This window comes from Meleagris gallopavo, chromosome 8, assembly GCF_905368555.1.
Source record: "Meleagris gallopavo chromosome 8, MGAL_WU_HG_1.1, whole genome shotgun sequence".
Classification (NCBI taxonomy): domain Eukaryota; kingdom Metazoa; phylum Chordata; class Aves; order Galliformes; family Phasianidae; genus Meleagris; species Meleagris gallopavo.
Genome location: NC_139411.1, coordinates 15,395,481 through 15,641,793, shown reverse-complemented (window position 1 = coordinate 15,641,793; position 246,313 = coordinate 15,395,481). Strand labels below are relative to the sequence as shown.

At 39.8% G+C, this 246,313-nt stretch overlaps 6 protein-coding genes and 2 long non-coding RNA genes across 17 annotated transcripts; 4 read left to right on the top strand and 4 right to left on the bottom strand.

Moving 5' to 3' along the window:
• The first annotated feature begins 38,290 nt into the window (after window positions 1–38,290).
• Window positions 38,291–43,681, top strand: EIF3F (eukaryotic translation initiation factor 3 subunit F). Its single transcript, XM_085229924.1, has 8 exons — window positions 38,291–38,612; window positions 38,687–38,757; window positions 38,896–38,975; window positions 39,967–40,104; window positions 41,888–41,979; window positions 42,191–42,327; window positions 42,440–42,553; window positions 43,291–43,681. The coding sequence occupies exons 1-8, from the start codon at window positions 38,324–38,326 to the stop codon at window positions 43,366–43,368; spliced, it is 999 nt and encodes a 332-aa protein (XP_085086050.1). The 5' UTR covers window positions 38,291–38,323; the 3' UTR covers window positions 43,369–43,681.
• On the bottom strand, window positions 39,224–55,595 carry LOC116216885 (uncharacterized). 2 transcript variants are annotated; one of them, XM_085229927.1, is made up of 3 exons: window positions 50,804–55,595; window positions 45,948–46,099; window positions 39,224–40,747 (listed from the first exon to the last, which is right to left on the bottom strand). In XM_085229927.1, exons 1-3 carry the CDS (start codon window positions 51,132–51,134, stop codon window positions 40,736–40,738), a joined length of 495 nt encoding a protein of 164 aa, XP_085086053.1. In that variant the 5' UTR covers window positions 51,135–55,595; the 3' UTR covers window positions 39,224–40,735. The 2 variants fall into 2 exon arrangements, with proteins under 2 accessions (XP_085086053.1, XP_085086052.1); XM_085229926.1 differs by having other exon boundaries at window positions 39,224–46,099.
• Window positions 50,252–65,526, top strand: ANXA7 (annexin A7). Its single transcript, XM_085229923.1, has 13 exons — window positions 50,252–50,386; window positions 53,998–54,052; window positions 55,589–55,805; window positions 56,118–56,216; window positions 57,367–57,410; window positions 58,341–58,443; window positions 58,726–58,820; window positions 60,062–60,175; window positions 61,435–61,605; window positions 63,076–63,246; window positions 63,355–63,430; window positions 64,583–64,695; window positions 65,192–65,526. Exons 2-13 carry the CDS (start codon window positions 53,999–54,001, stop codon window positions 65,312–65,314), a joined length of 1,380 nt encoding a protein of 459 aa, XP_085086049.1. The 5' UTR covers window positions 50,252–50,386; window position 53,998; the 3' UTR covers window positions 65,315–65,526.
• Window positions 65,527–68,011: 2,485 nt separating this feature from the next.
• On the bottom strand, window positions 68,012–113,591 carry PPP3CB (protein phosphatase 3 catalytic subunit beta). Of its 2 annotated transcripts, XM_085229920.1 has the most exons (14): window positions 113,380–113,591; window positions 100,038–100,238; window positions 97,759–97,883; window positions 94,580–94,691; window positions 93,043–93,188; window positions 85,896–86,035; window positions 85,721–85,798; window positions 85,532–85,626; window positions 83,950–84,075; window positions 81,945–82,022; window positions 77,550–77,634; window positions 76,490–76,587; window positions 71,366–71,395; window positions 68,012–69,686 (listed from the first exon to the last, which is right to left on the bottom strand). In XM_085229920.1, the coding sequence occupies exons 1-14, from the start codon at window positions 113,447–113,449 to the stop codon at window positions 69,508–69,510; spliced, it is 1,563 nt and encodes a 520-aa protein (XP_085086046.1). In that variant the 5' UTR covers window positions 113,450–113,591; the 3' UTR covers window positions 68,012–69,507. The 2 variants fall into 2 exon arrangements, with proteins under 2 accessions (XP_085086046.1, XP_085086047.1); XM_085229921.1 differs by lacking the exon at window positions 71,366–71,395 and having other exon boundaries at window positions 113,380–113,590.
• Window positions 113,545–123,561, top strand: LOC146543864 (uncharacterized). Its single transcript, XR_014884882.1, has 2 exons — window positions 113,545–114,093; window positions 114,223–123,561. It is a non-coding gene; the product is annotated as an uncharacterized LOC146543864 (long non-coding RNA).
• On the bottom strand, window positions 122,586–220,392 carry USP54 (ubiquitin specific peptidase 54). 6 transcript variants are annotated; one of them, XM_085229908.1, is made up of 24 exons: window positions 220,238–220,392; window positions 174,365–174,562; window positions 173,721–173,952; window positions 171,165–171,257; window positions 161,135–161,269; window positions 158,580–158,693; window positions 158,369–158,451; window positions 155,873–155,978; window positions 153,103–153,249; window positions 151,136–151,285; window positions 149,488–149,656; window positions 145,824–145,994; window positions 141,569–141,700; window positions 140,950–141,330; window positions 139,533–139,763; window positions 138,470–138,613; window positions 137,290–137,463; window positions 134,136–134,255; window positions 132,706–132,898; window positions 129,120–130,567; window positions 126,655–126,773; window positions 125,686–125,826; window positions 124,735–124,921; window positions 122,586–124,022 (listed from the first exon to the last, which is right to left on the bottom strand). In XM_085229908.1, exons 3-24 carry the CDS (start codon window positions 173,865–173,867, stop codon window positions 123,364–123,366), a joined length of 5,244 nt encoding a protein of 1,747 aa, XP_085086034.1. In that variant the 5' UTR covers window positions 173,868–173,952; window positions 174,365–174,562; window positions 220,238–220,392; the 3' UTR covers window positions 122,586–123,363. The 6 variants fall into 6 exon arrangements, with proteins under 6 accessions (XP_085086034.1, XP_085086035.1, XP_085086031.1 ...); XM_085229909.1 differs by having other exon boundaries at window positions 138,470–138,609; window positions 139,532–139,763; window positions 173,721–174,562; window positions 220,238–220,391; XM_085229905.1 differs by lacking the exon at window positions 220,238–220,392 and adding an exon at window positions 199,665–199,801 and having other exon boundaries at window positions 173,721–174,562.
• LOC104911950 (uncharacterized) lies at window positions 220,384–226,873 on the top strand. 2 transcript variants are annotated; one of them, XR_014884881.1, is made up of 3 exons: window positions 220,384–220,633; window positions 221,380–221,435; window positions 222,408–226,873. It is a non-coding gene; the product is annotated as an uncharacterized LOC104911950 (long non-coding RNA). The 2 variants fall into 2 exon arrangements; XR_794297.4 differs by having other exon boundaries at window positions 221,380–226,873.
• A 379-nt stretch (window positions 226,874–227,252) lies between these two features.
• On the bottom strand, window positions 227,253–242,366 carry MYOZ1 (myozenin 1). Of its 2 annotated transcripts, XM_010714389.3 has the most exons (6): window positions 242,170–242,366; window positions 239,990–240,091; window positions 238,547–238,728; window positions 229,970–230,204; window positions 228,691–228,847; window positions 227,253–227,823 (listed from the first exon to the last, which is right to left on the bottom strand). In XM_010714389.3, exons 2-6 carry the CDS (start codon window positions 240,063–240,065, stop codon window positions 227,592–227,594), a joined length of 882 nt encoding a protein of 293 aa, XP_010712691.1. In that variant the 5' UTR covers window positions 240,066–240,091; window positions 242,170–242,366; the 3' UTR covers window positions 227,253–227,591. The 2 variants fall into 2 exon arrangements, with proteins under 2 accessions (XP_010712691.1, XP_010712692.1); XM_010714390.3 differs by lacking the exon at window positions 239,990–240,091 and having other exon boundaries at window positions 242,170–242,365.
• Between the last annotated feature and the right edge of the window lie 3,947 nt (window positions 242,367–246,313).

The window sequence follows — 246,313 nt, the reverse complement described above, 5'->3', positions numbered from 1 at the left end:
AGTAGAAGTCTCTCTATTTTCCCTGCCCTGTTTCTCAGCACTCATGGTGTTAATGAACCTACGTAATAACAACCTCACAAATCCCAACAGAAAAGTTCTAGCAGCAGGTGCTCATTTTTTCCTCCTTACAGGAGAAATGGATGTAGAGTTGTCAAGTAACTGATAGGGTCTTAATTGCTTTTATATAAATACCATATTCTGCCTGCTTTCTTTCCCCTTTCTTTTTTTCTAGTTTTTCTGTACTAAAAGCTATGTTTGCTCTCCTTCACTGTTTGACTTCCTTAAGTTTCTTTTTCACATAGCTTCTCTACACAACCAACCTCCCTTTATTCTGACAAAGTATTTTCTATCTACCTGCAAACTCTCCTAAATGAAGTAGCCTTGCTCTTTGCCCTATGTGATTATCATTCCCCCAAAAACTGAAAAGTACTTTGTACATACTCTTTCTATTTTATCCAGGCACCTGTGAAGCACTCAGCACAGAGGGGTGGTTTTGCCTTTTCTACAGCAACAAACAGCCTTTCTGCTTTAGAAGCAGTGGGTAATAGGTTTCACACAGTGCAGAGTCAAACGCATGAGGTGTGAATGATCTATCACACGTAGGCTTCTTTTTAATGCTCTGTTATCAGATGTACCTCTTTCAGAAGATGTCTGTGTAGATCCCTGTTATCCAAATATAAACACAGGGGTACTTAGTTCTGAACCTCAAGACTTAAAGTTCCTACAGCATTCCAACTCTCAGATGACTTCATGTAATCCCAGGTAACCTAGGAGTCTATTAATTATTCCTGTTGACAAATGAGAAAGCCCTTGAAGAGACAAGTAAAACCTACCCAAGGCCAGCCGGTGAGCAGCAGAGCTACAACTAGTATTTCCTCACCTCTGATCAGGAGCCTCAAACAACGCAGGCATTCGTGAGTCTGAGCAACAGCTCAGCATATGCAGGCAGAGGGCAATCTATAACCAAACATAATTACAGTTTTATTTTGCAAATAGCATTGCACTTACTGAGCTCTTTTTCTACTGCTGTGTATCAGGATAATTCAATGGCCACAGTTCCCAAAAAAACAGTGCTGGTGCAAGTTGTAACAGCCTTCTACAAAGTACTAAAATCAGAAATGTTTATTTCAAACAGACACTCCAAATGTACAAGTCACATATCTCAGTGACATAACCATCAAATAAATTAAGTGTGGTGAGAGAGAAAAATGTCCTTTTTTTTATTTGCGTGACATTAGGAGTGCAGTACCACAGAGCTAAGAACACAGCCGCACTGGGTAAAGAGAAGAATAAAAGAAAAAGAACAGCAGCAACTGCAAAGAGTAAAAACTGAGCGTCTGTGATTGCAGGTGCCTAATGTGAATTTTCTTGAGCCTATGTGACTTTCCTCACAAGTACTGAGTGCCCACAATACATAGAATTTTTGAAAATGGCTCTTACATGGATATCGATTTCATTACATCAGGGGTGACGATTTGTCCAAAAGTTACCTCCCCCCATCCCATTCAACTCCAGCATCAGTGGTGTCAGCAATTTCTCTTATTTGCTTAGTTGCCCCAACAAAAAGGAATGACTTTGCTGGATCTTAACATTTTTGCCTCCCTGGTTGTGTAACAAGAGAGATTTAAAACAAACCAAGGATGGGCCCTGTAGGTGTACTGTGAAATTGGGAAATGAAGTCGATCTACCACAGCCTTTTTGGTGACAAAGGAAAAGGGCCTTCCCTGACTCAACTTCCCCCTTCACGTCATGCTGGTAAGATTTACCCCTCCATTGTAATACTGGGGCAGATGCTTTTTCTTCCTTCCCCTCATTTCTCCACAGATAGAGACAGATCTAATACAGGGTTCTGCTCACAGATTCTTCTTTTCAAGATTGCTGCTAGAAAGTGCTTCAGGAAATAATTTGTTTCTTAGCACTTCTGCTGAAGGCAGCACCAAGAGCTTAGGCTGGTGGTGCCAGAGAGCAGGGTCTCCTTGCCACAGCCTTCAGGTTACATCACACAAAGCTGGAGCACAAGGAGAACATTGAAGCTTCCCCAGAAACATTATCTGATGGGAAAGCAGAGTGTACGTCTCTCAATGCCATCTTTCAATTTATGGCCAGGACTGAGGAAGAACTATAGAGCTCCAGTACAAACTTGTTTTCACCTTGTGTTCTATATTAATTTTTAAATTAAATATCAAAGTCCCCCAGCAACTTATCACCGCACACCCCACCTCCCACATGCACACCCTGTTTTCTTTGAGATAATTTAATTCCTACATAAAGACTGCAAGTCTTTCAAGTATAATGGGAACAGGAAAGGTAGATATCTTATAGTCTTGTTTCAGGGGAAGAAAATTGTTAAGCACATGCTTTTATATTCCAAATGCCACCTAAAGATTGGACCATACAGATTAAAGTCTCTTCTCTGCCGTATCTCAAACACGGCTTTTCAAAATAAGCACAAGCCTTTTAAAATAATGGCAATAAAGAGCAGATCAGGTATCAGTTTTTTTGCTCCCTGCTGATCCATACTTAGTACAGTAACCAGTACAGAAACCTTGTTCTCCAGCTGCTGGTTGCACACTGCAAATTTGCATTTGTTACCATTTTCTGTAAGTTTCAAAAACTGAATGAGTGCAGCAGTATTTGAATGAGCACTGGCACAGGAAAAGAACTTCATCACTGAAGCAGTGCTGCAGCCTCAGCTTTTGAGGAGAGTGTGAAGGTCAGAGTGGTCAGTACTAGTCTGGCAAATGCAGGGCTTCCCCTCAGCAAGAGCTTGTTACAGCTATGCAAGGGACCTTCTAGGTGCTAGTGCTCCAGCCAATGCAGCTGCCATGGTGACTTCTTAGATGCTTCACAGCCCACAGTCCTCCAGACAAAAGGGACCAGGGAGTGTAAGTCAGCTCTAGCCAATTGACAGCTGTGCTATTTATCAACCCTCTGGGAATCTGTCCCCACATGAGCTATAACTGTCATTACAGTTGAAGTTGCATAGATGGCATGAACTTTGCTGCTACACCTTCTATAATTTTGCCAATGAGCATATCCAATCTCAGTTTAAATTCATTGGAGGTTTTCAATGCAGTAAATCACTGCAGCATGAGACTGCTAGCACTGACAAAGAGGCATCAGCCAAGTTTCTTCTATGGGAGTTCCAAAGATCAAATCTCTTCCTCCTGCAGCACATCCCAAGAGGCTGCAGTGAATGGCTTTCCCCAGAAGAGATGATCCTGGTTCTGTTCAACAGTGATAAGAGTTCACTCAGGGATAGTCTTTCCCTTGCTGTCCTAAGCAATGATGATATCAAAGTCAGGCTTGATACCATGATGATAAGAACACCTGGAATCCTAGATAGGCTGTTTTAAAACAGGAACACTGCTTTCTATTTCAGTAGCATTGATACAGCCCAAAAAAATTCTTCAGCAGCAACAACCTGCCTTCTTTCAAACGGTTTGTGCTGGCAGCTTGTTCTTATGTACCTCTGCAGCTCTATAAGCCAAATGTTGCCTCATTCTGTTTAAGCTCTCTGGTTTGGGCAACGGGCAGTGTTTTGTAGCAATCCCTCCTGCTCTCTTCTGCATTCCAGTAATGAAGGGTCTCAGAGATAAGACAGGAGGAGATGTGATTCACTGCAGTCCTCCCACCACCATGCATTATAGCTCCCTGTTGTTACACACTAGCAGTTTGGCTATAGGCAAGTCCCTTTAACCCATGCTCATTTCTCTTGCAGTTCACAGTACAAAAGGTGGAATGACACTTATTGTCCTGAAGACCCTGGAGTTGGACCAGGCCTGGCACAGAATCTCTCCAATGAAGTCACCAGAAATACTGCCCAGCACAGTTCCCACTAATGCCCAGTGCAGCTGTCAGTTCCATGCACTGTGTACTTTACATAGCCACATGTATTGTCACAGCATTAAGCTTGTTTGGAAACTTCTGATCTAGCATGTGTTGATTTGCATTACAAAGCATTTAATATCAGAAGTCTACAGAAATTAAATCCTAGAAAACATGGGCATAATTCTGCTGTTTACTACCATAGTAATTACGTGGCTTGCACTGTGGTTTTACAGCTGCTTTCCAAACAAACTATCAGGAAACATGAAGGAATTTTCTATGCTGAAGTAAACACTGTGTTCATGGAACAAGATCACCTCCAGCAGGGGAAGGAACTACTGCAGTTCCAGCTGGGACAGATGCCGCAGTATTTTATTTTTTAAGAGGAACAGAAATGGGTTGATAAAAATTCTAATCCACATGATCTGCATTCAAAGACTTGATAAAAGATTCATTGTTCAAAACATGACAAAGTTACAATACTTAGCCATGTCGTTTCCATTGTTCTCACCACTCTTCTGGAATCTGCAGATGTTCAAACATTTTGCAATGCAGACAAACTTTCCCATCGCTGTACTTTACTCATCTTACTATCAAGCCATCGCTAAGCATTTCTGATCCCAAAGATCTGTACCCAAAGAGTAAGAATGTAGAGGTAATGCTGGGGGCTCCTCACATCCCAAAAACCAGAAGTACTATTTGAACAAACAGCAACTGCTTCTGCCAGTAATCTCTCCAATTCTTTGTGAAGACAACTCAGTCAATGTTGTTCGTTTTTATTAAAGAAGAGATCACTGGGACTGATGGAAGGAGAGTCTAAGATGAAGTACTTAAGTAGCACACATGGTTAGCTACCAATGACACTGCTAGGAATAAGATGGCCACAGAAGTGGTGAGAAGGCAAAGGCTGTACATAAGTTATGAAAAGGGACTGTTAGTTAGATAAGAAGCTTGAGAAAGGATAGTTTCATATCATACTCCAATCAGAAAGACAAATCTTTTTTTTTTTTTTGAGGACAGCAGAGCGTTACTGTCAGAGATAGTACTACTTATAAGGCCCTGAAACCCTTATAGATTAACTGTGCTTATTATAATCAACTGCAAGCCACACACATAGGTCCCAATGGGATGCACAAGGACTATATGCTGAAATCCACAGAAAAGGAACATCCATAAAGGTATTCTAACACCACTTCTCAGGAAACAGCTGTTCTATAACTTCTTCGGAAGATCCAATTCTGAAGCTATTACAGCTGTCTGACACCCGATACTCAGCTCTCAGCAGATTTAAAAGTCCACTCAGGCTGGGAGATCCCCCCCCCGAAAGGGAATCCTCCTGAATCCTTCCTTCTTCAGCTCCTCCAGCAGGAAGCACAGCTGGGAAAGCTAGCAAAGACAGCAACAGCTCCTCTGTTCCCAGCTTTGGCAATAATGGGTCAGCAACACTCTGTAGAATTCTCTGAGAAAGGTGCTTCAATACATTTTTTCTGGGACAACTTCAGCACAGTTTGCCACAAAGCTGGGAACCATTGTGTTCCCTGCAATCCTATCTTTCTTCTCAGCCCTAATCCCATCTGCATTCAATATTTAATTACATTTGAAAACAGTCTCATGGGATACAGGTCTTTAAGGGTGCTGGTGTTTCCAATTAATTCAGAATCCCACTAGATAATATCTGCTCACAGACACACAGTGGCTGGCACAGAGCGTGATGCTTGACTACCATTTCAGATGCATATGCCAGCAACGCCTGCAGATGGAAAGCAGAACTTTGTTAAAACTTATGAAGTTTTTCCCCATAATTTGGGGATCTATTTTGAACACTGTAGCCAAACATTTGTAGATATACCTATACAAAGAGAAGCCCTGTTAGTTTACACTGGATGACAATTACTCTAAATAAAAAGAGCTGCCCTATTTTTATTGATTGGTCAAAGTGACTGACTGGGAATTTTGGTAATATTTTCAAAGACACTTTTATAGTAATAGGGAACCCATTTCAGACTCTGCACTGTCTCCTCCTTATTTTCTGCCCATCACTCCAGTGCGAATATTCAACACCCTCCCTTAAACAGGGAACACTGTGAGGCTTTGCTCAACTTGAGTTTACTTAGCTCTCTTAACTTGGATCTAATTTCTGGGGAAGTTCTAGGAGAAAGGCACTCAAACCCTATTGAAAGTCAATAGAACTAGGCACCTGGGCTATTGCAGCCTTCCTTATCAGCATTTGAAGGAACTATAGGAGCAAGGCATTAGCTACTGCAGAGTTTCTGGTCTAGCCTGGAGTTGAGCTCCTGAAGCACACAGCTAGGATTCAAGAAAAATAATAGTTTTCAGACAGCTAAATTAGATTATTCTGAACTACATGACTGCAAATTAGATAGGTTGATGGTACCCAGTCTTAGGTCGCCTTAGAGAGAAAATTACTACTACCTTCCTCATGCTCATTGCCAGCACTACAAAAAAAAAAAAAAGCAGGTGCAGGATTCTGCCAAGAGCACAAACAAAACATGGGGCAAGAGACCTAGGAACAAGAAAATTCAAGCACTTTATTTTCTTTTGAGGAAGTGCTTTCAGCTACGGTATCAATCCCTTCAACTTATGCAGCTCTTCCCTGGCTGCAGCAGTCACCAGCAATTATAAGGCAATGCAAAGGGAAAAAAAAAAAAAGAGGACTAATCCACTTTTATGGGAACTCCACTAGTCCATGGTATTATTTGAGGCGTGAATTATCTTAAGTAGTTCATCCCCAAGTAATTTCCATTTTCAAACTCCTATGCCAGTTAATTCTTTTCTAAAGGCAGAAAGCCAATTGCCAAATCTTATCTTGTAGTTAGTTAAGCACAGTGCTACACCTTGAAAACCCATTTTGGATGAAGGATTGGGCTTAGAGATGATAAACAGGATAGGAGAGTTCAATGCTATGTAACCACTCCTCAGCTCCTTACAAAAATAAACCACTACACCCCTAAAGCAAAACCTTGACCATGCAAGATACTAGAGCTCTTAGCTTGAGCACTCTTTATACACAGCGGGAGGAGATGTTATCAGGAGCAGGTCAGCCAACAGAAACAGCTGCTAACGCAAAACACTTTTGTGTCTGATCCATTGTTTCTGAACACCCAGCGAGAATCAGAGGGTGTCCCTTGCTAGAACAGAATGACCCCATGAAACAGCAAGAAGCTTTGCAAATATCATTAACTACTATTGAAATCAGCAAGACAGTGAAAAAACAATGTGAAAGCATACATATGCTTTATCACAACTCTACCACTGCCCCTCCCTACACGCAAGCACTGTCCCAGACAATAGGAGGGAAGGAAGCTGCTGTCCAGTGCACTGCAAACTGATGCAAAATGCACAGCAGGAACCTCCATCAGACTGAGGTTGCTGGACACAGTGAGATCTGGTGAACAAGGGCACATGGGGACAGGTATCATGCCTCGCACAGATAATCCACATTTGGATAACACTGCTTACATACACACCTGAGCACAGACAGGCTGTGGCCCACACAGCTGGGTTTCTGTAGTGTGGAAAGCAGTCTACGCCAATGGAAGATGACTAAGTGTTTCCTCAGAATAAGAAGGGATACCAGAAATACAAAGATGTCAAATTTGGTGATGGCCTTTGGCACACCAAGAGCCATGCAAGAGCGTGCAGAAGAGTCACCCAGAGGACAAGTAGGAATTATGTTGCTGTAGGTCATGTGGCCAGAACAAGTAGAGGTATAAATTAGGAAAAGTAGCTCGTAGAGGAGAATGTAAGAAGATATGAGATGGAGCGGTCCCACCCAAGGATGTGCTGCCAATATTTTAAAATAACAGCTCCCAGAAGCACCACCTTGTCACATGAGAGAGCCCACGCAGCAGGAGCGGCCATGCTGCAGAGAAGCGCTGGGTGGGTTGAGGAATGTTTGCTCTTCCCTTGTTTTTTCCCATTTAAACAGCATTTTCATAAACACTACCAAGGAAGGAGCTGACTCCACTTGGCAGACAGGTTCCTCCTAGTTAAATTGGCTGGAAGTATGTATTCTCTGCTCCTGAAAGCCAGAGTGAGAATGCTCGATTGCTGTGTGCAGTGCTTAGCAGGCACAACCCAAAGTAGTGCTGGAGCTCTATGCGGGGAATGTGTGATCCTTTCCCTGTAGTTCTCCTTCCCCTCCTCATGCAGGAACCTCAGATAACTGAGCAATAACCAGAAAATGCAGTGTGGCCTCTCCCACCTTTGCTGGTTCCTGACATTTCAGGGACTATCCTGCTAAAGCACCATTGCCCCAAAACTCACAGATTGACACAGACTTACAGGGTGCGATAAGAAGGCCTGAGACTTGCCTCACAGCCCCTCCTTGTTGGGCTCTCAGTTGTTTCCTGAACACTGTCTAAGTCTTCAGAAACAGAAGAGATGCAAAGCCCACTACAGTGCAGTGCTGCTCACTCCTGTGCTCACTCAGGAGATACAGCGTGGGAGGAACTTGCTCTGAAATCACCCAATTCAGTCCTCTTCCCCCACACACATACAGACAGCGCTTAATCGTAGCTGACACATTGCTGCTGCAGGGACTGCTTTATTTATTTCAGCCACCTAATGCTAAAAAAAAATAAAATAAAATAAAAAAATCCCAATCATCAGTCCCAGACCAGGTTCTGAAAAAATAAATCAGGATTCGTCAGCTCATTTTATGCTTGGTAAGAAGGGGACAGATGAATCTACCTTGTATCCTTCTGTCTTTCATAATTCATAGCCAGGTGTTGAGCTGTCCTCAAGGGAAGGATCCTTCAGGGCTGAGATACTGAGGTATTACAAAGCAGCTTATGTTGAGGCTGCTTGTGATTTATGCGCTGTATGATCAGCCAGAATCAGTCTCTAGGGTTAAGCTTGCAGATACTAGTTTACCATAGACAGAAATGGTAAGTGATCTAAGCAAGTATTTTGCTGTTTAATATATAGCCTAATTAAGAGATTATAATGTATTTAGGAAGCAACGTAAGGTCCATGCCCTGTAAGACATTCCTTCTAATAAGGGAAAATCACTTTAGTATAGGTTTAGAATGATTAATGAAAGGAAACCAGCACTAGAAAAATAAATAAGAATCAAAACATGCAGGAATGTTGGCAAAGGAATTGAGACCCACTAGCAAGTGAAAACAGCACTGTGATCTGGGCTTAAAATAGTTCCTCAAGGAAATGTATCATCTTTGGTACATTAGTAAATCCATGTGCACAGCATTTGGGAAATGACACACAGTGCTAAAGATGTTAGAAGAACTGATAAGGGAAAGTCAGTGTTATCATCAGGTATTTAAAAGGTCAAGTTCTTCACCTTGAAGTGAAACAAAGGTAATCTTGTTTCAAAGAAAGCCATGATGAAAAGAGATTTGTGCTGACTGCAGCCCAGGACTGCTCTCTGTGGCACAGAAAATAGTGACAGCAGGCAAAGCCTGGCAGCTTAAACTTAATCTGCGCTAATAGGCTAAACTTGTCCAAAGGGCCTGAGGGAGGGTCAGAGCCAGAACCCGCAGTCTGAAAGGGCTAAAAGTCAGCTTTGGCATCCTTACCAGAGTCCAACCGGATCCCATCAGAGCCAGGAAGAGGAAACCTATCTGTAACAAACTGCTTCCTCTCCAGAACACACACAACCTGAGCTGCCTTGCCTAGCCAGCTTCCCCAGCATACAACAGCATTCCTCGCTTCGTGATGCTGAACACCCTGCTCTGCATTTTGGAAACAAATCATTATTGGTAGCTGGAGGCCAAGACTTCTAGCATGCAAATAAATCATACAAAAGCACTAGGCAGTCTCAAAAAGGTACTGAGTTTCTACTCTTCCAACTGCAGAGCATCTGTTTCTGTAGGCAGCAGGCTAGATGGCAAGGGACAAAGCATAAAGCTGAACGAGAACACTAATGTGCAGTTTTCCCATGGTTTGCATCAAGTTCAGCAGTGAGCCATGCCTCTGCTGCCTTGAGCCAACCCTGATGCATCATTCAGCTCTCCAGAGCCACCTTCCCCTTAACACTGCTAACAACAGCACCTGCCATGGGCCATGCTCTGATTGCAACTCAAGAAAACCACACACCTTCAGTTCAGAAGGAGGAAGACACCAATCCAGACAGCTGAGGACATCAGATGGAGAGCTCGTTTTAATATGAAGGCATGAGACAACATAAAGCTCACTTCATTCACATCTTGCAGTTGTTCATTTATTCACAATATTTATAGTTTACACAGCATTCCTAGTTTAAGTGTGTTGACTTCTGCTTGCTACTGCTATGTGTCCACACTATCTAGACTGCATTCCCTTTGTGAGACCATTCTGCCAACTTCAGTTAAAGCCATGAATCTCAAGCATATTTTATTTCTCAAAGTGCACCAAATATGTGCTTACTGTAGAAATTCTCAGGCTTACTAAGAAAACTGTATTCAGTTCCTCTTGTTTTTGAACAGCAGTTACTAGGATCCCCAACAGATAGCTGAAGAGTAACTTGTTTATTTTCCCCCCCTCTCATCAAGAAGGAAATTTGGCTCCATGAACCAGATAGAAGGCAGGTTCCAGCCTATTTCAGAATTCCCCTGCAGGACAAGGCCTGGCTGCTGACAGTATTGAGTCAGTGTCTGATAACACTGGATTAGAAGACACTTTGACTGTGTATCCACATGCATAAAGCAATATTGCAGTTGTGAGGGCTTTTTTTGTTTAAGTACAGTGACCATGTCTAGTTATTACCCAACTTTCAAACTTTCTCCTTAAGCTTTTCAGTCTCAACTTCATCACACCAGGAGGAGGTTTTCCCATTAACTTGCGTTGTTTACTCTTTTTTAAAATTCAGTTTGTCACTACAGCCAGCTTAGAAGCTTTATCTTAACACAATTTCACATCAGTTGCCAGGTCTTAGTAACACAAAGCGGGCAAAATGTTTAATACAATTTTGTTCCTGAAACACAGTTCTATGCTATGTGACGATTATCACAGCTTGCCAGCATAAAGCAACCTGATGATTTCAGGTGCTTCCTCAGATTTTACTTGAGTCGTTTGTTCAGTGTCTCAAGTTAGTGGGCAAAGGAATTGCTAATTGAAGCATTTCAGAAGAGAAAAAGTTTCATCCATTATGCTGCATAATTGAATATTCACATCAAAGGCAGTGATCAAACATTTTTGCGAATAGAGTAACATGAAAAATGGCCAACATTTTACCCTTACACAGACAACGATGCAGTGAGTGTCACTGCTGAGCCCATCTAAGCAGCAGATTGTAGATAACAAGGCCAACCTCAATGTTACCAGAATGTCAGTGTTAGCTCACATCAGAAGTTAGGAGTTGATAAGCATATTGATGTAGTCATATTTTTAAAACATACATTTTAAGTGTTCCCTGAGTCTAGCAAGCCTTAAGGAAGCAATCCCTGTAGAGAAAATTCAAATAGTTATTTTGTGCATCAGTGTTACTAGGCAACATTTGGACCATCTTAAGCAGCTGCCCACACTTGCACAGAATCAAACAAAGGACAACACCACACAACTATGGGCAGAGCTGGACCCACACAGTGCAAACAACAGAGAAGGCAGCAACATAACTATAGAAGTGTTGCCTAACTCCCACTTTGTGCAGATTAGATGGTACTATAGGAAGCCTATGGTCTTTTAAGTCTCCAATATGCAAAGTTTTGTTCTACTTCTACAAGAAAGTGACTGATTTCTCATTGGTTATCTCTTGAAATCATTTTCATGTCTCCAACATAGCCATCTTTTTAGGTTTCCTTTTCATGTCTGCAAAAAGGTGCAAGTCAGACTCTGAGAACCTCAGTGAAGAAGGTAAAGATTTTTTCCTAGAGCTTTTGCATCATTCTTGGGCACAGACATTTTATGACCAAGTAAAGTAAGAGATCCATCCTCCTTCAGATTTAGCTTTGGAAAATGTAAGCTCAGTTCTTAAAGTTGGGAAGCAATGGGAGATGACAACGTACTAGCAGGTTTGTAATGTTACTGTTACAGGTGCTTTATGCAAGGAGTATGGACGGCACAAAAATATTTTACAGCAAATAGCAAAGGTAGGAGGATCCAGTCAGCAAACCCATATTCCCTTACTTTGCAAAACACAACTGATTGACACATCTACAACATTATCTTACTTAAGTCTCTATGTGACACTGTACTTACTCTATAGTTGATTCTGTTTAATTCAGTGGAACTATTCCTGAAGAATGGTCAACTGCACTGGGAAGGATATAGAATATAAATGGATTTGCAGAAGTTGTGGTTCAGATTTTTGAGTGCTCAGCTACAAAGTAATGGTTTTAATTAATTTTGCAAAATATGCTTGAAATCTTATGTAAAAAAATTGCTTGTGACAACAATTCTTCAATGATTTTTTTCCTAGAATTTCTGCTTTAAAAAAAATATATCAGACTTCGAATTTAGAAGTGAGCTTTTCCACTATTTCCACTAACTTCTGGTAGCACGAGTTAACTGACAATTTTAAGGCAGCCAATTCAGTCACCAACCACTTCATGTCTATTCTCCCAACCTATACAGTATCCACTTGTGGCTCACTGTATGACTTGAATTACACGAGTACACAAAATAATGTGCAAGTATTCATGAGAATACAATTTAGAGATTCCAGTCTTCTCTTCCCAGAAAGATTTCTGTAAGTAAGTAGAAGACTGCATGGTTAAATACTAATAAATAGCAAGTAAGATTTGAGGATTTTGTTTGCTTTGCGGATTGACTTGGGTTTTTTGTGCCATCCTTTATTCTTGCAGAAAAGAAATTGAGGCACGTTCTTATTTCTACCATGCACATGTTTATATCCAATACAGCTGAGCTGTGTCAGGCCATAAGCTGGTAAACTGTGGCAGCTCTTTTGATCTAGGTACTGGGATGACTAACACCAACCAGGGATCCAGCCCTTTACGCTGTCAGATGAAAAGAGCGTGAAAAGTGATTCCCACATCACCAGGTTTTGTGTACTTTTACTTCCATTCTTTGTCTGCAATTTTCTATTGGTCTAGTTCATAATTTAAGTGAAATATCATTCCAATTACATTTGTTTCCACTGTTATGCAAGTCCCCAACACCTCCCCCCCATATTTCTTTAGATTCAAGTCTAGAAATAGTACCTGCCTTCTAGACACTACAGAATTATACTACCTTCTGTGGCATAGTAACTGATGAGGTTGTCATCTGAACAGATCAGGGAAAAAGCAAGAGAAAACCAACTCAAACAAATAAAAGGCTCCAAATCTTTGCTTCCTGTTAACACAGAACTGTCTCAACAGAAACTAGTCTAGGCTCGCTGGATCCAATAGCACTGGATGCATAATACCCACTGTAACTGCTGTGATTATCACCTTCATGAAAACAGTAGGATACAATATACTAAACAAATATCTGTATCTATCACAATCATTTCATACAGTAAAACATCAACATTCGTCTCCTGCAAACTGCAGGTTGTCTGCAGGGCACTATGAAGAATCAAAGACTCAATTGCATCAATTGTTTCTATAGTAGAATCTACTTTTTCCTGAGTCCATGTCCAAGGTGGAGCTATGGCCTCATAAGAGAGCACTCTTCCTACCATATCCATTAATTATAGTTTTAGTGATCTGTTATTACTAATTTTTTTTTTAAACAAGGTCATTATTAAAAGCTTTTGCTATAGCTTTATTCAGTTTGCTTCCGCAGCTCCCAGACAGGTGCTTCTTTATAATGTAGTATTTTGCATTTATCATAAAAACAGTCCTAAACTCAGATGTCTGTTCAGGGAGTGCCTAAAAAGAGGACATAATCTTCAGCTGATATTTCTGAACTATATCAGTGACTATGATTGCTGAGCTAATCTGAGCCACAAACACACCCACAACCCTAGTTGAGGTACCACATACTAAAATCTCACCTCCCGAACAAGGCTCCTTAGGATTTGAGCCCCTCATGCAAGCTATCTTTCAAATCTTCTGACCTAGCCTGCCAACTCTTTTAATCCATCAGCCTTAGAGAAACAAAGGAAATACAACTCACATAGTCAAGACAGGGAATCGCACATGATAACCTGAAGTGCTGCAAAACAAAATTCTAGATTGACAAGAACTGGCAACAACTTCACGCCAAATATTTCACTAGCACAAACAGATGCAGTTTCCAAAGCTATGCCAAGTTGTGGCCACTTACTCTGAGAACACGACCTTTTTCATTCCAGCTATTCCTACTTCCCCCTGCCCCCAGTCCCTTCTTTGTTTTGGCACACAGCCCAGGACCACATACACCAGTTATGCAGTTATAATACTCCAGTCTTAGTTTCCTGTAACTGGTAAAAAAAAAAAACAAAAAAAACAAGTCAAGTCAAAAGGCACATCATGGAGACCTTATAAAGAGTTAAAGTCTAAACAACACTCCTAGAAAAAGAACAGGTTGAAAATAGCAGCAAGGGGCTAGATCTTACAACACATAAAATGCTGAAAACTGAGGATTCAAGCTCAGTTTGACTGTGGAAACAGTACAGGAGGCAGCATAGTTTCAAACATGCTTCAGCATTGATTAACTACTGTTAGTAGTTAACAAGTTCAAAACTGTATACATTTGTATTACATTTTGGTCAAGCACAAAGCACTCAGCGTGCAGGGATGTCTATTAGACATCAGACTAAAGCTTAAAAACAGATTCAGTTAACTGTTGCTACACAGGGACTGTGTTAACCCAAGGATGCCTCATCCAGATACCCACATACTCAAGGGCTTTAAGTCTAAACAAGCCAATAGGTCAGAAATAGGTAGACTTTTCTCTTAATCTGATGGGGGGGGTTAAATGTTATCTAGATTAGTCATTATTTAAAGATTTTGGTGTCTCTTTTCAGGCCATGTCTTCAATTTCTCCAGGAAAAAAAACCACTTAAAATAGCAACTTTGAACAAACTTTGAATAAGGCATCCTTATTACTAAGATTGTTTGTTGCTTGACTCGCAAGTCTATTTATGGTCTTAAAGCTCCTGTCTTACATCCCTCCTCTTTCAGTTGAGCAAGAATTTGACAGTCTCTCTTGCAGAATGTCACTTGATTTTAGTTTTATAACCTAACAGTTCAAAAAGATCTTAGTGTCAAGCTGCATTAGTACAAGACTTATTGGATTAACAGCTCTGACAATAGACTTGGCCACAGAGAGCACCCCACAGAGCAGTAGCAGACCCTAGCCAGGACCCAGCTGGCAGGTATAAGTGTTCTTCATCAACACATCTCTCTGCATACTACAACAGCCATCTCTCTAGAAAGCTGCAGATATCTGATTTACACACATAGAGCCAAATAAACATGGAGATAACAGCAATGAGAAGACACCAAGATATAAAAACAGTGTCCTCAAAATGAGAGGTCCACATATTGGCAGCCACCACTGAATCAGCTATTTTTCCACTGCATAGAAGGAAACTCTTCTAAGTTGCAGAGCTGGTGAATTCAGTTATACATAGCTTTTAAAGAGTAAATAACACAAGTATAACTGCTAGGTATGTGTGCATTCTTGAAGTTGGCCTGTGACTGCCAAGGCCATTTGGATGCAAATGCTAACTACATAATGGCAGTCTGTTGTTCCTTACATCATACCTGCAATATGAGGCCTTTAGAACAGAGGAACCCTGAGCAGCTTGAACACTGGGAGAATTAACCATAAATAACTCATTTCCAATAGAAATGGAAGTTAGATAAGCAAAGAAAACTCGTATCACAAATTCATTACAAACAGCTACCATACACATACAAAGGCTTAGGGCTAACAAGATATCATGGGCTGTATTCTTTTGTCGGTTTCAGATCTAAATTCAGAATAAGTTTCTATGACAACAGGATTGCTAATCCATGCGAGTTCTATCCCAATTCAAGCTGAAGATCTCATTTGGCAAACCTAATAGGCTATCAGTTTATGTGTAGTTGTTTCTTTGTTGGAGGACGTAAGTACCTTTCACTGGGTTGCAGGGATTATTACATGGCTTTTACCTTTCCACATGCTGCTTCCTTTAATTATAAAGATCTAAAGCCAAATATTTAAAAAAAGAATAGTAGCAGGGCATTAAAATTCAATTTTAAAAAAGTAAAGGAGGTCAGTAGCTGCGCTATTGAGTGCCTACAAAGTCCCTTCTGTGGTTAGTTCTGCTCATCTCTTCTCAAACAGGCATGCAGAGGAATGAAGTATCTTCACTTTCCAGCTGCTGGAGCTCTGGGGTCCCGGGTTCCTCAGCCTGGGGCAGAGGAAAATGTTCACAGAGCTCCTGAAGCCTGGCTCTGTAGAGGGCAGCACCGGTCACCAGCACCTCTTCTAAATCAGAATTATTTCTTCACAATTAAAAAGTTAGCACTCCTTTTAAAAGGGATATTTTACAGCAAGCATACTCCCCTGAAGAATTATGGCTGTTTTTCAAGAGTTTTTACTGGCTTCAAATTGTGAATTATTTTAAACTATTAAAACTTGGCACTTGTATTCCAAGTACAATCAATTTTATAAGGCTGCTTAAATTAAAAGTTAAAGCTGGAAAAAATATTTAACAGTCTTAAAATGAGAACTTTACATTTTTCCAAAAATTACTAGTTGTAGCATAATTAAGATTTGCCTACCATTTTAGCAATCCTTTGAAGAAAGCTTAAGTGAAGATAGAGAGCCCTTATCTGACACAAGGATGTTTCTGTCTGGGGAAAACACTCTAAGTCCCTTCAGCCACAGTGTTTAGCAATGCTGGAGGAGCAGGGACAGTGAAGACACTTCCAAGTATTCATAGCTTGCAAAGTGAAGTATAATTTTAGCTCATTGTCAAATGCTGTCAGAGAGGCTCTATCATTCAGAAGCTATTTGGGTCAGTAAACAGTCAGTACTTTCATCACTGCAAAACTTCTATGAATTCTGACTGTTCTCAAAGCCTGACTCTCAGCTCAGCTCAAACTCCAGTGGAAGGGATTCTATGTTCCAGTTCTATCATCACTTCACCCCCAAGCTCATCCTCAGGCCACTCACCACCAGCCAGTCCCCAAGAAGTAAAGGTTTCAGGACCCGTAGGGCCCCATTGAAACCCTGCCCAGTCCGAGGAGTTATTGCAAATCCATTCCTCCACCAAGCCCTGTCCTGGACATAGTGTCAGCAAAGCAATTTAAGACACATCATTGTCCACCTGCTGTTTACATATTAATTAAAGAGTCTTTTCAGATGTTTGTACATGGTATGCCATTTCCTTATCTGGGTCATAAGTACAAAACGTGTTACCCTGACCTTTCAATTTCAGCAGAGAATTCTCAGACATTTGTGATTTATTATCCCCCACCCTAATTTCTACTGCTTTTAAGTGCTGTATTTAGACAACATAAGACGACACTAAGTTGGTATTATATATTAGTTTTAAGATCACAATTATTTTTCTTCAGGCTGAAAGCCTCACTGAGAAGAGGTTATATTCAGTAGCTCTATTTCTCAGTATTTTTCTGCACAAGTTTGACTGAACAGCTAACTCATTTATTTAGCACATGAATAAGAGATTTCTTAAAATACAAGGCTTTTCACACAAGCCAATTTGAAGCTGTAGGAATCCATTGTGAAGTCTGTTCAGAACAGTAGTTTCTGGAACAGCTTTATTTTCACAGAGTGGAAACTCCACTAACAAATCCAAGGGTCAGTAATTTTCTTCCTTCACTGTCTGCTGTGCCTCTTTTAGTTCAGTGACTCTCCAGTTTCAACTACACAACCCTTCCAAAAGCAACATTTTTCTGCTCAGATTATTAACATGTGGCATCTGTCCCTCAAATACAAAAAAAAAAAATCAAGAACTTAAATCACACTGCAAGCTGGAAAAAACATGTACCACAGAACTGGGGGGAGGGGAAGATTCTTCATAAAGCTTTTCAACAGAGCTATACAATTTGCAAATCAGTTTTGTTGTGCCAACCACTAATTTGTGCTTTCATACTGTGATATTATTCTGCAGTTGCCAGCATAGTTAGCAAGACAATGCTTTAACCACATGATCAATTGCTTTAGAAAGATAATAGCATTGATCGTTTTAAAGACAGATTACACAGATTAGTCTTGATATAACTTTGGATGTTTAATACAAGACAAGTTTTCAGCTGACGTTGCCCTCCATCCCATCTTTCACTTCCTTTTCTACATACAGCTACAAACACTTGATTCTTGAATAAAAAAAAGGCTGGCAGTTTAGGGCAAGAAACCTGCAAAAAGATATGAGAGCCTGGTAACAGTACAAATCATCAAACAGAAGTCATCTCTATTATGGGAGAATCAAGCAATTTTACCCTTGCAAAAAGTCAGAATTCATGCTGTGTGATGACTTGGCAAGTGCCATTTCTGGGAACAGGAGGTGGTTTTGAATATCGGTAACCAGCTGGAGAAAGCATTCTTGGTAGACCCAGCTACTTTTTCCCTCTGAAAATGGGAAGGAGGAACAAAAAAAAAAAACCCAACAAGTGGTACAAATTCTCCTAACAGAATTCAACGTATTTGCAGGAAAGCATTAAACAAAACAACAACAAAAAACCCACCAGGATTCCTTTAGCTTGTAAGAACAGTTGTGATGCTATGGGAGTTCCCTTAAACTGCAGCACATGGATAACAATGCATTATGTGTTATGTATCATGTTATGTAAAATGTGACACTGAAAAGCAGCACAAAGCACAGCAGCTCCCCATACTGAAGATTATGCTATGCAAGCATAGATAACAGCATGGTGATGCTATTCAGCATTTAGTGCTTTAGCCTTTCATTCAGTGTTTTCTTCCCATTCCTTTCCAGCTTTCACTTTGAAGTAACACTGGTGAGGAATCTTAGGAATGAAGAATATCATAAGAATGAACAAGAACAAACTACTACTTGACTATTCCTCAAATATGTCTTTTGACAAGTTTGCTCAATTTAGGCAAATCAAGATCCCTCTTAACTCATGCCACAATCAACTAACCCATATATAACCACCTCCTCCCCACTGCTCCTGCAGAAGGGCAGATTAGATGTGCATTGTTGCCAGCCTGGCTACAAGCTCATTCCAGGCAGCATATATACAAACCAATGGATCAGCCTCCAGGAAGCCCTTCAAACATCTGTCAACAACTTAGTATCATCACTACACGTGGTACTGCTCTGGGTTTGCTGCGATGCATCCTGAAGTCTCCTGCAAAAGCCGTTATCCCCAGCACTTCCATAAAGAAAGCTCTCTCCAACGTACACATGTAGCTTCTTCCAGAAGAGGTTGAAGTCTTATCTTCTGCAGTAGTGCTACATTACAGTTCCATAGTGGGGACACAGATCCCACCTCCCACAGCTTAAAAACAAAACAAAAAAAAAAACAGCAACTACTTTTAATATACCACTGGGGCTGCTTTGCAGTCCCAGGAAAGCCCAGTCAAGCAGCTTGGCCAGAGCCAGTGCTGCTGGTACACTAGCCAAGCCACAACATTCAGAGCATTCTCTCAACTGCCAGCAGGGTCATATTTTCTTCTGGCAGAATGCAAATGAGCTAACAGTCTAGAAAAGAACAAATCAAACTGTAAATTTAATAGCATGGGCTATCAGGTTTCCAGGGGGCAGCAAGAAACCTATGGTTTTGTACCCTCCAAACCACTGTGCTACCAGAACAAACCAGTTATTGAACAAGAAAAACAAAACAGATGGAACCATCTGACAAAACCAAATCTTTCACTTCCACTCAGCCTGCGCAGTTTCCTATACTGCCCACTGCATAACGTGGGTGACAGAATGACACCAACACCACCTTCACTACTGAGAAATATTTGTTGTAAATGGTGAAGTAATCCTGGGACTTCAAACTTGTTCACTTTTATTGGTTTGTTAAGTGCTTGTTTGGGAAAAATCTTTGGTGTTTAATTCACGGAACTTGTTTGAGGTTACATAGCACACCCACCACTTCTCTGGCATTAAGTAGTTGTCAGTGTTTATACAGCAAGCATGGATTGTGTCAGCCAAGCCACAGCCAGGCCACACATTCTCCATTTACACGTGGTAGGAGTTTCTGGAGCCAGTTAGGCTCACCTATGTTTTTGTAAATAGGTGAATATTATTGCCATCATTTAATATTACTTTCCAGCTATCAAGAGAAAGGATATATTTACAAATTGGCTATAATCTACATTACATGGTAGTTAATGGACACCAGATATACAAGAACATAAAGCAAGGAAGTACGCATTTGAATCAATACTTGTCATAATGAGTCTCACATGTCCCATAGCTGTGAGACCAAGTTGACAAGGACTAAACAAGCAGGGAACAGTCAGAAATAGACTGAATGTGGCTAACTGGGGAATCGTCTTTGCTGTTGGCTTCCACCAACAGCAAAGCTTCCCTTGCTTTCTTGAAGTCATCACCCACTGTTCCCTTGAGTGTATGATTTAAAAGAGTAAAACATGTAAATCTTCTTCCTGCTTGTAGGCCATCTCTAACAAAGTAATATATATGTAAAAGATAAAAGAACTAGAATTATTTTTTCATCAGTTTAATTCTCTAGATAAAGAATGAGATTATTCTCTTCAAGAATGAGTTGCATCTTAAAACAACTTAAAACTAGATACTTCAGATCTGAACCCTTACTAGGGATGGACTCAACTCAGAGAGTTCTTGAGTAGGAATTCACTGGCTTCTGCCTACTCTAGAAAATGTTTCCCACTGCAAAAAGAATATTCATCCCCAGAGACCACAAATTGCATTACATTATTAAACAGTAGGATCTCTCACATGCTTATCACAAACCACCTTCTCTATAACAGGTGACCTCTGTTTGCTGATCAAATATTTGCTTATTACATATACAAATTTAGGACTTGTGACTTTATCTGAATTTTACTGGTGCTCACCCTGAAGATTAAATGAAGAGCGAAGGGAAGGACTAGATGCTAAGTTTATATACTTCCCTTTCTTCTATAGCATTCTTATTTAGTAATTTTCCATTCTGTGGCTATTGCTTTGATTTTCTGGAGAATTTTATGCTCAGCAGAACAAGTCTGTGTGGTTCCTGTCAGCAATCCCAACCAGATTTGCAGTGACTTCTGCTGTTTGTACCAAAGATCTCACATCGTACTAGAACTGATTCAGATCTCCCTCAGGCAGGTATCATGGCAAAAGGGAACAATACACACACACACCCACACACAGTTTCACTCCAGGCAGTTATTTAACAATTGCCAGAAAGCCATCTCCAGGCACACAAGAGTCTAACACTGGATCTCCAATGTAGAGCTTTATTGTATAATATTCTATTAATATCTGATTATTTTCCAAATACGATGCTGAACTGCTTCTTGGAGAACTCCTACCAATAAATTTTGAACCAGTAGACACTGAGAACCAGCAAGCCAAACTGCTCTCTCAATCATGTTTTAAACTCAAACAAGATCCAAAATTCCAAACTAGACTCCAACTTTAAAAAATAACTTGGTCCAAAAGACACAAATCCAAACTTCTCAAGAGCTATTCTGTTAAAAACTTTTTTCCAGCTGGGGATGGTGTTGAGCTGTTTTAATTATATTAGTTATCTTTTAGATAAGTGCTAGATATACAGTGTCAAAACAGAACTGTATATTCCATGTAATCCTCAGTTACTTTTTGGAAACTCTCAGTTCATGCTCTCAGTAGAAACTGCATTGCCAGGACAGTAAACTTGAACTGGATGAAAGAGGGTGATTACTTTTTCCCTGACTTGCTAATACAACAGGGTGCACAATGAAGAATTACATGTTAGAGAAAACAACCTTTTCCCCATCCTCCAAAATAAGTCTGGCTGCAAAAAAAAAAACAAAACAAAAACCAACAACAACCCAGTGTAATAGCATTTAGCTGATGTCACGAAAAGAGAGTGCTTTGCTTTACACAGAGTTCAATTAGGATACACTCCCTGCAAGTGTTGAATCTGACTGTATTGAATATACTGCTTGAATACTGAGCCAGTGACCAAAATCTTTAGATCATTTAATTGGTGACAACATTAATACTGTGCTTAAGGGTCACAAGAGGCCTCTAAGCCTTATGAACCAAAACATCACTATCCCAAAGAGTTTATAACTACATGTAAGATGGAAGAAGAATTTTATAGAAAATACAGACAGTATTTATAACATGATTAAAAGTTTGATGTTAGCTCTAGGTATTTAAATCATCACAATCGTTCACTTGATTTTGCCAGACCCTTCCCTTCTCCAAGTGTAACAGTAACTGAGCATCCTGTCTAGAGAATAAAAAGCAAACTCAGCAGGAACAAGTAATAGACATCAGAACCAGCTTCTACAACCATGATTTGGAGGACTGGGAGGACAAGCTTACAAGCCTTTTTCTTGCAAGCCTAACATTAAGACTAAAGGAAATCAGCAACTGGTTTACAAGGCAGTAGTTAAGCCAAGGTAATTCTTTGCAGAACTGCAATCACAACACTTTCCTGAACATAAGTATATTCATAGAGACAGAATTTTTTGAGAAGTAGCAGGAATTCAGTTGAGGAATTAGCAAGTAGATATGCTAAGAGCAACTTCATATTTCTAGCTCTGTCAAGGATTCTAGCATACTGTCTTGTAGTTTTGTACGTTTCCTTCTTCACAAATGCTCTCTCTTACTGTTGAAAGATTCCCAGCAGCAATGGAAACCTGATCTTGCTGTTCATCCAGAGTCAGAGACACAAGCAGTACTGGTTACAGTTCTTTCACCTTTTCCTTGACTCATGGATCTCTACTAGAGCCAAGACAAAAGCTTTCTCACCTGATATAGAAAATTTTTTAAAAGACAAATCCCCAGAATGCTTCAGCTTTGATGTCTTAACATTAGTAGCAACATCATTAATCAGTTACCCATTAGACTGGATATATGAAATAGAATTCCAGGCTTGTTCCGAGGCTCTCAAGGAAACACTTTGGCCCTACTCCATCTCAAGAGGAGGGACAACCTAGTAGGGAATAAAACTACAGTACGTATATCTTCAAATATATGGTAACATATATGCAAAATTGACATACCACAAAATGCTACCTTTCTACTGTCATGTTTTCCACTCTAAACACTCTCAAGTATTGATTTTCATTAGTATCAAATACCATCTCAATGAAACCGAGAACCTCTGAGCTGGCTGCTGGTCTCAAATATCTGGTGACTTCGAAGATTTGTGCTAAAAACAAATATGCATAAACAACATAGTCTTGCATACAGGAAGCACAGCTCAGGATGCTCTACAAACATTGCAGATCAAAACTCTCAGCAACTCTGGCTTGCTATTGTGTTTATCAGCCCTGTCTTACTGCTATTTCCTGCAAGCATCTCTTCTTGTGGGATCTCAAGAGTGCCACCCACCATGGTGTCCCATATAGCTTTGCAGAATCATTTAGATGGCACTCCTCTTGACCTCTCCAAAATGTAGATGAGGCAGCAAGGGTTCAGAGTGGAGGCAAAGGTTGGTCTCTTGAGCAAGCTGGAAACATCAAGATCACCTGTGGGAAATGTTTTGAATGCCTGCATCATCAAATTGCATAACAAACTGGGGAGTGTCCTCCTGGAATTGGTTCCCTCCCACTAAGCACAGGAGAACCACCCAGAGATGTTTGGATTGAGGGTGGATCTATCAATTCTTGAGATGTTCACAAGGCCAGTCATTAAGTTGCATTTCTTAATTTGAAAAGGCAACAGATGGTACACAAAGGAACTTGTACACCAAAACTAATATGAAATAACTTTTTTCTTATCCTTTCAGGAGGAGAACTTCGTAGCATAGAGTATCTTACAATTTCTTCTAGGCTATTGCAAAGAATGACATGTATTAATAAAGGCAAGGGTGCTGGCCTGGAAACCCAAAATGATTAAATGTGGTAGTTCCTATTCACTTGCTATTCATTTACAGTTGTAGAGGGAAGGAAGACCTACATAGAAGGTCACTTCCCAAATAAGATCTTCAGAACAATATAAAGTCATCAACTTTGATCTATTCAGACTTTGTAATATGAACAGACAACTGGATAACTGATAGTATTTGTCTCCTCCTGCAACTCAACTGCGACCTCAGGTCCAGCCACATGAGCAAATTTGCTTATACCATGAAGGCAGATCAACTCATCCCCATGGGACAGAAATACCACTGAGTCCATCAGCAAAACTTAAGCAGAAAATGTCAGGCAAAACAGAAGATGCATCATGAATGATTCCATTAAACAAAAAAAAAAAAGACAAAACCTTCAGGTTTATTCTAATTAAGAAAAAGCTTTTTAATTCAGTACTGACTTATCCTCATCCTCATGTTGTATTCTGACAGCCAGGTGGAGTTATGATAGCTCTCACAATTTTCTGGAGAGAGCACTTGTTACTTACATGCTAATTTAGTGAGAAATGTACATGTTGAGCAGCCTGATCAATGCTTTAGAAGGCTCAGAAGAGTAAGTTCAGGCTGAAAAAAAAATCTTACATGGAACAGGATACTTGAGAAATAACATTTTGGAGACCTCCAAATGCAACTGATTTAATTAATGGACAAAGTCTTGGATCAATCAAGAACATCTGAAATTCTATTATTAGTTGGATCAGGATCAGCTGCCAGAGCACTAGGGTCTTCATTACCCTAAAATGCATCCTATTCACAAAGAAATTTTTAAGTTATATATATAGTTACATACATAGTTATATTATATAAAGTTATATATAATATATATTATCTTTTGTATCCACTTACAGCCATAAATTATATGAAGATGGTCAAGAAAAAGGCCCATTTGTTATTATCACCTTTAAATGAAGAAGAAATTGCTTTCATTTGTGTCATGCTAGATTTTTGTAAGCATACTCTGATTTGCTAGGAGAAGCAAGAGCAATGCAATCCTTATGCTTCTTACTTTGTGTTCTTGCTCTCCTCGTTCCCAATCCACACAACAGTAATAGGAGCATAGGAGAGGATCACAGATCCCTGATATAAGAACACATCTCTCTGAGGTTACTGCTGTATCTATAGCATCTCTAGGTGCCAGTGCATTTACCTGTGCTAAAGCTTGAACCAATTTCAGGATGGAGAAAACTGAGAGACCCAAGAACATCTTCAGGTAAGATCATATGCATGGCATAGAAAGCCCTCGTAGAGCTAGAATACAGATATCATTTAAACAACAAACAAGTCAGCCCCAAAGAGCTGACATCTGTGGATTTCGCAGAGAAAAAGATTTTATATTTTATCTTCAGACAGCACACAACACACCTCATTATAGTTCTATGAATGTATAATACTTCTGTTTGGTCAGTTACTAGAACACCACACTGCAGACAGAACCTCCTTCATAGGTATGGTCAAAAATTAAAAAAAAAAAATCAATTTTTTCTCATGACCTGTCTACTTACTGTTTCTTAGTCTCACCTGACTAGCATAGTAGTCTGGCCACACTCACCGGGACTAGAGAAAGCAAGAGCTTTTAGGCTTCCTTTCCAAGGTAACATGGAACCCAAAGAACTCAAAGCAAACTACAAACTCTCTAAGTTCCTCCTCCAAAAGCAGAAGGACTGGGCTAGAGATTTTAGAGCATTGTATCCTGTTCAGCTGTTCTGTGTTGCTCAATACCTCATTGTGTAATGAGCAAACAGGTGATTTCAATCAGCAACTGCAATTTCCAAGGGGGGGGTATGTAAAATTTCCTGATTTACAAATTACTGCCAGCAGTGGTTCTATTCTGAGCTTGCACACAAATGAGCTAAGATTTCCTATGTGCCAGGAATGCTGCAAGTTCACAGTGCTCAAGAATAAATAGTGCTTGTATGCTGGTTTTGTACAGCATCAGTAAATGCTTTGGATCTTGCAAATGTCTAATTAATGGTAGCCCTCAAAAAAACCCAAAATCCAAAGAAATTATCCTCAGCAATTTAGGTTCTGTTGAACTGAAATGTTTCACAAGGTAAGAAGTGAACCGGAGAGAAAAAATGGTGCTAAGTGACAGCAGTGCCATTTGAAAGACAGTGCCCTGGGCTTATAGATCACCAGTTACAATAACACAAGGAAGAATAAAATCTGAGGTCAAACCTCACAGAAAATAATATGCCTGCTCCTTGAACTATCATTTTCTTTTCAGCACATTTTTCTATCCAATGAGCAGCATTTCTTTTTTGTTGCCTAAGCTTACAGAGACAGTTGGTTTCAGATTATGCTTAGTCCTTTTCTGAAGGGCAAAGTCCCCTCAAAGCAACCACATATAGCTTCTGCTAGATGGAAGCTTGATGGCTTATTTATGTCCTAGACCTCTTGCTGTTAAATGCAGAGCATTAGCCCAACTTAAAATCAAGTATCATTTTTATTCTTCCTTCCATAGAAGCTGAACAACTGTTATATGTAGCCTATGCATTGCTGCATCCTGTGTCACGTTGCTATGGTTTCATTAACTCAAAACTGAAACCAATACACCACTTTTACCACAAACCACTACAGCTTTTTTTTTTTTTTTAAAAAACAACATGAAAAGCCTCTTCTTCTACCAGACCCCACAAGTTCTAGACCAGCGAGCAAATCAAATGTCCTCCAACAGCAGCTCTAGCCAAGCCGCACAAACCAAGCAGTTTGCAGTGCAACAATCTCATTCAGCATGGGCCCAAAGCAACTCCCAGGAAAGAGTAGCGTACTTTCCTGAGCACACACTCTTGAAACCTAACACTGCTACATATTTAGTATAGTCAGATTTCTAGGGGGTACCAGATGCTCTTAGAGTGAGCTTTTCAACGTTTTCCCCTGAATCCCACCTTCCCAAGAACTTTTCTTGCTATTGCCATGTCTACACTAACCTCATTAGAGTAACACCAGGATAATAATTCATCAGAATAACTATAAACCCAATGCAGTGTTTCCGGAACCTGAAGTTCAGATAATAGAAATAACAGTTATGGAATGAGATTACCTGTTTCTTGGATTCGGAGATGCTGGAGATATACAAAAGAGCATGAATCATATTGCACTATTTCCATGGGCACAGGCTATGCAGGAACAAATAAAGCAAAGCTCCTTCTGAATTTTGCCTGGAGAAGCAGCTCAGTGTCAAAACTAGTCTAAATAAATAGAGCCACATATACAAACACTTGCTGCTTTGAATTAAGACGATTTTTAACATCACTACTTGCTCTTCTTTCCTCATCACTCCTCCCCCCCCTCAAACTAGAACATTTTATTTCATAAGACATCCTGGTATCTGTTATACCAGACAGAAAGCTTCTTCCAGGCATGCACCAAAGTTAGTGAGATAAGAATCTGTCCCAGCCTCTATTGCAGCAAAAGCACTACTAAAATATACTTAGCTTTTGCCTTGAGCACTGACACTTGGTATTTCTTAACTTGAACAAAGCTATCTAGACTGACTGCCTGTTTCCAGAAGAGCAGCAATTAGCTGTCTATATTCTGGTAAGATCTGTGATGAGAGTCTGACTTCAAAACCCAAGCCTTCAGTTCTGGTTACAGGACAAGCATCTCTCCCAAGGAAGCTTTCTAGATTGTCTGTCCTCACCTCCTCTCACTATCAGGATATGGAAAAATGAGAAGTACTTAAGCTGTAGTTTCACAGAAATTGTCCTAGAACAGCATAGTCAGGTTGTGCTTTCACAACAACCAGAACTAACCATCTGCTGGGCACTGCAGTCTAGCTCTGCCTTTGCCTCAGAGTCCCAGACCTCATCTCTACATTAGGAGAAAACACACCAAGAAGTCTATTCAGTCTCCCGCCAGACCTGAGATTAACAACAGCACTGTATGAGGACAAATTAGGCCAGAACCAGCAAGTTGGAAGGAAAGGAGAACTTTAGCCAATTAGATTAATCTCAGTCAGAGGAGCACAGCTTTCACAGTTCTCAGATCTCACTAGCATCTGATTTTTATTTTTTATTTTTTTTTTTGCAAGCTGCAATACTAGATGTGTTATAGAAAATGTGAATGGACCAACACAACGAAGCTTCTTGATCAAAAGGATTTCCACCATTCATGTTAAACAGAGTCCACTAGGAGAGAATGGCATTCAGCTCCACACCTGTTCTGAAGAAGGTCTATTGCTGACAACAGCAGTACACACAGCAAGAACTAGATTAACCCTGGAAGGTGAGGTAGTAGACTGTCTACTGGGACTTCTAGCTGGCAGAGCAATAAGACAGGAGGCAGGCAGCTCACCCACCCAACAAATCAGAGCTAGTAAGCTGCCCATCCCATTCTTTCCACAGTGTTATTAGCTATGCTGTCTAGTGCTTTCTAGGCTAAGCATCTGCTAGAGCTTATTTTGGCTCAGCTTCAGGTCTCAGCCTTGTTCTTTGGAAGGTATTTTGCCAAACGAAACAGCAGCCTTTTGGCTCCAGAGCTTGTGAGCAGATATTTAAAATATTGTTTTTGTCAAGGACAACTTCTTTTGATGGGCTGCAAAAGAGCCAAATTCAACTCGAGACATTATTACAATCCCTGGAAACCTCAGTTTGATTTTGATTAAAGGACAGTGGAAAACAAATATTTCACCCTAAATGGAATAGTCTTGAGCCTTTTCAAAAGTTCTACCCCAACCCCAATCTTCTCCTGCGGTGACAGCATCTGGACATACTGCCCAAAACAATTAAGTGCCATGTTTTGTTTGCATAGCATGTGTCTTGTAATTTGCCTTCAGCTGACAAAACAAATGCACAGAACAACAATTAAGGATGCACTCAAATCAGTAGTGTTATGAACTTGTGAACAGAATTATGTTTTGAAAAAGGCTTACTTTTACACAGGAAATATAATTGCCGTTCCCATGCTGAACAAAGATGATAAAGACTGAACAACAACACCTTAAGTAAACCCTGCTGAAAACTGGACCGCACTATGAGTCACTATGCAGGCAGTCATATTTGCTTTGAGTTACCTCAGATGCAGCAGTTCTCAGTGGAAAGGATATTTTTCAACGCTAGCACAAAACATAACAGACAGTTTCTATGAGCAAGCAGACTGAAAAAGGCACATCAAAATTTGTGTTTTGAAGGAAAAGGCAGAGTCTAACAAAGGCTTCTGCAGTACACTGGCTAGCATGCCAGTCTCACCAGATTTGAAAAGTTCTAGACCTAGGATTCACAGGCACCCAAGGCTAACAGGTGCATCAGGAGAAAGCTATAGCACTTTATAGATACAGAAATACATAAGTTGTTGGTAAGTGAGAACTAATATACCTGCAAAAAATTACAGAAATTAGAGTGCTCCATGCACTACCTTTTTACCTGCAGACACACACTCACTGTGGGTAGTGGTGGGACCGATCACTTGACTACCATCTGTCCAACATCTGTTTTTTGGGACACATCCATCCATCCTCCCATAAATGTAATAAGCTGGATCTAGGCTACAACTATTCAGAACAAATGCTCTGCTGTCTATTGACATTATCACTAATGCTATTCCCTTGAAAAGCCTGAGCACACTACTCAGAACCTGGGATCTCTGCTGTATGTTTGTTCCCAAGTGCTTGTCCTTCTGTGCAGTTACATGTCAGCATTACAAACACTGCCATCCAGCAGTAGTTGTGCTGTCTGACTAAGTTACCTTGGGCATAGTGACAAAGCTGCCTGAGCACAGAAATTAAGTGGCCCCAGTGAGAATTGTGTATTAGTCCAGAGAAGCTGCTGTACTAACATGGCCCCAGGGCTTCTTGCACTTTCACTGTATTAGCCACTGCAGTGGTCTTACCATGTGTGTATGCTCACATGTTAATTGCTATTTTCTTCTTGGCAGCAATGTTTGATTGCCATCAGCTTTCAACACTCAAACATCCTAACTATAACTCCCAAAAATGCGCAAGGGGTTTTAAAATTCAAAGGAGAATTGAGTGAATGCACATTGAACATATTACAAAGAAGAGTATTAATAATTAAAAGCATTTTAAAACTCTAAAAGCTAATACCATCACTTACCTCAGAGCTCCAGCAGCATGACGTTAAAAAAGAAAAGAACAAACAAACTCAAAACCTGAAAACAAAAAACAGCAAATAAAGGCAAGCCTCACAACAAAGCCACATGCTTGGCATCACGGTTCTGGTGGCAATACTGTAGAAAAAAAAGTTTAGGCCTGAGAACAGCCATGGCCAAAGCTGCTCACGCTTCAGCAATTTTCATTCCCAGAACTTGCTACAAACTGCATTTAGGATTCCCCTCCTGAAAGCCCAAAGGCATAAATACACCCAACCAAACCACTGACTATTCTAAATTCGTATCTGGACCGCAAATCCTTTAGAGCTGTATGTCCTTTGGTGGGCTACTGAATGATTAAGGTCCCACAACACAAATTCTGTTTGCACAAGTTTCTTGCAAACTCCCTCTAAACTCAAACATAGTTCTGCTTCTATTTAATATGTTTTCTGCATTAAAAGTATAATCCTTTGATAACTTCAGGAATATTTGGAAGAGATTAGAAAAAAAGATTAAAATACTCAAGAAAGCAGTTGGGCATCCCTGAAGTTGATTGTTTAGATGAAAAAGGCACGGAACAAATAAAAGGCCAAAGTGACCACGGTAATAACTCCCAATGTTGATTCAAATAAATTAAAAGCAGGCCAGGAAGCTTAAATCTAAATGTGTTTTCAATTGATCTTTGTTCTTTACTGTGTTTAATGGTCAGAGAAACCCTCTGGGGGTTGATTTCAAACTGAGAAACAGCAATCTACTGGAGAGAGAGAGATGCTTTTCTTTTCAAGAGACTGAATTTAAATGCTGCTGAAAGGCTGCAGACTGCCAGTCTCCAAAACGCTTTACAGAAGAAATGTGGAGAAGTTTTTTTTTTTTTCCAATCCCTCAATTTATCTGCAGTACTCATACATCTCCCAGGACTGAATATTTAAGCTTTTAACAAACTAACACAATTATTTCCATAATTCTCCTGCAAAGGAAGGTGTGACTAGCATCCATATCTTCTGCTCCTGCAAAAAGACTATATTCCAGTGATCAGTACTTCATTCAGTCCTCTGAGCTTCCAGGAACTAGAGGTACAATGACTGAAGCAAAAATCTGACTCGGTTTCACTGGGCATAACCACTATATATCCAACATCTACTGTGATGTTTCTTAGTCCAATGTTCTAGACTTTCAATTTGCTTCAAAAGATGCTGTGCTGTCCCTCAAACTGCTCTTTAGCTCCTGCTCTTCCATTTCTAAACACTTATTCAGTTGTTAAAAATATATTTTTTAAATTAGATAACTTGTTTTTGTGCTATACAGAAAACAGATATTTGAAACTGCAGGAACAGGCATGCTCAGAACGACACAGAGCTCATGAATGAACTGGAACATGGTGATCAGAGTACAGATACAGAAGCAAGAACAGAAAGATAAGCTGTTAGCACAACTCCCCACTCATTCCTAAATACTCAGAATACAGCTGCCCTGCTGCTGGTCAGCACTATCACACCTTTACCACCCATCCTTTGCTTTGTGCTGCATTCCTTTTTTCACAGGATAGAGCTGCACTCGGATGGTATTAAGCAGGTCAATGGAATGCTTACATTGGACATCAAGTCTCAGCAGACTCTTCTTACAATCAATAAGAGAAAAAAAACCAACCTCTCCAGAAGACAACTAAGGGCATCCACACTGTGCTGCAGGATGGTGCCAGAATTGCCTTCTGCAGGCATTCACTTCACCACCAACCACAGAGCAAGCATCCAGAGTCCAGGCTCCAGGCACAGATCCAAGACAGAAGATAAAGTACAGAAATATTCCAAGTCCATTTCTCTTGGCCTAAAGTTATTAGAAAAACATCACCCAATGACTTTTCGGCTACCTAATTTTTAAAGTGTCAAGTAAGATATAAGAAAAACAAATTCGAAGCAGTACTTATCAAGGCTGCAAAACCTAAAAATTCATACCTTTGACGATATCTTGAGAGACTTCTCACAAGAAAGAGAAAACAATGAGAAAACAATGGCTTTTTCCAGGTAGGCATCTCCTACCATTCAAAAAAGTCTTTTGTTTCAGAAAAGAAGGGATTTATTTCTCATATTTGAGAAAAAAGGGTCAACCAACTGTAAGAAACCAACTGCAGAAATGCAGAAGGCTATGATTTTTTTTTCCTGTCTTTAAGATAACATGTTCTTAATAAGCCTGACCATTCTGTTAAAAGGCTCTGCATAATATTACAAGACACATACAGCTGAAAAGAATGACACCAGCACCTACATTTTAAAATAAGGCAATTTATTCATATTTGGCATAGAAAATTGCTAACATTGGGAGAGGACTTTTACAGTATTTTCAGAGAGACAGAATGCACTCTTGACTTGAGAGGGTGAAGAATGAAAGACAAGTTTCTAGACAGAGCTGGCTGAGAGATGTCTGGGCCTGGTGAGGGATGTGTCACATAAATTCTGCCACTGGCAGAAGGCAGCCTTGCTGGCAACTATGGAAACAAATGACCGGGATGGTATTTCAGTGATGGATCAGCTCTCATTATTTGTTCCAATGCAAAAAAAGATGTGCAAAGGGTTGTCATCCAGAATAGTACGTGGCAAATTCCAAGTGTTTGAGAGAATTAGGACAGAAAATCCCCAGAACATCTAAAATCCACTCTGGAAGTGTTGAACTTCTCAGGTCAAATTACACTGGGCATACAAAATCAGTTGTGAAGTTGCATCTGTAAACAAAGTTCAGCTTTCCATAATGGGAAAGAAATTCTCACCAGAACAGCCTAACTACTGTGTTTGTGTAGTCCCCTAACTGCTACAGTAACTAATGCTGAACAGAGCAGTGGAGGCTTGTGATTCAGCTGGAGTGCTGGGCAGCTTGGAACTGTGTACATCAGTCAGACCAGTCCCCAGCAGATCACTCAGCCAACAGTGCTCAAGAAAGACTGGCAAACAGAATATAGGTGAATTTGTGTGTCAGTGCTTGGGGTATTTCAAATCTAGAGACAGACTGACTAGGGCAGCATTTAGCAAAAGCACCCCTTGCAAATACTATAGCATAGTCCTAGCTTTTCTGATATAACATGCAATCATATTTTGCTGCTATATCTCAGGTCTCAGCAGCAAGAACTCACCTCAGCTAAAGAATTACTTATGTTTATTATCAGAAAATACTACAGAGATAGCTACTTTCCTCCTCCTGAGTAAGCTAGACAAACACTTCTTCCCTTTCTAAAATTCAGTCTCTAGGTCAGGAAACGCACTCTCCAGCTTCCTCTCAAAGCTGTTTCCTTAAAGAGCAAAGACTTTCCTGTCTTTCCTCAGCAGATTGTCTGTGGATGTCCCATATACAAACCTAGCCAGTCAAACATCATCGGGCAGATCTGACAGCTGTGGAAAACTGAAATACAAATGTTAAATGACTTCCCAAAGTCAGTGGCAGAGATGGAGTGAAATAACATTATTTAATTGCTACAAAACACTACACTGGAAGAGCAAAGATACTACCCAAAACACGTCTCTGCCACTCCCTCAGTTATACAAATTGGGTCCAACATAACCCAAGATGCCAGCAACAAAAACACAATGGGCACTCAGGTCTTCCAAACTCCAATACAGAAACCATCCCCTAAATTTTATTACTCGAGTTCCTCTTCAGCTCCCATTACTGTAAGCAAATGAAAATCTTAACCTTTTCCCTCATTGTCCCCATATTCATCATGATGTGGCTGCTTTATACTAGAAAAAAAACAACACAGAGCTGTGAACAGTCACCACTATCTGACTCTAATGGCATCAAAAATTAGATCAGCAATCAAACCCTGGAGTCCACAGAATAGCAACATTTTTGCCATTCTCTCTCGGCAGCTTCCCTACACTATTTAGATGAAATATGTATTTTCCAGCCTAGTCACTTCCCTTCTGCATACAGGTTCCATCAAGACACAGCAAAGCAAACGTTTGTGCTGACAGACTCAGCTAACAGCTCCAGTCTTAAAGGTCTGCTAGGATTGAACGTGATTCTGGTCTGGGCTCCAGTGATGGGAAGCTGATGTTGACCCAGGAAATACTGAGGAAAGGACACACTGATCCACGAGAAGCAAAGCTGGAAGATTGTAAGAACAAAGGGCTGGGACAAATGACATTAGCTGTTACAAATGTTACAGCTTCTTAATATTTGAAATCTGCCTGCACAACGTCTTCCACTTTTATCTGCAATCAGTGACGTTAAGCTCCATTTTATTCAGATGCCAGTGGGTTTGCAAGGACACAGCACTGCCGCGTTACAAGCGCTCGCACATCGGTAACAGTAGCAGCCAGTTACGGCCAGGAAAAAAAAAAAAAAATAATGAAAGAAAGGCCAGGAGTCATAGGCTAAGCTGCCCTCGCTTAGCACGGGCGAACGGCACTCCCGCACAGCTCACCGCCCGCGCTCAGGGCCGCCGCCATCCCGGCTCGGCACGCATCGAACGCCGGGAGCCGCAGCCGCGCCCCGCAGCGCCCAGCCCTGCGCGGGGCCGCGCCGCCACCTGGCGGGGACGTGCGGGGCTGCCTCTGCTTGCACGGCGGGGGGCGAGGGAACGGAGAAACGCCGCCCAGGGCGCGTTTGAGTTCTAGTACAAAATGCAGCGCAGTTATTCAAGACAGATCGTATCTGATGAAGAAGTTGGAGAGCTCTTCTCTAAACCTCTCGAAGAATACATTTGATTGTGTAAAATTATTGTTAACTGTATCTCTATTCTGTATGAAAGCACTAGATATAGTTCTAAACGATAAAAAACAAGGAGGCAGAATCCCCAAAAACTTCACCTCGCATCCACTGGGCAAACGAATGTCTTGAAACAAAAAAAAAGCTCATGGTTTATACTTTCTATTTAAGAACTTTTCCCTCACTGAATCATGCAATCATTGAGGTGGGAAAAACCAGTAAGATTATTCAGTCCAACCATCAACCCATGTGACCATTTTAGATCATGCCACTCAGTACCACATTCACCTTTTTCTTTAACACCCCCAGGGGCAGTGGCTTCACTAGGTCAGCAGTCTGTTCCAGTGCATTTCCGCTCTTTCTGTGAATAGGTTTTTCTAATATCCAACCTGAACCTCCCCCATTACAACTTGAGGCCATTCCCTCTCTTCCACAATCTAAGAATTTCCACATTATGAGCTAATTATATTGTACCGTTGGGGGTTTTCCTACAGCGTTTTTGAGGTTGTTGTTTTAATTTTACTTTATTTCTGTATCGGTCCTTTGTTCAGTAGGTATCTCTGTAATGCTATAACGTGACGGAAAGTACAGCAGTAATAGCAGATGGGAACAATTCTAGCTGCAGCAAACGAGAACAAGCCTAAACACTACAGGCATGGACACAAAAACAAAGGAAGAAAAACTGCTCACCTTTAGAAGGCCTCCATTAGACAGATATCTCCAGTGATATACCCTCACCTCCACTGCCAACCCTTAGATAAGGTTGGTAAGGGGTGGATCCTGGCTCCACCCCTTCCCATCAGTCAGATGCATTGCACACACTTGAGCTCCCCTGGGTTGGCCTTGCCTTCCACCAGGTGCTCAATCACTGCTTCAGGCCATGACTCAGCATTTCCACTACACTCTATTTTCTCATCTTCAGTGGTTTTCAAGTCCTGGCCACTAAAGTCTCTGAGTACCAACTTGTGTACATTTCTCTATATTAAGTTTTCACTGCAAGTTATTCTGTGAAGTTACTTGTTTTCAAGCTTGGATTTCTGTATTTCCACATAGCAGCCAACAAGCACACAAGAGTCTCCACTATGCAGTTTTCTGAACACCTGATGACAACTTTCTCTAAAGTTAGTTATAATTAAAGCATATGCAACTAGCACCGTACCTTGTCATTTTTCTATAGTATTGCGATTTCCATACTAGCATCAACCTCAGTATTCCCCACATCAGTACAGGCTCTCTGATAATTAAAGTAGCCCCATAAAACATTATGGAAAAGCGAGAAAAGGTTTGAATTCCTTTTGCTAATATGAAGACAAATCAACAAACATGTTACACTAGAAATTAGGCTGCCAACAGTAGCCTTTCACCTACTGGCGATCACAAATGCATGGGAAGCAGATGAATATTTAAGACAGTCCACTAAGGTTGAATAAGAAACTACTACTTATTTTTAAGTTAAAATCAAGCAAATTAACTAAATTAAAAACAAACAAACAAAAAATAACAGAAGACACTGTCCATAACTACTTCACATTAGAGCCCTGGAGAAAAGGTAGGCCACACAACTCCTTGTAGCAGTTAGACAGATCAGTACAATGGGAAAGGCACTACAACAGAAACGTGATGATGGAAGGACCAGCACAACATAAAAGCGCTATTAAGGAAGGGAAAAAGATTGCTCACCTGTAATAGAAGATTCTAGGTTCACCAAGAAGAGATCTCCAGAAAGAGATCCTTTCCCAGTGCCAGTCAGCCCTTAAATGGGGTCTACGAGAGGTGCACCCAGGCCCCACCCCTTCTGGTCACACAGCTGAATTGCCTTCACCTGTGCTCCCAGGGCTGACCGGGTCCTTTCCCCAGGTGCTCAATCAGTGGTTCAGGCCGTGACCCAACAGTTAACCATACAGTCCTGAAAAACACAGATAACCAACAGACAACTAAAGTGCTGGCAACGTGACCATGAGAAATGGCAAAGAGGGATTCCATGAACACAGTGAAAGCTGGAGACACAGACCTGATGTTCCAAGCAGGAAAAGAGACTTCCGTTCTTTGATCCCAAGAGATTCAGAAAATCAGTCTTGCTATTTTCTTTTACCTAATTAAGGTTGACTACATGAAATGCATGTCAAATTCAGTGACTGACTTTTCCCTTGGTAAAAATAAATGAAAGGCTGTCCTAATTTCTTCGGCACAACAGAAAATTATTCTTTTAATAATGAAAATATATATATATATCAGCTCTAATTCCATGAAAGAAATCAGATAAATTTATATCCTGAAATGAGAAATGGGGTGATACACAAACATCTTATGGCTGTGCAGAGATGAACACCAAGTGGGCACTATCAATATGTGCCACCGATAGCCACTCTCCCCTAACAGTAAACTGATCATTTGTGAAAGAATATTAATTATGAAGACCTCTACTTTTCACTAGTCACAGCAAGGAAAAAGAAGAAAAAGTACTTTGGACACCTTTGCACGATGCCCAATGGATTTTTTTTACTCCTTAGACGATGAGATTTATACAGTTTTTGTATAAGGAGGTCTCTGCACTCATCTCTGACTCCTGAGGTAGAGGCTACCCACCCTCCCTCATTATGTACATTCACCAGCATGGTGCTCAGCAGCCTGACATCAGTTTATTAAAAGAAGGGTGTCACAGCTGCCAGTTTCAGAGCACAACTCCAGTTCCATATTAAGCTGCCCAGTTTTAAAGGTGGCAACACAAAGCTGTAATGAACAGATTGTAAAATGCCTTGCTGGATATGCAGCTGACCATGCCACATCAAGCAGCAAAGCTAGTTTGATGCATATAAAGGTAAGATCAAGCGTCTACTTTCTAACAAGCACTCCTCACACATTAGACTTCACAATGACACATCAAAGCTCCAGGAGCAGGAACATCCTAAAGCCTTATGCAGTTTGACCCAGACACACCCATAGGAAAGGAAGGAGGGATGGTGAAAGCCTACAAGTAGGAGAGCCGGTTTTTACTGGTAAGCACACTAAGCACACCAGGAAATGCTTTTATGAACAGATAAAGCCAGCTTATGTTCCTATGCACTCTCCAGTGCAGCTTTGACGAGTTCCCCAGTTAGATAAGAAAGGAAATGGAGCACATGGGGAGAGAGCCTTTTTGTTTTATTGCGCTGCTCCCAATAGCCTCAGGAGCTGATTGCTGGAGATTGACGTGGAAGTCCTTCCTGACTGATGACATTAACCCATCAGCTAATGAAGCGGACAGGACTCCAAAGTCCTGCAAACTTTCGCGTTCTATATAGCACAGGGCTCAGCTGCTGTAATAGAGCAGGAAACCAAAAAGCAAACATTTCAAAGGCACTTGAAGCTCTCGCTGTTTATCAGACATTAAAAACTGCAGTGAAAAAGTTCTGAACAGAGACAGTCACGCATTTGTTACTTATGATACAAGGACAGGGGCAAGACAAGGGAAGAAGGAGTGCCAGAAAAGCCCCGACTCCCGACCGCCCGCCAAGTATGACCGCGCAAGGCGGACCCCGCCCAAACACCCCCCGCCGCCACGGCGCCCCCCCGAGGCTGCCCTCCGGCCACACTCCCTCCAGCACAGCTCTCGCTCTGATAGACAGGAGTTAAGAGCGGCGCCAACCAATGAGAGAGCGGACGGGCACGGAGGCGGAGCGTGCGAGAACCCAATGGAAGAACTGCCCGGCCCCGAGAGGGTGGGAACAAAGTTGAGCTGCAGTCACCGGCGGCGTGCTCTACCCCAATCGGAGCGTGGGCCCCGATCGCTCTGTCCGGATTGGTTAACGGATGGCAGACGGGCCTTAGCTCTTTCTTTCCCCCAATGGGAAGGCGGCGGAACGTGACAGGCGTACCGATTAGCCAATTATCGTCGGCTCGATCCCATACCCCTCTCTCTTCGCAAAATGGCGGCTCCGGCTCCGGCTGCCACTGCGGCGCCTCCCGCGGCCGCCCCGGCTCCGAGCCCGACCGCCGCTCCCTCTACGCCGACGGCGGGCGCGCCCCCCTCCGCCGCGCCCCCTCCGCCCGCCGCCCCGGCGGCACCGCCACCCGCCGCGCCGCTGTCCGCCGCGCTCTCGGGTCCCTTCCCCGGCGGCCGCGTGGTGCGGCTGCACCCGGTCGTGCTCGCCTCCATCGTGGACAGCTTCGAGCGGCGCAACGAGGGCGCTGCGCGGGTCATCGGGACGCTGCTGGGTAAGAGCCGCGGAGCCGGGGGCGGGCAGCACGCCGCCCCCACGCCGCCCCGCTAACCGCTGTCGTCCCCGCAGGCACCGTGGACAAGCACTCGGTGGAGGTCACTAACTGCTTCTCCGTCCCGCACAACGAGTCCGAGGATGAGGTACGGCCACGCGGCACGGCGAAGTGGGGGGCCGGGGCCCTGGAGGGGGCTGTCTCAGCGGGGCTTCGTCCTGCGTTGCCCTCCGCCCGGGCGTCGGCGCTCCTGCACCCGCTGACTCGGTTCTGTCCCCTTTCCCAGGTGGCTGTTGATATGGAGTTTGCCAAAAACATGTACGAGTTGCACAAAAAGGTGTCTCCCAGCGAGATCATCTTGGGCTGGTAAGTTCTCTGTCCACAAAAAAGTGCAGGCAGTTGGGTAGGTCCCTCAAAATACCTGAGGTATATCGTTGTTGTCACAGGCTGAGAAACAGAAGCAGCAATGAGGTCTTGCAACTCTTGTTGCAGTTCTTAAAGTGCTGTCATTCAGGATAGGAAGAGATGCTACTGCAGACTTAGAGTGGTTTTGGTTAGTCTAGAAGAGCTATCACAGACAAGAGGGTTAGGCAATGCTTACATGCATCTGTTCGAATGTAGCCAGTGGTGATACAATCTGTAAGATAACTGACTGCAGGGAGAACACAAAAGTACCAAAGGCCTGGTGGGAAATCAGTCATGTTAGCCTGAGCACGCAGGTGTTCTCTGAGGAAAGGTGGAAGTACTTGTGCTGGGGTGTTATAAGAAAAGAACTCATCTGTGCATGGATAGCTGGCTTTGTTTGTCTTTTGGCATCCTCTCTAGCCCTTTTCTGTGGAACAAAATCCTGCAAGCACGGAACTCTTGGCTTCTTTGACAACCTCTAAAGCAAAGTACAATTCTCATGAGAGTCGCTTTCCTGTGCATGCAGGAGGTTAATTGCAGAGCAGTTGAAGGAGCTAGATGAACAAGCCCTGCTTCCTGCACAGAGGTGTTTCATTTGTTTAAGATCTACTTTGCTGGTCCAAATTTGCTTGATTTACAAGGAAATAAAGATTTGGTCCAGAGCATAGTGACAAAAAACTGACTGTTGGGTGTCTGATGGCAGCTGTTCTCGTTCTTTTTGATGGTAATACAGCACTGGCCCTATGCATGTTCTGGGCATATGTGTCCTCAGCCTATAATTCTAGGAGAGCCATAAGACTACACATGCCCTAGTTAAAATACTAGTCTTACTATGCGTCTTCAGCTCAGTGCTTGGACGTTAGGGTTTTAGAATACAAACCTGTTAAATACCAACAAATGCTGGGCATTTGAACATTAGAAGAATGATTTTTCAACACTTGCTTTATTCAAGGTACGCAACAGGTCACGACATCACAGAACATTCTGTCCTGATCCACGAGTACTACAGCCGGGAAGCGCACAATCCAATCCACCTCACTGTGGACACAAGTCTCCAGAATTCACGCATGAGCATTAAAGCCTATGTCAGGTACTCTGGGACAGAGACTGTCTGAATTACAAATACACATCGTATCAGGATAACAAGGAATGTAGCAGGCTATAGTGTCCCTTTCTGGACAGTATTGTGCAATAGCTGAACCACAGCTGTGAGCCAGAGATCAGAGCATTCTTCCTACCGGAATGTCTTGACCATTGTACATAAGTTGAAAGCCTTAACCCTTCATAAGCTGGTTTCTCATTGGGGTTGAGGAACTGGCTTAATTAACCTCAACGGTGTTCAGAACATCTTTGCGATGCTTCACAGAATAGCATAGCTAGCATCAATGTTATACTAACTTCCATCATACTGTCTGAATGCTAGTTTTTATTCACTGCATCTTAGTGCTCAGCGATTTACTTATACAAGTCATACTATTAGCGCACTCAGAACATAATTGAAAGTGTCTTCTTGGTCAGTCTTTCTTCCCCTCCTCCACTTCCATTTTTATTAATTGATAATGGAGTTAAAATATAGAGAAATGAAACTATTCTGCTTCACCTCACTGTTCTTCCCAGAGGTTGCTGAAAGTTCTGCTCCTTCCAGGATAAAGCCCCAGTCTTTATAGCAGAAATCATGCTGCTTCCTGACCGTGCATCTTCAAAACAGAAGCTGTTCTGTGTCATCTTGTACGCTGAAAGCATAAATGAACTTCAGATGGAATCATTTGATTTACAGAGGACCTTTAAAGGTCATCAAGTCCAGCTCCCCTGTAATGAACAGTGGCACCTACAGCTTGGTCGTGTTGCTCAGAGCCCTATCCAGCCTGACCTTGAATGTCTCCAGGGGTGGGGCATCCACCTCTCTGGGCAATCTGTGCCAGCGTCTCACCACCCTTATTTTAAAAAGTGTTGTCTTTTTGTCCAATCTAAATCTCCCCTCCTTTAGTTTGAAACCATTTCCCCTGGCCCTATCACAACAGACTCTGCTAAAGAATCTGCCCCTTCCTTCATATAGTTCCCTTTTACATATTGAAAGGCCGCTCTCAGGTCTCCCCAGAGCCTTCCCTTCTTCAGGCTGAACAGCCCCAGCTCTCTCAGCCTGTCCTCAAAGAAGAAGTGTTTCATCCTTTGGATCATTTTTGTGGCCCTCCTCTGGATGCATTCTAATTGGTCCATGTCTATCCTGTGCTGAGGACTCCACGTTTGGATGCAGGACACCAGGTGAGGCCTCACCAGAGCAGAGGGGCAGGATCATCTCCCTCTCCTTGCTGGCCACACTTCTTTTGATGCAGCCCAGGATATGGTTGGCTCTCTGGGCTGTGAGGCACATTGCTGGCTCATGTCTAGCTTACCATCCACCAGTTCTTTCAGGTCCTTTTTGGCAGGGCTGTGCTGCATCCTTACACCTACCAGGTTATACTGATAGCAGGGGTTGTCACGACTTGGGTGTAAGACTTTGCACTTGGATTTATTAAACCTCATGAAGTTTACTTGGGCCCACTGCTTGAGCCTGTCTAGGTCTCTATCAATGGCATTCCATCTCTCAGGCATGGCAGCCACACCAAGAAGACAGTACTCAACTCATCATGCACTCATGCTGATAATCATCAGACGAGCTAGGAATATTTTTGGATGAAAATTTGCAGTTAATAATATGCCTGTATTTATTTCCTGTCCTCGGTTATACATGGTCTTAATATTGCTGATTTTAGTGAGAATTAGTAACCTACTCATGTTCACACTCTAGTGCTAATAGAGATCATTGAGATGGAAAAGAATTATTTATTTCCTTTCAGATATGTCCATGCTGAATTTATGTATTGTTTTCCTAGTGCCCCAATGGGAGTCCCTGGTAAAACTATGGGGGTAATGTTCACACCACTGACAGTGAAGTATGTTTATTACGACACAGAGCGGATAGGAGGTGAGTGCTTTCTTCCTATTATGGTTCTAACCATTGTTGTGACGCTGTTCAAATGCTGTTTGTTTATCAATCCTGGTAAAATTACCACTCTGTGAGGAATTATACTGTCTCACTGAACCTGATGCTATTCTAAAAAGTCTTCAATAAGTTGAAGTTTTAAGCTGCTTTCTGTGCCAGTCAAATTTCTCAGTGATCCTGGTTTTGCTTTCAGTGGATCTCATCATGAAGACCTGCTTTAGCCCTAATCGAGTGATTGGCTTGTCCAGTGACTTACAGCAGGTGGGGTCAGCCTCAGCCAGGATTCAGGACACCCTGGGTATGGTGCTACAGTATGCAGAGGATGTATTGGTAAGGCAAACTTTTTATGAGACTGAAGTTTGATATAAGATTATGCATCTTGTTGTTATGGGGGTTTTTCTGCTGAGTTTTATTCATGCTGAAGTGTGTTTCTTATGCATAGTCTGGCAAAGTGGCTGCTGACAACACTGTTGGGCGTTTCCTGATGGATCTTATTAACCAGGTGCCAAAGATTTCACCAGAGGACTTTGAGACAATGTTGAACAGCAATATTAATGTAAGTTAATTGTCTTATTTCTAAGTGTATTAGCAGCAGTTTTGAAAATGTCATACAGACACAAAAAAAACTACCTTTTCATACCAACACAGTCATAAAAAATACAGCCCATTCTTGTCTCAATAGTTTTAAGAGCTGAAGGTGAAGCTCACCATAATTAAAAACAATGGAAAATGAGAGAATTACTTTAAAAGCACATATGAATTATGCAAGTAATCTGAAAGGCAGCACAGATTCTTCTTTTAGAGTGCAGGGAAAATACGAATTACCAAACTTCATGCAGTATAGGTTTTAAAGATAAGTGGTGACTTTCCCTGCTTTCTTTGCGTGACATGAAGTTCTGTCTCATGGCAAAACACTTAAGAGCACGAACAAGGTTTTATTGTGCTACCTTATTTCTGTAACAAATTTTTAGAAAGCTAACTTTCTGAATCTGTTATTTGCCCATCGTCTGCAGGACCACAACTAATTTTTAATTTTGCTTACACCCTTTGACTCTCCTGGTTAATACTGGTGAACTCAAAGTTAAAATTTCACAAGTGCTGTTTCATGTTCCAGGAATACCAACGCTTTCTTCCTGTGAGGGAAGCATTCCTTAGGGTAGGACTTTCAGGACTAGCAATAGTTCCAGTAGCTGATTGTAAAATGCTTTACTGGCGTTAAAAATTCACATCTCCACAACAGGCTATCATCTTTGTTAATATTTCTGATGACTTTTTTTTTCTTTTTTCTCTCAGGACCTTCTGATGGTAACCTACTTGGCAAACCTCACACAGTCACAGATTGCTCTCAATGAAAAACTTCTGAGTTTATAAAGAAACTTCTGCCACCCTACGCTTTGAAGAGCCTCAAGAGTGAGCAGATACACACTTTCATGACGATGTTACAAATTCCCTTGGACCTTAACTTAATTACCTAAACAATTCGGTTTACATCTTCATTTCTTCTTCCCTGGAAAATCCCTGACATGGTTTAGGAAATGAATAGAACTCCTGCAGTTGGGATGAGCCCGTATTTTAAAATGGAATAAGTGAACATTTTGTCTTCTGGGTTTATCTACTTGTGTAACAAAGTGCAGCTTTAATGTAAGAAATTATTTGAAATAAAGTTCAGTTGTATTGGCAAGAATACCTTCTGTCCAGAAGAAGACTGTTCTCATTTATTGTATAATGAATCCTCCTTTGAAAGAATCAGGAAAGAAAACTAGAGTGGATGCAAGTAATCTCAAATTTGGCAGCTTTCTTTGCATTTTTCCCCAAAGTTTTAAAGCACACAGATCGTGGCACCTTGCATAGCACATGGTACACTTTTTCGTGGTGGACCTACAGAATGGCCACTGGCCTATAATTGGTGCTGTGTGCATGGTCTTCTCTGATGGAGTATGAGGCAGCAAATTCCATTTATGTTATGGTATTAGTTCTATGCATATCTGATCCTTTGGGAAAGGAAATAGAATGGAATTACACCATCATAAAGGGGGGTTCAGAGTATTAAATTAGCAACTAAATATGTGGCTGAAAGGGTTTGAAAAGCATTCCTTCTGAAGTTTTCATGTTTGCAAAAGAAGAAAAATTTCAGTGAATTTTTGAGATTAAAATTTAGATACTGTCAAATGGGGATTTTCTGTTTCATAATGAATTTCAGCTGAAGGAAAGCTAGTTCAAATTGCAACTTTTTACAGTCTCAGCTAGTAATATTACCTTTGGAAGTCTGTTCAATTGTACTGAGGTTTTCCCTAATGCTAGCAGTATCACTCCTCTTCTACATCATTCATCTTATGTTCTAATGACCATTTCTGACACTTTCACACACATCTGTTTCAGTAAATGAACTGAAAATGTCATAGAGAAGCCAGCAAAGCCAGCATTCCTCCCAGATACCTTTGTGCAAAATTTGCCAGATAATCCAAGAATGAGAGACAGCTCAAATCTCTTTAAATCCTGCACTCATAGTTCCAATGTGGGGAATCCCATCAGCTGTTCAGTGCTAAATTCTAAGTTCTGATCACAAGGGTAAGGTGCATAAAAACTGAAGGCACAGCAAAGACTTCATTTCTGAAAGTTATTTGTGAGCATTAAACATGTTTATGCTCAGCTCCTTTTTACTAGTCTAATGCTTTGTTTCCCCTTCTTTATACTCAATATTTGAGCTTTAGCTGATTAACTTACATTTTCAGGTCATGTTCTTTTTAAAATAAGCCTTGAAATGGGTGAAGGAAAAGAGTGAGCAGCAGAGCTAGATAAGCCTTTCTTAACTACTGCAATAAGCAGGGGGAAGAAAAGCATAATATTCTTCCCCTCATTTCTCATTTTACAATAAATTCTTGCTAATCTCAGGAAATTAATATGTGAGAAGAAAGATCTAATGTAGAAAGATTAAAAGTTTAATAGTCTAGGAAGCTGCTTTGCACAAAATGAAAGTTTGAGAACATCAATTTATGATCATGATTACAGAAAACGTATTGTGCAGTTTATCAGTCCTTAAAAATACCTGTTGACTAATGATGAACACTGTGACTAATGGAGGTTATGTCTTCCTGAGCAGAAAGATGTACTGCAAAGTAGAGGTATCAGAAAAGCCCACAGTCCATAAGCTGACTTGTATGGTAGATAGTACAGTAACAAACAGAACAAATTGGAGTAAAAAAATACTCAAAAACTGTATGCTTAATTCCATCCATGCTGGTACTGGATGAATGGTACATTGTAAATCTTGCTCCGAACCAAGAATTTTGAAGTTTCCACGGCCAATGTTGCAAGCAAATTGTAGCATAGTGTATCATTTTGCTTGGCTAAAAAGTAAAGCCTAGGTAAAGCCTAGGCTGTATCATTATTAGGAGGCTGAAGAAAGAGGCATTTGGAGTTTGAAAATCTAGACAGGAAATCCTAAAGGCCTTCTATCGATTCATTTCATGGGATCTTATATCTAAAAACTTGAAATTGCTTAGAAATCTGGTGGGGAAAGCTTGGGAGTCAAGAAGCATCACCAAGGATTTCAAGCTTTAATTTGCTGTTATTTGTACATCACTGAGATCTTGGATCTATGAGGGGACTTTTTCCTTTTTTGTTTGTTTGTTTAGGGTTCAATCCTCCAAACAGCTTTGACAAAGTCTAGCTTTTAAGAGTCTGATTAATCATTTTTAAAATAGTCCAGATAGTTTTCCAGGTATCCGTCTATATACACCATGTATTGTATTTAATTATATTAATGCCGTCGTAGCTTAGACAGAGCTGATCCTGAGTTGTTACCTGAGCACGAAGTTCTCTCTGAAAACATGTTTTCCTCAATATGTATAATATTCAGAGCAGAGTTTACAGTTACAACTGATTCTCTTGTTCTCTTTGGATGTACCGTGTGCTTAGAAAAGTTACAGAAATACATAAAATCGGTCCACCTTGCTGTGCCAGGCCTTCTCAGACACAGAATCCAAGTCAGCTGCAACATAGGGATGGAGTTTCACCAAAGCATCTCTCGGCAGTATGATGAGGCAAGGCAACCTTGTGTTCACCTCGTTTCCAATGAGCATGGATGGTAACCTCTGACAACCTGCAGTTTAACATGCACAATGACATTATGCTTGTCTATGACTGATTCCTAATGTAATAAAATTGCTTGTTTGCCTCTTTGAGCAAGAGAATATAAGCCCCACAAGCACGAGAGTATTCTGTTTTGCTTATCAAAACCAATACTTGCAGGATGAACTTTGTTAAATAGAAATACCTTCCTAAAAATTGCAGGAACATTTCTTCACTGATTACAGTTTCAACAATAGAACCTCAGGCTGTGTACCACAATGAAAATCGGAGATATGTGGCTAATTAGCTTCCCTGTGTGCTCTGTTGTGCTGTAAAGCTTGCAGACAACATGAAGGTGATTCTTCAGTAGAAGCTTTTGGATAGGTGGTGTGCAACAGCCAAGTTTCTTATGACTCTGTAAAGTGCTTAGGTCTGATGATGCACAACAGAACAATTCTGGTAATGATGGTGACTGTAGGATTAGATTAAGGTCCAAAGAGAGCCCTTGCAGACTGCATTGTGCTAGTGCTAATTTGCTGGCTAAGCTAAAAAGCAATTAAAATTTGACATTCTAAATTCATGTGACTGAACAAAACAGTTAATACTACGTGGTGTTTCTCTGGGTACCAAAAGAAGTTTGTCTTTCTAGTTTTGGTACGCTTAACAGCCACTGTGTTGTTGTCATCTTCTCTGGTTCCCTAACTTTACCTTAGGAGGGGCTTCCTGAAGCACAATTCCAGTTCTTTCCTGTCTTGACAAACCGTATCTTAAAATCTGTTTTAAATTCACCTAAATATATCTCCTTTGTCCTTACTGAAGCTTGTTTCATGTTCTTCCTGGTATTTATACACTGTTACAGATAGCATCATACAGCAGCCTTCATTTTGCTACACTAAACATAATGAACTATATCTGCTCTTCTGCTGCACTATCTATGATTACCTAGCTGCACATTTTAACTTAATTTCAGTCTTTCTACTTGATAAAAACTTGTATCAGTGTGTAGATGAATGGATATAAGAATGCACTTTCCTGTTATAAATTCCTTGTTTACCTCTTGGTGTCTGTCATTTACTGTGACTGAGCACCATCCTAATCACCACTGTTGTCATTTGAACTCCAAGTTACTATGGAAATTATTAATTTAAATGCATGACCTGGTACTGTGACAGCTTTTAATTAGAAAATCTAGAGGTTATGATGATCTCCCTGTTTCTCCTGGTTTGGATTGCTCTCAGTGCTGGTGACACTTCAGTTTCATCAGCAGGTATCATTAGCTTGTTCCCAACTTTTGTGCCATTCTCAGTCAAGAAAAAACTTGGAACTAATCCAGGCCAACTTAGCTGAATTCTACAAACACCCTTTTCAACAAAGCTTTTGTGCTTACTTTCAAGTCCTTTAGCCTCAGCCATGCTAGTTCCCGTCTTCTCTATTTTAACTGTGGTTCTTGTCACATCCTCTGTGAATATCCAAGTGTCATCCTGATCCACTGTGTCCTGAGATTCACCTTTGACATGAGCAACATCTTTGTGTTTGGCTTAAGCCTTGGAAAATGGAAATAAAACTAAATTTTCAGTGTTGTTGAAAATAACAAACAAAATTTGCTGTTTGCAATTGGATACTTAAAATCCTTGCTGCTAGAATTACAATTTCATTTGCTGGTTATTTCAGAATGCTGGGATGAAGGTCACTAAGTCTGCATTGTCAGCTGAGTCAATTAAGTTTCTTGGCAGAACACTTAAGTCTGCTGCAAAGAGGAAGTAATGTTTTAGTGTATGATTTTGTGAACATATGCCATCTATTAGTAACAAATCTGGAATGGGCGGTTTTAATCTTAAGGATTTAAATGTCAGTGAAGAAAATTGTTGGACACGCTGCTCTTTCAAGTACTCTAGCAGAAGAACCTGCTGCTCTCCTTGTGCACTCTGAGTAAGGATGAAGTGTATTTTTAGTGCCGTTCCACCCAGCAGAACTACAGACTCTGATGGCAGTCCTGAGGCTTGTGTGAAAGCCTCATGATTGGACTACAGTGGGTGGAGTCCTAACATGACTCATGGGGTAGTAACTCTCATTTGAGCAGCTAACCAACCACATCTCTTTGTGAAGTGAACTGCGCTTGCTCTGCTCTCTGTTCTTAGGGAAGGTTTACTCAAGAGCTAAAGACTATCTGCATTTTAATTAGTGCAGTCACAAGGCAGTGTAACAGGGCAAATATTGTTAGTACCTAACAGACTTGGATCACTGCAGTATCCTGCTGGTTTGTTATACTTTGACCCTTGGTTCAAAGCTGACCAGGTCTTGCTGCTTACTGAAAACTGTGGGAAAGTCGTGTTGTTTGTTTGTTTGTTTTTAGTTTTAAACTCTACTGACTGAAATACAAAATCAAAAGCAATGTTTCATATCATTTGTGAAGTAGTATCCCAAGCAGGATAGATAGCATGATATAGCAGCAATGCGTTTGGTGTCCAATGTCACCAACAATAAATTACCCAAGGAAGTTTTAGCTGCACTGACTGCATTCAGTGTGACTAGGTAGGTGAGAGAAAGTCCCTCCAGAGCAGAATTCTGTCCAGTACCATGTCCAAGAAGATACAAAGATACTACAAAAGAGAGAAGCATGAGTTTGTCTCCCTATTTCACTAACCTTGAATTTACTAACAGTGGGAGGTTGTCTTGACTCTCTGGGATTTAATAAACTTTCCTAAATGCACTGGTAGCTGTAGTAACAAACCAAGAAGATTCTTTGAATACAGGACTGAAGCTAGATGACAACAGTGGTTCCATTCCATTCTTTAAAAAAAGTCATTCCAGATAGTCTTGTTAACAAATATGCATGCAACACATTTAACATTGATATGGATTCTTCAGATGTATTCCTTTTTAGGATTTTTCTCTCTCTTTTTTTTTTTTTTTTCCCATTTGATTGTGAATATAGATGGTTCCTTTCCTAAATAGTTCAATCCCAATCAATCCACTAAAGGGAAGAGGAAGAATTCTGTTTTATACATGTATTTGGTTCCCATGGAAGCAGGGGTTTTAATATATACCTGTCCTGAAAGAAATAAGCTTAACAGAGGCAAAGTATACTAGACATACTCGGAAAATATCTCTTGAAAAGTGCTGTGAGGATTACATTCTTAAAGCTGTTCCTGATAGGTTCTGGGCAAACAAGGCAGATATAAGCCCAATATTGCTGAAGATAGGTCATTTATTAGAATTTTTATACATTTTAGATGCTTTCCATTTGAAGTGGACTAGCACGGTAAATTATTACCGACCTATTTTCTGCTGCCTGCACTTACTGCTATTTTACAGACACAGAGAGCAGTGGTTATACTTGGCAACTGGCATTCAAGTGCCACAGCAGGTTACAGCAGAAGACTGCATTTGAGTGGTGTCTGAACTGCTAACACATGCATTTCATAACAAAGTATGCAGAAGTTTTGAATAATCGCAATTAACCACTGCATAATATCAGGGATGGATCCTTCAGGAAGTGCTCATGCTGGTTAGAATCTCTTACAAATACTTAGCTACAGGGTAAAGGAAGAAATAAGCATATGTGATGTCTGTTCCAAATAGAATATGAATAAACATAACAATAGATGTAAAAGTAGAAACAAAACACCAAGTGTGCTTCCCACAGCACTTAGTTGCCATAATTTAGATTTCTTTCTAGGGAGAGGAGCGTGGTAGCCTGGACAGCCCTACCTTCCTGCCCTCTGGGGACCTAGATCTTGTTCTCAAGTCACACACGGAGAAGAGCAGCTGCTCCGGGTCAACCAATGCCTTTGATACACTTGGCCACAGCACTGCTCTGGTGGTCCAGACGACACGGCTCATCGCCTGCCAGCTCCCGGACTCCATCTAAAGCTTCATGTGCTTCTGGAAAATAGGTCTGACCTAAATCCACACGTGTTTGGGTTGAATTTAATTGCACCGATGCCAAAGGGAAACCGCGATGCAGACTTTATACTTCACGGGCCCGGTGCCCTCCGTGAGGGACGGTGCCCCGCGGCAGGGCTGCGGGACTGGGCGCTGCCGTTCCTGAACGCACCTCCTCGCCGTTCCGAGGCAGCGCCGGGCACAAGGCGGCCCTCAGCGAGCCGGGGCGGGCTGGACGGCTGGCAGAAGGGGCGCTGCGTTAGCGGGGCCGCCGCCGGCCCGGTCGATTCTCGGGCGCGGCGGTGCTGCCCGCGGGGAGCGGGGCCGGGCCGGGGCGGACCTGGGGGCGGGGCGGGTCCCTCCCGGCCACACAGCCTCCATTTTGCGGTGTAGCTGCGGGAGAGAGGCCGGAGGCTCCGCGCTTTTCCCTCAGGTGAGGCGCCTGGGGACGGGCAGGGGGAAGGAGATCAGCCTGACGCCGTGCGCGCGTCCAGGGCCCGGCCGCTCTCCGCCGGAGAACTGGATGGGGCACGGCGGGACTCGGCGGCCGGCAGGTGCCCCGCCGGGGGAGGGCGCGGTCCGCTGGGCAGCGGGAACGAGGTCCCCCGCCATCTCGGGGCAAGTACCGAGAGCGGTACCGCCTCCGCGCGGACGGCCGGCTGATAGAGCCGCGGTCCTGCGGAGAGAGCCCACGGCGCTGCGTGACTGCGCCGGGACGGGCGGCGGCTCCGGCCACGGGCGGGGTCCTCCAGCTGCGGCAGGGCAGGATGCTGCCCGCACCGAATCCCGCATTACATCGCCAGAGTCAATCCCGTCCCCAGTTCCCGAAACAAATAAAAAGCGTCCGAACCTGCGATTCCGACGAGAAAGGCCCGCGAAGCCCCGGGATGGCGGCTCCCATTGCCCTCCGCTGCGGGACGCCGAGGGAGGGCCGGTATCGGTACCGGGCAGAGCCCGCCCTCCTGTCGGCTGTACGGGCGGCAGGGCCTCTGCTCCGCTGCGCGGCCCTCGGGCTGAGCTCGGAGCGGAAGCAGGCGGTCCGAAATCAGGTACTGCTGTCGTGAATGCGTGTATCTGTAAGATAGGTGTATGCGGAGAGCCGCTTCAGTACGCGCTGCTGTCCGGTCCGTACGTTCTGAAGGGACTCCGGGTCCTGCCGTCGGAAAAGCCCGTATCGCCATACGGCACTGTGCAGCCGGCTGCGGAGCGCCTGCAGAGACCGAGGCTGAAGTCCTTACCTGACCCCTTCACCACAATACGTCTGACCACGAAAAGGCTGTCACTTTTCTGAGTTACGAACACAAGAAGTAGGAATTGGGGTCTTGCTAGAGCGAGTGATCACACGAAACACTGCCATTCCCTGTGCCCGCCCCAAAATTCACCAGCAATTACCCACGTCCCAGAAACGGAACCCACACGGTGCCAGTAAGGAAAGAGTTAAGCACTGCAACAGTCCGTGTACGTCACAGGTGTGCACGGGTGGGTGATCTGCTAATCAGAAATACTGCCTTCCTTGCAAAGGAGGCTTGGAAACCAGAATCTTAAAAAGCTTTTGTGCCAGAATTTGTTCGAAGCAAACGTGGATGAAAAAACTGACTTCATTCTACATTAAGTATCTCGTCAAGAAGTCTAAAAACTGGTGTGTTTCAGTACGGATAAAATATTGTTGGGTCCCACTTGTATACTAATTAAACTTCGTTCAGCTGTTGGAACAGCTGATCTGCAGCCACCGGCTGCTTGCTGCCTTACAAAAAGCAGTGTGAGCACTGGGGATGTGATACTGTTCACACCTGTCGTTTTACGTGCTTCACCTTACTGCCTGCTTAACAGCGTGACTTTGATTGAATTACATGGAGCATAAAGCTGCAATAGTTTGGAGGTTTTTAATGGCCTGTTTTGCTGACGTTCTGTTTTCCCATTGAGTGGAAAGAGTGACAGTGAAATCCAAAGGAAGTGTTGGCAGTTGTCTTCTTCCTGAAGGGAGCTGCAGCCCATGGTTAAGTAACAGAAGTGGAAGAAATGTGTGGAAAGCCAAAATGAAAAGTCAATGCACATAGCTGTCAGTAGTAAATACTGCACAGGTATTGGCCATGTGCTTCTTCTGAGGAAAACAAATGGCAATTAGCAGTACTTATGATTTAAGTGTTTATGGTTATGATTTCCAAGTACACCTCACACAGTTCTTCTCCCTTTATTATGAAGAAAGTCCCCTGAAGCAATGCTCCTGCTTTATCACTGTGAGGCCACGTAGCTGTACTTATCTACAAGATTGCTTTGGCTCTCATTTGAACTAACCAGCTCTAAGTTTCAATGTTTTCCACAGTAAGTCGAAGGCATTTAAGGCAGCATTTGTGGAATTAGTAGTACAACACAGCAAGAAGATGGCTTTCAGATCCATTTGTTTTGCCTGCGGAATACCTAGGAATGTGAATAGTCAGTAACTGCATTACATTTTATTTTTATATTCCCATTTTCTTTGATTTGTGCAGCTCTGCCTCATAAACATGCAGTGAGTTACTCCCAGTCCCTGTCTTCTTCTAATTCCCCAGCCCCTCTATTGAAAAAAGGATTAAAATAGTTATTAGCAGGAAACAGAAATCTCCTGCACAAATGAAGTAATGGAGGGGGAGTACAGTAAGATGTGGGAGCACTGGGGGAATATGCTGGGAGCTGAATTCCTGCCTGGATGCTTCCTCATTTTGGTGTTTTGTTTGAGCACGAGGGCAATAGTATTTTGAAATAACAAACAGAAATAATTCCATTGGCATAAAGTATTTGTAGGGAGGCTAAGATTGCTCTTTCTGCTCATGAATTTTGAAACAGCAGCTTCACTTATTTTTAAAGGATTTAAAAAAATGAAACAGATCCCCTCCCTTTCCAGCCAGCAGCTCTTGCACAAGAGTCAACACGCCCGGGCTGAGAGGAGCTGCTGTGGAGGTGGGTTCTGTGTGAGGCCCCCACCCAGCAGCTCCTCCACCTCTTTCCCTCTTCAGTTATGCAAGACAGGAATGCCTCACGGAGGCATTTTTTGGCAGAACAGTCACTTAAATACTGAAAGGCCTGCAGGCTCAGAAAACAGGCACTTGCAAAACTTTTCCATGACCTTTCCTTCAATTTATTGTATGTCACACGTGTAAGTTTGTACTGTGCTAATATAAACCTTCATCTATAGCGTTATCTTCTTATGCTTAAATAAGCAATTTGATTAAAGTTCAGATCTTTGCAAATCCTTTTCGCGGTGCACTCACCAGCACTGGGTGCAGTTTAATTCTGCAGGATGCACCATGTCATTACCATCAGGAAAAGAAAGACTGAGTCATTTCTTATGTTTTGGAGTCAGACAAATTGGGATCTTAGTAGGGACTCAAAGGTCAACGTAATAGACGTGAAGCTGCTGAACCACCCTGGTCCTCCCACACTTGAGCTGTCCTGCTGTCATACTTGTTACAGCTAGCATCAATTCTGGCTTGCGTTATTCAAGAAGTTAGAACTTTTTAGTTTAAACCCCATTATTTGATCTTTGAAATTATTTTGGTGCATGCATCTATTTCATAGGAACAGCCAAAAGCAGGCAGAAGATACATTTCTATTAGATGGTTCCTCTCTGCAGGATAGATTCTCCTCTCAGGAGCTATTCCTGTGAGTGAAGGGGTGCAGGCTGACAGGATACAAGCATGGAATTGAGCCTAACTCTTCTGTCTCCGCTCTGACAAAGGTTCAGCCCCTTCCTGCTGACACTTCAAGGTCTGTTACTTTTGGAGGTTCAGCTCTCTTACTGTGCTTCAACATATATCTGACCTAATTAAGGGTAGCAAGTAATTACAAAGTTGATGATGCTTCTCTTCTGAATTCTGCTTGTGTAAAAAAAAAAAAAAAAAAAAAAAAAAAAAGGAAAAGGTTTGTGGTTTTGTAGCTGATGAGTACTTTTAGCAATGCTGAATGAATTAACTGAGTTGCTCAACTAATGTCACAGTTACCAAGTCAGCAAGTGGCAGCCACACACTCATGTAGTGCGTGACAGGGAATTTTTTTTTTCTTTTCCAGAATGTCATACCCAGGTTATCCCCCTTCTGGCTACCCTGCTTTCCCTGGCTACCCTGTAAGTATGGCTTTTACCTGTGTTGCATTCCTAGTGTATTTAGATCAACATCCCTTCTTACTGTGCTCTGTGTGCATGTAAACAGCAGCTGTTTTTATCCATACATCCATCTCTGAGTGTGACTTTACATTTTTCTCAAATGAATTTCAAGAAGGAAGTCTGACATATATTTTATAATATTGCCTGTTGTTCCAGAGGGTGGGTGGCTGTTTCTTGTTTAGTTTGTTAGCTGGATCTTTTTAGTCATTTTCATTCTGTTTTGTTTTCTCATACATATAGCTAACTAAATCAACTTTTTTTTTTTTTTTTTAAGTGTTGGTAATTGTTAATAGATATGAGGGTCTTTAGGTACAGGGCATTGTCTGAACCAGTGTCTACCAAACTACCTGTGTGCCTAATCCTGGCCGTTTCGTTCAGGAGTAAAGCTGCTGAGCAATCCAAGCTCAAGAACCCAGCTTTCCTACAACACTGAGTAAATATTTTTCTGAGGATATTGGACACTTTAACTTGACTTTGACCTCCCAGTCCTTCAGCCACAGTACCTTATTCCACCTTCAGTTCATGACTAAATGGACTGAAAACTCCAGTGAAACTGGAAGGTTGGAATGTATAAGGTATGGTTGATGTTCCAGTGTTTTTTTTTCTTCAAAGCTGGACACAACCTTGTGCTTTAATTAATAAGGCACTGATCATAATGTAATTGTGGGAATTCTATTTATATAGTATTTGACTAGACTTAAGATGGAGCTCAGCCTATGTCCCATAAAATAGTGAAAAGCTCAAAATATTTGCAGTAAATTCTCCAGTTATTTTGCTTTACAATCTGCCCAGAATCCCTCTGAAACACCAAAGTCAGTCAGACTAAAGAGATAACCGTGTCAGAAGCCAGACTTTCTTAACTTTGGGATTTCTTTTCCCTATTCAAGGTTCTACTGAACCCTTACAATTGTCCCGTTCATTGCAGGGGAGTTGGACTACATGACATCTAAAGGTCCCCTAACTCAAATGATACTATGATTATTTTTTAAGCCAGCATCTAAAATCTAGCCAGCTTTGGTTCATGAATTTAAAAGACCATGTAGATGCCAGAGTAGCCATGCTAGGTTTTCTAGTCTGCAATAGTGCAAAAAGTCAATATGAAATTATTGTCTGTAATATTGACAGTCATCCTAGCAGGCCTAGGGGATCCTAACTTTGGATTTGTAAATCCAAATCCTATTAAAATCTTTTTGTTGAGTCTGGCTGAACAAGGTTAGACTGCACTGCTGGGGAAGGGGATCTTCCTGGGCACAATGGTGTGGTGGTGGGCATCTTGGGGCAGCCAAACCTGAGGAAAACCTTTGAGCTAGATTTTACTGCTAGGGAGATGCATCGGAAGACCCAGCCAAAAGGCCCATGTCTAGGTTTAGGGAATGCTGCTGCTGCTCCTAAGAGCTAAACCTAATCACGTTATTATACGTATATGGACATTTTAGTAGCTTGAGTTTTCACTCTGTAATAGAGTACAGACATCTTGTGGGTTTTTTTGTATTTCAGCCCACAGGACAGGAATCTGTCTATCCGCCCGCTGGGCAGTACACCTATCCTGCTGCTCCTGGAGGATATCCTCCAGCAGGAGGAGGGAGCTTTCCTGCAGCACCACCCAGTGCTGGGTATCCAGAGGCAGGAGGATATCCTGCCCCAGGGGGTTTCCCTGCCCCAGGGGGCTTCCCTGGAGCTCCCCAGGCTGGAGGAATGCCATCTTATCCTGGAGGTAAGATCCAGCCCTTGGGAGTTATTTCTGTTGTAACCAACTCTTCGTGCTTGGGAAAGTAGTAAAGAAAAGCAAGCAATTGTTCAGTGATCAATTTAGGCAGCAGTTTCTAGACAGCCAGATTGCTACCTAGCAATAAGTACTTGCATGCTAATAGCAGAGTCTTGATGGCTTTGGGTTGTGAGCCACTGCACAGAGAGAGAGAAAAGAAACAATCTCTTGTGCAGCTCAATATTCTGGCCCATGTTGTGCCAGAAACCACTTATGAAATGCTGTGTGCTAAAATCTGTTATCTGCTCCTAACTCCCACAGGCCCTGGCTTTGGCATGCCTCCCACTGGCCCTGGCTTTGGTGGCTATCCCCAGCCTCCTGCCCAAAGCTATGGTGGAGGTGGACCAGCACAAATTCCTGGTATGTGGATGTTTCCGTTCTGTATGTATGATACTTCAAGAATCCAAGGCTAAACCAAGAGATCCCAAGATAGAGAGTAAGGAAAAAAAAAAAAAAATTAGGCCCTTACCTTTGTTACTGTTAGCCATTGAGGTCTGCATGCTGTGCGTGTCCTCTCACTTTTCTTGACAAGAACAGTGAAGAGCAGATGAGAATCACCTCTATGTGTGCTGCATTCAGAAGGGATGGCTGTCACTGCTTAATGATTGTGACGTAATTGGTTAGGTGCTTATCCTTCTTCAAACTGCACTTATCTGACCAGAAATGTTAAATTGGGAATCCACATTCAACAGATATCTGGCAGTTCTGCTCATCTCAGAGAAATGGATATATTTTTCAGGAACCTGAGCACATATGTGTTCACAGTGATCCCAGGAATTATGAGGGTGTGGAAAGGAGAATGCACGCCATTGCTTAAAACCAGTGCATTGTTCTTCATGCTTTGAATAGTCAGTTACCATCAAAAACATTTTTGTTCCAGGATGTCAGTTGCGTCTGCAAGAAATTCAGAGCAGCAAACTTTCTTTTAATGATTGCTTCACTGACTTCAAATAATAATTATGCTGCCATTAAAACAATAATAACTGTGCATATGCACTAGAGATAAAAATAAAATACCAGTTTTAAAAAGTGGTTGCAACTTTTGTATTCACAATTATTTTGAACATGAAATGAGATTTCTTCAGTTCTTGCACCAACGAATTCTCAGCATTTGTTGTTAATATGCTATAGACACTTTAACATAAATAAAATGACTGAAAGAGAGCACAGGACGTGCATTCCTCATTTGCGTAGATCATCTTGGCTTTTGTCAATGGCAGCCATATTTAATGAGGAGAGATTCTTCCAGCTCTCACAGCACCAGTAAAGTTAGCATTTTTATTAGTGCCTCACTAAAGTATCTACCAGAATGCTCTGTGATTGCTTCTTCCCATTGTTCTCAAAGCAGTAAAAGCTTCAGTTATAGGTATTGTTACTTAGCACACAGGTTATTGCAGTGGTAGACTTGTAGCTTACCAAGTCTATAAATGGTTTTACTTCCAGGTTAAGTAGCATTTATTTAATACGAAGAAACATAATTTATTTATCTTATTATTTAATTCATTTTCAGTAGGCTATCCTGGTGGACAAGCACCATCACCGATGCCTGGTCCGGTACGTGCTGTCTGCTCTTTTATAATCAATCTTAACATTGCTTCTGTATTTTTTTCACCTTGCTGTTAGTGAGAGATTGGGTGTATGGCAAATATTAGGCAAGAGGCCTGAATATGAGCTGGGGATACGTCACAGACAAACAGGCACTGATGGTTGAAAATGTATTTTGATATTATTAATAAAGGTTGTTAATAACAGTCCCTCATTTTGTCCCCAGTGCGAGGAAGGACTGCTATTAGAGGCAGTTCTGGGCAAAGGGGAACTCAGGTAATACAATCCTGAATGTCACTGCATCACTGCAGCACTCTGGTTGTCTATCACAGTATTTCAGAGGGGCTTTTGCTAAAGGGAAAAAAGGAAAATAAAAAAAAATAATAATAAAAAAATCCATCTTGGCCATGCAGAAAAGTAATTGATTTGTTGCCATTGCTTTCAATAGGATTCAGATTTACTCTATAATGTGAATAATTAATTGAAAGTAATGAAATTTAAGCTGTCATATACTTGCCTACAGGCATTTTAATACAGCATTTCTCAATGAGTTTGATATGAAAGAGTATGAATTGATCCTACGTTATCAACTGGTTTAACGCTGACAAACTTTCCTTTGGTGTAAAAGCAGCAATGAAGTCATTGCAGAATTCCTGGCTACACTCAGAATACAACCCAAACAAAACCATCAGTCAGTATCTCTGTATGCTCAACACGCAGGCCTGCAGAAAGGCATTGCTTTGGCAGTGGTGGTAGACCAAAGCTGTTCAACACAACTGTCATCCTGATTTTGTGTCAAAGAAGAACAGTGAGCTAACAGAACAAATGGAACAAACCATTCTGTGACTCCTCCCTCTGAAGTACTCACTCCTAAGTGGTTATTTAAATTTGAATTTGTGTTGTGCAGGATAGCTAGTTATACATAGCTTTTGTTTTCAGCCTGCAGCAATGGTTCAGTATACTCAGGGCACAATTCAAGCTGCTCCAAACTTTGATGCTGGAAGGGATGCAGAAATTCTGCGCAAAGCTATGAAGGGGTTTGGTAAGTAAGCAACAGGCATTACATTTCTAATGTGTTAATGCCATTTGGTGCTTCAGTTTGTATCTAACCATAAATAAATTTATTTCTCCACAAGCTTTTCAAAAGTCACACCAAAAGAGGCTTGGGAGATTTAGTAGACTCTAAGCTACAAAGAAAATTTGGTAAACAGACTTAAATGATAGTCATGCATTTATTATATAACTATGCAAAAATGTCAGATTAAAAAATGCACTGCCTTAGATGGATTATTACAATTTCTCCTATTGCTGTTCTGTTTCCAAGGAACTGATGAGAAGGCTATCATTGATGTTGTATCTAACCGCTCCAATGATCAAAGGCAAAAAATCAAGGCAGCTTTCAAGACAATGTATGGCAAGGTATGTTCAGTAAACAAAACTCGTAACTTCAGCTGATATGTAACTGCCTAATTGCATTTTAGTCCTAGAGAGTGGTTTGGGGCATTTATTAAATGCACCTCTTCGCGTTATATTTTTCGCTGCATACCATGTAGACACGTGGTATTCAAGTGTTCTGATACCTGGTAGAAGTGAGGGCATAGGACAGTCTGGTAAGGTCCCTCAGCAAAGCAGAAACTTTTCTGAGTTGATAATACTTAGAAGACAGAAAACAATCAAGATTAAACTGTCTTACTGTATGATGTTCCCGAGGTTTTGTGCACAAATACTAGTGCTGAAATAACTTTTTTTTTTCCATTAAGAAGCCAACTGATAAATTGATTGAGGATCACTGCTAAGGCACAGCCTGATGGTGTAACTCAGCTCCATGCCATTATTGCTGTAACTGTGCTCACCTGAAAATTGCAGACACGTGTCTACTCCTGTTGCCCCCTTTATGATACATAATGGAAAGTTCTTTTCCAAAGAAGTCTGTCTTGCAGACACTTGCTTTCAAATCATTTCTTTTCTGTGCTTTTTGCTGTGGTGAAATCTTACATTTTTATCTGCTTAATAGCACTGCTCTGAAAAAAATCACAGAATCATTAAAGGTTGGAAAAGACCTTGAAGATCAAGTCCAACCGTCAACACGTCACCACTGCGCCCACTAATCACATCCCTCAGTGCCACATCCCCACATCTCCTGAACATCTGCAGGGACAGCGACCCCACCACCTCCCTGGGAAGTCCATTCCCGTGCACTGCCACTCCTTCAGAGAAGAAATTTTTTATAATATCCAACATGAATCTCCCCTGAAAAAATCAGCTCTTTCCACCAGGCTGAACTTGTTGGTTTTATGATGAGTAATTCTGCAAACAACTGGAGTTGTAGGGTTGGAAATACTTGATGCAGGAAGGAACTGAACTCAGCACTCCTTCGTTAGTGAGCACTCCAGTCACCACAGAGTTACGGATGTGTATTGCTATCTGTTTGCCAGTATTCTCAAAGAAGGGAGTGATGGCCGTGCTTTTAGTGGATATTAGGGATTCTCTGGATATGTATAACAATGTAATGTACTGTAGCAAATAAAAGCAGAAGCAGCTCATCAGCTGCTCTAATTTGGGGGGTGGGTGAAAATTTGTGCCACTTGAAGAATGTGTTAAAGTAATTTCTAGCCCCCATATTATGTAACAATGCCCTTTTTGTGTTTCTAATTGGACAGGATTTAATTAAAGACCTGAAGTCTGAATTAAGTGGAAATGTGGAAGAACTGATTCTGGCACTTTTCATGCCTAGAACCTACTATGATGCCTGGAGTTTACGTCATGCAATGAAGGTATGGTTCTCCTGTGAACAAAATAATTTAAAACCATCTAAAAATGTTCATTCAAGAAAACAAAATACCTGATCTCTGCAATGTTGAAAAATCCTGTGGTAGAAAACAAACTTAGGGACTGTTGAGATTAGAATTCTTCTCTGCTGTATGTGCCAGTACTGCAGAATTGGCCAGTATGCAGCAGCTGTCCAGCAGGGGATGAATGCTGCAGGATTGAATTTTATTCTCTGCCCCTCTCTTGGTCATTCTTTTTGCTAGAACCTAGTAAGAGCCAGAGTTCTTTTAACCAATAAGCACTGTTTACACTGAAGTTGCACACCTCTCCCTGCTGGAAACAAGCCATTGCTACTAAGTGATAGTTTTAGATTACCTAATTTTTTTTTAACAGGACAAAAATGAAAGAGTATGTTCTTAAGGTCAGGGGATGCAAGTATCTCTTTGGCTGTTAAGTCCACATTAGGAATTAGGTGAGCTAGCTGATTTAACCTTCTAACTCAGGTTAACTGGTATGTCCAACTTACCTGAATTCCTTGTTTGAGTTGCAGCAGCTAGCAGGTGGCTGACTACTGGAAACAACTCACTTAACTCAGATAGGAATGCAGATCTCTAAAGAATATGGAGCACAAATGAAGATCTAGCTTTAGTGGGGGCAAGAACCACACAACCATTAAAAAAAAAAAATTATGTTACAGTACTACTTAGAAGGTTCACATAGATTTACCCCTACGTAATCCTTGCTCGAATAGTGATGGAAGTGTCTGTACTCAGAAACCCCAGTTAATTTCTATCCTGAGGAGAGGGAACCAGCTATGAAAAGTTCCTGCTGGTCCTCCATGCAGAAGAACCAGTCACCTTTGGAATATGAAACACACCTTCACAGTGATCAAAACAGTATTTACATGCATATTTCTTACTTCAAGGGCTATTGGAAGGCTCTGCCTTCCTCCAATATGTTCCCAGAATAAGGTTGCCAAATAATTTCTTCATTTTCTTCTTAAACCCACATTCTGTTACCTATGGCTGACATTGCCATAGTAGACAGGGTAGTATTTTAAGCCAGTGCAGAACTGAGCATTTCAGAAATCTTCATTCCATTTTCAACATTTGGTGAACTTGGTGCTTTCACACCACTAGAATACTGTTCTTACAGTAGAAATTGTATTCTCTTTTAAAATAACAGCTGATTGCTTATTTTTACAGTTATACAAAATGAAGTAGGCAGTGCTTTGTAATTATGCCTTCTTTTGCTTTGCCTACAGGGAGCAGGCACGCAGGAGAGAGTGCTGATAGAGATCCTTTGCACAAGGACAAACCAGGAAATACGAGAAATAGTGAACTGCTATAAATCAGAATTTGGAAGGGACATCGAACAAGACATCAGAGCAGACACTTCAGGACACTTTGAACGGTTACTTGTATCTATGTGCCAAGTGAGACCATTTTTATTTTTAAGACATGCACGTGCATTCTTTGCATATATCCATAATTGCTCCATAAATGAATTGCCTGTGCCTGCTTAGCCAGAGACAGAAATCAGCCCTGGACTAATTTCCTTTCTAACAAGATAAAACACCTCAACCCCTCCTCAAGGAAGAATTCCTTCTTATCTATATGACAGATTGAGCGACTTAATCGAGCACTCTGTATTCCCCACAGAAGATTTGTGTAAATACTTTGAGCAGATGCAATCAAATAGCACATGCTGCAAGCAGTGCTCCACGCTGCTGTTAAAGCCAGGTGCTTTTCTTTTTTTTGCATAAAATTATTTGGGTAATTTTGTTAAGATAACCTTTATAGCATGTAAAATAATCTGTGAGAGTCCCCCCAGATAAACAAAACATTACCTTCCAAATCACATTGTAGCCCTCCCTTCAGATAACCAGCATTACACGTGTGCTACCACTAACCTCCTGTGAACACTGAAGGCTGCTTATCTCATGTCATTTACTGGGGCTCTTTTTGTACTGAAGAACAGTAACTTGCTGTTATCCATGTTGAGAAAGAAATACACAGCAAATGCAACTTCTCACATTTTTCTGATACATCTGCCTTGAATTTCTATGACTCTTCTCTATCTTGTTTGCTTCTACTTTATGAGAGTTCAGCTATTCACCAGGCATTTGGGTTACAAAATCAAAGTCCACAAGAAAGCAAAGCTTGAAGCTCATGCTAATTTTTATTTTGATAAATCCAGTACAGTAACTGACAACCACATAATTTAAATATTATATTAATCGCTACAGACACAATAGTATTTAAGAGTGTGTATTTAGCCTACTCAGCCAATACATTTAGCAGCATCTATCCATGCACTGTGCAGCAAGAATGCAAATCCCAAAGCACATAAAATGTCACATAAGCCCTACTTGACATATTACAACTATAGTAAGTGCTTTCTGCATACATTCATAGTTGAAATTAGCAATTCTAAATATAATAGAAGACCTGAGATATTTCAGGTGTGCATATTCAGAAAGATAATTCATTAGTTCATTTAGGAAGATTCTTTGCAACTTGAAGCCTAGAAACAAATCAAGAGAAAGCTTTCATTATTAAATAAAATAGAGAATTGAGTGCAGTTCCTGAAAAAGACCAGATGAGATGGTATTTATAGGTGAAGCAACATGTGTGTGTATATGTATATATATATACACACATACACACACAGTATATCCACAGTTTAAACCATACCCTATTGACAAAGTTTTGGGCCACAATTGTATTTTTTCTAAGAAATATTAATCCAAATAATAGTTTTAAAGCAATGTAATGTATCTCTCACTGGTATCACTCATCCTATTTCAAGTTTCATAGATATGTGCTTGGGGTCTGTACTCCAAGCAGTGAAAGCACAGCTTCTCTGTGCAACTTCATTTGACTTCTGCTATCCTTGCTTTTAGGGTAACCGGGATGAGAATCAAACCGTGGATTATCAGAAAGCTCAAGAAGATGCTCAGCGTCTTTACCAAGCAGGTGAAGGAAAACTTGGGACGGATGAATCTTGCTTTAATATGGTTCTGGCAAGCAGAAGTTTTCCCCAGTTGAGAGCAACAGCTGAGGCGTATTCCAGGGTAGGAATTCTTCACTGACTTCAAATGAGTTTGGTCAGCATATTTTGAATTAAGGTTCCAAATGTTGCTGCATTTCATGATCCACAAGTTAATCTCGTTTATTTGTAGATTGCTAATCGTGATTTAGCAAGCAGCATTGATCGAGAATTTTCTGGAAATGTGGAACGTGGCTTGAAGGCTATTTGTAAGTGATACTTTCTTCCCTACTCTTATCCCCTAAGAATTTAATTTTCTAAATGTAATTGAGGAAGAATCTAATTCAGCACTGGCCATATGGCAAACGAATACACAATCGGAGACTCTATCACCACAAAAGTAACTTTAATTATTCTAATTATTCACTTTGCACTTACTTGGAGGAAATCGACATCTAGCTTGGTGTTTGAAATCAGAGAAGGTTACACAGAATCTACTTGTCTACAAAGACACGTGACTACACAGAAGCAAGGGACACTGGTTAGGCACTGGTGCTTCTGTGTTTCAGAGCCCTGCAAAACGAGGCCAGTGCCACTAACTGTGGCAGTGATAGCTGAATCACCCCACACGTGATCTCAGACCCACCATGAACCTACTTTTAGGCATGGTTCACTTTACAATCCTCTTCTCTGCCACCACCTACCCTCCAAAAGCTCAGCATTTCTGAGGAAAACATCACCAAAGGAGAAGACCTGTTCTGATTCCACTAATCCCTGCCAACTTATAGAAAAGCATTTCAGATTTATTATGACTTCTGATAGGATCAGTATGAGTTACTGAAGTGAAACCAGTACCCTGCACACCAGCTCTACTACTGCTTACCAAACTGACAGCCATAGTGATTAAAAGCTATCATACTAAGCAAGATCTTCCCAGATTAAATTCTACTGAAGTTTTGCAGGAAAAAATGATCCCTGAGGATCACATAAAAGAAAAAAAAGTGAAAAATCTAACTGATTGACTGATTCTGCAGCTACTTGTGAATGAAAACTATTTACTTTTGTACTTTTGTTACTGGGGGTCTAGCAATGGAACACCAGTAAAAGTGCTTGTATCCTGGTACCAGCTATGTAAGGAAAAGAACAGAAAACAACCTATTTGAGAATTAAGGTTTCAGCCACTTGTGAAAAGCACTTTCAGAAAAGTTAACTGGTAATAACTACAACTTTTCTTACGAAGTAATAACTCATTTGTTCAGCTTCAAAATAAATCCATCTTAGCAAAACAGTTCCTGTATTCCAGAATAACAGAATCTGTATTGACAGCTACCTGCAGCTGACTACAGCATAAATCCTGAACTGATCCTGCAAGTATCACTATACAATATTGGAACTAATCCTAAAAATGTACCTTATTGCAGTGCAATGTGCTTTCGATCGCCCAGCCTTTTTTGCAGAAAGACTTTATCATGCTATGAGAGGAGCTGGCACAGATGACTCTACCCTCATTAGAATTGTAGTCACTCGCAGTGAGGTAAGAAATTTTCTCCTCTGTAGCTTTCCACTACTTGTGAGATCTATTTTCTCTAACCACCTTTTTATGCAGTCATTCTTTCACAGCTGTAGCAATCATACACTGCAGTAAAGCTTCTATCCATTTCAGATTTAGATGACAAAGTAATTTGTTTTGAAGACAGGTTTCATAGAATAAAGTCTCTCTGGCTAGATAGCAGTACTGCTTGTCTTCCTTCCTCACTGTGGTTGCTTGCCCATGTAGCAGAAAAGCATCTCAACTTCAACTGTATGAAGTTAGGATACTACCATGCTACCAAAGCAAGGAACAAGCCAGCCCCTGCTTTGGGAGCAACTGTAGAGGGACCAGTTGGCTTGTACAAATTGCAGAGCTGGTCAGTTCACACTGCACCCTTGACTTGTATTCAATATGAGGAAAAAAATGTAGAGTTATATCTAGGAGTTAAAATCATACTTTGTATTTAAGTCTTACACTTTCTTTTTTCTTCTTCGCACAGATTGATCTAGTGCAAATTAAACAGAAGTTCACAGAAATGTATCAGAAGACTCTGGCTACAATGATAGCAAGTGATACAAGCGGCGATTACAGGCGTTTGCTACTGGCAATTGTTGGTCAATAGAAGATAGTTACCTGGTTGTTTGTTTTCTTTTTTAAAACAAACTGAAGGACATGTAACATGCTTTATGCAGACACTGACTACTCTTGTGTGTAAAAGAATAATATATAATCAAATACTCCTTGGTGATTCAAAGCTTTTTGCACTTACACTTGCCTTAATTTACAGCACATATTATTCTTTATTGTATAATAAAAGATATATCTTGTCTACTAGCCCTAAGCCTTAGGGTTTTTTGTTTTTTTTTTACCCAGACAAAAGCACCTCCCCTCTTACAAACTCCTGCATAATTACTTTCTTGAAATCTCTAAACTTAACGACAGAGCTAACTGCAGATGACAAAAAAAAAAAAAAAAAAGCCTCAAGCAATGGAAAGCATTTTCTAAAGCCCCAGGTAGGTTCTCTAATAAGAACTCTTTTCTGTCTTCCCCTCCTAATGCTGAAAAAAGCATCAAGTACTCATTTTAAGTCACACTGTACAGTTTAACACCTTGGCAGAAGATGACTGTACCTTCTCTATTTAAGTTCTCAAATTCGTTATGATTAGCAGGTAGTTAGCATTGTGCTTAAGGCAGCAATAGAAAGGGCAAAATTTCAAATCTAATTTTGAAGTACTGCCTTGTAAAAAAGTGGGTTATATTGTTCTTTCAGTGTTCAGTAATTTGCCGTAAGCAAACGCTAACACTACAGAACATGCGTTAATCCAAGCTGAAAGTGACAGTGACACACACAATACAAATGATGCAGCAATGGTTTCATAGGATTAAGGAAAACAGAAAACCAGCTTTGAGCAGTGCATTTGTTTTTATAGAAAATCACACTGTATCTGTCCCCAGCCATAAATTTAACAGAAGCAAGAAGTCCAGCAGCTAGCGATGAGTTTCCTAACATTTCTAAGCAATGCTTTAACTAATGAATATCCTATATAGGCCCCTCACTAAAAAAGCAAAGCTCTATTTCTCTTACTCCTCAAACAAAAACAGCGGCAGCTGGTAGAGTCCATTCTTATATGGCAAATCTTTCATTGTACACACGTACATAGAAGTATTTGCAAAACAGTAACAGATAAAAAAAATCCGCCATGCAAAAAGCCCTCAAGTATTTTCACTTCTATTAAACATTCAGCATTATGTTTGCCACTGAACTGAATGTGAGCAATGCAAACTGGGCTGCCTTCCCGGCTCAGCTCACCAGGTGGCAGCCAAGTGTCTCGGCAACACAAAGCTCTATGGAACAGGAGACGCCAAAAAACCATCCTCAAACACGTTCTGTACTTTCAGGCCTGCTTTTCAGATTCGCTAAAATGCATTCACATTTCTCAGAACAGCCAGAACACTTCCCCACCCCCAACAACTCCCAACCCTTCTCCCTGCAGACAGCAGCACTGCAGCACCCGCAGCTCTTTGCTTTGCTGTTGCATCCGCGGGCTGGCAGAGCTATTGCCAAACATTTGCCCCTCCCCACCCAGAACAGACTAATGCTAACGACACGCAGAACCTTCCTCCCACTTAAAATCCTGGGAGTGGAAAACAAAGCGAAGTAACTTACAGTTTTCTGAGAGGCAGGATACCTTTTTTTCCTTTTCAACAATGCAAGAATTAGAGACAGCTCCAGACTCTACCTTTCAGAAACAGCAGCAAACAAGGAGGGATTACTTTCTAAACAGAGAAAGCTCACAGGCACAATTCTTTTACCTGACTACTCGCTTAAAGGCTGACAGAATGTACACTGTAGGACAAATACGGCTTGACAATAACCTGACAATAACATTTACTGCACTTCTGCCCTCATATCTGGCAAACACTGCTATTGACAACAGCTGGGAGGGGATCCTCAGGGAGGTGAGCAGAGCTGTGGCACAGCAATGCCTGCCAGATGAGAGCCAGTTCTCTCCCATACAGCAAGGCCTTTTCTCACAAAGATTTGTATTTTCTCTGTGCATACAATTCGAGCTAGTCAGAACACTGAGAATGAAGACTGCAGTATCAAACCATGAATATGCGGTCTTGGGAAATGCTGTTGGTGCTTACAAGGAGGAAGGTCCCATCACAATATAAGACCTGGGCTGTACTGCACCACCACGTGGATGTTCTGCTCTGACACACTGCACACAGACCGCACAGCTCACGACTACGGGAGGGTTTCACAAAAAAACCAACTTACCATTTGTTATCTTGAACTTCTGCGCATAGACTTTGAGAACAGTTTCCAGTTACAACGCATCTGCAATAAAGTAAAAGCAAACATTAAAACTCCATTAGTGTCACATCGGTTGCGTTCTCATCTCGCTCAGCAGCTTGTCCTACTTACAGAGAACACACTAAAACTCCTAAGAGTTTTAAGTCAGATACCTGCCTTGACTGTCAAAACAGCCCCATCCCACCCCCACAGTGCAGCCCAAGGCTCCACCAGCATCATAACCCTCAGCTCAAACTGACACATGTGGGACATGGCCAACCTCATGGCTGCACTACCCAGCAATGGAAACTGGCAGACAGAAGATGCTCAGATATTCAATACATGAGAAATAACGATTAAAAAAATGAAATAGAATAGTATTTATGTTAAATGGTTTCTCCGCAAGCTAAATCTCACCTCGTTGGCTATTCTTTCAATAGCTTAGATTTGGAAGAGCATTTCTAACCAATTTTCAGGGTCAGATGAGACCTCAGTATGCCAAATAAAACCAATACACAATGATAGGAGCCGCAGCCCATGCACAAAATTTATTGTGTGCTACTGTTTATAAAATACTTGAATAGTTCAGAACATGCATAAAATTCCAACTCAGACGGGGTATGTACAGATCGTACTTCATGGCAAACAAAAAGAGATGAACTCTCGTGACATAAGTTTCAAGTTGTGTTCCAGGGGATGAGAAGGACACGTAGCAAATGTCAAAATATTAACAAAGTACAGTGGCAATCAGTACAGTCCATTATTTGTGAACAAATTAGCACGGGGCTTCAATTTTTATTTTAACCAAGCAGTCCTGTAGATATCAAAATACATGCAGTCTCGAGTTTACACTTTCACTAATGCCTTAGCAGTTGAACAGAGCAATTGATTACGCGCTGCTTCGCCTAGAACAAAACCTATGTCCGATACAGTTTCAGTTTCCTTTACAGCTTAAAAAATAATGACAAGCTTGCAGCTATTCAGCCCAGTGATTACTAGCTACTTATGCAACCGCAGTACTCACGATAAACTAAAAGTACTCATAACATCTACGTAACCTATAGATGTACAGCATAGGTCTATATATTAAGTATTTGCAAAATGAAAACATGCATACACAAAATACAATGCCAAGCTTTACAGACTTGATATGAATCAAAATTTACTTAAACAATGTACAAAGTTCAATTAAAAGTACCTTAAAATTAACACTCCCATATTTTTCTTACTTTTAAAATTAGTATATATAATTTTTTTTTTTTATTTAAAGTTCAAGGTGGGGGAGAGTCTTGAAAAAGCTGGGCAAAAATGTTTCTAAATTAAATATTTTTTAAAATCTGTGTTCAAGTAATAAACATTCCTACATAGAAATCTTCCAATAAGCTGTAACTAAAAAATACAGTGAATACAATATAGAATTAGCAACATCTAAGGAGTAAACCTGAGGTCAGCTTTTTACAGAATGACCAACTGAGATTTTTTTTTGGCATTTTTTCTATTTAAAATACAGTTTTTTTTTGCAGCCTCAGAAATTTTAAGACCATTCTAATCTATTGTTTTAAAGACAATTCATGAAACCGATGTCCATTAATAAATAGTTAGCTCTTAGGGTCGCATCTGAAAGTCTGATTTAAAAAACAAACGAACAAACAAGCTACCTCTACTGAAAGAAAATTCCATTTGTAAACGTAAAGTGTTGACAACAACAAGCATAAGACGCTAGTCTAGGGGTGCTTTAGTGATAACAGCCCGCTTCCTTCCTCCCAGCTCTTCTGCAGATGCAGCAGCCTGAATACACAAAGGATGCTCCCAGGAGGTCGGTCACCGCGTGAAGAGAGGGGCTGATGTCTCAAAGCACGATGCTGTTCTTCAGCAGGGTCAGGCAGATGGTGCTCCACCTCCTGATAAGTAGTCACCTCGCTGACCCCCCTGGCTATTTCATCTGTCGTCACATCAAAAAGCAGTAATCTAGGAATTCTCAGGCAAGACATAAGTGAGTAAACCAGAAGTTGACGTGGTCACTGTGCATTGTTGTTGCCAGTTCCATTGTTTCCATTGGCATTTGTTGTGTTTATAGTATTAATACCATCTTGCTGAAGAGCATCTTTTCTTGGTGGCATTCTCTCATTGATCCTATCCAAACCTTTTGCTTCTTCAAAACTGCAGATTTTATGTTGCGGAGAGAATCCTCGTATTGCTTAACAAAATGCAAATTTGATATGTCAGTAATGGAAAAAGAAGTCGAAAGCATATACTTTTACTAATAAATGATGCTTAAACATAGGTAGGCAATCAGCCACGTAAATGTATGGCTCTGTATCTGTACTAGTAAAAGCTGCTCTAAGTTGCTCTCCTGATACACTCAATGGCTATCGTGAGCTGAGTTTATAACAAAAGGCACAGAGTATGGCAAATATTCGGCAAGGAGGAATCAAGGTGCTTAAGCCCACTTGATTGCTTCTGCACATCTCTGGGGTGGCCGGCTCTGAACACCCTTTGCTCCTGCTGCCGAGCTCAGCTTAACATCCCTGTGTCTCAGGGGAACGCCAGTGAGATGTAAGCAGCACAGCGAGTGCAGTGGAGGCAAAGAAGCAAAGGGTCTCAAAAGTAATCAGAGATTTACGTCCTGCATACACGTTGATGGCCTGATCCTGCGGTTTTCATGCAGGCAAAACTGCAGGATATGGGTCACATTCTGTGCTAATCGCGTGGATGATGGAAATGGACACGACCACAGTCACTGGGTTAGCACTGCGTTTAACAATGGTGTCATCTAAATACATGCGTATTTAAGATGCATATAGAAAACAAGTATTATTTTTCTACTGATTATTTTAATGAACGAGGTCTGTAGTTTACTTCAGACCTGAAAACAGTTAGCCTCATAGTAAGACTGAGTCCTTTGGGATGAAATAATTCTTTGGAGACATGAGCACAGCTTTCACTCACAACAATGGAACATCTTACATGTGTGTGAGAGAACAGAATACGGCCCTTGTTTATAGTTTTGGAGATCTGACTTCCTTAATTAAAAAACAAATGATAAAGTTATTAATTAGTGCTTCACAACCAAATCTGAAAGCACATAAAGGCAGCTCTCCCAATTGCTATGCTGCTTGTCATTCACTTCACTGAATATTGAGCAAGAGGAAACTAAAGCATCTTTGAAAAAACTTCAACAGTCTGAAGTTGAGTACTTGAATACCAAATAACTGGATGGCAGTTTACTCAACACAGCTAAAAAGGGTGCACAGACAACAGCTTATTTAGCACAGAAGCACCAATAATCCATGGAGTTCAATATGCCTTGTACTGGCAGGATGGCATATATACTAGAAATAAATCTGGTCATCAAATTATGTATAAAATCCACAGGAAAAAAAAACACATTACATTTGTATGTCTTGCATTATCAGATGTGTTACGGAAATTGAAAAAAAATATATATGTTCAAAACCATTAAAAATAGATTTTATGAGAAAAGCATGCATAAATAACCCTCCTTCCATATGTAACCAGCCCCCCAAACAAAATCTTGCAGTTGAATGCAGAAAAAAAAACACTAAACACTATCATTATAACGACTTCAAGACAACACCACGTATCACAACATGCTATTATACAAAAACCTACTGCATATTTTGTAAAAACAAACAAAAAAAACCAACAAAAAAAAAACCCAAGAACATCCCTAAAATATTAAAGATAATCATCATCCTGGAGCCAGAAATGAATGTTACATGTAAAAGGGATGAATCAATACAGTTGATTCATCTCTGCTTGTGCAAGTTGAAAGTAAAACACACCCACACAGTACTTTTGAATTCCCTCCCAGACACCACAGATCTCTGCCAATGGCAAAGACTCTGATCATACCTTTTTCAGCCTCAATTGCCTCTACAGTGGCTGTACAGAAGTGAGCAGATGCATGCAAAATGAATGAGAAAGATGAAGAGTGTAATATCGCACAGCAGAAAAGGCAATGATCAATTTAATATAGAATGCTACGCCAGATTAGATTAAAATTATTTAAAATTATAATTAAGGTTCTGGGGGTTGTTTTTAAGCTTAAGTGAAACTTCTCCTACATTTTAACTATTACAATTTATCAAGTCAAAGTATACCAAGAGAAACACTGATTACTGGAACTTCATTTATGTTTTAAACTGTACATTTCTATGAGATTATTATTTTTTCCTTTAAAGAAAGCAACACAAGATGTCAATTAATGTTAAAGTTGTGGTACGGTTAAAAAGAAAATCTATTTGGGATTAACTTTCTGAAGATTAAAATGTATTAGTGAGCTTCATTAAATTACCAAGCAGGATGGTCTAATGTAACACTATCAGTGTTCTGCTAATAAGAAAATACTTTTATTTTTACGGTTAACTCCCTGAAGTTAAACTTGTACTTCAATTTCTCACCATATTTTACGCTTAAATGAGTATCCCTGGGAACTGAACTGTGAAATTTAAACTATAAAAGACAAATCTAGCAAGTCATATTTACAAAGTCTCATAAATTGCTTAGTTGAACCAACAACAAAGCCTAGAGCATGAAGAGGTCTGGTTGTAACAGTCTTGGTGGATAACTTCATGTTACATGAACATGAAGAAAAATCTAGCTTACTGGCTTTACTGCAATAAGTAACCATGACTAATGTGGTAGTTTCTGAGGTGTGAGATTTTTCTGTTGCTTATTGTTTTCGATCTAGAAGTCAAAGCTATAATGTAAGGTTATGAGGATATCAAAATCAAAATAACCTACTTGGGCAGACCAGTCACGCAAAATACTTGTAACTAAGATCTAAACTGTAGCTGAGTTTCAATGTTGCTAACAACTTACTGCCTCCCCTTCCATCTGCCATTCCTCTAATCACCTAATTTAATAAATTCTAATTGAAAACAGTACCTAGCAGTAAACCTACTTGCGCAGTGCTAGGTACAGATGAACAACAATGGATATTAAGCACCACACAAGTAGGTTTACCTATATTGAAGTGAATGCTAGGAAAACTAGCAATTTTGGAAAAGATGGTGTTAGAACAGAATTTGTCCAAGTGAATTAAGTTTAGTACTTCTCATTTCCTGGCCAACACAAACCAGACACAGCAGATGTATCAGCTGCCTACACTCTGCCTTAACGTTACATAAAACCTTCATTTCCACTGAGATACTCTTTAAAAAAAAATAGTTGCTTCAATTGCTATTAAAATACTGCGGAATACATAAGAATAATGCAGCATTTTTAACTTCTACATTCTGCACATTCCCAGTTACAAAAATAATAATAACCCTACACAACTCTAAAGGAGCAAGGGCAATCCCAGAGTTATATCAAAAATCCACTGGAATGAATGGCAATTTATGTTTACATTAGGGAAAATAAACTTTCTCAATTTGTAAAAACAAATTAGTTTAAGAATTCTTTAAAATATCACTGAAAACAAGATATAACCAATTTGCCATATAGGTACAAAACTATGTGAGAAAAAACACCTCTTTCCACCATTTCCTGTTACCTTTGAAGTCTTTGTTTTCAATCTTTTCCTGAAAAGATCACGAATACTGATTTATCTCTGTAAATTATGTAGCTTGGTCATAAATACAGATTTGAAAATTTACACCTAAGTCATTCTACTAGTACTACTTTAGTTCCGAAAGTATGTTGCAATATACAATGCACTTAAGAAAAAGGTAACTTTCACCTTGACACAAAAGAACAAACTGACTGGAAAATGCAAGCATTTGAAAAAACACACCGTAAAGACTCAATTTGGAAAATAATTTTGTTGGATTCTTTTTTGCAGGTACCTCTAGATTAAAACTATAACCTTCATAAGTCCTGATTAACCTAGAATAAATTTTGTATTACACTAACATATTAGTTAAACTAGAACTCTTTGTTCTGAAAATTCACTTTCACAGTAAATTTTAAGTGACAAAATTGAAGGAACCCAATGGCATTTCCATCCTTAATTCCAACCTTCCCCCCGCTTTACTTAGGGGACAGATCTGACACAAAATCCTTGCCAACATATGAAAAGAATTTAGAGGTATACAAAGAGGCTATCATTTCTCAAGGTCTATTTTTATCCTAGTACATTAAAGCTAACGGGAAATAATCACTGATTCTTTTTAAAAAATATATCCGTACATTTATGGGAAAGAAAAACAAAAAACAGACTTTTTCCATAGGATGTAGTTCATAGAATGGCCTGGGTTGAACAGGACTATAATGATCATCCAGTTTCAACCCCCCTTGCTGTGAGCAAGGTTGCCAATTTTGCATTAATTTTTCAAAATTACCTTCTAAAAATGGATTTGTCTTTGTTTAACCCTTTTTACTGTAGTTCAAATTTCTAGTTTACCCTCAGATTCATCTGTTCATCGGTAAGAATCCGTTCAACCATTTCCCACAGAGCAGCTCAATTCAATTGACTACTACTTCTGGTGCCCCACGCAGCACCATGTCAATGCCTCCAGCCTCCACTTCTATGGGAACGGCCTGCTCCTTATGAAGCACAGGAGGCCTGGCTGAACAGATGCTTCCAACAGCAGCGGTAGCTGCTAACATTTGAGAGGAATGTAAACACATACTCCCATTCCTTATAACTTCCACAGCTTTTTACAAATGTATTGGTAAACAGCCCGCTTAGATCTTAGCAAATTTGATTGTGAATAAAATGGGATAAGCAAAAGTAGTACAGCAATGGATTTTGTTTTCTCAAATCTAGAGATTTGAGATAGTTATTGATAGCCTATTGATCAACACAGTGCAATATATTTCAAAAAGTAAGTAAAAATTTGTAGTAGGAAATCTTACTATCAGTGACCACATTTCTGCTGAGAATATGAATTCACTGATGTGATGGTTATGGTAAAGTATCAATTAGTGAAGCTTTATTTTATTTTTGATTTACTTCTACTTCTGCAACTAAGTGTAACAAATCTGAAAAGTTCTTTTCGAAAACTGAGTAAAATCCTTATCTGTAAAAACAAAGTTACTGGAATTAAGGAGAACTGACAGTCAGTAGGAGATATTTAGCACATCAGCGTGATTGAACAAATGATGTATATTAATGTAATGCATCAAGGAATATTGCCATCAGAAATTCTAGTCAAGAAAAAAAAAAACACCCACAAAAATCCAAAATGCATTTTGCATACTTTCCAAACATCCCACATTTTCAGTAATGCTAGAAAGCTGTATGCTTTATGTTAAAAAAATTTTCTAGTCAGTTTGATCCTCTCTAATATTTGCAATGTAACATGGTTAAAAATCTGTTAAATGAGTGAGAGGAGTACAAACTCATTTTTTTAAGCATAATAAAGTATCTTATTAAACAACGAAAATTAAAACTAGAACATATGCTTTTGGAATAGTTGGATGGATTAGGAAACGTACACCACTTCTTGTTATAGACATTCACAAAACAATCACATACATACACTGGACATATAAATTTACTTGTAGACATTATATGTCCACTGAGAAATGACTTAAAATGAGACATTCATGTTTCAAAGCTATAAAAGAACAGCTTTGATTGTTTAATAGCAAATGTAGTGAAAGGGTTTAAAAAAAACAGCAACAAAAAAATCTAATAGAAAATTTAAAAATATTCAAATAAACAGCCTAAATCACAGAACTAGAAAAGCAGCTACTCTTGCAAAACAGATTGTGTAAAAATGTTATTCAGTTAATCAATATATCACAATCCTTCAATAGCTATAAAATTCAGTGGTCAAACACAACTGTTTTATACTTTCTATTAAATCTTGAGGATAGCAAATAAAAAGTCTGAATATATTATGTTGAGTGCTGCTGATATGAAGTCCACTTTCAGATGGATCTATTTTAGTTATCCACCACTGCAACCAAACCTGGACTTCATTCTTGTAATACATTTGGTACAATCTCACAGCATTGTCTCTAAGCCTAGCTAATCATTTATGGGCCTCATGAAAAATATGATCCAATGATTCAACAAACTAAAAAAAAAAAAAAAAAACTTTTACAAAATATTCAATGAGCCAGATTACAGGTGTATTTTGTATAGAGTTCTTTTTATTTTCATGCAAAAAAATATATGCACACTTAGTAACACCCTTTTATTTTGATTTATTTACAAGTTTTAAATTCAATCCCTTTATTCTCAACTGATTTTATAACAATTACTGAATAATTTTCAAGTACATTATTGTTCAAAATGCACAGACAATGTGCAGCAGCAAATGCAGCAAACCTCAAAAACAAGGTGCTACAACATTGCTTCTACATCAAGAGACAGACAAGCGTCTGGGATAGTGGTTTAATTTTAACACTTATACAGACATACATCTATACCTAGAGAGAGACAGACAGATCTAAGAAAGCAGCTACATCTGCAGAGGAAGGAAACAGCATGTTACAAGGACAATTCAGGGAGGTCAATTATACATAGAACATTTGACAAACAACATAGAGAACAAACTTTGGCATTAATTACCAGGGTACAAAACGAAGCACATTTCAATCTATCAATGGAGTGTAAAATGGAACTCTGCAGCCTGTAGTCGTTTGTTAGGATGGGTACCAGTGAGAATTTGACACTGTCAATGAAAATACTAACAGATACATAGTAAAGTCATTTTCACGGAAAGCAGACAAGGATGCAAAATTACATTGCAATTTTTGTATCTGTTACGACCAAATATCTTAACACCAGATCTACTAGGGCACCCCATCTGCACCACCTGAAAAATTGTAGACTGAGGATGCTCAAAGCCTGAAAACTGTGGCCTGACACCGCTAACTCATTTGCTTTTAGTTTTATACCCTGGTTAAGTATCCATTTCACATTGCCTGATTAACACATAACATTCCGCCTGTATCAGCCGCTAAGACAAGAACTGAAAAGCATAAGAAATTCCCTGCATGCATTATGTGTAGTGTTAGCGAAAGAGTGAGATGTGCCCCAGTCCATCTGAGGCACAGCAAGTTGCATAACATCATTACCACTTTGCAGGGTCTGTCGTCCTCCAGCCAACACTCCACTAGGTAACATTCCAGTGGGAGTCAAACCCTTGAGTGTCAGCACACTTTCACTCTCCTCCCTGGTGTAAGAGAAAACAGTAATGAAAATGTAAGTATCTGCTCATGAAAACTGGTATTCTCTACTGGGGAGAAGGAGGGCCTATTTTTGCTGTGCTTTATGCATGTCAAGACTGATGCAAATTCAAATTCAATCAACTAGAAAGAGGAAAATATTTCTATGCCATACTTGTCTCTCTGGCATCTAGAAATTACAAATACTGATTACTTTTGAACCAACGTAGGAGCAATAATTCACATGCAGACTTATTAGCTCTGAATGTAGCAGCGAATGCCTCACGAGGTACTGAATGTAACTCAGCACCATAAAACAACCCACAGTTTCACTAAAAGCATCTATGCTCCAGGAGACACCAATTTCAAAAAATTAACCCTGTTTGAATACTTATGCTCTGTGGAAAGACATAGATACACTATGCAAGTACTATAACATACTGATACACTATAAGCATACTATATTTTGAGTAAATACAATCTCTGTCTAGCTTGGTACAAGAAAATGGGATCAAACAATAGTTCAAAACAACAGAAGAAAAACAAACAAAACAAGTCCTCAACTTTCTGCTATGACAGACATTTTCACAGCCTGCCCGGACCTTCTCTTTCACGCTTTTCATTTCAGTATCTCTATTTTGGTATTGTCTTTCTCACTGTTGTAGTCAATCTACAGAATCATTACAGTTGGAAAAGATCTCTAAGACCATCCTGTCCAACCACCCACCTACTGCCAATATTACCCACTAAACCAAATGGCTGGACGTGTCTCAAAAACTAACAACCAAAAAATATTATTTAACCAAAAGTACCAACATCAATGGGGTACACCAACATGCAGAATGAGATTCTAATGTGCAATGACCTCCCCGACAAAATGTCTGGTATCTATTATCCTGGAACAGAAATGTGTTTTCCTAGCACACACAGATTAAGAAGGATTTTAGGAAAGCAGAAACAACTCAAATACCTGAGAACAGAGAAGACTCTTGCCATCTTGCCAATTGCACGAATTTTGTTCCTGATTATTTCTTTCCGTGCAGCAGCTGTACCTACTTTCAATGGAATAAGAGAGAGTCTCAAGCTCGTTGGTATTTACAAAGCTGCCATTTTTGAGTGTATCAAATTCAGCACCAGTACTTAAGTTCAGTACTCTTCCCAGGAGGTCAGTACCCAACACTCGGGGACACAATATTACAAATACAAATTCAGAATACTACCAAAACCGTAACAACTTCTGTGTCTACAAAACACAAGAGAAAAGTTCAGGATGTTCACAAAGATTTGATCAAGCTGGCAAGCATCTAAACTAACATCATTGTTACAGGGTAGTAACTACCTTAATTCCTTTGCTTAAGTTTTATAGAACCCTAGAATCCTTAAAAGTTGGAAGGGACCTTTAGAGGTCATGTAGTCCAGATCCCCTGCAACAAATGGGGACATGCACAGCTTGATGAGGTTGCCCAGGGCTTGGCCCAGCCTTGCCTTGAAAGTCTCCAGGGATGGAGCATGAACCACATCTCTGGGCAACCTGTTCCAGTGCCTCACCATCCTCACTGTGAAAGATTTTATCCTTACTTCCAACCTAAACCTGCCCTCCCGAAGCTTGAAGCCGTTTCCCCTTGTTCTATAACCACACACCCTGTCAAAGAGTCTGTCCCCTTCTTTCCTGTAGCTCCTCTTTAGACATCAAAAGGCTAGAAATCACTTTCTGACATCTCTGTATATCAAAATGTAACTTGACACAGAAGTAAAAGATATAGTAAGGAAAAAAAAAAAGATAATTGCTAATTCTTGCACAGCTGACTGAGAGAAAACATGCTGATCTGCTTGATTTTATGTCAATTCCCCAAAACATACACCTGCATTCACTAAAAACTGAACTAAAATGCCAAAGAACTGCAGTGTAACTTTTCTTACTGATTAATTCTATGTTCTATGTCACCTTGGGTTTGCATCATCTGCAGAAATTGCTAATACCAAAGGCATGGAATAACTATTGCATATTCCACAGAGCAGAGAAATGCCATTTGTAATAGATAAAAGTGAAGATAACTCTGAAAGAGGCTTTGGATTCAAGTGAGAGCTGCCTTTGCCTGCACTGATATAAAAACAGAAGTGCCTTTCTTCGACATTTATTTTTGTTCAATGTGAAAAGGCCAAATTCATCCTCCTTTCCTTTTGAGGACAGCCCAGGTCCCCTAAACAGTACAGGCAGATGTGGGGACACCAAAACAGCACAACTGTCAGATTTTTAGATCGCCATTGCAAGAACACAAGGCTTTCTGTCACACAAGAGTGGATGGACTTCCCATCCTGAACACCAAACCAAAGAAAATACAAGAGAAAAAAGGCAGGAAGAGACCTCTGTGCAAACACAATGAAAGAACCCTGGGGTATGGCAACTATCTGCCAACCCGCTGAAATGGAATGAAGAAACCCACAAACAACTAAGCAAAGCGTTTTTAGACAAAGGAACAACACTGATGAAATTCAGACACCAAAAAAAGTGGTGGGCCAAGAAAAAAAAATGCAGGAATAGGCCAAAAATTTTTATTTTTAATGGAGATAACTTATCTGGATTTTTAACATTTGAGATGTCCTTACTTTCTCTCTCTGAATATTATTAAAGAGCAGTATGAGATCCAGATTGTGAAGAGAGGTCTTTCAGAGTTTCTGAAAAAGGTGGAGCTAAATAAGGGTCCACACATTTTCCATGTTTTCTCTCTCCATCATTTCTCTCAGTTTTCCTCCTGCCTTCACCTGCTCACTCCTTGAAGGCCACTGCTGCAGGGCTGTAATGCACAAGCTGAGCCGATTACAGGTGCTGCTGGTGCCCATATCTCAAATCTGATAAGTCACTACGCCATTAAAGGAGAAATGCTGGTATTGTTTTTAAATGATCCTATGCTGTTCCAGCCTTTCAGAGGGAGCACAGCCAAGACAAAAGGCCAAATATATTATTCCAGGCAGCAGCACTATTAAACCCTGGTTTGTTCAGTGTTAGAACAGCAAAGTAGCATCCGCTTGCAGGAGAGTGTCTTGATTACACCCTAAACTAGAGGGGATATGACAGAACTCTCCCACTGCCCATTCCTAATGCCTCCTCCATGGGAGTTCCATAATACTCATACTGTTACACTCCAAAGAATTAATGTAAATGTTGCAAGAAACCTTATGACCTAATACACCAAATGAGAAATATTCTTTGAAGTGGCAGATATATACAGAGAGCAAACAGACTATAAGGTAAGTAACAGCCAGAAGAATTTTCCTGCACAGAAATATCCACCCTGGGATTTCTGAAAAGTGGGTGACAGACTCAGAATTTAAATGAGTAGATGACTTCTTAAATTTTGCATCAAGTCATCTTCAAAATTGCATAGACAATCAAAAGTACCTTCTTGATATCTCAATTGAAGGAAGCTAAAGTACTATACAAGCCAGGTTTTGGAACACTATCAACACATTCCATGCACAATCTCAGAAAATGCTCACAATGAAATTTTTAAAAAAGCACAACAGAGGACTGAATGCTCCCTACACATGCAGGACCAAAGATATAATTTTAGAAATAGGTAAAAGAATGAAATTCTACCAAAAAAAAAAAAAAAAAAAAAGGGAATGGAAGAAAGGAGGAAAGATTCATGCACAGAAAGACAGATGTCTTGGAATATGACTTCTGATTAACAAAATACATAAACTTTTATAAATGCCTCTTTAAAATGGGTAATAAAATAAAATATTGTACGTCTCTCAATAACAATGTTTTCTGCATTAATACTTGTACCAGCAGGTTCTATGAAGTCATATTTCAAAACATTCCTACTGTCTGATCTGTACCTTTTTTATTGCCATACATGAGTCGCTCTTCAGATGGAGAGTCCAGAAAAAAAGGAAGTGAATGATGGAGAAAAAGATGAGTGAGACAAATAAAATAAAGGTATTTAACTTGGCAATGGTAATAAAGAAGGAATGGAGAACTATGAAAAAAAAAAAAAAACGCAAAACTGCAACACTTAAAAATGCATTATTTGAAAAAGAAGTGGAATTGTTGAGTATAAGTTAAAATTTGATGATAAGCAAGTGAAACTTCAAAGTCAACAGTTAAAAAAAATTATTCACACAGAAAGATAAAGCATAGACAGTACCTAGGAGGCATTAAGAGATATGCATCAAGCAAAGAAATTGTTAAAGGAGACAGAAGAATAAAATAAATCAAATAAGGAAACTGGAACTACTGTACTGAAGATAGGGCATATGCAACCAGCTGATGAGCGCGCTTTGGCTGGACCACCTAAATCCTAGCGTAGCAGAACACCATCAAGCCTTAGCCTGCAGATGTTTGGTGTAATTGCTTTATCTTCAGTTCAGTAGGATTACGTGCACAAGAAACATAAATTCACTGTCTGCAGGATCACATCTGAGACTATTTCTAATTTTTCATGTTTCTGTCAACAGTCTAAATGGCAACTATGTTCAAGTGGCTCATAAGCAATGGATTCCAACCTAAAACACATAGCTGCCTAAGCACAAGACAAATCTGCTACTGAATTTTTACGCAAAATCGTCAAAGATTAAGAATTGGATGATGTCACTAACATCTCTTTTAAATTATTTTTAGTGTTACCCAAAGGCTGTCAAAATGCTCATTCCTTCCCCCAAACCATCAAGCAATTCAAAAAATAATTCTGTTATTGGATAAAATGAGGGATGTCTGAAAAACTTTCAGATGTGACAGAGAGCACTACTGTAGGAAAAAAAAAAGGACGATGTGCTAAGTCTTAATGTTACATGCCTCTTCATCACCATTTTAGCGTTACTTCATCACATTACAAACACCTCCTTAACAGTCCTCTGTTATTACAGTTCACAAGATGTTATCTATTACATACGTCAGTGTTACACAATGTACACAAAGTTCATTAACTTTTATGCTTTCAACTCAAGCGCCAAGATTTAAACTTTTATTTCATACTTCTTCTACAGTACTTTGCCATAAGAACTATTAGATCTGACTTTTGACTGTATCAACTCTTCCCCAAAGAGCAGACATTAAGAAATTAAAGAGCTTAAAAAATTCACAATAAATATAAAACACCAACAAATTCTGAAAATTTTTCAAAATGTTTCAGCTTTAAATATGTCATATAAGAATTCTTGCAAAGGATACAACTACTCCTTCTTGATGACAAACACGAAAATAAAATTCCCTTCCCTCCTCCAACATACTCATCAAAGAAAAATTTGAAGGCAATTTCCTTCAAATTACAGGTAATATATTACATCGCTTTAAGTTAATTACTACTTCAGAAGTTATTTCCATGAAAAAAAAACAAACAACATATCTAATTTTAAACCCTACCGTCAAATTGATCTTCTCCCTCTGTCATCAGTTCATCATCAGAACAAATGCTCAAAACATTCACCAACATTTCTGTTACTGTACGTGAAAAAAACAAACTTTAATTAATTGCCTCAAGAATTTTAAATATTTCCAAGCACACAAATGAAACCAGTCACCAGCAACTGTATGAATGAGCTTCCCACATGATAAACTCTTCTCTGCAATCTGGTCTCTAAAACATGTGCTGTCACAGAATTTAAAAAGCTCATAGAAAAAGCAGTCAAAAACCACATCACCTATCAAAGACATGACATGGCTTTCTTTCCCATCTCACAAGGAATTATTTTAGATAAGAATTATCTTCTTGTACATTAGTATTTTTTTACATCATGGCAAATCTTCATTTCAATTCAATTTTATGCAAAGTTTACTGATATGTGAAAATATTGAGACTACTCAAATTCATATATAAAAAGTGAAGGTTATTCCATTCCTGGCACATGCAGACACCTAGCAGAAGCACCGAGGCAGAAAAACATTATGATAAAAATACGATGTAAACTGCTTGTCAATGTTTAAGGGAAGTTTGAAAAGACACAGTGGATACTCAAACTTGTCTCAATTTTGCTGTCTCTGGGAATCTCATTATTCTACCACACAGCTTTTCACATATACATCAGACTTTTCTTTAAAATGGTCAAGCTTCTCCTATCTTCTGAAGCACTTAGAAAAACATTCCAGAAGTTCAATCAGATGTTTAAAAACTTTGTAGTTTCCTGCCTACATTTGTTTGTGACTAATTCATACAACTCCTGTGTTATCTGCTATTCTATTCTCTGTTCTTGGTCAAGAGTTACTCTCTACTTTGCTGAAGAAGTAAGAAGAATAATTCTGACTTTAAAGTGTAGACCAAACAATACTGACATGTCCTTCACTGAAAGTTGATGTATGCGCATTCCAAAGGCCAAGACAAATTACAAGGTCCATTACTTCAGCAGTCTTAGGCATACAGTCTCATTATCAGCATTGTACAAAAGTAAAATAAACAACATGAACATTTTTAATAGCAAAGGGTTATTTAATGCATCATCAAGTAAGACAAGGAGAAACGAAAATCTCCTTCTAAATGTCCTTGGTTTAAAAACAACAAAGAAGTGTTGAATGGACTTCTTAAAGACAACATAATCAAATCTAGAATCCTAGGTATGAATGACCATAAATACATAAATATCTAGAGTATTTTTCCAGGAAATGTAGAGAGCTTTCCAGATCTCCTTCATGAAAAGAGCAGTTCCTGTCATGGAAGCATTTTAAATAGATCCCAATAGCCTCTAACCTCATTGCTTACTAACTGGAGACTACTTGAAGTTCTATTATCCTAGATTTAGAGTTATTAACTCTAGAGGGGAAAAAAAGGACCTGTGCTAAATTATTTTATACTAGAAAAATATAGCAGAAATAAGTTATTTTAATGAAGGTCAATCTGTTATAACTACCTAATAAAGTTAAAATTTTATAGGAACATCTCAACATAGTTTACATCTATAGCCATACAAGATTATTAATTATATATGACCTAGCCTTTTGTAGAATAAGAACAGTTTTCATGTCAACTTTATTTGATGCTCAAAAGTAATTCTTAACAATGCAGGTAGATATAACCTTAGTGGAAATTATAGTTTCTGTTAAGACCTTTGCTTTATTAGATCCAGTTTAATTACTTGCACTGAAACAGGTGAAGAAAACAACCAGAACTGTGGAGCAAGTTGTACATAACATATCTTCACATGCCAAATAAAACCCCTCAAATCAGTCTAATAACTTCACCAAATCTCTCTAATCAAACATCCATGTATTCCATCCAATAAAGACAAATGCAGATACAAATTTTCACAAAAATAATGAATTCAATTAATTAAAAAACAAAACCAAACAAACTAAAAAACCCAACCAAACAAAAAGCCTTCCTGACAACACACAGAGAAATAGGAAAAAAATTCATTGGTGGGTAATTTTTGCCTACCTTTTTCTCCAACAAATGGCAAGGACCATGTAAAAACATCCATAAAATTTGGTAGCCAGTAAGGATGAGGAGAACAATTGAATTGACGAATATTCATCACATTGTTTTCATATTTTAAAACAGCAGCTAAAATAAAATTCAGACATTTTTGAAAGAATGTTTAAAACTTATGAAGTACTACAAACGTAAAGTCACAGGTTTGTTTTACTTCTTTTTTATATTACAGACAAAGTAATCCCAGAGATAACTCTGCTTTCTTTTGCAGTATTTAAATGATAGATATATAATGGAGAACTTTAGATTGTATTTTATTGCAAGCATTGCAGTTTAATGCACCCTTACATGTCAGATTATGCCTCTACTATCCTACTAAAAGTCCATAATGAGCAATGATTTCGAAAGTTCCTGGAAAGGTATGATTTCAGCAACTTTAACAAAATCTGAACTCAGAATAGCAGCATATCCAGATTCTAGTTTTACTCTTGCTGTGCGTCTTCCCACAATATAAGCCTGCATTCTGATTCCCTGTTGTAGAGTGTAATAAAACCACTGAAATTCAGAAAATCAAAGAGAAGAGGAAACACAGAGAAATACAGCAAAAGCAAACAAACAACCAGAAGCATTCTAAGCCTAAATAAGTCTTGGTTGTACTTTTCCCTACTTAAGTTTGCATTACACTGGGAATAGCTGATGGAAAAAAGGATTTTTAAAAATATCTATAGAGATGGCAGAAAAACAGAAAGCCAGTACTACTACTACTTCCTTTCTTTACTACTTTACCTTTGATACAAGTAATAGCAGCTCATCTTACTCGCTAGACAGTTAATCACCCTACATAAGTGATTTGATTTGAGTAGATGAGGGTTTCAGAAGCAGAAAGGAGAAAATTCAATGTACTGAACAGGCAAGAGGTGTTGGATTCAAATTAATGCTATTTGTGCTGGAAAGCATCCAGGCAAATTTTTAATATCTCCAGATAAAGGGACTCAACAATCTCTTTGGGCAGTACTCTAGATGTGGCCTCACCAGTGCAGACTAGAGAGGGAGAACGTTCCTTGACCTGCTGTTTGCACTCGTTTTAATTGCTCCACAATAACACTGGTCTTTTTGGCCACAAGGGCACACCAAAAGGTGGCTTTAATCTGCTGTCCACCAGAACATGTCGGTTCTTCTCTCAGAGCTCCTTTCCAGCAGGCCCCCTACATATACTGATCCAGGCAGTTATTCCCTCCCCAGATGCAGTACCCTACACTTGCCCTTGTTGAACCACATTAGGTTCCTCTCCACCCAACTCTCTGTCCTGTCCATGTCTCATTGAAGGTAGTACAGCCTTCTGGTGTGTTAGTCACCTCTTGCAGCTCTGCATCATCAGCAAACTTGCTGAGGGTGCACTCTATCCCTTCATCCAGGCCACTGATGAGTATATCACATGTGCTTCTTCATCACATACCTTTTATTCAGGATTTTTTGGTTCTTTACTAACTGGCAGAAAATTTTTGATATTAGATTGCTTCTTTAGTAAGACATTTTAACAGCACATTTTCATTTTATGATTGCATAGTTATTAATTGCAAGTTCTTACCTTTATTATTGTAGACATCCAGGTAATTAGGTGCTGAAAAAATTGTTATTAATGATGGAAACCCTGTAGTCTGACTTTTCCTGTACATTCTATAACTGTAAAACCAAACAGATTATTTTACATCTTACAGGAATAAGCAATTATCTTTCATTTCATATTGTGAATTATTTCTTGAAGGGACATACTTACCCTGCATCTTGTGCTTCGTGTGCTCTAATGATTGACAACAAATTATTATTTTGCAAAAATTCACAAACTGCTGGATAGCTGTGAAATGAAAACAATTGTGAGTAAAACAAATCCTCTAAAAATATGCAGGAAGACTTAGTATTAAAATATTAAGTAGATTCTAGCATACTCTCACCTATAAAAGTATGAGCATCCTCTGACTGTATTGTGACTGAAGTGCTCTGGTGAACTTTCATTTCCAAAATCTTCTGAAGGATCTGACCACAGTAAGTCACACATTGGTCCAAATGCTGGAGGTTCTTTGAATCTATCTAACTGTTTGAGAAAAAAGCAAGAGTACAAAGATTCTCTGAATGTTAAATCTGTAAGCTTCATACGTTTTTTAGACTACATATCCATCAATACCAAGCATTTACAGAATGAAATCCAACCATATCATAGATAAATAGGTTTTGTATTTTTTTTTCTCTCCTTGTCATGAAATAAAGCAGAGGCATGCCAAAAGAACCCAACCTGTTAAGAGCAATAAGGTTTATTAGTTGTAAGAAGAAGTGAGATAAATTCCAGACTGATGGATATGCATAATATAAAGTTGAGTTACAGGCAAGGAACAAGATGGTCCTTTTTCATGCACATGCCGCATCTACCAATCTGGAGACACTACCAGGAATTAGCCAGGAAGAGAAACAGTACAGAAAACAGGAATGATAAAAGAAAAGCATGAATAATTAGCACTGACTATAACAAACTAAATACATCATCCAAAAAAATCCAAACCCCAAACCAAATCCCTGAAGCAGTCATCTCCATAATGGATCATTCAACAATGAAGAGATGACTATCTCAGCCATCCTGGTCTTCTTTCATACAGACTCTATTTCTCAACTATAGCCCTGGTGTAATGGGCCATGTATATTTTGGGGGGCCTTTTTTTTGTTCTGGTTGCTTCTTAAAAGATTTCCACTTAGAAACACTTGTTTTACCAGCCTATAACATTGCTGGTAACCACAGTGAAAAGGGCTAGTGATAAGGACAGTACCATTTGTTAACATAAAAGGAAAATACCCTGCTTAAGTAATAACATTCAACGAATCTCTGATGTCCCAGAAATGAAATCAGTTTTCCCGGATTCAATGTAAAGTTTATTTGATCTTTATGTAGCTGGAGTTTGTTCACAAGATGATTTTATCCAAGAAATGTAGGAACGGTTCTTTGATGGACAGTGCATTTATCTCACTTTACCTCCCATACCAAAGAAGATGACTTTGATGGTACTAGAGAACACTTAACTCTTCATGACAGGTTCGAAGGGAGGTTTGGTGAGCACCTGGTGAATTTGAGTCTAACGGTCCATAGGAATCCATTCAAATATGGAACCAGCAGTAGTGCCAAGCTCTCTCATGCCCTGGAAAATCAGAGCTCCCGAGGCTGCCACCTGTAACATAAGTGGAAAGGTCCAGATCTTTACAAACTCCTGCCAGATAATGGCAAGGCAGGTATTAACTGAAGTTGTTGTTGGAATTTATTCAATATTAAAAATCCAGTGGTTTAACGTTTCCCACACTGGATGATAAACCCAGCATTGTATATTCCTTTGAGATTGAAGAAATCAGTCCATCAACATCTGCAAGTACCTGAATTTCTGTAGATTAAACCATCAAGTTTCTAAACCTCCAGCAAAAAAATTGGGTCTAGAAAGTAACAGAAGCATTCAAATAAGGAAGTTTCATTGTTTCTTGATGATGTTTCCTGCAACACAGAAGGCTGAAAGTCTAGAAAGCATTTCTAAGAATTTTTTTCTTGAGATAACGTTCAAGAATTTTTCTTATGACTTTGGCCAAATGGTTAGAAGAAGATATTATAAATGAAAAGGTTTTGCTGCTGCAAGCTGTGCAATTCTTCCAAGCTTGTTTCTCATAGCATTTGGAACAATAACATAGACATTTCTTGAAATAAGGAAGTCAGCTTGTAAAAAAATTAGTATACTTACATGCACATCAAATCAGCTTATTCTTCACTAGATAATCTACCAAGTGGCATATTTCTCAAGACATTTCAAAATTTAAGAAAATGTCACTTCTACTCAACCCAGATTGTATATATCAAATCAGTAAAACTAGCTTAAGGGTTTCTCTAAGCAGTGACAGCAATAAAAATTAATAAAGGACAAGTCAACTCAAAACAAGCATTAATGAATAACCATTTCCAAGCACGTTGTGACCATGACAAAGCAGAATCTTAATACAAATTAAGTTAATGTATTTCTAAAAAAGATTAAAGTAACTGAGAATTGAGACAATTTTTTTCAAGGATAAGAATCACTATGCCTGGTGTTAGAAGAGAAATAGGTATCATATTTTTTAATGGACCATGAGATATTTAAATCTAATTAATTTCCAGGTACTGAGAAGTCAGGGCTGCTGCACTGGGGTGTACCACACCTCCACACAGATGAAAAAACTGAGGAGTAGCAAAACCTTGGGGGTAGATTAAGGTACAGCAAATTAAAACTACTGTATCTCTGAAGCAGAAGACCTTCACGAAAGTGTCATATACTCAAAGACACAGACATCAATTTTAATTAACCTGTCCTAATTTTCTTGAGAACCATTGTGTAGTAATATTCTAAAAAACACATGAAGGTCAGAGAAGAGCAGCAGTCAAATATTACTAAAGAAAAGGAAATTTCAGCATACCACAGAAAGGAAGTAAGGGATTATAAAGAGATTTCTAGGAGTGCTCCATACATTCCAATGCTCTTTACTGATCAAGCCTACGTGTCACTGAGAACACAACAGAAGAACGATCATCTACCATAAATCAGGAAAAAAAATACATCTCTCTGCCTCTCTTCTTTAAAAGACAGTTCAATTTTATCCAGACATATCCATATCAATCACTAGGCTTAAAATCAAGATTCATAGAATATTGTTTCAGCAGAAGTCTTGGCAGTATAAATCAACAAAGCAGCATCTCTAAATTGATGGTCACGTGTCTGAAAGAGACACTCTACCAACACAGCCGTAACACCGGTGTGAATGAACTTCACAGGACAAAAATTAGAATATTACAAGTTTCACAAACTTGCAATTTCCCAGAAATAAGAAATTGCACTTGCAGTAATCTTGACAGTTAGGCTTTACTGTCACGGCCACTATGACATCTGTCCTCTACCAGAAATGAGAATTATTTAGTTCACGTAGTTAAATAACTTTCCTGAAAGTCAATAATACAGACAGAGGAGTTCATCCAAAAAAACTTGCATCTACATAGAATTTTTCTTTATTTCTGAGTAATGACTAAACTGCTTAAAGCTGTGATTTCCCTTCACGTGCTGGATGATGATGCTGACCAATTTGCAGAAGAGAACTGTCTCCTTATAAGAACTTCTGCTAAAAAACCAGAAGGCTCGCAATAGTATACAATTGTCTTGATGTTTACAGAAGTTGCTTCACACACCACATTTGTATCACAAGTGTATGGTATTTTCCTAGATATAAGAAGAGATTTTACACCACCAATTTAATTTGAATACCTGTACAGTATCAGTGTATGCCAAGCTCTAATGCAGCTACTGAAGCCGCTGCCAACCCATGAAGACTGAATCAAGTTACCACATGATTCTTCAAAAAACAAAAAAAGGCAAGATTTCTAACAACATCGTCTTATATTTATAAACGTGCTTCTCATCAGCAGCAATATACAGTGCAGATTTTTACATATGTATATAAACACACAAGCTTATAACTCATCTTAGTGTAGCCTCGAGCATTACAAAAGCAAATGTAAAGGCCAACATAAAATTACTTTTTAATTAAATTCTCTTGACACTTTGAAACCTGATTAGCTCTAAGACTGAGACTAAAAGAAAAATAAATTGCAATCCCTTCTAACAGACTGTTTTTCCACAGTTTCCTTCATGCTACTTTCCAGAAAGCTCTGACAATCTTTCTTTGCATCTGTGCTGCAGTAAGAGCTAAGGCCTCATCAGAATGGCACAATTTACTAGCTTTTCCTTTTCACTTCGCTCTCTCTAAACAATACAGACATCTTCATGTTAAGATTGCCTTGAAAAATGCAAAACATCACAATACATTTTCCCATTTCTACCACAGAACTTGTATATATGCTTCATATCTATTTCTACCATTTTATTCTCCTCTCTCATCATTCTCCTTGACTGCAATATTCTAAGAGAAATACAATGATGTTTCCAGCCTCCAAAATGGTCCAATTCAGTACAAAAAACCCACAAAAGCCAAACAATTTAAAAGTGAGATACAACTGGACAGCACCTCTAATTCTGAGGAGAGGGAGAAGTAAAAATGGAGTGCAACCAACAGAGACAATTCTAAGAAACAATATAAAAGAAAAGAAAATAAAGAAACAAAGGGGGCTATCAATATTTACAAGTATTAGTACAAAACAAAATTAGGAACATACTTTTTCCATATCTCTGATATTTTGATGTTTTTTGAAATAAGCTCCAACATACCCTTGTTCCATATGTATACAAACTTATTTTTTTTCTCCTATCTCACCTGTAATCCCAAAGTTTTCTTAGAAGCAACTATTTCTATTTTATGCTGCTATCAGCTGCTTTTCAGCTGTCACTAATCAGGACAGGAACAGGTATGATTTCCAAACACATCAAGCAAAATACAAAAGATACATTCATACCCCTAAATTGAAGGAAGAAAGAGGAAAGCCAGAACACTGATCCAAAATTACAAGTTTCTGTAACACTCGGATTCTGTTTGTCTTTCAGCTTGTGAAAATTCTGATGGGGTAACAACCCCCCCTAATGCTACAGCAGCATTGCTATTTCTACGCTCTAAGTAGAAGAGAAGTAATAACAGCCAGGATGCCCAGCTGCAATGATAAAATCAGCTACAATTAATTAAACAATTTCTAAGAAAATAACTGAGGCACCAATCTATACTCGTCATTTCAACTTCAAAAATTGTGGTTAACGTCCCATTCAAGTCTACAAAAAAGCTGTTACCAACTGCTGCAAACTTACACTTTGATTCAGCAATCTGAAACCTTCTTCCAAACTTACACGCTTCTGAATCCTTTCAGAAGAGATTTATACATATTTCCACGTATTCTGAAAATACTGCAATAATTTCAGTTTTTAACTTCCACAATTGGTTAATGGGAACTCTTCTTCCTTAAGATCTGTAACTCAGTTTGTATGTAAAATCTTCTAGGAGGCCCATGAAATTGTTTATAATTATTTCATTTTAATCTAAGTTCATTATGAATATAAAACTTAATCTTACAGTTGCCATAAAACTCAATCAATTCTATACCAAGCGTAGCAATTAGATTTCCTGCTAGAGAATACTGTTGGAGTTTCAACTCCGTATTTTTTTTTTTTAATCATAGCCTCCATTTCTTGTACCAAAATTCCTATTATGAAGTAAAAGAACTATACATTTCCATCAACAGAAGAATCATTACAAGTAACAGAATGTTGAGTATTGTAATCTGGAAACACATTTCAAAGGGTTCACAGCTCTAAAACCCACTTTTGTAACCAAAATGCAATCAAACACCCTCATTTTTCTCTGTATTTTCACAAAATGCAAAATATATTAAAAATAGAATTTCCTTTATTACATTGTAAAAGAAATTCCAACAGGAGGGGAAAAAAATCTTACATAAATGCATTAGTTACCAAAGCCACTGTACTAGGGATATTACTCTAAGTATCTAAAAACTGTAGGATATCCACAAATGTTATAAAACTAACATCACTACTGCACAAAAAAATCAATAAATTATTGTTTTCTCTTTTTTACATCTTTAATGAAGAAGGTACAATTTTCTTACTTCTCGTAGTTTAGAGAAAAAGTACAGGAATGACTACTGAGCCATGACAGATAATAAGCCTTCCATGACCAGGTAGTACTGGTGTATTTTGGCAAAGGCTCTCAACAATACAAGTGATAACGACTTACAAGCTGATAGGCCTTTACAGAAGGAACATGCACCTTAAGTTACATAAGATTCGCTTGTCCAAAAAGCTTTTCATAAGAGAGAAAAAAAATATGATTTTGGTCCCTTCAGAAGTTTCTGTTTCCAGTAGAACTTATTTGGTATAACCAGTTCCTCCAAGGATTTCAGATACCAGAAAAGGCATGACTAGACATACACAGTAATTTTGGAAAACCACACAGAATGCATTCAAGCAGCTGATTCAATGCGAGGGAGCACTCTTTCCTCCCCTCTCGTCTCCCCTCCGCTGCCCTCCCAGTGAGACACTAGCTGGAAGGACCTAGGGAACGCAGTAATTCTGCTCAACTTGTTATTTCTAGTCTTCAAACAACTGGTTACCTTTTTTTTTTTTTTTTTTTTAACATTTCCTATTGAATAACTCAAACATTGAAAATAAGACCTAGCAATAAGACAACACTCATGCCAGGCTGTTTGCCAGTTTTTCAAAACCTGAATAATCAGGACTCTTTCTTGGAAGAAGTCAAAATGTCAGCTGAGTTAACTAAAATAAGTCAAAAAAGAGTACGGAAGGAAGAAAGCAACTGTGTTTGAAATTCTCAGATACAATCTTGATCTGACAGCAGCACTCTATGCAAGCTGAAACAAATTTATTAGAAAAAGACATGTCATCACAACCATCTTCCCTTTAAATTGCACACTTTTAACTACCATTTCAATTATTCAGATTTTAAAAAATTTCAGTCCTCTTACTGATACAGTCAGCACTTTTCCCATAGTGGGAAGCATTGTACAGCTTTTAAGTAAATACCTACCAAATCTGTCATTTTAAATAGCAACCCAACTTTCTAGTAAACATAGTTTCACACTTTTTCAAAACACAGAAAAAAAATCCACATGTTCAAGAGAGTAAAAATAATTTTTTGAAGAAATATAAGAAGAAGTGAAATATGCAATTTGATTTACCAAACGATTTCAAGACTGCAATTAACTTCTATTCCTGAAAGCCACAAGAACTTCAGTTCTTACCTAGTAAAAATTAAAAGCTCTATTTAGGTTAGATATGAAGCTCTTTCCTAAGACTATACGTCTTAGGAAAGAAACTCTTGAGTTTTTGAGGAGTTTCTGTGTGTGGACTGCACCAATTCCAGCTGTCCCAGTGAGATGTACAATGAAAAACGCACTAGCTGGGCCAAGCAGGAGCACACATAAAAGCCCTTAGTCTCAATTTCAGATCTTGATTTACACTTCCAAAATGGACAAGAACAGAAAATAAACTGACAGCTTCACAAATGTAAATTTGTTTATCATCACACAAATACCTGTACTTCCACTTAGTTTCAAACACACAAAATACTCACTCTCCTAATGTCATCTAGTGTATTAATTTCTGGTGAAAGTCCACCATGAACACAAAGAAACTGTTGATTTAAGAGAGCAGCAAGAGGGAGGCAATCAAAAGCTTCCATGCAAGCATCATAGACTCTTTCAGAGTATTTTATTTTACCTGCAAGAAAGAAAATACAAATTAAGAATTCTTTGTTCCACAGAGAGTGCAGTCTAGTGAATCATAAATGTAAGAGTGAAACTGACAAATTACATACTCAAAACAAATACTGTTGAGTTTAAATGAACATTTCCAAACATTAAAATAGCAAGAACATTTTTAAGAAATTCTCTTCCAGAACTAACAACTTTTTTCCATTTATTACAGTTTAAGTGTGGAGAAACTATTTTTATTTAAAATAAATAAATAAAATCACAGAACTATGGGAGCTGCTCCAAAAGTAATGCCTCCTATTTTATGTTGATTCATGACACTGGAGGCAGATGTTATGAGGACAGCAGAGGGTGAACCTTCCTACCAGTATTCTGTTACGTTATGTTGTGATGTGACACATGGCAGCAGAGGGGCAGTCTGAAAAAGCAATGTCAAACATGGAAGTGTGTATGACGCAAAGGTAACTGAATTCCTCCATGTGGAAAAAATGACACCCATTGACATTCATCGATGCAGAACATTTATGGAGACACCAAACAGTGGATGTGAGCACAGTGAGGCAGTGGTGGAGCATTTCAGCAGTGGTTACACAGTGGGCCGCCTCCACTGGTGCAGATGTTTATAAGTGCAGCATGCAGGTCTTCTTCATTGCTGGCAAAAACGCACTGCTAATGGAGATGAATATGTTGAAAAACAGTGTTTTGTACCTGGGAATTTGCTCTATCAAAACAGTGTTACTGTGCTCTTTGTATCTGTTGTAGTTTCCATGGAAAGCAATAGGAGGCATTACCTTCAGAGTGATCTACATGTTTTGTGCTATACAAATATATAGCATACTTTAAAAAGTACTGAGAAGTTTTTGACTTCTCATTTACAGTGAAATGCTAAGAAGTGACTACACGTTATATCACATAACTTCTATCTTTGTCGAAGAGAGTTTTATCAGAGTAAATGTTCCATTTTTTAGTGCATCAATACTAATATGGACTTTCAAAAGCAGGAGCAGCTTATGTCACCAAGAGTTACCTTAGTAATATAATTAAAATCAATACCCGAATGGAAATTACTCAGCAGCTGGGTATTTTCTTGCTAGCTTCACAACTCTGGACAGCAAATTACTTCACACTCCTGATTACAGCCAAGAAACCAAAATAACTTCCTTCTCTCCAGGATTTATGCATTAAAGTTTACTCCATAACATATCTTTACAAACAACAGCCTTCCACATATTTTAATTCCACTGCCACACTTAACAGCAAGCAGTTTTACAGAAGTTAGCTGGGTTTCCAAAAGTTTGCAGGACTTTCATTATACTAACAAACATCTCTCAAGCAAAATGAGACTGGAAATCGTTAGGTGGGAAGTAAACTAACGTTATGTGCTTAGGCAATACTTACATTCTTGTTTAAAGGTAAAATACTCTGTTAGGTGTCTGCATTCATGGTTGCCTCTCAAAAGAAATAACGTGCTTGGATAGAGAATTTTCAGGACCCATAAATACAGCACACACTGTTGGAAAACAAAGACATTCAATAGATTACACTTTAAAACCTGTTACTACTCAGGCACTTTGAGTAAGAATCCCAACAGCTTCAAATATAAGAACAGCTCAATATGCCATTACAAAAATACAACACTACATCTCCTGACCCAATACATCAGTTCCGGACCAGAGCAATGCAGCTTGTTCAGTTTCAGCTAGGCAATGCATGTCTCAGTGCAAAGAATCTGATTTCATAAGGAAAGCAGACATATGCTAGTGGAAATAAATGATATACAAAATCCATGAAAAATCTGTTTAATTTAAAGACATCCATATTTTTTAGGGTGTTTTTACACTAAGAATTGACAGGATTTACCATTTCTGCCTCCCAAAAATGGAAATGCTGCTTGTTTATTCATTGATCAAGCAGTAAATTTAAAGTAGTACAGTAAATTTTCATACATGATCATTATTGCAACATCAGTAGCAAAGGCAGTCAGGGCAGAGCTGCAGAACATGCAAAGTTCTTGAAACTTAGAGCGTGTTACCATCCAGCACTCCTGAACACCCAAAGGGTATTTCTTAAGCTTCAAATCTAATTTTTGTATTTTTAAATTCTGTGCTTTTTTCTGAGCACAGAAAAAGTTAATCCCAGTAGTTCTGGACCACCTTGAAGTCACCTGCAAGTCACTACTATTTTTTTCCATCAATATAAGAACCTTGAAGCTATCATTCTCCAAAGTTATTTTGCATAGCATGGTAAGTAGATGAAGGAAGAAGGAAAATAAAGGAAACATATTGAAAAAAACACCAGGGACTTCCACTGAGAAGTTCAACTAAACTCATTATTGGTTTTTCATCTTAGCAAAAATATACAAATTAATCATTTTTCTATGTTTTTGTAACTGCAAATTATCTTGAGGTCCTGCAAGGTCCCCAGGACTCTTTAAAACTACTTCCCAGCACAGTACATTCAATTTGTGACAAAACTGCTAATCATCAGATAAATACGTGAATTCATTTGGCAAATTCTGTAATTGTGAAATATTTTAGCTTATTCAGTTTGTATGAAAAATTTATAGACATTGGCAATCTTAAAGATTTGCAACAGACAAGTGTAAGAGCAGTGCCTTTCTGCCAATAAACAAGTACTAAACAAAATTGCTGGGATTTTAAGCATGGTATCTATTAAGTCAAGAAGAACATTTATTGCACTGTTCCCCATACCAGCATATGTATTTTTTATTATTATATACAAAATAGTTTTCTATGTCCTATAACTTTCAGTATAGAAAAGAAGAACTTGCGTATATTTATGGGAAGAACTCCATCTTGATCCCAGTATCTGCTTTATACAAATACAGTACAGCATGTAGTGAATTTTCACATTAGAAAAGATGGCATTTGTTTAATTGAAAATGGCTTACTACTGAAGAATCAATGCAATTTAAAATGTTTTAGGATAGACCGATTAAAGAATTTATTAGAGAAAAAAATCAATTTTCACTCTTCGTGCTTTTAAAGATCTTACCTTCACTGTTCTGTGAACAGACAATTTTATTAAAGCTTTGTTACATTTCCAGTCACTAAGAGAAACTTTGAAGTAACCATACATGAAGACTCCCAAATTCCATCTGGAGGTTAAGTCACATTTCCTAAATATTAACGATTAGCAAGCAAAAATTTATCTAGATTTTTTAATTTAATTTTTAAGGAAAATGTTGGAAGCAAAGGGCTAAATTTATTATTTTTTCCTTTCTCAGGAAAAGGTGGGCAAAGTAAAGGCCCACCGCCGTGTACTTACAGCATTTCAACTTCATTCAGAAAATCTGCCACATATTTTACTGCTGTTCCAATAGCCACTTTGAGCAAAAAAAGACACAGATCACCTCAATGAAGAGAAGCATATTAAAAATCCTGGACTGGTTTTCAAGAGTATATTTAGCATATTTTCACATGTTCCACAAATCTATTTAGCACTCCAAATATTATATTAAAACTTAAATTATAATAATATAAAATAAAACAAATGAATCTGTTCTAATCAAAATATTCAAGCACATCCATTGTTCACAAGGTTTTCTTAAGCGTAATGCTTGAAAAGTTGTTCTGTTACTACAGTTCATCGTTGCTATGTAAAAGTTCTTGAAAAGAACAATTAAATTCTTTGTAATCACCAAGAACAGGCCACAAAGACTGTATGAATATACAGCACATTTATGTTGGAATTCTTCCTTACAAATGACTTTGAGACAATCATTCTTGTTGTATCTGCTGTTTGTTTGCTGTCCCTGAAAACTCCTTAGTGCATGTCATTCACAGCATGTACACATGCCCACACATACATTATTAGAACAGTGTAATTTTAATACAAAATCCCCAAATACACCAAACACTGCAAAACGCTAATTCAAAAGTTATGCTACTCTATTAGATTTGGTATCTATGAAGAGATCCCAAGCTGGCTCAAGAAGAGTAGTTCACTGAAAAATCATACATCTGGAACTAATTGATATGAATCTGTGAATATCTCTGATGTGTAACACATTTCATAAACATGCTGAAAATTTAAAAATTATTTGAATTCAAAATACCTGAAAAAATAATGGCAGGTATACACACGTCATCCTTTGGGAATATCTGCAATCACCCTCAGAATTTTAGCAAAGAAAAATATCAATAATTATTCAAAAACATTATATATATAACAGGAATCTTCTTTGTACAGATAAATATTTTAACACAGTGAGAGAAGGATCTCTCAGTCACAACTCACCTGGTCTCCAAAAACTTACAAATGCACTTTAATGCATATTCCCAGAGAAGCAACTTTATACATAACAAAGCTACAGAATTCAACTGTCATAAAACCCAACTGCAGAAAGAGGAGGAAAAACAAGTAAGTCTGGCGACTTCAACAGGACAGTCCAAATCTGGCGACTCCTCCTGTAAGCAGGCCTTTGTAATAGGAGGAAGCAGAGCAAGGAAGAACACATTTACATGTTAAAGCAGACCTAAAAAGTCATTTGCAAATCTCCATGAAAGCGTGCTTATAGAAAAATTTAGGACAAACAGATTAATATATTCAGTTACCTCTATACTAAAATAACCTCTGTCTACATAGTCACCGAGGAAGAGGTATCTTGTGTTAGCAGGTGATCCTCCCACTTCAAACAGCTTCATTAGATCAAAGAACTGGCCATGTATATCACCACACACTGCAAGCAAAAATTTTGTTCAAATTAATTTAAAAAAATCTAACAGAAAAGTTACTAAGTTATAGTTAAGTAAACAGCCACAAAGTACTTCTAATAAAAAGACATGCATAAAAAAGAAATAACAGAGGTTTTTGAAGCTTCACCTTCTGCTGCTCACTAAGAAACTGTTCTCACTACGTGTAGCAATGCTGACAACAATCAGATTTGCATCTGGCAGACTGTGGAATATTTTTCAAAAGTAGTTAATACACAGAGCATCGAGGTCTTGAAGGCTGTCAGCAGCTCTTTACTGTCTCCCCCAGCCCCTTATGTATCTTCACAGATCTGCCTTGGTATGCATTTTGAAAAGGTATTGCAACACTGCTCTGCAACAATTTGCTGTTTCCACAAGGGACTGAACAAAGCAGGGTGAGTATGCCTTTGTTTTCTGACTGTCACACCTTTCAACATCACCATATCTTCTTTTCTACTCTTCTCCTTCAAATAACCACGTTCATTATTTCAACAGTGGATTTTTCTTGTGGCTTTAGAATATGAGACAGTACAAGACCAGTGGTCAGCACAACCTAAGGCGGAAGTGCCAAAGATAACAGCTGGGAAGACTCTGAAGAGCACGCAGCAACGCCAGGTCATCTTGCAATTAAAAAAAACGGACAAAAAAAACCAAAAAAACCCAAACAACTTCAAATGGAAGAGACAACTGCTCCTAACTCCTAATTCCCACAAGAATTTCCAGTGCAGTGGAAGAACTCAGGAGTTGCTTTCCTGTTTCTGCAGGGAGGTGCTGCTGATAGCACTTGAGAGCCTACACCTTCTATCGACACAAAACGTTACTGATCAGCTGACCAACAGTCTCTTTTGACTTCTTGGTGTGCATTAGTAAATTTGGGGTGGGGAAAACAAGTCCTTCTAATTTTGGAAAAAAGCATCAGATATGGCACTTGACATATTGTTATTTCCTTGGAGTAAAACAACTGTCACAGAGATCTACAAAAACATTAGACCAAATAAAATGCGTCCTCTTGTATGTCACTTCTCTGAAGGTATCTACTCAAACTCTGCAAGAACATTCTTCTTTTTCAGCTTCCAATATACCAGTAACACAGAGCAGCTACCCAAATGAGGTGAAAGATAAAAATCCTAAACATACGGACATGAGTTTCGATCTAGAACTTAAAAATATTCTGAGTTCAGTCATTCAGTTGTTTATTTCCACCAGGTCAATAGCTTAATTTTCTTTAAAATGCCAGCAATGATATACTACTTCCATGCTTTCGTTTGCCTGACATTAACAAATCAAAGCGAGCTGATCCCCTGAAATAAGTATTTGAAAACGCTTAGTTTTCCAAGGCCCATTCAGATGAAAGCTTTCAAGTTAAAGACCACTTGATTTGAACACACAAAAAAATCTACATTCATTATTTTAAATTATAGATATGCAATATAAAATATTTTCTATGAATCTGGATTTTTTGTAACAACAACAAAAAAAATACATTAAGGACTCACTAAATCCATCTTTCTCCAGGTCAAATACAAACACAACTAGTCCAAGTACAAAAATATCCCTAAAAACACTGCAAGTCAGTTTTGTATCACAGCAGATTAGTCCCATTACATTAATGATGGCAAAACAATCTTACGCTTCCCAGTACTACTACCCTCATAAGAACACCATTTTGCACTCAATCATCAGTTTCGCCTACAGAGGAACTATAAGGTGTATTTTTTATTCAGAAAATGAGGTCACAGTATTTGCTTCAAACAACAGCAATTAGCTTCTCTTCACATATTCAGATTTCAGAATAATTCTGAGCTCACTTATCTGTTCCAGGGAAACATCTCTGTTTCCAGTTACATCACAGGAATGAGAAATTCATAATTCACAAGCATTTAACTACTTTCTCTTTTGTCATTTTAACCCTGCTTACTCAGTTTTAATCCCCAGCAGGTTCAATGCCTCAGTTTTATACAGTAATGAGCAGTGTCTTTTTTCAGACCATCTGAGTGCTGCTAAGCAAATGCTGTGTGAGATTATTCAAAAAGATTACACAAAAATTTTATTCTAGTGATTTTTAAGAAAAACTATACTAGTGAAAAAAACCTGAATATTTTCAAAATTTAATTATGAGTGAAATAATCTAGAAACATTACCTGTAATTGGAGCTTCAACTTCTATCATAGTTTTTTCCCTCCGTAATATTGCAGCACCCTCATTGATGATTCTAAGTGCAATTTCTTCATCCACTCGACCTTCCTTTATCAAGTGGTTCTTCAAAATGTCAACCCTGGGTTTTCCATCTGTGTCAAACACTTCTTCAGATGTCAAACGATGCGTTGGTGGAAAAGGGACAGCTAAAATTTAAAAGAAGAAACAGTAGTTGCAAAAATGCTATTCTAAATATATATTCCAAAACGAAGAAACAGAACTGGATCTATCATGGAACAGCTGTTAACCAAAGCAAATTTACCTTCCAGTCAACAAACTCAATGACACCACTAAAAACGGGATAGAATAGTGCTTTCTGCATATGTATTAAAAGAATTAACACCTATACATCTGCATAGAAACTACATAGAAATTACTGAAAGGCACAGCAAAATAGACATCATTTGAAAGAGTCAAAACTCCTTTGTTCAGGAACATGATATTTCTCAAATACATTAGCATTCTCTGAAGGAAAAAGTATTTGGGACGCAGGAGATCCATTTAATATCCACTCAGACTTGCAAAAGGCACTTTAAAATATGGCCATCATCAAAGACTCTTCAAAACAATTAAAAAAACCCACAAAGGTAGTAACAAAAGAAAACTTCTTAAAGGATTGTAAGAAAAAGGAGGTGATAGTCAGCATACAGAAAGGAAGGTCACGGGATCACCCCCCTAGGATCTGTGCTATTTAACATATTCATAAATTACAGTGAAAAGGAGGTCACTCAGAGAAGGGTGCAGTTTTCAAGAGACAACAAGTATTCTGGACACTGAAGAACTGTGCAGGTTATAATGAGCTTCAGTAGAAATACCGAATGGCTCAGCAAGAAAAACAGGACGTTAAATATTAATAAATGTGAATTAATGAAGGAAATCAATTCTAACTTTACATATAAAAATCACAGATTATAAACTTACTACTACTATTCATTATCAAGGTCTTCTCTACTGTTCTAGAAAAATACCCAATTAAGAATTACTAGCCAGGGAATAGAAAACTAAATACGACCATTATGGTGCAGATAAATCCAGTAGGCAATTTGGGTTCACTCATGTTATTAAGGGAAAATAATAACTGAAAAAAAAATAATTAAAGAACAACAAAAATAATAATAAAAAAAATCCAATGTTTTCTGCTACAGGATTAACAAAGGTAAGCTAGAATCCTTCAGCCTAAAATTATGAAAACTAAGGGGGACTGTGACCCAGATTATGGCAGCATTAATGAACAAGGGGAAACAACTCTCCCTCAGCCCCTGTATAGGAGAAAGGCAGCAGGACAGAGTCCAACAGTTTGAAGTTCTGTCAGACTGCTGATTAAGCAGCAGAACTTCATACTCTCAGAAGAAAATCTGCAATTCTGGCAGCCTGTAGCATAGCCATCATGAATGGCTAGAAAACTCTTCATCGAGCCTGCTTTCCTTATTCTTCTGTTGTACTGTCTCCAAAAGATTTAACTATGAATCGAGGCTGCTCACGTACCTGACACAACTTTAGAAATGTCTATAAGTATCTGAAATCTGGATCCTGTTTTGTGGATCAAAAGAGATCCTATGTGATCCATATCTCAAAGGAGCAAAGCACATGAGAGGCCTGAATTGGGAGCCAAACCAGGCTCAGCAGCTGCCAAGACTGTGATTTGACTGCAGCTTACATAGGAGTGTAGAATATTCTCAGCTAGAAGAGACCCACAGGGATCACCGAGTCCAACTCCTGGCTCCATACATCACCACCAAAAATCCAAACCTGATGTCTGAGAGCACTGTCTTCAACTCCAGTACTTGGGCTGTGCTCGCTGTCTTGTGCAGCCTGTTCCATGCCCACCGCCCTCTGGTGCAGACCCTTTTCCTCGCCCCCAGCTGCCCTCCCCTGACGCAGCTCCATGCCGTTCCCTCGGGCCCTGTCGCTGTCACACAGAGCAGAGCTCAGCGCTGCCCTCCGCTCCCTGTGAGGAGCCGCAGCCGCCATGAGGGCTCCCCTCAGCTCCTTGCTCTGGGCTGAGCAAACACAGGGACCTCAGCCGCTCCTCACACACCTTGCCCTCCGGACACTTCGCCATCTTCGTAGCCATGCTTTGGATGCTCTCTAACAGCTTTCTGCCTTCTCACGCAGTGGCACAGACCCGCACGCAGTTCTGGAGCTGAGGCCGCACAGCACGGCAGGACACCCCCTCCCCTCGCCCGGTGGCAGTGCTGGACCTGGTGCACCTTGAGGTGCAGAGCCCTATGGCTGCCAGGGCACGCTGCTGGTTCAATGAACTTGTCTGACAGCAGCAGTTCATTCCTGCACATGCAAAATGCACGTGGGGATCACTAGAGAGGAAAATATATCAAGATTCGCACTAAGCAGTCCACCCAAATATCATCTAGCATGTGCAGGATTACAGGCAATAAAACTAACCTAAAAGATATGTAATATACATATCTGTATATATGCATTCAAAGAATGAAACAAAAGGAGCAACACTGTTCAATTTCCATTTAAATATTATTTCAAATGTGATTAAAAAAAAAATGGGGAGAAACATTGCTACTTAATGGAGATCCAACTGTATGAACACACTTGCAGTTCCCAATTTGCGTTCTCTTTCCTTAGTTTTCAAAGCAAAACTTTACATTTTAAAATCTAAGCTGAAATACAAAAAAACTGTCCAACTTCACTGATGTTGGCTTCTGGACTACTAGCAATATACTGCTACCTTCTGTTCTGTGCCTTAATAAAAATCCATCAGTAAAACAACTGACGCATAGTCACATACTCTGACTGAAATGCAATTATATTAGAAAATAAACTGCAGAATTGCCTGTTTTTTTCCTCTAATAAGGTTCATAAGTAAAAAGATGCTGAAAGTCTTGTTTTGACGTTAACAGCATAGAACAAATTTGGCATTTCAGTTTTGGACATGAATGCTTTACTAAGTAAACAGCATAGCTTTCCTTGCAGTCCCCTCTAGTAGTCACATTTCACTTGGAAGTGTTAAAATGCTACATGATCCAAATCTAAGAAACCAAAAGGCAACCAATTCTGTTGCATGTACAATAACTATTTAAAAACCTGAATCTGCCTCTGAAAAGAGAAACCCATCATTCCAACAAGATAAATTTAATTCACCTCCTGAAGCATTTTACCATGACCAACAGCACTTCAAGTCTTGCATTCGCTGTTTCTGAGCTTGACTTTCGATCCTCCATATTCTCTAAACGTTATTTTTGCTTTATTTGGTAATTCATATTAATCTCTATATAACCTTCTAGACAATCCCCTCCCCTTTTTACATGCTATTTGTGCCACAAGGAACAAACCGGCTCCACATAACATAAACTTCAGATTAATTAAATATTATCTAATAAAGTGGGTCTATTTCTCTTGAAATATTTTGCCAGATATGGTTTTGATGACTGGATTTTGGCATAAGTGCTGTGGTACTAACATGACCCAATTGCTGTATTGCACCATCTAGAATTAATAAGCTATACTTTCGAAGGTTCACATGAAGAAACCGAGGAGCAAAAAAACACGAGAAACGAACTTGATGAAGGTCACAAGGCACAGACGCTAAACTCGATGAAGAACCTATGCTTCTGAATCTGGGTCCATGTCAAGTGTAGTTGGTGCAGCTACACAAACATACACGCTGTGAATATCCACGAACGATCGCACACAAAATGAGCTGGTAGGTGAGAAAGTCAGTTACTAAACAGGGAAGACACGTCTGTTTGCAGGTGTCAAGTTCATGTAAGCTTACAAAAGCAGGCAGTTCCTTTGAGGAGACGGGATCACAAATCCCTTCAGTAATGCCAAGTTCAGCTCATCCTTTTATGAGATATCAGATAATTCACCAGGTAGATTTCTCCGACACTAACTGTTGCAAAGGCACGAAAGATCATGTCTTCACATAACCACAGTCAATCAACACCGAGACACAGTTTTGTAGAAACTGTGCTTCATCAGCTCTGGAATTACTCCTGGAAAGTGACCTACTTAGGTGAAAGACAACTCTTTTTTCTTTCTGGAGATTTTTTGAATAGATGCAGGACATGGCAGAGAACTGGATGTTGAGGCAACCAGTTTCACTCTCACACATATCATTACTGATGTACTGTGACTGCCGGTGGCCTCACAATTCAGAAAGGTGGTGCTGACCTCTTCTTTGTGACATTTGGAAATACTTCAAGGGTTCTAAACATGTGGCAGGGAGAATTTTGTCTTCTTAACAAAGTTCCAGGTAATATTTTTTAGATCAAATTCTTAAAAAAAAAACAACCTATTTCAACTGACTACTGAGCTCATCTAGAAGGCTGCATTTTCTGTGAGGATATAAAGACCTCTTCTGTCTGACCTTCTGTCCAACGTCTGGGAAGAACTGCATTAAATTATTTTAATTAATATCTGTATAGAAATTATACTTAAATGAAAAACTAAATATCCAAGGCTTGTCTTTAATATCTCAAAATCATGAATGTTAGTATCAGAAGCCTTAAGATTATTTCACCGGAGTTTAACAAAAATCTTTTTTTAACAATATATGTATTGCCTAAGAAGAATATGTTTTAGAATAATCTTCAGAGAAGGAAGAACAAAACGCAGCTAGTGATTTAATCTGCATCACTCAACTGAAATAAATCAGCAATACTTTTTATAAAAATTGATTTTTTCCACTTCAGACTTTTTGTCTCAACAGTTAACACTATATTAGAGCTTATACTTTTGAAAAAAATACTAAAATAACATTTTAGTAGGTTAAGGATGACCATTTTTGAAGCATGCAGACCATTTCTGCAAACTAACGGGTTTAATTAAACCTTTGATGAAGTAGTAATAGAATGTCATAGCCTAAGGAAAAAGAATTGCAGCATGATGTGTTCCAAGACAAAAATACAATCTGTGTGTTTCAAAGTCTTTGTGCAGAACCTGTGCTCTTGGGACTGCAACAGAACGGTAATTAACAAGAATTACCCTAAGGAAATAACATGGTGTTGGTCATTAAAGGAATCCCTTTTTCCACTCCCTGCAAAGCTAAGCAACAGATAAGCACTGAGATGAATCACTAAAGCAGTACGCACTATGCTACAAAATAACAGACTTCATCCCACCAGTAAAAGTAGAGATCTTAGTAACAAAGATAACACACCATGATTTACAACAACACAGGATTTTCTAAACTCAAACTGTTGCTTACCAGTAAAATGTAATCAATGTAATCAATTTAACTTTTAAAATATGTATGGATGGTATGGTTTTAAGTGCATTGATTCAAAGCTTTAAATAATAAAGCCAGGGAAAAAAACAAGGAGTAACTTGGTTTTGTCAGCAAAAGGTGATGATGTTTTCTATTTCTATTAGTGCGCGTTTGCAGAGAAGAAAATGGATCTTTGTATCGTAGTGCTACTTAATATAGAGATAACAAAACAAAAAAAAAAAAATCAAAAAACCCACCCCACTTCTAAACCTAATTCTCTAGATGGACCTTTACGAATCTCTGGGTTCATTCATTTATACGTTACAAAAAAACATGCTATAGAGATCTAAAAGTCATCATCAATCCAAATGGATAAATTTGCAGCATGCTGTGAAGAGGTTCAGAAGCAGAAAAGCTACATTAGTGTGGCACTTTGCTCAATGCAATAATCCCTGCAGAGAGGTGCAGTATGGCAACTAACACAAACATGCTACTTCCAGACCCAAAGCAGATCTCACATTGCCTAGTAACTGACTACAACAGTAGCTGCTAATAAAGTCTAACATGTAGATGCTGTAAATTTAAACCACAAAATGTGCCCATTTTACTAACTGTGGTTAAACCTGGCTTGTATCAGAGGCACCCAGTTGGAAAAGGTTAACGAAACAAGATGAGATCAAAGCTCCTAGACAAATGGTAGGAAAAAGTATAAGGGATCGACTGTACAATGTACTCCCACAAGCAAGTGTGGAACTGCTCCTAAGACCTCCAAATTTAAATAATTCTTTTTTTTTTGTGTGTGTGTGTGTGTGTGTGTGTGTGTGTGTGTGTCTGACTTTGAAAGAAAAATGAGCCCTTTTTCCTTTATAATGAGGACTCCATGTCATGTTCTGTAAACTGGCTTTGGCTTTATAAGCACACCCAACTCCCCAGTTTCCATTTTAAAAGTGTTTTTGGTTTCACAGGTAAAGCGTCAGTTCACATTGCCAAGGTTACTAAACACAGACATTGGGTTTGTGTCAGACCTCCCAGTTTAATACAAGAGGATAATATGATGCATTGGTGGCGGATACATGTGAAATATATGTTGTGTCTCCCACAAACTGGTAAAATGTCAGAATGGTTTCAGCTGGATAGGACCTTGAGACCATCTAGTTCCAAGCCCTTGCTATGCATCTCTTCACTTGAGAGGTGCTCCAACCTTCTGCTAATTTTCATGGCCTTCCTCTGGACACACTAGAACAGCTCCACGTCTTTCATATGCTGGGGGCTACGGGCTCAGATGCAGTACTCCAGGTGGGGCCTCATCAGAGCAGAACAGAGGGGGACAGCCATCTCCCTCGCCCTGCTGGTCAACTCTGCTTTGAAGCAGCCCAGGATACTGCTGGCCTTCCGAGCTGCAAGCGCACGCTCACTGCTGGCTCATAAAGGAATACAACTCATAAGTGAATACAACTATGGTGCTCTGTGAAGAAAAGCCAGTATTATTCACTTCGCCAGCATTGTTGTCTGTGTTTGTTGTTTGGCTGTGCTTTTGGGGGCTCAGGTTTTACGAATGCATTGCTAGCTACGAACCAGCATTCAGAAAAATAACAAACCCCAATTCCTAGCTTATCTTCTAGTCTGTCCCCGGAGTTTCCACCTTTAAATGCCAATATCTATACTAAACCAAGAACAACAACATCCATGACTACTACTACAAGGACAGAATACATCCAGTTGTCCTTTTTCACTTGGTAGGACACCACACGAACAAGAAATAGCACGAAGACATCACAAATGGTGGGTCTACAGACCTGCAACCTTGGAAGTATTATTTAAACACTAACACATGACAGCATCTTCTTGAATCAGAAAGCTAGTATCAATAGCTGTCAAAAGATACAAGTTATCCTACTCATCCCAAACAATACAGTACATATTCTTCAAAGTCAGTTCCTTGTGAATTATAGCATTACTCCGAAATGCCACAAAAATTATCCCTTTATTCAAGTTTCTTTAAAGGCATGCCTCTTGCTACAGTGTCAAGTGTTCTTAAAGCTAAGGCAGATGACCCTGTCGACCTCGAAACTTCGCTAAAGCACTGCAGGCACTTTTTCTTTCATCTCTTGCAGTCTTAAAAACTTCATAAAATCATAAATCTCAGAAGAAACCATGGTTATGCCTAACATGTCATGTTGCATTCACCTTTTATGCTGAGCATTTTTTCTATTAATTTGGTGAATGCTTTTGAAAAATTTTCTCAGAAAAAAATATTACTTATCTGAAAACCTCTAGTTAGGGAAAACCATCCTTAAAAATGACCACACTGCGTTACAGTAAGAGATTATTTAATGTTTGAACATGCTTCTTCCCCTGATGGATCCACAGGACTTTCCCTCACCATGCTTCATGTTCCAAACAGGGTGGCTTAAGGATTTCCTCTAGCAAAGTAAGTTTCATTACTGCACATAATTGCTATGAATTCCACAATTTAAATCATAAATTATATGAAAAAGTATTTCACCTTCCCTTCATACTCATTTCAGGAAAATGTTCTTCAGTACTGCTTTTCTCCTTTTCACTGGAAAACAGAAAATGCAGTTGTTTCCTACTAATCTTTTCTAGTAAGAACTGATGTAAGCAGCACCCAACAATCCCCCTTGCTCATATGCCCCTTCTCCAAGTTACAGATTCATAATTTTCCACTCTACCTCACACAAAATGTACTCTGTGCTGCTGAACATATCTCTAAATAGAGAAGAAAGCCAGGATGGGGGACCAAAAATTACACGCTGCCATTCCAGATGAACATCTAACACAAGACGTAGGAAATGGATGCTGCTGCTTTCTCTTTCCCTTTGTCCTAAACTGATCTTCTAACGATCCCTAAATTCCCATCAGTCTGTTCAACTGTGACCAAACTAGTATTTTCGGATACCACCCATACAGACCCTAATGTTTATTTCCAGAGCTCACCACAGCAAAGGATGTTCCTCCCCTGTAGTCTCTACTACTCAGCCTTTGTCACAGCTGTGTCTCCTGCAGCTTCGCCAACCACCCGCTCAGTCTAACAGAGGCCTTCTGAAACAGCTCTGGAAGTTCACTAACATAAGTAAGCACTATTACTTGGCTTTTCACTCTGTTTTCTAAATAATTTAAGAATATATATAAGACAGATGTTAATCTCCTTCAAGTATACAAGTTTATTACCCATCAATGTATTTTCTTTCCTAACTAATTTTGATCCCAAAGAGGACATTTCCTCCTTTCTTACTTTAAAGACTCTGATGAGGGAATGTGGTCAATGGCTTTGCCTGGATCAATCACGTTACTGGCTCCTCCAAAAAAATGGTAAAAATTCCTCTGAATTTCCTTCTATGAGAACTGGACCGATTCCTCTTTAATACCATATTTCTCCAGGGACTGAGTCAGTCTACTCTTTCACAAGTGCTGTGAGTCTGCTTAAATTAAACTCACTGATCTACAGCTCTTCAGTTCAATCTGGAGCTTGGTAAAAATGCTGCTGTGCTCCACTTCTCAGGCTCAGAAGATGAGTTATGCCACAGGCTACAGAAAATAGATCAGCAATTTTACACCCAAAAACCCCAAAGAAAAAAAAAATTCCATTAGAGTCACTAGAAAAATATCTTCTGTTCCCAGGATATACGCTTTTTTAAATTCATACTGTTGGTATGTTCTGAAACTATTTGTTTCTGTGAGACTTCTTCAGTCCCATTCAGAAAAAAAAAATAATAATAATAATAATAACAAAAAATTGACACCTGGGAAAGAGTTCTTAGGCTCTTCCATCACAAACATAGATGAAAGTAGTTGCCAGATTTCTGCTCTGGCCTTATCATCCCAAGCCTCACCCTACTGAAATTAAGGCAGATGTGCGTTTCTTTGTTTGCTGCTTGTTGTTATTGTTTACAGTTCCTGCATTCTCATTACTCCCTCAAAAAATGAGAAAGAACACATATGGCTATTCAAACATTAACTCATCAGAATTCCATTCCATTCCATTTTCTCTCCCACATCATAACTATGACTCTTTTTTTTTTTTTTTCCCCCAAAGTGTTAATATTCTCTTTAATAGCCTCCTGCTCTTCTCAATCAGTTTGGAATCAGGCTAGGCAGCAGCATAAAGCATTCTAAGGGCCTAACTGTATTTTCAAAACAGTTGTCATGCTGCCTGTATACACCTATCCTTTTATCTGTAGTGTGTTTTGTTTCTTTTTAATTGACATCAGACTCCCTATTTTGAAGTCAAATGTTACAACTCTTTTTCTCCTACATGGACATCACTGTCAAAAAGTAGCTATCAGTATCTTAAGTTAGGATCCTGCACAGGGCTAAACCATGAGCTACTTTCTCGTTGGGATTTGTGGAGTAGTTGAGTTGCTTCAATAAACTATCATTTAATAGCTAAAAATGACCATCTGCCTATCACACTTCATCATAGCTTTTATCCAAAATAAAGGTATCCTGAAGTCTCCCATATCCAGGACAGCAGACATCATCTTCACAGATGTTGACCAAAGGCAGTCACTCATCGCAAAAATAAAGTAAAATCAAAAGAACCAGAGAGAACCATTAAATACAAATGGCAGTTTGAATGCTATCTTCCACAAGAGAGCACAACACTAAGTGTTCTTCAGAAACAAAGAAGGCACCTTAGAAAGCAGCAAATCAAGAAGACAGGTACCTTTTCTCATCTCTGTCATATGCAGCAACAGAAGTCTGGCCATCTGATGGCCTGGGGAAACAAAACGCCACAAACAGAATCGTAGAATCGCTCAGGTTGGAAAAGACCTTAAAGATCATCAGATCCAATCACGACCTAACCATACTACCCTAACTCTAACAACCCTCTGCTAAATCATGTCCCTGAGCACCACATCCAAACGGTTTTTAAACACATCCAAGGATGGTGACTCAACCACCTCCCTGGGGAGCCTATTCCAGTGCTTAACAACCCTTTCTGTAAAGAAGTGTTTCCTAATATCCAACCTAAACTTACCCTGGCACAACTTGAGGCCATTTGCCCTCATCCTCCCACCTGCCACCAGTGAATTTATGCATTTCAACCCTGCAGCTAACCATTCATTTAAAGGAGAAGCTACAAGTACAAATTACTTAGACACAACTTAACTAAGAAATGAAAAAAAAATTGAGCTTTTAACGTACTATAATACATGCAGACAACGATCTGTAATTCTTATTTGGAAGGTATGCAAGGCCGATGCAGCCAGATGGCACACAGCGCATCTGAAGCCACGACTGTGTCATGTATATGTCCAACATGAACATTCTACCTGATAACATTTCAGGTATTTTTTAGACATGGGCATCTCTGACGAGTAGAAAAATATACAGGTCAAAATATAAAGGAGACCATATACTAATTATTACCCTTGCTTTATTAATCAGTAAATTATTTGTATGTAATTAAACTAATAATCTAATTATTACATTATCGTATCATTAGTAACTAATGTTTTTTTCTTGAGAGTATCTCTTGTCCACTTCTGCCAATATGTATTGACAACAAAGAATTTAATTTCTCACGGCATCTTATTTTTGATAGTTTCTGTTAATTTTCCCCTTTTCCACCAAGAGAGAAAGAAAAAGCTGAAATAAGAGCAACAGATAAAGCAATACAAATACCAGCAAACATTAAGTCCTGAATTCGTGTTTCTTTCTCAGAAGATGTGCTGCACGGAGAGCATGAGAAAAATACAGCCCAATGCTCTACTGCACAGACACACCAGGTAACATTACTGCATTTTTCTTCTAAGTTCTGCGGCTGTTATAAAAGAAATGCCTCAGCAATGAGAGGCAGAAAACCTGGATGCCTCAAACAGATTTCTTCTGGGAATGGAGCTGACAGCATCCAAGAACCTCTTATATGGTTTTCCAACCCATAGTGCTTTTGAATGGTGGTGAAAAACGATTGCCTTAAGCAGATTCCTAGAAACGTATTCCAGTAAATAAATTCATTAATAACTATCAGTGACAGACTTGATACTTCATTGAAAAGCTCTCAATTCTACAATGATTCTTCAGCATTCAAGAATTAGAAAGTACAGGACATTATTTAACCACTCAACAATTTCACCAGCACACCCGGTCCATGCATTTTTATCAGAATAAATTAATATTTTCTGTTCCCAGCACACAGTGCTGTCTTGACAAAAGCAGAGGGCCCATCTATTTTCAACTAGCATCACCATCCCTGTAATTTGTTCATTGTGCCATAGGTAAGAGTATGGGGAGCACTCCCTGAATGTGAGAGGTAGCACATCTATTTGTGAACAGAGATGTCACATTTTAGCATGCTTTCAACAAATGTATTTCTGTTGCACAGATACACCCGCTATGCCCTGACACAACCTGCAATCCTGCTACACTGGGGTTGCTATTGAAATATTTCAAGCTGCACAGCACCTCATTGGGGCAGGCGGTGGTGGAGCCATCTGCCCTTCATGCTAAGAACACAGCTCAGCACAGCTGCCCGGCTCCTTCCAGAACCCTACAGTTCAGCACAGTAGGTATAGAGCAGGCAGGCTGTCAGAAAGAAGAGAAAAATGCCACTGTATGAACACCGAATTGGCTGTAATTCTTCCAGATGAAGGTACCAAGGCCTGCTTACCTTTACAACATCTCTATCCCACACAACTAGGTTCAGAGAAACACCGTAGCCTCAGGTTGTGATCCTGCTAGAATGAAGCAAGCCCTACCTACCCCTTCTAGCTTTTAGCAACCAGATTCGCAGGCATCACCTAACAAGCAGAGTTAGAGTCTTTGGAAATCAGCAGGTTCTCCCACATTGTCTGAAGAAATTTATATTTGTTACAACAGATTGCAGCAGAGCTGTAAGACCTCAGCAAACCTAAACACCGCTATAATAGTTTAGCACCAACAGCTCTAATTAACACAAGTCCCTAATTTGCCAGTTCTATTGTTTTCTACTTTTACTCTCACAATGCATTCAGACAAATCAACAGGTTAAGCAATCCCCAATGGGTAGCAACTCACTACGAGCAAAGGTTTCCAGCACACTGGGAAATGTGCAGATTTCCAAAACGTTACAGGCTTCGGAGGCTTTAATTAGCACCTGCTGAAGAGAAAAGCATTCCCTTCATTTCCCAAGACAAACCGTTAAGCAAAATGAACAGGATCTCTCCTCTGAAATCAGTTGGATTGCGTGCTCTTAGGAATGTCAGCCCTGCAACCAGACTGCTTTGTACACAGCCACAGATTTCCAGCTGCCCCAGTCTGCTGCCACAAAGCCACACTCACAGTGCTACAGCCAAATGCAGCACTATGTCAGACCTCTGCGTGCTACCTGTCATCCAAGCAAGCAAAGAGCTGAAATGCTCATTACTGATGGCATCATCCAAACAGAAAGGTTAAATCTAACAAGTACAGTGCTGCAGTTGCAAGGGGTTACTCTCCTTGAAATACTAAGATGACACGCTCAGTGAGCTGCGTTTCACAGTACTGTGGTCGCCAGACAGCCTCAGTGTCACACGGAGCTACCTGCTTTAAAACCTTTTACCTTTTCCTCCCAGCAGCGTAACGTTTGGCTTTTAGAGACTTCTAGTAAAACCCTGATATCCAGAAAGAAAACGGATCAAGGCGAGTCCATCCATCAGAACCGACCGCCAATGGCAGAGGCTGCGGCTCTTTTTTCCCGGCATCACGACCCGGAATCAATGCGCAGACGGCAGAGAACCCCGCAGAGCTCGAAGGGCCCGACGCCCCGGGCGAGCAGCCCCCGCGGGACGGTGCCAGGCGCGGCCGGGCCGCACGCGGGGCCGCTGCACAGGCCTCGGGCTACGAGGCCGCCCGCCCGGCTCACCCCCACGCAGGGCCGGCCTCGCAGCGGCCGCCCGACCCGAGCGACGCCTTCCCCCGGCGGCGCCCAGCGCAGCATCTCCCCGCGGAACAAAGCCGGCCCCGCTTTTCCTCGCCCCGCGCCCCCGCTCCCCACCTGCGGGCGCGGTCCCCGCCCAGGGCCACCGGTCCTCGCGGCCTCCCGCCGGAGGTCCGGCCGGCCGCCCCCGCGCTCCGCCGGGCCGGGTCCCCCCCGAGGCGGCGCGGGGCCGCGGCTCGCTCACCCTTGACGGCGCGCTCGCTGGTGGCGTGTGGCGGCAGCAGCAGCACCTTGCTCCCCTCCTTGGCGGACATCGCTGAGCGCCGCCGGGCTCCGGCGGCGGCTGCTGGGCGCGGTGGCGCCTTCGTCCGCCTCCTCCGCCCGCGGGCGGGCGGTAGAGGGGCGCGGGGCGGCGGGCGGGGCGCGGGCAGCTAGAGGCCCCGGGCGGCGGCGGCCCGGCGGAACATGGCGGCAGGCGCGGCTCCCAGCTCCTCGCGCAGCGAAGGGACGGTCTGCCTCGGGCCCGGCATGCACCGCGCCGCCGCCCCACGAGGGGACTGCGGGAGCGTGGCGAAACTCCTGGCTCCGCCGAGCCGGCGGCGCGGCCGTAAGGGAGCGTAGCGAAACTCCGCTCCCCGCGGGGCGGCGCGGAGAGGAAGGGGCGGGGGCTGCGGCCCGGCGTCGCGGGCTGCCCCGGCTCAGGGCGGAGGCGACGCCGGGGGAGCCGGGAGCGCCCTGCCGCTTCCCCCCCACCCCGGGCCGAGCGGGCGCCGGGCCCCAGCAGAGGGGCGGCGGAACGGCGCGGAGCCGCCGGCCACCATGGAGAGCTCCGCGGGGCCGCCCCCGCGCCGGAGGAGCCATTTTGTGAGGTGGCGGGCGGCAGCGGCGGCCTGCGGGCTGAGGCAGCTTCCGCCCCGCACCTGTGCCCGCAGCGCCCCGGGGCCGTAGCCGTGTGCGGGTAAGGCAGCTCACGCTCTGTCACTATTCCATAATATAAATCGCTGACTTAGAAAACAAACCAAGAATTCCCCCCATCCCTCCCTAACAACAACAAAAACAGTATTTGTTGCTTTCCTCTTAATTTCAGCCTCTCTTCTCAGTTCTACCAGTACAGAGCTGTGCAGATCGCAAGAACTACCCGGGTTAAAAACGAGGGAACAACGAGCAACCAACCCAACCAAATGCCCTCTGAATGAAACACCCATTTACTGCGCTGCCAACAAACCCAGCCCTATCTAGCAGGCATCTATGCACGTACATAAAACTATACCTAGAGGAACGCACCATACATCTATCTATACAGCTGCTGCTTTGAATTATGGCTAATAAGTGAGAAATGTGTAAGAGCTGTACTGAGCTGTGCTACTCCCCACAGTCAATCAGGAATTATGGAAACACAGTTCCAAAGCCAAAGTTCACAGCGAAGCATTGCTCTTGCCCTACCCAGGTCAGAAGGAGAAGACCAACAGCTGAGGTTCAGTACCCAGCAGTTCGAGCACAAAAAGCTGCTTGAGCACCAAAAACGTATAAGAACTGATAGCTTACCCAAGAGCTTGGTTTGACTTTTTTTTTTTTTTTTTTTTTAATTTATTACATGACCAAGACAGTCCAGGTGAGAAATTTTGAATGAAATATCACTTTAAAATTGAAAACATTCATCCGAATCAACTGCTAAACTTAAGGGAACCAGAATTATAGCCATTTGGGCTATTTATTAATGGACTACCTAAGACTTCAAAACAGCTTTAGAAAACATAATTCTATTAATTCACTGTCCACGAGTTAAATGTGTGCATGCACACAGAGAGCTGAGATACATTAGAGTATGTACCACAAAGAAATCCGGGATCACTACTCTGGATTTACTGCTAAGCTCCCCAGTATTACTACAGAATTACTACTTCATACCACATGTTCTGCAAATGTCTGTCACTGTACAACCAATTTAAAGGGTCTGGTTCTTAGATGGAAAAAAAGCTCATTTGCTTCAACATCATCCATATCTTTCAGTTCACAACATGCAGGGAGAGTATGGGGTAGGGAGGGCAGTAAGTACACATTGCTCCCAATGCCTTAGAATTAGCTTGAAGTGCACCCGCTCGAACAAGGATAGAATAATGAATTCAGAGTCTTTCAGAATAAAGTGAAGCTCAGCAATAAATGCAGTTTTGATGTTTGACAGTGTGAAACAACAGAGAAAAATGCAGTTGTCCCATATACTACCAAACACAGAGAAAGCCTAAGACCTTGCTTGGTATAGCCAGGTCTTTCTCACCTCACCTGAGGCAGAACTGCAGAAGAGATGCCTCTTTCAGTTGCTTCCTTCTCTCTTGAGCCCACAATTAATGTACCTTCACATCCCTAGGGATGTGAAGTGACGGGCTGACACAAAATTCTGAGTGAGAAAAAAGCATACTACGAAGGCTGCTCAGAAAATAATGCCCCTTATTTTATGAGGCAGATGTTGGTGATATTGGCAGCAGAGGTTGAACCTTCCCACCAGTACATTACATTTTGTTGCCATATGACACATGGCAGCAGAGGGGTAGTCTGACAAAATGCTTCATATGCACTTCCATGTCAGACACCAGACATTAGAGTTCTTCCATGTGGAAGAAATGGCACCCACTGACATTCATTGATACTTACTGAACATTGATGGAGACCAAACAGTGGATGTGAGCACAGTGAGGTGATGCATTTCAGCAGCAGCAGCAGTGACAAAAGATTACCTCCACTGGTGCAGATTTTTATGAGAATGGCATGCTGTTCTTGTTCATGGTTGGTGAAAATACATAGCTAATGGTTGTGACTAGGCTAAAAAATAGTATTTTGTAGCTGAAAACTTGCTCTATGAAATAGTACTATTGTGCCCTTTGTAGCTGTTGTAGATTCATAGAAATAAATAAGAGGCATTACTTTGAGAGCAACCGATAATTTTGTTCTGATGCCATGATGAGAGGAAATGACATCAGCTGCCAAACAGCATACCTAGTGGTTACCATGCTGAAATACTCCCAGTGATAGTTAGGCACCAGCTGAAGAAAAGGCTCATACAGATGCAAGCTTGCTACATCCGCTTGCTGCCTGCCCTGCAAAATATATCAGTGCATGACCATATGCTAATAATAAGTGATGTCATATCTCTCTATAAAACTTTAAAAATAATTTGAATTACCCTTTTTTTTGGATAACAACACCTAGAAAGAGAAGTTAGCTACTAACACATTTATTTCAGTTTTTTATTGCTCTCAAGGTGTTGTCAATGTTTGTTTGGTTTTCTTAAAATATATTTTGCCTTGTCTCATCACAATATAGAGTAAGTGCATTTGACATGAGGACAACACAGAACTCGTGTTAGTGAGAGACATTACTGAACTATATGCAAGTCCTTTAGCTTGCTATTGAAGCTTTCAGGTAGTGTTGTCACTAAATCAGCTAGAGACTCTAGAAGGAGCATTCACTCACATTGCCCCAGCTTACCAAATATAACTTCATAGTGAAAGCAAAGCTGTTTGATTCACTACCTCTTGTCTTCAACAAACCAAACAATTTGTACTAGCACCACAAGTAGCATAATGATTGTTGGAAGTCAGTGCAAGTACTGAAATACAGCCCTGCAGGCAGAAGTCAGCATACCTTTATAAAGCTGACAGTTTACCTCAAATCTCCCACAAACGCCACTCAAATAAAAGCATTAATGAAAAATCTTATTTGCCATTCAGCTTTGCCACCAAGTGGCCAACTCATTCCACACATTTTAATACCCACTTAAAAAAAAAAAAACAAAACACACAACTGATTGCAGTTGATTGGTATACCAACCTTCCTCTAGCTTGCATTAGAATACTTTTTGAACAGCTGCTCTCATAGTGAAGAAAAAAGCCAGCAATGGGCGCAGGGAATAATCAAGCCACTCCATCTTAATCTATACCATAGAGAGGAGAGTCATTTGGGATGCAGATATGTTTGCCTTTCTCTTGCTCCATCTGAAAGCAGTACATATTTGAGCTGCACGCAAAAGATGTTTAAATAAATAGGTGTTATGTTAAAACAGATTTCTCTGACACCTCATCTAAATAGTACAAGATATAGTAGAATATGTATTTAAGTAAGTAGTCACCTCAGACAAAAAGTCCAGGCAGAAGCTAGACATAAAAGTGACTGTGTGAAATTCGGTATTCATCTCATGCACGAGGTCAGAACAGTCCCTTATGATTCTAACAGCGACAAATCTTGAAAACTGGCACAATGCATTGTCCCAGAATCATCTAATTACCCAACGAGGACTTTTTGAAAACTCTAAGAAAGAAACTGAATCACAGGAGAGAGAGAGAGAGATATATTCCAGACCCCAAGGGAAAGGATGCATAGAGCAAATCTCGCAGAGATAAACCAGGTCTGAGAAGGGAAGAATAACATAAGGAAGGCAAAACTTTGAAGAGCTTGTTCCATTTCATTGACTCTCAGTAGTGACTGCTTGAAATGGTCCTTTCTGAATTGCCAGAAATGGTACTGCGGTTCGTAGAAACTGTGAGAGTGACTCAGAAGAAGCCACAATTTAACTTCAATGCATTTTGACCTATTGCCGTACTGTGTAAGTATTCAATACAATGACTTGAAAACTTTTTCTTAGAACTACACAAGACTTCCTTGTTGTCCAAAGACAAGTTTTTATGGCAAACTGTATTATTCATAACATGCAGCATAATTCAGAAAGATGGAAGGCATATACTTATGCCATTTTCTCCAGCATCACGAAATTTTATCACCACAACACTGCAGTTGAAAAATGTCAGACAAATCAATGATTTGGGATGGAGACCAAATTATTCCTTCAACCTCTCCTTGACATTACAAGTCAGTCAGCATGGTCAAGGAAAACTTTTTGGCCAGCCGTGTGGTTGCCAGGAACACACAAGAAAAAAGGCCACAAGGCTTCATGGCTGTTCATGCATTAATGAGGTAGGAGACAAGCTGCATTTTAGTAATAGATCAAATCTGAGAATCATTTTATCTCACTAAATTTTCATTTAACTAAAATGATTGCATGGGATTTCTCTTCTCTATAGGACATCTTGTTCATGGATCAACATAACTCAAAGTAAAAATTCATATTTTTACATCATAGTTGTTCTAGAGTGATGGAGTGTTTTTTAAAAATAATGTCCTATACGTAGGCCTGCCTACCTAGAATACTTTGTTAGCTAGGTCTTCTGCTCGTGGAGGCTTTAAGAAAACTAGAGAATACAAAGGAGGGCAGGAAAAAGCAGAGTGAACTCAATTTTTAGAGTGAATAGAGGTGACTGGCTTATAGTCTATTATTATCATCAAGATAGTAAGATAAATGAAAAGAGGGAATTGCTTAGTCTCAGATGGAAGAAGGAGCAATAGCTTAAGGCTAAGGAAGGAAAAGTTTGAACTAGATAAGGGAGGGGGAAGGAATGCTTTATACAGAGCAAGTGAACAATGTTTTGAGAAACCAATGCAAGGGTTTGAGGTACCACTACTGCAGAGGTGTGAGATTTTAGAGATGTAGCTGTTAGGTTTTGGTTAGCCTAACCCTAGAATTTTAGGTGATATTTTTCTAAGTGCCACAGGCCAGAATGCCTTAGCCTGTTTTTTATGATTGTGATAGTATGCAAAAAGTCAGGGGCCTTGACTTGCTTTCAAAACATAATTCTGTACTTCAGCAGCCAGTTCAGTGAAGTAACCAGAAAGTGAAGGAAATATGAGGAAGTGAGTGCAACAGGCTAAAACTGTGGTAGTTGAGTAGCTTGCGATTTATACTACCAGCCATCTGTTAACTCTGGTTTTTGCTTTTTTAAGTCAGTGCAGTTTACCAACATTGCACAAAACTTTAAAGTGATAATAACTGTGGAAGAAGTAGTGCAAAAGGTGCATTAGAGGTGTGTTCAAGCCAAGTTCAAGTAACTAGGCTTGAAAACATTCTGAACAGTGATTTGCAGTGATGAAATGCTAGTGGCAGCAAACATAGATGTGTAGAAATCTTACTTTTGCTTTTTACAACTCACAGTGCTAAGCAGGAAATGGCACAGTGTTAAGAGACTCCAAAATATACCTAATGCAAGTGAGGGATCTGTAAAAATGTAAGCGCTTTTTTAACTTTGCTTCAGCTGGCATAAACATCAACCTAGCCGTTACACCATTTACCCTATGCCTATTATACATACATATAAAATGGTATGTAAATGTTTCTGCATAGTTTAATTTACAGTGCCATAAACATTATTAGTCCTATAAAGATCACTGACCACTCTCTACATCAATCTTCCATTCTCAAAAGCGAAAGCGGTACTCCGGTTCTGAGGACCCTTTCTGCCTAGGAACGTATACATAAAGAGAAAATTCAGATAGACCCATTACCAAGCATTCTCCAGAAAGATAGAAACATCTAAGGGAAGAGATGCAATGTATACATGTTTTTGTTACTCATCTTTTACACCCATCTATTACCTTCAATTCCAACCCACTCAAATTCTCTTTTCTTTTGCTTTCTTCTCTTCTCTCTCTCCCGCAAAGTGATTCACAGATCTACCTTCTCTTCTTCACTAAACTATGCATTCAGTGCATAATTGAGGTGACTTATTAATTCATGACAAAGATGGAGTTAATTCACACTGCCAAAACATGCAAATAGATGAAATTACGTTAAATGCAAGGTGGTCCAGTTACTGGGAATGCTTTCTGTACTTTTTATCTCCTACCCCACCATCACTGTCAGCAATGTTAGGAAACACAGAAAACATCAGAAAAAGTTTCCTTCCTCTCCTTTCCTCTTGGAAAGGACACACACCTTAGTGGGGTGTTGCAACCTTTGTTTATGAAGAACTAGGCACTTACCTTACGCTTCTCTGCAGCAAAGTTCATTTTGTGTCTGACTGGTGCTGTACCCTCTAGCACATGCTCCACTGGACTTGCTTCTCAGCAAGTCAGAGTATGTTTTCCATAAACAGCATGCACAAACATGGTTGCCTTCAAGAGAAATAACTGTGCTAGGTAGTTCCTTTTTCATATACAGAAAGATTACATTTACATATGTTTGCTACTACTAGAACACCAAATCCCTATTATTGCTCCTCTTTTCCCCCTACATAGCCAGGTCTAAATATATTACAACACCTTGAGAGACTGTACAAATGCAGTGAATGTTTTACTTTCAGGAAAACTAAATTATTTAAGATGAAGATCTAAGATTTTTTCCCCTCCACTGCAGTTCTGTCCACTAAACCACTCTGCAGCCAGTAACAGAGGTATTTAGGAAGAAAACCATGGTTATGATGCGTCAGAGCTTATAAGCTTTAAGAAGAAATACTGTTCCAAAATAGCTACTGAGTTCCTGCTAGCTGCTAGTGGAAGCTTCCTCCCATCTTATGGGCACTGATTTTTAATGAGCCATTGAACTAACACAATGTACTTTCTAGGTACAGAAATAAACATCACTGAGGGGGCTGAAAGTTTGCAGTTAGTGAAAACACAATGCAAGACTTACTAATGTCACTAAGACTTGCAGGCAGAAGTTACAGAAGTAAGGGTCGGTCTTCAGGATTGCATTTCCTTCCATGTTAAATGTATTCTTGAATCTACTTCAGTTTATTTCTATTCTGATATATTAGCATACTGCTTGGTATGGAAATGTTTCAGAAGTTAAGTCCTAATTTGACCACTTCAGGTCTCTAGTACAGTTAATTTAATACTAAGCAGTTAATATACACAGATTTATAATCAATTTTGAAACATAAGAGTTAGAACAATCATAAGTGGGAAAAAAAACAACAAAAAAACCAACCACCAATGAAAGAACAACATAAAACACCAACAGTTTCCTTTGATAAGAAAAATTGAATAACACCAGTGCTAATGTGATAAAGATGAGTTGCCTAGGCTCAGGATTGTTCTGCACATTTTACAGAAGCAAAAGCTAAGATGATAATAAAAAATAAACATATGTATTTTCTTTATTTGCAAATGTTTTGTACTACATTTTGGTTCTTGAATAAGTGTCTTCGTGCTTTATTTTGGCAGATTTTTGTTTTTGTTTTAGATAACTGAGTTTAAGACTGCTTAGAGCCTCACTCTGTACCCTGACTCTTTTAGAGCTATAGTGAGAGAAATATAAAATATTTATGTCCTCATTTGTATACTGGTGCTACTGCAACTTGATTTGTTAAAGGTGTAAAAAAAAATAAAAATAAAAATAAAAATAAAAATATATATAGACCAATAATATGTACCAACGAGAGTAGCAAATGCAACAGGAATGTTTCCATCAGATGCGCACCACACAAGCACCCACTTTCGTTCTGCCTTGGAGCCACTTCCTATAAGCCAACTTCTACTTCCTCAGCTAGGAAATTCAGTTTGTTATCATATGTCCATGAGCAGCCAAGGAGACCAACAGGTTCATACCTGTGTGGAAACAAATCTTAATCAAACCATTGTTTCAGTACAGTAATATTCCATTGATTTATGTTTAAACAATTATTAAAAAAATTACAAATTAGTAGCATTGTTCAATATTTCATATTAAACTGGCTAAACCACTCTGAAAAAGCCAAAATTAGGAAGGGGATTTTGGAATGGTAGAGTACAGAGAGTTTGTATCCTGCCCCTAGAGCTGGGGGGGTCAGTTATTAACACAGAAATGTGCAATATGATCCCAAAAGTAAAACATGATTGAATGTTACATAGTGACATGAAATTGTAACCAGTCAACATAATAGCAATTAATTACTGAGAAACAAGAAACTGAAAAATGACGTTTAGTAAAATGAATGAAATTCAAACTCAGACTAAACAGCAAGAGCAGAAATCTTATCAAGCACCAAGGTGCAAGAAATGAAATGAAGTGGAAATGAAAATTATAATACTCACCCAGAACACCTGTGAGACCAGATTAGCAAGACCATGCACTAGAGGGCAGTCTGTATCTTCCACTAGCTGGCCAGGATACAGGATAGAAGGTCCTGATCTGCAGTCCCATTTTTATATTAGCATGTAACAGCACAGGTTTTAACAGCTTATAATCAGCACATCTGGTTATACATACAACAGCAGAAGCAGAACTCTCATTACAATGAGATTTTTCATGACATCAGTCATTTCTATATACCCCTCTGGATAAGGGTAAGAATGCCATTTGCATACATCTTGCATAGATTCAATAGATGTCGCCACTCTCTCCAACCAGGAAGTTTCAAATATGTTACAAAGGACATGTAACTAGTGCCTGTTATGAAGGGAAAGTTACAGTAGTGTAAAGCATCAAATCTAGGAATAGAATTACACCCTTGTGATGTCACTGGCTCTAAACACACACCTATTATATAAACTTCGTAAAGGAAGCATAACAATTTACTCAGTGTCTAAGAAAACAAGCAATTTCAGATCAATTCATCAGCAAAGAAAGCTCATAAACGGACAGGTGAGTAGAACTATTTTCATAGGTTTATTTGAAAAATACTTACAAAAGCAAGTATGTTTGACACTAAAATAGTTAAACTTATTCTGTGTTTACATTGGTGTCATTAAGCGTGCAGCATTAACAATCTTTTCTGTTTGAAGCATTGTTAGTTTGCCTTAAGGAAGTGGGGAAAAACTCTGGTCTACCAATGAACAATGTCTCCCTGCCACTTCCTCAGCAGCAACTGAGCTGTGATCTCTGAAATGAGATCTCAGTACACTGAAAACTGGGTTTGTTTTACTAACTTCCGGCTTGTCAAGTGTAGATTTACTGGAACCTGGGAAGTTGGTTAGTTTATTTTTTCCCTATGAAGGAAAGAGAAGAGGAAGGAGAAGAAAACAAAGTAATTGGCTTCGTATGCAAAGAATTTACCAAAGCTACATTTCATGAAAAAATCCTTAAAAATGTCCTTATATTAACGGCCATCTTCCTTCAAAACATGCGTATACTTTTGAACTTACCCGTAAACCAATGCCCCTGATGCCTAACATTCCTACAACGCTTTTTGCTAGAAGAGGCCAAGACTATAATAGCTAAGATTCCCCATCCAGACAGCAGTTCAGTAGTGTCAGAAAAGAAATACAGTGCAATTAGTTTCCACATATTACATAGCTACATTGTAAGACAAAACTGGCACAGGTAACTGATTGAGAGAGTTCGCTGTCTCCATATAATCCACACTATAGCAACCGCAATAGTCTGTTCACAGACTGATTTATCATGATGCATGGAGTGGATGGGGCCTTACCACCCATTTTTTTGTACAGTGCCAGTAGCTGCTGCTGCTCGAGCCAGCATATTTCTGTGTGCCTCTGAAGCTGAAGAAAAAGCCCCATCCTTCACATGCACTGGCAGCATCCACCTTCTGCCCGGCTGAGGGGTATAGCTGTTTTGTCGCCAGTCTTCTTCTGGAGGCATATCAACTCTCCTTGGACCCGGAGCCTTCATGGAGGAAGGGGGCACAAGACAACCTTGAGGGGCACCGAGATCCCAAGAAGGCCGATGCGGTATTCTTAAAGTGCTGTAGTCTGTGCTGGCTGGCAGCCTGCAACTGGTGACATAAGACTCACGCATTTTATGTTGTGAAGGCTGTTGGAGGAAGCCTTCCTGTAAGCTCTTGCCTGGTTGGCCAGCAGATTTCCTCCAGAGCGTCATTCGTTTATCTGGTAACGTCGCTGTCTGTCTGGCAGGGTAGCTCATGTTCAGCCAATGGCCAGAGACACTTGATGCTCCACCACCAGAACATGGATTAGGAGGAGGTTTTTGCCCCTGGGGGAGGGTGCCTCTGGTTGCACAAGGGAGACTGCCATAGTTCAGTGCCATACCTGGGTAGTCTTCACCTTGGAAAGCTTCACCCCTGTCAGGCACAACCAGAAGTTTCTGGACGATGTTCTTCTGATCTCCTAGGGGGAAAAAAAAGAAACGGCTTCTCAGTTATTTTTTGTGTACTGTTGCTTCCTCTCAGAACTTTCAGCTGGCCAATGCATGACAGAAGATAAACTTAATCACTAACACATCCAGCTAATGGTTGATGTGTAATTCTGAACAAAAAGTAATTGCACTCTTTCTTGCGTTCGTTTTCCTCTCTGCTTATCCTACTTCAGTTACTATCACAGACTTCACAGGGCAAAAGATTTCTTTAATTGCCATCTCGTGTCATCAAGGAGAAGCCCAAAGTATTTCAAAGCTCGGAGATTAAACTGGTTTTGATGTCTTTCATGGGAAAAGTAATTCACAAGTGGAAAAATGCAGAAATTAGTTATTTCTACTACCACAGTGATTTGCTGGAACTAGTAGCTTGCAGATATACTTCAATACATGACAGTAACGTGGTGGGTTTTACTGCTGCTCTATCACTGAAGAAAATATCTCACAAAGATGTAAACATGAGTTCATATTAAAAGTTCATATTCATATTCATAATTTTTCCATAAAGATCATTTTATGTCTACTTGGCATAGAATCACTGAACAACTCCGAAGGGCAGAAGAGAAAAAGAATGTGTTTAATCCTTTCAGACTTCTGGAGATGGTATATTATGAAAGGCAAGATCTGCAGCAATATATTTCAGCAATACTTTTGATCATGAATGAGGATGAAAAATCCTGTGATTACCTGACAGTTTACGTGCCTTGCCCACCATGCTGGGCATCAGTACATCATGGGGTAGGTGCTGCACCTGGTTTGGGGTGTGCTGGGGATCAAAGGGAAACACAGGAGGATCATGGGGGAAAGGAAGGGAAGTGGAGCTGGAAGAACGGTGGCTGGTTTCCATTGGCATTTTCCTCATATTTGGTGCTTCCTTTTATAAAATGAGAAAGGAGAAGAAAAAACATAAAGTGATGAGTAAACACAGAGTTGGGTTGAATCAAGCAACAGTGGTGTTGATCCAACAGGATGAGTTGCTGGGAAAAAAAACAACAACAACAACAAAAAAAACCACCATGCATTTGTAAGTGAAGAAATACAAACAAAAATTGTATCAATCCAGTAAGGCTCTTACTGCAGTGGTGGGCTACTTAGGATGATTATTTGATTGGAATATGCTTGGATAAATATTCCGAGGAGACTTGGTATATACCAAGACTGAAATATACCAAGGAGAAAACAAAACAAGCCACACAAACCAGTCATAAATGTTTAGTTCACAAACTGAATTCACAAAACAGCAGCAGGCCAGTAAGCATTGATTATTATAGCTGGTTATGTTGCTCATCACCAAGAATAATCTGTTACTGTTTTCCTTACTGGCAATTTTTATCTTCTACTCAAGTCTAATTAACAAAAAGTAAGAAGTTTATTCTGAATGTCCTTGTATACTGGACAAGGAACACTAGCTCACATCTTACAGTTGCAGAAGGTATTACTCTTGACTCCTGAAAAAATGACTTCATTGTTTAAAGAAAAGCTCATTCTTCTTCCAGAAAGAGAATAGAAATCACAAAGACAAGCTTTCATTATGGCTTATTACTCAGTTGTCTGCTTTCTTGTTTATAAGCTGCTATATGTAGTCAGAAAACAGCAAATCTACATGCTCTTTGGAAAACTGCACATTATTCTACTTACAAAACTGTGAGAAGAGACCAAGGTCTCTTCCCTGTTCGAGACAACTGTCCCACTGAGACTGCGAGCAATGCGACGGAAATTCTCTGCACTGTACATTTCCTCCTCTTCTGGTTCCCTGCTACGTTCTCTGGTATATGTGACCTGCAGACAATATTGGAGACTTCAGAAAAGGCTTTCTGTAACATCATTTTTGTGTAATTATTACAGGGAATAGATCACTATATATTTAAGAGATTCTCTCTTGAAATTCCATGTTCTTTTCTTTTTTGAAATGCTTCACTCGAGTCCTACTACCTTGAGTACTAAAAGCAAATGACCCTTTTGTACCTGATTATAATGAAAATTTTGTATAATATCACTAAAGAAAAATTATCTCTTTTAGAAGTATCCAAAGTCAGGACAAAAAGGTTACCATTTGTTCCATTTAATGAATATGAAAGTTCTGTAGGAGGTACTTGTATGAATACATATTCTCCTACAGGCACTAAACTACCAATTATTTAAACAGATCTCCCTCAGAAAAAAGAAAAAAGTATATTCTCTCATCTGAAGTGACCAGAAACCAACTACAGCAAATATCCTTCAAAACATGTAGTGACATAGTCAAAACGGGAAAAGAAATCTGTGCTCCTGTAAGTGGTAATATCCAGAAGCAGTAATCATAAACTGAAATGCAAAGCAGTTCATGTCAGTATGTTCAAAAAGGATAGATCTTAAGTCTTCAGGGGTATGTGATCTCAGAGTCAGAATGGAGGTAACGTGGTCACATGCAAGGTGCATGTAACATGAGTCATTCATATTTTCATTATTAATTCTGAGCTAGGTTGCACTTTAAATTCTCTTTAAGAGTAGTATTGATGATCCCACTACCTTTTCTTCTTAATACTATATTCTGCCTCTCCAAGTTTCTTTCACTTGCATAGGCTAAGCGTTTCCCTCCCTAGAGCAACTTAGTAAACATGTCATCACCTTGGAGACAGAAGAGACAGTGGAACCATACAGAGTGCGCTCGATCTCTGCTGTCGGGGTTTTCGAGAGACCCATGCCAGCTGTAGTATGCAGCTTCCTCGCGTTCAGGTTTGCAGATACTGAGAAGGAAGTTGTTATGATTAAACTTTAGGCTTATTTCCACATTACAGAACATTTTTGTTTATTGATAGAGACTTTATATACACAGAATGAGAAGGAATTGCAGATTCTTTCAACATTAATACATTAAACTAACTCTCAGCACTGTCAAAGGAAGAGTCCATCAAGACACTTGCTCCTGTTTCACTTCCCCCTCTACAAACTTCTAGGGAACAGTGAATTTAAACACTCAGCAAAGCCAAGATCAAATGATTTAGTTGCACATCAGTGCTTGTTCGATATAGAGCCAGGATAGTTTAGTGGGGCTAAATGGACAGAAGATAGCCACCAAGTCAGTTACCTAAGTTACTTGAGATAAACAAGACCACCAACTTAAGTTCCTCACATGTCCATCCACTTGTTCCCACCCAGTGCTACAGGTTGTTAGCCATTCTTGTCCTGGTTAAGTAACTGAAAGTGCTATTTTCAATAAAGATCACTACAGTTACACTTGATTTCAGTGTGTGACCAGCCAGTTATATACTAAAATATCTCAAGGAACATACAGGCAGATCAATGGTCTAATAAAAATGGTGACAAGTAATCTCTCTACGAAGGAAGCCAGGGGCTGGTAACAGCACATTTCCTGCTCTGAGAAGGCATTTGGAGGATTGGATGTCTGAGCCTGTACTCTGTTATAAAGCTTCAGTAATGAAACACTGACATTTTTACCATTAATTTGAATACAAAGGCCTGAGAAAAACCATTGACATATCACATAATGGCTTAAACCCTATTTCCAAATGAAGAGGAAATCCAAGTTAAAAGTAGGAAAGAACTGTCCCAGAATATTTTCATTGAGTTTATTACAGTAGATGCACTGGCTCAAACATTTTGTTTCTAAACACCATTTGCAGAACTTAGGAAAAAAGTACGAAAGTCACAGCAAACCAGAAGTAAAGATCTCAAAGACAAACTTTACTCTAAAAGGATATCCATATCTCATTCTTCAGATATGCAGCAAGAAAACAGGCAGGAAAAGTGTAAGCTTAAGAAATAGGGTGTTTGATGACAGAATCTGAAGCTCCAGTTATCACTAAAGAAACTGGGTTTCTATCCTGCTGGCTTTCCAAAAAGAGTTCCCAAATTAGTGTGCTATAAAGGGATACACACATAAGACCTTCTGATCCAAGCTCATGCAAGAAAGTACCTGTGAGGCTGTAAGGTCAGATCTTCCCTAATTCTGAAAGAAAACCAAAAGAAAGCACGAAATGGCTGTCTTAGGACCTGCTCTATCAGCAGAGTACAAGATGAGAATTCTATGGAATACTTGAGCTGCTGAATTGAAAAAAACACAAAAAACTATTCAAGAGTTTTACCATGGCATTCACTCTAGATACAGCCAGACTTGATTTGTCAGGAAAAACAGAATTTCATACCTCTACAGTTGCAGGACAGGAGTAAATCTATCTTGTGTGTGTATTCATTTCTATTTTATTTGTATACATACACACTTTGGTACCCGCCAAGTTTTGAGCAGCTTTATATTTGACAATAAAAATTTACAACCCTAATACAATGACACAGATCAAAAATAAATTTGATTCAGTTGTTGTTGTTGTTCAGTTGCTAAGCAGAGAAGCAGTGTTGTCCTACCCCAGACAGAAGATCAGAACAGCTTAAGTAGAACTGGGCTTCTATCATCTGACTCTAATGACTGTTTCCAGAAGTGTCAGAGCTGTTCTCACCACTAGTGCCAGAAACTATTCATTTGCTTTCAGCACCAACTAATCGACAAGGTCTCAAGGATTTTAGTACAGATCATGCACCCTAATTACCACTTTCACAAATAACTTTTCAGAATTCAAAGCAGGTGTCCCTTAGCAAAACAAACAAACAAACAAAAAACTTCTCAGACCTAGCAATGCTTTTAAAAGTTATTCCCCTCTATCAGGAGACTAAATTCTTAAATACAAAACAGTCAAAGTCACAAAATTGTATAACATTCACACCAGGAGCAGAAACAGTTTTAATAAACTGCAGAGGTGATGTAGGACTTTCAAACAGTAGAATTCAACAGCCTAACCTGAACAGCTAGCTTCCTACTTCAAAAGAGGATCAATTACTGCTATGTTATTTTTAACAGATTTTGCTGTTTGCCAAGATCAACAATTACTGCAGCCTCTACAGGCTGCAGTATTACAGTGCTTTTCTACCTCTTTGTGGTTAAAATGTTTTCAGAGTTCTCAACCTAAATATTTACTTAAGTTTATACCCATGTAATTAATCTGTCTGGAAAACATCCCCTCATCTGTTATGGAATATGGTGGTAGGTCAATCAAGAAAAACAACTGCAGTATTCTTACCTGAATGGTCAAATGGATACCTAGCACTGTCCTGTCTTCCCAAGAAAGGTCTAGTGGCCTGAGATGCCTGCAGACTAGTCTGATAGAGGGATTCCAGTTCTGAGAGCTCCTGTTCTGTGTCTTGATTCCACTGTGGATGCAGATGTACTGGGATCCTGCTCAAGTCATCTCCAACTGCTCTCTGATCAGAAAGGGGTGGACTTCTGCCAGGTACAGGAAGCCATTCAGTATTCTTATTATCCTTTTGAGAACTGTAATACCTAGTAACATTATCCACCCAGCGGTCCACAGGCATAGAGGCAACCATGCTACTAGTAGTTCCATCATCCACCTGTTTCATTCCTCCATCATGACAGTGCCTTTCCAGGTAGGGTGCAGGGTCTACTAGATTCTGTCCACCTCTTCTACACAGCTCTTCACTGATAGAACAAATACTCTTAGAAGCAACATGCTTACCCTCCAGAGAAACTACCCCATCCCTAATATCCACAGTTGAATGTAATTTTTCAGAAGACTGAGTTTTGTTCTCTTGGTTTTGATGGATTAGCTGTCTGTAATCAGAGGGTGAAGGGTTGATGGAAGATTTTTGTATTTGTTTTGGAGACGTCTCATTCTGACATACTGCAGAAATCCAGCCTCTTTCATGAGTACCTTTCCTCTGGGAGACTGCATGCATTTTCTGAAACTGCTCTGCCAAGGAGCGAACGTGTCCCTTTGTACTAAAAGCCTCAGATTTGCAACCTTCTGCTATACCGAATTCATCCTGCGAGGGTAATAAAATCTCATGACTGTTTGCTCTGGAGTATTTATTTGTTTTCTGCAAAGGATCCAGGGAACACTGCTGTGAAAGGGATGAAGTTGCAGGGGACATTTCATGATAGCTCCCTAAATGATCAATGCTGGGCTGCACTGGAGATATTGAAAGTTTGGAACAAGGACTGTGCTGGTTGTCCTTTTCAGGAGATGCTGCTTGTGGTGGATGTGGACAGGGAAAAAGTGTAGGCAAAGACACAGAGTTTACTGTGTTAGTTTTGGATTTGTACTGAGGTGTGAGAATGGGTGCTATGCTATGAACCTCTTCTAACTTGCTGCTACTGCAGCATTCCCTATATTCTTTTGGCCCTGTGGCTGTAGTGTCAGTAAATTCCCCACTATGGTGGGCATCGTTCTCAGTTCTTGCAGATCTCTCTGCCGACCCTTGCCTATAGGGAAAAGAGGGAACTTGGTCATGAAAATCAGAAGAAGCAGACTGGAAGTTTGGAGAGATCCTGTTGGATGGATTGCTTTCAGGAGGGGACAGGGAGGAAGACTCTGGATATAATGATGAGTGCAATTCATGGCAGGAAGCAGGTGGGTGGAAGAAAGAACTGGACCCAAATTCCACTTCCTTGTTGGGTTCCAGTGGTACCTCCTGGCTCAGCAGTACTTGGAACGGGCCAGTCTGTTCACTAAAACACACAGAAGGGCAAATAATTAGCAGTAGTCATTGCTTATGCTTATCCCTAGGGTGCAGAACTTACCCTGCACTACATATTCCTCAACAGACTTTTCTTTCTTTTGCCAACTGAATTGTGATGAAAGACTTTGCATTAAAATTCAGTAGATACAGAAACGATAATCCTTTGCTTCTATGTATGATTTTCTACATTAATTGATCTGCTGAAATCATTTCACATTTTGAAGAGTACGTAGTAAAGTTATGCTTTATGGAATCTTTCCCAGCATTCTTACACAGCACCCTATGTATTTTAACCAATAGACTGCGAGTGCAGAAGGAATAACTGTGTAAGAACAATAAAAATAGCATTTACATAAAATAAACAATTGTTTCCAATGTTAATATACTAGATTTTTTTTTTTTAATAAATAATTCAGACAAGTTCACAATCTGAAAACAACTTGATGGTATTTCCATAAGGTCTTCTCTATCTAGCAACTTCATGTAGAATAACTTGACAAATAGAAAGAACAGATTATAATCTCTCATATTGTCTTTGTATTCTCAATTTTAAGATACTTACTCAAATAAATAACCATTATTTTGCAGTAATGTATATTCTAGGCAAACTTCTAAATAATAATTTGTATTCTTCCTATATATCAATATAAGACAATTATGTTCTTGGGTCATACATGCCCTTCACACTTTTCTGCATTTAGTTTAGCATTTCAATATGCAGATGTACTAAAGAGTTCTAAGTTCATGTGATTGTGAGGAAACAACAAGCTACTAACAGCTCTGACAGAGAACCTGAGGAACCTAACATCAATCTGCTTTCTCCTTGAGATGTACAGAAGTTATCACATGTGTAGTTAATGCATGTAGCAGAATAACCTTGTCTGTGAGTAACTGCAAGCCTTACACTGTCTACATTATCTACATTAAAGCAAGAATACAAGACACTGGCTATCAATACATTCTTTCCATTGGCTGCAGTATTTACTTCAATAAAACTTTCGGAAAAGTAATGTTCTTTTCACAAAGCAACAGTAAATTCAGCATTAACAAAATTAATTCAGAAAGTTTCATTTTTTTCATTTTCTTAGAATCTACCAAAATGCATAATTGGTGCTCTCTATTTCTTCTCCAAGAGGATATAACGGACCCTCACTGACAAAAAGATCCTCCCTCATTGCATATAATTCAACTACTGCAGGAAAAGCACATTACGAGCTATAGCCCAGCAGTTGTGCAAATTCACCAAGTTTTAGTATATAGCTTTATTTTAAAAAAGGAGAAGATTCTCATCTGAGATTACATCTACATTCCTAATAATAAAGCATGATAGAAAGGAAAAAGGAAATAAAAGTAACAGTACAAGAAACGCCCTAGAAATTGGATAGGGATGGTCTTGTGCTAGGAGGGAATGGTATGGGAAGAAAGAAGGATCAAGCTGCATGCTAAAGAGGGTGGGAAGAAGGGATCAGTTACGGCAGAGATTAATTATATTAGAGTTGAAGTCTTTATATGGAAGAAAGAATCATGAAGAGTCTGCTAAGCCAGTCTGCAGGAAGCTGGGAAGCATAGAAAGGAAATGAAGAATGACAGAGCATCAGGGAGAATAGTCAAGGTGACAGGATAAGGATCTGGATCCAAGAGCTGTTAGATAAGTGGACTAGAAAGAAAAGACCAATGTACTTGACACTTCTCAGAGTATAGTTGGTTGGTGTTTCCAATACAAAAGCAGTTATTGCAAGACTTTTATCATAGTATTTTACTGTTCTGAGTCCTGAAACTGCTCCCAATGGCAGACAGTTGCACATTACATCTTAATGTCCCTTCTCACCAGGTTACTATTGTATTCTTTCTCACTATGCATAAAACGTTAGTGCTGCCAGACACTGACTCCATTTCTACCACAGACCACACTTTGAACATGTGCACAGTGAACTACTGAGGAGGGAAAAAGAAAAAAAAGGTAGCCGACCCTCTTAAAATACAATCTAGCCTAAACAAAAAAGAAATAAGGAGAAACACTGTAGAACTTGGACTATCCAGAGTAATATATATAGTTTTCTATTTCTTTCCAGACTGTACTGCTCAGATGCAGCTCAGATCTGGGTCTAGGCGACAGACTTGGACTACCTTGTAGACTGGGACACGGTGCCACCCTGCGGTGGGTGGCAGGTTGGCGACGGCAGCGGCTGCGATGGCTGTTGGTGCTGCATGCGATCCTGGAGGCTCCGGGCTTTTCGGATACTGATTTGCAGCTTCTTATCGACTAGGGCTCTGCTGTGAGTGCTAGAGTTGGCATCATGCATGGCAAGTCTTAGTTTAGCTAAAATGCAAAAGAAAACATAGCAGAAAAACAAACAGAAAAAAGGAATAAAATTGAAAAAGAAAAAAAAAGATGCAGCAAGAACATAAAACATGGATCATGCAAATACTGCCACAAAAAGATCACAAGGATGCTACTGACTCCATTAATGCACATTCAGCTTAGCCAGGTGTCCAAACAAGTTAATTGAAACTAAATCAAAATGAAGTAAAATTAATAGTTGTTTAAGTATGTTTCAGCCCAACTTCTCATCCCCTTCACACAGGCTCATTCCAGTCCTACCACACTGCTGCTTCATTCCTCTGTTCTCCTGCTGTATAAGCCATACCTAGGACTCCCATTACTTAGTGCGTGGCAAACTTGCCAATGGCAGGATGATTGGAACTAGATGGTCTTTAAGGTCCCATCCAAGCTAAGTCATTCTATGATTCTGTGCAAGGATACCCAGCTGGATTCTGAAATTGAGCACATACTTTGCTGGAATGGAAGCTAGTAGTGCCTTCACAATAGCTGTATATTGCACACTACTCTGCAGCTCACAAGAGCCAATTTCTAAACGCAAATGCAGAGGGACTACCTACCCTGTCTGCAGCCATTCTATACAGACAGAGAGGAGCATGGGGTGAGACAGCCAGCCAGTCACAATGGAAAAGGACCAAAAAATAAAAATAAAATGAAATTACATAGCACACATTCTCAAGTGTCACAATGCATTTAAGCGCTTCAACATCCTAACGCTTTTTCTTTCTGAGAAGTAGGTACAGCACAGCTCTTTTTTTTTTTAATTAATTCAAAGGACTTAGGAGTAGACTAACCTTTTCCTCCCTATTCTACACCCTCCATAAAGAACAGCCATTTGTAATTTGGCTTGAGGATTGGGAAAAATTGTTAAATGAAGGCCAAGTGGCAGAAGAAGTTACCGTACTGGTGCTTGCTGAAACGTAACATTCAGCACCAAAAAAGACACATCAGCATCCCAGTGCTGTTACTGCCACAGCGCTGGAGAGAACAACAGAACAGATGCAAACGTGAAAATATGGAGATGAAGATAGGGCTAAAACCCCACGAACAGAATGCTTGACAAAAGAAAAGATTCTGTTACCCATCACTTTCCTAAAAACCAGCTGGATCCCTGTATTATTACCTGACCATTTAGCATGATTAGAAGTTTCAGACTTTCTTACAATATTAGCAAACTGTCAAAAGCGCAATAGCTGAAGCGGTTAGAGTTACTTACATATAGCTTCGTTACAGAGAGCCAAAGCTGAAGCACAATCTCCCTTCTGCTCCTGATTCAGCGACTCTTCAAAGATTGAGTCTGCCTCCTGCATGGACTTCTCAAAGCCATCACTCCTCCCTGCAATGGGCAGCACCCTTCATTGTGGTTTCATTCTTCGCAAAACCCTCATTTACACTCATCCCATTTGTGACTGCTACATTGTTTCACCATTGGCAGTAGACCTTTCCCTGTGCATAGCTGTGCATATCTCAAACCATCTACTGTAACATCTAGACTTTTCTTAAACAGGAGTATAACTTGGGTGTCTTGATACACTTCACACACACACACACACACACACACACACACACACACACACACACACACACACAGAGTGAAACAATGTGAACCAGACTTTTTCCTCAATCTTTGTCTACTTGAGAGAGTTGTACTGGTTTAACACGTTACTCTCAAGGCCAGCTTAGTAAGAGAGATGGTGTGGACATGTCACAGAGCTAATTCAGATGATTTCTAAACACTAGGAATTATCTTGAATTTAATTCTAAATTTATCCCAAAACAAAATAGTAAAACATAGCAGGCCAGGGCTTTTCTTGATCTAGATTATCATAAGTCCCCCGTCAGAAATCATCTAACTCTTCTTCAGATATCCAATTAGTTCCACATAAAATGTCTTTAAACTGAAACTACTGAGATGTCCACAAAACAATACTCAGACTTGAGTGCAAGTGCATATGACTGCAAAAAATAGTTCTATGATTGCACTGAGTGCATACCCTCAACTACTGAAAGAAACACAGAGAATATGAAAACCCAACTGTCTTACAGCTTCGGGAGGAAAACATAGGAAAAAAGTAAAAAAGAAAGGGACAACAGTCAAGAATTCTCTTTACAGTAGTTTAGACAACAGCATCAGAAGAGAAAAATGTAAATCATTCTTGGATACAAACAGCAAATAAGAAACACTGAAGAAACATCCAGTTCTGAGAGGAGAAAATGCTCAAACAAGCTAGTGTCATCTATTAAACATTATGCAAGTTATGTACTGAAATGTTCATGCTCAAGTGAGGCAGGGCAAAATAATATTAAACTGCTTCACTGGGAGGTGGGTTCCTTTTCTGGAAGGTCATTATTACAACAGAGAATATGAGTATCTTTCTTGGCCAACAGAAATTTACACCTTCTCAACTCACGTAACAAATACTATGGTCTGACCTGTTCTCCAGCTGCACTGTGCACAAATGGAGAAACATAAACCCATTAAGAACTCATACGAAAAGCAATTACTGCAGAGAGAAGTGAGATTTGTTAGAGCAGTGTGTTAATCGAACAGCACATTCAGTTTCAAAATCAAGGCTACTGAGGCTCATAAGCAAGGCCAGAATACTGAAGTTAGCTTTCTTTCATGAGTGTAGCAATTTACTTGAGGGAAAATGAGTCACAAGTGTCCTGGAGTTCCGCGCACAAGCAAATGTTTCAGGCAACCTAGCGGTCTGCTAATGTTAAGCTATTACATCTCTGGGATGGGGAAAGGCTTAATGGGAACAAATTAAAATTTTCCTTCTCAGGTCAAAGGCAGTAACTCAAACATTGTACTGAAGTCTTTTTAGATAAAGAAATATCCTAGTTTCATTTCTTCTTGCCAGTGAAAAGCTAAGCAAGTCTTGCTTCTACCAACACAACAGAAGAACAAAGAAGGCTAACGTGTTGGAAAACTATACTATTTTCCTTAGGCAGGAGAAGACAACATCCTCATGCTCAAGAACAGGGGCCCACTTTTCAATTTTTACCTCATTAGGACTTCACAAAAATAAACCCTAATGCTAATAAAAAAATTTATCTGTCTAATTTGGTACATCAGAACTTGTAAACTGGTTACCTGCAGGTCACAGTGGGACCATAAAGGATAACCTGGAAGCTCACTAATACCAAGAAATTCAAAGAAATACATTCAGGTAGTCAGACATCCTCATAAAGACCATATTATCCAGCCACCGTAAGTATACATAGCGACATTCCAACAATTGGAGTTGCTGTAGGCTGCAGAGTGCCAGCTGTATTGCATCCAGAGCTCGCTTTGCTGTGTGGCATCTCCTCTCAATCCTTCACCTCTGTTCTGCAGCACACAAACATCTCATCTCCTTCTCTGCTACAAGAGGTTTGAGTGAACAGTGTATGGGTCCCAGGAGGTCTAGCAACACAGGAGTATTTGGGAGGCCACAATGCCTCACTGAGTCTGCCCCAGCCATGCCTGAATTTAGGAGACCAAATCATACACATTTCACCATCTTTCTTGGCTCTGCTGACCACCAGGAATCCACAGTTAAGCATTCTACCAGGTTTCTCTCAGCTGGGTCAGCCAACCTTCTCTTTGATTCCTCTTACTGGCTAATGGAGACTTAGAATAAAACAGAGGCAATACACTTGAATCACCAAGCTCCCTCTGTTATAGTCACATCCTTCCAATTAAACCTCCTTTTCTGCTGCCATCCCTTACTAGAAAGGAGTCTTGAAAAAGACATTAAGACTTAATATTTGGCTTTTTAGATTTTTTTTTCCTCCAATTCTTGTCCTTTAGGAAAGATAAACGAGACAAATCGACAAATCCTGCTCAGATTTTTTTTTTTTTTTTTAAAAGTACTCTACCTGCTTAAGCTTGCCCCAGTACTTGTTATCACCCTTGAGCTGCAGCTGCACAGCTGAACAGAGAGGGAGAGTATGAAGTATAAAAGCAGGAACAAATAGAATTGCTTAGGTCAGTGATGCTACAAGAAAGAAAAATAAAGAAAACAACAACCTAAGTGGACAAGCTATGCTGCAGGTGGATCTGAGGTATCTGAAAGGTGTTTATTCCAAAACGCTGGGAGAAGCCTATAAGCTATATCTATATATCACTACACACAAAATAGAAAGGTGCAATTATAAACATCTCTGCATTAGAAACTTTTACCTCGCTGTCACATTCATGAAATATGGTTAAAATGCCAATCAGTTTTCTGTATGCAAAAAGTCTGAAACTGACAGCGTTCCACTATGTGAAGACACAAAATTGCAATGCTGGGAGTGGAGAATGGGGAGAGAGAGTAGGGAAGTAAGTTCTAAGGTTCAGAAAAACCATAATCTTGCAAAATATATTGCATTCAAAAAGTTACCCTGATTCTGTAGCTCATCTAGATCCATGAACCTGCTGGGACGGGGATTAAAGCCCATCGCTGCCTCCATTTCCTTTTCTCTTTTCCTGCGTAGTTCTTGTTCATGTGCTCTTCTTGCCACCTCCTCTTGCAATTCATCCAGTTCACTCTTTAAAGGGGCAAACATCTCCCCACCTTCCAAACAAAGTTTTTTTTTATAGTAAGATCTCTGAAAGTATCCATTCAAAGACAAAGTAATGTTAATGGACAATAAAATTGCCATTAGAAAATAGCAGACTGACCAAAGACCACAGAATTTCAGACCACAAATTCTGTTTTGTTCAATTTTACTTTTAATGGCTGCCCAAGCCATTCAGTTTCCAATTGTCTTCTGTGGCGGTGGCTCTGATAAAAGTGTTGCAGTATTAGTCCACAATCCCCTGTAGCACAGCCCTTCCCTCAATTCAATGACACAAGAAACAGCACATGAAACAGAAAAATCTGAAGAGAGAATTGTAAGTTGCTGCTGAAATCTTGAGACTTCTTACTGTGCTTAGAACTGTAACCAACGTTATGCCAATGTAGCCAAATGAGAATGGAAGGAAAAAAGGCTTATGTACGAGTCAATACAGCAGAAATCAGTCTTCAGTCTCACTTCAACTTTGACCTGTATATAGAAACTACCTTCCCTCGATACTTTATTCCAGAGAATGTCTGGGTAAGGGAAAGGATTTCCTCAGAAGGATAATTGGAATGTGTATCTGCAAAAAAGCTCAGCTTTAGTCCAAGTATCCTGTAGATACATAATCACATTTGCGACAATTTTACCATTATAAGCTTCTTTTCAGGAGTCATCAATCCCATAAGTTATGAATTATGCTTGGGAAGACATTTTCAACTAATAGCAGAATACTGAATTATGGGAAAGAAAAGGAAAAATAATTTTATTTCATCAGACAAATCAGTCTGTTGAAAATGACACAAGAACAACATTATCAAAAGGAACATTCTAAATAAGTTTTTTGCCATTTCCTATGGCAAACTAAAGTTACTACATGTTAAACTGTGTTTTTATGTTCCCCTATGTTTCAATTCCTTTTTTTCCATAACTGCACTGTAAAGATAAACATCCAGAAAGCAAAAAAACAACTCCAATATGCTTTAACTCACAGAACCACTACTACTGACAAGTTTAGCTTACCGTTTCCAAAGGCACGTGGGCTGTTTGCCCAGTTTCCATTTGATGAAGTAGGCTCCACTTCCAGTATGCTGCTACTGTGAGACTTTGGGATGCTACGCCAGGCAGGAACCAATCCACCTGTTCGTTTCATATGAATGTCCCTCCAAAAAGAGTAATTACAGTTCACAGTATTATTAAACTTTTTGGGAGAGGTTACGTCTACATTTTCTATTATCACAAAAATATTTACTTGCATTTTACTTTTACAGTTGTAAGGGAAAAAAACAAAAGACTATCACAGAAGATTATTTAAAGAAACAGAAAGAGAAAGCAAATAAGCAGGAGGACAGTAGTTCTTATATTTGCATGTAAATACAGCAGATGTCTTGCAAAACTTCAGTGAATCTCTCAAACCAACAATCAGAGAATCACAGAATGCCCTGTGTTGAAAAGGACCTCAAAGATCATCCAGTTTCAACCCCCAGCTATGTGCAGGGTCGCCAACCACCAGACCAGGCTGCCTAGAGCCACATCCAGCCTGGCCTTGAATGCACCCAGGGATGGAGCGTCCATAACCTCCTTGGGCAACCTGCTTCAGTGTGTTACCACTCTCAGTGAAAAACTTCTTCCTAAGTCCCTAATCTTCAACAAGGTCAAAGATTTCTATGCAAGATCATCGATTTCTGATTTTGTACACAGATGCTATGAAACAATGATTTATCTGAAAGAAAAAGGCCAATCCTAAGTTCATGTTAAGTTTGATATTTGAAATTTGAAATTGTAGACTAAAGGTATGATTATTTCAAATGCATCACTTCACTCAACATTACGTCTCTTTCATTTACTTTCCTTTTCATAACTCATCATCGTCAGTAAGTTATCAATATACTGACAAGAAAAGGGAGCAATCTCACTCAGATTCGTATTTCCTCTCTATTTCTCCCTGCCTCAATGAACTTGCATTATAAGCTAGGATGATTTGTGCTATTGGCTTGTTTTGTTTTTAATGTTCTACAGCATTATGTAACACAGCAAAAAAGAAATGAAGACTTCACTCCAAAAGTGAAGTTTGTTAAAATCTACCTGTGGGAGCTTGAGTTTTCAGACAAGGGCATGTCCAGACTAACTGGGCTGCTGCTGTTGCGTTCACTGCTTTCATATCCAGACTCCATCCTCTGTATTAGATGAGGATGTTGATCCATCACATGCTGGGTACCACGGCTTAGCACAGGACGCTTGTATCTGACATTTGACTGGCTTGATCTTGTTTCTTGACCAGTATGTTCCTTGACCTCGTTCTCCATAAGCTCTTTACCTGTTGAGATAAAAGAAAATAACCTAGTAAAATATCCAGACTTTCAGAGCAGCAAGTCTACATATTTTTGCTCCCAACTGTGCCTTTAGTAATTCCAGTTTATATTCTACTGTCTTATTAACTTCAGATGCTACATTTTCTACCTTTTTTTTTCCTGCCATTTACAATGTGAGGAGAAACATTTTTATTTACAATTCTTCCTTGTTGATTTTCCTGTATGTTCTCATTTGCTTCTTTGCGTCCTTTTTGTTTCTACCTTTTTTCTTTTTTCCCCTTGCTTTTTTATTCCTGAAGCTGTGTTCTCTTCTACCTTTATCTTCCCTCTATACATTTATTTATGCTGCCCAATTCCTTAAACTTTTCATTCCTTTCAGTTGGTGACAGCTGTCCCTGCCTCTCAAGGCTCTAAATTTTCTGCAAGTGTCCTTGTTAACCACCACTCCACTGCCAGTCACACAGATCTCTTCCTTCTCATCTACACGCAGTAAAAAGCAGCAGTTCCAGAAGCATATCAACAAAAAAGAAAGAAATTGGTAAACACTTGTTCTCCACATTATTGCAGTTTCAGGAATATACACCTCCTGAAGTAAGAATAAAGTGAGTGTACTACATTCATTTACAAATTAGGGGAAGGGAAGCAGGGGAACAAAAGACATGAAGTGGTTCACAACAGATTCCTTCACCTTCAAGAAAGAGTAAAACCAAGGACAAAGTCTCTATATTCAATTTGCATAGCTGCTGTATATATCGTCATAAACAAATGCTGGTAAATCATCAGCTGCTCTTATCCTCATAACAGAAGCTCAGCACTAATGCATGAAGTACTTGCTACACCATAGTTTAAGCCATCATGCAAAAACAATCAAAAGAAAAAGCTTGACCAATAAGAAAGGCCACTCCAAGTAATGAACTTCCAAATACTTAGCAGTCTAGTATTGAGTCCATTTAAGCAGCACAGACAGTAAAGTTTCCCTTATTATTTTTTAAAATGTGAAATTTAACATATGGAAAACAAACAAGTATCACACGTTCAATATCCACAAAGAAACTTCCAGGATGTGAGTCACTGCCAGCCTATATGCCACATTCAAAATTTTACTTCTCTATTTTACTTTAATCAAACAGAATAGCAGAATGTTATAAATTCCACACACTTTAATGTAAATCTTTCTTCTCAAACTCTTACCTGCCTCTTCAGAGAAAGGACTAAGTTGAGTGTATCCACAATGCTTCCTCTTGTCTTTACTGAAGATGCTGTCTATATTTAGAGACTCTCTCTTGGGTCTCCAGCTTGGCCGGTACCTGCTAGATGAACTGGATTTAGACTCACTACTGGTACTCTCAACTTCCCAGTCTCTAGAGTGCACAGAGAGGCTTTTTGAGGGCCGTGTTTCTGCCTGATCCATATGACCCCCTCCATGAGGGGAATTTTGGTTGGTTTGAGAAGTTTGCTGTGGTCTGTTGTGGATCATATTGCTCACTGTCTCCTTAAATTCCCTTAATCTGCTGGTGCTGCTGGATGGCTTGGGGGCAGCTCTGGGGGCTTGTTTCTCCTTCAAGGTTTCTCCTGTAGTTCATAAAAGAGAGAGCAAAAGCCACAAAAATAACTTCAGATTAAGCTAGCAGCCCTACTCACAGCATCTTCATGCAGTTTTTGAAAAGTAAAACAAAAGAAAAAAAACAAAAGCGAAAGAGAGAGACAAAATGCAGGCAAAGATGTAACAAACAAGTATATACACAGTGAGGATCTTAAAAAATATATATCAGAAAGATATTGATATTTTCAATAAAATAGAGATTCTTGCCTTCACTATGGTATCCTGATGACTGAGACTCATCTCCTTTTCGCCGAGATCGGCTAGAACTCCTCTTGCGGTCTGCCAGTGAGCTCTTCTTGGAAATATGCCTCTGATTACACTCACTGTCAGTCAGGTGCCCTGAAAGGACAGAAGAACACAGTTGAGATGACAAGAGCCTTCGGACTGAGCGCTCTGTGTGCTGAGAACAGTAGGGCTCTTCTGCTCCTTAGGAGCTGCAGACTGTCCAATGCTAACTGTCAGGTTTGGTTAAGCTTTTCCATCCACAAGTTTCTGGTTTTGTCTCAGAGAAGGGAAGTTTGGTTTATTTTTGTTTGTTTTGTTTTAAGGCTATAAGTGATACATTTCCTCCAATGACTCTGATAATGAGAGATTATCCAAAAGGAGAACAGTTGACTGTATTTTGTCTTACAGTGCTCTAAGGATACCACTTCCTTGCTATCTGAATACTTGCTCAGTTTTAATGGCCATGAACAAAAAACTAAGGACAGCTTATTCTGTTGAATGAAGGCTTAAATGCATGAGCAAGTCAAAATCTAAGAAAAAATTACTGCACATCATCAGCAGCTCTACACTAATTCTCTTTCTGCACTCTCTTCACCTGTAGCAAAGGTAATTTGAGTTAGTTTAGGCTACAAGGAAGAAGCCTCAATAGGCTCTCAAGGGCTAAGTCAGCTAATTCGCATCCGCCACAAGCTAAGAACATACACACATCAGCAGCATAGATCAGCTGACACACAGCAATGTCCCCTTAACTACAAGCTCACATGTCCTAGTGTTTTCTCTTGCATATGATATATTCCCAACTTTCCTCAGATAAAATGTGACTTAAGAGTATATGACAGTTAATTAATTACGTGTTTTCTGTATTACCATTTATTTTCTTAATTTTACAGTTCTCACACATTCACAGTCCTAAGCCTTCAAGCACAAACACACGCATGGCTTTACTCACGTGAGTAGTCCCAAGCAGAGATGCAGGATAAGAAGGGAATTTATGAATAAGCTACAAAGACTTATCTAGCCTTAACATCAACAAATTTCACCTTGGACAGGATGATAGCAATGGAAAATCTGTACTACTCAACAATGGATGAACAGCCACCAGACTATGTAACTGGCTGTTTTGAGCTTAGTCCTTTTCTAGAAATTGACATCAAAATCAACAACACTTAAAGTAGATTTTACAAGTAAAATCGTACTTTAAAACAGCTGAAAAAGTAATACACTTCAACTACAACTGCCACAAAGGTGCTACAATGTATGAGTGGGAAGGAATCCAAACAATAAAAAGCAAGCTACACATAACTCGTGTTTCTATTCATTTGCAAACTGTATAAAGATTCTGTAGTTAAATTTTTTAGAAACAAAATAAATAAAAGAACTAAGGGAACAAAAGAGAAACGTTGGCAGTGAAGACTGAAGATGTACAGCATTTAGATGACTGAGCAAGAATCAGTCAGTTCTTGGGAAGAAACCATTTACCCCCACAGCATGGACTGTCATGCATCTTCTAGGGTCTGAAAGAACAGTAGTATCTTATACCTTGTAGTGGTGTCTCTCAAGATACGAGAGAATTGTTTCACTTCAGAGTGCACAACTTCACTAGTGAAAACTTTTTTCCCTTACAGCTCTTTCAACTTAGTAAGAATGGTTAGTTAGCACTCTTCATGCTTGCAACAAAGACTATTTAGCTAGCTTAGGGTCTGTCTGCATAGATTAATGAAAGAACATAATTCAGTCTTGTAAAAATGAAGGCTGTTAGCAGTGCATAAATATTTTCTCCTCCTTTCATAGATTGCAAATTTTGTCATAATGTCATTGAATGTTTAACAGACACAGAGGAGATTCCAAGAATCATGAGCCTGCAACGCACACGTTACATTGTCTCTACTTGTACCCTCTGGAACAACGACTAAAACCAGTGTAATGCATCAATAGAGGAACTAGCAGTCCCAGAGATACAATCTGAAACTTCACACTAATTTCATTAACTTCACTAAAATAAAAAGTCAGGAGTTCTGAGTACTCAATTGCACATGTAAAAGTGTGCCTTGCTGAATGTGTTCTTAAATGCCTCATCCTCCATGTGTAGGATGGCTTCAATGGCTTCATAAACGGCAGTATTCAAAAGAAAGTTTCACAGGGTTTTTTGGTTTTTTTTTCTTCTTTTTTTTTTTTTTTTTTTGGCAGGGAATGGGGGACAATATGTTAAGAAAAAAAGAATGAAATCAAACAGATTAAGACAGAACATCCACTACTCCCTCCCACGGAAATCTCAGTTGCATGAATAGGGCAGCCAGAATACGCACATTTTTCTCAGCAGCACAGGTTGGCAGGAGCAAGAGAGGGCTCATGCAGCCACCCTCCATGCTTTCATCCTGAAGAACCCAGGTACCTGAGGTCCTATGACCCAATGCTGGTCCTTCCCAGAAGGGCGATGTGGGATAGGGTCCAGAAAATTCTGGGCTGAAGTAGTGGGGTAAATGGCCATTAAATGTAGAATCCTGCTCTTGCCCAGAATGATTCAATAGCAGCAACAGTTGACAGGTCAATGTGGATGGCTTCTTAATAGCCCCACGGATCACCTTTTGATGACTGAACAGTTGCATAAGTTGGCAGACTCGCTTTTTGGAAAGGTTTCAGGAAGGCAAAAATAAAAGGGGAAAACATCCAGACAGGTGACTACCTAAGGGGACATACTGACTGTAACTAAAGCAGAATCAGGGAAGATGAGGATGACTGAAATTAGGTGGTGAGAAATGGTCTAGAACTGAAGGGAATAACATAGGACAGAATCATTGGGAGAAGAAAGAAAAAGAACAGGAGAGCATCACTAAAACATGACAGAACAAAAAGTTAATATATTGAACTTAATCTGCTTACATGGTGGCAACCCTCCTACTACCCTCCCCTTCTTACTTTTTAAAAAATAGATTTGTGAAAAATTGTACCAAGAGTAATCTAATACAATACACTTTCTGCTACTTTTGCAGACCATACAAATAATACTCCACCAGCATTTTTATTTTTGGTTTTTCAGTAATCTTTGGATCAATGTGAATTTTGTTTCCTCACCGCTCTCCAATTCTGCTCCAACTTTCCCTTCTTTCTCACACTCTACTGAGGACTATTACCAGAACCTATAGTGCTAAGTATTTGCTAAAAGGTCAGAAGGATCTTCAAGCTATCCAAAACCACAGATTATAGTTACTTGAACCTCTGCTAAGAATAAAAAAAGTCTTGAAGAAAACTTTGAGACATTTTTTTCAGGTTGTGAAAGGCTTGTACAGTAGATTGTTTCAAATGGACCAAAGATGTTTAAGTGTCACAAGATGTAACAGCAACTACTTCACAACCAGAAGGACACAGTGGTGTGTTAGCTATTGACCCTGTTGCAACCAACAGTTGCTGATTCAACAGTTATTCCTCTTAAAAAGTCTTTAAAAAAAACAATAAAATAACTGCAAATGCATTTAGTAGGTCATATTTCTGATGCTTGAGAAGTCTGTCCTTAACTCATACACTGCTTTTTCAGAAGTGAAGTTAGTACTGCATGCAGAAGCAGGCTGACTGAGATCACTGGCCATGAGTAATACAAATCTAAGCTACAGACTTCCAGTTCATTTCTTTTCTGCAAGAGAGTCTTCAGGCAGACTCTTCAGCTGCCTGAAGGAATATGAGGACAAACTCTCTTCCAACTGTATGTTTTCACTTGTCTCCATAGCACAGGCAGGAAATCATCTTATGCTCCTCCCTGGTGCGGTATATACTGCTATATACTGCCAACACACACGTACACAGGAAGTCCTCGGTACTCAAGTATGGGAGATTCCTAGTGAGAGAAATACCTTTCCCAGGCAGCTGCAACTCCTGAAACAAACTGCCCATAGATGAGTAAGTAGTACACACATCACTTACCAAACTGTACAATGGTAGTGCACAACAAACTCCAAGTTCCAGAATTTTACATGACTAAGAGAGAAGGTAGATAGTGGATAACAGAAATAGCGTGTGTTAATTTTTGCCTGGCTACATAAAAGTCTACAAAAGCCAGCCATACACTTAAAATTATGCTAATTCTTGGGATTATAATGGTTAATTGCAAACCAAAGCCATACAGGACAGTAAACGTTGTTCACTAGTCTGTTATGGGTTGCATAAAAAGAGATTATTCACTGAGCTCCACTGTAGTCATCATATTTAATGACAATGATTACTATGATATAAATTTATCTGCTACCTGTGTCCCTGCTGCTTTGAGAAGCTGCATCATTGTCCACGTTGTAAATGACCGTTCCCTGTGAGTCAGAAGAGAAGTGACTGACCACAGACTCATGGTGTGCCTGTTTGTAAGGATAGCTGTCAGTCGAGGAATCTGTTCTGGTATCACTTGAGATGGAAGGTTCTCTCCCTAGAAAAGAAAGTAATGTTAAATTTCAATTTCTTGTGACTGATCAAAGAGTCAAGTGAGGCAAAAAAAGAACAAGAAGAGAGGAAACTATACGGAAGTTAACTCAAAAAGTAGAGGGCCAAACATATAAACAGAAATCCCAGAACACTTAATCTTACAGAAAAGGTTCTTTTCTGTGAGAAGAGGAAAAGGGTGTCATACAACCTTAAAATCTTTATTTCTATTCTCTCTGATTACTCTGAGTTTTTCAAGTCTATTTATCATGCAATATTAAACTATGTCCTTTGGACTGCTAAATACATGCTAGTACCGCATTGAAATTCTTCTTTACTAAGTTTCATCTCTGTCAAGTGTAATTTAAGTATGAAACACACTGCCTCTAAGGAAGTCAAAGTTAAAAAAAATTAGTCAAGTACAAAATATTAATAAAGATAACAAGAACATAACAGGTCATAATAATTAACACACTATCTATTATGAATCAAAAGCTTAATAAACTTTATACTAAAGATTGTATCCCCATAGGTCGCTCTGAAAGTAACACCTCCTATTTATTTCAGTGGAAACTACAACAGATACAAATAGTGTATTAACACTAAACTTGGGCGCTTTGTATTTTGGTGAGAGAAAGTCCTGTAGCCATTGTCCTACTTAAGGCAAAATAATAGCTCTTACAGTCACAAGCTGCCCCCCAACTCCTTACTGGTTAAAAATCTTATTCATCTAAAGAAATAAAGAACACAGCCATTACAGGAGGTAACAGCCACAGAAAGAAAGGTGAATGTAAGAAAAAGGAATTGTGCTGTGGAGCTGAGTACTAGAGTACAATCTGTAAGCTGAAATCTCCACTCAACAGAAAATCATTGAATCATAAAATCCTCAGAGTTGGAAGGGACCTCTGAGGGCCATCTACTCCAACTCCCCTACAATGAACATGGTCATCACAGCTAGATCCGACTGTCCAGGGCCTGATCCAGACTCACCTTGAAAGTCTCCAGAAACAGGGCATCAACCACATCTCTGGGCTACCTGTTCCAGTGCCTCACCGCAAAAGACTTTTTCCTTACATCCAACCTGTATCTACCCTCCATGGACTTGAAGCCATCTCCCCCTATTATATCATCACAGACCCTGCCAAAGAGTCAGTCTCCTTCTTTCCTGTAGCTCCCCTTTAGATACTGAAAGGCTGTCATCAGGTCACCCCACAGTCTTCTCCAGTCTGAACAGCTCTCTCAGTCTGTCCTCACAGGAGAAGTGTTCCTTTCTGTGGATCATTTTTGTGGCTGTTCTCAGGACACTCCAACAGATCCATGTCTCTCCTATATGGAGGAGTCCACAACTGGACAAGGTACTCCAGGTGAGATCTCACCAGCACAGAGTAGAGGGACACGATCACTTTCCTCTCCCTGCTGGCCATGCTTCTTTTGATCCAAAACCCAAACACTAAGATGAACTATTCAGATATCACTTCAGAACATTTCATATCAGCATCTCTGATAATCTTTCCTCCATAATTTGTGGTATCATATTTTAATGTGAGTAGATGCATTTATCAATGAAATTTTAGGTACAATATTTCAGTTCAGAAGCAGCTGTAGTTACACTCAGAAACAAAATGCTTTCCCAAAAAGCTATACTGGGATATAGAAGTCTGAGTATCAACAGGGCTGAAAAAGAAAAAAAAAGAATAAACCCATTTAGGGGTAGGAAAATGTGTAGCATGTTTTTTTCCTGGCACATCAACCTATAGTATCTCATAAAATTTTTCAAAACCTTTGCATTGATGTTGACTACTGCAGAATTTTGTTGAGCACGACTAAGTGTGAATGAGAGATTCATCAAGTTTTCCGGAATCAAAGAGCAGGTTACTCATCATAACCTTCTGAGTTCTATCTGAAAGGAAATATCTTTTAAAATTTTTTATATGTATGTATTTTTATACTTAGCTTCCTGAAGTTGTTTTAGAACACAACAATATTAGATACTGAAGAGACACTGAGCAGAAGCATTCGCAATGTATTTCCTGGAGACCAAGCAGCAGAACTACAAGGCCTGTTTACAGCATATAACAATCTGATGCTTGTAGAGCTGCTGATGGATAGCAGTAGAGGGTCTTTCCGCACTCCAGGCTCCCTGGTTTTCTTCAGAACAGGACAATATATTTATAAATTGAAAGACATCTTGTCAACTGAGAAGTAAAAGTTTTCTTAACAGCTTTTATTTGCACTTATTTTAAGAAGAGTTGGAGATTTGTTTCATTACTACCAGACATCTATATATAACTAAGGAGACAGCAGATGTTCTCTATTGATTTACTGATTAGGAAGCATAAAGCTAGATATTGTCCACAAAAACTATAAAATATTCTTAGAATTACAGATGTAAAAATAGGCTAAAAATTCAGGAAAAAGCTGTATTTCTGGTTTTGGCTTTACCTTGTTATTCTTGACAACCAATAAATCCCTTCTAATACAAAATATTCTCTGCAACCATCCAAAAACAGAAACAATTTTCTTTGCTAAGCCATTATTGAATAAACTTAAACCCTATTTCTAGTCTTCACCTTATCTGCATTGCAAATGCACGTCTTTCTCAGAATATATCTATTGCTCATAAATCATACTACTATAGGCTGAGGTCCTACTTTAACATCCAAAATCATCCAGAAATTCAGTAACCCAGCAGCCCATCACACCACTAACAATACGTAGAGCAGACCAAGTTATCACCTCTGAAGCAACTTATTTGGATACACCTTTCTAATTCAATGACTACCTACATTACACAGAATTCAGGAAGTAGAAAAGCATTACTGGCATCTTCATTGTTAAGTCTTACATATCTACAGTTGTAATTTTTTTTTTTTTAATGAAAAAGGAATCAAGTAAACATCACCCACATGCATAAGCCTTTGCCAATTCCTTTTCCTTCAGTTTCCCACAAATCAGTCTGTATCTCAAACGTTACTTTAAAAAAGACAAGCCAAAGGTTGATAACTGCACTAATTCTTGCTCTCTCTTCCTACCATCCCCAGTATTTCTTCTCCTTTCCCTCAGATTCTTTCACTATCCCAACAAAGGATGCATTTGTGATGTTTCCTTAATGTTTCCTTTCCCTAACTTCCCTCCCAAGCTTAATTCTGCAGCTTCCTTTGATTGGAATGATTTTATCATTCCTTTCCTGATAGAACTACTGATAGATTTATGAACTCAGTCCATGAATTCATCAGTTATTCTTCCTCCCTACAGCCACTTCGCAATAGACCCTTCAGTTCTTTTTTCCATCTTTTCTCTAACTTTTATTTTTATGCTTAAAAGATTGCTATCCACTGGAAGAAAGGTTCAAAGGTAAAATACTGTAGATCCTCCTCAGAATTCTAGATCTGCTTTGAAAAGTAACAACCGCTAACAGAAACACACTCAAAACAAAATAAAATTTTTTCATACACAACACTACAGAGTAAAGGAATAAACATGCAGTCCAGAGTGTTTACCTGAGTCTTCACTATCATAGCAAGTCCTACTATATTGCTGCAAATCCACTTGAGGGGGCAAGTCTTGTGTTGACACTGGAGTTCCTCGCGGATCAGCATACAGCAGCAGTAAAGGCTGATAATGACCTTTAATACATTTTGTCACAACATCTTTCCATTTTGGACCAATCTGAATTAACAACAACAAAAAAATATTAGGACAACTTTGTCATAATTTTCTACAGTAAGGATTCTTTTTCCCCCCCATCTTTTTATACTGACATTCTTCCACTTCTTCGACATTCAGTACTGAAGAAGACACCTCAGGACTGCTAGTCACAAGTTGAAAAATACTTCGAAAAGAACATTACTTCTAAAACCTAACTGCAAGCAAACTATCTCTTAAAACTGACATTTCCTTTCCTCTGAGACTCAGCTTATTTGAGAAGAAAATTATCATTTACAGCATCATCTGGTCAAGAACACATTTGGAACACAGTGGAATCAGTTCAGCTAAAACCAAGATATTCACCATTTTGTGGCTAAACAATCATAATTTTTGCTAAAAGTATAACTACAAAAACAATTCTTCCCTTTCAGAAGGTTTGGTTTCTTTGTTGTTACTGTTTTTTTTGTTTTGTTTTGTTTTAATAAAAAGCTGTTCATCCCTTCAAACATTCAAACTTTGCATCAGTCAAAACAAAAGATCAGTTAACAAAGCTCTTTAATCCTTCCACCACCATAAACAAAATGAACGGTAAGCAAAAAATTACATCTCCTGCGTGACAGCAAATTTAAGTCAATGCTAGCCACTGTGGAGTGTGAATCTCTTCTGCTGCTAAAACAAACTCCACAGCATTTTGAAAAATGAGGTAATTATCATCACCATATCATCTCAGAAATATTCCTCATATACAAATACACACTTTATTAAATGCACTGAACATCTTTTCTAAAAAGAAAGAAACAAAACTGCACCATACACAGTTAATTCAACTAAAGCACTGCAATACCTATCATTGGCAGTTTTGCTGCAAACAAATGTGACTGAGAACAAATTGAAGGATTAGTTTTCCCTTTGAGACTGTGCCTGGCATGACTACAGGAGAAAGTTTTCCTCTCTCATGTTTGAGCCTCCATGACAAGAAGGAATAAAAGGAAAGTGGTGTGAAATAAAAAATAAAAAAAAACAAACTCATGGGATGTAGTAACACTGGGCCAAGATCCAAGCACTAGTATATGGAATGTCAAGAACTTCACAATTGCTGAAAAGAAATGAACAAACAAGTGGAAAATTTGTTGTTGGCAACAACTACCAGGGAAGACTGGCATCTAGATAGGTCAATAAACAACCCCAAAAGCCCTCACTAAATAGCAATGTTGCTCCTCAGCAAGGGAAAGAGAAGCATGTTAGCCTTGTGCGCAAACAATAGGGTTTGAAAAAACATGAAAGAACATCAGCCAACACAACAAAACTAAAAATGGTGCGCTTCTGAGATTTCCAGTATGCTTTTCCAAGAACGCTTTACTCATGAAAAGGTACAAAGCTATGGGTTTTGAGTGGGAAAATAGATTAAATTTCTCAAAATCTTTAAAGATCAGTAAGGATTTGCACACAAGTAGTTAGCAATTTTCAAAGAGACAGTTTTTCTAAACATTATTTTCTTACCTCTTTGACATGAGCATCATCAAAGTACATCCATTTACGAATTTTAGTTTGGAAGAAGAAAGTAGAATAATGTTTTCCATAGTAACAAATCATTCCCACCAAATACAGCTCTGAGTGTTTTGCTCTGTCATCAGTTACTCTGAAGAAGAGCTTCAAGAAGGGAGATAAGGAAATTGAAAGTCAAAAATCAATAACACAGCATTTTAATATTGCCTTCCGTACCATAAGGTACTATCAAGAAGCATAAGTTGTTTTTACTTCAAGAGACAGAGAAAATAAGACAACAAAGACTGAAGTAATTAACCAACATTCAAGCAAAAATAGAGACATAAACCAGGAACAGATTATCAACCGAGCAGGTGCTCAAGAATCAAGTCAGTCTTGGAGACTCTAAAAATCTATAGAAGCAAAACTATGCACTGAAAGAAATTACCCACATATTCTCTGTGTTTTTCTTGCTGATTCTATGAAATACTATTTAAATCTGTTATTTCCTCTTTACTTTGTAGAAACGATGCAGCTCTGACACTAAACAGCTGGCATTTATTTTTGACTCAAGCAGACTTCAATTTAAGATAATATCATGTAAAAGATGAAATGAACATATCAGCAGGTCAAAAGAACTTGTCCCACACAAAAATCTGTCCTCTGATATTAATTGATCACGTTCTATTTAAAAATATACTGCAGTCATTTTTAGAGCATTTAGTGCTTTACTGTGCAAGTACTGCACTTTGTGTACAACTACATTTCTTTCACATTAACTTGCTCTGATTTTAAGTATTTTAATGTAGTATCTCAGTGCTACGGTAGGACACAGCTACAATTCAGTATATATACAATTCAGCACTAAAACATCATCTAATTTAGATTAAGTAAATCCTCTAAAAGACAAATCCCATGGATGCTGTGCACTACTTAATTTAACCTATCAGTGAATCAAACAATGTCAGCCATCATATCTGAGTTTAAAACTGCTCAGTTTTAAGTAACTCCTAAGCATTACAACCACACATTTAAACTAAAAGGATAAAGAGTTAAATAATCATAAACCATAATTTATCTTCATAAGTAATAGAAATAAACTGCTCTTCAAAGTGAAAAGTGTACAGATGTATTTTAATAAAAATCAGCACAAATCACAACCTAAAATTCCCTTACACATGTTTTTATTCAGACAAACTGTTTTTTGGAGTATTTTTTTCTTATTTTCAAGAACCATCCACAATAACTTAATAAAGTTGAGAATATGAAACTATTCCGGTACTTTTACAGTTTTTGAGAAGCATTTGGAAGCAGATCAGATCTTTGGATCTACCCTCTATTTATAGAAGCTAAAAAGGTAAAGGTAGCAACTTTTTATTTTTATTATTCAATCCATTACTATGAATTATTATGAGAAAAGTTGTGCATTTTGAGGTAATTAAAATGCATAGGTCCCTCTGAAAGTAATGTTTCCCAATTATTCCCATGAAAACTATAACAAGTGCAAAGATGGTAACACTCTGATAGAGCAAATTCTTAGCTACAAAGCACTATTTTTCAACATAGTCACTACCACTAGCTGTGCATTTTCTCCAGCAACGAAGAGGAACCTGCATTCTGCACTCCTAAAAATCTGCACCAGAGGAGGTGACCCACTGTCACTGTTGCCACTGCCTCACTGTGTCACACCCACTGTTTGGTCACCATAAACATTCAGCAAACATTGATGAATGGCAGTGGGTGCCATTTTTGCTGCACAGAGGAATTCAGTGACATGTCTTTGCTCTACATGCATTTCCATATCAGACATCATTTTGTCAGACTACCTCTCTGCTGCCATCTGTCACACAGCAACAAAATGTAAAAGAATATCAACAGGAAGGTGCAGCCTCTACAGTCATACCACCTGCATCTGCCTCTGACATAATGGGCCAACAATAGGAGGCATTACTTTCAGAGCAGACCTCATACGAAATACTCACATCTCCCAGTTTAAGGCAAGTGCCCAGGCTGTGAATAACATCCTCAGCCAGATCAGAGTGGTCTGAATCCCAAACCAGGCCAATGGTGATGATCTGTGGAGAGTTCATCAGCACACGACGAATACGTATCTTTTCCCCACAGTTACTCTGAAAATTTAAATAAAACATTGAAAATAAATCTGTTTATTGCAATGTTAGTGCTAGCTATTAACAAGTGCAAAGTTCAATAGTACAGTTGCCACTGCAGATCTTCATTGCTTATTTCTTGTTTCGTTTTCCTTTTTTTCCTTTTTAATACTGCTATCTCTACTTATCAACCAGCCATTTCCCCATTCTCTAGCCAGAGTATTTGTCAGAGATAAGCTTGCTTTTGAAGTTAACACATTTCTCAGTGGTTCTTCTGATCCATTATCTGTTGGAATTATAGGCATCTTTAAAGCATCATGAAAAAACCCACCATCTGAATTAAGAGATTATCACTGTAATTCTAGGAAGCAGAGCATTATCTTTTTATTTTCTGGACAACTTTGATGAAGTCTCATTAGAGCACTCACTTTCCCCCTGGGGTGGGTCACACAGAAAAGATCCCAGAAAGAGAGCATCTTCAAAATGAGATTAGTTTCTCATCACTATGGGGAACAGTTTCTGAATTTAATATACTCATTTCTGACACTGCAACTCTAGAAACGAGGACATAAGGAGCTCCTTCCTGACAACAGTTTAGAAAGTTAACCAAGTACATGTGTGGTTGTAGGCTTTTTTTTTTTTTTTTTTTTTCCATTCCAGATAGAAAGATGATGCTTACACGTAGATATCAGACATTTATATCAAAGATCACTACATACACATTTTGCAACAGGTATTCAAAGTACAAGCAATTCTGTGGATTACCTCACCAAAACGAACAAAAAACCAACTATCTTACTCTCAGATAGTCATCATCTTTGCTCCTCCTGCTAACCTGAGCACTTTTTGCAAGACAAGAATAATACAAAATCCTAATTAGTCATGCTAGTGAAGCTTCTAGTAGTCCAGCCTTAGTTAAACATCAGTAAGAATGCTTCCCAAATAAACTAAGAAAAGGTCAGCAAGAGCTGGCAAGCAATTTCACCCAGCTGTTTATTTCACAGTTACAATCCTGTTCATCTTCAAAAAGAACATCTTAGTGTTTCTACTAAATAATCATGTTTTAGTTATTAAATATCTTAAGACTTGTTGTTGTTTAAAACATGAGTATCTTCATTTCTTTTACTGAGATAAGGAAAACCACATATTCACCAATATCTCCTAAAAAAAAAAAAGAATTTAATATTTGAATGGAGACTAAAAATGAAAGTTTCAAAGTTAGAAGCTACAGAGGGCTGGTGGGGAGGTAGTCATAGAATGGAAATGTGTACAGCAGCCCCAGGGATTGGACACACAAGCCATTCCTGCTAGAGCCTGTTACTGCTAAACAGCAGGCTCATGAGGCACTGAACAGTGGTATTATACAAAGCAACAATTATGCAGCTATTCCCTGCCCAAAGTATTAATAAATATGTAAAGAAGTTTGATGATGGCTGTTACATACTTATTTAAAACTCTGAATCTGAATGTACCCAAATTAAAAGATAGAAGATATCAAACTTGTTTTAGAACCAAATCACAGTCTTATGATTTGAAGGGGAAAAAGTTAGTTTTATATAAAACCACTTTTATTTTTCTTAAACTAATTAATGTATGCATTTATAATTCAGTCAGACTGTTAGATTTTTACTGTGTAGCAGTAAGCATTTTTAGGCAGTAACATTTTTAAGAACAGCAGCCTATGATTATCAACTTAGCATATACAGTAATTGTTTTTAAAAGGTTATGGACCAGTTAAATGCAAACCATCACACATTTTCTGGTCAGCATCTCCCATACTCCGAACAGTATACCTCATTCAGAAATTTGAAACAATACCTCCTCAGATTTTGTGTGATGGTTCCTGCCTTTGCCATAGCTCTTGCAGACATACCGGCTAGTCTACAATCCCTCACCGTTGGAATAACCTCTGACAATAAGAAGTGGCTGTTCTTTTCTCTTCCCCTTTGATCAATTTTGGCTACATGATGCAAGTACAGTACCAACAGAAAAATTTATTCCAATTGAAAGATTGTGAGGGAAGTTGAATGGAAGATTATCCAGGCAAAACAACTGACCTTCTACAAGCAATTACAGTAACTGGTGCAGAAGTTCTACTACCTGTGCCACAGCACGGTACTACTGGGAAGATTCTTTAAGAAGTAAGTACTTCTTTTCTCATGCTCTTATTACTGATGGTACACACTGCTTTCACAGGAGAAAAAAAAAAAAAAATCACCAGAGAAACTGGATGAATTTCTGGAACACTCCTAGAAAGCCTAGCTAATCAAAACCATAGCCAAAATGCAGATCTCCCATAAAAAGATAAAGTCTCCACGTTCTCTTTCACTTCTGTTTCTTTAGTTAAGGTCTGAGAAATTTCTTCATAGGATAAAAGAAGAATAATTGCAGCATCATACGTTGGCATTGGAGGCTTTAAAAATTTTCAGTGAGGCACTCAGCATCAGCAGTTTTCTTTTTCTTCATTAAATAACTGAGAAGCATTGAATTCAAACCCAAAGAAAAATCTCATCTATCCTTTCCCTTAACATTCCTTTGAACTAAATCTTGAAAAATGCTCATGAGTTAAAAAATACATACCAGTGTAATCTGTTAACTCTTCTGTCCTGTCTGCCCTGCTCAGAAGAAAACTAAACATACTAACCGGACAATTTCTCAGGTCTCCCATAGTGCTGGCATTCTGTAGTAGCTCTCCAAACATATCTGGAGTGGGTTTCTCACGTCTCTCCAGCATACAAATAGCTTGATTGCTTTAGCATAAAGGATAGGAAACAAATTTTAACAAAAACAGAAAAATACAAAACACATTAAGAGTGTTTCACTGAAAAACTGAGAACCTTAACTTGCACAACATTTTTTATATTTAAAAGGTTATGGACCAGTTAAATGCAAACCATTTAAGGTTGTAGCACAGAAAAATCATATGATTAAAAACACTCCCCTTCAGCAACCACATTATTGAAGTAGCACAGCAAAGCACATCCTTACTGAGGAAACTACAGGTGAAAAACAGTATTCAATTGATTTCACTGTCCATGTTAAAAGAAAAATAACAGTAAGTACACAAGAATACTAACGGCCTCAAGCTTAACATGTCTTATGAGGTAAATAAACATACTACTCTTTTGGGGCTTTTTTTTTTTAAATAATGTGCAACTCTATATTAAAAAATCTCTATAATGTTAAGTATTGAATACAGTTTACATGACTATTTTGCTGCTCTTCTAATAAATGTAGCAGGTAGCAGCCACAAGGAGGAACAACATCTTGCTTTACATTACTCAATTAACAGCTTTCAAGACTACCTTTTGAGGCTATGCCCCTCATGCAGGACAACAAATGAAGAGTTTTTCATTCCAGTCAAAATTTCAAGACAGAAACAAACAACAGTCATGCCTCTAGTATGTTATGGCAGGTTTTAACTGAGCAGCAAGGATGAGAAAAATCAGCTTCCCTCTTCTACAATTCATTCAGCAGAACTGTAACAGAGCTAGAGAACCAGCTCCTTTAATGAAAGGTCATGGCAATCAGCAACTAGAAAGACCAAGTGTTATACCCACCTTTAGCACTGACATGAAAGAGTAATCAAGAAACTAAGACTGGTCAATCTTGCTCTACTATCTGGGGAGACAAATAGACCAAATATCCCCTTGGAAATCACCTTGTCATAAGAATGATAAGAAGGTGAATCACAACTGTCAGATTTTCCACAGACAAGCTATGCATGACTAAGTTGACTAATTCCTATCATGAAAAGATAAGCTCTATTGACAAGAGGAGAACAGTGAGTTCTCATTTGGTCTCTAGCAAGACTTCTGAGTCTTCTACATTGTTCCTGTGGCCAAACTGGGAGGTGTAGACTGCAAAGGTAAACTCTCAGAAAGCTAACTGCATCCTGGGCTGTATCAAAGGAAGGGTGGACAACAGAGCAAGGGAGATGACTGTCCCCCTCTGTTCTGCCCTGGGGAGGCTTCATCTGAACTACTTTGTCCAGGTATGGAGCTCCCAGCAAAAGAAAGATGCGGAGTTGTTGGAGCAGGTCCAGAGGAGGGCCAGAAAGATGATCAGAGAGCTGAAATGCCTCTCCTACAAAGAAAAGTTCAGGAAGCTGAGCTTGTTCAGTTTCGAGAAAAGGCTTGTGGAGACCTCACTGCAGCTTTCCAGTACTTCAGAGGAGCTTATAAACAGGAGGGAGACCAACTTTTTACAAGGTCTAATAGTGATAGGATAAGGGGGAGGCAGTTTTAAAATGAAAGAGGGGAGATATACATGTTAGGGGTACATTTTTTACTCAGAGGATTGTGAGGCACTGGACCAGGTTACCCAGATAAGCTACAGATGCTGCTCCCTGGAATAGACTCCCTGGAGGTGTTCAAGGTTGCATGGGGCCCTGTGTGAACTAATCTAGTGCCTGATTTAGCAATTGGCAACCCTACTCAAGACAGGGGAATGGAACTGGGTGATCTTCAAGGTCCCTTCAAATCCAAGCCATTGTATGAATACAAAGTGGACCAAAACCTAGTTGGAACTTCAGGTTCACAGAATCTGCAGTCCATAGAGTGCACTCTAGTGATGAATGTCAACAGAATTACTGGGCTTTAGCATGCAAGTTGAGCAAAGTAATTGTTTCTCTCTATTCAGTAACAACAAGGAAACATCCAGAGCATTGTAACCACTTTTATGAGCCCCCCCCCCTTCCCAGTACAACAGATGTATGTGGAACTGGATTGGAATAAGTCCTGCATAGAGCCAGGAAAGGGTTGAATATATCGGGAAAAAAAGAAATAAAAATCACACTGAGAGGTAAAGCTTTGGAACAGCCAGTCCAGAGAGATAATGCAATTTCTGTCCTTGAACTTTCCAAAACTCAGCTGCACAAAACTCAGAGCAGACTGATAAAGCTTTAAGTTAGCTCTGGTTTGAAAGGGAATACGGACTAAACAGAAAAGATACATTGAACAATGCCTAAGTTATTTTCTGTTCCACTAAACTCTCATGCCCTTTGTAGTGGTTATAAAGGCTCCACCAACTCTGTACAAATCATCTTCTGGACAATTAGCATTATGAAGGTGAAGATCAAATGGTAACAGTAGCATAAATAAGTTCTCTTCCCTGTAAAAAAAAAATAAATTGAACTCACCAAAGCGATGTTGTGGAAATATAATGTACCATCTGGATGAAAGGTAATGGGTCAGAAGTGGCACCACAGCTGGTACAAACACACTAAAGAGAAAGAAAAAGAGAAAGTATTATACAGATAAGATTTTTTTTGGTGGTCCAAAGCTACACATCTTCAGATTAAAACACGAGGCTGAGAAGTGGCGATTTGTATAAAACATGCATCATCTCACCTGTTCAAACAAGGTCATTGCAAACTTCTGATGTGAAACGCAATGCGGTGCAGTGCAAATATCTTCCTTTGTCTCATCCGCAATGTGGAAGTGAATTCGCATTAACAGGTTTTCCTAGTCCAAGAGACAAGAAAGAGTGAAAAAGTAGTTTCAAATGTAAAAGAAAATGGCACATTGACTTTGAAATGCTACACCAAATAACCATTTATCTTATTTACTGGAACAGTTGAAGATTCTGTCATTGATCAGTCTGCCCAATAATCAAAAGTGCATGGATTTGACCAAACGGAGCAGAAAGAACAGCTCCACAATTTTACATTGGTTGCTACTAAGTTCTCCTCATCAGCACCAAGTAACCCTAAATCAATTTCTACACTACACAGGAGTTTCAAAATATGACAAATAATCTACATTTTATGAAAGAGGGAGAAAACTAATAAATGAAGAGGTAGATTAAGTTTCACGTGAAACAAAAGCACTGAAAATTTTCTAGACAATGCCATCTGTTTTAAATAAATCTGAGGATTTATTTTCCTCTCCTCACATTGCTAGCAACATTTAACTGGGACCAACAGAAGAAATCTGCCTCCTCTTCCAGCAGCAGTTTTCACCACCAGCATGACTTGCACGGATGGTTGATATAGATTTGCAGCAATCAGGTCAAGACTGATTAGTAGGCAAAACAGCTCTGTCCTAGTACAATTTCCCCTTAACACAGGAATTTAAGATCTTTTGCCACTTAAACTGAATCCCTGCCTTTAGGGCAGAAAAGGTTAAGTGAAAAGCTTTGGAATTATCTCTGCCTTAAAACTTAACCTCAGAACAGAATTTCTACCAGTTTTTATTGCCTTCGTGCCAGTACAATTAACCTAACAAACATGACTGTGGTAACTCCTCCTGTAACACAAAATGAACTATTTAGATTAGATTTCTCAAGAAACAAACTAAATCTGAAGTTCCCATGTTGTACTACATACAGACCTCTGTACATGTGCTCAGCTGCACACAGATTTGACAAAGCTGTGTTGACAGTCTCCTATGTAGGCTCATCTCTTTTGTTTCACTTTGAAGCTTTATTGTTACAATCTATTCCCATTTTGAGCAGGCCTATTAAACTATACTGTTTTTCTATACCATTACTCTGCCATGGTACTCCACAAACATAGAGTAGCTTGCGTTATCATAATTCCATTAGCAGTCCATTTAGTCTAAGAACTACAATAGTTCTATGAATTTATCACTTTACAATAATTTCCTACATTGCAAATGTCAAATTAGGCAGGTACAGGAAATGAAAGATTTAATCCACTCAATGGTGCTCTGCCTGAGAGGAGTTTTACACTGCAGTAGTAATACCAACGTGTTTGTAATTGGATTAAGAAGTAATATCTTTCTTAACATCCAGGTAGTATGCATACACCCACAGACACCATTTCCAAGAAGGAAAGGAGTCAGTAGTTCAGCAAGACAAAAATACCTCCTACTTAAAGAAATACATGAAAATAAAGAAGGAAAAGAAGAAAACATGAACATAAGAGAAGAAAAAGTTCCTATATAGAAAAAAATAATCACAGTAGGTCAAACTAAGGATTTAAGATTTGCGTGTCAACACCCAAAATCCTTTTATATTTTTGAGGTGATCCTTAAAACTAACATCCCAAGTCACTCTTGCAGTGCCTACTGTATCAACAATATCACCAAAGTGAAGATAATAAAAGAGAACAAATCTCAGTGAACACGTACAACCTTGTTCACAGAATTGTTAGCACACAGTTCTGGCTGGACAAAGCATCTTCAGTGAACAGTAATAGTCAGAATGGCACAACAGTGGAGCAAGAACAAGAGAAGTCAATGGTCCTGGCCACAGTATAATATGGAGTATTTTTTCAGTGCACAGTACTCCTTTCAGTACTACCTGAACAAACTTTACTTATTTGGTCTAACTCTTCTTCAAAAAGCTTAACAATTCAGACCAGGTCTGAATTTCAGAAAATATAAGATTTTCTAAGGTATATCTGCTAAGAGAAATTTGGGAAGAGGGGGGCCAAGGCAGGACATGGCAGATCTTCACAAAGATCTTTACCTATATAAAGGTTATAGAAGAAGATAAGCAAGCAACCCCAACTGACAATTTTGTTGGTGCTGACAAAGACTTTGCACTAATGACCAATTCTAAGTGTTTGCAGATGAGGAAACTCGATTGCTTTCTTTGATTGTGAGCATTATGTTTGTGAGGTTTTAGTATCATAGCCTGTATCAGAATTTTGAAAAGCATGGAGAGAATTTTTTATTATAAAAACAATTCCTATCAAACATATACTTGAGACTACAAGCAGAATATATGTGAAGTTGAAATTTAAGTATGTAATACTGATGTTTCCATTTCAAAATCATTAGTGATAGTTCTTAAAACAAATGCTGGATCCCCCACTGGACACCTAAAGCTTGGTGACTTTTTTGAGGACGCAAGGTCCATTGAAATTGGGGTGGGGAGCTGACTGTGTAGTGGGAGTGTTTGCATCTATGCCTTCTGATCATCTTTCAGTCATACTCACAAAACATTCAGCAGCATCATCCATAATGCCCAGCTGGAACCGCTGCTCATCCTGAAATGTCTTTGCAAGAGCTGTGCGTAGGGCATCTGAAGGCAGCACTTTCTCACTGCTACATTGAAACTGGTTGAAGATACTCTAGTAAGAAAACAAACAAACAAAAAGTTTAACCACTGTATTTTCAAACACACAACCACTAAGTTGTCTGAAAACAAACAAGAAGCTTTTAATTCACATTGACCAAGCAATAAAGATATTTGTACTGTAAAGTAACCACAATAAAAAATCCTAGGGGTTTCTCCTTTGAAGCTGTTATCTATCTTCCTGGTGCTTTCCTTCCTTTCCTTTCAAAGAACATAGAAGCAAAGAAGGGAGGGTTGGGAGCCCAGGGCCAGCTTTCCTGCACGATAATCATCCTTAGACCTTCCTCCAACTCTGATTCCTGAAACAAATACAATGGACATCAAAACTTCTTCACTTTTTACTCCTATTTTCCCAGCTTGACTTTTTAACTTCACATCAGTAGCATTCTTCCTACACATGCTTTTTTCTTTCCTCTCTCACTCATGGCTTTCCTAACTTCTTAGCCCACAATGTGTTGCTTGCAATCTTTCAGGAATTTATTTACTTTAAATAAGCACAAATAGGTAAGAATCAGATGATGACTGGGTCAGCATAAGGAGAGAAAAATGCATTACGTGAACAGCAGCTCCTATCTATGGCCAGCTGTTCAATTGCTTCAGGTACCTGTTATTTTAACACCTGTATATCTCACAGCTCATCTGGGTAATGACTTGCAATAAGTAGTCCTAAAAAGAAGCATTATAATTGAAAGTGTGAGTTATCTGCGTGAAAGTTCAACATATATTCCCAACTGAAGAAGACCCAACTTCTATTGTGTGCATAATCTCTAAAACATTTTCTGAATTATTTAATTTTCATTGTGCCCTCCTACAAAAGAAAACAGAATAATATGGTACACAAGCTCCTCAGTAAGTGAAAAATTCTAGACCTTATTTTCAAACTGTTCTTACTCTAATTTTTATGACAAATGAGTTTCTTCATCAGCACTGATCTCAAAATTTCATTTGCCTCTAAACCTTTCCACACAACTTTCTTAAAGATCACTCAAAAATCTTGTTCTTACTGCAATTAAAACAATATCTTCAGTCGTTAACTACTTGGCTTTTCTGTCTTCTAGACAAGTACAAGAAAATAAGAAAGCTAGCTCCAAAGTGGTTTGTTGGCTTGGTTTTCTTTCCAATCTGTGATGAGAACCTGTAGCAGCATTCATTCCTGTTACTTCTCCCCTTAATTACTGAAAGCTTCTCTCCAGCATATTTAGAACCAATATTCACTAGAAATAAATAATCTGAATCTTTCTCTCCTTTAACCGGTCTTATTTGCTTCTTATCAGGAAATGAACAGGTAGACTGGGACGTCTGCTTAATTCAGCTGCTTTGAGGAAGATGAAAGAATGCAGAATGTTCCAGTCACTGCACAGCCACACAAACAAATCCGGTCTGCTTCATTCCTGGCTATGGAAATGGTAGAATTTATAATACTGACAGATTATCTAATACAGATGTAAAACATGCATCTCTCTTCACCGGTATTTTTATTTTGGTAACGTTTCCAGTGTTGATTGATGGGTGAGGGCCCAGCAACGCTGAAGACAGGTAGCTCTTCTGACACCACATTTATTAGAATATCAGATAATAACAGGGAAAGTTGTAATAAAGAGAAGGCTGTGAGGCAATTAAAGTCTCCCATCTCATGAGTTACAGATAATACCTTTCCTCAGCTACCTTACATTTACATATATAAAAATTGAAAGAATATCCAAGCTGGTCCTTAACAATCCCAATTTCAATTTCTATCCCACTGACAACAGAGCAAGTTTCTTGTTGTTGCATTAGTAGATTTTTCTCATCTCAGCAGACATCTAAAAACAAAAACAGTGAAAAACAATTCCACCCTATTTAAGCTCCTCCCTTTAAGGGATTTAAGAGCACCTTGAAGTATTCATGACTGTGCTTCAGAAACATGTTCATTCTGGTTATCTTTGGTCTCACTTTATAGATCTGGAAACTGAGGCACTTGCCTAGCAGCTTAGCAGGCAACTGAGCAGCAGGGAACTGATGGACAGGTCATAGTTAGCCCCAAAGAGCTCAGAAACGACTGCACTTTTGGTAGGGGGAGAATCAGCATAGGCTCCTCTCAAGTTAAAAGCAGAAGCCACCAAGCAACCATATTTCTGGAAAAAGCATACTTCACTTTTACCTGTAAAGTCCATAATAGGTAACATAAAAAGATTCAGGAACAAAAATGTGATCCTGATGATTATAAGCAGCTCTTTGAGTTTCCCAGAAGACCCTCCACTTTTAATTTTTTTTTTTTTTTGGCATCACAAAATAATTGCAGACTTCATGATAAAAAGCAAAGAACAGAAATAAAAAAAAATCTTTTAGTAAATATAACAGCCAAGAATTATGAAATCACAGTTACCATAATCTTAGAACAGAAATAATCTAGCAGTATTATAGAATATCATGAAGAATTCTATTATGTAAAATCAAGCAGCAAAAGACCCCAGTATTAGATAGAATGTCCTTCAATACTTGGAATGGCATAGTTTTCTTTAAATTATGAAGATTGAAATGTCTTAAAAACAATGAACAATCTTAAAGGTCAAATCTTTAAAGTCCTTTGAAACGCACCACTTGTGTCTTATAGGAAGCCCCAAAAAACACCTGAAATAGAGTCAGATGCACTTTGAACCAAGTGTTGTTGCTGGCTTTGCCCTTTTTTTTTTTTTTAATTTAAGAAAAACAGCAAAAAAAATCTTTTCTTTGGGGAGTTCTGAACAAGATAGGGGAGTTGTTTCCCTCTCTCCTTATTTTTCAAGACACATTCTTTGCTCACCTTTTCTTCAGAGCAAGTCTTTCTTGTCTCTCAGACTTAGATGGACAGGTGTGGCACTTCCTGCTGTTTCATCGTTTCAGGTTATCTAAGCTGGATCTCTCTCCTTAATTTGAGATCTTGCCCTTGAGTTATGCTGTTAGTCACTTACATATGTTCCCCACACAGGTCTGAAAGCCAGCTGGGTGCAGACCAGGAAAGCACTGCTGGTCCTGCTCCAGGAGTTTTCAGGACACCGTTTCTCCAAGTGCTTCTGGAGCTTAATGGAAGCTTCATACATGAAACATTCAAATTCTGTTTTCTTTCAAAAGCTTCTTCACCTGACACTGAAAAGCTCATTAGTGTATTCACAGTGCTGATGTCCCAAAATGGCCGCATTCCAACACATTCCAAAGTTGAGAGTATCCTTAAGAGCCGCAATATGAAAAAGACATTACTAAAAGCCTTCTGAACAAGAAAAGTCTTTCCTATTTTACCACTTTCCAGTATCTCCAATCAAAGCAGCAGAACTGAAAAATGTATTTTTGTACACAGATATAAACATATCCAGGCTCAGCATAAAAAGGGAACAATTCCTAATATTGAATTAACAACAGGACTTGGAATTCTACACTAATGATCTGCAATTGGAATGTTGGAAATAGCCAATATAGAGGAGTATGAGCATGGGATTTATCAGATAGGATACACGTTTTCAACAACACTGCATTCCTGAGCCCTATTTAAAAGAGACCCATCCCTTTCTCTCTACCCCATCTCCTCCACAAATCTTTGAAGGTCTGGAAAGGGTAGCACAGACAGCAGAATATAACTGAAATAAATTGCTGAAGCCAATCAAGTTGCATCTGGTTCATGCCCAAGTACTATGTCAGGATCAGCTATATTCTTCACATAGTTGGTCTTAGGCCAGCTTGCTCAGAGGCATCCAAAACTGGAAATTTCTTAACCACTCCAGGCAATCTGTTCCAGAGCCTCACTTGGTTTATTACCATTCAAGTGGTTTTTTCTTAGTTTCTAACTGGAAGCTTCCTGTTATTTCCACGACAGGTTTGGGCTTTTGACATCTGCCAGAACAGGAGATTGCTGTGTCAGCGCTCTCCCAGAATTATCTCCTCCAGTTTGGGAAGTGTGGGAATCAGTACAAACTTTCTGAAGCTTCAAAGGAGAACAACTTACAGTTTGACACAAAGAAACCTTATTATGCAATTACTCAAGTTAAAACCCGGCTTTCTTCTTCAGATTTCCAAAATTCACACGCATTATCATAAAATGATTCATGCTTCATTTGGTTAGAGTACAAGACAGTCACTATTCTTTGAGGCAGTTCTGGGATTGATGTTTTAGACTTCTTATTTTCAAGACTGTGAAGCTGAAATAACTGTGAGTTCCCTTACCCTCCTCTAAAAGATCTGTTCCAAATTATCTCTAATGGTGCCTGCAATTCACTGTCTCCTTAGGAAAGAAGTATTCAATTTACTTGAGGTACATTGACATCTCCAATGTGTATCTGTCCAGATTGATGGAACAAGCTTAGACTTGGCAATAACTATTGAATCAGACCAGTGCCCATGCACTATAAATTTGAGTTCTGTTCTTGGCAGCTTTCTGAGAATCAACTATTCTCCTCCAGCACTGAGCAGAAGTTCCTTCTGAATGGAGACAGCACTGCATCATGATATTTCTTTCACAGAATAAAACACGTTCGTCCAAAATGCTTTACTATTCCCTGTGTTTAAAGTTTATCTTTTAGCAAAAACTCTCCTCTCCTGATGCGACATCCCGTTCATATACCAACACATTAAAAAAAAAAATCAATAAAAATGCTGGCTGCTAAATTCATGCTTCTCCCAACCAATCTCCTAAATTTCCACCTACCATATTTCCATTAGCTCACATTTCCCTCTCACATTCCCTCATGTTATATTTGGCTTCACTAGCGCAAGTAATACTGGCCATATTTGTCTCTTCAGATCACGTTTTAAACCTCCACATCTGATAACAACCAACCTACGCAATTTTTACAGTCTGATCTATATTGTTATTCACTCTGTACCCTAAACATTAATGTCACCTCCCAGTATGGATTTTAAAGTCATACATCACCTGCCTACTAACAAAATTAAGTAAAAGGCAATAATTAATTGGAAGCTTCAATTACCAGTTCATTAACTCAAGAAACTGTTTTGCTGCTAACTACTTTTGTCCAGGAGTTAACTGCAAGTGCCAATTGAAAAAAAAAAAAAAAAAAAGACAACAGATACATTATATATATATATATGTATATATATATAAAATACAATACACTGTACTCTGACTCTTTGCAATCAACTTTTCACTTAATGTCTCAACCATGATACAAACGTTCCATAAGAAATCCCTACATTTCCAACAGGTGCCTAATCAGAACCATGCATCATTGCCATTCCATTTCTTTAAGCATTCTAATATCCTATTGTTCTCGGTTTTCACCTTAGAAAACAACAGTCTACACAGAAAATTCACATTCTTCCTGCTTTTGTTGCACATGACAAAATCACAAAAAAGAACAGCCCTGTTGGAATTTATCAATCAATAGAGTATTCTTCTTTGCAAACTACAAAAAACACCCTGTCCGATATCCTGGCACTACAGAGCTCCCAGTACAATCCCTGGAAGGAGAACAAACTCTCTGTGGCACGCTTAGCTCAGTGAACGGATTTCCCCCTTCCTGCTCCCTTCCAGCTGTGATAAACACACACCAAAGCAAAGTCATACTCTAGAAAAAGGAAAACATAACAGAATAAAGTAGACTTAAACATCAATGATAAATCAAAAAGCTGTTCCAATGTTATAGCAGGCAAATGGCATCGCAACAAAGATACCTACTTACCAAGAAAACCCAACATTCTATAATGCTATAAAATCTTAAGGAACAGTGTTTGGGTTTCCAGTACAGAGTCTGCAGCTCTCTCTTTTTTTTTTTTTTTTTTTTTTTTTTTTTTAAACAGCTCTTGATGCAGTATTCTTTCAAAGTGGGCAAAGAGCTTATGTCTACTTAATTCACAAACACAGCCAGGTAGCTTAGCAAGTTTTAAAACAATTCCACTTTAAGAATTTATGAAATGGATATCTCCAGTGGCACAAAACTAAGATGTGATTTGATATCCAATATGACACATCACTGTCCTGTGATTGTTCTTTCTATAAATAAAATTAAAATTCTAAATAATATTTAGGGAGATAGCTGAGCATTTACAGTAAATACTGTGCATGACATCAGAATCCCTAGAAACAGTTGCAGCAAGCCAAGCATGTATAAAAAAATAACTACTTTGTTGTTTTTCAAAGGCTAAATTTAGCCTAGTGGAGATTATCTTCCTCTAGAGTCATAAGGAAGAGAATGCTCCCCTTAAAGCAACTGTTCAAATTTGGGAAAGAGCGTGAACCCTCTCTGCCCAACACAGCAAGTATCCTGCCAAGGCAAGCTGGAGAGAAGGGGTGGGATGGAGACTCTTTTCCCCGGGTACTGCCCCCTTCCCAGGCTAGGCTGGAAGCAGAACATGCCAGCATGCTTTGGAGAAAAGCAAACACATCCTGCCCCATCCTCACTCAGTCTGGGCAGAATCTTGGACAGGTCCACCTGGCAGCATGCAAAGCTAATTACCTCTCCCCAGACCCTAATAGGAGATTTTCGCATGGTATAGAGCTCCAAATTCTTGGCTTCCCACTGGATCCAGCCATATCTTCTCCCTCATCTTAGCAAAGCCTAAGGCAAGATTCAAGAGAAAGAGGATGTCAAAGGCCTACAAGCTAAGATGGCAATACCCTGGCAGGACAACAGTTACAGGTTTCCAGTGCAGACAAGAAGACCAGAGCAGGGGAAAAGACAAGCAACGATGGGAAGGGATGATCTGGCTGCACTGGGACACAACTCATCTAGGTGATACCTGCAGTAATAAGTGCATATTAAGCACATCATCACAATTTTCATATACAAGTTTACACATACCATGCATCAGACAGCCTCAACTCCTTCAGAAAAAAAAAAAAAAAAAAAAAAAAAAGCAGTTTGAGAACCACTGATCCAGAGGGCAGTAGAGAACAAGTAAATACTTGAAAATAGCTTTTTTTTTTTTCCCCCTCCCTCATTAATGTCTTGCTTAAGGAGTTCACGAAGATGAATGCATTCATCTCCATAATATGAGATTATCCCTCATGCATACCCTGTTTGTGTAGGAGCCCCAGTTCTCCAGTTACATGCAAGATAACCTATGGTTCTGATGTCTGTGAGGGGCTTTTTGGTTTGGTTTGGGGGTGGGGAGGAGGTGTACATCCCCAATTTGACTTAAACTATTATATATCTGGATAATATTTGAATTGGTAACACTATGAATATCAGGGAAATCTTTGAAATGTTGATGTTCATACATAATATATTTAATAAAGATGAAAACTTGCCATTCCACAAAATTGTGAGATCCTTTTAAGTTAATGAACATAAAGAAACTAGGACTAAAACAGCTCAGACTTTTAACAAGCAGATTTCTGTGTTTTTCCTCTCGTATAGCTTTACAATAAATGCAGGTAAGCTTTCTGAAGCCTGTAGAATAGACTTGGGTAAAATACTGATATTTCCCATGCAGAACAGGCTGTGGCTAGAGAAAATATTAACATTATGGCTTGGGTTAAAGCCAGATGAAATTTATTTACTTACTTTGTTGAGTACTAGTTACTGCCCACATTCAGTAATAATTTTCCAACTAATTCTTTACTTGGTGATACATTTCTTCAGTATTTTTCATTGTATATTGAATTTTGTGAGCTACTGGAATTCTGCACATCATCAGATTCAAGTATTCTAAAGCGTGCAAAAGAACTTTCAGGATTCAGTGCAATGCTGGAAACTTAAGGTTACAACACCTTATGGCTGAACACAGCATTGGTAAGAACTACAGAAAGGAAGCAAAAAAATCCTAGAAGATACCTGTGAGCAGGAAGAGAGAACAGCAAGTTTTTGTAAGGCTGCATAATTTAAAAATAAGTATATGGCTGCAGGCACACAATTAGTGAATTCAACACTTAAAGGCTTATAATAGCATGCTGCACACTTCAGCAAGACATTAAAAGCATGAATCACATCAACAAAACTAAATACTATTTGACCAAATGCCTGCTTTTAATATATATATTCCAAAGATTCTGCCACCCTGCAGTCTTACTGTAGCGCCTTCCTCCTCTAAAACCAGTACTGCTATTCCAGATGCATCTTTGTTCACAGAATCACAGGGGCTGAAAGGGACCTCTAAAGATCAAGTCCAACCCCTCTGCTAAAGCAGGCTCTATAGTGTAGGTTTACACAGGAAAGAGTCCAGGTGGGTTTTGAATACCTCCAGAGGAGACTACCACCTCTCTGTGGAGCTTGTTCCAGAGCACTGTTCAACCTTCTGTAACAGCTACATAAACATTCATTTTCTCCTCTTTCACAGTATCATTTTTTCCCCTCTCAATCCAAACAAGACATCAGCTATTAGCTTTATATTAAAACAAACCATATCTGCCTCAGATTCCATTGTACTTTCAGCCAAATGGCAGAATCTGAACTCCTGGTATCTCCCCGCAATACCTTGCTGCTTTGTTAAACACGAGAACAAAAACTTTTATTCATGATCATTTCCCAAATCCTGTTCTTTCTGCCCTTACTTACCCAAGAATGCTATTAATCACTCGGCAGTACCGGAGGGAATTAGCTTTGAGTCATTCATCTTACTGAATTTCATGAACTCAAACCAAATCAACACTAAGTTTTGTCATTTCTCTATAGGGAAAGGGATATATTCAATATTCCATCTTTTCTTTGCTGTATTTCTCACTTTGGATGTGCTATCCTTTTCCTAACGTAGTCTAATATCCTCTTCTAAAGATACTGCTGTAAATAACCCTCTCATCATTTCAGCATGAGTTGATTCAGACTCTTCAAAAGGAAATGACTTATCTTATTTCATGCCTTAAGAGTTAGCTCTTCACTGTTCTTTTGCAATGGAAAACCCCTCCAGAACATCCTAAAAACTCCTGAGATAGCCTCAAAATCAGCTATCTTGACCAAAGCACCCCCTAAAATCACTCACCAGAAGACTGCTATTATACCATAAATATTGCCTGTGAACTTCAGATAATCTCAATTCAAACCTTGCACTCTCAATTTTGCCATAAGACATGCCATCTCCCCTTTTCATCAGTGCACACAGAATTCATAGTACAATAAAATCTCCCACAACAAATTTAAATATTTACTAAGATTTTACAACCCATTTATGATCAAAGATTATGACTTAGTCATTTCAGAAAGAAAAATCATTGCTCAGGAACATTAAAGCTGGAGTTCTCATTATGTTTTGCTTATGACAATTTCTCCCATCAGGCAGCAATGACTTTGCAGAAGAATTTAAAAAGGAGGACACAAACACACACACGCAAAATTCAAAATGGAAGCAATAGAAAGTAAAGGGTAAATACAAACAGATGTAGGACTGTACAGTTTACTCAAGTATGTAACAGTACTTGAACACCAACTACCATTTAGATCTTACTGTCTAAGCAGCATCTGAGATAGATATTTTATCTGCAACTAAAAACAGAATTGATGTTTTCTAAATCAGACACCAAAAAGAATTGAGCCATTTAATGCAGACATCAATATTTACAGTAGAAAATACCTTTTAGCCTTATATAATCAAAAGTTTTGAATACAAAGGCCTTTCATGCTGACATTTAAAGCAGCCAGGAAGGGTGAATTCTGAAGAACATACTATCTATATATGATAGAATATTTATAAGCCAAATGACAATTTAGGAAAAAAGGATAACAGTGCTCTACTGTCTGAAGTGATATTTCAAACATGGAGGCTTGCAATGATCTGCACTCCACTGATGACAGATTTATATCTGCAACTTACCTACAACATTTTCCACACTGCATCACTGAACACACTTAAAAAACCAGCACTCTGAGAAGTGCATGCTGCACATAATCAGATTTACCTTTGGTCTTGCCAATTTCCAGATGGAAGCTTAATTAGACAGAAATACCGGAGATATTTCTGTTACTTTAAAAGAATTATTTTCCAATCTTTACCTTGAGAGCACAGAAGATGCAAGAATCTCCCATACATTTGTGCGTTGAGATTTGTCGGAAACTGCGGCGGAAAATGTCAAGGTGCCAAAGAACCTGAAACACAAAGAGGAGCACAGCTGATTTTGTGAATACAGAAAATAAAATACTGCATAGAGCTTTGATTAAAGTTACACACTCTAAACAATTCTAATAGTACATGAATCCCAACAAACATCACTTTTAACAGTGCGTCTTTTAGCCAACTGCAAGTTGACATTTTCATCTTTCTCAAGAACTGTACCACTTATATACAGAAAACTACAGCAGGATGCTGCCCTCAAATCCGTTTCCCGTGCTTTGGACTGACCCCACATTGCTTTGTGCAGCAGTACCACCAGCAGCACGCAAATACCACGCAGCAGCCGCAAAGCTGCGCGGAGCTGCAACAACCCTGAGATGCCCAGGTCAGCTCCTTGCATCCCATTCCTCCTCCCCCTTCAGCCTCAACGCTCTGAGCAGAAAGGGCAACCATCAGAAATGGAGCACCAGCAGCGTGTGCATTAACAAGCTCCTGAATGTCAAAACAATAAAGTGCAAAAATCTCGTATGCCCAAATCCTGTCATTAGAAAGTGCTTTTACAAACCGTGATGACTGACAGATTTCTAACCCTAACCAGTGTGGACAGTTACACTTTTCTTTCAGGACAGGTTATTGAGGTGATGATCACAGCAACAGCACAAGGCAAACTTGGCTGGAACAGCACCAAGCTTTGGGTTAAGTTTCACTACCAACCCTGGGCAATCATATAAATTCTCATCTGCACAACAGTGCGAGTGCTGACCCGAGGTGTTTCACAAGCAGCTCCTCATGCTTGTTGCTGGCTGCTTCAGTGAGCAGTAAGTGGGCTTTCCTGCCAGCCCTGCCCTCAGTCAGGAGGCAGAAGCCCACACTGAGAACAGCCCTGACCTGAATTGCACTGTGCCAGGCTCCAGGCAGAACGCAATGGCTCAGGCTGCCATGTGACTGACTGAACACTTTGTTAGCACCAACAGAGGGACCAAACATCTAACCAATTAATTTGTCCTGAGGAACTAACCAGAAAAACAGCATTCTGAAAAAAAGAAAATTGTACTGTTTTCAAGAAATGTAAAGTATCTGTAACAATTTGTTAACAAGATCACAGCATTGAAATGCTACCTAAAACTAAACTACAAAAACAACATTTTTAGGGCATGTTTAATCTGTAAAGTTTCCCAAACTCTCAGAATTGTTCAGCTTATGTTTTTACTCAAACTCTTCCTGTACTTAAGAGCCTGGGAGGCAATACAAGTTTTTGAAGTATCTGATTGCATACAACATTCCTGAACAGCTACTGCAGGCTTCACAAAAAGAAGAAAAATACATTTAGGAACTAGTCCAGTTTGTCAGTGTAATTGCCTTTGGAGCTTATCTTGAATATTTATAGAAATACTTAAAAGTAAAGAACAACAAATATTCAAGAGTCTCTCAGACTAACACTGATTAAAAAATTAAGACAAAAAACGGAAGTATATATAATATTAGAAAATTATTAACATCCTGGTTTTTAAATAATAATGGTAATAAATAACAAGCTTTGGCTACAGGTATTTCTGGTATTCTCTCTCAGAAGAAAACAATTTCTGAAGCACGCTGAAAGCCAGGTCGCACACTTCTACCTTCCTGTACAGCACAGTTGGCATTGGGCGCTACTTCAGTCTGACCTAGGCTCAGTAACTTGGGATCAGGAGGTAGCCAGTGTGCAGCTTAATGAAAGTAGCTAACACATCACTGAAAACTGCAATTTTCTTGACTTATTTACCTTCATACCTAGTCCTGTACTTCCTGGCGTACTAAAACTATGGAAGGTTACTAACGTCTCCATTTGTATTACTTGAATCACCAGGACATCTCAAAGTCTGAAGCTAACTGAGAAGCTAATTGTGCCCACAAAAAGAAAGCTGCAGTGACACAGCCTGTGCTACCCAGTCAAGTCACATGATGGGAATGAGACTGAGGGCTGAAACTCAAACAGATGCCCCGAATATGTAAACAGTGACAATACAAGTATAGCAGCCACCCCACTGCATTTTGACGCAGGAGAATTGTTTCTTCTAGATAAAAGGTAAGTACTCCAGCATCTAAACTGCAAATCTGCAGTAAAAAAGAAAATTGGACTGCATTAAGAGGTGTTTGTATAGGTGTTATCAACCCGTTACTTGGATTGATAATCAAAAATAACTGATTTACTTTAAGGAGTAGACATAATTTAGATTAGAAGATTTAATGCAACATTCTACTACACATTTTCATCTTTGGTTGACAGCTTACCAGTTTACACAGACAGAAAGGATTCAAGTGTCAGTGCACCAAGAAAAACTGAAACTTACAAAAGCTTTTCTATAATGCAATAAACACGCATTTCCAAACTTAGTTTTATTTTATCTAGGCTTACAATTATAATGCCAAGCCTGACTGCATTTGTTGCACATCACAGCCTAAGAAAGTATTGCAATCGACACAAAGTGACAGAAACTGTTTACAGTTCGCGTTCTCACCTGTAGAGCACTGTTCAGGAAGCAACTGTTCTGCCCCGGTTCATTGCTGAGACCTTTACTGGGTGCTATCGAAGTTGTATTTCGTGGAGTAAACATCCCCTGGACGTTCCCTCGGCCCACAGAAAAGTAATTTCTTTTCCAAGACATCTTCCAGTTGTAGCTGTAGAACACGTAGGTTTTGGCTGGCAGAGTATTTCACTTGATCGGATCTTTCTTTCACCAGAATTCAAAACTGGAACAACATCCAACCATCTGCACGTTATAATTTAAATGGAATTTCTTCTTTCTTCAAGACAGCAGTAGTTTGTTCTTCTAAACCCAGCCCAGGATACTATTCATTTGATGCTTATGTATGCAAAAACCTCCTCTACAAGCAGCCACAAAGTTTGCAAAAGGGAAGGAATCCATGGTCTTACAAGTTCATCTATTATGCTGTTGCTCCTTTTTCTAAGAGGGCAGTGGCTTCAGGGAACAAATGGCAGATTAAGGAAGTCCCAGAAATGAGAGAAGAAAAACCAACAGCTAACTTCCCCCACTACTCCCCTCCAGAAAAACAGCTTCACTAATTCTTTTATAATCCTCTTATTGAAGATGGGAAAAATCCAATTAGTGAGAGAGCAGAGAAACCAAAACCAAAACAAAACCTTTGCAGCTCTGTTTCAGTTACTTTTGTCTTGTGTGATGAAAGTGGCATTATCCTCGCAGGAAAAAAAGCAGCAACTCCAGAACTTGAGAGCAGCAAGGAGTCTCCGATTCAGTTCCTCTAATTCTGCACGCAATCTTTAGAAGTTTCTCCTCCTGATCCTCCTTTTGCAACTGGAATGCCCAGCCGTGCCAGAAAGCTTGAGAGAGAAAAATAATCAAAGGCTTGCGTCATTTAATTACTCTCTTGGCTTTGCGCTGTTCTGCCAAGACCAGCGTTGCCTCACCTCCCACAATACACAGAATCTTCTGAGAGAATGAAAAAAAAAAAAAAAAAAAAAAACCCTTCCTCCACCCAAAAAATAAAACAACAAGGAGAACACAGAATTCTAAGAAAAGAATGTTAGAGCAGGGAGGGCAATATGGTGGAAAAGTTAAGAAGAAAGTTAGATTTAAAAAGAGAATAGAAAAACTAACATTTACGTGAACTCCATGCCAGTTTTCACACACATCCTTTGCAATGCTTAAGTGTCAAACATTTTAAAGATCTCTTAGCAATTCATGAAGTAGTGGGATGACAATATGAATGTTAATAAACTGTTGATGCTAGAATTGGGACTGATCCTCAGATTATGAGATGAGGAGGACACAGAGCTTCCCAGCAGCTCAGAAGACAGAGGTCTTCAAACAAAACACTCCACATTTCCATAATCAGAGACATTTATCTATAAAATTGACATTAATAGAATATGCCTCTTCCAAGAAATAGTGACGCTTCTGAAGGAGCGGAAAGAATCAGTGAACTGCTCTGCTCATCTGCTTCTCATCCTTCAGGAAATATAAAAAGAATTTAAAAAAAAGAACCAGCAGCATTTGTTGTAAGGAATTCCTAGAAAGAGAAACTACAAGAATTTATGGTAAAATATTTTTATTTCTTGCAAGACCATTCCACTTCTTTACTGAGGATTATGTAGTATTTCCCCGGTATTTCACCAACAAGATTTATGATTATTCCATTTTTGGTAACAGGATAAAAATTGGGCATAACTGTTATGACCAGTATGGACAAGACAAGTCTATTCCATGTGTTCCATGTGAAGTAGTAATTGCACTACAGTGCCACTACAAAACAGGTACAGGAGAATTCAAGCATCAGCAAAATAACTCAGAGAACAACTCCTTATGAAGATGACCCAGGTATCTGTGGAGGTACATTTTTCACCTTCCCCACAGTTACAATTTTTTCATCTTCTGTCAAAAAACAAATAATTACCTCATCATCTACAAATGTGTTAAAGCGGTCCGATCCATTCCCTTCTAGTAACCTTGTTTGTGCTTTCATTAATCTCATTTTGCAAATTTCAATGAAGGCTTTGTGTCGCTGTAAGGCAGGCAAGCATCTATACAGAGATGAATATTCTTCATGGTTGCCAGTATGCCATGCAAAATGCTCAGATGTGCTTGCAAGCCTGCAGACACAGACCATTATCACGCCAGTCACACAACATTCCTGAGCGCTGAACGTATACAGGACTCATTTCAAAGCATTTTCAGTCTCAACTCCCTTTTCTTTGCTCAATCCTCTAAATGAATCACAAGCCAAACAAACTGTGTGAGGTAAGTAAGTTTCAGGCAGCAATGCAATGATCTCTGTAAACCACTGCTTCTTGCAGTAGGTGCGGTAGCAAGAGATCAGAGCAGGACGCCATGAGGAACGAGCTGAGGCAGCAGACCCTGCACAAAGTCACAAGAAGTCTCCGAGCCACGCAACTCTTTTCACAGCGCCAATGGGAAATACAACCCAAAACACATGCCAGATGGACAAGTGTGAGCAGCAGAGAGTAAACACTCAGTAGATTTCAAATCCAAGACAAGACTCTGCTCTCAAAATGGGCTACAAAATTCTGAGCCAAGATATTTCAGTTATTACAAGGTGAACACCTTTTTTCCCTATGGATTTTCATTGTCTTGGGACCAGAAGTAGATGAGAGACTTCGTATTTCATCTATCATCACTAGGGGAGTCTGTAACAGAAGGGCTCTCACAGTGACCATGCAAGCTTTTTGCATTTGTACAGAAAGGACTTCCTTTCCCAGGTTCCCATTTATACACTCAGCCTGCTCTTTTAGCTAGATGGCCACTGCAGAGTTAAGAGAACAAGAAGTAAGCTGTAATCCGTAACCACCAGACAGATTTAGACAAAAACAGATCTCTAGAGATAAATGGCAGCTTCACACTTTAGCAAACACTAAAACTTGCCAACATTATACAACAGCTACAGGATGAAATCCTAATTCATATGAAACGTACGTGAGACAATAGTCATACAGATTGTTTACAGACTCACTATGCCTCCATAGTTCTACCATAAAAACCACAAAAAGGATAACAAAACACAAGCAGGAAAAAAGAACATACGGAGAGAAAGCAACTATTGAAATACTCTGCAGCTACCACCAGAAAAAAGCTAACTCCTACTTTAAAGGCACAGCATACCATTCCAATAAAGAAAGAAATCAAACAAAGGCACCTGAAGCAGCAGTGGCTGTGAGGGCACAGGCAGGAGGTGCTCCACCAACATACTGCTGCTCCCAGGCCTGGCGTGTGGGTGTCACAGACCCCAGCCATAGTCGTGAAGCAAAATAAATTTGTTTTCTGAAAGGTAACCACTGTAACATTTTCACGAAGTACGTGCTTCAGAGCACAGCATAACTAAGTGAGAAGACAACATTTTCATGTATTATTTCTGAGTAAATAAATTTCTTAGATTTTAAACTGTTACCCTATCCACAGACACCAAGTGTTTATTTTAATAAGACATAGAAAATTCCTATAATTGCACTGCTGATAGAGCTTCCCAGACTTCTGTAGCATTTTAATGTTAGGTCACAACAACTGCAGCTCCATACAGCTCTTATACTGCAAAAATAAACAAACAAAAAATAACATTCAAAACCTGTAGCTCCTGTATGTCCAAGTGCCATCTTGGCATGAGCCCAGGAAACACAGGCTGAAGTAAAAGAGAACGGCATCATCAGAGCTGAGAACGCTGTTCATCCAGAACAGATATGATTCTCACTGCTGAGTTCTACTATTACAGAAATATGAGGAGGACAGGAGTGCCAGATGCAAAAGCATAAATGATGCTCTTGGTTCATTACTCCTAACATTATCTAGAGACACAATGAACTAAGGCAGATAGCCCAAAAAACTTTTAATGAACTTGAGTCTTGTCTATTGTCTGAAGAACACTCTTCACTGGAACAAGGTACCAAACTAATCTAGCCAGTCTGATTAAATAATGCTAACTAGATCCCTAAAAACATTGCCCTGGCATAATAAGAATATTGTAATCTAGAATAAATTAAGAACATATAACTGTAAATGGAAATTAAACGTGCCAGATCTTCCCTCCAATTCAGCTAGCTCTCCTGCCGTTGTGAGCACCGTCCTTAGGAAGAGAGGTTCCCAGCCCAGGCCCAGAGACTGGAGCAGAGCACCCTCAGCCCTGCATCGCCTGGTAGCCCATCCCCACCCGGTGCTGCAGGCCACAACTGAGCTTTTGGTCTGGAAGAGACCTGACAGTCTGCCCTTGGGACACCAGGGCATGCTGCTCTCACAGACACACACCACCACACAGGAGTTCAGGCCCCGGTACATTCTCACATTCACTTGCTAAATCAGTTACACCAACAGAACGTCTCCAGCTGCATCCTTCCTTCTCCAATGAGATCCCACTATTACGCTTCACTTTAAGGGGAAAAACTGTCGTGATCCTCTTACTTGAGTCTCATGTCTCTCCACACACTTTGGGCATTTTCTTGATGTGTCATTTCAGAGACAAGGCTGAAATAAAACAGCCTAATTCGGGAAAGGAGATGCTTCCATTTAGCTCTAGGTACAGCTGAAAGCACCAATGAAGTATTTATCGTACTTAAATAAGAGCAGTGGTCCAGAACTTATTTTTAATTAATTTTGTATATCCGAAGAAATGTGCAAAACAAAGTAAATGCTTCAGTAGTGGTTTTAGAAAAGAATGGGCTCCTCATCTCACACGTGCTCTAAAGTGGTGGTAGGTAACTGATTACTGATGCTGAGAGTAAATTTCACTTTCTCATACAAAAACATCTCTGAAAGCCCGACCAGGTGAGAAATGGAAACCCACTTGTTTTGTTACAAGAGAGAGACTAGGCCAAGACAATGCCTTTTTTGTGCAGCTGCTTTCCAGCAGGGCCACCTGCCCTGATCCTGTGGCTGCTGTCAGCCCAAGGGAGAGTTCCCACAGCCAAGAAGCTTGATAACACTTTCCTCATGTAATTGAAATTATGTAAGTATCGGTTGATTTCTGCAGTTAAATATGATTTAATCAATGCAGATCTCATCAATATTAAGACCATCATTTACAGTTCAGGCCTCAAAAAACATCCAGCTTTGCATCTCAGTTTAAGCTCAATCTTGGAGGTGATAAAATAGAGGGACAGAAAAAGCTTTCATTACCTAATAGCCATGAGGCTGGTTGAAGCAAAGAGTGAACAGCACAGCAATCTTAAAGGTAAACATCCCTGACAGCCATCAACTGCCTCAGCACCAAGCAGGAGATGCTGTCCTCCAGAGCATATCTCTGAGATTCACAGCTAGCTGGAAATATCAGGCAGATTTTTCCCTGCACACCTAGATGATGGACTCATTTCTAGAAGGTATGTTGATTCCCATTCATTCTTATCTGCAAGAACTTTAACAGTGCACATGGGATAAGAAAACTCTTTGCTTTATGCATGCATTTTCCTCAGTCTTGATTGCTGTGCCAGATGAAAAAGTCTGTAATGCTTTTGCTGCTGAAGCTTACACCCACTTTTCAGCCTTCTGCTTAAAGGAATAACTTTATTACAAGGCTTTCTGCTAATTCTGCCTACTGGGTGGAGCACAGAACTGACAGCACGGCAGATTCCTGCAACATCCTCATACTGGTCTTGAGTATCTCTCATTCTGCTATTGCACAATTCCTATCTGCAAAGCTCTGTAGAAGTGCAGCAAAGCTCAGAGCATCCACTAGCTCCCCGAAACCACATTAGAAAAAAAACACCCAGAGTATGTGGGAAGTTAGGAGAAATGGTCTGTAGACAAGTCACCATAGGAGACAAAGCTTCTGGAGAGTCCCTCTGCTCAAAGCCAAAAGGTTGGCATTCCTCAGCTAGCAAACAACTTAGTGTTTCTCCAGCTTTCAGAGAGAAAGCCCTTTCAAAAATGAAGCAAGACTATATGCTTGTACTGACTTCTCAGATTAGTAGATACAAGGGAAAAAGAAAAACAAACGCACTCGATGTTCCTGTCAGCAGCTCAGGCCAGCAAGGGGTGTGGAGACATTCTGCACAAACACCCAAAAGCGAGACGGCAGGCTGCTGTGGTGAAACAGTTTTATGCTGCATGAAAACAGTTTATTTCTCACTGCAAGCACCAATGCTTGCAAGTATTTCATCAAATTATAATGGTTTCTGTCTTAAAACAATGAAATGAAATGCCATGAACACTAATCTAATCTGAACCATTTGATTTTAAGCTTGACAGTCAGCCAAATCTTTTCGAAGAGCATCTCTCTCTTTTAACAAAAAAAAAAAAAAAAAAAAAAAAAAAAAAGTGGCAGAAAGCCACAGGCTTTGAACGGAGAATTGTTCAGTGACAGCAGAGGACCAGAAATCCTTTCCTGCCATAGCTCAAACGTAGCCCTCCTCTGCTTGTCCCTACCTGCCTGCAGATGCTTCTGCAGGGTCACAGTGGCTCAGCTGTCACCTCCACAGCCCTGATGCAAAGCAGTACATCAGGCTGCTGGAATCTGTCTTCCATTCGTTCCAACAGAGTTCTGTTCATAACAGAGAAAAAATGTAATCTATCCCATATAGCTATAGAAAGGGAAAAATAGGATAGCCAGGTCTAGACTTTCCTAAAGCAGATAAGCGGACCCAAAGTGCCCAGCTGGATCTCAAAACTGGAAAAGCTATTAAAAACCATCCCATAAAGAGCTCTATCATGGCAACTATTAAACGGTGGGTTACAATACAAACAAATAAATAAATCCACATATGCGAGTATTTAAAACTAGCCTTTCCTGATCAAATGCACCTCAACCTGCAAAATGATCTACAAGCTAAGGGAGGAAAGCAACTCTCTTATTAGAGACTACAGATTCTAAGAGCACTGCGTGGAATAACGGAACAATACAGGGCTTCTGTTGGAAGACAAACAATGAGATATGAGGTCATAACTAGAGACGCAAAGGCCACGCTATTTGCTTTGTATGGGCTTATTGCCAAAACACACTTCACTCCCCAGATAAAACCTTTACTCATATCAAAGATGCTGTAATAATAACCAGTGACCTCATGCATCACGGTACTCCCAGCACGCGTGTTGGCTGGGCAGTTTGTGGCACCGGTGGCAGCCAGTGCCCAGGTGGTGCCAGCCCCATCGGAAGCACCTTGTACCCCCTGCCACACAGCCAAAGAAACCATTACCTCAACAGCTCTCCTCTGACACTGAGGTGAGAAGGAACAAACGCACAGTTCAGAAAAAGTCAACTAGACAGATGGCAACCCTCCACAGTTGCCCTGCTCTGTAAGACTGCAGTATGGTAATAAAACCACACACCTCAACACAGCTGTGTGGAAGAGGATTTCTGAAGCACGTCTCCTGAAGGTTTGTATCACCTTCTATGTGAAATGCAAGTCTACTCTCCAAAGACTATCTGTATTAAGCTTGGTGCAGGACTTTTCTGAAGGGGAAGGGGAGGGGGAAAACCACCTCTTCATCCCACTCCATATGGAATATGTGGAGTTAGGATAAGTGCAGTTCAAATGTTAGGCAAGAGCTCAAAAGCAGTAAAACATCACCATTCAATCCTGTGTAAAACAGAAAATCAGGACCAACAGGAATATAACAGTTGTTAACCAGATGGTGAAATGGAAGGATCAGTTTTATCCTAGCAGATGCTGAGGCAACCTCCATCACCAGTTATTTCCTTCCCCAGACTTCACCTACCTAGGCTTTCCAAGAAACCTCAAGACAAATTCAGCACTCGATTCAATCTCCAAATACAAACATTTTCCTTGCAAAATTCTGGATTTTACAACCATCAGCCAGAGGAACAAGATTTCAAGGCTCTTTTTCCTGTAGCACCTTTATTCACAAGGAAATAATCCCATTCCTATTCCAGTAACACTACTGACCTAGGAAAACAATTATTTTTACTTTGGCATGCAAATTCTAGCCTAACAATGACTAAAGAGTGCCCAGAAGCTTTCAATAGCATTCAGTAGCATTCAGCATCACAATGCTTTATGACTGGCAACTTTAAACCTTAAATCCCTGCTGACATTCTTTTCCTGACCTTGCAGACTTTTCCTGTTTAACAGCATCCCAAAAAAATCGTGGAAAATTCAACCTCTTCTACAGCAACTACTGTGTAGTAACTATGAATTCTCCTGTCAATCTTCACACTCTCCATCCTTAAAGGAAAAGGCAGTAGCTACCAATCCCAATTCACATGCTGTTCACATTACAGCACCACAAATCCCTCTACTTCACTAATCCGTGTCATTGTATTTCAATTTCCTAACATTTGTAACAATGGAATGTCCAAATACATAAACATCCACACAGAACAAAAAAGACAGGCAAGAAATTTATTTTGCAGAGAAATAAACAAAAAAGAAAAATTCCAGCAACACTAACACTTGGATTTCAAAGGAAAGATAACACATAACATGCAAAGACATGATGAGAACAGCAACAGACTTTGACCAGACAGACAGATAGCCTTTCTGGTGATGTATTGAGAACTCCAAAATTAAACAGCACAGTGCACTTGTCTTCTCCAGAGAGCAGACCTGATAGCACCCAAAGGCATTAGGCAAAAGTAGGAAGTAATTTCCTAAACCTCAGGATGTTTGGGGTATTACAATAACACCCACAGCTCATTCTCAACCTATTAATTCACTAATTTGTTTTATCTATCCCATTGTCACCACTTACACCAGGATGGCTTCTCACATTCTCTTTCTTGCCAGTCTAGTGCTGAACCAAAGCAGCATAGAGGAACTCATGAAAACAAAGCATGAGCAGAGTGAAGAAAGAAAGATCAACAGTAGTTCAAGCTGTCTAAACCTAAACTTCTAAACCTTTTTTCTTGGCTTGCTAAAATTGATGAGTGCTTCTGCGCTGCACAGCATTATATGGATTGGTATTTCTACATAAAAATATAAAACAATGCACCCAGCATCCACAACATGCTGCTTTTTCCCCTCTTTTTTTAAGCATTCATCTGTGCTGTACAGCTATAAATAACACTTCAGCAGAATCACGAGTATGCACATGCACACATAAGTGCTTAACAATCTTAACTTGGTTTTAAGAGCATTATTTGTTAGTTTTGAGAAGTAAGCATAACTAACAAAAAGAGAAACTCATTTTTGCTTGATTTTGCTTTGTATATAGATGCATTATCTGCAAAATGCACTGAAGCTTTGAGAACTCAGGTAGGAAGAACACCTGAACATAACCCAAGAAACAGCTGAATCCAAACATCCTGTCTCAACAGTGGCCAACAGCACATGGGAAGAGTTAAACAGCTTGGGAGAAATCATACCTTTATATCCTCCTATACCTTACCAACAGCCTGGAACAGCCAAAGAGGGGGAGTAGAAATCAAAGGTTGATTCATTGTTTTCTATAAAACTAGAAGATGTGATTCACTGTTTGTTATAAAACTAGCATGAGAAAACATCTGATTGATGGATTTAATGGAAATTACAGAGGAAAAGACACTTTTTGCAAGCTGGTGACTTGTTCCCCCCTTTTTTAAACAGGAGGCAGAGACATAATCAAGCCCTAAAACTTTACATTAAGAACGTGTACAGCAGGCTCTGGTTTCCCTCTGGCAAACACAGCATTTATAATACATTGTCAAAGCCTCTGCCCAAGGTTCCTGCATCCCAAGAACACACCCAGTACTGCGCCCCTCCGCAGCTCCAGCCCCACTCATCACACAGCCCCATAAAGTAAACACCCACCTCCCACAGATCTGTGTGTTATAAAGAAGAGAACAATAAGACATGAATGCACAACAGCCCTGAGCTCAGGCTAAATATCAAATGAGGACAAAGTCATGCCACAATTCCCACAAATACAGAAAAGGAACTCACGTATAACAGGATGTGCAATTACCTCCAGTGCCAGAAATTCTACCTTCACTGAGAGACCCCTTACAAGTATACAACTTATTTTGCCTAAGTTTTGACACTGCCAATTGAAATAACAAGATAATAAGTAAAGTGGTCAATAAAAGATCTAAGCATTCCCACAATACACCTTTCCATCTATAAACATAATCGTAACACATTTAAAGGATGACCATCCTCCTAATTTAAATGGTTTCAATCTCAGAGAGGGTAGATTAGGTTAGATATACGGAAAAAGTATCTTGCAGTGAGGGTGGTGAAGCATTGGAACAGGTTGCCTAGAGATGTGATTGATGCCCCATCCCTGGAGACTTCCAAGGTGAGGCTGAATCAGGCCCTGGCTCTGGACAGCCTGGACTAGTGGTTGGCAACATTGCCCATAGCAAGGGGGTTGAAACTAGATGATCTTTATGGTCCTTTTCAACCCAGGCCATTCTATGATTCCATGAACCAGATTGAGCTGTGCAATCCCTGTTCATTGCAGGCGAGCTGGACTAGATGATGTTCAAAGGTCCCTTCCAACTCTACAGGTTCTATGATTCTAATGGAGGACAAACTTGTAAACAAATATGTTTATACTGTTAAAAGCACACTGCAAGATGTGCTATAATAACTACACTGGAAGACAAAAACTGCTGACATTGACTTCCCAAGCAGCTGGAAAAAGCAACCAAAAAAAACCCAAAACCACCTTCAAATCCAGTTCAACTTATTTCATTGTGTGAAATTTGCAGTAGGAGGTTAAAAACAGGCAAAAGGTATTTTCTTTAACTTTCATATACAATATATTAGTAAGACATGCATTTCAGGAACTAAAACATTACATAAAAGGCACAGTACACACCGATGGAGGTTTTATGCAAGCAAAGCAGATTGTATCCCACAAGGAAGTTTTCAGAAATACAATTCCTTTATTTTATTTAGAACAGAAAGCAAGGTGAAGCTGTTAGATTCTGATACAACTTTGACAAAATTGATGTCCTTCAATACAAAATATGAATTCAAATTTCTAAGACAATTTTTTAAAGATCATTTGTATTAGCCTTAACAGAAGCTACTATTAGGCAACTGCTTCCATGCTAGTTTTATAAACTTAACCAACTCTTTCCTTATAGACTTTAATACCTTAAAATCTTGGGATTTACTGAAGGAAAAAAAAAAAAAAAGCAGTTGATTCTATAAATTGCAAGAGCCATTATACAAGTGCTTTGTATCAAATATAGGTTCATGAAGATATTACTGTCTTCATTTGGAAAGGTTACTCCATCCTCACCAGAGAAATACTGTGGAACTACCAAATATAAAAAGGATTATTTTGTGTCCTGCTGTGGCCTGAAGAGATCCACAAAGCATGAAAGAGATTCTTGTTAAGTACAAGCAGGCTCTGTCCTAACGGGTCACAGAAGCAGAAGCTGTGCAAATGTGCTGTAACACAAGCTGAACAGACTGGTTGGGTGTTGGGGAAAGTAAAGGAAGAATGATGCCAACAGCTTTGATTTATTTTTGCTCTGCCTGGTGATAAAATGACACTACTGAGTGGCACCAGAAGCTTCTTTCAAAATAAACAAAGTGCTCAAAAGGGGGTACACATCACCAAAGTCATCTGCACATTATTTGCTCACTGCTTATTGGCAGGAGAGTGTGAAGATGCAGTTCAAAAAGCTCCTTCCTTGCGATTGAAAGAAGCCTGTGAAATATCAAATTAAAACAGAATTCTGTAGGTGTCCTAAAAAGTTAAAACATTTTTAACCAGCTGGTACACATGGAGAGAAAAACATCTTTAAGTATTTTTTTTATTGTTGTTATTTTCAAACAATGAAAAAGAGCAAGTGTGAAGGAAGATCCACATCCTTCTGTACCAAAAAGCGTTGCCTGGGTGGTGCTGTTGGGCCAGGCCTTAAGTTTTTAAGCCACTGACTTCTACACTGAAAAAGTAGCTAGAGGGAACAGAAGCCTTGCTGAGCTTCAGAAAGATTTCATCCTGGGCTCTATATAGAAGGATGCTTACCTTAAGAGATTTAGTTTAACTTATTTCAGTAGTGTTCAGCTATTCCAACACTGCTGTGGGTTTAAATTTTACTGAAAAGCAAGTAGTTACTTTTGTCATGTCCCAAGACTGATTGCACACCAATGGGTGAAAAGGCTTGTGAAACTACAGACAAGGGGTATTTGGCTGAAACCTTGTAGCATTCCAGTGACCACTATCCGTGCTGTCATGTTATGCACACAGGATTACATTGTTTCTAGCTTAGTACAGCCCAGAACATGTGACATTTAGAAAGCACAGAATAACCTACCATTCTAGGACTAAGCGCTGAGTTCATCTTTTTTTGCCCTTGCAGAGTGAAGCGCCCAGCCTAAACTGGTGTCTTGTGCTTCTCCACAGCACCCCAGGGAATGAAGCTGGGGGTTGAAACAGAGACACTATGGGGAAAGGGCACGGGCAAGGCAATGACAGCAGCTCGAAGGGCATTTCTGCTCCATCACACACAGCAAGGGACGGGGATCTTGCTGGTCTCTGGATGACATTGTTTACATAAGTGTTTACTTTCTTGCTTCTGACTATGCCTGGGATCCACCAAGCCCTGTAAGAGCATGGCTGTGCCATTCAACATCCTCAGGGGCATGGATATAGCTGTGTCCCACCTCAGGAAAATGCCATGGAGATGGCTCCAGGGCCTGCAGGTACTACAGGCCACAGGGAGGCCCAAGCTGGCCTCAGACACAACACAATTTCTGCCAGACTTATGAGGCCCCTCAGTGACTGACAGACTGGGAAGCAGAATCACAGCAGGCAACAGGAAAGCTGCACACAAGCATAGCTCTGCTTTGCCTTCCCTAGTTCTCAGGAATTTTCACTTTTAAAAACCACTAGATTTATACCTAGCTCTTACTTAAATTAAAATTGATCTTTGCTGATGTTAGAAAACCTTTTAGGGGGCCCTCCACAGGAAAAGGCTCAGGTATCTCAAACCTGCAGAGGACCCCATTTCCTGCTACAGCGACCCACGGCGGTTTGTAGGGCCTGCCTCTTCCCACAGCCCCCGGGAAGGCTGCCCAGAGCCAGGCCCTCTGCCTTACAGCCCAACCCCACGCTGCCCACACCTCCTCCTGCTAAATCCTCTCAGAGCAAGAGCAGTCGATGCGCTCCAGGCCCAGGTCTCCAAGCATTCTTACACAGAACAATGCAACTTGTTATCCCCAGAAATCTCCAGACAATACACTGGCAACATGGAAAACTGCTGAAGGGACACAACTCTCACACATGCCAGAACAGGGTGTGAGGAAGATTAGCAGCTTGGTACAAAAACAAACATAGATCCAGAAACATCAGCAAGACGGCAAAAAAGCAAAACCAGATTTTGTCCTGTAAGTCCTCCCCCTTGGAATAAGCAGCCTTCACAGAACTATTATCTGACATGGAAAAGCAACACAACAGCTATCCTTACTGAGAAGGTGTTAACATGCTGTGATATTTTCAGTCACTGCATTACGCCACAAGAAACGCTTCGTTGAGAAATCCCAGATACTATATTCTCTTTCAATATTAGAAGAATGTGTTCAGACACATGGCTACTTAATATTATTCTTATTATCCATTGCTTAACCAGAATTACAACATATCCCTCTTCCCTACACACACCTGTAAGGGAAACAGGAAAAAAAATAAGATTCTGTCCAGATTAAGAGCCTGTGTATCCTTCCTCTGATTAATAAATCATACACACATGTGCATGCACACGCAACCAAGTGGCTGACCTGGAAAAATCTTACACTTCTGGTCAATCAAGATGAAGTCACTGCATTTGAAGCAGAGCTATTCTGAGCTTAATCCAAAAATGTGTGATGTTGGGTATGTTTTCTCTATTGGCTTGCAGGAAATTCTTCTGCATTTTTTTTCCCCCCCATTTCCCTCAGGTTCCTCAATTCCAACGTACTGTGGTGATCCAGGTAGTCACTGGTTAGGACAGGAACCAAAATACAAATCTTTTGGAACAAAGAGCTGGTTTAAATTTCAAATTTGAAGAAAAATGTGGAATTACACACGCATTAACAGATCAGTCAAAACATTCTTATTATCCAAAACACGAAAATCTGAAAAAGATGAAACTGGAAAATGTGTGAAACAGTATAGCTGCGACACGCAAGTCTCAGGATGAAGTAATCTCAGAGCTCACATCTGTGACAATTCCCAGGAGTAACAGCAACTGATTAACATCACTTGGCTCTTAGTAGAGCTGAAAACCATGTCATACTCCAACATGTTCTCACACAAGCATTTGTTTCAGCTCCCTTCATTTTGCTCCCTAATTACTCAAGTTCTACTATTTCTCTTGCATAAAAGTAGTTTGCTTCCATTTATTTAGAAGCATAACATGAGCATAATTTGCTCTCACTCAATGAAATATTTCTTCCTCCTGTAGTGCCCCACTCTTTCTGCATTCACTTCTAAGGGCCTTTAAGTCTAGCACAACCTCGACATGCCCATTTCTAAGCACAGTAGTAAATCTTGCCCCCGTGTTTGTTGATGACAGCCTGCACCAGACATTATGTTTTAAAGCAATGGCTCCTGTTGTATCTCCCTAGGAGAAGATGGAAACATACCAAAAACATCTACAAAATCATTCTGTTATCCTCCAAATCGTTTCTTTCCTGCCAAGCATAGAAAAGCTCAGCAGTTAGGCAGCAGGTGTGCCAAAACCATTGTTCATCCTGACAGCCACCATAGTATGTTTCCTTTTCTCCTCTAGCTGTTTATCATGTTTCTCTGGCCTTACACTGGGAACTCTCTAAACAGAGCTTAGCTTGCTTTGTTTTGTAAGACACAAAACACTGAAACAGTGACTTTAGCCTGTAGGTATTAACTGTGTTACAAATGAACAACTTTAAGGAATGCATAAAACACCACGTCCACAATGCATTGGAATTAAAGCATGAGATTCTTGAAGTGAAAGTTATTTTATTTGTGGCTAAGAAAAAAAGACATAATTAGCAGCAAACAGATTCGCAAGGCTTCTGGACCTCCCACGATGTACAGCACACTAGCAAGAAAGACCCACTGAACCTTCTAATAGCAGATGAATACAAGCAGCTTCCCGGCGTGTTTGTTTCAGCATGCAAATTATCAGATGGGCTGGGCCATCCGTCTGTCCTCCTCTCATTCCACATTCAGCAGATACCAGGCAATGAAAATCTGACCTTGCATCAAGCACAAGTTCATGTCTGCCTTCCTGTACAACGAGCCAGACAGAGGTCATGATGCAGTGCTCTTGCTACCAGTGGGAGGACAGGCGATTTCTGAGAGTGACATTTTACACGTACAAATGAACCAGAAATCAAACTGCCACCAAAGCAGGGAGCACACTTGCCTCCCCATTCCAGTGCTCTCACGCAGCCTGTCAACATCCCTGCCCTTTGGCCCACAAGAGCAAATTCAGCTCACAGAATTAGTACTTGGGGGGGATGGGAAAAGGGCTTGCCTTATTTCCTGCTAGTTTAGTGAGCTGAATTAACTTACCAAGAAATCAGAGCTGGGGACAGGAGAAGCAAACAGCAAGGCAGGAGCACAGGCTTCCTCCCAGCTCTGCATCAGCTGCACACACCCAGCTGAGTTCCACCTAAAGCTATGTCCCATGTCAGATACTAGAACATGCAGAGATTACAGAAAAGGTATTCCTTCAAAAAAATCTGGAAAGCACTTGAACAGGCAGAATGTGTTTATCACACCGAATGATGAGCAGTGGAGATATGTTAATTTTTTTCTGTTTTCCTTTTTTTCTTCTGGTGGCAGATTCTAGAACTGGATTTATCATTCTGTGGAATTCAAGCCTCTGTTTACTATCACCAAGTACACATTAACAGTTCGTGATTTTCCCAAATTTACAGATTTAAACAAAGAAGTACTTCATGCTAAGCTGCAGTAGTGAGAGCTATAGAACAGTTACAAGTTACAGCACCCTTCCAAAATTCACACAATAATTACTATTTATTTTGGAAACAGAGCACTTTTCAAAAGGCAGGGAATCAGGAAACCAGCCAAAACATGTCCTCATTTTCTCAAGTGAACATGTTATAAGTAATTTTTAAAGCCCAACATATATGTAACACCTAATTTCATCATCATCTTTCTTTCAAATAGAATTCAAGGTAACAAGTAGAAGGAAAAAAACCTGCATCTCTATCACGTTAAAAAAAAAAAAAAAACAATCCTAAGAGGTTCTAATACAGTATACTATAAAACAACAAGGATGGAAAATGAAGTGTCAGTATCCCCTTTGGTTGTTGCACAAACATCAAGGTGAGAAGAGATTCTGACTGGCTTCATCTCTGCACTCATCATGGATACCAGCAGTCAGTAGCAGCTCTGGTATGACTGAGAAGGAAGCTTGTGGCTTGGAAAGTGCATTTCAGACAGGCAGAAGAACATACGTAACATGTACACACGTGAAACAATGTAATAAAGAAGAAACCAAACATGCAAAAGTAGATTAAGAACAAACTGAAGCAACACTATTTCTTTGCACCTTTGAAATGAGGACAACACATACTGAAAAGTACCATTTTCTACCTTTCATTACAACATACAGAACTACTGTGAAAACTCAGATTTAATTAAAAAAAAAAACAAAAAACTGTCACAACAGTGGCAACACTGAATTCAAGCAACTGACTTAAAAATTACTAGGACCTACCTTTAGGAGCCAGTTTCTATTGCATAAACTCTGTATTGGTATTGCAACAAAAGCTGGAGATCAGAGCAAGCTGAAAAACTCTCAGAAGACATTCTATTAGAGAAACTGCTCTGAGTAATGCTATTGCATGGAAAAATTATTTAGGGGAGGAGGAAAGAACTGGAAGAGTGTGGGAGGGGACGACCTGCAGATGCAAACAATAGGAAGCTGTTCAAAAACCAAGGGCCTCCCTTAACACAGGAAAGCCTAATCTGAGAAGCACTGCCCCCCGCTGCCACCTACCAGGCAGGCAGCTCTGCCAACAGAGATAAGGCCAGACAGGCCGATCCTGCTTACCGACAACTTACTTGGGAAAAAGGGCAACCAAAGAGAGGAAAGTGTCTAAGACCTTTCAGAAAAGGGACCCAGTTTGGGGAGGCAGGAAAGCCGGGCTGCAACAAAGTACCTCTTTTTACATTGCAAGGCAGGGCTCATCTCCTAAGAGTGAGAGAAGCAAACTGGAGTGGTTCCTCCCAATTGTTTAATTAAACACGAAGGATGTTGTCTCATGGGAGGGGTTGATATCCAGGAATGACATGTAACCATTGAACAGAACAAATGAGAGGACTTAAAAAGATTGCATCAGTTTTGATCTCCTGTTTTAGAGTGCCGTGGCTGCAACACAAACATAAAACCAGGTTTTCAAAGAACGATTACTGTAGGACAATTCCTGGAATCACCCTGTGTATCTCAAAGCCTGTGATGCCAATCAAGAGGAAAAAAATCTTGTCCAGAAAAATAGTTTCCAATCCCTGAGCCTGCCATAAGCTCAGTTATTTAAGCTTCAAAGCAGCACTACTACACAGTTATTCTCATACTCTCACAGCACAGCTCCTGGGACAGCAGTGCCATCCACACTCAGCATCGATTTCTTCCTCCAACACGGTCACATTCGTGATGCAGACAGGGGGAGTTGCAGCGTATAGCCAAGACCAAAGGGACCTTAAAGAAAACTCTGGTTAGGTTATGAAAAACAATGCACCCTATTGTCTTTCTGTCCTAGCATAACGTAATGCTAACAAACAGAATCAGATTGAAATATAATAATGCTTTGGACCATACAAGGTACTGAAGATACTATCCCCACTGGGACCATTTACCTAATAGAAACAAACAATGTAAAAAGGAAGCAGTTAGAATACAATTAAATTCTTCTGCCTTAAAAATAACTCAGTCTTGCAGGACAGAACGGGCTGAGCCAAGTTTTAACCGTGTCTGTCCAATATAATGTTTTGGTCAGATAGAAACAGGAGTAAGAGCAAGAAAGGAAAAAAATACATAAAGCATAATAGTTGTATTTTACCTTGTGACACTGGTGTACTTTCCCCTGCAAGTTTTAGATACATATTTTCTAATCTTGCATCAAATAACTTTTTGAAGCGTCCTAACAGTAGCAGAATTGTGGAAAAAAAAAAACAACACAGTGCAATATTGACTAATCATGCTGGGCTCCAAATCTGTTCTACAGCTATGCATGGTTAAAACTGCATGTTAACTCCACAGCACTCTTTCCTCAGCTTCTTGTAACCATGACAGACCACTAATGCAGTTCACAACACCAGTGCAGACCTTTTTCAGGCAAGGGTGATATGCCAGTCCTCACTTTTATCATACATGAAGAATGACAGAGTCTCCCAGGCATCCTGCACCATTACTTGGACCCGCAGGTATCCTTTCAAATACCAGTATCAAGTCTTACCAGCAGTTAGCAACCCATCTGTTTAAGTGGCACTATGTCCAGGGCTCAATGACCTTCAGTTGGCAAGTGTCCTTGCCAAGAAAACACTGGTCTCTATGTTCTCTTTCCTCCTTGTTACCCTGCCGGAGGAAGCATTTGCCTATTCCTTCTCAGGCACACAAGGATCCATGTGACTGCCCATTTCCTTGCTGAGGAGAAGTGGGCCAACAGTCCTGTTGAGGAGCACTGAAATCAGTAACAGTGAGGGCTTGGTGGTACAATCTTTACCAATTTGTTTCAGCCTCAGTTCCCATCATTTCAGAACTCCCTTCTCAGCTTTTTACTAAAATTCTTCAAGTGACCAAACATGTTCAAGTAACAGCTGGAACTGTAGATCAAATTGTGGCTATTCCAAACAGCTGCTTTTACGCCCTGTCCTGCAGCACATGGATAGCAGGAACTAGCAGTTACCTGCCTGAACTATCCCCAGCTCTTCAACACTTAGTGACCAAAGAAAGCATTAATAGAAGCTCTCTTTAAAGCAAGTTCTGAATTCTAAAACTAAAGGTTTAGAACTCACACAGCAATAAAGGAGAGGTAGGGACTTTTGTACTAGAACGAGTCCCACTGCACCAGGCAGAAAACAAGGCTCCACTCCCTGCAAAGAGCAAACAGCTGGGGCAGCAAGCAGTGCTCCACGCCCCAGCAAAGCCAAGGAACATGTCCTGAGCTGAGACACAAGAGCACTGCTGAGCTTACAGAAGGGCTGTGCCAAACACACCAGCTAAGCATCTGACTCACTGCCACCAAACTAAGAAAGAATTAACAGCAATTACCACATTTCTGCATAAAATAGGAAGGAAAAAAAAAAAAAAAAAAAAGTGTTTCCACTCCTCCAACATCATCATTTCACCCAAATTAGAATAATATAAGCAAGTCCCAAACATCTCTGGCCAAGCACAGCTGCCCTTAGGGCTACAAAGAGCTAATAGCAACGCTAGCAATTATGCAGTCATCCACAGTTGCCTCTGACTGAGGCAAGAAAACCAGGCAAGATAAAGCAACAGAAACAAACAAGGACCTCTTTCTCTCCATTCCTTGCTTTTGTTCTGCTTTTAAGATCAGTAATCTGAGGAGCAAACATATTTGCAGACAACCCTATCTACCAGCACCTATGCCTACAGAACACATTCACAGTTGGCAAGATAAACACTGTCTAAGAAAGTGAGAAAAGCATATGTTTAAAAAAATAATCTGAAGAAACAAAGTACAGATGACAGAGCTGCAGTAACCACTCTTAATACTGAAAACAGCTCAACATCTGCAAAGTCATACGATTTCAGCTTCCTTCTGCCATCACAGATCATGCAGCTTCCTACAAGTAAAGACGATGCTAGCTGTTCCCTTCACCCCTGAATAGTTTTCTACCATAGCAATCCCCCTCAGCACATTTAGTATAATTTAAACAACATTAGTATATCTACATGGAGAAATTTGTCAGGAACAAATGATTTGGGGTGAATGCCATGCCACACTGAGAATATAGTTTCTGACTGAGATGGTTCCTGTCCTCCTTTCACAGCTTGCTCACTTCTGTTCTCATGCACTGCTCTGTTCTGCAGATGGCAGCCTGTGTAGGACCACATGACAAACTGCTTCACAAGATCGAACTGAGTTAAAAATAAAAAGAAGATAAAACAACAAAGGGGGCTGTTTTCATAGCTTCAGTTATTCAAAATCCAGAGGAGTCCTATAATAAGTTTTAAGTGACACAACCAAGACTAGAAAACTGCATGGGGTACAATGACAGAGAAACAGTAGATGGGGTGGCTTCTCCTACCACCTTCGCTACCAAAGCCAAGGTGCTGAGTTTTAATTCCTTGCATAAGTAACTTACAGTGAGTTTTATGACACAACTGTGCCAACCTAACAGCTGCTTTCAGGGCGGGTCCGCTCCCATCATGTGTCCCTTCTGCTTCCTTAACACTTGTGCTGGGCAGCCCACGAAACTAGTACAGAAAGAACAACTGCCAAAAAAAAAAAAATTCTGTCAAAGGAATGATCACTTTTTTCATCTAGATCACTCAGAATTCAGAAAAGCCAGCCTGGAAAGCACTGGCCTGAAGTCAGATTTCCTTACTTAAACAGCAAAGTTGCCCCTCAACCTGCATTCAGATGCCTGTATGGCAATCATACTGAAGGTGTGGCCTCACACAACTGCGAGATACACCAGACTGTCCACCTGTTGGCTTTCCCCAGCCTCGTGCTTCCACTGCACGGAGCCCTGAGCCACAGCCCAGCCCCGTGAGCCACCCTCGCAGGGCAAGCCAGCGTGTCAGCAGCTGAGCAAGGGGAGCATCCTGGGAGCCCTTTTCTGAAGGACTTCTTAACACAGCCATAGCAGAGCTGAGGCAGATAAGCACTTTGCTGCACTCTAGGGAAGACCAGGTCAGAATAACCACTGTAAATGAAACCATCAGTTAATCTTTCCTAACTTCCTTACTCTAAGCAAGCCAGTGGGTTTTGTTTGTTTGTTTTTACTTCCAACATGTATTTCCTGGAATTTCAATAAGTCTGATTATCCCCTTCATTGAAAAATGTTGAGGTCAAAGTAGTTAATTCTGAGGACACACAGCTGCGACCACCAACAAATTTTAAATGCCTCTTGGAGGGTTGAGAGGAGGGCTGGCTGATGAGTGCAGCTACTGCTCCCCGCTTCTGTTGCGGTTCTCAAGAGGATGGGAAAAGACCACCAACAACAAAAAAAACCTAATAACAGTCTAACAAGCTTTAGGGCAACGTGTTAAAAAAATATTAGACAAACACATATGCTGTACTCAGCTGACCTCCTCCACATGGCAGGACAACTGCTTCAGAACTGTCTGGAGGGAAAAAAAAGAAAAAGCAGGGCACAATATACTCTGTCAGACACAGCCTGCAAGCCAACAGAGCTGCTGATGAACTAATGAGAACACATCCTGCTTTCTTCCTTGTCATCTGAGCAATTCTTTTAGGAAAATCAAATTACCTAGAGCTATTAGAGTCACTTGTAAATTACAAGATGAGCTAAGAGCTCTTTTACTGTTTCTCAGTATTTCTAATGAATCAATCATACAATTGCTTTGGCAGTTATGAACAAGGAATCAGAGTTTAAGACAGCGTGTTCTACAAAGTTGGTTAACACACGTCCATACTGTTGATGCCACTCCACTTTCCTTTGGGCTCCCAGCTGCTCACGCCAGCCCTTGCACAGCCTGCTCCCAGGCTGCCCCACAGGGCCAGAGCAGCAGGGCCAGGGAAAGCATCCAGTGGGAACAAAACAGCCCAAAGGAGGTTTTCCTCAGATCTGCTCTTCAGTGCTTCTCCTAGAAGTATTTGTGCGGGATGCCTCAGCGTGGCAGCGCCAGTTACATTATTTGAGGAACAGCCTGTAGTCTAAATCAAAATCTCAACTGGCTTTAAAATCTTCCTGAGAGCACCAAACTGAAAGAATTCCTCGGTATACAAAGTCCAGTCAATGGCTAGCAAGAGCGCTATCACTGTGATTCCATGGTGAAAGCTTAAGGTTTGATAAATGAATCTGGCCTGTTTACAACTCTAAATGTAAAAACAGCTTGCATACAGTCCACCTTCTCCACGTGTCTTCTTTCTCATATATGTTTGGATAGTGGAGAGGTGCTCACTGATCCCAGCCTTCCTTTTGGCAGTAACTCACAGTGCTTCACAGTAGCTGCAGCACAGGGAGGTGTGAGAGGCCACCAAGAGTCAGAATGCAATGCTTAGAGAAACACTGGCAGCAACCAAATCCACTCTGCATCAAAGAGGGACCCCACAAATACCACAGATAACTGCATTCTTGTTGGCACAAGAAGAGCAACTCTATTATGTGCTTATTCCAAGCGGCAGCAAAACACGGGTGTTGCACAAATCCAGCCTGGGTTTTGTGATTTCCACCTCAGTACATGAATCAGATCCAAAGCAATAGTTCATAAATACCGTACCAAAAAAGAGAAGGTAAAAGGTCTTCCTGACTACCAGCAATGTGCAAAGTTACAGATGCCTGTTAACCAAGCCATTATTGCTTTTCCATCAAAACACAAATCCTTTTAACGAGTGCGATTCCGGGCCATTCCAAAGCCACAGACAGGTCTTCTGTTGCCTGCACAGGTGAAACGGATAAAAACCACTGGTTTATGGCCCACAAGACAGAGCATAACATCTGTTATCTCATAAAAGGTTGGGGATGCCCCGTCCCTGGAGGTGTTCAAGCCAGATTGGATGGGGCCCTGGGCAGCCTGGTCTAGTATTAAATGGGGAGGTTGGTGGTCCTTCATGTGGCAGGGGGGTTGGAGATTTGTGATCCTTGGTGTCCCCTCCAATCCTGGCCATTCTGTGATTCTGTGAAAAGGAATCTACTGTGGCTTAAAATACAACCCTGAGACATTCAAGAATTCACTTACAGTTTGACCAAGTCATGAATCAGGAAAGTAATTTTCCTCACATAAAGCAGCCATGGCACTGATCAGTGTAACTGGAATGATCACTCCATATCTACTTTTCCCAATCATTAAAGAAGTTTGTGACAAAAACCTATGATATCCAAACTATAATCCTTTCTATACTAAGACCTCTGCAATCATGTGCTGCTTGACTGAGGCTTGCAAAAAATCTTAAGACAGACAATTATGCAAGATTGCTTCAGCACCTGCATCAACTTAAGTGATGCTTTCAAGCTCTCATCTGACAGAAAAAAAAAGGAGATGACAAGTTGGAGGTGGAAAATTCACTTTGGAAACTTAGTTATGTCCATATGACACCAAAAGTGAAAGTAAGGCCACCAGCGAATTCTCCTTACTCATATTAACTTGTCTCCTTTGATATTTTAGTTTCTAGGCTTTGCTAGTTTACTTTTGTATCAATTCAGCAACAGAAAAAAGAAGATCACAAAACTGTGGTTATGAAGAAGGTAAGGAGACTCATAACATTTTATCTTGCATCATTTTAAATTTCCTGCCCTAATTATTTTCCTGTGTCTTATTTTTAGTGTCTGTCCTACAGTTGAACCGTGGCAGATTGACATGCAGTCGGGATGTATAGCACAGAACTCCCAAGAGCACTAAAATCCATAGCATGATATTGATGGGCGGAAAACAAAAGTCCATGACACAGGCAATTTCAGGAATCACCCTAATCAATGAATATATATACTATTAAATATATATATAAATACTTTAAAACCAATTTTAAATTTGCAATTCATTAAAATGATTCCTCTATTAAAAAAAACAACAACAAATAAACAGCTACTATAAAGAAAAGCAACAGCATTTCTTTAATTACCTTTCTTTCCACCTTGAAGCATTTTCTATATTCTATTAGAACAGCCACTATTCCTTTAATTTGCTCACACCTACAAACCTGCTGCAGAAGCCTAGGATCCAGTGACTTTTCCAATTATATATACAACCACATAGAGGCGAGTTTGTTTCAGAGCTAGTGAGATGAAAGTGGCTTAAGACTGTGAAATATCACCAAGCATTAAAGCAACAATTTCAGGGAGGACAGAAACAGCTGACTCCCTCTAGAAGAAACAATGAGCCGCTCACCAAAATTCCACAGAAAGCCACATCCATCATAATAATAGGTGCTACAGTGATAAAACACACCTACTTAAGGAGATTTTCAGGTAGAAAAGTAATTGAGCAGATTTCACTCAGCAGCTTAATCCTGATGTGCCCTGGAGGACTTATCTGTTCACCTTTGTCTGGCATCCTAAAGCTGCATCTTCTCTTCAGACTACAAATCCGCTCCTGACAGAACATCAGAACTCTCTATATAAGTAGGGCAAAAGAAGTTGTATTAGCTGAACACTAAAGCATTATGACAAACACTCAGAGGTTCCTTGCCCCCATATGTGAGGAGCACACAAAACACAAGTATGCACCAGTATATCCAAACAGAAAGACTTCACTCATCTTAAACCATGCTCAATTAACATTCTTAGTCCCTTAAAGAATCCCACTGCTGACACAAGTCACCAGGGACAATGCAGACTCCATACCATGCAGGATGCCTGCTACAAAGAGCAAAACAGAATACCAAGTATGAACATCAGCATCTATATATAGACAGCAAAAACAACTTCTGCTGCATACTGATTAGACTGAAACACTGTCAAGGCAGAAGATGAAAGAAACCTGCAGAAGAGAGGAATTTCTAGGTGTACATTCAACACTAAAAATGGCAGGCACCATGACAATTACATACAGCCATACATGGAAGTCTTTTTATTTTAAAGAGGAGCTACTCCAGAATCCAGTTCCATAGACTTCCAATTAAGTTTGCTTTGGAAGCTAATGCATGAACTCAGTACGGTAAGAGATGGAAAACTGACCTGTGCCTTTCCAATTTAAGGCTTCAGGAGAAGTCCCAATCTACTCTGTTAGCATAGGAATACTAGTAGAGAGCTAGCCAAGAGACAAAGCTGAGGAAGTCCTGATTCACTTCATAATTTATATTATGAAAGAAAATGAGAAGCCATTCTGTCAATCTTATCTGCATCCAAAATTTCTCGAGTGGGAATTTTTCTTTTAGTAGTCCTTTCTGACTATTTTAACATATCTGGTGTAAAGCGAACAGAATAAAGCAGAAATGAGAACTGCAGTCTGAAAGTCTATTTAGCACAAAGATTAAACAAACGTTTAAAAACAATTTTGATGTCTTTTCCATCCTTACCAAAAAAAAAAAAAAAAAAAGACACCCACAACAAAGGCCACAGCCAGCGCTCTGCCTTCACCTCAATAATGCAGCTCCCAGGTGCAGGCAGATCCAGCAGAATCACTCCTTTATGCACTCAGGCACTGCCACCTCTCCGCCAGGGGCACAGCCATCATCTGCTTCTTGGAGGTGGCCACAATCTCATCACTGGCACCAGGGGGAAGGCAGCTGTGAGCCGCCCTACAGCCCTCCTGGTAATACTGCCACCTGTATTTTCCCTGCCTTCATTTACCAAATTATCACAAGTTCAACGCAAAATCACGCTGTTATGAAGGGCAATAAGTACACAGCATAATTGCCTCCACGAAAAACAGAAGCAGTGAAGGCAGTATCCAGTATATGCTTAGCCAGCTCAGCAACAGTTTAAACAGGTACGTGCAAACAGAACGTATAATGCTGCGTATGTCCGTATAAAGAAAACGCATATATATACACACATACATACATAAATATATATACATACATATATATATATATATATATATATACACATTCACAGAACGAGAGAAAAAAATAATCGGGCGCCATGCACAAAGCACGTTCTGTCACTGTAGTTTTCTGGAGGAGAAAATCATTCTCTGGCTTATACAGCAGCGAGCACAACGCCGCTATGCCGCAGAAACCCGTTCACGAGAACCAGCACAGGCTGCAGCGGACCCGCAAGAGGAGCCCTCCCGCCCCGCTCCCGCCCCTTACAGCTCCCGCACCCCCCGGGGCTTCCATCGCCTTCCCCTCCCGCCGCCGCGCCGCCCGGTCCCGCCGCGCTCACCGCCTCCGGGACCGCGCCCCACACCGGCATCTCCCGCCGCATCGGCGCCGGCACCTCCCGCAGCCCCGCCCGCCCCCTCTACCGCCGGCGCTCCCTCTCGCAGTCCCGCGATCTCACCTACGGGCCGGGCTCGGCCGCACCGCGCACACGTGCGCAGCCTCCGCCGTTTCCCGCGGCGCGGGGAGCGCGGGAGCGGCAGCCTCAGCCCCGCCTCCGGCCGGGTGACGTCACCGCTCCGGCCGCGCACCTGATCCCAGGGCAGGTCGCGCCTTAAAGGGGCCGCGCCTGCTCGGGTGAAGGCCCGCGGCTGCGGGGAGCTCCGCCCGAGTCCCGCGGCGCCGGGGAAAGGTCGGGCAGCGGAAGCCCCCCTGCGCGCTCCTCGCCGCCACCCGGGCGGCTCGCTGGGGGCTGCGCGGCTGCACACCTGAGAGGTGGTGGCAGGATACCGCATGCATCGCCTCCCCTTTTTTATCTCGTTTCCTCGGAAGGAAACCCCCAAGCCGGGCGCACCTCTCTGACACCACACCCAAGAGCGGCGATTCTTGAACCAACTGAAGACCCTTGTTCTCTTCTGCCCCCAAAAGGCAGTGTCTGTCGGCATGCTGTCAGCGTCAGGTGTAGAGCCACGAGCAGAAAACAGCGCTCACATTTATGTCAGACAGGTACTTCAGCTTCCGGAAGGAATCAACCAGCTCAGCATGGCACAGAACAGACAACTGCGGGCTCGCACTGCCGCAAGCTGGCACATGAGCACCGCTCTAAAAGTAAGTGGCACAAATCAACCTGCTGTCCCCGCTCCCTTCCCTAACCAGAACCAATCATATTCCTGCCCCGTCCTGCTCAGCCATCGCCTCTATCACAGAAACGTGCCAGAGGACGACAGCCTGAGAACCAGCACCGAGGCACGTGCCACGGAACATGGAAGTGGGAAATGGCAACTAATACAAAGGTTTCCTATGCAAGAATCAAATCTGAAGACAGCCGGTAGTTCTCTTACTGCATCACCCTCCTTTATATAGCCAAACTGCACAGAAAATGTTGCATTGCAATATACCTGATCACAAAAACACGTTAGCCTCTCTCATGCCAAGGAGAGATTGCTGACAGTTCTCAACGTGCAGCCATTTGGGCACTTTTTAAAGTTATTATTTTAATTTCACTTCCATTAGCACGGCACTGCTGGACCAGATTGCCTCCCAGGATTAACTGCCACCTCCTCCAGCAGCCAGGGCAGCTTTGTGCAAATCTGGCCCACTGTGCCTGCCCCAACACCTCACCAGCAAAGCACCAAGCCACGTGCCTTACCTCCCCAGTTCCCACACACGCTGTCTGTGTCTTACATATGATTATCAAAGACAAAATCACAACAGGAGAAAACATCACCCGCTGGCCAACTAATACAGAAGAATTATTTCCAGACAATTCCTTGATTCTGCAGAAGTCTCCCTACTAATTTGGTTCTACCATCAGTCATACCTGCACTTATCCAAATCAGCGCTGCCCTGTGGAGAGGCAGCCTTCAGGTAGTGCTGGCCAAGTTATACTTTGGGACACTATATTATATCCTCACATCAAAGATGTTCTTCTTGCACTTGGACAGAAGTTATATGCTGCCATGGTTTTATGTTGACATATGCTAATGCTATTTTTTTAAGTGGTTAAATCATCTTAATTGAATTGATATTGACTGTAAACAGCAAATGTTAAAACACTTTCAGAACCAGCAGATATCCTCAGCTCTCTTGTCTCAAACAATAAATAAAAAAAAAAGCTTTTTGCTCTTTCATCTATCATTCAAAACTGAGAAACAGTACGGAATGATCAGTTGTATTTACACTATAATTACAAGAAACAATGCTCACTGAAAGCTGGGCTGGCTGCTCGTTAGTGAGTTTCGATTTGGCATCTCACTCTCCAACACACCAACAGTAAACATGCAGTGGGGTTTTATTTTCAAGAATATCTCCAAAAAACGACTTTAATTATTGATAGTATTCCAAATGTCAGTAACTAAAAAAGTAGATGTCATTTCAGAGCACTAGCTACTAGGTTTCTAATCTATTCCATTTACCTTAATTGCAAGGCGACAGTTCAAACTCCACTTTACACTGAAAATGGGTGTATCTGTCTCAGAGTCCATGTTTATGTGCATAAAAATCCCTCACACTGCTGAACAGTAACAGAGCACTGCAATTTAGCATGGTGGTCTGTGCTCAAGGAAGCAGACACAGCTAGGAAACTACAAGAATTTGACAAATTTATTGACTCAGTTTTCACATCTATCAACCATCATGTTTTCAAGCATTAATATTCTTACAATAAAGATAAGCCACATCCCATTTTGGAAGCGTACCAACACCCACTGCACTGTTAAGTATCGACTTTCCTCCACTTCATTCACAATTGAAGTTCTATTACTCAAACTTTAGATATTTTGAGCCTTCACTAAATTGCAAGTTTGAACTGTAATTCTGCAGAGTCTTGTTAACATCATATTTTAATTATGCTTACAAATAAAGCTTCTATTATGTATCCTAGTGCTGTAATTTAACAAAATAAAAGAAAAATGCCAGGTTGCTGCATAGCATCTGAGAGGAGAAACGCCCTTCTGTGATGCAAATGGTGTGGGAAGTCTGAACTGGTATTAAAGCTTCGCCGTACTGACCACTGCAGAGAGGCTTTAAGCTGTCCTGTACCATGTCCTAACAAACCTTCACTGGTGCTCCAAACCTCTTAGTCCCTGCCTACTGCTCAGACCAAAGGCGCTGCATAGCAGACTTCGGTCACATCACACACAGCTCAGCATCGTCTTTCCCTGTCACAGAACCCAGCACTAAGAAGGCTAGTCAATGACCAGCAGTCCTCTGCTGCAGTGCTTCTGGCTGCCAGGCACAGGAGGAGCTGCCCTGTGCCTGACCCTGGGAGCTGGCACAACCTGGCAGTGTTCTGTGCTCCTCAGCCCTGAGCTTTCTCACTCAGATCCTCTGAATCGCACTAAATGTTGTTTTTCCATCTGTATCCAGAAGCATCAGTACTGCTCAGAGCTAGTCCACGAGGTTGCAACATCTTATTTTCTATACCATGGTACGTATCTATTATACATTCTTCCTACATAGCCATCTCATCCTTCCTAAACCAGTGCACACTACTGGAGTAATCCCAGAGACTTCGGCATCTTTTGGCATATCTTTGAAAGATAATTTTATCACCAAGCATCCATCAGCAATAAGCAGTGTTACCTTGCATTCTGTTACAGTAAGGAACATATATATTCCAAGTATCTACATCATTTGCTAGATTCATACGGTTAGCTCTAAATTTTCAATTTGGAGTAACAATATCCGGCTTCCACATTTTAAAGGAACATCATTTAAATATGACCAGAGTCTGAGCAAGCACAGATCTGCGTGTTCTTCCCCATGTATTTATTGGGAAACTAGAAAGCTACATTTAAATAATCAATGTTAGCTATAACTTCCCTTGGAGATAATATGAACACAATCTCCCAGCTTGAAAAGCAAGATTTGCAAAGAAGGAAAAACTCTGTAGGATGTTACGAGACATTTGGCCCATAAAGATTCCACATCAGACACCTCCCCTGCATTTAAAGGCCACTCCTCACCTCTTGTCCAGCTGTAAAAACTTCCACATTCCCACACAAAAACATCTCAAAATGGCAGTGAAGTAATAATACAAAAACAAATGCAAAAAAAAATGTTAACTGAAAGCAACACACAGTGAGTTAATAGAAGGAACACTGAAATCATGGAATTTACTTCATATTTACTTAAACAAAAAGCTCTATTAAAAATTGCTTGAAGCTGATGCAAATTCCACTCTCAGGCACAGAAGTCAGGTTTGGCTTGCTACACTGCACACAGGCTGTTGGCTTCGACTCATGCAATCACTTGTTTTTGTTTGAGAAAATAGGAACTAAAATTGCTAAGCAAGGTAATTTCCAACTGTGATGATTAAAGAAGTGCGTTCTAGGGTATAATAATGCAAATAGAGAGTTGAAGTATGCTAACAACACATGTTACAGCCTCAGGTAACTGAGGCTGCGCTCATTTTTCAGTGGAGAAATTCGCAATGGAAATTGGGAATGATGTTATAAACAAAACAATTACCTATAGTACCCTCCTTGTTTTCTTATGATAATTATATGTTGAGTCCCCAAAGTGCTGGACTGACAACTGAAGTCATTATGAAAATGAGAACGAAATAAAAGTTAATATTAACTATGCTTCTCAAGACCATAATGTAGGAAGAGAAAGCTGAAAATCTTGTGTGATGCACCTAGATGCAGCCAACAACAGCAAAGTGAAGGCTGCTGAGGTAGGAGGAGACTTTAAAAGCAGGACCAGCAGTAAGAAGGCTGTCTTCATCATAGGTGTGCCTACGGGGTGCTGTCTCAGGTAAATCATCTCCATTCATAACATGTTCAGTTTTTAAAATCATTAACGTGAAAAACAGCCAAGAAATATCTACAACATTGACCAGTTTTAAAATAGTGTTATTCCAAACATAGTTAAAGGAAATGTCTTCTGAGAAGCAACAATTATTTTAGCAATAGGATCTTTTGCTCCTTGCCCAAGACCTAATTGAAAATTTTTAGGTGAATTTGTCTTGCCCTGCCTCTCAGGGTCATGCATCTCAAAATCTCCTCCCTCAGCCTTTATATACACTGAAAAAAATTACATTACCAGCTCTGTTCTTGGAGCTTGCACACCTCTCTTCTCCCACATTCAAATTATTTCTGTCAACTTTTTTTTAACTCAATTTTCCACACTCACAAAATAAGTATATTTTATTTAATAAATAATGTGATGATTCTGCTTCCGGTTAGCTGAGCTCTACCTTCTTGAATGGTTTGCCTAAAGTAGATACAATACTTCAACTGAAGTCTTCTCTGTAATAAAAAGATAATTTTCTATGTTTTACATGCTACATTCATGTTCAGCCCTCCTAATGCAACGCTTCCCCTCCCACAATGGTAAGAATTTTGGAGAGTTGTCTCCTATTTACTTGCTGCCTGCTCTGTATTCTTATATTTCATAATTTCTGCTACCAAGTAGTACTTAACTGCTCTTGTTTATCTTTCTCAATTTTCTTCAAATAATTTTGGAGTCGTGCCCTATATATCTGCTTTCCTTTTAAGTTTGGGGGCATTTTTTAGTGAAACAATTTGGTAAGCACACTCTCTATTCTGTCACCAAGGTCATTAATGAAAACACTGAAGTGAACCAGAACAAGAACAGATGCAGCAGACCATGCTGGATCCCCATTCAATACTGCATTTCATTCTGACAGACAATCATTAATAGCCACCCACTGGGCACTGTCATGCAACACATCTCACTCCTACTCTACTGTACTTCCTTTCAGGACACATTTCTTCACTTGTTGTTAAGATTATTGCATGAAAAAGTGTCGAAGACCTCACTAAGATTAAGATACTAACATTCACTAACATTTTCTAACATTTTCTTGTCAATTCACAGGCCTTATTATCATGTTACTGAAGAAAATTCAACTGGTGTAATGATTTATTTCTAAACTTCTGGCAACTCTAACTCATGCTGTTGTCTTTCAGAGGCTTGTACTGTTTACATGAGTTTAGTACAATAATTTGCTCAAAATGCTGAAGACAAGGAATAGTCTATACCATTCTCTGCCTCCTTCCTTGCCTCTGCTTTTCATTTTCACATCTTCCAGCATCTTCAGTAACAGCTACAGGTACTGAGGTAGCTTTGGTCAACTGGGGAGAGAGGGTTTTTGTTTGTTTTAAGTATGTCACAGGATGCAATTCACCAGGTTCAGTCTAACAAACAACCTGTGCAAGTGCTACAGCTAGCTATGGACTTGCCATCCAACTTACATGTCCTCTCTGCTTTTTATTTTCTTCTTGTGCTAACTGCTGTTCACTTATCTCTCTCTTCTGCTTATGTTTTGAAGACATTTTCACAGTACGTGCCATCAAGTATATCTTACAAAATCATGCTGCCTATCCAAAAAAGCGACACTCCAGAGTCACGCAGGTAGAAGCACTCTGGCAGCAGCACAGAGCAGCCCACAGGCCAGGCAGGCCTCCCGGGAAGGTGCAAGGGCAGAGCAGGCACGTCCGGTCTGGGTGGTTATCTCTAGTTCAAAGGCCATACAGAGTCTGCACTCAGACAGCAAAACACTGAAGATGGGACTGCAAATACAGACTAGATTTAAACCTGACACTGACGATACTGTAGATGTTTTGCTTCTACCAATCTATTTATTCCGACTGCGCACCGCACAAAAGCAGAGAGCCTTCTGTGCATTCCTGCATTGTTACACCATCGCACTTAGGAATGTTTCTCGCTGCCATCAGCCAAAATGCAACCACATAAGAACAGAGCCTCACTATAGAATATGCATATGTGGTAGCTTAAAATTTAGATGTTCAATTTCATTATTCCAAAATAGCAACAAAGAGAGGAAGACAAAAGTTTAAAGACAGCAGCAGCTCCAGCACAACTCTGCTGATTTTTGCCAGATGACTAATATCTACGCCTTCTCAAATCTATTGAAGGGTATTTATCATGAACCCAAACTGTTTATTTCCTTTTCACAAAAACATACCATGATTAGACAAACCAGAAAACCCTTCATTATCTTCTGTGAGCGCTAAGCATACTCACAGCCTTCTTTATTCTTTATTGAATATATTGAATTCTTAATTCTTTATTGAAAAAGAAATAAAATTCTCACCTTGGCATAAACAGCAGAGACCTAAAAAAATTAGAGCAAAGTAATACAGTTGCAAATTAATACAAAATTAAGACAAAACGCATCTTAAAAATTAAATAGCCCTCCTAAGATTGCCCACTCTTTGTCAGACACACTGTAGAATTTTATGGTAATGCTTCTTAAAAAGCAGAAAATAATCTAGCCAGTTTAATGCTGAAGAAAGGAAATATTACCTCTAAGTTAAGATGATAAATTAATATTTAGCTTTTGGAAATTATCTGATTGGATTCGGGTAGTAGTACAAATACAAAAGCTATTAAAGAAAAAAATGCTATTCTAGACATAACTTGGATTGCCTCCCATAGCAGAATGATGCTAAAACACTGATTTATCATGACTTTATAAGATACTGACCAACACTGTAACTATTCTGTCACTGATTGACAGCTCACCATTATTTGCCTGATGAAGTAAAGTTATACGAACAAATATTGAGGCCTCAGTTGGTGGGATTTGGGGTTTTTGTTTGCTTTTTGCTTTAGGCACGCAAAGATGAAAGTATTGGAAACTAACAAGAATGTTACAAATGAAACTGTGCTTCTTATTGATCCTGTTAGCAATACTGAACATCAATCACTATTAGATTCCACTTTATCGGCCAATTTAAAGTGGGCTGGCATTCAATACATTTTGAAAGTGACACTAAATAACAAGCATGTCTGATTTTCTTTTAATTGAAATAGATTACTAATTACTGTAGCTTCCTTAATATAATAATTCCAACCAAGAGCTCAAGAACTTAATGTGTTCAGGAAACTCAACATGATAAGAGGCTCGCCTTGCAGATTTGATTTCCACTGCTGCTTTGTTTGTCACAGCTATTCATTGAAAATCCATCCATTGAAAACAAAAATTTGCAGCGTTTCAATACCTAAAGGGAGCCTACAAACAGGGGGGGAATCAATTCTTTGAAAGGGTTGATAACTGCAGAACAAGGGGAAATGGTTTTCAGTTGAGGGAGGGGAGATTTAGGTTGGATGTCAGGGGGAAATTCTTTACAGAGAGAGTGGTGAGGTGCTGGAACAGGCTGCCCAGAGAGGCTGAGGATGCACTGTCCCTGGAGATGTTCAAGGCCAGATTGGATGGGGTCCTGGGCAGCCCGGTCTAGTATTAAATGGGGAGATTGGTGGCCCTGCATGTGGCAGGGGGGGTTGAGGTCCCTTCCAACCCTGGCCATTCTGTGATTCTGTGAAAAATAGTAGGAAGAGACACTGAAGCAGGCTCCTAACATCATCTTTAAGCTTGGAAAAATTTAAGAGCTCCTTTTATATCAAGTTCACCAGTCTACTACATGATTAGCTTTTGTGCTTTATTCACAATCATATTTGGAATTCAGTCCCATTTACTATCTGTATTCAGCTCTATACACTATGTTTGCTCACACTTGATTTTAGCTCAGTTTCATCCTGTCTCTATATATATATAGTCAGAACTTACAACCAGAAATAATTACTGCTGATTAATCTATGTCCAGAGAAAGACTGTAATATGCAGGTCAGCATCTGAATTGAATCTAAATTCTCTCTTGTATATAGATATCCTCACAAGAGACACCAGCAGGATTTTCTGTTAATTCTTAAGAACTCAGTGTAATGGAAAAAAAAAAACAAAAAAAAAAACCCAAAACCTCCCCACGTGAAGAAATGAATTATTTCTGTAAGAAGGCAGACAATGCAAGGTCTGGTTCCTTTTCTCACCCATCCAGTGATGTGACAGCACTGGAACAACCAGAATTCTATTTCTGGTTCAATGCTAACATCTTCCAGCACACCAAGCTTCTGTGTCCATCCATTTTGCTTACCTGTGTAACACCATGTTAGAGTAAATTTGTTGAGATCTCTGGCCAAAGGCACAATGTAGCATTCCCACAAAAAACAAAAGGTGAAAAAACATTCTGAGAGCTGACTTTATCTCAATGAATTTTAAACTTCAAACAGCAAGAGAATACTGCCTGCTTATGTAACAAAGATGATGAATAAATCTTCAGCCATTTCCTTGCCAGAGAAAGCCTTAATTCTGGACATCCACCCCAGCAAAGGAGCAGTACCATAAAAAGAAGTCAATCCCCATTCCGGTGAATATAAGCCTGCATAACGCCTACACGCAATTCACAGGAAAGCTGGAATAGAAAGTGATGCAATAAAGACAGAATGGAAACTACAGTTGCAGTGGCCATTCCCCCCAAATTTTAAGTGCTGTCATTTTTCTCATAATGCCAACTCACCCATGCTTAACTGTTTGAACACGAACTAAACCTGATTACTGAAATAAGAAGGAAAAAAAGCACATTTCTATCTCATGCAACAGCCTGCATTCACCAAATAAACTGAACCTGTCAACTTGCTCTTACGTTTATTCATTTCCCCTTAAATAAGTCAACAGTTCCGCAGCTTTAAAGTTCGCTACTCTGAAAATGCAAAGTTTAAACTGATTACACTTTTAAAAAATTAGATAACTTCCACAGAACAGTTTAAAAAATGTGCTTATATTTTACTGAGTAAACACAACTTTTGTCAACATTATTACTTCTGAAGACACAGATGTTCATTAGTCCTGCTTAATTGGGCACAGCAAGAATTAATCTAGAGCCAGGGCAAAGACAGAACTTTGACAACATGCTGCCTCACTACAGCCGCCTTGCACAAAGAACCTAAAAGGCTGTGTGGGATCATTAAACACTAATTCACTCCCAATAATGGCTGCCGTGCCCCACAAAGAGCAAGGCTGCAGTCACAGACTTCGGGTAATTGTGCTAAAAATTGGTATGCATCAGACTGTACGTAGGTCACATGATCCCACAGACAGACCTCACAGAGACCTTCAAGGAGCACAGAAAATTAACAAGCAGTGCATGCATAAAGCCATTACCCTTCTAACACTCTACTCTTATACACGTATATGGAATTTGTGCCATTTCAGCCCAGAAATGCTAAGGTAGAACTGAAAAACATCCAGCACGAAAAGATGAACAGATAACTAAGAAGAGAACCAGGGAGTCTATGAGGGAGGTCTATGATATCATGAGTGACTCTGTTATTTCATATTAGTGTGATCTGCCAAGCAAAGACATTGTGAGGCCAGAAGTTAAAGAAACAAGGATAGAGGAACAAATTTATATCACAGATTGTGTAATTCCCTACCACAGAAAGTCGTCTAAGTCAAAATACAATTTAGTTCAAAAAGATTAGGCTGGCTAATGGAGGACAGGCTCATCAGAAGCAATACACAGTTACTTTATGGATGCAGGTACTAGTTCAGGATATCCCTATACTGCCAGCTGGAAATAATAAAAACCAAACAAACAAACACAAAATCCAAGTGGCTAACAAGAGATGGCATTCTAGATTTGCCTCAGTTTTTATAATCTCTCCCTAGGTATTTTTTAGATCACAGCTCACACTGCTCGACCAGTACGAGTGATGCAGCCCTAACCAAAATCCCTTCCTGAAGTAAGCAAGCCAACTCATAAATAGCCATCCTCACTGTTGTCACTTATCAGTCTATCAACACATTAAAACAATAAGGCAGGTAGGATCAAACACAGGAGGCAGGTTCAAATATATGGGCATCATTAGCAACAGGTATAAACTTAAAAGAATGACTATCTACAACTCTGCCATAAGACTGCAGGCAAGCAGGGGAACAGAACTCCATAAAACTTGAAAATAAAGCTGCTCTGGGAGGCAATCAGTGGGAAAAGAAAAAAAAAGGAATGGTGAAAGTTTAAAGCTTCAGAAGCATAAAATGAGTGAACTGGAGGACAGCCTCAAAGCCCTTTACTGATTACTACCAGCACAAGGCAATGGACTAAGCAGATTCTTGTTCTAGCCCATAGTGGTAGCTCTTGCATTTCTCACCGAGATGTCCAGAAAAAAATCAGATGTGAAGAGCAAATGCAGCACAAAGGCTCACAGATGTTGGAAGCCAAAATACCACACTTCTACTTTTCTCTGTATTTTTTTTTACCTTACTTCAAAGTATCTGAAAGAACCAAGTAAGCAAGCTACGTCACCATACTTAATAAACGAGGCAGACTTAGCATAAAGTCCAAATATGTAAACTTAGAAAATTAATCCTCCAATTACTTAAATAATATTATTGCTTCTCAGTAGTAAATCTCAAAAATTTATGCCATTTCAATTTTACCTGATCAGTTCTTCTACTAAGCAAAGTTACATTTTTGATCAAAAAATAAGAGCTAAATAAGCAGCCAAGTAACAAAACCCTCATCCTTCAGAACACAAAGCTTTCAGTGCTGGCACCCTGGATATACCTTGAAATCAGAAGGTTCCAGCAAACGCATTTTCCTACTACTCCACTCAGTGAGAAATTCACAAGTCAGAAAGCACAAGAGAACAGATTCCAGATATAAAAATGCCCATATTTCCAATCTTGAGTTGTAGCCTAAGGCTGTAACAGCTGCTGATGTCACAGAAATTCCTTCTAGACAAACTTCTGCCTGTAAGAGAGCTTACTTCGCTGTGGATGCAGAACAGATATTAAGATCACAAGTGCTGCTCTACTTCATCCTACTCTAAATTTCATATAATTTCTCCTGTATCTACAGCAATAGAGGAAAAATTTCCCTGATGACTCAAGAATTTCCAAAGCAATTTTGCCTTAAAACTACAGAAAGATAGTGATATTTCCTCCACTGAGATGTGTTTCTTTATAAAAATGTCACATGGATTTTTGGCTCTGATATAGTTTTCTCATTCCAACTTTCAGTTTTCAAAACGATGATTTCAAATGTAGCAATCTGCCAACAGGGCCAAAAGATAAACAAGCTGTGACAATAAGTCAAAAGAAGATTAGAGAAAGGCACTGCTTTTTCCAAGAAACATGTAGATAATTAGCAAACAGATGCATATGCTTCCTCTCTCTCCTCAAATTCAGAAATCAAAAGACATAAGTGAATGTTGTTGAGGCAGAAGAACATTGTTTTCTGTCTCCAAAGTGATTTGGATGATTATAGCAAACAGTGCAGAACACTTCAGGAACTAATAAGTAACTAGATTTTGCTTTGAAAAGCAAAGACATGAGGAAAAATGGATGCACATACCTATTTCACCTACAGCTTTTTCAGGAAGTTCCCATGATTCCTATAAAAAGGTATAATATCATGTTTCAAAAGCCAGAATTCAAGTGTTGCAATATTAGTTCTGTCTAGACTTGTATGTGTAGTGTTCCACTAATGCTATCATGTTTTTACTATGCAGGTCCCTCCAAAAGCAATGCCTCCTCTTTCCATGGAAACCGCAACAAATACAAAGAGCACAATAAAATTATTTGATAGAGCGAATTCTCAGCCACAAAACACTATTTTTTCCAACACAGCCACCACCATTAGCAATGCATTTTCACCACCCACGAGCAAGAACCTGCATGCTGCACTCATAAACACCTGTACAAGTAGAGGTACCCCACTGTCATCACTATCGAAATGCACCACCCACCACCTCACTGTGCTCTCATCCACTGTTCAGTCTCCAACAAAATTCAGTAAGCATCAATGAATGTCAACAGGCACAGCTATTTCCACATAGAGGCACTCCGTTACACACCTCTGCTTCATAGGCACTTCCATGCCAGATACCATTGAGTCACGTGGCAACAACATGTAATGGAACACTGGCAGGAAGGTTCAGCCCCTACTGCCATCCCACCAACATCCACCTCTGACATTGTGAGCCAACATAATCAAATACGAGGCCTTATTTTTGGGGAAGCTTTCATAGATCAGTCATAAAATCACCTCTGAAATTGACTGGAAAAAAAAGTAAAACAGTTTTTCAGAAGTGTGTGGACAGAAAACTTCTCCATATAGCAGTAGAAAGTACTACCTATCAGCTACTGTTGCAAACAGACTTTTTCTGAGAATCTTTATGAGACTTTTTTTTCCCCCCCTTCTGAGATGGAAAACTGCTTGTGAGATTAAGGATAAAGACAGACCTGGTCAGTTTAACAGATGACCTTCATGTCGTCAGGCTTTCATTAACAGTGAAGGCGGGTTTATCACCCTCTTGAAGATCAAGAGTTTTTCCAAAAGCTCTTTACAGGTTGATGCTCTTCAGTTTGACAACACTGACCTTCATATTCAGTAGGTTGCTTATTTTGTTTGTTTGTTCCTTGTTGTTGTCTCTTGGAACGCGGGACGATCGCATAAATATTATAATTGTGTAACTACACCTCTAGTCAGTATGAACGGACAGAGGGAAGAAATTTCAAGCCATCATTTCTATGGCAAAATTCTATTTATTGCCTACCTATCCACAGTCCTCAAGGTGGGAAGGAATAACAGATTCACGATAAATGAGAGGGGGAAATGTGTGGCAAATTATCTCAAACTACTTTACAATTGTCACGATGCACAGAGAGCAGCTGGCTCTCACTTAACACATTCTTGGCAGAAAACATCAGCAACACCTACCTCAGTGCAATATAACTTGATGGAGTAGAGAGGCTGTGTTGAACAAAACCTCACAGTACCAGTGGCTCTGCTAAGCCAGGCCCTGTATCTAGAGCCATCCTTACAAAGGCACAAATGAGAATCAGAGATTGAAAGTCTTCCTTCAATAGCAAAGCCTAACGCTGAAATGTAAAGAAGGTAACTGTAAGACTGTGACTTTCAGCTGGCACTAATCTCTTAATAAAGCCATAGTAATCATACTGTAAATACATTAATTGTGTTAATTCCTAAACTTTGCCTCTCTCATGATCGACTCACACTGTTAAATAATAAATGCTGAAGAGGAGCGTGATGAAGAAGTAAGCCAGAACTACAGAATAACTGAAGCTAGAAAGGACTTCAGAGGAAGTCTCTGATCTCACGTCATGCTCCGAGCATGAGCTCAACAGGCAGAGATCACACAGCGGTGAGAATTTCTTATTTAGAGTACCAGGATGCCTTTGAAAATGAACCAAGAACTGCATTTCCATTGTTACACTGAAGTAAATGCTGAAATTCATTATACTGAAGCAAATATTTGAACACTGGTTACGGCCATTCACAACTATAAGCAATTACAATGTAATAATTAATTCACATCTTCTCATAACAATATGGGCCCTGGCATTTAGCATTCAGGTCATTATTCAAATTAATTTCAGACAAGCAGGAATAAGAAGAGGAAGGGAAATCTATGAACAACCTGTAATAATGTTGTGCTTTCTCATGGATATCGTAGAAATAAAGTGAACAGATAGAGATATGGGGGAAAAAAACCTCACAAATGCTAGCATAACAATTTCCCAAAAAACCAGCGACAGTTAAATCTGAAGTAAAACCATTTAGATACTTCATGTTTTCTGCTATGAAAACACAAATAACATAAATATCAAAGAGTATTTGAAAATGTTACGACTGAGTAGAAATCTTATTTTAGGCTTTGGAGTTGTGTTCAAACAATTTTATATACTTCTTGATTTACTACACAGACATGAGATAAAATTGATGAAGACTCATCAATCCTAACTCCGGTACAAGCAGTACATACACTCCCTTACCAGAGGAAAAAAGAGTTACATGGATGTGTAAGTGATGCTCTTAACTGATACTGAAGCTCGGCTGTATTTGCTGAAGCAGAGTGAAGCAGTTCGTTGGGCACGACACCACAAGAGCCAGCTGTTTTCCACCTTTTCACTCCCAAACCCTCCCATAGACCTTTGCAGAGTAATCCTGGAAAAGATCCTGCCAGTTCTGCTGCTTCTGCCTACAGACATTCCAGCGCACAGCCAAGTAAAGCAACTCCAACTTGAAAACGTCACTCCTTATCCTTAGCACAGAAAAGCTCTGCTCTGGTTGAGATGACAGCGCTCTGCCTCCTTTTGTGTCTGTGGATGCTGCCAGTTCCTACCCCGACAAGGACTGAATGCAGTGACATTGCCCAGGTGACACCAAGCAAACGGGCAGAGGAGAGCTGATTACAAGCAAAAAATGAACAAAGGAAAACAAGTGGCAAATAATTTAGATGATAATTGAATCACTGAATGTAACTGATAATTGTTAACAGCAAAAGGACTGACTGCCGAAATAAACTACTAAACCATCTTTCTGCATCATTTTTTGAGCATTCTCCTCCTCCAAAAAAAAAAAAAAAAAAAAAAAGAAAGAAAAGAAAACAAGATCATTTATACATCAAATCAAATCCCCATCCTGAAACCCAGCTATCTAAGAGATGATGATATCGATACTGTTTTGCTAACAGGAAAATTACATTCACTACGTGCCTTGCCTTCCCTAAAATGCCATTGTTAAGAGACGCACCTAAAACTGCACTTTAAAGATTTTCCTGAACAATAAGTGGAAGTTGTCTGGCCCAGAGAATTCAAACAAGTTCTGAGGACGTTCTAAACAGCACTTCCACTGAAAACTGCTATTCATCCTGCTGCACTGCCAAGCTCACACTGCAACATTCTTTCCTGTCTCTCTTCAAAAAAAATAGTAATTACGTCTACATTTCAAGTCTATAAAGCATCCATAATAAAAAGGATTCTAAAGTTTCTGTTGGCATCTCCTTTTTCTTTAAATATATTTCAAATGTACACAAACTCTCCATGTATCATCTATAGTAAGTACTGCATAATGTCCCACAACGATAACAGAACACAAAGCACAGAGAACACTGTACTTCACTAATTACAAGCGTTAATTATGAGAATTTGCTGTGTATTTATTAGCACGTCTCAGGTAGAGCATAATGAAAAACTTTCAGAGAGCAGGAAGGACATACAATCAACAAGTTTTTTCTTTCCCTTCCGTGGCCTATTTTCTTGAATAATGTGCAGAACTAGTGAGGACATTAACCTGCTTCCATGTCAGTAAAGGCCACGCACCACTGTGCATTAGCTGCTGTTTATGGATCCATTCCACTGAGAAAAGCAGTAGGATTAGAAAGAATGCTGTTATCCTATGCTTTGTGACGCTCTGCTCTCATTAACTGTTTCCCAGAATATCTTTATTTTAACATTTTGTGGAAACACTTACAGAAGCAGCCTCCTCTTCAAACAGTCTCCCACATCTGAATCACTCATTCATATTTTTAGCCCATTCATTACTTTCAAATGTCAAAATGTAATAAATCACATTTAAGTAGAACATCTAAGAATTACATACACCAAACCTTATCTACAACAAATACTCACTTACATTTTACAGCTGTTATAATTAATAAGATAGCTGGCATTTGCTTAGGAGAGTAGGATGCCAAACCAATTTCCATACAGATTAAAAAAAAAGTTTCCTTTTACCTAAAGGCTTCTTATCTGCAAATTGCTCCCCATACACAGTGAGCAACATGCAGTTCTATGTAAATGTAGCTAAGCCAAACTGTATGATCTACACAATTAGTGTCTTGCCTAGAATTGGTGATCAGTTGTTATTTATCATCCTATCTGCTTCTGCCACTGGCATAATTAACCTTCGGCACAGCTATTACTTACTGCTTATTTGCCGTGTATATACTCATAAAAAAAGCTACTTTTGTGCCAAGAAGGTTTATACCATTTACAAGTTTAATTACAGTTCAAAAATAGATGTCTGCAGTAAACAGTCTCACTGCCTCTATTGAAACAGGAGAGGAAAGCAGCTGAGTTTGATACAAAACAAAACAAAAAAGCAGACTGTTAGAGATGACAAGGAAAAGTAATTCCAAAAGAAATGTAATTCTAGCCTTCAAACTTGAAGGATTTCAAGCTTGATCAAATCTACACACCGAAAGAATTCCAGCAGAACATAACAAGCCAGGGCACATTACAAAATAATTAAGCAAAGGATCATTATGGTTCACATCCTTTTACAGGCAACCACAATTCAGTGAACTCCTACCCATAACACAAAGCGGTATCATTTCATGCTTGGAGACATGTTCAAAAGAGGGAAACAATTACAGCTAAGGTCTAAATTTTAATAATCTGATTCCTCCAATTAAAAAGAAAAAAATAAGAATCAGATACCTGACATTTGCTTTCATTTGCAATCATGTTCAGTAGACCAGATATGCCATACAAAAAAAAAGAAGATGCTCCCCTAGATTGTGGTGTTCTATCCAAAAAAAAAGGGGGAGAAAACAACCGACAAAAGACTTGCAAGACAGTGTGGTCATATGAGCCTCATTTCAGGAGAAAACAAGGCAACACGTTCTACTTTACACTGCCCACAGAGGCATCTGACCAAGCGGTTTTTCCTATCCCTGGTCCAGTTTCCAACATCTTCAAATAAAAATCAAGATATCTCAAAAATAATTACGTTCATACAGATTACATGAAAATTGATGGTCAGGAAAAGGAAGAACTGATCTGCAGTTTTAGTGAAGGAGAAATAGGAAAATTCACCCCTTACACGGTCTGACTTGTTAGCATGTCACTCAGTAGAGACTGTCCACAGCGCTGTCCCTCATTACGGTGAAAAAGAGTAAGGAATAAGAAGACACAATCAAAAATACATAGGAATGTCAATTTTATTCTTTCTGCAGCTCACAGGAGCCATGACCTGCACAGAGAACTTGTTCTAATAACCTTACAAACTGAGAACAACATGGGTAAGTATTTACATTTCTTAACCTCATCCTGTTAAGTTGGTTGCCTAGAAACAACATCTTACCTCAGAACAAATGGAAAAACTATGTTCTCCTAATTCTTATTCAGAACATTTTGTTGAATTAATTTCATTAAATTTATGGAATAGAAATAATTTCCCACTATACTTCTTACAGCATTGAACACATTAAGATACTCCGTGAAGAACAAATGAAGTCGATGTACAATAACGATAACATGCTCTGAGAAGTCCTCCATAGATAAACTGAGACCGGGATATGACACCCAGAAGGGTTGGTGGGGTGACTCAGCTCCTAATGATATTTCATTTAAGTTCACTTCCTTAGCATCAGCACAAGTTATTAATAACTCCCAGTATGCTACTTAGTTCTGTGGATTCACTTTCCCATTAATGGTAGCAATAGGTTCCTTGTTAATGGTTTTAAGATAATGCTGGATGTTGCCATATGGATGGGTTTGTACGAGGGTTTCTCATGAAAAGCCAGGGAGTGTAAGAAATTGTTGCTATATTTAACTGCCGTGTCCTCACATGCACAGCAGACAAATGGAATGGACAGCATTCCAGCATTTACAAATACAAATGATGCTCAATATTTACTGCACGTTCTGTTTAAGAGGACTACAGGGACTTGAAACAAGACAACATATGGATAGATCAGAGGATGGGTAATGGAATACTGAGCTTTTCACCCCTAGGTCACTAGTTCAAATCTAAACTGGTCGGTAATGAAGGAAGCTATTACCATCTGACAGTCTTGGCCTCTGCAAATTGTTCTGTCAGGCTCTGCCCATTTCCCATCAAGCTCAAAATTCACCATTACAGTTTGCATTCCTGCAGACAATTTCACTCCAGCAAAGTAACTCAGCCTGATAAGCAACTTCTTTTTCCTTGGATCCTAACCCCAGAGCAGAAAACACAGAGGAACAGTGAAAATTATACCACCTGCATCACAGCACTTAGTTCTTTGGATAAATATGATTTCTGTCTACAGATTGCCTACAGATGAAGACAAAATCCTAAGGACTAAAGACTGCCTATTACTTGACTTGCAATTAGCAGGAAAAGAGAGAGATTTGTGCAAGATGATTAAAATTCCTCAAAAGCCACCAACAAGATTTCTCACTGCTCGTCTTGCCATCAAGCATTCACATCTGTGCAAAGAAATGGCCTTACAATGATGGAAATACACACTAACTTTGGAATGGTGACTGCAGCTGCTGTTGATAGAAAAATAAATTAAAAGCCACAGATTGGATGAAGGCATGAAGTAGAATATTTCATTGGACAAATTAAATTGTTGGAATGAATGCAAGTAGAACATGTTATAAAAGTAAAGGACATGTAAAGAAGTTACATGAGAAAAACAAAAAGTTACAAAGTTCTACAAACACCAATAAGCACATCTCCCACACAGCATACTTTTATTGGATCTGAACAATAAGTCAAGCACATAATAATAAAAACTCACAGCTTTTTTTTTTTTTTCCCCCCTTTCAGCCTCCTGCCCCAGTTTGCATTTTGTATCAACTCCTACATTTTGCATAGTTGCCCTGTAACTCATTTGGGACAGCAGCAACCGTTCCTTGTATCAGTATGTTTACAAAGCTCTCAAACATAGTGGAGCCTCTACAGTGATCACTATGGATAGAACCTCCTGTAGTTATCATGTAGCACCTAAGAGCTCTGCCACTATTATTTATCTTTAGGCAGCACTGTTTCGTATAAAGCTCTAAAAACTGAGAAATACAAATACTTTCTCTTCTGTGTACTCTCTGTGAAAAATTCACAGAAGATTTAATGCCTAATAACATCAACAGGGCCGGATAAAGAAGGATTTAAGCTCCCGTTATCCTTTTTAATGAACTCGTGATGACAGTCCCAAAACAGACTATTAACCCAGAACTGAGAGAAAAACTGACATAATTTTACTTGTACAGACTAAAAGAGATAAACTGAAATGCTTTTACAGCCATCAGCAGCACAGTTTCCAGCTTCACCATAATACCTGCACATTCATCTATACTGGACAAATCAAGTGCACTCTTCTCCCATCCCCTATGCAAGAACACAGGGGGGAAGGGGGAAAGGCTTCTTCAGAGGCATTGCTGAGCTGAGGGGAAAAAAAGATTCTTCTCTAACTCAGTATGAATGACATTCAGCATGCTTGATTAGACACACCTTTGATTAGGTGCTGGAATAGAATTTAAGGAGTATCCAGTACACTGAAATTACCCTTAGCTCTATCTCTTTTTAAAAGAGGACTGATTTCCAAAGGCTCACTCATTTTTTAAGCCCCAATACATTTCTTGCAATGATTTTTAAAAATCATCATGTTAAAGTTACACATTACCTCATCAGTTCAGCTCTTTGCACATCAATATGCACGTACCTATCTAAATTGCTACTGTTTTCCAAAGCTGCTATTGAACTCCATGTATTCTGCAGAATAAAATTTTCAGTCTTGGATTTGTTCTCAAGTCAAGAACAACAAAAACCAAAGACAGGTTTGTTTTCAGTGCATACTTCTTTCTTTCAAACCTCACGAGAGATTCTATGATTGCTCTTCCCATATTTCATGCGTAGTGTATTTTCTTCACGATTTTAACACTGAGAATTTGTTCTGAAATCTGAAAAGCTCCCCGGATTCCCTTCACAGGCACAATCAGGCACTAAAGCACACAGAGCAGCTGCCCTCGGCTGAGGCCAGAAAGCCATTGTCTGCAACTTTCTGAAAGCAGAAGGTGAGTGCTGTGTGATTTATATTTAGAGCCGTAATCCTCACAATCCCCGCACGTAATCCTCCTCCTCAACAACGGGCTTCAAATGAAATCAAATCCAGGAGAAGCAAACAACTTCTGGCTTTAAAAGTAAAACCAAGCACATGCTTTTGCTTTCCTTCAGCCCTGCTAGAGTAAATGCAACAGCGGGGCTAAGCAGCTTCTCGCCAACAACTTCTGAGTAAGTTTAAGTTGGAGCGGCAGCGACCAAGTTATTACCCGCTACACGGCAGCACCGGGGCTGCCCGTTCAGAAGCTCCCTGCCACGGAAGACCCGTGGGGCCGCGCTGCTGCACAGAGCCGGGACGCCCGCCGGCGGCGCTCCGCGAACACGTACGAGCAGCCCCTCACCGGGGCTTTTATCTCTAAGGGAGCGGACCGCAACTATTCCCGAGCGGGGAAGCCTCGGCACCTGCCTGCCTGCCCGCCCGCCCACCCCGGCCTCCTTGCCCCCAGCAGCTCCCGGCGGGACGGGGCAGCGCTCCCCCCCGCAGCCGCAGCCGGGACGCGCCGAGGCGAGAGGAGCGGGGAGCGGGCCCCGAGCCCGGCCTCGCCCCTGGGCGGCGAATCCCTACCTGCCGGCATCCCGCCGCCACACGCAACGCGCCCTCCCCTCGATCGCCCTCATCTCCCGCTGCTATAGCTACGGGGAGCCGCGCCGGTAACCTCTCGCGAGAAGCGCCATCTTCCCGCGAGAGCCGCGGGCCGCGCCGGCGGCGGGGAGCCTCCTCTCGCGAGAGTGCAGACGGTCTGCTGTGTGGCCGCCTGTGCCCTAGCGCCTGTCTGTGGTGTTCGTCTTTCCCGCAGCCCGTGTTTCTCGGGGCAGGGCGGCCTAACTCAGCCTGTCCTAACGCGGCCCTGCAGCTGCGCCCGCAAGGATCGGAAGGCGGGCTGTAGCGATTCCATGTGCCTGTGGGGTGGCTGAACTCCAGGAAGCCGCGTCAGTGCCGAGGTGGCTGTGCTCTGGGCAGGTGCGGGCCTGGCCTGCTTGTTACTCAAAGCACCTTACTGTAGGATCAGCGCCTTGAGCCGCTGCAGTGGAGCTTGCTGGATAGAGCTGCCTGGATATAGATGTCTTCTTTTTGCCAGAGGCAAATTAAGCGTGCTTGCAGAGCGTGCGTAATTCCTAACGATTGCAAAGTGCGGTATGAGCGCTGTGGGACATGACTGTAGCTAAAGGGAACAGGCTGACACGGTCACATCTGCCAGAAGTTTGCATGGAATTCATGTCAGAGCTGGGCGTGCTCAGGTTAGAGCCATAGCATCACGTGTTCAGCACCACCTGTTTGGGCGATGCGGGCATAAATTAGATCTGTGAGAATTCGAAACGCTGTTTGAATAAATTTGTGGTTTGATTTACCGAATAGGTAATACTAGTATTTAGCTCACATTCCTTGGATTGCATTAGCTGCACTTTGCACTATGTAGTTTTCCTGTTACAAGTGCAGTGTGCTGGTAAAATACTGACTGTCAGGCAGCAGTCGTTTTGATGGTGCCCTGGAAACAAATTTCGAGCTCGCTGGAGCAAACAGCTGCTTTCCTATCAATTTAGGATTGTGCATATAAGAATAGGCTGAAGATGACTGGGGAGAATGTCCTTACCTTGGACAGCTATTACGTCCCTGTTAGTATTAAACAACCTCAATAATTCATTTATCTGACAATAACGTGAAGACATGAGGACTAACACTCTTTCCTTTGTGCCTTTGTATTTCAGTGTTCCCAAGGTCTCAGTGATACTGTAACAATCCCTGGAGGCATACCACCAGTTCTGTAAGTTGTGGAAGAAGTTCTTTTTGACCAGCTGTTGAGCCCTGTTTAACGTATAAGAAACGAGTTGTTGCCAGTGTTCTTTATTCAAAAGATGTATGTCTGTATGTCAGGATTACCAACTTCTGATAATTCAGGCTCATCTTTCAACAGTATACCAGATGTGTAAAATATGTTGGGACTACCTTCTGTTTTGCCCAGAGAAACACAGCATACTAGAACAATGTATATAGGTGCCTGCTCAACTGTTGTTTCTTCTGTGAACAATAGAATGGTCTGCAGCTGCTGCAGTGACATTTCTATCACTACTAAAATAATACAAAAATTATTTATGCATTTAGAAGGATACTTATTTACTCTTCGTGACTTTCCTACTCCATTTCAGTCTTTTGCTTCGGGAATCAAGCCAACTATATTAGGAGAGAGAGCAAATAAGAAAGGCCTCAACCCTCTCCTGGGGACCAGAGATAATTAAGAGAAACATTTAGAGAGAGTAGATATAATGAAGCCCTGAATCCATGCTAGCTTCAAGCCCATTATAATATGACTGTTTTTATAATAGAATATGGAAGTAATTATTCATCTGACTCATTCATCCAGGCACTGTGGAGTTAGACTAAAGCACTCTTCAGTGTAATTGAATTTGTACAGCATCTGTGAGCAAGGAGTTCCTGTGCAATATGGCCCATAGGTTGTCCTTAGGCTGGTCAGCAGAAAGTTCTTTTTTTTTTTTTTTTTTTTTGTTCCTTATCCTTCCAGGGACCACTTTGTTTTTCCTGTGGTGAGCAATGTATAATAAGATTGATGCTTAAGCAGGAACTTCCCCTGGTAAGAAAGGGAGGTCTACAGATTCCTTATTTACCCTTTCTATGGTGGGATGTTTTGCAGAAAATGCTTTGCAGTGCAGGGAGTTGTTTATTAGATAGCCTTTTTCAGTGCTCTTAGTGCCTTCCTTGTACTGTTTCTTCTCTTCAGCTCCAAATGCAGGGACCAGGAATGAAACAGCAGTGCTGCCCATGGCTCGTGTCTGAGCCAGAGAAGAAGTTTAGATGTTTGCCAGTCTTTCATAATATTGTCATGTCTTCCCTGTCCAGATTTCCAAGAAATAAATGTTTCTGGTAAGCCCTATTACAAGAGGAAAGAAGAAAAACTATTTTGGTTTGGCACTAAGAGAAGAACTTATAACCATAAATTAATTTCTCCTTATTTCATGCATGTATTTGTTCACTGTAGCCTTTTGAAAATGTTCATTATAATTCTGGCTGCAACTATACCTCTAATATTTTGCTACTTGTAAAAGACAGTGGTCATTATCTGCCTTTTTTTTTTTCTTTTTTTTTTTTTTGTGCCAGTTCTGTCTGAAAGTAGATTCCATGGAACTTTTTTTAAATGAAAAACTGAAACTAAAAATATTTGCACAATTTTGTTATTATTAATCAAATAATGAGAACAAAAAGAAAAGGAACTTGCAGTTTTTTTTTTAAAGAGTTGGAAAATGTACATTGAGAGTTTTGATATGAAATGTGATGGCTGCTCCAAAAGTAATACCTCCTATTTTATTATGTTGGCCCACAACATCAGAGGCAGATGTTGGTGGAATGGCAGTAGAGGCTGAACCTTCCCTGCAACATTCTGCTACGTTTTGTTGCTGTGCGACAGATGGCAGCAGAGGGGCAGTCTGACAAAATAGTGTCTAACATGGAAGCACTCCTGAAGGAAAGGTGTGTCATGAGATTCCTTCACGCAGCAAAAATGGCGCCCCTTGATGCTCAGTGACACTTGTTGAATGTTTATGGAGACCAAGCAGTGGATGTAGCACAGCCAGGCAGTGGCTTGTGTGTTTCAGCAGTGGCAGCAGCAACATGAAAGACAAGCCATAAAATGCATGGCTAATGGTGGTGACTATGCTGAAAAGTCGTGTTTTGTAGCTGAGAATTTGCTCTATCACGCAGTGTTATTGTCCTTTTTGTGTCTGTTGTAGTTTCCACAGAAATAAATTGGAGGCATCACTTTTGGAATGACCTTTGTAAGTGATGTTTCTAGAACATTTAATTGAAAATTTAAATGAGAGCTTTTATGTGAGATTTTTTTTTAAGCTGACAATGGTTACCTTTAGGAGCATTCCTTCGGAGTATTTTGTGTAGTCCTCTTCCCTTTGCTGCATGTGTTAGCACAGTATGTATCAAAGCAAGAACTTAGACTCATGAGAGTATCGTTTAAGCTATACTGCAAACAGAAGATGATCATCAGGGAGATGATAACACTTCCTGTGTGATTAATACATAGAGAGCAAGAGGTGTAGCACAGAGGCACAGCTAATTAATTACACTAGCTGAAGATACTTTTACTAATAGATATACGATGCCATGAATATAATTAAATATCTTAAATCCCACATTCTCAGCAGCTCAGAAAAGTTATAAGGTTCCACAAAAACCCAGTTCTGCCTGCATCTGCAAATTTTGCTTATCTGTGGTCCTGGTCAGGCACATGTCCAAGACATGTTGAACAACTTGTTTTAATTAGTCAGTAAGCTGCAATTTGAGGAATTTGGCATAGATTAAATTGCACATAAACATATTAATGTGCTCTGAGCTAGCAGTCTGGCTTGCAAACTTGTCTAATACGTATCCAAGAGGAGTTAGCATACAAGCTGCTGTTGATGGGCAGCTGTGAACTCCGTAAGTTGCCAGAGAAGTGCTCATACCAGCTTGCTGTGCCAAGGAGCAGTCCTTTGGATGTGGGATGTTTGCCAGGTGGTCACACCTGTGGCAGTCTGTCTTCTGTGGAAAAGAACATAAACTTTTGTCAGGGCAAACTAAGTAGGAGGAAAAAAAAGTCTTTAGTGCAATGAATGTTCAAGCTTTGCACCAGGAGACAGTACTCCATGTGTGGAGACTAGGGCTATGTACAAACATGTTTTCTCCATAACAGAACAATTGGTTTTGTGCCTGCCTGTCTGATGCTAGCCCTGTTGTAGAAGAGATGTGAATATCTATAAATGTATACATACCATTTATATGTGTGCAAAATGAATATATAACATTTTGTATATTGTAAAATGAATATATTTTATGTGTTCATAGTATGAATAAAGAAAACAAGTCAAACAAGACGAAGCCATATTCTACTAATAGCTAGAAACTGTTCTAACCTTTGTTTCTGAGAGCCACTAAGCCTAATGACAAAGCCATCTCCTCTAAATGCTCTATCAATAACAACATAAAATATAATTCTCAGATGTTAGTTGTATTAATTATATTCTCATCACCACTAAGGATGAGCTGCTTAAATGAGGCAGTCTGTGATGAGATGGGAAGCCTTTGATTAGGGAATATGTTGCAGTCAAATGGAAGAATTTCTGCAGAAAACGGAAAAGCATACCAACTGTGCCACTACCTGTCTTACAGTTTTCAGGTATAACTTCAGACAGGATTTTGATACGTATTTATGGGTAGTAATATTGAGATTTGTTCAACTCCTTTCTGTTGTACTAAATACAGGGAGTACTTTTTTACATGTTTTCAGTATGGCTTGGATGATTCTTCATCATACAAGTCTCACTACATGAAGGAAGCATTTCAGAGCTTGGAAACAAGAGGATAATACTGAAAATACCTAAAAAATGTCAGAAGATATTTGTTCTAAAATTGAACGTCACAAAATTGTAACCAATCTTTCTTTCCATGGGTCAGCCCCTCTCCGTTAAATTCTTTTTTGGCTGCTGTTCCATGGAATATAAGTTTAATGTCTGACGTGATTGTATCCTGCCTTTACAAGAGATTGGGAACAATATTTTGTTAGGTTCTTTTTATCTGTGACCGCTATGATCCTGCTTAAAAGCAGATGGCTGAGTTTCCGTTTGCAGCTTCTAGTTTGTGGGAGGAATCCAATGTAATTAAATCTTAGAAAATCCTCTTATTCACAATATAAGTAAATATCTGACAGAGGCGATTCCCCTGAGTCTACATCATAGCCCAAGGAAAACAAAGAGCAGAAGCAGCTACTAACATTCTCTTAAATATTTGAACATTTTGGACAGACTTCTGCCCTGATTTCATTTGCTGCAAGTCTCATTGAAATTAACAGAGTTGTGCCAATGATTTTTGAGACAGAATTTGGATTACTGATTCTTCTCACTCTTAACATTAAATTGGATAATGATTGAAGTAGCATATAAATTGCACTATGTAAACAGAAAGATGGTAGTTGTCTGAATTGTACAAAATGTAATGTTAGATTTCCCATTTTGTACCAGAAGCAAAAGCACATAAATTCCACTTAATGGGATTTGAGGTTGAAAGTGTACTGGCAAAAAAAGAGCTGTATGCCTCATTAAGCAGATTTACCAAAACTGAAGGATCCTCTTAGCTTACAAGTATGAATATTAGTAATGATAGCAATATTAGTGATAATTTGTAATTATACAATACTAATTCCAAGCATGTTGCAACTTCTTATCCCCATTTAGGGTTTGGAATAATGAGGCACACAGAGAAAAACTCTTGTCCAACAGTATATTATGAACCAAAGAGAGTTTCAGAAGTGTATCTAGTCCTTTGACCTACTGGTGGATGTTGGCCCCTTGTATGAAGGAACTTTGAAAACACACCGCCAGAGAGCACTGTGCTGTTTCTGCAATTCTTACCTTTCCCTGCATTTTTATTTAGTCTTTCTTTTTTAATCTTTTCAACTCAAACTTCAAGTACTGTGTAAGACGAGGTCGTAATCTTCTCCAGAGGAAATAAACATGACCTTATTGCTTTTAAATGTATTCACTAAACTGAGTTCCAAATACATCTTTATCATTAAGTAAGACATATAGTAAACTTTAGCAGAATGTTTAGGAAACTACTCATTCATCACTTCTGCAGCCTGATGTTGTTAGCATAATTTTTAAGAAATTTCCAGGTAGCCCTGGCTGTAGCCATTTAGAGGAGAGGAACAAAGCCATCCTTGCAGCTACATAAACAATAAAAAACATACACTATTATAGGGATTTCTCATCGAGGAGGAAAAAAATCCTAAACAAGAAATATTTCAGTGGAAACTGTACCTGCAAATAAGTTTTCTAGCCCTGCTTGTAAGAGGAAATGTTGATCCAAAGAATTCAGCAGGACGAGGAGCTGCAAACCAGTCTCTGTGCAGGCTAAGCCAGGATACAGTGTTGAAAGTGCCGTGTGTGTCATGTGTCAAAGTGCAAATATCCATGAAACAAAGCATTCGGTGAAGACAACCAGTGTTCTTCATTTGTTTTTCACAGTGCCTGGCTTTCTTCCTGTGTGTGTTGCATTGATACAATTGTTACAAGAAATTGAATCCATTCTGAAGCATGTTGAATAAGTGTTGCACTGTGGTGGCTGTCAAAGTTTTTCTGTTGTAATAAAGACTTCTTATTGCTTGATCTGTAACTATAGACAAGTGATCTCACTTGAAAGTGCCTCTGTTGTCTTCCAGCCTTCTTGTTCTAAGTGAAGAAAACAGCTATTGCTTATGATACGCTTTGGGAGAACTGGGGTATTTCAGATGACGCTGCAATACTGTAATCTGTCTGTTACATCAAGAGACTCAGTTGCTACTTTATCTCCGATGCTGTTACTTGTATCATTTCCTCTCAAACACATCATTCCTCACCACCCAAGGTCTTTATGCAACTCACCAGGATGTATGTATACCTTCGTGCCTTGATCTATACCTGCCTGTCTTATGACTGTCCCAGACCTTTCTTCTCACGCTAACAGCCTTGTTGTGAGACTGAATCTTTTGTTAGTGCTAATCCTCAAGTTGATTCAGTGGCATTTTTAAAGAGAAAAAGCAGAATTTTTTAATTTCATCTTGGTGTTTTATTACTTGTGAATATATGACAAATTTATTATGAAGCAGACAGACAGTATTTGGCATTGCTAAACAGAAAACAAACTCCTAATTTTGCCCTTCTATGCCCCGGTGAATAAAAAACTCCTTTCCCTCAAACTGTTTCTGACATGGATTAACACCAAAGCAAGCATTAAGCTTAGAAGTCACCAGGAACTTGTTGGGGCTACGGGCAAAAAAAAAGAAAGGACTCACAGGACTAGAGTTGCACTTTTCAGCTCCTTTCTACCATCTTGCAAATAGAAAGGGCTAAGAAAAAAAAAAGAAGGACTTTGGGGTAGGGATTTACAGCTCTTCTGTTTCACCACTTCTTGGCACATTGATGTCGGTATGGTACTCAGAGGACTCTCCTGAAGGCATCCAAGGTATTGGGGTTCTGTTGAAGGAGGGTCTGTTTCTGAAATTTTGATTATATAACACAATAGATTCTGGAAGCAAAGGGCAAATATCAAACTGAGGCACTTTGAAGGTCATCCGTTTGGCTGCTTTCTCATAACCCCCATATGGCATGGCAGTCCTGGCAAAGGAGAAACAATGGACTTAGTGCAGAGAACATAGGTAAATGAGGGGATTTAGAAAATAAAGAATTAAATACATTGAGATGGTACATTTTACTGCTGTTGCAATTAACTACCAAATCCTGCTCAAGAGCATACATATCTATTGTCTATGTGCTTAAAAAAAAAAAAAAAAAAAAAAAAACACAACAAAAACGGGAAGCAAATCCTCTCTGCTCCTGTGCACTTCTTTAATTTCTGCTGCATAAGCCTCTGTAAAACCATACAGCTTTGACACCTGAAGATATCCTTTACGTTCTGGAGGCAGAGGATGTGTTACTGCAGAAAAGACTGGGGCTTGTTATTTCCTAGGTACTGATGTTTTAAAGCTACAAAAGTAAGTGCAAACCATAGAGAGGTTAACATAAGATTGTTGCTGCACTAGAGATAGCAACAATCTATTAAACTTTCAATTCACTACAAACTTTCAGTTCTTACCAGAAGCAGCAGGAAGATCCTGATTCTCATCTGAAGTACTGGCAAGTATATGGCTTCTGATATTGAGTTTTTTTTCTGAACTCTTGAACTTTAAATAGCTACAGTAATAAGCAGTGGCATGCCAAATGTGAGGAGAAAGAAAGGGAAATAGTATTAAAGTCCTCTTATCCTGCTACCTAGGTCTATAAACTGAATTAAAATCTCTAGTTCTTAGTGTATCTTCTCTTTAAAGGCCTCCAATTTTTTCACCCACAGGAGACTGCAATTAGTAAAATGACATGCAACTAATACTAATTTACATTGCATAACACAGGAGAACCATGCCCCAAACTATTGTGGTTGTTATTTTCGTTCAAAGTAAATGGAATTCTATATCCCAGAAGACTTACCTGTTAAAAGACTTGTAATGGGGGAAATCAGCTTTGGGACTATATGATAGTAAGTCAATGGTCAATTGACTTTTGTCCTCAGGGCTGATACCCATTGCTCGTTCCCAGGGGGAGATGTAAGTTTTAAGCAGAGGTTTTTTGCCTCCTGATTTTCCATCTGTAAACAGATGAAAGTAAAACCATCTAATTAGATGACAAGTGCCCCAAATACCACACCTTTCTTGCTATTGAAAATCTATCTTGCCATTGAAGCTGAGGCACCCAGAATGTATGGTTAGATTTCTCTATGAGCTACTTCTGTCCCTTTCCACAAAATCAGATGTATCAGTCTAAGAGCCACTTACCCAGGAATTTGTTTTAAAGCACAGTGTTGAAATATTTGAAAGCTATATTTTCATTGTTCCCTCTGGATGCTCAAAACCCTCACCTCTTTCTCTATTTCAGGGAAAATTCTTGGGAAAGACAAAATGCTATCTAGTTTCACAGATTTCTTTCTCAGAGGGATATCCAGAAGTACAAAAGCCAGATTTGATATAAAATGGACATTCTTCCAGGATGTAAATGGAAAACCTTGGATTTTACAAGTCACCCAAAGTAGTTGGTCTCTTATGGTACCTATTCACAGTTCCCAAGCAAATTTGCTTTTTGTTGTTAAAATGCCATTAGAACTGTTAAAATAATTACTTCATCTGCTGATTTTCATGCAAGGGATTTGATTCTGGAGCCTTCCGGTGAAACTCAGTGGAAGATAAAAATACATCAGGACTAAAATCAGTGGAAGATATTCTGCCTCATAGAGATATTGCTTTAAGTGATGATAAGTAGATAACATTTAGAAATATTGCTGTTTCTTTCTTAATTTTACCCAAAACGTGCTGTTCATTCAGGTGAAGACCTTATTTTGAAGTTAGGATTGATATACTCAAGGCTGACGTGTCAGGTCAGTTTACTGAGCTAAAAGAGCTACTCTTACTGTCTCCGGTAGTGTTCAACGTGAAACCCTTCAAAGGAAAGGTCTTAGCTCATGCTCTACAGGCATATTGCTTACTAACCTTAAATACTCAGGATTTTCTCATCATTTCTTTGGTTCAATCAAGGCAGGTATTTCTGCTTTTTGTTTATAATGAGCAACATGGAAACACTCAATCAAAACATCTCAAACTTTGCAGTGCAATACAGGTTTTTTTTTAGTCAATTTCATTTACTTGTCTCTAAGAGTAAGACTCCCCCAAGCTCTGATACCTTTATCTATTTCTTGCTCTTGCAGAGAGATACTTGCCTTTCTCAGTACCGTGACCTCCTTCTCCAGCACTTCCAGCAGATTTTTCTGCATGCTCCCCTTCGCTGTTTCCAGGACCTCCTTTACTTCCAGGCCTAGGAGGAACGGTGGAGTAGTGCTGCTTACTGGAGCCATGCTGCCCTGCTGTCACTCCTCCTACCATCCGCCCGTGGCCATAACCATGAGCATCTTCTCCATAATGCCCTCCTGATGGGATGAACCTCTGAAAATGATCCTAGGGCAAGAGAAAAGAGAGTAGAATTTTGTGTTACAGGAGATTGGTTACTCACACTTGCAGGATTCAATCACAGAATGCAAACCCCTGACTCCCGGGGTTCTAACCAGCCTTGTCCTGATTACAAAACCAATGGCAGAACTTAGTGTGAGTTATTCTCTTTATTCAGTTTAGAAGCAGTTTTAGCAACATGGACAACTGAAGGACACTTTCAAATGGGCGGTTCTGTGTACTGTCCCCAGCAGTAATCTATATCAAATACAGAAGGAAATAACAGCTTTTGCCAGAGAAGGTAAAACTTCAAACAGAGACACTGTTCAAGTTGTGGAAAAGCAAAATGGACAAGAGATGGAAATTGTTTCGTGTGGGAGCTAAGCATTAGAAAGCACAACAGCAGCAGGATACCTGTGGCAATACAAAAGTCTGACAGATAACCGCCAGTATGGCTGTTTTCCATATATATGAAAGTTGGCATGGGGAGGTATTTATACATTGAGATTTAAACTAAAGAGCTAGAAGCCTGGTTTATGTCTTTTCTGTTGGAGTAGAGGATAGGCTACAAGTATGCAAACATACCAGAAATAAAGCTGAAGGTTACTGAATCTGTCATTCCTTATGCTGCAGTTCTGCTTCATGGGCAGTCCTTGGGAGACAAAAGTGTTGATCTGAGAGCTCCCAAGGGGTTAAGTTTTTCTCAGGGCTCTTACACCTAGTACAGTTTAGCAAAAAGCAGCTTTCCAGGCTGTAAACAGGCTTCCAAGGCCAGCTGTTCGGTCATCTAAAAATAGATGAGAAGTAAAAACCTCACAAGGCTCTAGGCAGAAGAATTATCTAACCCTCTGCTCCGTGCGTCTCCGGGAACAGTGTCCAGGGTTTCACAGCAGGTCACCAGGCTGCAACCCAGGCAGGGAGCCAGCTGCAGGCTGAAGTGGCAGAGCTGGTGCCCCCAGGGCCTTTAGGGACTGTCCGTCCTTCTCCTAGCTGTAGGGAATTCCCTTTTTAGGAACAGAGTAGATAATGTTCCCCTGAATGTCAGGAAGCACTGAGAAGGGAGAGGATTGTGAATGTGAAGCTTAAGCTGTACACAGGATCTAGCAGGGCAATCTGTTCAATTATGTGTGGGAGCTATGTAACTGTAAAAAGGCAAGCTGAAACAAGGATTTTTTTTTTTTTTTTTTTTTTTTTTTTTTTGAGGGGTAGGGGTCAGAATGAGGTTACTCTCAAAAGCTTAATAGATATGGAAGATTAATACTTCTACTGATATGCTCCATAATTTCAAAGCAGGATTTTCCTTCAAGTTTCACCGACGCTGCATGCCCTTCCTCAGAATTAAATGCTTATTTTTCTTTTCCTGTGCTAACTTACATTCACTTTTCTGGGGAAAAGAAGAAGAGAAAAAAGGAGAGAAAAGAGGGGGGAAAAAAGGGTCAGAAAGAATTAGGAGTATAAGGACAACCTGAACCACAGTAAAATGAGCTTATTTGAGTTTGTGCACAACAGCAGTATTTGGTGTGACCAGGAATGGGCATCATTGCCATCTTGTGTTATTATAAATTGCAGTATTACCACTAAACAGAAGTGAAATTTTCTGAAACACAAAGTCTGCCTCAGGAAAGCCACAGTTAAATCCTACTTATCTGCAAATTAAATTAGTTTGATGAGTCTCAGCCTACTTTGTGATTCTTCACTGACCCATTAGGAAAACATCCTGTGTTCAGGAGATGTAACCATTCAGATAGGAAAGACCCATTTTCCATGTAATACCCCAACTCTACTCACCTACTAGAATAAATTGTTTTCTTTACTTCTGGCTACCACAATGGACTATCTTAAATCAAATTTATAGGAAAATGTATTATATAATAGAAGGCAAAGGCGATCTATCTTTTTGAAATCTTGAGTTCTGGAGCAGAGCTTTGACATAGACAAAGTTTAGTAAGTGCAGCTTGGTCTCTGGTCAGGGTGTTCAGAGAGAATTATGGCTTTCATTTGGGTGAAATGCATGGCTTGTGCCATTGGTAGCAACTTGCATATTCAAGATGCACATTCACATCATAAAAGTCACCTCGCAGGGTTCACTGATCCTGTTGGTGGAAGTTCCAGGAGAAAAGCCCAAGAGTGTCAATTGAGAAGGCTGATAAACCTTTTCTCTTGGCCCTGGGGACAGATCACAGTCCTTCTGTGCTGTGGTGTGGCTAACTCTGTTTGAGTGTTGCAGGAGGTAGGAAACTGTCCCAGTCCTTATGCATCCCTAGATTTGCCCTAAGAAAAGAACAGTTGTGGAAACTTCATGTGATGCACAGTCTCCTGGCTCACCTAAACAATTTGTGCTCGTGTCTTTGAAGCCCCTAGCACTAGCGGGAGTCTGATTCTGCAGGCTGAGTGCCTGGATCAAATTAATTCTGAATTCTCTAGGACTGCTGCATGTGTCTCGTGAAAAATAGATGATGAAAGATGATCCAGCTAATGGAGCTGAGATCTCTAAGTATCTCAATGCCCTGACGTCACTGCAGGCAGTCCCCGGGAGGAGACACCGTGTGCTTCCCGTCAATTCCTTGCTGTGCCCTAAAGAGAATGATTGAGGCCAACATATGTGTTTCTATTTCCACCTCAGTGATAAAGAGCTTCCCAAAGACTTGATGCCTATGTGGTTACTAACACTTCTGAAGTTACTGTGACTATGTCCTCTCAGTAGCAGCCACTCCAATGTTCCTTTATGGTAGGATGGCTGATTTAAAATTTAGACGCTTGTATATGAGAGTAGGGATCACTGGATAAGATTGCCTGATGTTTTTATGAAAACATAGGGTAAAGGGGTGTCTGCCAGTCCTTAATTTGGTTTTGCAAAGCCTTAAGCCTGTGATTCACTTTTTATAAAAGGATGAATATAAAAAGTAAACTCAGTGTTAAAGTATCTTAAGCTGTTTTAATTTTTTAATCGTGTTCCCCCAAGAGGCAGTTATGTTGGTTCAGCTCCTGCTTTCTATTTCCAGCTCTATTTCTGACTTGCTTTTTAACTTTATGCAAATAATTTTTCACTTCACTGTCTGATTTTACCCATCTAAATTATGTTAGTTTATATTTAATGCTACATATTTTTTTAAATATCTTATTTATGTGTTTTTTATCATCCTTTCTACATATTCTCTGTGGATGAAAGCAATTGAGTTTCTGAATTTCTGAATTTCTGTCTAAACTTTTCTCACAGTGCTCCAACAAACTGCTGTGGAGAAACAATGCGTCTTCCTCTCTGCCTTTCTACTCTTTCCATGCCAATTACCTCTTGAACAAGAAATTATCAGAGTTCATGTTCACTCTTATATAGTTTAGGAATTAATGGGGACTCTAAGTCTTCCTTTAGGTCTTCTGCACCAATCCAATTCCAGCATAGCAAGCCTCATTTTATTATAAAAGTTATATCTCAACTGGCTCACTCCACTCATGTCACACCCTTGGAGTTTTTTATCTCTCAGCTTATTCAGTAAGATTTGTCGAAGGGGTTTAATATTCCCAGCAGAACAGACTTCTAAAAAGAGTGTTTTTCCTAATATTTTCACTTAAAACCTACCTCCAGTGATCTTCTTTGGCATTCCACTAAGTACATACATTAAAAAGCGAAGAGAGCCAACAGTTTATGCTTGTGACACAAGCCAAGTAGCTGCATGGTCACTCTCCTGTTCTTCCACCCTTATACTTTCCTTGAAATGTTATATAATGTTTGTCCGTTTCACATGTGAGATCTGTGAGGCAGGCTGTTAGTGTATTTTTGTCTGCTGTGATGCACCATTTTAGGCATTGTAACATAATCATTTCCATTTTCTACCTGTCACTTCTTCTTACTCCACTGGGTTCTTGTTAAGCTGCAAAAGAAATACAGAACAGTAATCCAGTTCTTTAACCCTTTTTCAATTCCTATGTTTTGTTTCACCTTTGGTATCTTAGCTGATCTGAAGAGACCTCCTGACTTGAAGTCCAGCAGAAACTACCTGCCCACACATGTTCAGCTTGTCTTCACACAGACATTGCCAAGATGTGGGAACTGCCTTGACTATAACTAATGGGCTGTGCTGAGAGTATATTAAGGTGGGTTTTTATGTTTGTGGGTATTCTTTTTTTTTCAGATGCATTACAACTGATAATTGTCTACACAGATATTGGTTATTCCACCCCACAAATGGTTCAAATTTAAGATGTGGTAGGCAAAACTGAAACAGCAAAAAAGTAGACACAAATCACATCCTTCTCTAAGACATATTTTCCACATATCGCCCAAATCAGACCACAAATTTTGACTTGCAGAAAAACTGTTTTTAAGGGGTCTCACTGGAAGAGATATCATAACAGCAACATCCAAAAAGCATAACCATGGTTTTGTTTTCAAAACAAAGTTCCCATCTAATGATACCAAGAAGGTCTTTCATAAAGTTTCTGAAAGCAGAGGTGGGACTTTGTAAAGAGTAAGGGTAAAAATAAGCGGGGCTGCAGGGCTAAAAAGTGTAGTTTCAATTGATGTTGATGTATTTGAGGACAAAAATATAAATATTATGATGTGGAGAAAAGGTCTGTGAACTGCTGTTCTAATTCCGAGCAGAAAAGTGCAATTTAGGAGATCCAGAGGTAGGACTGAGACCCTCTCTGTCTCAGTTTCATTTTTAAAATAATGAATGAAGTATTTTCTTCCTGTAGTGACTTGACAAATGTTATGGCAATCGAGCACATAGCTAACTAGAATTTTGCAGTGTTCTGTAGTAAATAACTAACTGCACCTTGCAACTCCACAGTGAGGTTGATAATATTCTCTAAGACTTGGAATGAATCGTAGTTCCTGCACATCTCCAGTATGGTACCAAACAGGGAGAACATGACAAGAGCTCTCCCTGTTTGTCAGGATGTCAGTGTGCTAAAAATGTCAAGCTCAGTTCTTGCTAAAAACATCCCTATATACTGTATATTTTCAAGAGAAGAGGCACAATATTGAGGACTGATGCACAGTAGGTAAAGCATTTCATTATGCTCACGTTGGTAATGTTCAACCCTTTTGACTGTGGTAGTAGCTACAGTTTGTCTTTAGCTGGATGCATGGACATGTAGCAGTGATAAGAGGGAGAATGACATGTTCTCTTTTACATGGGCTATCTGAAATTCATGCCCATGCAATATGTATGTTTTATCTGCTAGAAATAAGGAGAGTGATCTGATTGCCCTGTGTGGTTGTTTGAGTGGATGAGGAAAAGGAGGTGGAGGATGGAAGCAGGAGAGTGGATCAATGACATGACTGCTGAGATCTTTCGCCTTGTGAGGAAGGTTTATGGCCATAGCACAGGCTGTTCTGGAAACCCTTATATGGTTTGGATTTATTTTTAATAACCTTTCACTTTGTCTTGTTTTTATATTACATTACCTTGCTGTTAATCTTTTTTTCTGAAGGGAATGAAATCATCTGTACTCCATTCCAACCCTTTCTTGCTTTGCTTTGATGAGTGTTTCCTGGGAACTTTCTAAGACCGTTAAGAAATCCGTGATAAAAAAACAAAAAAACACAGCACCAGCTTTAAATCCCTTCATAACTTGAAGGCAAAATAACTACTCAGGGATGAGTAGCAAAGAACATGAAAATTAGCTGGGTGGAGGAAGTGACTGGTAATAGTAGTAGGTATTCTCTACTCTGTTGTTATCTTCCTCTCACTGTTCCTTTTCATTTAACCCTTCTTTTAATCCTCCTTGGAGCAAAGCCAGGAGCAAGAAAGAAAGGGACCAGATTGCTAATCAAATAGTGCAATCAGAAGGTTTTTTTGATAAAGTGATTTGATGCAGAGGTCAGGCATTTTCCTGATGGCTTGGAAGATAACAGTGAGGCCACAGATCTGCTGCCTTTATCTAGCTGCCTGATAGCAACCAACCCTCTGAGGGGATGGCTCTGTTGTTGAGATCACTCAGGTTTTCTTCTTGCTGCTCTGGCTGCCAGCTGAGGTGCTAATTTGTGCTGGCTGTGATGATTAGAACAGTCATCTACAAAGGCAATGGATGCGGTCTGGCAGAGTCCTTGCACAAAGTGCACAGGGCAGCCAGCAAATGGTAACAATTATGTTTGTGGTCCTATTAAAATGGCCTCAGACAAGGGCAGTATGGCAGATTGAAGTCTTCCTGCACTGACCAACAGAGATTTGTTACTTGCTCTGTCAGTGTAGAGAAAAGGTAGCCCTGAAAGCAAATCATAGAGGATTTTAACGCGGAGTACCAGCTGCTCTTTGGAGACCCTACCATTGTTCCCATAGCAAAGCCATGAAGAAAATCCTAGCCTTCTTAAGGCCTTGTCTAATTCCCAAATACATTTCTCCACAGCAAATTTACTCAAAGAGCAGAAGAGTATGGATGTTCTTTCAGAATAAAGGTAGAGGTTCACTGCAGAAAGGGTATGGAATGAATGTCAGATTAATGAATAAACTTACTGAAAAAATAAAAACAGTTAAAAGAGAATTAGTGATTGTCATCAGCCTTTGTAGTGTAAGTCTTGGAGAGACCCAGTATTTCTGTTAACTTCAGTACCTCTGTTTTTGCAAATCCAATTCTGAGCTAGTTTATCACAACTCATGTTGTATACTCATGCTGTATTTCTCTGATTGGAGACCCCTGTGTGACAGTTTCAAATTTTTGCACATTTGGACTTCAGTCTTTTCATTCCCTCACCTTATTTTCTCACTCCTCCTGCCATCCTCACTGCAGCAACCCTCATATTCTGACATAGGAACTTGGCCCTCAATACATTCTAGGAGCTCTGGGATTGCTGAGTATTTATAAAAACAGCTTGCATTTCTCTAGGATTTCCATCTGCAGAGTCCAGAGTTCAACACACTGTTCATTCTCACATCTTTTCTAAGAGAGCTGATTGAACTGCCTTAAGGCACCAAGAGGTGAAGAAACTGCCACAGTTCAGCAGCATGATATATTTTTGCTGTATCTCTCATCTGTCATCCATGATCTATAATCCACATAATACTGTGACAATGTTAATGATTCTTTTCAGACATCTTTCCACATCCTGCTTCCCAGATTGTCAGTTTTGGGAGTCAAATACAAAGATTTACTAGCTGCTTTTGAAAATATCAGAGAGCTAAATAAAAGTGTTTTTTTTTTTTTTAATTATTATTATTATTATTATTATTATTTTGGTTGAACATTTTCTTCAGCTTGACTTTCATCTTTTGCTCAAGTTTTCCAAGACTGGAAAACAGATGCCACAAAGGGACAAAATTGTACCACCAAGTAAAGCTTAAAGAGCATCAGAAGATAAGATGCTGCATCCAAATGTTGTTTTACTGAATTCCTAACATTATGTAAAAGGAGAGTTTCCTCTTGTAAGAGTTTTCAATATCTTCAGAAGACTTTACTTCAGGCAAGTAACTGAAGAAAGGTTAAATGAAAGAACTAACTCATGGGGAAGAGGAAAAAAGGCATTGTATCTAATAGGAAGACACACTAGAAAAAAGCCCTTCATAGCTTCCAGCAAATAAACTGAATAAATTGCAATGTCATCTTGGAAATTTCTATCTGAATTTTCATTTATGGAATTTTGTGCAGAAGCAAGAAGGGTACTGTGCCCTGTAGGAGGAATAAAATTGTATCCAAGGCTAAAAATAGAACCTCACCCACTGTTGCTGAAGTCAGACTCGACTGGATCACTTCCATCTTGCAAAGAGAAAAGGGGATGGGTACAGCACCCTGTGCAGTTCTGAATGCCTGATAAACATACAGTCCTCCCTCGTCACTCAGTACTGTGTTTTCCCATGCTGCTGTTTGCATGATACCAAACTATTCACAGAAGAAAACTAAAGCTGCTGCCAAAAGAAACAAACAGGAGGGGAATCAACTCTTTGAAAGGGTTGATAACTGCAGGACAGGGGGAAATGGTTTTAAGTTGAGGGAGGGAAGATTTAGGTTGGATAATCAGGGGCCAGAGGGAAATTCTTTACAGAGAGAGTGGTGAGGTGCTGGAACAGGCTGCCAGAGAGGCTATGGATGCCCCGTCCCTGGAGGTGTTCAAGGCCAGATTGGATGGGGCCCTGGGCAGCCTGGTATAGTATTAAATGGGGAGGTTGGTGGCCCTGCATGTGGCAGGGGGGTTGGAGATTCATGATCCTTGAGATCCCTTCCAACTCTGTCCATTCTGTGATTCTGTGATTCTGTGAAACAAAAAACATGTGTTCATCTAATTTGTTTGGGTTTTTTTTCCTGCACTTCTTTGCCCGTATGCATAGAGGCAGAAAGAAAAGAGCTTGTGAACCTTCTGTTCCTGTTCCCCCTTGATGCACAGAACAGCTTTGCAGTTTTAATTTCCAACCTACCACAGAATTGTCAGAGAAGGCATCGGGGTTATTCTCATAAATGAACTTCTCCACCCTCAGTTGACGTAATTTGAACATCTTGGATCCTTTGTTAGTGAGGAGAGAAAGTTCTTCCAGCATCACATCTCTGGGGATGCTGATCTTCTTCCCCAGGTTCAGCTTGGTCACCTCTTGCGGCATGACTACAAAACATACAAATGGGACATGTTAAGAAGTGCTCTGCTCCAGGTCTCTTGTATGTTGCTTCAAAGCAGCCAAGTTCTCATCTAAATTAACTTTTTTAGGAAACTTTCATTTAAACATTATCTTGAAATCGTGGCAAGATTTAATGATGTTATTGTATCTTTTTGTTCATTTGTTCTAAGGGGAATTTTTAAAAGGCAAAATGATTGAACTTCTCTTCAAGACTTATGCTGATAACTAGGTAACTTGTTTTCCATGTAATTTCGTACCACCAATTCTCTGTCAAAGTTATGGATTCAAACATTTTCAGTATAAAAGTCTTCCATAAATGCAGCTAGAGTCCTCCATCCGGAACCAAGCAACTTTACTTATGTTTGATTTTTTTTTCCCCTATTCTTATTATTATTAAGCAAGGATTGAACCACTTATCTGCCTCAGTTTCTCATTCACAACAAAATAAATCTTCATCATTAAACTGGTATAACATTGGTTATTAATATATTAATATTAATAGATGTTCTCTAGAGAAATTTCCTTTTTTTTTAGCAAGCCAGTTCTATATGACACTGTTTTCTAGAACAGGAGGAAATGCCCTTTAACTGGAAGTTGGATTTTAACTTACTCGTTTACTTCATTACAAGATTGGGGAAAAATAGAGAAATAAATACATGTACCCTAATACAGAAGTTTCTACAGTCCTTTTGGGGACCTGAAGGAAGTGGCAGCACTGAATTACTACTTTTCCAAACCTCCAAAAGCATTCCCCATGCTGTTAAAAGTAAAGAGATTATGTCAGTTAAATGCCACCTACTCAATATTCATGTTTTCTGTAAAAAGAAAAGTGTCCTGAGTTACATTCTTTCTGCTGTTACCCCCACTGAGAGAAATTGTCTTTTTCCACAAATAAATGCTGGAATCAAAGGAATTATCTCACAAAGAGGAAAAATAAATTAGAGGCAAAGATTCTAAGAAAGAGATTAACATGGAATATAAGTAAGACACTGCAGCATCAATGCCTGGAAAAGATAATATTCTCTTTCCATTCACATAGGTACTGTGTATATGAAGTGCTTAAGAGGAAGTTACAAAATATGTTGTGATTGAAGACTCAGCTTTAATAATATCTGGGGCCTTGCCTCCTCCTATGTTCAATGCGTATCTTGCCATAGGATTTCAGTCATGTAGAGTGTGAAATTTTGAAAGCTGAAATTCAGGTTGAGATCCAAGCAATTCTCATGTGTGCAGTTTTGCATATCTTACCTTCGTGTGTCAGCTTCCCAATGAGTTTAGTGGGCTTTTTCCTTTTAAGAGGAGCAGGAGTCCCTGCAAGGGGCATTCCCACAAAGAGTTCTCTGCTTTGCTCTAAATACACAAGGAAATGGAGAATGAAACACTGGAAAGGTATCTTTTGCCTATCTTTTAGTTGCCATCTACAGTTAAGAGACACATGGTCTTCATTTCACACACAGGTTCTATTCTGTCCCATCTGCATGAAGGAGCAGAATATTATGGTATTCTTTGGAGACGTTGCATTAGGACACAAAATACAGCAACAGGTCACAGCAGAAGCATTGCAACAACACCACATAGCAATTTCCATCCAAAATAGACATTATAGTTGCAATGTGGCAGTCTCCCAGCACAGATGTGCCACAGTGGTACTCTGTTACCTTGTTGTGCTGCAGTAACAAAGAATCAGTTTGAAAAATTGCTTTGTCATAACATGCTATAATACCATGCAGTTATCGTTTGGAGGTTATATATGTTTTTGGCTAAAGATATTCAGTCTGTCCATGGGTTATCTGGGAGCATTTTGAATAAAGTGCCAGTTTGGTTTGGATGTTCTGACAGTTTTATGATGATTAGAATATTCAGAAGCCCACTATACCACAATTCCTGCAAAACAAACAAACGAAAAACCCTATGTCATTCTGATTTGTTGCAGGAGGGATGGAGAAAGAAGGCACAGGCAAACCTATTAAAGCAAAACTTGTTTGTCCAAGTTGTTTGAAGTCAGTTGCGCCTTTATCTTATGTATTGATCTTATCATGTATCATTTTGGAGGTGGGAGGAGAGGCAAAGGGAAATTTCGTCTTGTACCCTATTTTCCATCTTTGTCCCCAGATGGGATAAAAGTACTTTAAAGTCAGGGAAAGCTCAGAGAAATCTCAGTAATTCCACTTCAGGCAGCTTCAGTCTCTCTTGGGGGTTATCACACATAACATAGCATGACATAAGTAGGTCTAATATCTTGCCTTACTTTAGCACTGTTAGTGCCCAAACAACAGCATACAGGGAGACATCCTCATATAATGCAGTGCAGTGGAAATATAAACAGGTAACGATCCATTGGCTTCAGCAAGAGAATGTAGCAACTGATCATCTCTGTCCTTGCAGCTTTACTTGCTTAAAATTTCAGAGCAGAAGACACTGAACTATGAGATATATTTATATAACTATATATATAGTTATATATATAAACTAGCAAGCAAAGAAGTAGCTCCAGGAGTTTGCGCACTGCCCTTGTTGTGCTTGAGACATTTTTATTTTCCATGTATTTTGCAGTTTTATTCCACCGTTGCTCCTTTTGCAACACGATTTTCCTGTGATGAGGTGGCAACAATAACTGAAAGCCCAGCCCCATTAAGCCAGCTCCAATCATATTGCCAGATACTCTCTCAGATTATTTGTTTTCCTCTCTGATTTCCAAGCTTTTCTCTTTACTGAGATGCTGCCAGTGTAGTTCACATTGTAGAAGAGCCCACCCAGGCATATTCCCTAAGCAAATGTGAGCAGGTGCAGCCATAAAGCACGCGCTGCACATTCTCCTCGAGCAGGCGGACATCTGCTTGGCTATATAAAAGAAGGAGGTCTTATTTGACAGGAAAGGGGCAATATTGCCAAGAGTTAGGAGTTGGAAGGTTACAGCCCATCTAATGGGCCACAAGACTGGCAAAACAGAGGGAAATCGTCTGCATGCCCCAAATGTGGATTTCTTGGGGCAAGACAGGAAGGGTTGGCACCGTTAGGGAGCTGTGCCCCTCCAGCACATTAATTCCCAAGGAACAGCCTGTCCCTTTCTGCTGTCCCTCATTGATCCATCAGGACTGAGGAGTGAAAAACCTTCCACATGGAATGAGTTTAGCATAGGGAAAGTGGCAGCAGTCTTCAGTATTGGCAGGGCCCAAATCCACACCGTGACTACTGCTCTTCCTGCTACCCCATCATGGGATGCTGCTGGAGCCTCAGTCCTCATCTTCCCTGCTATCCCATACATAAACAATGGGCCACAATTACTCTTTTCTCCCTTGAGCAATTGTTCTGCCTTTTCCTGCACGACTCTTTGCAGCAGTCATTTGGTTGTTTTTGCTACAAACCAAACTAATCATAACCCTCTCCAGCCCCTACTCTAAATTATTTTTTTTTCCAGGTCAACTCACCTCAGGCTTGCAGTGCCACGTTCAGATCAGCTCATGCACCTGCCCCACAGCTCAGCAGTGGGCCGTATCCTCCCAGCCTGTCTGTGGATACTGCTGGGGAGGCTCGTCCAGCAGCCCCACTCACCCAGGGTGCCTCCTGGGTGCAGGCAAGCTCTGCCCAGCACAAAGTGCTGATGCAGAGTGCTGTGAATTTGACTCTTGAAGTCTGTCTGCACAGGCATCCTGAGGTTATTAATAACTGACAGCTCAGAGTGCAGAGTCTCAGATAGCACCGCCACAAGCCCTGAGGAGAGGGGAAAGGAAAAGGTTGCTCCTTGGGCCTCCTGCAGTCCCTGCTGCAGTACTTAGGAAGGACAGGCCTCACTCCTTCTCTTCTGTTCAAATCAATATGCCATTCCTCTTCTTCCCTTCCTTCTATTGCATTTTAGTAATAGCTTCTCAATATCCTTTTTCTCAGTAAGGCCTCAAAAAAACAATCTGAGGTCATGCTCTTCTTTACATCCTTCCTCCCCTCCCCTCTCCATCATTAAATTCAACCTCCTCTAGGCTCTTATATATAACTTTTAAAATGCCAGGCATTCAAATAATACATCAGAAAGCATAGAAATAAAATAATCATATGCATGAAATAAGAAGTAGTGCAAAGTCTAGAGAGCTACTTAGAGAGACTTAGGAAGTAGCTTGTGCAATGTGTGTGGGAAACCCAGAAGAATCAAACTGCAAGGAAACTCATTTCCTGATTCATGGAAGAAATAAGGTTGGTTGCCTGCACATTGTGTAGCTCTGTGTATGCAAATTACTCTTCTCTTTTAGCTCCTGCTTGCTCCTTCTGAGGCAACTCTACCTGTTCCCCCATAACCATTTGGCTTCTCCTTCTAGGATGGAGAGAATGTATCTCATCCTACTAGGTTACCCAAAGGTGTACACACCTTTCAGATTTCATGTAAGGCAGAAATCCTACCGAAAATGTTGTCTCCTCCATTTCACATCAGATCAGAACAACCTGTCCAGTAAATAAACCTACAATCTAGTGGGGGAAAAGCAACACAGCATTGTTTGTAGTAGATAGTCTTCAGCATGCAGAATTGCAAGTAAAATTGATATTGTCAGGATATGGGCACTTCTTTGCACAGCAGTTCCTTCATGTACCAAGTGAGTACAGAACTTCCCAAAGTGATCAGTGTGTTGAAAAGCACAAAGCATTAAGACTGCTGTAACCTTTATCTGTGAGGAGGAAGTAGAGACCTATGGGCACATCTGGCAATCTCCTAGCCTAAATTTTCCCATTTTCCCCTCACTTTTATCCACATCACCCATGTGTGTACCTCACATTGTGCCTATAGCACAGCACTTAATCTTCTCCATTCACATCTGGAGTAACACGTAACGCTTTGCTATAAGCTTCCCACTGTCCAGACAAGTGTTGCATTCTTCACTGAAACAAGCAGATACACCAGAATGAGCCATGGGGGCCTATTTCTTTTTGATAATCAACTAATGAATGTGATTTATACTATGGGGCACAAAGCTGAGAAATGCAGCTACCACTATTTGGCACCTTCTTGCTGCTGCTGAGACAATGTTAACTCAACCTCATCTCTACGTGCTTCTAGCAACTGTTTTCAGGCCATTTTATAGCTAATGCATGATTTTTCCAGTCATCTCCAGTGCTTTCATGTGCACAAATTATACCTTCAGGAGACCAAAATCCTCTATCTCCATCCCAAGATGCTAGAGACAAGTGAAGTTAGGGGCAAAGCAAATATGGTGAGATGTGGGACCTAAGAGCGCAGCTGGAACCTGCACTGAACAGAGCTAGAGCCTTGAACATATGCGGAATGTAAGAGGGGATTTGTCTTATTAGTATGGCATCAGGATTTGTAGGGCGATTTGGATAAAGCATTCTTGTGTCTGACACTTAACCACCAAGGCACATCTTTAACTGAGATTCTCACCTCCTACTCTGTCTTCAGATAAAACTATATGTCTCCATTTTCAGTTGCCAGGCTGAGAACTAAATCCTGCTCCTTCCTTCTCTCTACGCAGTTTCTCTGGGAAATAGAAATATGTAGTTCAGTGATCTAGAAGCATCTTCAGTAGGCTTAGCAGAGACTGCACTTGTGATCTGCCATGTTGCCAGATTCAGCAGCTTAGTGGATTTTTCCACTGGTGCTATTATTCCAGTCTGATAGATTCCTATCTCTGCTTTCAGTGATAGGATGAAAACAATGTAGATAATAAGTAGTGTAGGGCTCTACTCGAGCCTCAAAGTTTTGAATCACTAGAAGACTTGCTTGATGAGTTGCACGGGTGTTTTTTGTCTCTCTTTTTGTTTGTTTTTCATTTGTGTTTTTGTTTGTTTCTTTGTTTGTTTTGTTGTTGTTGCTTTTTCCCCTTCCTGGATTGTGGTGAGATTTGGGGGCTAAATTCAGTCCTTGCTTGAATATGGAGTTTTCACGTAGGTCAGCAAGGATAGTATGTTTCCTGCCTCCAGGACATTGCAGCACTTCAGGGAGGAGTTTTTAATCATACAAGGAACTGCCTGTATGTCACTGTAGCCACCTCCCTCTTTCCAAATATACCTCAGGAACAGCCTGCACAAAGCATTGCTTTCTCTGTCCAGTATATTCAACATTCATTTTTGTGCTGAGTTCCCATGTGCCTAATTTCAAATTATCTAACTTCTAATTGTTGATGTCTGTGAAATCATTTCAAGAGCAGCAGATGAGATCTGTCTCCTTAGGTAGCGGTAGATGGACATAAGTAAGAGCCAGTCCTCGGCAGGGCTGTCTCCCGAGCAGATTTTGACTATGTGAAAGACTGGCAAGCAGAGTTTGTCTGACAAATAGCCTTCACTGTTTTAATTTTCCAGGGATACAGAGTGGCTTTCTCTGTATCCTTTCTCCTTTCTCTCCCTGGAGCCCAGGACTAGAACACACTGAAAATATTCATAAGCAGCAGATTTCAATGTAATTTGATCTGTTCTAGAAGAAGTTGCAAAACATTCAGGTTGGTTTTTGGGGAGGGAGGTTTTTTTTTGTTTGTTTTGAAATACATCTTTTTATTTTATTTTATTTGGTAGTTTAAAATATGTATTATATGCTTAATCTCTCCCAATTTTACGTAGACTTGACTTGTCAGTATTTTGTTGTAGCAACACAACAGGACAAATAGTTAACACCAGGCTCTCTCCTGCCACTACGTGGGCTAAATGCATGATGAGATTTAGGGCTGGGACAGAAATATGTAGGATTTGATCACAGTGCTGGAGTGGGTGTTAGAATAGCTGGCGTAACTGTGGGGTGTTCCTTGCTGGGCAGCCTGTTTGTCTGCATGCTCCACGTGCTGCAACCCAGGAATGCCCTCCGTGCTGCATCAGGCCTCTCACTGCCAAAACTCCCTGGTATGAGGCTGGTCTTCTCCTCTGGCGTGTGGTACTAAGAAATATCATATGTGATGCCAAAACAGGATAGATTAGGAGGGAAGGATTTCCTAAGATTTTACACCCGCCAGATTTAACACCACATCAGGTGAATGCCAGAACTCCAGATAATTTGGAAAAGAACAGTGGCAACATCTAGTGGCCATTAAAGCTATAGGTCTGTACTGCCAGCAAATATTCTTCATATATTCTGCATACGTGCCTGGCGTGCACTTTGCTGGACACTTCTCCTTCCAACTAGAACGATTGTTTGGAGGCAGGTATCCCTACTAAGCACCTTAGTTCTTTTTGTTTCAAAATGCTGAGTAGCACACTGTAGTCCACGTTCATCCCTAGCCTTCTGTGTAGCTGTTCAGTAATCCTTTGGCTTTGCTTTGGGTCAGTAAACTCATAGCTGGCTCCCCCTCCACATTTGAAAGTCTGTTTTTCTGGCTCCTTCTGACATGACCTGCTGTGAGAAGAAATGACTCTCACTTGAGAAGGTTATTTAAGGGAATTTAATCAGAGCCCTGAACACAGCAACTGTCCTGCAATGTGCTAAACCATCTGGAATAGCTCATAATCCTACTATGTCAGCTTTATTAAGCAAAACAAGATGCAGTCCTAATCTGTAGCCTGTGCATCTGTATGCACAGGCTACAGATCTTTGGGAACTGAGCTTCTGGTGGACTTGAAGCTCAGTTTGGCATCAGCATACTTTTT

Bases quoted from the DNA above. Each gene is read 5' to 3' on its own strand.
- ANXA7 (XM_085229923.1), top strand. From the start codon at position 53,999: ATGTCATACCCAGGTTATCCCCCTTCTGGCTACCCTGCTTTCCCTGGC. The intron at 61,606-63,075 runs GTGAGACCATTT...CCTTGCTTTTAG, and splicing joins TACTTGTATCTATGTGCCAA to GGTAACCGGGATGAGAATCA. The intron at 63,247-63,354 runs GTAGGAATTCTT...GTTTATTTGTAG, and splicing joins CAGCTGAGGCGTATTCCAGG to ATTGCTAATCGTGATTTAGC.
- EIF3F (XM_085229924.1), top strand. From the start codon at position 38,324: ATGGCGGCTCCGGCTCCGGCTGCCACTGCGGCGCCTCCCGCGGCCGCC. The intron at 38,613-38,686 runs GTAAGAGCCGCG...TCGTCCCCGCAG, and splicing joins GGTCATCGGGACGCTGCTGG to GCACCGTGGACAAGCACTCG. The intron at 38,976-39,966 runs GTAAGTTCTCTG...GCTTTATTCAAG, and splicing joins AGCGAGATCATCTTGGGCTG to GTACGCAACAGGTCACGACA.
- PPP3CB (XM_085229920.1), bottom strand. From the start codon at position 113,449: ATGTCCGCCAAGGAGGGGAGCAAGGTGCTGCTGCTGCCGCCACACGCC. The intron at 77,635-81,944 runs GTAGGGTTTAAA...TTCCATTGAAAG, and splicing joins GGGAGAAGATCAATTTGACG to TAGGTACAGCTGCTGCACGG. The intron at 76,588-77,549 runs GTATTTGAGTTG...CTCTTACACCAG, and splicing joins AGAGTCTTCTCTGTTCTCAG to GGAGGAGAGTGAAAGTGTGC.
- USP54 (XM_085229908.1), bottom strand. From the start codon at position 173,867: ATGTCTTGGAAAAGAAATTACTTTTCTGTGGGCCGAGGGAACGTCCAG. The intron at 155,979-158,368 runs GTGAGTTCAATT...TTTATGCTAAAG, and splicing joins ATTTCCACAACATCGCTTTG to CAATCAAGCTATTTGTATGC. The intron at 125,827-126,654 runs GTGATGACATGT...TATTGTCTGCAG, and splicing joins CTGTCTCTTCTGTCTCCAAG to GTCACATATACCAGAGAACG.
- MYOZ1 (XM_010714389.3), bottom strand. From the start codon at position 240,065: ATGCCCCTTGCAGGGACTCCTGCTCCTCTTAAAAGGAAAAAGCCCACT. The intron at 230,205-238,546 runs GTAGGTTGGAAA...CTCTTGCCCTAG, and splicing joins CCTTCTCTGACAATTCTGTG to GATCATTTTCAGAGGTTCAT. The intron at 228,848-229,969 runs GCAAGTATCTCT...ATCTGTTTACAG, and splicing joins AGGTCACGGTACTGAGAAAG to ATGGAAAATCAGGAGGCAAA.
- LOC116216885 (XM_085229926.1), bottom strand. From the start codon at position 51,134: ATGGCGATACGGGCTTTTCCGACGGCAGGACCCGGAGTCCCTTCAGAA. The intron at 46,100-50,803 runs GTTCGGACGCTT...GTTAAACTGCAG, and splicing joins CTTTCTCGTCGGAATCGCAG to GTTGTCAGAGGTTACCATCC.